The sequence below is a fragment of the Diadema antillarum genome, unplaced genomic scaffold (genome assembly GCF_040938485.1).
Source record: "Diadema antillarum isolate AM-2024a unplaced genomic scaffold, OU_Dant_1.0 scf00000192, whole genome shotgun sequence".
NCBI classification, from domain to species: domain Eukaryota; kingdom Metazoa; phylum Echinodermata; class Echinoidea; order Diadematoida; family Diadematidae; genus Diadema; species Diadema antillarum.
The window spans coordinates 75,991-357,894 of record NW_027271081.1 but is presented as its reverse complement, the minus strand read 5'-3'; the positions used below and the strand labels follow the sequence as shown (position 1 = coordinate 357,894).

The 281,904-nt window shown below is 38.0% G+C and overlaps 3 protein-coding genes, 5 non-coding genes and 1 pseudogene across 8 annotated transcripts; all 9 read right to left on the bottom strand.

Moving 5' to 3' along the window:
- Positions 1–7,464: 7,464 nt before the first annotated feature.
- Trnag-ucc (transfer RNA glycine (anticodon UCC)) lies at positions 7,465–7,536 on the bottom strand. Its single transcript has one exon. It is a non-coding gene; the product is annotated as a tRNA-Gly (tRNA).
- A 325-nt stretch (positions 7,537–7,861) lies between these two features.
- Trnag-ucc (transfer RNA glycine (anticodon UCC)) lies at positions 7,862–7,933 on the bottom strand. The gene has a single exon. It is a non-coding gene; the product is annotated as a tRNA-Gly (tRNA).
- Positions 7,934–8,258: 325 nt separating this feature from the next.
- On the bottom strand, positions 8,259–8,330 carry Trnag-ucc (transfer RNA glycine (anticodon UCC)). The gene has a single exon. It is a non-coding gene; the product is annotated as a tRNA-Gly (tRNA).
- Positions 8,331–8,655: 325 nt separating this feature from the next.
- Positions 8,656–8,727, bottom strand: Trnag-ucc (transfer RNA glycine (anticodon UCC)). Its single transcript has one exon. It is a non-coding gene; the product is annotated as a tRNA-Gly (tRNA).
- A 325-nt stretch (positions 8,728–9,052) lies between these two features.
- Trnag-ucc (transfer RNA glycine (anticodon UCC)) lies at positions 9,053–9,124 on the bottom strand. The gene has a single exon. It is a non-coding gene; the product is annotated as a tRNA-Gly (tRNA).
- Positions 9,125–15,419: 6,295 nt separating this feature from the next.
- Positions 15,420–59,932, bottom strand: LOC139723463 (scavenger receptor cysteine-rich domain-containing protein DMBT1-like; annotated as a pseudogene).
- Positions 59,933–84,447: 24,515 nt separating this feature from the next.
- On the bottom strand, positions 84,448–242,374 carry LOC139723552 (uncharacterized). Its single transcript, XM_071634792.1, is given in 38 exon segments — positions 84,448–84,905; positions 85,325–85,642; positions 87,604–87,918; positions 88,471–88,785; positions 89,338–89,652; positions 90,205–90,519; positions 92,517–92,831; positions 97,055–97,363; positions 99,153–99,467; positions 110,076–110,384; positions 111,386–111,694; positions 112,703–113,011; positions 114,024–114,332; positions 115,342–115,650; positions 116,661–116,969; positions 118,656–118,964; positions 119,956–120,264; positions 121,257–121,565; positions 175,910–176,233; positions 181,007–181,321; positions 182,111–182,425; positions 183,221–183,535; positions 184,324–184,638; positions 185,440–185,757; positions 186,532–186,846; positions 194,317–194,643; positions 195,417–195,743; positions 196,514–196,828; positions 226,488–226,793; positions 227,904–228,212; positions 228,899–229,204; positions 229,675–229,983; positions 232,010–232,315; positions 232,937–233,245; positions 235,296–235,604; positions 236,711–237,019; positions 237,616–237,924; positions 242,211–242,374. Coding segments are annotated over 37 exon segments (11,307 nt in total). The 5' UTR covers positions 242,269–242,374; the 3' UTR covers positions 84,448–84,905; positions 85,325–85,331.
- An 8,266-nt stretch (positions 242,375–250,640) lies between these two features.
- On the bottom strand, positions 250,641–257,144 carry LOC139723462 (neurotrypsin-like). Its single transcript, XM_071634708.1, has 5 exons — positions 257,129–257,144; positions 255,033–255,341; positions 253,367–253,675; positions 252,185–252,490; positions 250,641–250,700 (listed from the first exon to the last, which is right to left on the bottom strand). The coding sequence occupies exons 1-4, from the start codon at positions 257,142–257,144 to the stop codon at positions 252,186–252,188; spliced, it is 939 nt and encodes a 312-aa protein (XP_071490809.1). The 3' UTR covers positions 250,641–250,700; position 252,185.
- Positions 257,145–262,332: 5,188 nt separating this feature from the next.
- LOC139723461 (neurotrypsin-like) lies at positions 262,333–269,205 on the bottom strand. The gene is made up of 4 exons (XM_071634707.1): positions 269,076–269,205; positions 268,414–268,722; positions 266,538–266,846; positions 262,333–262,664 (listed from the first exon to the last, which is right to left on the bottom strand). Exons 1-4 carry the CDS (start codon positions 269,203–269,205, stop codon positions 262,333–262,335), a joined length of 1,080 nt encoding a protein of 359 aa, XP_071490808.1.
- Positions 269,206–281,904: the final 12,699 nt, after the last annotated feature.

Here is a 281,904-nt window from a genome sequence, read left to right as displayed (position 1 = left end):
TTGGAACCACTTTTGAAATTCCGAAAGGAATTCCAAGTTTATTTGATGAAAATCGGTTTGAAATTACTGAGATATTGAAATAAAGTGAAAGAAAGTGGTCCTTATAAATGTTGGGTCCCACGTTTTTGATAGGACCCCTTTGTCTTTTGTCCTTTTTTTTATATCTCGGCCATTTCAAAGCAAATTTTTATAAGATAAGCTTTGAATTCCTGATAGAATGGTATAGGCCTACTCATACTTTATAATTCATAAGAGGCGTCTCATTAAATGAAAGCAAGAGGGAGAGATATTGAAGAAACTCACACCTGAAGGTGTGTCGTTATCGCATAAAACTATTATCCTCCTTTTATTTGCAGCAGCAAAGTGTTCAGTGGTAAGCAGATGTTGTGGTGTATGTTCCATCACATAAGACTTGCCTTGGGCAAACCTTATCTTTGCATTCTCTGAAATATTCATCTTCGAATCGGCTGATCGGTTGGTTAAAAGTGAAAGTTTCTACCCTTTAACTCTCTTTAGAAGTGGAGTTTTACCTGCGTTTCCGACACAATTTTGATGTCAGATCTTAGAGTTGAACGAAATGCATTCGGAGTATGTACATGTTGATTGGTATTAGTAGATAAAATGAGGTTAAATGTGGTGATGGATGCTTCCAATTGAACTGACACTGTTTAGAAAGATAGTAATCTTAAGTAATCAACAGTAATCGTACCTTATCTTCTGTATCAGGTTATCGTACATTATTTCATAGATATTCTAATATTTACACAAACTCACGCTGAATGGTTCAGAGAACGACACGACAAGTTAAAATTATCCAATGTCATTAATTAGGAATGTTACTTTGTATGGTTCCTAAACCTTGATTTCCTATTATACACCGTGGGAATCCTCTGCAAGTTTTGTTAGCATTTGGTTGAGGATTTTCTTCTTTAAAGAGTGGTGGCTGGTCAATAAATGTATTTCTTCTGCAAAATTAGCATTGATGACTTCTATTTGTTCGCTTGATTGTTGTTTTCATCGAGGGTGTATACAGTGTATTCGATTTTAGACAAAAGGCAAGTTTCTTACGACAGAAAGCGTTCTTGTATAAATTATGTGCAATGCTGTGTATATGTATGTGTGTGCGTGTGTGTGTGTGTGAGTGATTGTTGTTGTTGTTGTAATATGTGTTTGTGTGTGTGTGTGTGTATGTGTGTGTGTGGGTATGTGTGTCTCAGCATGTTCGTAAGAGCCCGGTCTTGCACTTCTTCAAACGAAAATGATATCATGACTTCAAATTATATTCTCTATTAATTTTTACGGCTTTGGAAGTACACTGGAAAAACATCGGTGTTAGATTTAACACCATGGGTGTTAAATCTAACACCGATCAATCTTCAATAGAGGACCACACCCACAGGTGTAGAAAATGTATTGTGACGGTGTTAAAAAGTGTTCACCTGGCACTTCGTGGTGTTAATTTGACACTGTAGCTGGTGATATTTTTGACACTGCGCTATAGAGTTAATTCATTAATGACACCGCATGGTGTTGATTTGATATTGGTGGTGTTAATTTCAATGGTATAACACCCGTCCAGCTACAATAGGAGACCACACAAACTGGTGTTACTGTGGTGTAATATTGTTTACACATTTTTTTTTCAAAAATCAAGTACTTTATCGGAAAATTCTTCATCGTCTTGTTGAAGTTCAGAATTAACAAGAAATTCAGTAACTAAGAAACTATCAAAAAACAATTTTATATTTTGAAATGACACCCGGAGGTGTTAATCTAACACCATGAATGAGCACCGGACATTTAACACCAGCTCGGTGTTTCATATCTAACACCGGACTTTTTGCAGTGTAATCTACACCGTTGTCAACTGCTTGTCCTATTAAGAGGTTTGTCTTCTTAGAGTAAAAAGAGAAACAATGATTAGTTTAGTTCAGTTGATTTTATTTTTGTAAGGCTGTAGCTGGTCCGTGCCGATAAAAAACGCATTTATCAGTAAATGCAAGAATATTATACAGCAATATCTGAAATGATATATACACACAAAGCCAAGACATGATACACTGATAAGAAAAATTGAAAACATCTATCCCCGTCCATTTATAGCAAAGTAATGAATATTCGTACATCTGTATACTTTTGTTCATCAAATATATCTATAGGAAAGACAAATTGGGCACCGTCAATTTAGTCCAACAGCTAAACACATAATTATAATATAAAGTCCAGTGAATGATTTACATTGGAGTTCACATGAAGCTGATGCCGTTGCCTGATATCTTCGTCTTGCTCGTTGTAATACGTTTGTTTGACTTTGTACGTGACCCTGGTTATTCCAAATTCTTATAGACCTGTGTATTTGTCAAATCATTATATTTGTGTGTATATATATATATATATATATATATATATATATAGTAAACAAACTTGTCTTATTAACTCACGAAGCAATATCTTATGGACAAAATAGTATATAAAACATGTTTATTTTTCCGTACTGAGAGATTATCAATTGAGTATATGAATATAAGAATGACCCAAGTCCATGGAAGATCATTTCGAGTAAACTAAAAAAAACTTCATATCCTTTTTATTTGTCCAATGATATTCTATTTAACTGTGATGGGAAGGCAACATTGTATATACAAATTAGAACATATATTATTATGACAATTAATATTCACATTAATTGTGGAGAGGCCATTTTGTGTGGTGACTTGGGTCGTTCTTTGGTGACTTGGGTCGTTCTTTGATTCATATGGACTTGGGTCGTTCTTTGATTCATATACATGATATTCTGCTATAGAGATGGGAGAAGGATGAGAGAGGGCGCTATTATATGAATGTAAGAATGACCCAAGTCCTTCATTCTTACATTAATATAAGATTTAACTCATTCATTTCAGGCACTTCCGGGGGCAATTAGGATTTATCATTTGCACACAAGATGAGTCCATGCATAAGCTACAATTTCCCATGTCAAACTGAATTTAGCCAAAAATTGGACTTGGGTCGTTCTTATATTCATATACTCAATTTCAAACGCTTAAATATTCGGAAACCTCCATTCGACCACCCGGGAGTGCCCTATCTTGCAATTGTAACTGTTCTAACCACCCTCTCCCAGCATTCCCCTATATTATACTGCAGTAGTGAAACCTGCTTTGAATTACAGATCTACAAAATGTTTAAGCAACTTGTTGCAATACCGTATCCCTCCTGTGATCATCGTGGGGTTTGAATTACAAACTGCTTTTCAACTGAGCTCATTGTACTGAGACGCATCATGAATAATTACTGAGTAGATCATCAAAAAAGTTATATCATTAAAAACATGCACAACCACAAAGATAATGACGGATTAAAACTCATTGGCACATGGGCTTACCTAGCATTGTTCAAAGGGGGGTGTTTAAAGTTTTGGGTATAGTATGGAAGCACCGAAACAATAGCCCCTACCCCTGGAAAACAATGAAAAAATCGTGGACAAGGATTGTATGCATACACTCTGGCTGAATGTTCGCCTCTTTCGTGCTATCTATTTTGTGTTTACTGACTAAGTCGGGGGGGGGGGGAACACACAAGTTGGAAACACTCTCAAGAATGTATTGATGATACATTCATGATTGATGGTTCATGTAAAAAGGAAAGGGAGTCACGCTCACATCAGGACTGACTAGTATATATATTTTATATCATGAATACATTTCGAAGGGTGGTTTTAAACGATAGCAGTAAGATACTGACTTAATACCAGAAATACATGGTGTTTCAAAATTACATCTAAAAAGAAAGTCTTGCCCTCAAACATATCCCTTTATACATCGTCTTGTTTACATGATTTTTATCAGTAAAGAAAGTGAGATGTATATTCTGTTATTCTTATGGTGTCACCGCAAACCTTTCTCCCTCATTTATTTCACCATGGAAACCTTCAAACAACACTTCTTTTTTTTTTCTTATTGTCGGGAAACGAAAATACGTTGGAATTGAATTGAATTGAATTGAATTGAATTGAATTGAATTGAATTGAATTGAATTGAATTGAACGGAATTGAATTGAATTGAATTGAACTGAATTGAATTGAATTAAACATTGATCCGAGAACTAATTGTACATATCCCGAACTTGCATGACGTGGCAGCAAATGTGCTGATCCGTTTTCAGAATAGGGGGATAGGGTGGAGCAAAACTTTGAGTAAAGATATTAAAGTCATTATTACGATTTTTCATATGAAACAAACACCCAGCTTTAGTGCTTTGAAATAATTCTAAAATGTGAGGCAGGGATAGAAACGACCAATGTAAAAACGTTATTCAGTATAACCAATATCAGGTATTGTTGAATATACAAAATGCGAACAATACTCATGATAAAATTGTTTCTAACATGAACCGTCTACAGTTATGGTTTATTGAGATGAATAGTGATATCTTCTTATATTTCAGGCTTTATTATGAAATATTTATACGACAGGATGTTTTCTTAAACGACTGATCTACATAATAATGCATCAAATGTGATAACTCGAACATTTGCTGAATCACTGCTCCCAGTGGTAAAAATACCTTAAAGCTCCATCCCACAGAAGGGTCTTCTGAGAATACGTATATCAAATACGTGTTTTTAAGCACGCAAAATGCATGTTAGTCATGCAGTTTTAATGACAGAGAGGGGGCCCAGATTGGAGGACTTTACGAAGGGGCGAAGCGACAGAGGGTTAAAGAGATTTTGGGAGATGCCCTTCCGCAGTTAGGACTTTTTGAAAATGAGCATAGCAGATATGTACATTGTGTATAATATGTGACCGTGCATCACAAAACGAACAAAAAGTCGCACCCCTTGATTTTACATGAGGACTCAAAAAAGGTGAAATGGATCAACTGAGTCAATCTTGAGTTTTTCAATAGTCTGGCAGCCGAGGGGGCTAAGTACTTTTTCTCTGATATAATGTTTCTGCAATGATATTCAGGTGGGTGTGGAGCTCTCACCCTTGGGCAATTTTAATCATTCAAAATGGCGTCCAAAATGGCCGCCATGAAGCCTGAAAGCCAGAAAATGGATATCATGATTATCTTATATTATTTGTCACTGAAACAGTAGTAGTTCAATTGGAACACTTTTCTAAAAGACCAGTAATATCAGTATAATGTCTTAAGTTGCCGAGCGGAAACTCGATGCCATGGTAACCATCAAAACCTTGACAAGTTCTGCAAGTATTACAAATATCCTGTACATATGCAATGTATATAATTTCCTTGTTTATTTCATGGAAGTGAAAATGAAGTTGAATCTTGTATCTTGAATCTATCGTTGCATAGCAACCTACACTTAAATTAAATTGCAAATAAATGCCTAAGGATTGAACTGTAGTATAGCAATGGTGTGAAAATGTGACATATCATATTTCAGGTCTTTACTCCACATATGCCTACATGGGTAGCACTTACCGGTACCTACCCCTAAAGCGCCGGAAGGGGGGGGGGGGGCAAAAGGAGTTTTTGCCCCCCGCCATGCCCTCTATAATTATTTAAAGATCAAAATGAACAAGAAGGACACTTTTCTTGTCTAAGATTTTCAATCTTATTACCGAAAATTGAGTACATGAATATAAGAACGACCCAAGTCCATGGAAGATCATTTCGAGTAAACTTAAAAAAACTTCATATCTTTTTTATTTGTCCAATAATATTCTATTTAACTGTGATGGGAAGGCAATATTGTATATACAAATTAGAACATATATCATTATGACAATTAACATTTACATTAATTGTGGAGAGGCCAGTTTGTGTGATGGACTTGGGTCGTTCTTTGATTCATATGGACTTGGGTCGTTCTTTGATTCTGCTATAGAGATGAGAGGAGGACGAGAGAGGGCGCTATAATATGAGTGTAAGAATGACCCAAGTCCTTCATTCTTACATTCATATAAGATTTAACTCATTTATTTCAGGCACTTCCGGGGGTAATTAGGATTTATCATTTAAACACAAGATGAATCCATGCATGCATAAGCTACAATTTCCCATGTCAAACTGAATTTGGCCAAAAATTGGACTTGGGTCGTTCTTATATTCAGGTCTTCAATTATACTACACTCATATAATACATTATTATATCTATACACTAATATTCACTTATGTGTAACTTAAGTGCATAATCATTTACGAATGGTTCATACCTGTTAATCCCTTTCAGGACTGGGAGAGAGTCTTGCACTAATATGCAGCCTTTATGACCATTCGTGCTCTGTGGTAGCGGAGGATGGGAAATTAATATATTCTCCTCCACGTTGTCACGACTTATTGGCATTGTTGACTAAAAAAAGAAAGGGGGCCACCGCATACGTAATAACTCTGCTAAAGGTCCTCATTGTATAATGGGGGTGATTATGCAAACCCGGGAGGAGGTTAACACCCTTTAATATCTGTATATTACCCCATTCGTCCTCCTCCCCCCCCCCTCCCAAAAAAAAGCATTGCTATCTGAGTGCGATGACAGTGATACGTAGACTAAGTCACGTGCATCAAAGTGTAATTACAATACTATCAGGTAGAGACCACTGTCATTTGCTTACAATTCCCACATTTTCAATACTTTCTCAAAAGGTCGAAGAGAAATTGACATGAACTATATTAGGTGGAAAGTAAAGAAGGTATACAGATATGACATATTTTTATTACATTAATTGTAAAATAATTTGAAGAAAACTAAACATAATGGTGATGAAAGGACCAAGGCAATCAATTGTAACTGAAGGTGTTTGAAATCTCCGATATTACTAAAGATGGAGTCCATGTGGTATCATTTTTTTTTGTTAGAATTCAACTTGATGACACCTTGTTAATGAAGAACACAATTCGATGTATTGATAAATCAGGGGCAGAGTTGGTTGCTTTTTATGTTACGATATTAGGTGCCAAGACATATTTTCATGCCTTTGTATACATTCTTTATACAATCACATACATTTTTAATGGAATTGACGTTTGAGGAAGTGGTTACAGAAGACACAATTGTATATTTCTGGCACACAAAATGGCAATGAGCTAAAAAGATATTACATTTTCTACATTTCAAAAACACTTCTTGTCCACTTTGTTCACCAGTGTAGAAGTATCAAAATTGTTTATGACATTGATGAACGTGCAATATCTACATTATTTTTCATACAATTTTCACAAATGACACTTACTACATATTCTACTTCCTTTACAGGAAGGGAGATTCGGAATCGTTTGCCAGAAAAGAACTCGAGAGACGTGACAAAAACAAGGGTTTCATATCACAAAAATCTATGATTTGATTTGTTGTCAAAGGCGTAAATTTACAGTCATTATATATATATATCTATATATATATATAAGAAATGAGAAAGGAAGGAGAAATCGGTGCGTAGCTTTGACATCATTATTCCTCTTACTGTTCCTCCTTTTTGGAAAAGCGCAAGAGTTGAAAAATTGGTCTCCGCCGGGGATCGAACCCGGGTCTTTGGCATGGAACGCCAACGCCTTAACCGCTCGGCCACGGAGACGTCATAGCGATTCAGGCAGACCCAAGCTCGAATACCCGACGGACCAACCTTTCAACTCTTTATGCGCACGTTCCTTTTTGGGGCAGAGAGTTATGAATAACAACCAGCCGCGTGCCTCAGCTGGATCTGCAATGAGATTCACGTGGCGGTGAATTGGGATAATGTTTTTGCGAAAGAAGTCACCGCTACAACAGCTTTTTGGCTTCTCCTGAATAATTTGCATATGTAAGATATGAGAAAGGAAGGAGAAATCGGTGCGTAGCTTTGACATCATTATTCCTCTTACTGTTCCTCCTTTTTGGAAAAGCGCAAGAGTTGAAAAATTGGTCTCCGCCGGGGATCGAACCCGGGTCTTTGGCATGGAACGCCAACGCCTTAACCGCTCGGCCACGGAGACGTCATAGCGATTCAGGCAGACCCAAGCTCGAATACCCGACGGACCAACCTTTCAACTCTTTATGCGCACGTTCCTTTTTGGGGCAGAGAGTTATGAATAACAACCAGCCGCGTGCCTCAGCTGGATCTGCAATGAGATTCACGTGGCGGTGAATTGGGATAATGTTTTTGCGAAAGAAGTCACCGCTACAACAGCTTTTTGGCTTCTCCTGAATAATTTGCATATGTAAGATATGAGAAAGGAAGGAGAAATCGGTGCGTAGCTTTGACATCATTATTCCTCTTACTGTTCCTCCTTTTTGGAAAAGCGCAAGAGTTGAAAAATTGGTCTCCGCCGGGGATCGAACCCGGGTCTTTGGCATGGAACGCCAACGCCTTAACCGCTCGGCCACGGAGACGTCATAGCGATTCAGGCAGACCCAAGCTCGAATACCCGACGGACCAACCTTTCAACTCTTTATGCGCACGTTCCTTTTTGGGGCAGAGAGTTATGAATAACAACCAGCCGCGTGCCTCAGCTGGATCTGCAATGAGATTCACGTGGCGGTGAATTGGGATAATGTTTTTGCGAAAGAAGTCACCGCTACAACAGCTTTTTGGCTTCTCCTGAATAATTTGCATATGTAAGATATGAGAAAGGAAGGAGAAATCGGTGCGTAGCTTTGACATCATTATTCCTCTTACTGTTCCTCCTTTTTGGAAAAGCGCAAGAGTTGAAAAATTGGTCTCCGCCGGGGATCGAACCCGGGTCTTTGGCATGGAACGCCAACGCCTTAACCGCTCGGCCACGGAGACGTCATAGCGATTCAGGCAGACCCAAGCTCGAATACCCGACGGACCAACCTTTCAACTCTTTATGCGCACGTTCCTTTTTGGGGCAGAGAGTTATGAATAACAACCAGCCGCGTGCCTCAGCTGGATCTGCAATGAGATTCACGTGGCGGTGAATTGGGATAATGTTTTTGCGAAAGAAGTCACCGCTACAACAGCTTTTTGGCTTCTCCTGAATAATTTGCATATGTAAGATATGAGAAAGGAAGGAGAAATCGGTGCGTAGCTTTGACATCATTATTCCTCTTACTGTTCCTCCTTTTTGGAAAAGCGCAAGAGTTGAAAAATTGGTCTCCGCCGGGGATCGAACCCGGGTCTTTGGCATGGAACGCCAACGCCTTAACCGCTCGGCCACGGAGACGTCATAGCGATTCAGGCAGACCCAAGCTCGAATACCCGACGGACCAACCTTTCAACTCTTTATGCGCACGTTCCTTTTTGGGGCAGAGAGTTATGAATAACAACCAGCCGCGTGCCTCAGCTGGATCTGCAATGAGATTCACGTGGCGGTGAATTGGGATAATGTTTTTGCGAAAGAAGTCACCGCTACAACAGCTTTTTGGCTTCTCCTGAATAATTTGCATATGTAAGATATGAGAAATATGAGAAATATATATATATATATATATATATATATATATATATATCTATATATATATATATATATATATATATATATATATATATATATATATATATAATCCTTCCTCAATATATTCACACAATAAAACTAACCAATTCAGACCATTCGATGTTATATTTCACTTGGTGAATTTCGCTAAATAATGCTTATTTATTCTAGCTTTAAAAGAAAACAGTGATTTTTACTTTTTCAGGGAGTCGGGTAAGACTTTCTATGTATCTGGTCCGTAATGTCTCACTGACCTGTGAGCTGTTAAGGGATTTCTGATTACGTAAAGTGGAAATCTGTTGAGTGTCGTGTAGGGTACGAGTGAATGTTGGTATTACAACATAGGAAAAGTTCTGAAGGGAATACAGCATCAAGTTCGTGGTGTATTTGACATGTATACAGAATTTTGAAATGAATGTTGGTCATCAATTTTAAATGCACTTGCCTGCATGTGTATATAAAAGAGAGTTGTAGGTGTTACATGTGCAGTGTGTATTCTGATTGCCTTCCTGCGTCATAACATTTCTTCGTCGTATTACAACTGCCGCAAACGACATTACAATAGGTCACGATAGAAATCAATTAAATATATTTCAAAGCATGCAGAAAGGCTTAGATAACAATAGATATCGCAAATGATTTAATGCCGATCTGCCTGGATATTACAGCTATTAAATTCCTCATAATCATGCCAAGTCAATATCTATCATTCAAAATACCCCCCAAATATATATATATATATATATATATATATCTTGGAATTTTCCACGTGTTGGACTTCGAATGTTGTAATTATTAGAAGAAAGAGTCTCAAGTACGCCATGGATCCAACGATTACAAAAAAAAAATGTAATCGTTGGAACCATAGCGTACTTGAGACTCTTTCTTTTATATATATATATATATATATATATATATATATATATAAACACAGTAGAATCAGTTTCGAGCCCGCTCATCGTGTTTTTGCTTGACCCATGCCTCTCCATAACTTGCATTGATTTTTATATTCATCATTGCGTAATCATAATCATATATGCATTCGATATATAAAAAATGGTAATCCAGCTTTGGAGGGGTATACCATTTCATGATTGTCAGCTTTGGAGAGCACAATTTTAGTTGTGGGGAAAGAAGAAAGTGGAGTCCACAACTGCCGCCATATCGAAGACACTGGCGTTCGATGCACAACGAATTGATTTTCAGGTGTGGCTTTGCTTTGATGATTAAGAGTCCTGGAGCTAACGCTTAGAAATTGAAACTTTGGACATTTGAATGTGCATCGACCTCCTCACCCTCTCTTCTTGCGAAGCAGAGCCCTCTTTAACAAAATTTTGTTTTGTTTTTTAATCACGAAACAATAAAAGATTCTAGTTTGTTGATTTGATTGGTTTGTATGTTTATTTGTCTTTGCAGTTTTGATGAATGATTACCCGTGTGATTTAAAAATTCCAGAAATTTCCACGCAACAGGTATATAGTTTAGTTCCAATTCTCAGAATGCAAATGCTCCCTGGTGTGGCGAGGGGACATCCCCTTCATACCCTCCACCATTCCACCCCCCTCCTAGTTCGGTGTCAGTTGCTGCGCTGAGATAAAAGATTTATAAATAGTTTCATCAGTAAGAAAACAAAAATCAGAAACTCATAGCAGCTGGGGCATTTCTCGAAAATGAATATGAAATTATTAAATGTGACTATGCACCTCAAAACGAACATAAAGTCGCACACACTGATTTTGCGTGAGGACTGAAAATAAGTGAAATGGGTCAACCTAGCCGAACTTGACTTTTTCATATTTTCTGAAAGAGCGGGTCTTCTTTTACATCATGCTAAAATTTGGTATCATAAAACGGGCAGGAAAGTGTGTTTTTTAGCAGTTTATCTCGAACACTTTTGGTAGAATAGTGTGATTAGGTGTGTCTTTGGAATCCCTTTTTCATTTCTGAAATACCTTGTCCACACTCATCACTTTCAACTCTAATAACTTTTGAAAGGATAGTGCTACTGCTTGAAAGTTGGCATTAAATTATGGACAGAATGTGATAATGAGGCATGCTTAATTTCAGTTTAATCTGATAATCCCTTCATTGTTGTTACTCTGGTGGTTTACTTCCTGTTTTATGTTCCATTCATCGCACAGCCAGCACGGTTTGGTAAAGATTAAGCGCTTGAATAGACACTGTACTTCAGAGCCTCTTTTCTCAGTTTACACTTTTCCTGAGTTTGTGCTTTCTTTCCAATAGTTAGATAGGTTTGGAGAGTCCATTTGATTTGAGTTATACATCATTTTAAAGTTTAAAGTCTGCTCTTTCAGAATATGGTCTTAACTAAAAATTCATGTCTGGCGACTTTTTGTTTGTTTTGAGGTGCAGGGTCACAAATGTTATGATGCTTACAATACAATCACTAAGATGAAAGAAAATCAAGAAAGAACCAAAGCATAAACATGTCTGCTAATAATTGACTGAAGAACATGTTAAACTGGACGCCCTGAAATGAATCTGAATGAATTAGCGCAGCATAATATTATCTGATCACGTGACTATATCATTCCGAATTGAATGAACGAATAGTGAAATGGTGCTTGTCTTCTGAATTTCGGTTGAAAAAAAAAGTGTTAATCAGAATGAGGTTAGAGGTTAGTTGAATGTTCCAAAATGAATATGAATGAAGAGATCATAAAATTGAAATACCGAACAAGTCATCTCGACTAAATTTTGCTAAATCGAATATAGTAATGAGAAATCGGATTGAAAGAGGTGCGAAATTGGCAGAGAAAACATATAGTAACTGCTTTATGTACTAATAAATCTATAGGGGCAAATTGCCTTAAAAGGGAAAAAAGACAACAAACAACCTAAACATTAATACACACACGCATGAATATAGGCGAAATCTCTTGTGACAAAAGCTTAGAATAAACAGCATGAAGAGACTATCTAAAGATGACATGGAAAAAGGGGAGAAGAAAGAGAGCTTGAAAGATTCCCTTTTAATAACAATACTTATTTTCATCCAACCTATTTTTCGAATCTCTTACGGAGAATAATTCTCAACATCATGAAGACAATGGTACACAAATGAGGCCCAGGACAGAGTGGATCGGTAAAAAATTGGATGCGAGCTCGTGAATGGGTTCAGACTTTCTAAAGTTAAACAAGAGCATCTGATCCTCACTGATCCACGGAATAAGACTTTTGAAGAATTTTGAAGTTAACCGCATACCCTCTTATCAATGTTCAGGCAGGATGGAAACTTGCCAAGTCCCGACAACAGTGTAGTCAATTATCTGTTGCACTGTATTGACGAATACCGGTACTTTTGTGGGCTGTAGTGAATGTGCCAATTTAAGATTCAATTTCTTGGAGATATCCAGTGTTCCTCAACGGCCCATTTTATTCCAATATGACTTTTTTTTTTCACCCCTTCAATACCTTTTATTTTGAATGATCCTTCTATCGTTTTTGTATTGTATTCATATCTCCTCTCCTTCTCTGCAATACTCTTTCATGTACAGTAGTTGTTCCTCAATTGCACACACACGCACACACACACACACACACACACACACACACACACACACACACACACACACACACACACATCCCTACAAACGCCCTTTTTCAGTCAGCTTGCACATTGCCTGACATGACATGTTGTAACCTTTACGAAAAAAGACGTTAACAATGTATCTTTTTTTTCCGAAGAGATACATTTTATTGACCAACCACCAGTCCGTAACAAAAAGAAAACCCTCCAAACAATACAAGTAAACTTGCAGAGGATTCAAAGCGTAGGAAATTCAGGATAACGAAGCACATAGGTTATCTTCCTGATAAGTGCCTTTAGAATGAATAATACGATAGTATCTGTAAACATGTCCATCATGGCATTGTGACAGTTATACAAGAATTTGTTTTTACTTTATCTCTCTTTTCATTCTCTTTCTTTCTTTGTTTGAATGTGTGTTCGAGAGAGTTTCTGTTTTTTAAAGCTACTTATTGGTCCTCTGAAATGTAGCTCTCATATTCATTATGATTAAATCTCTCTGCTACTCATAGGAATGCAATGGTCACGACCTCACAAAGGTCAAGCGGTTAAAGTTATCATTTCTTTTTCCTTGCCGTATTGGTCTCTGACCCATCAGCATAAATTTTTTGGTAACCTGTGATATTGATGATACATCTTGGGTATAGCGTAATACAGAAAATAACGTTACAGATGGCTTGTCATAATCGTCCAAGCTCAGAGTTATGAAGAGATGGAATGCCAGTGGTACATGTATTCTGATCTAAAAGCTACATGATTATCAATATTGAGAAAGAATAAGCCATAGTCATTGTCTTGTCGAGTCATTACTATTGTAGCCGTCTCTCTTTGAAAGTGCTCCAGGCCCTGCGAAAAGGAACACAAATAGTAATATAAGTTACCAATTTGTAAAAGTAACCAAATGACATAATCTCTGCCCTTGTTGCTGTTGTGTGCGTGTGTGTTTTACTAAGCATTTCTTACATTTGGATATTGAAAAAGCAGCAAAATATAAATAGGGTCATGTTGCGTGCTGTTTTCGTACGGTGGAGACAGCCTGTATTTTTTACCACAGTTGACATTTTATAAAATACACCTCAAATATTTCAAGACAAAGATTAAAACACAAGTTAGAGAAATTCCAGACCAAATAAGTTATTATTAGAAGAAAGAGTTAAAACTGGATCGAAATTAGGTAAGTTAAGACACTGTGACATTTGCAAAATTTTGGCAATCGTTCCCGAGCAGTGTAAAAAAAACCCCGATAATACGTGAATATGCAAATGAGTGAGCTGATGAAGTGGTGCATCTCCTGTCTATTTCGTAAAAAAAAAAAATGAAATTGGCTTCTTCTTTTACCGTGTATCGCGTGATAAAAGTAAATGTCTCCTAAAAAATAAGGACAATGTAAAGTATACACAAGTCTTTAACCTCCGAAACAAAGCTGTACAGAGCTCTAAAAGAAAAAAAAAATCATCAGTCCCCTTTGAAACCAAGAACATGAGTGTATACTAGTATATGTCTGTGAGCATGGGGGGGGGGGGTCGCTGTAATGGGAGTTGTATTCGATTCAAGAAGTTTAAATCAGTTTAAATGAGCTACACGCCAAAATGGATTGTTACAACAAACGCTTTCACTCATTAGGGCGTATAGGAGAGCAAAATAGTCATGAAAATCACTGTATGACACATGAGAATAAAGGAAAAAAATAATAAAAAGGAACGGAAATAAATAAAGCATTAAGAAAAAGGAGTTCATGTTGACCGGAATACGAAAAAACAAAAACGATGGACATGACGGTATTGTTATTTGTTAAAAAAAACCCCGATATTAACTATGGATATTATTGTTGACTTGCTGAACGTACATGTGTTTTTATTTGTCTTGTTAAAGTAATAGTGTTGTTCACAAGGCTGTGAAAGTTTTCAGGATAATCACAATTCATAGAGGGAAAGGGAAGATGCTTACAATGAGAGGCCAATATCAGTGCTGACACCAGATTCTATCTCGAAATTTCTAGAAAATGTTTTTTATCAATGATGTCTTTGAATATTCATAAAATCATTTTTGATTATCGATTTGGTGTAAAAGATGGTAGATCTACAAAGAACATGAAAGAAAATAGTGACGAATAACAACACGATATTGAAGTCAAATACATAGTAGACATTCTTTAAGAGAGTAAACGACTGATATGAAATTTCCAATTAAAAAAAAAGGTTGGTTACTCCTCAAAAAAAGAAAGAAATGATGTCAAAAAGAAAGAAAGGAACAAAACAACTCAACAACTTTTACTGTATTTCACTGTTGCGTGATTTGAAACATGAAATAAATGCATGTTGTTCGAGCGGACGCCGCTCGCCATTGAAGGGATGGGGGGGGGGGATGGAACTCATTTCAAGTGGGCAATGGTATCTATTTCAATGCTCTAACTACGTGTATAGACCTACAGGTGTCTTAATCATAACGTGCCAAAATCAAAGCCAAACCTGATGTTTAGATCAACACTTTCGGTATGCATCGAACGCCAGCATCTTCGCGGTGGCGGCAGTTATGGTTTCTCAATCCGTTGCTGTCACAATGAAAAATACGCCTCTCTACTCCAATGCAAGCCACCTCATCAAGAAAAATGTCGCCGGTGCCTTCTCCAAAGGCGGCATTGGTCAGTGCTTCTTCTGCACCTGGGAAACCAAGACTTCTGCAGACAACGTCCGCATCGGTGATATCCCAAGAGTCATCGCACACCGTTCCCCAGGCGTCGTTTCCTTCGTCGTAAACCTCCACTCGACCTTCACGTGGGTCACTGCCATCGACGAGGCGAACTGAAAAAGACAACGTAAGAGGGATTGGATTTTGAAGCCATTTGGAGCCATTCGTTTCTAAGTTTAATGAGTATATCGAATAGAACTTGCTTTAGCCATCACCGATCTTACTCCTACTTGATTTGCGCACACTTTTACACTAATTAGGGCGAAATTTGGTCAGAAAGTCTAGCAATTCAAAAATGAGAACTTAAAGTTATACGCCTACGGATTGGAGTTGTTTGACCTTTACCTGCAGGACCACAGATGACTCCAGCATCTTCTGAATGTCCACAGTTGTTGACTCCGATTCCCGCGTTGGCACAATCAAGGATGCTGTCTTCTGTTCCATCGCATTCCACGTTATCAAGGAAGATGAAACCGGTGCCTTGTCCGAAGGTTGCCCGAGTCGGTGAGTCTAGAGCGCCGTCAAAACCGAGACTGTTGCAGACAACGGCTGCATCGGTGATATCCCAGTAGTCATCGCACACAGTCCCCCAGGCTCCGTTGTGCCAAATTTCTACTCGCCCTTCGTTTGCGACACTTCCACCAACGAGGCGAACTAGACAAAGGAAATTGAAATACAAGTCATAAAGAAAAAAATTATATTCGGATCTAGAAATTCAATAAAAACGATACCTTTACTCATGTTGTCAAATTTTTTAAATTACATCGAGTAAATAATAAAATAGTATAAAGAATTTCATTTCAAAACAACATGACGTCACTGACGTGCCCTTCCCTGGTGGTTGACGATTAGGATGGCGCATGGATTAATTACATTTTTATCTATGACGTGCTCATCTATTCTCGACATATTAGAGACGTGCTAATGACGTGACATCCAAGTCTTTTTGTCACGTATGTATAACATTATATCGGCGACGTTATAATGACAGTAAATGTGCTTATTGTTTTTTTTCGACACCATAGAAGAGCCGTAGAGGCAACAACATATTTACGTCTTTCTTGCGTCTTTCACATCACATCATCAAAAGCGACGTTTCAATATTCAGAAATGTACGTCTTCTATGCATAGTATTTATCACGTCATGTGGCGCTAGGGGGCCTTATAACAATAGTAATTATGTATCATTGATATCATTCATAATATATGATATGTTGAAAACTGAATAATGATTCATGAAAATAAATCCTAATTGCCAATCTCTGAAATGCAAGTTACAGAATCAGGGTCGGATCCAGGAATTTCGTAAAGGGGGGGGGGGGGCGCAAAGCAGTTTATATTCATGGGGCCACTTCGGGTTTCATCATCTGACTAGCAAAAAGAGCTGTCTCTCGCTTTTTTTTATATTTACATTGGTCATCATGCGATAGGATTTTATGCAAACTTTTACTTTAAAAAAGCAAACAAACAAAAGAACAAAATTGAAAGGGGCGCACAACGTCCCCTTTTAATATTTCTTGTTATTTCTTTCAGCAAAATACAAACAAACAAACAAACAAACAAACAAACAAACAAAAAATGAATGGATGGGATGCCCGGTGCCGACTGGCATGGTTCGAACTGAAAAAAGCCAAAAAACAAAACAACAGCAAAAAAAAAAAAAAAAAAAAGCAGACGGCTAGTTTAACGGTCCATTTTATGGTGCTTTATTCTGCCTTACCAACAGAACTACACGTGACTCCAGCATCTTCTGAATGAGCGCAGTTGTGGTCTCCAATGTCATTGCTGGGGCAATCAAAGATGGTCTGATCTGTGTCCCTGCATTGCACGTTATCAAGTAAAATGTCACCGGTGCCTTCTCCAAAGGCGGCATTGGTCAGTGCTTCTTGAGCGCCTGAAAAACCAAGGCTTCTACACACAACGCCCGCATCAGTGATATCCCACAGGTCATCGCACACAGTTCCCCAGGCTCCGTTCGCGTAAACTTCGACTCGCCCTTCATTTTGTAAAATGCCATCGACGAGGCGAACTAGTTGAGAGAAAGAGATAACTTTAAGTTAAAAGCAATTTACGACCACGAGATATTTTGAAAAAAAAATGTTTTACTTACCTCCAAACCAATTTCACATTGGTGTAGCATAAAGTGTGGTATTGATTATTAAGAATATACCTCCTATCGAAATCAAGGGGAAACAGTGATATTAATTAGCTTTCGCTTACAGCTGTACTTCAAAGAAATATGCGCAATTGGGCTTATTGCAATAACATCTTAGATACATACTGGATATCAATATTGATCATCTCTTCGCTTACATGTGAATGACACAAGAGATTACTCAAATATAAGGCATGCACGGTTTATCTGAAAAAAAAATGTCTCTTTCTGTCTCTACGATACCTAACCCAAGTGCATTCTAAGGTACTGGCTTCATTTTGTCATGAAATTTGAATTAAATTTCAATAAAGTTGATAATAGCCAAAGGAACAGAATGATAATCATGCCCCTATTGCTTGTTAGTGATTCGGATGACCGTCTGGTGTAAATATCTTAAAGGGAATACCTTTTGAATTACAATGTAGTAGTTTTGTTGTTATTTTTAAAGGATTTTCTATCATTATTAAGTTGGGTCAATCATGAACTCATGAACAAACAAACAAACAAACAAACAAACAAACAAACAAACAAACAAGGAAACTCTAGATGGCGCGCTTGCTTTTGCAACCCTCTGAAGCATGCGACAACTCATCGGCAATGAGGGTATGTTTCTGATGATCAAGGACTCTGCAGATGATACAAATGAGTATAGTGTTGGGGGAAATGTGGGGTTCTTGGCGAGGTGTGCTCCGAGTGTTTTTCTACTTTTAGGCGAGCTTGAATGAAGACTAGCCACAGTATAAAACCGCACAGATTTTTATAACAGTATAGGCCTTCACGTAATAAAATGACGAAGCTATATGTGCAAAATCTATCTTACAGAACGATCTGTCATAATGTGAAATACTGGAAAGGAATTCAATTTGCTACGCACTGGCGTAGCCGGGGGGGGGGGGGGGCGATGGGGGCGGTCTCCCCTCCCCCCCCCCCCCCCCTAAGATTTGGACCGGGGATTTGGGAGGCGGAAAAAAAAATGCGTGCATACTGTATGCATGCACATGAAGCGGGTCTCCTTTGCAACCTTTCATCAAATAAGATATTTTTTTTTGAATATTTCACTCAAAGTGTGCACCAGATCGTTGATTTTCAATTCAAAATATGCAAAATCTCCCCTCCCAAACCCTCCCTCTCTGTGCCTCTTTCCCTAGCTAAGTACACTTTTTAGATTTACAAAAAATTCTGAATAATTCGGAGTGCACAAGACTTATCACTTATATTCCGAAAACTGAAGGTTCCCTCATGTATAAGGGGAATTTCCCCTTTTAATCGACCCTTTCCTCCCTCAGCCCCCCCCCCCCATCAGTTTTTTTTTTTTTTTTTGGGGGGGGGGGGGTTTGGTGATTTCCCAAATGTTGATTCCATCAAATATGCGTATACGAGATATCTCAATTTCAACCTTAAAAAAATAAAAGCTCCATCGGAAGGGAAGGGTGGAGATAACACTCGCCCACGCCTTCTCCCTGCTCGTAGACTGTGGCTATACCCAGATCGCTTTATTTCAATTCTAAAAACGCAAAAGCTCCGCGAGCCGGAGGGGGAATCCCCCTTCCCCTAAGCTCTACCTCACTAGACTTTATACATACGCACAGATGGTGCACATTCGGAATAAGAGCTAAATTCCGTGATTTTAACACTTCGATGAAAAAGTATTGCACCAAAAATTTGCACCAGATCGCTGAATTTCAGGTCTGAAAACGCAAAATCACCTTCGTGTGGGAGGGGATATGCCCCTATCTACACCCTCGTGTGCATGTTTTTTCTGTTTGATTGCTGAACAGACAGCGTTCATGATATTCAGTGTAAGAATCAATACAAGAAGACTAGTGTATTTAAATCATACCATTTTATAGGCAATTGTTCAATAATAATCTACACTAAAATATACTGCAACCTTAAACAAGTGGGACTGTTTCAACTCGTTAAAACACGGAAAAACATGCATCAAATTGCACCATTTGCAACATCAAAATGCAAAAAGTTCTTACCGTGGGAGGGGGACACCAACCTCCCACACCCTCCCCTCCCCCTCGCTCGCACCGCTCGCTCGGGTTCAGTCGCGTTCATGATATTCAGTGAAAAGAATTAATACAAGAAGTGTATCTAAATTATACCATTTTATAGGCAAGTTGTTCAATAATAATCTATACTAAAATATACTGCTACCTTAAACAAGTGGGAATGTTTCACGTCGATAAAACGCGCAAAAACATGCATCAAATTGCACTATTTGCAACATCAAAATGCAAAAAGTTCTTATTGTGGGAGGGGGGACACCCCCCTCCCACACCCTCCCCTACCCCCTCGCTCGCTCCGCTCGCTCGGATTCAGTCGCGTTCATAATATTCAGTGAAAAAGAATTAATACAAGAAGTGTATCTAAATTATACCATTTTATAGGCAAATTGTTCGATAATAATCTACACTAAAATATACTGCTACCTTAAACAAGTGGGAATGTTTCACGTCGATAAAACGCACAAAAACATGCATCAAATTGCACTATTTGCAACATCAAAATGCAAAAAGTTCTTACTGTGGGAGGGGGACACCCCCCTCACACACCCTCCCCTACCCCCTCGCTCGCTCCGCTCGCTCGGATTCAGTCGCGTTCATAATATTCAGTGAAAAAGAATTAATACAAGAAGTGTATCTAAATTACACCATTTTATAGGCAAATTGTTCAATAATAATCTACATCAAAATAAACTGCTACCATAAACAAGTGGGACTGTTTCACGTCGATAAAACGCGCAAAAACATGCATCAAATTGCACCATTTACAACATCCAAATGCAAAAAGTTCTTACCGTGGGAGGGGGGACACCACCCTCCCTCACCCTCCCCCCCCCCCCCCCTCGCTCGCTTCGCTCCCTCGCAGACTAACCCCCCCCCCCCCCCCCCCCAAGATGAAATCCTGGCTACGCCGTTGACGTGTAATGAGTAAATCTTTTCATTTCGAATAGAAGTGATAGGGTCTGTGCGATAGATGCTAGTAATTGGTATAATGGGGTTATTAGATGGGAGCATCTGGCCTTACCTGCAGGATTACACTTAACCCCAGCATCTTCTGAATGAACACAGTTGTTGATTCCGATTCCTCTGTTACCACACTCAAAGATACTCGTTTCTGTTCCCGTGCAAGCCACGTCGTCAAGTAAGATATCACCGGTGCCTTCTCCAAAGGGGGCTCTACCCAGTGCTATTTCGGCGCCAGCAAAGCCAAGACTTGTGCAGACAACTTCCGCATCGGTGATATCCCAGTCGTCATCACACACCGTTCCCCAGGCGTCGTTTACACCGTCGTAAACTTCTACTCGACCTTCACGTGGATGATTGCCACCGACGAGGCGAACTAGTGATAATTTTTGAAAAAAAAAAGAAGAGCGCTAATTGAAATAGACTTCACCGTTATAGTACACGTAGAGATTTGTAAACCTATTACGTGAAAAAACAAACAAACAAACGAATATTATGATTGATCAGTGCACGGTGATTATTATCATTATTCCATGAAGTTGTAATTTCTTTCATGATAATTTCAAATTAAAAAAAAGAACAAAAATATTCCAGGATTTATGCGTTGTCTGCAACTTCCGATACTGAAAGCAAAATATCTGTGATCATACATACTTAGGATCGCCGGTATAAAGTGCAGTTTTCTCCGACCACACACACGTTCCACGTTAGAGGCCAGGTGCGGCCGAGCAGCATGCAGTACCACATCGCTGTAAGTAAAAAGCTGGCAGACGCTGAGCCTCATCTTGACTCCGTGCGAACATGTTATCAATGACTTTTTTTTTCTTTTGCAGTTGGTCACATGGCATGACTATTCGCAGAAACTACAATGTAGTTCTGAAAACTGATTGAAAACAGTAGCCCCCTTGTTTGTTTCAAGAATCGCTGTGCGCTTTCTTTTTAAAATTGGAAGGGGGAGAGTTTATATTTCCGGTGACACTTTCGGGTTCTGTAGAACTTCCGGGGTTTATCGGCTCACCCCCCCCCCCCCTCCCCCCCAAAAAAAGTTAAAATAAGAATTAAATAAAAAAAATTAAAAAGGCCTTCATCGCAGTGTTCTTAAAAGCTTAACCACATTTATCTTGTGCCACTTTCGGGGCAAAAATTGTTTGTGTGTATGTGTATGTGTGTGTGTGTGTGTGTGTGTGTGTACGAGGGGCAACCCCCCCCCCCCCCCACCTCGGTTGCGCCGGCCCTGTTGTTAATGTTCAAATTGAAATTCATTCTCTTTGTGAAGACATGGTAATTGGTACTTTGAGTCACAATGTGCAGATGGTAACTAGAAACCAAATGAAATAAAGATTGGAATTATATCCCTTTGTGATGAGCTGCCGATAAGATAGGAGTTGTAGGAGTTGTAGGAGGTACAGCGTATTTACATTATGTAATAAGGTGTGAGATGTAAATTTGATATTTCACGGAGGTCTTTCGTAACTGTGGAATGTGATTTTCTATCTAATTATGCAATTCTGTTATGCTTTATCACATTATGGTAATATGTATGACAAAACACCCATCACAAATCATAATTGTATTGACAATTTGTAAGAAATACGTTTAGTTCAAGGCGAGTCATATAGTGTATTACAAAATGTATGTACAATTTAAGCACAGTAAATTTCGAATAAAAAACAACAACAATGAACTTATGTGTGTGAAAGTAAAATCATCAGAAAACGAAATGCACTTTCAGCAGTCCATCTTTGTCGTTGATATACAGGTAACATAGCCACAAACATGCACGAACATGGACACATGGAAATAAAGAAAAGTAACGTTATATTATGACATATTATCATGATAAGCAATGTAATATCAATATCAATATCAATATCAATACCAATATCAATATCATTATAATTATCAATTTAACCAATGTGCAATTAGTCAGGTTTCTATAGCTGTCACGTGACCATTGTCACAAGGATAAAAAGCGTTGTATTTCTCAAACATGACGTAAATAACGTACAACCGTGGGAAGGCATAATTTGCACGATCAAAACAGACGGCTATAAACTGCTGCGCGCAGATGCTTTTAAGTTTGATAATGCGCGACAGGCAGGCAGCGCTGGCACACAAGCGCGAAATAATGATAAGTATTGCTAATAGATAATAGTAATGATAACGTTGATGATAATAATAATAATAATAATAATAATACTTATAGCAATAATAAGATCATTAATAGTAACTATATGCTTATATATATATACAAATATATATATAATTACGAAAACAAGTTTGTTTTCATCAAAATGGCAGCTTCGATGAGCCGCTTCGCTTCGGTTAGTGGAGATCCAACAAAGAATATGGAAATTTTCGAATACAATATGAAAAGCGAATTATGTTAATATGAGCTAGGAATCTTCAGAGAAGCATTATTTTGCTTGTATATGGCGTACATCCATGTTAGTGTTTTATCTCGAGTACCATGCATTAGGCCTGTACGTTGTATGCCACTGATTAACAAAATAATTGGCCAACATCGACGTCCCTGTATGGGCAACTCAGGTGTAATAGCTCGACAACTCGTCGGAAGAATTTCAAGAATTTGATTTGTTGTTTACTAGTTTTGTTCATTTTGAGAGGTTTTACAAAGACATCAAATGACATATTATAATGGAGGTCGTGATATTATGCAGTAAGGAGATAGACTCACCATTTAAGTTAGTTTGGGCAGTTGCCGATGCCAGAAGGCAAAATGTGACGATTGATCTGATCATCATCTCCCGAAGTTTGAGAAATGCGGCGAAAAACGATGCTGGTGGTGGTGGCGACAAGAGAAAGCTTTTCGCGTCAAGATCCTCACACCTTTGTCACCTGAGAAAACGTTTGCCATGTCATCACGGAGGCCCGCCTTTTATGTTTTTCTTCCATCTTCGTTGAGAGATGGGCTAAGAATGGATAGACGTGATTTGATATCACCCTCTAGGTCATTCTAGTGCCATTATTTGCGACCTTGTGTAACTGGACAGACATCAACATATCAAGGAAAATGAAGAAATGAGATATGATTTTGTTACTCACTGGCATGACAGGTAACACCACTTTATCACGCCACTTTATCTTAAATGGCATTATTGGCAAGGCCTCTTGGTTCAAGCAATAATGACATATCAAAAAATCTGACACTTTACAGGAATATTTTGATGACGTTGACCCTTTTCCTTCTAGTACCGTGCACTTTACCGTCATCCGGTTTTTTTAATGTCTATTGTCTGCGTTTCTGTACCCTCAAAGGAATCAAATTTTATTGGAGTTGTTTTTGTTTTTCTCTCTTTGTCTCTCGGTAGTTCTGAGGCCTGAAAAGAAGATGATAACCAATCTACCGAGGTTTCGAACTCAAGGATGACGTTGACCCTTTTCCTTCTAGTACCGTGCACTTTACCGTCATCCGGTTTTTTTTTTTAATGTCTATTGCCTGGGTTTCTGTACCCTCAAAGGAATCAAATTTTATTGGAGTTGTTTTTGTTTTTTTTTCTTTGTCTCTCGGTAGCTCTGAGGCCTGAAAAGAAGATGATAACCAATCTACCGCGGTTTCGAACTCAAGGATGATACCAGAACTTTGCTTCAGATTAAGTTTAGAAAAGAGTAGAATTACCTGAATGTTTAAATTAAGCTAATCAAACAAACAAACAAACAAACAAACAAACAAACAAACAAACAAACAAAGAAACAAACAAACAAACAAGCAAAGTAAATACACCATCACAACAAACTAAAATCTTCTTTTTTCTCTAAATGTGCACTTGTAGGCTGCAGCAAACCATTCACTTGTTAAAGAAACACACTCACAGATCAAAGAAGAGCAAAAGGTTATAGGGGATTCTGGTCTTCTTTCACAGGGGCTGGATTAAGCGATGATTGCAGAACTCAATGATTTTAATGATAGGAACAGTTTCCACATACAGCTCATTAACGTTTCCTCTACGGATATGTGTGATGCTCAATCTGTTTTCCAGACAAAACATGAAGATTTTCTAAATATTAGTCCCGTTGCTAACGATATAATACCTCCATCATTTCCATTGAGTTCAAATGTTAGACATCTGATTCCTTCAGAACTGATTTTAATGCTAATTCGCATAGAAAACGTATTGGAGTATGGGGGTCTGGTTTAGTGGCAGAAAATTAAAAAAAAACCCAATCAAAAAACAAAACAACAACAAGCGATATTGGGGAAAAGCTCTCAAGTTGTTCACGGTTTTTGTTTTTGTTTTTTTTGTTTTTTTTTTGGGGTCTATACACTTTTTTTCTGTATGCTGATAGTGGCAGTATAAACGCCAAGCATCATCAACAGATTGAAATAGATCAAAATGAATTGAAAATAGATCGAATCTATTCTTTAAAACCAGATCATCATCAAAACACATCTCGGGAACGAATTAGTCCTTGGGCCACAGTGTCATGAATCTTCTTTACCAAACTTTCGCTGGTATAAAAATTCTCCTCGTGGACCCCTTCACAGTTCTTGACGCACATTCAGCATTATCTTTCTGTCTGGATGGGCGCATCTCTTGGTATAAATGTTCTTGACCTGTCTGATTTTTTTTTTTCAAAGGAAAATGACCTCGATCAGCCAAAAAGAAGCACTGTTTTTTTTTCAGAGGGAAGACTAAAAAAGAAAAGAACAAATCAATCACTTCATATAACCAACAACACAGAAAAGTGAAATAAATAGATGGTTACATTTATGACAGAAACACCAGAAAAAACAACAACACAAATAAATAAGATCACAGATCAACCACCGCAACGTGAGAAGGTAAAACATACGGTGACGAGTACACGTAACCTATTGCCCTATCCTTGCACTATTCACAGGCAAAATTACTTCCAATCCACAGTGATTGACGGCACGATCTTGTATCTTCTCAAAAGCTTCACTGGAACACTGGAGTAAATGCACACCCTTTCTTCTTTATCGATATTGATTGAATTTTCTGAAGTGGTTTTGTAAAGGGCTTGACATCTAAAACAATTATCCACTGGGAACTCCTAATTTCTTTGAAACACATTATTTCACGTATAAAACTTTGGTAGGCGTTCCGTGTTCCGCGTTGCCGTGGACGTGATGGCTGGCGGGTGGTAATGAGATCATAATGTGAAATCCGTGACGTAACGTGCACTAAGTGGCTTCCGCACTCTCGAGTTCATGCTATAAATGAGAAAGATGACATGCAGTCATTTTTCCTGGTAAAAATTGGTCGAAATGCTCACATCCGGCGGAAAGTATGAAATTTTGCATATAGGGGTATTTTGGGGCGCTGATTTCAAATATTGCCGGATCCACGAGATCTGATCACGGGGTCGGCCGCCATTTTGAATTCCAATATGGCCGCCATCACAAAACAAATTCAAAGATCCCTATCTTCAGTTCTGAATGACCTGTGGCACCAAAATTTGGTACACATGCGTTTTGACACATTGAATTTGATGACAGATTGATTTGGAGTGTATGACAAACATCGAATGGCCGCCATTTTGAATTCCAATATGGCCGCCTCGAAGAAATATTTAAAATCCCTATCTCGATTTCTCAGTGGTGAGTGACCCTGAAATTAGGGGTAAACAAGTATTTTAACATACTGAGTTAAAATATTAACTGATGTGATGTGTCTGACAAACGCAATGCCTGCTATTTTGAATTCCAATGTGACTACGAAGACAAATATCATGACTAACATTCACTGACATGTCAAAAAGTGCAGCAAAAAGGAAGCATAATGCACCTTTCACTGACGTCACAATGTAAATACAGCAGCGCGCACTCTATCAGTTACAAACGCGCGCTCAATCAGGTAGCCTAATTTACAAACCCGAGATAGAAATTTTCAACACTCCAACATGGCAAATATGTATATAAATTCAAATTGGCTGCCGTGCAGCTTGTCAGACAAATCAAATAAGTCTGTTATTGAAGTCATCATATCACCATGCTTTAATATATCAAATTCCAATGGCTAATGTCATTCAAAACTGAAGATAGGGATCTTTGACGGCGGCCATATTGGAATTCAAAATGGCGGCCGACCTCGTTGTCAGACCTCTTGGATCCGGCAATATTTGAAATCAGCGCCTCAAAATACCCCTATATGCAAAATTTCATACTTTCCGCCGGATGTGAGCATCTTTTTCACATATCTGCCCCACTATTTGGTATAGATATAGTACATACAGGCTGACCAGATCAGTGGAGAATTTTCTAGGTGGTATACAATGTAGCTACAGTACATGCATGTAACAGGAAATACATTATAGCTCACTCAATCTAGAATGTTCTAGGAATTGCTTACATATTTGCCTGAGTGACGCACTATCCCTGTAGCCCAATGTGATTGGTACTTATTTTTAGTAGGCTGTTATGCACATAGGCAGTGAGTCAGCTAGGATTTCTGGAACAGTCTTGAACTTGCAAGTATGTGCAGGTAGGTAGAAGTATGTGGCCCCAGGTTGGAGCAAATTACAGAATGTTCAAGAAAGGGGTGAATGGATAGTATATAAACCGGAGAAATTCTGAGGTCGAGAGAGTACCCATTACCTCTGCTCTGAGAGTTACGTTACTTCTGGCTCTGAAGCAACTTGTTATAGTCAGTCCTGTGTCTAATACCTGCTGACCTGTTATGTTTGTGGAGATAAGGCCTGGGAGACATTTTGCCTGCAGAGAATTAATTTGCCTTCATTGGAGATAGACTCCATTTTTATGTCAGTGGACATTGCTACGGCAAAGCTGTGACAGGCTGGATTCCTAGCTGAACATTATTGAGTGAATCATCATTCAACGCATCGACTGGACGTGGTCGTCAAAACGTTGGATTCTGCACATTTCGCTCTGGACATTATACCGTGGACCTATAACGTGGACTATCATAACCAGCGCCTCTGGATTTACGTCGGAGGAATCATTCATCGGTGCATCAATGATCATTCATCTCTGCATCGAACATCGTATTGGGACATTTCCAGAGGAGAACATGGACCTTGTGATTTAAGATTTGGCTTGAATACGTGTAAGTGATTCCTTTACAGATTTATAATTGTTTCTATTGATCATTATTGTACTAATGTGAAACCGATTACGAGTCTGTATCCACAATATCACGGTTAGTAAACCGCCTGAACATTAGTTGATTGGTTCTTTTGAGCGATCATTCTCAGTGTGATTTTGGTCGTAACGATACGCATACATACACACACATTGACAGGTAACACACATCCATACAAATACGCTTACTTTCAGAGCAAACTTACACACTGCCTGAAACGACATGCACCCCATATGAAAACAAACGTAATCAATGTATTTCCTCCCTAGAGGAAATACATTTTATTACCAACAACCAGTCCTTAACAGAAGGAAAGTACTTCAAGCAATTAAAAGATACTTGCAGAGAATTTATGTGAAATTCAACATACTGAGTGCGAAACACAACGGTTACATCCTGATATGCGCCTTTAAAATGAATACTAACTGTAAACACGTCAATCATGGCATTTGCATAATTTTACACAAATTTGTATTCGTTATTTTCTTTCTTTTATGTTTTATTTTGTTTTGTTTAAGCCACTTCGATGCCCCTGAGGTACAGCTATGATAATGTTATATCCATTGTGATTAAATCTCTTCGGTTGCTCATGAGAAGAGTATGGTATGATTTCAACCCTCACTAGGGTCAAGGTTCTTCGGTTTAGTCATCAGCAGATCTTGGTCGTCTTGGTCTTTAACCCATCTGCATGACTTAGGGTAACCTTCGATACTGATGATATGTGTTTAGTAGGTAAAGCCTAACACCGAAAATAATACCGAAAGCTTGTCATCACCGTTGACGGTAATCAAAAAAAAAAGAAAAAAAAAAAAGAAGTAGACCTACATGTGCTGAGCTCATAGAATAAATTATAAAGAGATGGAATGCAAGTGGTACATGTATTTTGATCTAAGCTTTACATAATAATCAATCTATTATGGAAAATGCCATGTCCATCGCCTCGTCAAGTCACTTTGACTGTAGCCTCTGTCTTTGTAAGTGCACAATCAAAGACATGCCTTTCTACTCCAATGCATGCCAGTGTAGCAAGCCAAATATCATCAGTGTCCTCTCCAAAGGAGGCATAACTAAATGCTTCTTCAACGCCTTCTAAACCAAGACTTCTGCAAACAACGCGCGCATCGGTGATATCCCAAAAGTCATCGCACACAGTCCCCCAGGCTCCCTTCGCGTAAACTTCAACTCGTCCTTCATTTGCGGCACTTCCACCGACGAGGCGAAATAGATAAAGTGAGATTGCGTTTTGAAGTCGGTAAAACCATTATAGTCCAGTCAAAATACGACAAAAAGTGGGTTAACCCACAACTAATTGCAACAGAAACGATTCCACTTGCATTTGACCCGGATGAGCTATTAAAATAAAATATTAAAAGTTCCCTAAAATTCGAGTGGTGGATCAGTGTCTAATTTGCATAAATTCAAAATGGCCGCCATACAACTTATTTATGCCTATATCTCGGGATATATAACCCACAGAAAGTAAATTCCGGTGTTTAAACCTATGTCTTTTAGGTCAAGGAATACAAATATGTTATCTTTAGCAACTTCCAAGCATCCTTTTATATAGTTTTTGCATATATTTGCATATAATTACATACAAAACGGCCGCCATATTGCCTGTGCAAGCCCGTATCTTCGTATATCAGTAATGTAGTACACTCAAGAATAAGTCGCTATATATCCGGACATAAAACCCGCAGAAAATAGATTCTGGTGTCTAAACCTTTGTTTTGTTTTGTTTTTTAGGTCAATTAATACAATTATCATATAAGCAGTAACTTTCAAGCTTCCCATTATACATTTTCTGCATATATTTGCATTTAATTAAATGCAAAATGACCGCCACAATGCCTCTACAGGCTTATATCTCTATCTGTAAAAGGTACCCAGTGATGGTGTCTGTGGTCTTGATTTTACTGCTGAGAATCACTGATGTCGAATACGTTCCACTCAGGAATAATTACCTAAATTTCACTAAAGAATTGCATATATTTATATCTATTCAAATTAAGAGTAGCTTACATCCATAAGCTACTCTACAAAAGTTTCATGAGTTTGGACATTAGATGACGATCTTGTCAAATCAGGGTACCATGTCACTCACTCACTTTCTGAATAAAAGACCCAGGGGTCCAGCCCTCATCCGAGTATCTCAAGTTCCCCTTCTTTGCATGTTTACAGACTATTACTTGGGAGAAAGGAAATTGGAAGACTTTGGGAACCTATAGGGCCATATCTGGAAGCCTTTAGGGACCTCCAGGGCCCAGGAAGGCATGATGTCCATATATGCATGACACTATAGCGATAAATGCACCTACAGTTCTGTACTAAGTTTGTTGTAAATTTGACCATGTGTTTTCAAAAGGAGGATCAAAAATCAAAAGTGGCCTCCAATAATTTGGTCCCAGCCCAAAGGCGGCCGCACCTAGATCAGATTTGAGGTGCCTTTGGGCATCCTGTGGCCGGGGGATGGTTCCCATTTTACCAATATTCTACCAGCCAAGTTTGATAACAAATTGAACAGTTTTTTTTTTTAAAGATGAAAGAGTGAAAATTTGTCCCTATTTGGCACTAGCCCCAAGGGGGTCACCCCTGCATCTGCCATAAATAATCTTGAAAGTATGCTAATACACTCACTGATGTATTTACTCAATGCTCTTCTGGTTTGATAACAGCAGCAACTCTAGAAAGAGAGGGGGACATTAGTGCCCACACGTAAAAAAAACTATGTATTATCTATACAATTACGAAGTAGGCTGGTAATGCATTTCAGTCCAACAGTGCTATTTATTCAGAGCAAATTTTAGACGAATACATTTGTCTTCCTGAAGATCGACAATGGCAACTCTGAAGAAAGACAAATGTATTCGTCGAAAATTTGGTCTGACTAAATAGCACTGTTGGACTGAAATGCATTACCACCTTATATACTTCGTCATCTTTTCTGCACTGGTACCAACCCACGGACTACAAGTATGTGACCGTGCACCTCAAAACGAACATAAAGTCGCACACACTGGTTTTGCGTGAGGACTGAAAATAAGTGAAATGGGTCAACCTAGCCGAACTTGACTTTTTCATATTTTCTGAAAGAGCGGGTCTTCTTTTACATCATGCTAAAATTTGGTATCATAAAACGGGCAGGAAAGTGTGTTTTTTTAGCAGTTTATCTCGAACATTTTTGGTAGAATAGTGTGATTAGGTGTGTCTTTAGAATCCCTTTTTCATTTCTGAAGAACCTTGTCCACACTCTTCACTTTCAACTCTAATAACTTTTGAAAAGATAGTGCTGCTTCTTTGAAAGTTGACATTAATTATGGACAGAATGTGTTAATGAGGCATGCTTAATTTCAGTTTAATTTGATAATCCCTTCATTGTTGTTACTCTGGTGGTTTACTTCCTGTTTTTTGTCCCATTCATCGCACAGCCAGCACGATTTGGTAAAGATTAAGCGCTTGAATAGACACTGTACTTCAGAGCCTCTTTTCTCAGTTCACACTTTTCCTGAGTTTGTGCTTTCTTTCCAATATTTAGATAGGTTAGGAGAGTCCATTTGATTTGAGTTATACATCATTTTAAAGCTTAGAGTCTGCTCTTTCAGAATATGGTCTTAACTAAAAATTCATGTCTGGCGACTTTTTGTTTGTTTTGAGGTGCAGGGTCACTTGATATATAATGTATATAATGTGTAATATTTCGAAAATTGGAATTGGAAATGAAATTGAAAATTGAAATTGAAAAGAAGATAAAACTGCGAAACTTAAAACTATGCAGTCTCCAAGATACTCATCTTTGTACTTTTTACCTGATAGCTCTGTTTAACTGGTTCTACTTGTGTGTGTGTGTGTGTGTGTGTGTGTGTGATTTTTTTTTTAAATGATAGATTCCTTAATTTGGGGGTTCTGGGACCTTTTGGACATGGTGTCTATTTGAATAACTTGATAGTCTGTCATCCTTGGGATGCTACTTGCCTAGTTTGTTGAAAATCTGTCATTACATGGGGTCTTAAAAGAGAATCTGAAAATGGTTTTTGAAAATGCATGCATTACTGTCGACGGAAGCCAGAAGATAAATGATGACTATTTGCAATGTAGCTTGAACCTTTTTTTGCTGTCTTGAACGTTTGGCTAAGATGAATTTAAAATCTAATGAATCAAAGTCATTGGATTCCCAGAAAACTTTCTTCCGTTTCAAGTACATCATTTTCATTTTCTGGCTAGCGATAATACAGATACTTAAGGTATGTAATGTGATCTCTGAAAATATTAGATCAATGATAAAAGTGTAAAACATGTAAACTCGCTTACACTCAAGGTGTTCTATGCGTTTACCACAAACTCTTGACTATAGGATAGTGTGAAATTGCAGTTGATTAATTCAAAGTAAATAGGATCCCGGCTTCATTTCATACTGACGAAAGAAGAGTACAAACGGAGTAAGTCTCACGTTTGTTGTAAACTGTGTTGATGTCTTTCAAGAATGCTATTTATTCCTAGTCACAAATTAGAACAGCATCATCTGACTCCTCACATATTTTAGAAATACAACATTACAAGTGTCTGATCTATAATGGCCCGCATCTGCCACTGATATGGGTTGTGTGCAGTCAAATCTGTTTGCCCCGCAATTATACACTACTAGTTGCTAACAGCCTGTCTTGCAGTTGCATCAGACTTCCTTCATGAGTTCTTTTAATAAAGGTGCAGATACAACACGAAAAATGGTAAAAGTAACACTTATCAGAATTTATAAGCGTATTATGAGCTTGAAGCCAATGAGAAGGATGCTGTTTGTATTGATCGACTGATGAATCCAGAGTACTAGGAATAGAAAATTTAATGTTAAGGCATTTCCTTTTTCTACATTCTTTTTTTTTTGTATCCGGCTGTTTTCTGTAAGTCATTGGGTGAAACCGCGTAAAAATATGACAAAATCCACTTTCATACAAATTATCACGGTCATATTATGTTGCCCATTGATAAACATGCCTTTGCCAAAAGTTTTGCAACAAAAGACACAAGTATCGACTCAACATGGATGCAAATCATCGCAGGTAAGGAAAAAGATGTTTAAAAAAATCTGATGAATGATTTAAGACCAATTTTTTGTGTACCGTAAGCACACTTTGAAAGCTATATGAGATAATATGACGAGAACATCCTCTAAACAAATGTCCAAACTCATGAAACTTTTGTAGAGTAGCTTATGGATAATCATGATCTTGATGACTTTCTACCTCCCCCCCCCCTTTGGCCAAAAAAAAAAAAGAAAGAAAGAAAGAAAGAAAAGTATTGCAACATAGACACAAGTATAAGCAGTAAACATGAGGGCAAATTACACGATTATAATACATTGAATATCATGAAATCATAAAAATCTTTTTAACGATTCCTGCTACATAATTTGAGACTCTGTTGTTGTGTACCTATTGAGCACGCTTTGGAAGCTAAGATGAGATTACAGTTGAATAAAGATATGTTCTATTCGATGCTACTCACAATTGTTTTTTGTTCTGAGGCTTTATCTCAAGAAAATGTGAGTTTAATGTAATACAATACTTTTAATCAATGCAAGAATATAAAACTGGGTATAAAAAAGGTTGTGAATGGAATTCTAACAAGTTTGCCCTTGAAATCTTGGATGTAGAAATACAATTAACGTTCTGTAGCTCGTATTCGTATATCTGAAATTATATTCACGATAAGAATTTGAATAGATTTATGCATAAATATAGCGATGCAAATTTTTAGTGAAATATAGGTAATTATTCATGAGTGGAACGTATTCTACATCAGTGATTCTCAGCAGTAAAATCAAGACTACAGACACCATCACTGGGTACCTTTTACAGATAGAGATATAAGCCTGTAGAGGCATTATGGCGGCCAATTTGCATTTAATTAAATGCAAATATATGCAGAAAATGTATAAAGGGAAGTTTGAAAGTTACTGCTTATATCATAGTTGTATACCGTGACCTAAAAATACATAGGTTTAGACACTAGAATCTATTTTCTACGGGTTTTATGTCCAGATGTATAGCGACTTATTCCTGAGTGTACTACATTAATGATATACGAAGATACGGGCTTGCACAGGCAATATGGGGGCCATTTTGTATGTAATTATATGCAAATATATGCAAAAACTATACACAGGGATGCTTGAAAGTTGCTAAAGATAACATATTTGTATTACTCGACCGAAAAAACATAGGTTTAGACACCGGAATTTACTTTCTGTGGGTTATATATCCCGAGATATAGGCATAAATAGGTTGTATGGCGGCCATTTTGAATTTATGCAAATTAGACACTGATCCACCACTCGAATTTTAGGGAACTTTTAATATGTTATTTTGATAGCTCTTCCGGGTCAAATGCAAGTTGAATCGTTTCTGTTGCAATTAGTTGTGGGTCATTTCATATTTTGACTGGACTATTATAAGAGTAATGGATATTGATTTTATTATAAGAAAAATTTGTTTAACTCGTTCAATTCTTTTTTCTTTACACGTATAAGAAAATTTCCTTTAAGTTAAACAGCATAATAGTAATTAAAAAATCTAAAAAGTGTTAGCAGCTGATGTTGAAGCATTTACAGATTGCAGTCCGACTGCAACCTGCTAACTAGATAGCAGTTGCTGACCCCGATTCCATTGTGGTCACCACAATCGAAGATGTTCTTTCTGCTCCATTGCGTGATACGTCATCAAACAAAATGTAACCGATGCCTTGTCCAAAGTGGGCTTTACCAACTGCTTCTTCAGGGCCTGGGAAACCAAGACTTCTGCAGACAACGCTTCCCTTGGTTATATTCCAGTTGTCATCGCACACATGTTTTCCCCAGTCTCAGTCGTGGTTAACTTCTACTCGACCTTCGTTTTGGACACTTCCACCAACTAGGCGAACTAGACAAAGGAAATGAAAGTTAGCAATTATAATACATTCAGATCAAGATGTAGGATACAAAACAAGAACTTGTACCACTTTGTTAAATTTTCTAAATTACTTTCGTCCAATGTCCAGTTAGTTAAAAAAAGAACAGGGATGTACATTTTTCAGTGCGTATTAATGACGAGAAATTGCGTCTCTTTGTGACGTGTTAATCTCGTCAGACGTAAAATATAACGTTATATCTTTTTTCTTTTTGTCACGTATCACGTGACAAATATTCTACATATATATAATATATATGTATAGTATTATCATACATATAATGTATATATATATAATACTAAGATACATATATTGTATATAAAGTCATATCAAGTCTTAAAAATAAGCGACGTACTTGTGACTAGAAATTTCCGTCTTCTTTTTGCGATGTCCTATAAGCGACGAACAGCTAACAAGATATTTACCCGTACGTCTTCCTTTCGACGTATAAATCACGCTATAAACCGACGTTCCGATGGCCATAAATTACAACGTACTCATGACATTGTATAAAGCGACGCAAAGATGTCGTGAAATCTGCTTTCTTTTAGCGTCTTATTGTAGTGCTGTGTATAGCAAAAGCATGGCGCGGCACCGTGGATACCGCTTCTTTTTGCTACAAGAAAAGTGATATTTGATACCATTTTCTCACCCATATCTACCTTGTATCTACTCTACATGAAAATGGAGGTATGTCACTTCAAGGTAAATTCAAAGTGTATTATATAGGAGTATCTAGGCCTGCAAGCTTTCTTAGTGATATTTTGGTCCATAAATCATGGACAAATCATAGTCTGGTTTCAATGTGAGGTTCTACGTAACCAAGTTAACATTTCCTTGCTATTAGTACTGTACAATTATACCTCTCCATGTATGAAAAGATATAATGTAAAAAAAATACACAGTAACATCATTATAGACAATTTTCTGAAGTTATTGTTACGTTTGTTTAAACATCTCTGGTTCTATATCATTCAGGCTTTGTGCTCAAGTTTATTTATCTGAGTAAGTTTGATTTTAAACCGTGGTCAGGCATGGTTGATAAATATATGTTTATTATATTTAACATCACTGTTGTTGTATATTGTCATTGTAGATTTGTTGACGAAGGGAAGCTGAACAAATGGGTTTTGCAACACGTACAGATAGCAGGGTACTGCCGCCATTTGTTATTATGTGACTCTGCATCACAAAACCAACAAAAGGTCGCCAGACATGGAATTATAGCTAAGAGCATTCTGAAAAAGCAGACTTTAAGCTTTCAAATGATGTATAGAATAACTCAGATCAGAGGGGACTCTCCTAACCTATCTAAAAAAACGGAAAGAAAGCACACACTCAGGAAAAAATGTGAACTGAGGAAAGAGGCTCTGAAGCACAGGGTCTATTCAAAGCGCTTAATCTTTACCTAGAAGCGCTAGCTGTGCGATAAACAGGACTAAAAAAACAAAAAAACAAAAACAAAACAGGATGTAAACCACCGGAGTAGCAAACAATGAAGGGATTATCAGATTCAGTTGGAATTTAGCATGCTTTACTAACACATTCTGTCCATGATTAATGCCAACTTTCAAAGCAGTGGCCTCATTCTTTCTAAAGTTATTTGAGTTGAAAGGGAAGAGGGTGTACAGTGTTTTTTAAGAAATGAAAAAGGGAATCTAAAGACACACCTAATCACACTACAGTATTCTGAAAAGAAGCGTTCGAAATAAACTACTAAATAAACACACTTTCCTGTTCGTTTTGTGATCCCCAAATTGTAGCATAATGTAGAAGAAGGACTTGCTCTTTTCAGAAAATATCAAAAAGTCAAGATTGGCTTGGTTGACCAATCTCACATATTTTCAGTCCCTCACACATAATCAGTGTGTGCGATCTTTTTGTGCTTTTTGGGTGATGCACGGTCACATATATGTATGTGTGCGTTGTGTGTGTTCACTTCCATGGAATTGACTGATCTCATTCATTCAGTGATGTTGCTCAGTCATGCATGACATTGTCAATGTAACTAGGTACCAATGGGAAGAGATCGAGTTCTTGTTTCCTAACAACCAAAATTGAGGCTCTCCTTAGCTGACGATTTAAAAGAATGGTACCCCTCTAAAGTTGGATTACCATTTTTTTTTATACACAATGCATATATGATTACGCAATAATTAATGAATAATTTTAATGAGTGGTCGAATGGGGGGTTTTCCGAGCATTTGGGCGTTTGAAAATTGATATTCTCTCAGTACGGAGAAATAATCTTATATTGTCCAAATAATGATGCTTTATGAGTTAATAAAAATGTTTTCAATACACACACACACACACACACACACACACATATAATATATACATTATATATATATTAGATCATATATATATACATATACATTTATACTATATCATACATGTAGATATATATTATATATATGATAAAATGGTTTGAGAAATATACAGGGCTTTAAGAATTTGGAATATCCAATGGCTCGTACAAACTTTTTACAAACGGATTCTATTCAACCGAGTATGGACGAGGGAAATAGGCAAAAGCATCAGCTTCCTTTGGACTAGAATGAAAAATCATTCGCTGGACTTAATATGGTGTGTGTTTCGCTATTGGACTGAATTAAAGGTGCCCGCTTTTCTGTTTTATTAACATATTTGATGAACAAAAAAAATAAATACAGATATACGAATATTCATTACTTTGCTATGAATGGACAGGGACAGATGTTTTCAATTTTTCTTATCAGTGTATATTGGATTTGTGTGTATATCTCATTCTGATATTACTGTACGATATTAGTGCATTTTGGTGTATGCGTATTTCATCGGCACGGACCAGCTAAAGCCTTTGGCTGAAGCAGGTCCCATACGAACATAGAATTAACTGAAGTAAACTAATCATTATTTCTCTTTTTACTCTAAGAAGACAAACCTCTTAATAGGACAAGCAGTTGACAACAGTGTAGATTACTTCTGCAAGACCGGGCTCTTACGAACATGCTGAAACACACACACACACACACACACACACACACACACAACAACAACAACAACAACAACAACATCACACACACACACACACAACCACGCACACATACACATACACAGCATTGCACATAATTTCTACAAGAACGCTTTCTGTCATAGGAAACTTGCCTTTTGTCTAAAATCGAAAACACTGTATACACCCTCGATGAAAACAACAATCAAGCGAACAAACAGACGTCAACAATGCCAATTTTGCAGAAGAAATACATTTATTGACCAGCCACCACTCTTTAAAGAAGAAAGTCCTCAACGCAATGCTAGCAGAACTTTCAGAGGATTCATTCGGTGTATAGTAGCAAATCCAGGTTTAGGAACCATTAAAGTTACATTTCCGATTGATATTCTGATACTTTTTAACTTGTCGTGTGGTTCTCTGAAACCATTCAGTATGAGTCTGCGTATACTTTAGTGTATTTTATAAACTAAGGAAGGATAGCCTGATACAGAAGATAAGGTAAGATTACGGTTGATTACTTAAGATTACTATCTTTCTCGACAGTGTCAGTTCATTTGGAAGCATTGAGCTAAGTATGAAGAGTTGGAGTGCCTTTGGTATTCACCAATTTCACTCTAGAAGCTAGACAGTGTCGCAAATTCAATTCATTTGAATTGAATTGAAAAAAAAGGTAACCCATATCCATCGTCTCATGAAATTATTTCCATTGTATCCTCTGTCACTGCAACCTTGGAGAGCCTAGGAAAACAAAAACAATTATAAAAGTCAACAAAAGGGCATTTTTTTTTTTAAATTCTCGTGGTAATGATAATGTTACAAAATGCCGCATACAAATATAACATTATATTTGAGGTTTTCCTGCCTATCCTTTTTTTTTTTCAGAGAGCATTCGATTCGATTTGATCATAATTTAGATTTACAATGAATTTCATCGTGTCTCTAAATTGAATGAAATTGAATTTTAAGGAATGGTATGGAACGAAGCTGATCACTCAAAGAATGAATATGGACCAGGAGAGTTACGGTGTTAATGAAAATTGAATTTGAACGCCTATGCGTGAATTCGAATGCAAGTCTGACGGAAAGGGGGGAGGGGGGTACCTGCTGAGGGGTACTCATCCGTCACCACATTTAACCTCATTTATCTATTAATACCAATCAACATGCTGAACGTTAGCTAACTTGTTCCGAGCTACATACTCCGAATGCATTGCATTCCACTCAAAAGTCTGACATCAAAATTGTGTCGGAAACGCAGGTAAAACTCAACTTTTTATAAAAACCGATCAGCCGATTCGAAGATGAATGTTTCAGAGAATGCAAAGATTAGGTTTGCTCGAGTCAAGTCTTATGTGATGGAACATACACCACAACATCTGCTAACCATTGAACACTTTGCTGCTTTATTGATAAAAGGATGATACTAGTTTTATGCGATAATGACACGCCTTTAGGTGTGAGTTTCTTCAATTTCTCTCCCCCTTGCTTTCATTTAACGAGACACCTCTTATGAAATATAAAATATTAGTATACCATTCTATCAGGAATTCAGAGCTTATTGGATAAGAATTGGCTTGAAATTGTCGAGATATAAAAACAAACAAACAAAAAAGGGTCCTATCAAAAAGGTGGGACCCAACATCTACAAGGACCACTTTCTATCACTTTATATTGATATCTCAGTCATTTCAAACCGATTTTCATCAAATAAACTTTGGATCAATAACCCGTCAGAATTTCAAAAGTGGTTCCAAATTCAAATTTGAGTTCCATTTTTATAACCCACACTATACAATCATTTTGAGGTAAAGGGTTAAAGTCCTTTTTCATAGGATGATATTGGACATCAACATTGTCCTATTCCAACAAACAATCAATATATCCGGTTCTTGCGATTTCAACGTCTTGTTGGCACTTTACGAAGTGATCTTGGTTTGCATGCCCCAACTCAAAAGATCACCAAACTAGGTATCACCCTATCAACGATGTTGTTTATGTTACCATCGGTCAAACGGACAACTATTCAATTCAAATAGGGCAAGTCGTTTTTTTTTTCTTAACTATGCGACAACTAAATCAACTACTGCACGACTCTTCAAAAGTCAACTGCCAAAGTAATGACAAACCTTCTATTAGTTGCCTGTGCATCGCACGCCAGCATCTTCTGAATGTCCGCAGTTGTTGATTCCGATTCCATTGTTGCCACAATCAAAGATGCTGGTTTCTGTTCCACTGCATGACACTTCGTCAAGTAAAATGTCACCGGTACCCTGTCCAAAGGCCGCATTGCTTAGTGCTTCCTCAGCACCTGGGAAACCAAGACTGCTGCAGACAACGCCCGCATCGGTGATATCCCAGGAGTCATCGCACACAGTTCCCCAGGCTCCGTTGGCGTAAACCTCTACTCGACCTTCACTTGCGGTTTCACCATCAACAAGGCGAACTAGATAAGCGAGATAAAATCTTAAAGGCAATTAACACTTGCTTAAACTTAATGAGACTATCAAAAAAAGTCTTGTTTGCTTATCGAGATCAAATCTTGTTTCAGCTTTGTTTTCAATTCAATTCAATTCGCTTTATTGATAATCATTGAAATAGAAATATATACAGAGTAAAATGTGTCGGGGAGTTCACCAAGAAAGCCAAAGGCTTGAGACAAGTAATCCCCTTTGTAGAGTTGGATACATAAGAATATCATTATTTGTACATGCAAATGCACATTCAGAGTTGCATTCAGAGTACTTAATGACAGTTACAGATAACATAGACAAATAAGATGAAATAGAAGACATAATATGCTACTACATTACACAAATAAAACAAACAGACAGAACAAGACTAACAAAGATGGACTGATACAATTCAATAGGCATTTAAAGGATATTTTTTATATCTAGACTTAAAAGCACTTTGAGTGGATACGTTCTTAAAAATTGAATCCAAATCATTCCAGAACTTAGCACCTTTATATAAAATAGATTTTTTTTTTTTTACGCTCAAGCGACAAAATTGCAACGCAATAATTATTATCCTTATTTCGAGTTTCAATGTTGTGTAATGCACGATTCAGTGTAAAACAACCATCAAAAATATCAGGTAAAATTGCATTCAAATATTTATAGATGAAAAGACCAATTTTGACTGAGACACTATCAGACAGTGTGAGAATATTCAATTTTTTAAAAAGTGAAGAGGTGTGGTCAAGAGGGTTGGCGTTTGAACAAATTCGAATTGCTTTTTTCTGTAAAACAAATAAACGACGCAAATTAGTTAAGCTGGCTCCAGCCCATACAAGACTACAATAATCAAAATGAGGCAAGATAAAGGCATTATACACCATAAAAAGAGTATGTAACGGCAGTGCTGAACGGAGCTTATGCATTATACCGATAGAAATACTAATCTTCCCATGAATACTATTCACACGTGTATAGTCCAAGTAAGTTTATCATCAATAATAACTCCTAATTATTACTATCAACTTGATCAATAATTCGATTATCTATCTTAATTTCTAAATACGACATCAATGAAACATTTTGCCGAAAACTTCTGTTAGAGCGGATTATCATATATTTTGTCTGATCAACATTTATCTGTAGCTTATTGGCTTGGAGCCAGTCACAAACGTACATAATTTCAGTGTTAACAGTATACTATACAGGGTATTTACATCTCTATGTAAAAACAATATATTTGTGTCATCTGCATACAGAATGAATCGTAAAAATTTTGATGTATTTATCATATCATTAACCTATATCAAAAAAAGAAGAGGGCCCAAAATACTGCCTTGAGGGATCCCACACGTTAACGGTAAAATACTAGAGTTTGTACCATTAATACATGTGAACTGTCTACGATCTGTCAGATAATCCCTGAACCAACTGAGGGGTACACCTCTAACACCAAAGTCTCTACTAAATTCATTTCCACAAGTCGTTGAAAACAGGAATTAGAGAGAGAGAGAAAAAAAAAAGACCGGAACTGTATGGCATTAATTACCTGCAGCACTGCACTTGACTCCAGCATCTTCTGAATGTCCGCAGTTGTTGACTCCGATTCCACTGTTGCCACAATCAAAGATGCTCGTTTCTGTTCCACTGCATGACACGTCATCAAGTAAAATGTCGCCGGTACCCTGTCCAAAGGCCGCATTGCTCAGTGCTTCTACAGCACCTGGGAAACCAAGACTTCTGCAGACAACGCCGGCATCGGTGATATCCCAGGAGTCATCGCACACCGTTCCCCAGGCTCCGTTGTCATAAACCTCTACTCGACCTTCATTAGAGCTTTCACCATCGACGAGACGAACTATAGATAAGTGAGATAGAATTAAACAACATTAGTAGGGTAAAGATATTTCGAGAAAAAAAAATCTTGTTTGACTTGTTACAATCCGATATTTAGAGTTTGTTTTCCTTGAATTATAAGAATAATCTTCTTTGAAAAAATAAACAAAATCACCAACAAATGTGGACTGTATTGTAGCGCTTTGAGATTGAAGCTGTGGGGCCTATCTACCAGCACTGCACCTGACCCCAGCATCTTCTGAATGTCCACAGTTGTTGACTCCAATTCCAGGGTTGCCACAATCAAAGATGCTCATTTCTGTTCCACTGCATGACACGTCATCAAGCAAGATGTCACCCGTGCCTTCTCCAAAGGCCGCATTGCTTAGCGCTTCTACAGCGCCGTGAAAACCAAGACTGCTGCAGACAACGCCCGCATCGGTGATATCCCAAAGGTCATCACACACAGTTCCCCAGGCTCCGTTGGCGTAAACCTCTACTCGACCTTCATTTACGGTTTCACCATCGACGAGGCGAACTAGATAAACGAGATAAAGTCTTTAAGTAACAGTTACGTTTGTGCGCAATAAACTCTACTTATTACAAGTGCGCTTACAAGCGAGTGTTCTGTCACTCTCACAGTAAACAACTTCAACCGATCCGTTTCGCGTACGTAAAAATTGTGAAGATATGTTTTGGTTTTCTTTTAATCCTATTCCAAATGTTCATGACACCAATGATTTTTTTTTCTTCAAAAATTAACCTCATATCACTCCGCTCTGAAACCCTGTCAATCGAGTGTTAATTACAGCTGCTTCATTTTTTTTTGGGGGGGGGGGAGGGGAGGGGGGAGAGGGGCTGAGGTGGGTTATTCAAGGTACATCGCCACAGTTTACATCATACCAACCACTGCAACAACCAACAAATGCAAACTACAATCAACGCTGTCACGTCAAGATTTCTTTTTTCCTTTGGAGGAGAGACTATTAATGTCAAAATTCCCCTTTCCTTACTTTTCTTCCTCCAGTATCACTTTCTACAGTTACAGAAAGAAAGGGAAACAATTAAAACAAAAACATATCTGTGTGGAATTTTTCACTCTTTGTTTTTATCATTATCATTATTATTATTATTATTATTATCATTATAATTATCATCATCATCATTATTATTACTTATTCAGCCAAATACAAATGACACTACATAACATACATTTACATGGAAATGACACAGCTGACGTAGGAACAGGGAAGCAATACATGGGCTAGCACATCCATATGTGGGCTTTGCGAGGGAAATAAAAAAAATGACCAAAACGCAAATGGACCTTCCTTTCTGAATACTTTTCCACGCCATCACTGCATTTTGACAAATGTTGTGAAAAGAAAATGGGTTTTTGAGTGTACTGTATGAGATTTATGGCCTAACCCTAAAGGCATCCCTGCCTTGGTTCCTGACCAGCTTTTGAGGCCTTCCGATGGTTTCTGTTTCGGGGGTGCTGCTGGTATAAAAACGAGCACACGAACCTCCCATTTCTATTATTTTTGTGCATAAGTAACCCTTCTTTTACAATTTGGTCAAGTTTCGGGAAAATTACATGGGTTTTGAATGTAAGGCATGAGATTCATGAACCCCACCTGATCACGGCGCCTAGGATAGGTTATTAACCAGATTTGGGGGTCCTACGACGATTTCTGTCATACGGGAGTGCTGCCAGCGCAAAAACGATCACACAAACCTCTCATTTTTATTGTTTTTTATGCAATTAGTAAGCCTTTTTCTACAATGTTGACAAGTTTCGTGAAAAGGTCATGGGTTTTGAGTGTATACCATGAGATTCTTGCACCCACCCGATTAGGGAATCCCTGGATAGGTTAATGACCAAATTTTGAGGTCTTACTGTGATTTCCACCACATGGGGGCGCTGCCAGCACAGAAACGAGTACACCAAAAACCACCCATTTTACATATTTTCTACAATTTGGTGAAGTTTTTTTTTTTTTTAAAAAATCACATCGGTTTTGAACGAACAGCATAAGTTTCATCACCTTCTCCTATAGTCCACCCGCAACAGAAAACGTTCCTCACAAGGATTTGAGAGATTTCAGTGGTTTCTGCCGCGTGAGGGCGCTGCTTGCTTGAAAATGAGAGTGTATACCCTAATTTTAAAACCTTTCCCTCGTTTTGGGTATCTTTTTGGGTACCCATTCTTGCAAATTTGAAGAAAATAAAGTGGATTTTTCAAGAATCATGGGATCTAAATTTGTCATTGTAGATTTTGTTACCAATCGTGGAAATGATCCTGTAACGCTATCATTTTGGTACTGGACGACACATTGTCATATTCTTCACTGTCCCGTAGAAGAAAAAACAAGCTCATGAGCCTTTGGTTTTATTTATTATTAGGCTTCAGATGGGCCAAAGTTACGATTATAGGAAGTTTGAAGAAAATGACATGGACTTCGCTTTAACTGAGGAACGTCCTTAAAACTTGCTTAAACTTAATGACTGTATAAAAAAAAAAGTCTGGTTTTGCTTTAATCAAGATCGAATCTAGTTTCAGCTTTGTTTTCTTTGCTAATTTTATTTCCCCAATTAGAAAAAAAGGAGAAGACTGTAGACGATTATAGACTGGAATGTTATAGCATTACCTGCAGCACTACACTTGACTCCAGCATCTTCAGAATGTCCGCAGTTGTTGACTCCAATTCCACTGTTGCCGCAATCAAAGATGCTCGTTTCTGTTCCACTGCATGACACGTCATCGAGTAAAATGTCGCCGGTACCCTGTCCAAAGGCCGCATTGCTCAGTGCTTCTTCAGCACCTGGGAAACCAAGACTGCTGCAGACAACGCCAGCATCGGTGATATCCCAGGAGTCATCGCATACCGTTCCCCAGGCTCCGTTGTTATAAACCTCTACTCGACCTTCATTAGAGCTTTCACCATCGACGAGACGAACTATTGTAGGTATGTGAGATAGGATTAAACACCATTAGTAGGGTTAAGAGTACATTTTTTTTATTGTTGTTTTACTTGTTACAATCCGATATTATTTAGAGTTTGTTTTTCTTGCATTTTTAGATTAATTTTCTTTAAAAAATAAACAAAATCAGCAATTGAATAACTGAGGACTATAGTAATTGATATGTGACCGTGCACCTCAAAACGAACATAAAGTCACACACGCTGATTTTGCGTGAGGACTGAAAATAAGTGAAATGGGTCAATCTAGCCGAACTTGACTTTTTCATATTTTCTGAAAGAGCGAGTCTTCTTTTACACTATGCTAAAATTTGGTATCAGAAAACGGGCAGGAAAGCGTGTTTTTTTAGCAGTTTATCTCGAACATTTTTGGTAGAATAGTGTAATTGGGTGTGTCCTTAGAATCCCTTTTTCATTTCTGAAAAACATTGTCCACACTCTTCACTTTCAACTCTAAGAACTTTTGAAAGGATAGCGCTACTGCTTTAAAAGTTGACATTGATTATGGACAAAATGTGTTAATGAGCCATGCTTAATTTCAGTTTAATTTGATAATCCCTTCATTGTTGTTACTCTGGCGGTTTACTTCCTGTTTTTTGTCCCATTCATCGCACAGCCAGCACGGTTTGGTAAAGATTAAGCGCTTAAATAGACATTGTACTTCAGAGCCTCTTTTCTCAGTTCACACTTTTCCTGGCTTGTGCTTTCTTTCCAATATTTAGATAGGTTAGGAGAGTCCATTTGATTTGAGTTATACATCATTTTAAAGCTTAAAGTCTGCTCTTTCAGAATATGGTCTTAACTAAGAATTCATGTCTAACGACTTTTTGTTTGTGTTGAGGTGCAGGGTCACATATTGTAGCGCTTTGAGATTGAAGCTGTGGGGCCTTTCTACCTGCAGCACTGCACCTGACTCCAGCATCTTCTGAATGCCCGCAGTTGTTGACTCCGATTCCACTGTTGCCACAATGAAAGATGCTCGTTTCTGTTCCGATGCATGACACGTCATCAAGCAAAATGTCACCGGTGCCTTCCCCAAAGGCGGCATTGCTGAGCGCTTCTTCAGCACCTGAGAAACCAAGACTGCTGCAGACAACGCCCGCATCGGTGATATCCCACAAGTCATCACACACAGTTCCCCAGGCTCCGTTGGCGTAAACCTCTACTCGACCTTCATTTGAGGTTTCACCATCGGCAAGGCGAACTAGATAAGAGAGATATGATCTTAAGGCATTTAATACTTGTTCAAACGTAATGAACATGCACATAAAAAGAGGGGGAAAAACTTGGTTCGATCATGGAGCTTACATGAATCTTATTGTAATACATCAAATGGAGGAGTGTTGTTTCTACAAACCCAATTTGCTACCACTACAGACTTGAAGGAAAACTCCTTCGGTGCTATTCTCAGAAATTTTTGTCCTATCCGACTGGTCATCACATCCTGTGGTCAGCCTACAAACCCTACCTCCCTAGACGCCTAACCTCTCCCATAAACATTTCTTGATAACCTGTCTCCCCATTGTCTACAAGAGCTCAGCTTCTCCCCCATCATTCCCACCATGTAATATGTAGATCACTGGTGTCAGTGACCAAGGGAAAATTGTGGTCACTATTAACCTACACCTTTATTTTATTCTAATTTGAATCCCTGTATTTTGAATATTGTAGATTAAGCCCCACCTTCAAGTATGCACGAATTATAAAAGTGACCATGTGCTTTGGAGACGAGTTCTCTCTTTCACCCTCTTCCGGTAAAGACTGCATTGTGTTGGTCTCCCCTGCCATCCCTCTTTAGGGGCAATATATGGCCGTCGGATAGGGAGTACCTATTATACCAAATATCAAATCTTGTATCTTTCGTCGTCGCCTGGAATATTATCATCCTGGTTTTAACAATGATTCTGGAGCGAACATTCATTCTCATAAATAAAGAGCCTGGAATTTGATACGTTTAATACCAATGCAGCACCGACATTTAACACGCCATCGAATAACATCAACTAAAATGTTACATTATCATAACTATATATATTTTTTGATTTTTATGTATTTTTCTGCACTTTTTAAATCGAAAATTGATAAAAAATAAGACTGCACGCCCTTACAGATTGCAGCTGTTTGGCCTTACCTGCAGCACTGCACTTGACACCTGCATCTTCTGAATGTCCGCAGTTGTTGATTCCGATTCCATTGTTGCCACAATCATAGATGCTGGTTTCTGTTCCACTGCATGACACGTCATCAAGCAAAATGTCACCCGTGCCTTCTCCAAAGGCGGCATTGCTCACTGCTTCTACAGCTCCTCCAAAGCCAAGACTGCTACAGACAACGCCCGCATCGGTGATATCCCAGGAGTCATCGCACACAGTTCCCCAGGCTCCGTTGATGTAAACTTCTACTCGACCTTCACTTAAGGTTTCACCATCGACGAGGCGAACTAGATAAATGAGATGCAATTTTTTTTAGATTCCCTTCCATAATTTGCCAAAAGAAAAAAAAAAGGAATAATAACAGCAAGGTATTAAGATATTGAAGACTGTTAACACTCACATAAGTAGAGTTATCTGACCATACCTGGAACAGTACACCTAACTCCAGCATCTTCTGAATGTCCGCAGTTGTTGACTCCGATTCCATTGTTGCCACAATCAAAGATGCTCGTTTCTAGTCCACTGCATGACACGTCATCAAGCAAAATGTCACCGGTGCCTTCTCCAAAGGCGGCATTACTGAGAGCTTCTTCAGCTGATCCAAAGCCAAGGCTGTTACAGACAATCCCCGCATCGATGATGTCCCAAGAATCATCGCACACAGTTCCCCAGGCTCCGTTGGCGTAAACCTCTACTCGACCCTCTCGTGAGTTTTCACCATCGGCAAGGCGAACTAAATAAGAGAGATAATTTTAAGGCAGTTCAAACCTGGTCAAACGTAATGAACATTTGCAAAAAAGGGAAAAACTTGGTTCGATCATTGAGCTTGGATATTTATCACTCCTTTTTTTTTTAATGATTTTTATACTTATTTTTTGTTCTTACATATTGCAGCTATATGGCTTTACCTGCAGCACTACACTTGACACCTGCATCTTCTGAATGTCCGCAGTTGTTGACTCCGATTCCACTGTTGCCACAATCAAAGATGCTCGTTTCTGTTCCACTGCATGACACGTCATCAAGCAAAATGTCACCCGTGCCTTCTCCAAAGGCGGCATTACTAAGTGCTTCTTCGGCACCTGGAAAGTCAAGACTGCTGCAGACAACGCCAGCATCGGTGATATCCCAGGAGTCATCGCACACAGTTCCCCAGGCTCCGTTGTTGTAAATCTCTACTCGACCTTCATTTAAGGTTTCACCATCGACGAGGCGAACTAGATAATTGAGATATTAAAGAAAATGGATGTGATTAAAACTTGCTTAAGGTAATATGTATAAAACAAAATCAGATTTTACTTTTGTTTTGTTGTAAATGCTAAATGGTCCCATGGTGACACAGAACGCTACAAATGTTGGCTTGAGTAGACCAATGCCAATCAGCGCAATGTGTTCCTTCGACTGATCAGCTCATACGATTGGCCAGAAGTTTTCATGAGCAGTGATGTCAACGATCAGTGAATGGTTGTCTATGACAGCAGCTCGAGGAAATCAACATTCCCTCCCTGTTCGTAAAACTAAAGTGCATCCTCGTGACAAACCATGGATAACGTGTGAGATAAAATCATTGATTCCCCGTTGGCAAACTGCCTTCAATAACACGTTGATGACTGGAAACAAATTTCGCAACAAAATGAAGAAAATGATCACCACAGCAAAGTCTGGTTACTATTCCACTCGTGTGCAACGGCTGAAAAAGATCTAATCTATCTGCTTGCTATAAAGAGATTGGTAGCATGAAAGGAAGAAGACTGGATGAACCATTGACTCCAGTTCCTGGACTGGATTGTGAAGATACCAGATTACTCTCCAGGGCTTTTAATAATCTTTTCGCATCTATAACGGAGGAGTCTGATTCATTAATTGCAGAGCATCTTCGTGCCTTCCTTCAAGAGTTTGAACGGTGTCATATGCCATAAACTATCCATTTACCTGATAGGATACAAGTAATGATTAGGCATGTTTGACATCATCACTTAATGCATTCCAAAGTCTGGACCTTCATGTATTGACGCATTTCGTGCTAGCATAGCTCTTGACAAAAAAAAATGATATTGTCCGTATAGTCTGGTAAGGTATTCATGACTACGCAATTTCTTATGAAAAAAGACATTATATAAAGGAGGTAAGTCCCGTTTTTGAAAGTAAATATAAACCGACCTAAGTGAAAATAACATTATTCTTTATTTCTAGCAATTCATGATTTAAACAAAATAAAGATTATTGGTCTGTGCAAGGTCGTATACAGGATTTAAGATAAGCACGGCGTGCCCTTTTCAGAAGAAGCGATTCGTCTAGCAGATTTTCATGAGCGTTGCCCAAAGTCAACAAGCCGTAATGTACACAAGATAAAATCAGGGAGGAAAAACCATAACAGAGTAGTAATTGAGAGGTAAAACGTAATCTCTTATTAACATCAATATTTCGAGACACGATTTTGCTAACCACATGACATTTTCAGGATAGTTTATTATCACTGAATATCCCTAGAAATTTGATACAAGGAAAATCTGCCACAGAAATCTCATGGAAATAGAATCTCTTGGTTGATAAAGAGACTGACTGAAAGGTTGGTGAAGAATCCCTACATAAGAAGCATTACACTGTAGACTCCCCAAGAGTGACTCAACTCGGCACTTCGCAAAACACCCTCGTTGAGTAGTACATTATGCACGGTACAAGATCCATATTGTTTGCGCTAATCTTCAACATAAATAAAAAAAAATGTTCATAGCCGTTCAAAACGTTGAATAAACACTGCAGTGAATGAGCAGACCAAGACAAATAAAATCATAAGTCAAACTTTCATAAATATATCCGCAGTATTTAAAATAAGAGAGAAATCGACAAATCCACTGATCCTATCAAATTCCATATAATGAATCCTTCAAGCTGACATAGAACTCACACTGGTGAACAAACGACAAAAGTTCAATTTGCAGCAAATCAACAGAGACAAAAGATGGATTTTTATTTCACATGCTTCTGGATGTTTTTTTTTTTTTTGTGCGCTGGGTTGACGGTATGCCTCATAGAAGGACGCAGTAACGGGGTATGAAAATCTGCCTCTGAAAATCTACGTGTCTAAACTAATTCTTTAAAAAAAAACGATTTGTTGGGATTTTGTGGATGTAGCACGGTGATGTTGTATGGTGATCGAAAAGTGTATTGTGATGGACGGTAATGTATGGTGACCAAAAGACTAAATAGAATTTGAATTGAATAGAATTGAACTGAACTGAAATAAATGTACAACACGTAAATGTTATTATGATGACTATGCTTTCTGTGAATTTTGCTTTCTTGGATAATAAGTTATCTGCATTTTTTTTCTTACTGCACAGAAATAAAATATCCACAGGTAATGGAAAACTGCACAGCTATGGAAGCTAGACATCATAGCCTTATTGATTTTAAAGAGCAGTGAAATCATGCACATGCTTTTCTGACTAAATCCGTCTGACTTTGGCACCTCTGGGGAAAAACAGATATGAATTTAATATTTTTGGAACGAAATTCGTTTTTTTATTGTCCTATTGCTCCATTTTCTTACAAGAAATTTGATACTTTCATATTAAAGGTCATGTTTACCTTTGGGAGTAGTGATTAAAAAAATGTTCAAGATATCCCTTTTGGTGCATATGTGTAGGTCAGTTGTATCCCAAATTTTACAATATCCTACCATCCTTTTTTTTTTTTTGCTAGCAAGCCTAAAATATAAGGAGATATCACTGATTTTCTCATTAAACCATAACTGTAGACGGTTTAGTCTGGATTATCCTCACTATTGTTCACATCTTTTATATTTAACAATACTTAACATCGGTTTTACCAACTCAAATTTTTACAGTGGTTGTTTCTTTCCCAAACTCACATTTTAGAACTGTTAAGGCACTAGTGCTGGGTTTTTGTTTCATCTGCAAATAGTAAATTACGTCTTTAATGTATGGGAGTTCTGCAAAAGAAGCTTTGATGAAAAATTGATCAACCCTCTTTTGGAGAGGAACTCCTTGACTTCATAAGATACAGATATAACTATATCTTTGTATTATACATGTATATTATAAATAATATTATATATTATATATTATATATTATATACTATATATTATATATTATATATTATAAATCATTTATTATTCATTATTTGTTATATATTATATATATTTATTAGACTGCCTAGCTTTACCTGCAGGAGTGCACACGACCCCAGCATCTTCGTGATGTCCACAGTTGTTGACTCCGATTCCAGGGTTGCCACAATCAAAGATACCCGTTTCTGTTCCACTGCATGACACGTCATCAAGCAAAATGTCACCGGTGCCTTCTCCAAAGGCGGCATTGCTCACTGCTTCTACAGCGCCTGTAAAACCGAGACTTCTGCAGACAACACCCGCATCGGTGATATCCCACAAGTCATCGCACACGGTTCCCCAGGCTCCGTCATTGTAAACTTCTACTCGACCTTCATTTGGAACAATCCCATCGACGAGGCGAACTATATACATGAAGAGAGAAAAATAAAGAGGACGTAGTGTAAAAACTTTGAGTAGACCCAGAGTTGTTTTATGCAGAAACTGTTTTATTCATTTACAGTCTTCTTTTATCTTCTTCTTTTTTTACATTCATTATACTCGTACACAGGGAGACAATATCCAAATCCAAATGAAAATACGAAAAGTAAATATGTTCGTTATCGCAATATTTTTACATCTTCTTTGAGAGTTGCTATGAAGAATTATTTCACAAGGCATTTTGATCTTTACAAAAAGGATACCAGAAGAGAACGTGGAAAGTTTGTTTGTTTGTTTTTTTTTTTTTTTATTTCAACACGGTAAAAAAAAAAAAACCGTCAGCCTCAGGGCTGCTTTTCAGTATTGAGTTCTATATATCAATTCACATGGTATTAAAAATATATATATATATAATGCAAAACAAAAGATATCATTCACAACAAGACAAGGAACATAATGACAAAACAAAAATACAATAACAAAGCCTGATTAAGTTAAACAAATCATATAGGCCTACATAAAAAACAAACAAATACGATATCACCAATTTAAAAAAAAAAGAAATCTAGACAAGATTAAAAAAAATGGATTATACAAATCTAAAATTACTTGATTAAAACCGAGTTTGGAAAATGATATGATCAATGTTTAACAGAAATCTATTTAACTGGGTTTCACATCTGAGATTGATTGGGAGGCTGTTATAGACTTTAGACCCTACATACAATGTGCTGTTTCTCTTGAAATTAGTGTTTGGATATTGTAGGGAAACTTTGGATTCGTTATTTCTCGGTTGATAACGTGATAATTTTGTTGTTAGTTTAGCAGAAATCTCCCTATCGATAGAAACAAGTTTGCGTAGGTCTTTTTCTAACTTCACATTAAGACAGTCTATATGTAATGTTTCATACAGTAGCTTTCGACTATACATACTTGTAGCATTATTCCCAGTGCCCTCTTCTGAACAACCTTATGGAGTTTGTTTCTATGTGGCGGTGGAATTTGAATTCATCCAGATTGTATTACAGTAATCGAAATGGGGCTATATCATGCTTTTGTACAATACAATCGCGATATCTAGGTCAATGAATGGCCGTGTGCGTCTCAACACGAGTAAACTACTTAATGCTTTTGACTTTACATGGGTTCTTTGTGGAGCCCAGGACAAATGACTAACGAGAATGACGGCATGGTATTTACATACCGAGACAAACTCCAGCTATTTTCAATAAAGAAGAATACGTTACGAAAACGGGATAAGCTCCTTTGTGACCTCATGAGCATAACTTCACTTTTTTGTACATTAAAAACTAACTCGTTATGGCTCAGCCAATTCACTTCTGAGGCTAAGTCATCGTTCACCATTCTTTCAAGCTCAAAGGGGTCTTTACTTGCTACCTATCATCGTCTGCGTACAGTCATGGCAGTGATATAGTGCAATGATGGACAACACGAGGTAGATCGTTCATGTATAGAGTGAATAAGAATGGCCCTAGTATACTGCCTTGGGGTACCCCACATGTGACAAATAATGTGGTCGACGTATGTCCATTTATAACAGCAACTTGCCTACGGAGAGAAAAATAACATTTGAACCATTCTAAGTCAAAGGTTACCAAACCCACATGAGAATATACCCATTGTCTATGGCGGTGGGTGTAATATTTTCAGTGGGTTCGAAGAGTGCAAGGCTTGTCGAATGGTCTGGCCTAAAACCAAATTGATTCGAACGCAAGATAGTGTTCTTCATGAGATATATGTAAGTCTGCTAAAAAAAAAAAAAAAAAAAAAAAAAAATCTCCATTTTTAAACACGGGAGTTATCCGAGCTAATTTCCATTCATCAGGAACTACACTACAAGGAATACAATCAAGTCCTGTTGCTTTATATCTGAGTATTTCCTTTACTATCTTCAACAAATCCTTCTCAGTAAAGGGAGTGGAATAAAACAAGATATCAGGTGACATTGGTTTGAGAAATTGCTCAGGATTTGCCTGGAAATGAATCGATGCCTTTCTACATTAGCATTATGATTATGTTACACATTCGATATAATTTTCGAATCTGTTATCTCTTCACCATTAAATTTTGCCTTTTGAAAATTGGATGTCTTCATGCCTGGTATACAAAATCGTACTAATTTCCATATAACACTGAAATGTCCCTTATTCTTAAATAATGATATATAGTCTACAACATATACGTACGTTTTGCTGCACGAATCAGAGAAGTTACACAGTTTTTAATTTATTCTTATATCGCTGCCAATCAGCAGGTACTCTACATTCTTTGGCTTTATTATTCATATTATCTCTTTCTCGCATAGCGTCCAGTTTTTGTTTATTCATCCAGGGAGACTTCGGTTTTCGCACTCTTTTCCTTTTAATAGGAGCCCCGTGTCTAGGGCGGCTTTAAATCTTTCAACCTATTTCTCATAGGCCTTTTCAGCATCATTCATTTCAAGGACATCATTTACGGAATGTTCTTGCAGATATTTTATCAATGTGTTAACATCCATTTTGTTATGTGAACGTAAATAATTGTGATCTCTGTGCATATGAGGTCTACATTTCCCCCACGTCACTGCATGATCACCCAAACTTACTGGAATAGCATCACAATGTAAGATTTTATCACATGACGTGAGTGCGAGATCTTTTTTATTTATTTATTTATTCATTTATTTTTTTTTGCAGTGTTTTCGGTCACACGAGTGGCCTCAGGAATATAAACGTTAACTACTGGGTGATAGTTTTCCTGATAATAGACCACAATATTATTGAGATGTCAAATCAAAGATATTCTATTGGTTGCACTTCGACAGTCTGCAAAACTGTTTCAAACGAAACGAATGTATGAGCATATGAGTCGGGGGGGGGGGGGGGGTTCCCGGTTATACCATGACATGATTAAAAATGGTTTCCGTTTCTCCAAACTAATTTCAATGCACAATAACTCTTATCCTCAGATGTGCAAATCTTCTGTAATGATGAAGTTTAAGGTCTCACAAAAGCTGATTTATGCAGTTCTCCGAGTTAAAGTTAGATCGGAACAAGTGAAGAAAATACTTTAATATGGTATTTTGATTCAAAGTCCTGTATGTGTAGGTAATGCGTTTAATGATTTTTGTTGTTGTTGTTGATCTAGGTTCCAGTTTTGCTTGATATATCCCAGCAACAGATAAAGAATTTCGTTATCTTTTAACTAATTCAAATCCTCAATCTGTGTATTTTACTCCTATTCAAAAAATACGAGGTGAAGGACGTAGTTCACAATTAAAAGCAAAGAAATAAGAGTGCTGGACACGATGGCATCACGATTTTTATCAATTTTTAACTGAAAAATATTTTATCCGAAATTTTGTCGCCTCTAACATATATATTGAATTTATCCGTTGTTACTGGTACAGTGCATAGTCAAATAAAAATGTCTAAAGTGGTTCCAGTTACAAAAAAAAAAATGATAAAGAGGATGTAAGTAATTATGTAAGCAATTTTGACCACAAAATTTCCAAAATTCTTGAACATTAGATATATTCTCGTGTAATTAATTTTATAAATGAATGCAATTTTTTTTTGGCGAATCTTATTGAGAATTCAGGAGAAAAAACCGACTCTACTTCTCACCCTCTCGTTGGTTTTATCGATAAAGTAGCCAACGCAATTGACGATTCATCACATAGGTTTGGTATATTCCTTGATCTGTCCAAATCCTTTGACAATATCGATCACGATATTTTGTTATACAAACTCTCGCACTATAGGATACGTGGAAAGGCCTTGGACTGGTTCAGGAGCTATCTAACCAACAGGAAACAGTTTGTCAGTATTAATGGCTTTAGTTATAATTTGTAAACACTTTCTTGCTGGGTCCCTCTATAAAGGATCTCTCTTGAGCCCGCTTACATAAAATACAATAAGTGATTTCGAAAATTCATCTGTTTTGTCCTTCTTTTTTGCCGATGATTCCAATATCTTTTTATATTTCACATCGAACAGGTTTTACAAAAGTGAATAATGACTGTTTGATTCAAGTTGAATCGTCTAAATTGTCAGGTCTTCATATTGACCATGATTCATCATGTAAATATCACGTTGGTTATCTACTATTAGTATAAATACTGGAATTTTGAATAAACTCAAACATGTTTGTCCCTAGTATAATTTGCAAAATTGTATTCCACGCTTATTCTATATACCATCGGTCTGAATTAACGGTATAATTGCCTGAGGGAATTGTGCAAAATTACACATTGAGAAAATTGTCAACCTAACTGGTTTTTAGTCTAACAACAATTATTTCTTCTATTAAAAAACAGACTCCTTAAAGTAGCTGATTTGTTTTGTTTTTTCTTACAACTTAGACACATTTATGTATCAATTTTCAGCCAAATTATACTAGCCTTGCAGAAAAAGTATGCGGTTCGTGTATACCTCACAAGACAAAAGAATTCATTTCACCTCCCACGTACTCGCATACTCTTTACTCAAACATTATCAACAACAACAATAACAACAACAAAACGAACAACAACGATTGCTTTCACCGCACCCAAATTCTGGAAGGGTCGTCAAATGTGATTGTATTTGTTTCGGCATACTAAATAACGTTCGCGCGCCAGTGAGCCCAGTATGATCACGCTGATGAGATCCTCTCCGCCCTTTTCCCTGAGTTCTAGTCTTCATTTGCCTATCTATTTTGATAGAAACAAACAAAAAAATGAAATATTTCACCAATAGTGTGCACCAAAGCTCAGAATTTCGGATGTGGGGTGGGGCAACCCACAGTCCCCCTGCACACTTTCCTTAATACAATCTTTCTTATTATGTAATTTACATTCCAATATCTTACAACATTTCATCAGCAGTGTGCACCACATCAGTGAACTTCAGGTCTGAAACAAATATCGAATATTTCACCAAAGGGATGCACGGTCTCTGAATTAAAAATACGAAAATGCAAAAATCCCTCCCATGTCGAAGGTTCCCCCCCCCCCCGAAAAAAATTCCATGAAAACATAACTATTTTTTTTTTTTTAGATAGAAGAAAAATCAAATATTTTACTAAACGGGTGCAGCGAATCTCTGATTTTCCAGCCCGAAAATGCAAATATTTTCCTCATTTGGGAGGGGATATGCCACTCCCTCATTCGCACATCTTCCAGAGTATTCAACTGCTTTTTTTATTTTAAAAAAATCGAACGTTTCACAAAAGTGTGTACTCAAACTCTAAGTTTTAGGTCAGAAAATGCAAAATCTCTCCTGTGTTTGAGGGGCGTATCCCCCTGCCACACACTCCCCAACACATTTCCCGGAAAGACAGTTTACGTTTTTCTTCGAAAAAACCCAATATCTCAACAGAAAAGTTTCAACGATGTGTGTACTCAATCTCTTCATTTCAGGTCTGAAAATACATAATATCCCGTCGTATGGGAAGATGGAATAAATTGAAACATATCAGACAGTAGGCTTGCGTGTATGCACAGTTTCTCCAGCCAGTTATGCCACTAGTAATATCACAGGGTTATGTTACCACGCGTGTGGCCATTTATAGCCAGGCAGCAGGGCCGTAGGCTATCTTCCTTATTGTTATTATTATTATTATTAGTAGTAGTAGTAGTATCATTTTTTTTTTTGTTATCATAGTATTTCATAGAACCGATTTTTGAAAGAAAACTATGGCTTAATATTGTTGCGTTTTCGAAAAAAAAAAAATCTAAGCCAAAAAATGTTTTGCTTTACTTCGCTTTCAATTCCTGTTTCGGCCTGAAAAATTCTTTTTTGTTGTTGTTGTTGTTGTTGTAGTTGTAATATACAGGAGAAATTATACTGTTGTTTATTGATATAAAAAGATATTGCAAATGTAAAAATAATGAAGGTACTTCTTTAAGCATTGATTTTGACAAAAAGAAAAAATAACTTCGATATGTTAGATTGGGATGTCCTGTACTACGCTCTGTTTACCTTTGGTTTCGATCAGTCCTTTATTCAGAGGGTGAACATGTTATACAGGGTGGCCCAGAAAGAACGGAACACCTAAGATCTTTAATTTTAGCGATATCATTGCAAAAAATGTCATTATTTTTTTCATACTATTGGAAATGCCATTCTTTTTCCAATAGAATGACACCAAGTTCTGTAATTTTGGTTGATGCGTTATGATTTTAGGACCATTTTTGTCAACCCTTGCACTGTTCAAAATGTGATCATTTTGCACTCGCAGAGATACCAAAACCAGCGAGAATTTGGCTTGTCATAGAACTAGTAGCATTCACAGTGTGTGGAATGAGGGGCGGACGGTGCGATTGTCATATGAAGCATCCTGTGAATCCAGGAAATACAGTTGGAAAAAAATTTGTTCATTTGTTTGTTACGTTTAGCGCCATTGACATTGACATTCTATGAACTGCGAAGAAAAGTCCATAAGTAAACCCCAACTCACCCCCCCCCCCCCGTAAATTTAGGTTGTTCTTCAGCTTTTACAAGTGCAAGACAATCGTTCATGCGGAAATCTAGGATTTATTATTTAAACAGAAGTGAGAGGGTCTGAAAGGACGACAATCAAAAATACATAGAGCGTTTGACCTTACCTTCAGGACTACACCTGACCCCAGCATCTTCCGAATGTCCACAGTTGTTGATTCCGATTCCGTTGTTGCCACAGTCGAGGATACTCGTTTCTGTTCCAGTGCAAGCCACGTCATCAAGCAAAATGTCACCGGTGCCTTCTCCAAAGGCGGCATTACTCAGTGCTTCTACAGCGCCTGCAAAACCAAGGCTGTTGCAGACAACGCCCGCATCGGTGATATCCCAGGAGTCATCGCACACAGTTCCCCAGGCTCCGTTGGCGTAAACCTCCACTCGTCCTTCGCGTTGGTTACTGCCACCGACGAGGGTAACTATTTATCAAAGAAAGAAGAACATCGGAATAGACCCACACTTCAAACAGTCCGGTGTTAGATATGAAACACAATGCTGATGTTGAATTTTCGGTGCTCTTTTGTCGATCGTGTTTTTGAACTTCAACAAGACGATCAAGAATGTTCCGTTAAAGTACTTGATTTTTCTAAAAAGAGGTGTGAACACATTTACACCACAGTGACATCAGTTGGTCTGGTCTCCTATTGAAGCTGGGTCGGTGTTATACCATTGACATTAACACCAGCAATATCAAATCAACACCATGTGGTGTTATTGTTGAATTAACAGCATCGCAGTGAAGTGCCAGGTAAACACGTTTCAACACCATTACATCCTACATTTTACACCTATGGGTGTGACCCTCTATTGACACTTGGTTGGAGTTAGATTTAACACCCGCGGTGTTAAATCTAACACCGACGTTTTTGCAGCGCAAACCATACAATATAGATATAGATATCTTTCTCATTTTAACAGGGAAGATACAGTAGTTTAATCAGTGCACGATAACAATGATCATCATTCATAAATTTACCGTACAGTGTAAAAGAGGATTGTTATTATCATTCAGTAAAGATAAGCATGAAACAATGATCTGGTATTATAAACGCCTGGGATGCTCTAATCAAAATAGTAATCATTCTTTTTTCCTCAGTTGTTTACAAGGAGGGTAATGATAGCAGGTGAGATAAAGTCCTCTGGATGCGTATCTCTTGGAAATCATGATAGTATTTTCACAACTTACAGTTGAGTGGGTGATAATACAATTGTAATTATTTAGATTATTCATTGTATAATAATGTTGGTATGAGGTAGAATTTTTTGTGAAAAAACCCCGAAAATTCATGAGCATTAATAAAGTAAATTTCTCATTTAGTAATTCTATCAATAAGAAAGGGATCTCAAAAAAAAAAAATGAAGGATAGCAAATATCGACCAACTTCACAGAAGACATTAAATCCTAAGTATGTTCCTGTAAGGACATCACAAGTATAGATAATGTAGAGCATACAATGTTTAAGGAAAAGGTTACCATAATCTGTGGCAGTTGCTGATGCCAGGAGGCAGAATACGACGATGGTACCGATCATCATCTTTGCAGGTGTGCTTTGAGAAACGCTCCAAAACGATGCTGATGGTGGCGATAGGAGAAGCTTTTCGAGACGAGATCCTCACACCTTCTTTTACCTAGAAAGCGTATGCCGTTTCATAACCGAGGCCCGCCTTTTATCTTGTTCTTTTCACCAGGTCCTGTGTGGACAGAGGAGCTACAACCGGCTGGACGCAATATGATACCACCGTCTAATTCATCCTAGGATCCTTATTTGCGACCTTGTGCAAATCATAATTACTACTGTGGACTTGAGACAAACATCATCATGTCCAAAAAAAAAATAAAGAAGAAACGAAATAGTTTTCATTACTTGCTGGTATGACATGTAATACCACTTGATCACGCCACTTTACCTTGTGTGTTATTATTAGCCAGACCTTTACAAGTGCAAGTGATAACGGACATATCAATTGTCTGATATTTAATACGATGATAGTGTTGACCTTTCTCCTTCTACATCACTAGGACCACTTCACCGTCGTCCATTTTTTATGTCTGGTATACTAGTCTCAAGGTTTTCTGATCTCTTTGTTGTTGATTTTGATGTCTTCTTTCGGTTAGGCACTCAAGAGGCCTGAAAGAAAGATAGCCATCCCTACTGAAGATTCCCACTCAATAATGATGAGCAAAGAAGAAAGAAACGAACAAATAGCTTGGAAAGAAAAGAAGCCATATTTTCCGTTCTGTGAACGTTCGAATCAAATCTAACTTTAAACTAAACAGTATTTTGGATTAAAGGCAAGTGTCAGTGACTATTTGCATTGCTTTGGCGTACTCCTTTATCTGTAGCAATGAGAAGCAATGGCTTATGGGTATGTGGAACAATATCTATCGCCAAAAATAATATGCAACATGATTTGCCCTAGCTTTTTGATCCACTGGATTTAAATATTTTTATTCAGTCGTCAGAGATTACCGCCACTCGAGACTGGCAAAATATTTCATAGCATAGGCCCTTCTTTAATTTGAAAATGGATATCAATTATTTTCTATATTTGCTGGCAGACTAAAAGCAGACTACCCCATGTGCTTAAGCCACTCGGCTCCAAAGTGCTGGTGATTCGCATATATTACTGTCCAAACTACACAGGATTTCGGAAGTCACCTTCGCGGACAATGAGAAGATGAGAAATTGCACGTAGGCGACAAAGAAATGTATGGAAGTAGAGGGATCTGCTTGATTGGCATTGAAATGCCTAAAAAAAGAAGAAAGAAGAACGAAGAAAAGAATCCAAACTATCCATGGTGGCATTGCCTTTACAGCACTTATTTTTGCTGATAGTGAATGTATCAACGCCAAGCTTGTACACGGCATCTTCAAAGCATATCTTGAGATTTAGACTCGGGTTCCTGTTATTAATGTCGTATTATCTTAAGTAAACTTGTGCTGCTTTAGTATCTTAATCCTCCTCTATAAGTCCCAGTCAGTGACAACCCTTTCATAGTTAGTGACAGATACTCTGCATCTTCTTCCTCTCTGAGACTCTGCATGGCCTCATCAGGAAACCGGTAGAGTCCATGATCGCAAAGAGCAGGGTGCATAATCCGGTGAAGTGGTCCCGCCCACACCCAGCTGGACCCATGGAAAACCCGCTAGTGCAGCTGAATATGGCATAGCCAGTCATCTTTCTCAGTTGGATAATGAAACCAAACAACAAACCAACTAACAAACTAACAAACAAACAAACAAACAAACAAGGAAGGCTCTTGACCTGTCTGAAATTTGCTTGTTTTGTTTTGGATGAAAATGACCTCGACCAGATCAAAGAAGCACCGTTTTTTCATAGACCAACAACAAAAAGCAAAGTGATCAAATCACATTAGCAACCCCAAAATAGCATAAATAGATATACTATCAACAGAAAACCAATACAGTACAACATCTACGGGTTTACAGAACGCAAACTGTAACAAGAGTAGGTAAAAAAAACAACAACCAATCGTGATGCTTGACTATTCAACAAGCAGCTGCTCTATCTTTGCACTATAGGTACATGTACTTTAAGTCCATAAGAACAGAGAGCGAAATGTAGTATTCTTTCAAGTGCTTTGAAATACAGTGTATCGCAAATCAACGCTAACATTTTCAGATACATTTCTAAATGTCTGAGCACTAGACTGACCATACCTAAGTAAAACAAACTTTTCTTTTGAGGCTGTCCAAGGAGGGATATTTCGATTTTCACCATTCGCAAAGTGATTGTTCCACGTTCAAGTAGAAATGGGCGTAAATCCGGGGGGGGGGGGATGGGGTGATGCATCCCCCCGCTCTTGGAAGAGTTGGCGGGGATGGCTTGCATTAAAAACATGGAAGAAGAGGAAATTTGATTGTATTGATTTCGGCATTCTGCATTACGTTTGATCGTACGCCCAAATAAAGAGAGCTAAACAGAGCTAATAGTATTCTATATTTTAGGATTTGTAAACATAATTTTTTCAAGCACTCGCTTGCTCGCAAATAGTAATACCGACTTAAAGCATAGTTCAGAAAAATACCATACCAGTATACCTGCTATGACGCACGCCACGCGGGACCATCTACAAATTACATACGAAAAACAACATAAAACAAAATAAAACCACCAGAATTAACCAACCCCCCCCCCCCCTTTTCTGAATCACTGAGCAAACGATGATGACTCAGTCAGGATAATGGCACCCAGGAATGATCAGGGGTGACGATCCTACGGGGGCAAAGGGGTAGTTGCTCTCCTCCCCATGAAAATTTTGAGGGTAACCATATGTGACCCTGCACCTCAAACCAAACAAAAAGTCGCCAGACATGAATTTTTAGTTAAGACAATATTCTGAAAGAGCAGACTTTCAGCTTTAAAATGATGTATAACTTAAATCAAATAGACTCTCCTAACCTATCTAAATATTGGAAAAAAGCACAAACTCAGGAAAAGTGTGAACTGAGAAAAGAGGCTCTGAAGTACAGTGTCTATTCAAGCGCTTAATCTTTACCAAACAGTGCTGGATGTGCGATGAATGGGACAAAAAACAGGAAGTAAACCACCAGAGTAACAACAATGAAGGGATTATCAGATTAAAGTGAAATTAAGCTTGCCTAATTAACACATTCTGTCCATAATCAATGCTAACTTTCAAAGCAGTAACACTATCCTTTCAAAAGTTATCAGAGTTGAAAGTGAAGAGTGTGGACAAGGTTTTTCAGAAATGAAAAAGAGATTCTAAAGACACACCTAATCACACTATTCTACCAAAAATGTTCGAGATAAACTGCTAAAAACACACTTTCCTGCCTGCCCGTTTTATGATACCAAATTTTAGCATAATGTTAAAGAATACCTGCTCTTTCAGAAAATATGAAAAAGTCAAGTTCGGCTAGGTTGACCCATTTCACTTATTTTCAGTCCTCACGCAAACTCAGTGTGTGCGACTTTATGTTCGTTTTGAGGTGCACGGTCACATATTATCATTCCCCGCATAAAACCCGAAATGAGAAAAATTCTCAAACTTTTTTGATGGAAAATTGCAATCATAAACATGCAAAAGCACCCTCAATAGCTATGCCCCTTTTCATAGTCATTGTACACTTTTGTGTGCACCAGATCTATCACTTTCAAAATGTAAACATTCCCTCATATAGGGTTGGTGATATCCCCTTCAAAATAACCCTTCCGCCGCTCGGTTGCCCTACATAGATTTAGTACACTTGTGATTGAAAATTTCTCAAATACTCCATCATAAATGTGTATTTATTTTCATTTTAATTATAAAAAATGCAATATCCCTCTCGTTTTGGTGGGGCGGCGGGATACAGAGACTATATGAATATCTTTGCGGATTGACAATACTAAATTCTTAATATAACCCCAAAAGTGTGCACCAGATTGTTGAATGACAATCATGAAAATGCAAAAAAAAAAAAATAACAATAATAATAATAATCCATCGTGTGAGAGGGGGTATATGTCGCCACTTCCACATCCTTCACCGCACATCGCTTTGAATACTAGGTCTTAATTTACTCATTTTTTTTTTTTAAATGGAAACAAAATTCTGATATTTCACCAACAGTGTGAACCATAAATCTTAGAATTTCAAGTCTAAAAATACAAAATATCCCTTGCATGGGAGGGGGTATATCCCCTTCCAGAAGTTTCCACCCCCCCCCCCCCCCCGCCGATTTTCCCTGTATAAAATCTCTCTTGTTTTTTGGATAGAAATACTAATTGAATATGCTATTGAATATAAACGCGAAAATCTCCTCGTGTGGGAGGGAGTTCCCCTCCCACACTCTCACACCTCCAACATTTCCCAGAGTATTTTTCTTACTTCTTGAAAGAAACAAAAAAGAATATTGCATAGAAAAGGTTGACCAGATGTCTGAATTTCAAGTTTTAAAATGCAAAAATCGCCATCGTGTGGTAGGGAATATCCCCCTACCCATTTTCCTGAATACATATTTTCATACCTTTTTTTTAAAAATAGAAACAACTATCGAATATTTCACAAAAAGCGTGCTCCAGATCTCTTAATTTCAAGTCTGAAAATTGTAAAAAGATATCTCTCGTTTGGGAGAGGAGCCCCCCCCCCCCCCCATCCCCAACTTCGCCCGTTTCCTTGAATACTTTATAATTGTTCTTACTCCTTGGATAGAAACAATCATCGAATATGCCACAAAAAGTGACCACCCACACCCTGATATCCTGGTACATTCTTCTAAATGCAATAATGTGTCTTACTTTGTTGTTGTTGACAGAAGCCAAAAGCGCGGACTAGATCTCTGAATTTCAGGTCTTTAAGTGCAAAAGCGCCCCCATGTGCAAGTGGGTACCTCCTTCCACACCCAATCCCCCTTCCGCCTCGATCGTTCCGCTCTCTCACACATATCGTCCAAGTTTTGCCCCCCCCCCCAACCATCATGAAAACAGTTCGACGCCGCTGAGGATGTTTGATTTAATTGTCTGAATTCATGAAAATTCCTAAATCCGATAGAAATAAGGAACTATCTACTACCTACACAAATCGAAATGAATATCCATGAAATGGAATGAATATTTCCGTTTTCAATTTAATTTCATGTTTGTATACGTACACATCGCGCGCGTGTCCATATTATGGGCTTGTTCTCGTTGATATAGTATTTGATGACTATAGCCGATCATATCCCTCCTCCAGTCCTCGGTACGGATTTACGCCACTGTTTTGTGAGGGTGAGTCCCTCCCCCTCCCCCCAAAAAGGAGTCCTTCTCCACCAGGGAGCTTTTGCATTTATTCTCACTGTAGGAAGCACCGCATTTAAGTCGGAAAATTTAAATAATTTGTACATTTCAAGGTGCTAGTTAAAGTTCTTTTAAGAAATGAAAAAATGAACACTCTTCAATTCTTCTGTGATTTTCTCGCCAGCTACTCAAATCAATAAAGATATTACCTGTAAAATGAAGTTCGGCGACATGGGAGCCTTTTGTGGAGTCGAAGTATGACCATAATCTGTTGATTCTTCCAGGTGCTTTTAAAAGATCTTTTAAGAAAAGAGAATAAGCATTTTTCAATTCGTGCGTGAATTTCTCGTCAACTCGTCAAATTATTAAAAATATTACGTCTAAGTTCAGCTACACCGAAGCCTTTACTAACATTGATAAAATTGAGAATTTTTGGAATTTTTAGTAAATGTTTGAAAATTTTCCAACATAGTATAACAATACCTTTATGTGTTTTCTGAAATACAAAGCACAAAAATATCTTCTTCTTTTTTTTTTGTGATATCCTCATTAACTACTCAAATTATGACAATTAAAAAAATGATATAAAAATCAAGCAAAGAGGGAGCCTTAGCATTTATAAAATTGACATTTAACAGTCTGTTTTATTTTCGGTGGAATATTTAAAAATTTTGCAATAAAACGTATGAAAATATATTTGTTATATCTTCAAAATCGAAGAAAAATTACGAATTTTTTCTTGATGTTCTTTTGCAACTTTTGCAACTATCTATAAATATAGCATTTCGCTCAACCTTTAGTAGAATGTATTTTTTTCAAAGTATTTCATTAACGAAAAGATAAGCGCCATGTTGTTTATAAGAATTTGAAGAAAGAAGATCAGAATATACAATTTTTTTTTGGACTGTTGCGTTCATACTAACAGGGACGTCATGAATACAAAGTAATTGTCTAAATCCATCTAAACAATTGAAATAAACCATTGACTCTGAAAAAGTGCTCACGGGGAAAAGATGCTGTGAAGGTACGAGTCATTTCAAACGCCAAATCTCACAAAAGCTGCGCTCTGTGCAATAAACGGGGGAAAACTCCACAGCAACCACAGTGAAATGACTATCTGAAATTTTGCACATCCTATAAAAACAGCGACACTCTCCTATCAAAAATTATTATAGTTCAAAGGGTAAAGTATGTATGGAAATTGTAAGAAATATATTGGGGCCTGTAAGACACAACTAAAATATTCTGCACACAGACAAACAAAAAGTGTTTTAGAGAAACTGCACAAAACACAATTCCCATTCTTTTACGACGCTTCATTATTGAATTATTTAGACTAGTGGGTGTATGACGTCATACACTGTTAAAACATCGGTGTAAGATTTAACACCATGGGTGTTAAATCTAACACCGATCAAACTTCAATAGAGGACCACACCCACAGGTGTAGAAAATGCACTGTACCTGGTGTTATTTTGACACTGTATATATGTATACTGTATATTTGTTGGTGTTAATATCAATGGCTTAACACCCGTCCAGCTTCAATAAGAGACCACACCAGCTGGTGTTACTGTGGTGTAAATTTATTTTCACATTTTTTTCAATAATCTAGTATTTTAATGTAAAATTCTTGATCGTCTTGTTTGAATTAAAAATCAACAAGAAGTGCAGTTACTAAGAAACTCTTCAAAAAACAGTTTTATATTTGGAAATGACACCCGGAGGTAACACCATAAATGAGCACCAAAAATTTAACACCAGCTCGGTGTTCACTATTTAACACCGGACTTTTTGCAGTGTACTTGCTATCATCAGTTTAAAATTTTACTCCTATTTTTTTTATTTACAAGCGCCTTTGCAAACATTAAAAAAGACCAAAAGTTAGAACGATAATACATGTATTTTGTAAGTGCCTCTGTGAAGCAATTTGACACTGTATGATTAAACGGCTTTTTCTCATGTGTTACATTACCATCTGTGTTTGGCACCTGCATGATCCTCAATAAAGCGATTCTCATTGGACTGGCCAAGGCGCACTGGTTCGGCAATGCTAAATTTTGATGCATGTAATTATTCTTCGTATCACTTTCATCGCTGAAGAGGAAAAGATTTCTTTTTATTTGGGTTTTGATGTTGTCATTGATGTTCTTGATTGTGATGTTCACTGCTGCTGAGTTTTGGTTCTGTTTGTCTTAATGGATGTGCATGTTGATACGCTTACTTTGACGCCTTCTAAAATGATTCTTCAAAGTGTCTTTTGCCGTTACTTAAATCAAAGGGGATTAGTAAATTAAACCCCATGATGATCACAGTGGATTGATTGGTCATTATTTATCATTTTAAATCTAAACAGGTAAACCTCTCCGTAGAAGAACCAGTTAACAGCAGTGGAAAATACATGTACCTCTTATCCATCAACACTGTCCATGTCTTTTCCGTTACATTTCACTCCTCTAGGCAGCATGGAAAATTGCATAGACTATAATGTGATTTGCAATCATGAACTCATTTCCGTGGAAATGAGTAACTGTGTGTGTGTCTTTTTTTCTTAATGAAAACGCTGAACACACACACACACACACACACCAGGGGCGCATCCAGGAATTCCGTAAAGGGGGGGGGGGGTCGATAACAATATTTCTGGTGCTACTTCCGGGTTTCGTCTCATTTCTTTCTTTTTATTTCTTTTGTTTTAACAACAAATAAAGAGGGGAGGCAAGCCCGGTGCACCCCCCCTGGATCTGCCACTGCACCCACACACACACACACACACACGCACACACACGCACACACACACACACACACACACACACACAAAAGATCCCCAAGCATCACACATCCATAGAAACACTGTCTGTGAAGGGAAACTCTATTCTAGCCTCAAATCAAAATACACCCTCTATGAAAGCAGACGTCACCGATGTGAATTTTGCCGAAGAAATATATTTTATTGACTAGCCATCATGTCATTTATAGAATGAAAAAACAAATCTTCTAACAAAAATTTTCAAAGCATTTAAAGCGTAGGAAATTCAGGACTAGGAAAACCCAATAACGTTACCATCATGATCGATGCTATTAGATACATATTAAGTGTAAACACAGGCGATATGACGTTTAGGTACACCTTTCAAGATTTTTTTTTTAAAATTTCCTTACGGCTAATGCAGTACAGCTGTGATTATCCATTCTAACCCATTCAGGACGAGCTGTTTGTTATAACACGTATTTTTAATAGACAATTTCCCTCAAATACTCGGGAATAGTCTTCAGCGGGTTTCTATGACGGTGATAACATTGAACCTCCAAATCTCTCTGTTGCCAAGAAAGAGTGTGATTTTTGCGACCAAAGGTCAAAATGCGCTATCCCTAAGCATGGTGCAGTTTCACTTGAGATAGGGCTTCAGGTTTCCGTGTTTTTTTATGGTAACTTTTTGAGATAGTGAGAATATGGAAATAGTGAGAAAATGTAAAATATGGTAGAGCATATAACTATACAAGGAATTCATAACTTATCATTATCAAGAAAAATGAAAAAGCGAGCCTCGATTTCTTCACTTGCAGATATGGCATGTAACACCACTTGACCGCAGATAGCACTAGAAGCAAGGAACAGTAACAGTAGAGTAAACCCTAACTTTAAACACAACAGTTTAGATTTACAGCAAATGTTCGTGACCACAGGCATCACCTTCGCCTTTGAGTGCTTCTTCATATGCGACAATAAAAGCAATGACTTGTGAGTACTAAGTGCAACAACCTCAAGGAAATGATATTTTGCTTTATGTTTTTATCTGCAAGGGATGTAAACGTTTTAATTCATTCGTCATGGATTACGATCATTCGAGACAGGCATTGTAATTACATAACTTACAAACATGTGCATAGAGTCGTATTTAATTTCGAAATGCAAGAATGAAATAATTTCTACCGTATGTCTAAAAAAAAAAAGTACAACGGTACCCACCGCGACGATAACTTTAAAAATAGTGAATCAATCCAAACACAATTTCAGGGTATGAAACTATAACTCATTGCCCACATCTTCCAGAAAATCCCATTCAATTTGCTTATAAAAAGTGGTCAAAGAGAAATTAGGATTTTTGTGGAGCATGTCAGGAATCCTTTCCCTCCAAGTTCTGTCTATTGTGTTTACATATCAATAATGTTATGCAAGTCCAAGAGCATCCATGCAAGTGCTAAACTTGGAAGAATCAGACTCATGACATGCTTTACAACAATCCACATTTCTCTGTGACCGCTTAACTAAATAGAATGGGGTTTTCTGCAAGATAGAGCTAAGATGTTATGTTTTAAGACTCTGAAGTAGCAACTAGACGATTTAATCATATTGGATGTTATCAATGCAAAAATACGATTGTATTTGTTTGTTTGTTTGTTTTGTTTTGTTTTGTTTTGTTTTGTTTTGTTTTGTTGTTTTGTTTGTTTGTTTGTTTGTTTTTTGTGTTTTTTTTTCGTTTTTTTTTTTTTTTTTTTTTGGGGGGGGGGAGAGACATACTGTACATTGGTTGGCGAACAACGAAAACTCTACCAGATGCTCATAAGCCATCCGACTCCCAAGTAGCGGTGATCCGCATAAAATTATTCCCGTATTACACAGGATATCAGAATGCATTTTCTCCGGCTTGAAAAAAAAAATGCACGTAGATGAAGGGAAATGCAGTAAAAATGTATGGGTTTGTCAAAGTGGCAATACAAAGCAAACACACAAAAACAAAGAAACAGTAACAAAGGAAAGACCCTACATTGGCATTGAGTGTACTGTCTATACAGCATGTCTTTGCGCTGATAGTAAAACTGTTTAAGCCAATTCTGAATGGCATCTTTAAAGCACATCTTGAGAAAACGAATTCGTCCCAGAGTCCGTCTATATGGGCGCGGGTATTATAATGCTTCTCTCGGTCCCCGTCCGTGACGACCAATTCATAGTTTGTTACACGCACTTTGCGTCCTCTTTTTCTCCGCACGGCGTCATTACTTCTTAGGAAGACTCTTGACCTGTCTCAAGTTTGTTTGTCGTGTTGGATGAGAATCACCTCGACCAGCTGAATGAGGGATTGCTTGTCAAAAAACAAGCAAACAAACTATTCACATTATATTAACAACACAAAAAGTAGCGTAAAGAGAAACATGACAACTTTTCACAGAAAAAAAAAACACAACAGGAATGAGTTCATAGAACAAAAAACCGCTAAAAAAGAAAAAAAAAGGAAAAATGATAATAGATATAAATATAAATTCAGTTCAAATTCAGTTCAAATTTATTTCATATTTCCATTTTCTCAATGATGACATTACGAAATTATTGACAACAAAACAAGAGTACAAAATATATAAAATCATGTCTTTTGATTGTAGAAGAAAAAGAAAAAGAAAATATACTTGACACAAATGTACATGGTCACATCGTATGAAAATGTCACTAGTAAGTATAAGAAATATGATGGGGCCTACATAAAAGCTTTAAAGCTTGTAAAACTGTAGGTTCCCGAGTTCATAGGCATATAATTTTACACGGAGAACGGATATGTTTGTCTTGACCAACTAAAATTACACCAGTACAAAAAAATAGATGAGTAATAAACTAATGAACCACATAGATATCGCACAAACCATTAAATATTAATATTAATATAAATATACATATACATATATAACGTACATATAAATTATTGGTATATTCTTGCACTATAATATGCGAATTACTATAAATCAGTGAGAACAGACAGCCAAAAGTATTATTATTTCAAAAATTGTGCTACCGTTTTCTGGGACATCACTGAATGTCTGAGCATCAAAGTTACTACACGTAAATTCCATGATAGTATATAGCCTCATTTTTTTAAATTCTTTTATAGATGATGAGTGGACTTCTTTTTGAGCAAATGGAATGTGTATTCAGTGATGTAATAACTTTGATAAGAAATAGATACTGCAGCTAATTCTTTTTTATTGGTTACCTATCGGTCAATCTCAGTGATTTGTACAGTTTAACATCCAAACGATAATCTACCTACGAAATAGTCGAGAGAGCTCTTTAAATTTCACCTGTCAAATTATTACCGGCGTGCCACCTAAGAATTGAAAATTGGTCTAAACTGAGCTGACTGGGAGCTTTTTATACCAAACAATGCAGGACAGTGTCTTGAGAAATAACTTACTATTTTCAATCAGCGCTGAAATGAAGATGATCTTATAATTACTTCTATTGTATGAATTCTGATGCCCGTAATAATATAGCCTATAATAATGTAGAGAATGTAGCGTACTACGCTAGCTCATTATGTTGGCTCATAAACAGCTTATATAGGTAGGTTAGCATTTTAGTAAATTGCTGCATTGGTCTTTTGAAAATCATATTTACGATTTCATTGAAACTAAAATTGTAAATAGAATATGCAACAGATATGCACATGACGCACAAATCTACTAAAACAAACCTAATTATATATCATATGCCCAAACGTTAAATCAAAAAATTGTACTTCATGCCATGCACAGCACAGCACAGCACAGCACTAGCACACACCTCAATACAGTATTATAGTAAAGAATGCCTTTTGAAAACAAATAATACGATAACTATTTTGAGTTTTCTTCTCTATTCTTTTTTACCTCACAACTAAAGACAATATTTTCGAGTTGATTATCGATTCTATTTTGTAGACACCGCCACACATATGTAAGTCGAATTTTAAGTTTTGAATTTTACCCCGAGGCCTCGATCCATGTCAAGCTGCTGCTTATGATCGCGGTCTCCTGCTTTAATGTTGTTACAATGGTTGATTTCAAGTTCGTTGCTTGTGCTAGTGCTAGTGCTAGCTCCCAAATGAATAACTGCCTTAAATGGAGCTCCAACACCGACGGTCAGATTAGCACAACAATACCGATCAAAATTATCAATCACCAGCACAAGGTGTTGAAATCACAGCACCGCGAGGTCGGCCGGAATTGCGCGACGACAAAAAGTGATGGCGCGTGATTACCGTAAAACGCTACAAATTTCATCCATTCTTTAAAACACAATGATCTTACTTTTGCTTCCAGGCTGAAATTTATGTAGCCATATCTAGAGTGTTCATGGACGTTATACGTGAGGGACCATTGCATTTAATAGCATAGACTTTGCACGTAAAACGTGCATCTATGATGGACGTGGAAGTGGAAGTGGATACGGGCGGGTCTCTCACGGCAACGCTAACACCAGCACCGAACTTGAAATGACGAAAATGATAATCCCTAGGGGCTAGTGTTAGTCAATGGGGAAAAAGCACGTAAATCGCTAACACGAGCGGAGGAGCTCGTTTCAGCAGACGACATTTTACACCAAGCCCAACACCAGTAACCGGAAATACGTCATAATCTTGAGGTTAACCTCCCAACACCGACTGATTTCAAGTTCGGTTTTATGGCCGGTACTAGCACTGATATAGCATTAGCACTAGCACTAGACACCGAACTTCAAATCACCCAATGTCTAAAATTGCACAATTTTAAAATCAAATCATTCAATTTCCCTTTTTTTTTTTTTTTTCTAAATGTCGTTTCTTGTAACTACACGACCTATTCTGAATGAATAATCAATCATCATTTAGATAATTTACAACAGTTATTTTCACGATTTCCTTCTGAGCTTTTTTGTATAATGTTATGCTATACGTATCATACATCGAATACAGTCACACATTGTTCATAGTGTATGCATGTACTTTGAATTTATTTGTAAGACAGAATGCTAAGTTTATAAATGTTATGTAATGTTATTTTGTAAATGTGTGTATTCCTTTGTGTGATTTTGAAAAAGGCAGAAATAAACCAAACCAAACCAAACCAAACCCAAACTACGATTAATATTTCTTTGAAAGATATCAATCACTGTGTTAATAGTTCAGATGTGGTAATTGTCCATGATTTACATTCATACCTTTGATATTAAAGTGCTTGCAGTAACTACAAGACTAACACAGGCCCATAAGCAGGATTTTTACAGGAGGGGCAAGAATTATACTATATTATTATACTATATCATACTATTTTAATTTTACTGTATATTATCTTTCAGTGAGGACACACAGGGGTCGTGGTAGGGAGAGTAACAATCTAGCAGGGAGGGGTTTGTTAGAGGTTAGTCTATCTTCCATGAGGGGTTTTTCTTTTTGTATTATTTTTTTTTCTTGGGGATGCAAATTCAACGAATCATCTACAAGACATAAAGATGGAGAGGTTGATTAAAACAACTGCAAGTATGACGATATATGGCTTACCATTTGAAGTTGCAAAGAAAAACAAAAGCTCTCCAGTAATCTCTGTGCCACCTTGTCAATGTTCTCAAACTATTTAGAAATGTTATATCTACGTTTAAGTACAAGGGGGCCTTACATTATTTGAAGTGAATATTCAACGTGTAATGGAATGTCTTAAAAATTTTGCAATGAAAAAGTAGAACGATATCTATCGTAAATTATCTTTTAAATTCAAGGAAAAACGTAAACGTTAGTTAATTACATTTTTAAATTAAATTTTCATTTACTACAAACTTACAGATGTTATATGTAAGTCCAGCTACGCTAGCTGGAGCCTTAGCATAAAGAGTATTAAAATGTAGGAATCTGGATGATTGTTTCCCACATGTATGATAACGTAATTAAGACAAGGTAAAATCAAAGCTGAATATCACATGAAAAGGGTTGGAGTGGGAAAATAGTATTTAACTCGATTTATAACACCTATGTTTCAAGATATTGTGTGACAAACACTATCAATAATATGTGACTTCCAAGAAAGAGTTATTTAATTATCAAAAACCAAATATATATATATATTAACAAATATTTATTTTGAAGTATCTAATCATTTGATTTCAGTGATATTTTACATATTTCTCTTCTGGCCAATTTTTCTTTAACTGTTTCCTTGCATATTGATGAAACACCTATGGAATGGTCATATCTCTCTCTTTTTTTTTTTTTTTGTTGACCCCAGCCCTTAATGGTTGATTTTTGTTTTACCTTACTTGTATAATATACGTTGCTCGATCCAGGCGTGGAATTTTTTTTTCTTTTAAAACGTAGGCCCATATCGACAATTATGTACGTTGTGCTCTTGGTTGTCGTCAAATCTTTTACCTACTACAGTTCTGTCTATATGAGAGAGTTTAATGTAAAGTCAAAGGTCCCATTTAAAGGTACATTTAGTTTGAATTATTTGTTCAAACGGATGAGTAGCTACAAAGAACATAAGCAGTGACGAAAAGGACTGCCCAGATGTGGTAAATGTTTGCCTTTTCGCGATTTTCAATTCCTTAACGTTCCTCCTGTCCGTGCTGATGCGAATTGGAAGCGTTTCCCCTGCAATCATAATCCGAACGCGCTTTTTACGCGTTTATGCGAGAAAATCCTAACAAAGAATGCTGATGAAATCAAATTGAATTACCTGATTAGTCTTTTGAATGTTGATCTCGATGATCATTCAAATTCTATCGAACTTGAATGATCGCATCGTTATATCGAATGCAAATCTGATGAAAGTGGACAGGAAAAACTGTAGTCATTTCCATATAAAATGACATTCCATTTGTAAGTTGCATATTGACGTATAGATAATCAAACGTCAGATTTGATTTTATATTTGATTGTCGCATTTATCAAATAAACCAAAGCCAGTGATGGTTAAAGTCGGTGCAGTGTCACTCAGATTTATTTGCAAAGCACAGCCATAAGTACTGTATGCTGCAATGTTAAATTTTGCCAACCTGTTACGGTATGCAGGAGTTCCGTTTGGAGTAAAATGTTTGCCGAGCAGGCCATTAAGCTGAGATTTCTAGTAGTAGTAGTACAGTGTAGTAGTAGTAGTAGTAGTAGTAGTAGTAGTAGTAGTAGTAGTAGTAGTTGTAGTAGTATAGTAGTAGTAGTAGTAGTAGTAGAAGTAGCCCTACAGCTTAGGAAACACAAGGGTTCAAGCAAAATACCTTAAATTTCCATTTCAATGGTGACTTATTTTGGGGAGGAGGCTGTCTCCCTTTGTTGAATCTGTCCCTGCAATATTCTCTGGTTGCCTAAATGTGAGGTAGCGAAGAAGTTCGTCATAATACCAGTACAAGTAAGGGAGAAGGAGAAGGCGAGATCAGTGATGTTCAGCGAGACGTGTTGCTGTTTGATTGGCTCACTGGTTACGGAGGTTAAAGGTTGGTTGTCTTCCGTGTGTTTAACCTACAGAGCCACTCCTAGTGGGCAGTAGACAGTTTCAATGCCAGGACAAGGAAAGATGCACTATAGGCTTCTTCAAAATAATGTGTCGCAGTTGAATGGAAATAATAGTCAGTATCATCATCAAAATTGCATTCACGTCCAAGTTTGGAGCACTGAATGAAACGCCGGTCCGCACTATTCGGACTTACAGCAATGCAGCGATATTAGTAGAACAAATAGTGAAAATTTGAAGAAATTATTTTATGTTCAAAGCTATGATTGTTTTATGTTTCTGTACAGTCACTGCTGGCTAACAAAACTATTACAGTCTAGGATGTTTCATGCGTAGAACGAAATAAGGAAATTACAAAAAGGATTTTACAAAAATTTCATTTTTTTTTTGAGTATGCGTTTCCTCGACTTGTTGCTGACGTATGGTAAGGGTGATAATAGACTATTATTCCCCTGTTTTATTAAAGAGGCAAGCCAAGTGCACTTTTTTTATGCGCGTAAAGAGGATTATGTGGAATGTTCTTTATAATCATATTTCATTTATTGTTCTACGCTTATGAAATCACAACATGTAGCAGTCTTCTCGTCCAGCGAAGGTGGCACTTGAACGTTAAAAAAAATGATAGTCATTTTTAAATATTTATCATCCGATTTTCCTCAAACTGTCAAAATTCAGCATCCTTTCACTTTTCTCGCAAAATGAAGAACACTTGACTTGCCACTTTCAGAAGGCAGGGGGAATAACATTACTCTTTACGTTCGCCAGTGAAGAGTTTAGGAAATGATGTGCACTTTCTTCAAAAAATGAAATTTTGTGAAATTCTCTTTATATTTTCCTTATATCGTTACATGTATGTAATATCATACACTGTAGTAGTCTTCTCATCCAGGAGTGACTGCGCAGATACTTTAAAAAAAAATGCTCTTTTTTTTGGACTTATCCTTTAAGCCCAAATTTCGCTTCAAAGTTTCTTCACAACGACCAAAAGTGTGCCTTAATGGTGAGTTGAGGAATTCGAAACACGAGATGCGAAGAATAGGTTAGCCAAATCCAAGTCTTGTTATAAATAATGTGATGAATGCCCACAATATATATATATATATATATATATATATATATATATATGAATATGTATATCAGATATATGTTAGAAATGTATTTGAATTATACCAAGTAGGTGACTCACTTCCCTGATTATACTGATTTTGTACATTGTACAAATTGACAAAAGGAAAGAACTAGCCAATTCCCGCTCCCCTCCCCCTCCCACCAGCGCCCCCTCAAAAGAGAGAGAGAGAGAGAGAGAGAGAGGAGAGAGAGAGAGAGAGAGAGAGAGAAAGAGGGAGAGATACAATTTCTTTGTCTAAAATTTCTTTTTAAAGAAAATAAAGGTATCAGCGCCAAGCTTGATGCTCATCATCAGATCATGAAAGCTTATATTGAAAGAACGACAGTCCCAGGGTCTCATTTATGTCTATCGAAATTGCGCTGGTATCATAATCCTCCGCACCGACCCCTTTATAATTTTTGACAGACACTTCGCGTCATATTTCTATTGGCGTGGCCTCATCACTTGTTAAGAATCTTGACTCTTGACCTGTGTAAACTTTGTTTGCTTCATTTTGAATAGCATATCCCTCTAAAAATCTTGAAGTGAGTTTGTGGTCTTGCATAGCAATGATGACGAAGTCGATGATTCATGATTTAATTTCGTGATACCTTAATCTTACCTTTTAAAAGCGACTTTGAGACATAGCCCAGCAGACCTTTAACAGAACTGTGACGTGCAATAGTCACAATTCATTAATCTACATGTTTCTGGTGACTGTTTTATTTTGTGGGTAGACAACTCGTTTTACTTAGTTCATTTGTTCTTTTAAACGGATGTAATTGACATCAGTATCATGTGTTTCAATTGGACATTAAGGTTATGCTGGTCCATAATTGATTGTTAGATAACCCTATGTGATTGTAACCTGACCAAAGAAATCATAGGCATTACTGATGCCTAGGCCTATAAAATTCTGAGGGAAATTAAAGTAAGAAAGACCACCAAATGATCCATTAATTATGACTCATGCAGTAGTCAGTCCCAAGTGGTGATATTACACTTCGTCCCATGTATGCGTTTTCTTTTTATCACTATCGTTTCTATCATTTGTTTGTCGTTGTTGGAACGTTGATGCTCGTTACGTGCAGATAATGATGTAGACTACTCCTAATACTTCTACCTGTTTGTCTTTGTTTCCGTGCTTGCCGATAATTGATTTCTTCAGATTTTTTTTTAATACACTCTATATTAAAATGAATAGAATTTGTGAATTTATGCAGATTACACACACTGAGTGATCTTTGTTTGTTTTTTTTCTCGTTAATCTGTACTGAGAAATCTCGTAATTAAACAAGTCGAGAGCAATGTTACACGCTTTTCATCATGTAATGTCGATTCCGACACAATACACTTTCCTATTGCAATACACGTACTTCCAATGTTTGCAACCATAGATTTATTTTGTCTCTTTCTTAAATTCTGCCGTATGAAAAAATTCTCTTAAAGATCAAACTTTGTCTTCAATACATTTTATCATGTATATACTCTTTGAGCATCAAACCTACTGTAAAATTTTTAGTATTAAATTGGTAAAAAGAAATATGAAGTCTTTCGCATTTCTTAATATGACAATAAATGTAGATGCTGTCATAGGTAATTTGTTTTAATATTTTTACCTTGACAGGGCCTTAGTTTAAAATACCTACGAAGTGATATCTCATTGTAAATATTAAGCAAGATGTTGACGTAAAATTTCAAGTACGTACACTTTGTTTAATCAGAAATTTGGAAATGTTTATATTCTTTTCTCGTCAATCAATTGTAATGTATTCCTGCGTGTTAATTTTTGATGCAATTTGTCACATTTGTGAGTATATGTAACTTTATCTGGGTTCTTTTTTTTCAGAATTTGTAACATCAGCATATTATTAAAAAAAAAATAATAATAATCCTCCATCACAAAATCTCCAAACGCCACCTTCCATTGATTTTTCATTCAGGGGAGATTCTATAAGAGCAGACAACGATGTATTCAATACAAACGGACTTCCCTAGACCCTAACGTATCTAGACAATAAAATTAATATACACACTTTGGACACGTTTAGCGACTAAACGCGTTTAGAAACATAATTCTAGTTTCGCATGAACGCAGCTTTAGTCAAATGCGTACGCGGGCGCACGGCGCAAGTTTCCTATAAAGACCTATGCTGTCGACTCCTCTTTGGCGTTTATGCTGTGGCCCACTTCCCCGAGTCCGAAGAAGTCCGATCCACTGTAGTCAGTGGTCCAATCACAGTTCGGCTCATGATTCGGCTGAGGGGATGACAGCTTTAGCAAACTTCTTTTGTGATGTCATAATAAGAAGCACATATGCACGCACCCTGGCATTACTACAGACAGCGTGATGCGCAGAGAAGACAACGAAGGCAACGTTACTTAGCAACACCTGCGCGCTTTACTCTTGACGACAGCTCAACTTCGGCAATCTTCGTATCAATGCTAACGGTGATCGGCAAGAAAGGTCTCAAAGGTGTATGGACTCCCTTTGCTTTTCAATTACTTTATAATCATTCCATAACATAAGATATTCTATACTCTCAATCAAATCATCAACACAATCGAAAGCTTCCCAACATTATACAAATAATGCACAGGTGTGAGTGCGTTAGTGGAGATGCAGCGCACTCGATGGTAGTCTATCAGATGATAAGACTTCATATTTCAATGCAATTGGGCCACTCTTCAATCGATCACACCGTGTGCAGTGGTGCCGCGCGCGCACGTACAGTAGTACGTACGTATCAAAGAGATATCTGCCACAGGATAACACGCCGTGCTGTTATGACTTTTCGTTGCACACTTTTTGCACGTCCATGAATGTTAGTAAGAAAATCAAGAGCGCACACGTGACTGAATTTCAGCACTTCTGATTGACTACATTCTTGAACCCATTTGATAATAAGAAATAATATGGCTGCAAGGGCGTTTGAACAAAAAACAAAAACAAAAAAAATTAGGTTGGGTTTTATATTTTGTTGTTGTTGTTTTCATTAATTTAACTCCTTTTCGTGATATAACTCTAAATGAGTTAAAATGCTACAATCATAAATGTGAAGGATCCAGCTAAAGAATTCGCAGGATTTTTTTGTTGTCTGCACTACTTTATAAAGATATGAATACCTCCTATGATTTCTCGATTTGTGATTCATTAAGATACAAATTTATTGGTAGCATGTTTCGAAGATATTTCCAGGTCTGTATTGGCAATATCACAATTCATGCTTTTGTCCTTCCGCGAGCAGGTTATTCAACTATAGATACTCATGCTTGCTCAAGGAAAGGTGCATATTTCGCAGTGTGTTCTTCGTGTTGTTTTTGTTGGCTTTAAAAGCGTATGTACAGATTTATAAGGTAAGGTACGGACTCTCAGCTGTCAGATGCTGTCTCTGCAGATATGTTTGGAAATGCCGACCGTGTTTTTGTTTTTAGCTTTTAGTTATTATTATTATTTTTTACATTCCGCATCATCATCTTCCATTAGTTTGACAGTATACATCGATACTAAGCTACCATCTTGAAATAGATGACTTTGATCGTATCAAATATCAGGTGGTACAAATGTCTTTGTTTTCACATTGAGGACAATTACTTAAGCCAGCAATCCCAACTAATATCATAAATTGACGAAGCGACATGTCATGGCATGTATGTTGCTGCCTCCGTTTTCTAATCGTTTAATGACATGCTCTTCTTCTCAAAGTAGTTACAGTATTTCTTTAGACTTGATTCAAAACAGTGAGGAAAATATATAGAATTCCCAAATGTGGGTCTTTGAAGGTATATATTATGTAATTCGAGTCTTTATTGAAGATGTGTCAATAGGATACAATTTTCACCATTTTGTGGATGCCCAGTATGTTGTACTGATGAGTGTTACTGTCGCCTCTAACTGCAGTCTGTAATTGTGTTGACCATTATCACTTGTCTTTTAGGTGAAAAAGTGTGAAGCTGTAAACTATCAAAACTTTCTCGTCCTGTGCCAAAGTTTAACACTTAAATAATTACTTTGGTATAAGCATTGTCTAGAGTCTCATTTTATGGAAGAGATAGTAATTGAGGATATCATTAGATAACTACGTCTTTGCCAATCTAAGACGGGTAAGATTCGAAGACTGTACTAATCAAAGGATTGGTTGAGAGCGAACACGTGACCAGGCATTCATGTTGCCTTACACGTAATTAAGCTTATGACCAGTCATAAGTTAAATACAGTGACCGGTCGTAGCACTCAAGTCACGTTGCGACCGGGAGAGAGATGATATCTCGCGTATTACAAAGATCTGACGTTAGGTCTAAGTTAGCTGTAAATCTACCCTAAAACAACAACAACAACAACAACAACAATACACACACACACAGACACACACAAAAGCTCCCCTATCTATGAAATTTCTGAATCAGGAACCGTTGAGGAAATCTGAATATATGGGCAGGTAGCTGTATTTCCCAGCTACTTCTCATGTGAATTTAAGTGGATATGGTTGATTCACGCTTCAGTGGCCCGCCCTACAAACAGCAAAATGGTAACTTTTTGAATTTCACAAGCCCTACTTCGTATTTTTTTTTCAATGATATCAGAACAAATTTCAATTTTCCCTGCATAAGAAGGCATGCAACGTACGAATTGTGTGCCTCGTATCATATCGTTACGACTTGTGGGCAAAATTTCACGGTTGAGTGACCACGGGATAATAACTACGAAAATGGCAGTTTGGACACGTTTCCCATGGTAAATTTATTCACACATGGAACTCACGTTTTGGAAAGCTAACAGCAACATTTCCACACAATATAGGCTCATTCACTGTAGTTCCACGAGCACATCATAAGACAAAAAAGTAATATTGAAATAATGCAGTTATTTTAGCGTGCCTTACCTTCGTGCACTTGAAGAAACTGAATTACATTTTTTCTTTCTCATTGTGTTTCAGACTGATGTTCATTCAAGGTGTCACGCTTCAATGAGCATGTGGGGCTGGAAAATCCTCTTTCACTATAAATGAACTAAATTCAGTTCCTGTGTCGTGTAGATTTCAAAATTAGTCTCATTCATTTTGATAAACATTCCGCTGTGTTATGCTTCAGTAAACACAAAAGATGCGTCTATCAAAAGAATTTTTAGGAGTTTGAAACTGCTTCTAGGTACGGCTTTGGTGGTAAATTATTGCTTCTTGGTGACTTCAATTGATCCATCCACTAACTCACTGTGCTTTGAACACAAGTTGGCTATACAATAGTAAGTGTTAAATTTTGGCATCAATTTCCACCATTATTCAAAAGGACAAGTTCACCTTCATAGACATGTGGGTTTTGTGAATGCAGCAACATTGATAGAACACATCAGTGAAAGTTTGGAGAAAATCGGATAATCTGTTCAAAATTATGAATTTTTGAAGTTTCTGCTCAGTCACGACTGGATGAGAAGACTACTATAGCCTGCGATGTCACCTGTGTACAACGATATAAAGAAAGAATAAAGAAAATTCAACATATTTTCACTTTTCTTACATAAGAAAAGAACACTTGACTTCTCTCTTCCAGAAAGCAGGGGGAATAATATTACCCTTAACATATGTCAGTAACAAGTACAAAAATGTGCACTTTACTATGAAAGTAAAGTTTTGTTGAATTCTCTTTTTATTTTCCTTATATTGTTGTACGCATGTGACATCATACACTGTGGTAACCTTCTCATCCAGCAGTGACTGCGCAGAAACTTTAAAAAATTCATAACTTTTGAACGGATTGTCCGATTTTGTCCGACATTGACGTGTCCTACTAATATTGCTGCATTCACTCAACCCATTTGTATATGAAGGTGGACTTGTCCTTTAAGAATATAATGATATTCTTAGAGTACAAGTTTAAGGAAGCAGATGTGTGTTAGAACGTTGGCCCTTGATGACTGCATGACCTAAAAAAACATGAAGCAGAAACAGTTCATGCATATATTGCCATTTTGTAATCAGTTTTCCTAGCTTCAGTCAGTGCTTTCTTTTTATTCTATTCCTTGTCAACCGTCCCCTTCATTCACAAGTCATAAAAATAAAATTCAACAAAGAGGAAGAGTCTTGTTCTTGCACTATTGCAGGCATGTATCAATTTCGTGTGAGAAAGATTATTCTTGATGAAATTTTAAAGTAATTGAATTCTTAAGGTTTACAAAATTTATATTGTTTATGAAGTAGTTTTAATGAGTAATGTGTCAATGCAAATAATACTCAATCTGTATTATAATTTCAGAATTATCACATAGAAAGTATTCAAAAATTCAGACATATATTGTTTATGCAGAAGAAACGTGTAAATTCATGTCGTGTGCGTTGAATGTGTTAAGTAATCATGATTGTCCTCGATTATGGAGTGTATTCTTTGGTCATTCATGTGCAAAAGTGTGGACATTATATCAAATATCTGCTTTGTTACTGGTGGACCATATTTTCAATAACGGAGGATATTAACATTCAATCGAAGTAAAATTTGGCATCTTTTTACTGTTTTATATATTTACCATGAGTTATTGTATGGCTTCAGGACGTCACCAAGAATCAAGAATTTACCGCCAAATCAATATCAAATAACAAGGTCCCAAGAAATTTAATTTTCATAATTGCTCATCTCTGTGCTCACAGAAGCGTAACACAATGAGAATTTTATCCAAATAAAAAAACAATAAGATAATACTTAATACTTAACCATAAGTAGCTGTTGAATTTTAATCCATTACATCATAGCACGTGTTTTCGTCACCAACGTGCTAATTGAGGCGTAACATTTCGAAAGAAATGACATACGAATGCTGATACAATTACATCTGCTATGAACATAGTGATTTAAAAAAAAAATGTAATTCAGCTGATTTTCAGTACACGAGATTAAAGCAATACATACTGCACAAATTCAACAGGGTAATTTTATTGTTTCACAATAAGCTCATTTAACTGTGAATTGACACGTATTTTGTGCAAAAGTCGCAATTAGCTTTCCAAAACATGAATTCGATCTATCAAGATTATATAGGAAACACGTCAAGACTGCAGTACATTGTATTGACAATTTTCCCCTGGTTGATTGTTACTCAACCGTGAAATTTAGCCCACAAAGTCAAATAGTTCCATAGGAAGCACATACTTTGTATTTCACCTGCCTTGTTATGCTGGAAATTTGGCAATTGTTCCAATATCATTAAATCGAAGTTACGAAATTGAGCTTGGGGAACTTTATGTAAAAGCGTTATGTATTTCTTTGTATCATTTTATATGGAAATAAAATCATTTGAATTGAATTGAATTTAACCGAATTGAATTGGATTGAATTGAATTGAATTGAAAGTGATTAATTTGAATTTACAGTATGCCCACTTAAGCGCGACCGACTGGTATCTTCTAAATATCACATGAAAAGTAGCTAAGAGATACAGCTGCAAGCTCCTGTTTTCAGATTTCCTCAAAGGTTCTGAGTTAATTTATGAAATGACCAGAATCCGCTTCATTATTTTAAAAAATAAATACTACACATAATTTTGCATGATCACCCACACTTGGTACTTCCGGAAAAGTCCAGACACCCTCGGCTATCGTCTCGGGCGGGTTAGTTTATTCCAAATGAACCGTGTTTGGATGATTCTTACAAATACCTAAAGAATGTGTATTATATTCGTAACAACACTTTGTAATTATCTTCAAATGACATTTGCTTGTAACTGTTAGGACTATTCACAAAATGAAAACATCCATATAAACGCACGCCCTTCCACTCTACTTTGTATTCCAAGTTAACGGGAATGAAAACACAGCTCAAATGATTACAAACTCGACACGTAGTATTTTTGCCGAGAAAAGAGATTTATTAACTTATATATTGGGTAATGATAAATTCAAACCAGTTATAGAGCGATGGAAAGTCCCTGACTACTACTATCAAAGCTGTAGCTGGGGACCTAACTCTTCAAACATTACACCTACTTCAGGTTTCGACATTAGCTATGGCCCGGTGGCCTTGGGCCACTAAATATGATGTCAGACCACAAAATTTCAAATATATATATACATGTATATAGGTATGTATATACATATATTCATAGATAAATAAATAGATAAATAAATAAATAAATAAATATATATATATATATATATATATATACATATATATGTATATAATTTGGCCAAATTTCAAATGGTATGATAATAGTGGCCGGATTGGCCAACCAGAGTAAAACAAAGGCAGTGTCGAGCCTGAATTGCTTAATTGTAAAATCATTCAGACAGGCAAATTTATTTGTTTTTTCTTTACATGCAAACGGTAATTGCTGTGGAGGTGTTTGATTCCACACATCAATATCTTCGAATTATAGAATTAGTGCAAAACATCAAACTAGTACTTAAGTTTGCCACGTCACTGTTTTATTTCTTTACCAGCGAATCCTTATCCTGAGTCCTAATATCCCGAGTCCTTATAATGATTAGTAATGGAGCTAGAGGAGATAAAATGCCATTAATATCACTGCTACTACAAGTTCTATTCTACAATGAGCTCAAAGGGAAAAGTGACCCATAACCGCATCGACGCAAAGTCAGTTAGAGCTGTAGTCTCAGTCATCGTAATGTAGCGAGGCCTGTAAAGGGAGAAAGGAAAGGAAAATAGAATTAGAAAAAAAAATGATACCTTCAAATACAATTGTAGATAAGATCAAATTATAATAAATATTTGGTTCTAGTGAGAAATCGATGCATTTTTTGTTCTTTTTCACAAAGTGTCATGGCAAATACCTCTAAATACCATCAATGATATTTTGGTTGATCTCATAAATTATATTGTTTGTGTGTTTTAAGAGACAATAACAGCATAATCAAGCTTGTTGACATATTTTTCAAACTTTGAATTTGCTTTCTTCCATGTTCGTTTGTTTGGGGGTTAATCTCGCATTATAAATATATCTTATGGCATCTGTACTCAGTCGACCATTGCCGTCCTTTCTTTCCATGGAAGAACAAATTTACTTCTGAAGCACATTGTTATAAACAAATGCTGAACCTGACGGCTAGTTGGTGATGCATCGCACGCCTGCATCTTCGTGATGGCCGCAGTTGTTGACTCCTAACCCCGCGTTAGGGCAATTCAGAATGCTCGTCTCATCTCCCACGCATTGGACATCGTCAAGAAGGATTTGTCCGGAGCCTTCTCCAAATTCTGCGTTGCTCAAGGCTTCTGATGCCCCTTGGAAGCCAAGACTGTTGCAGACCACGTTAGCGTCGTCGATATCCCATAAGTCATCGCACACTGTACCCCACTCACCGTCGCTTCGTACTTCCACTCGACCTTCACAGGACGAGGAGCCGCCAACCAAGCGCACTGGATGATGAACATGAGAAGAACACACACAGTCACAATTATGTACTATTGATTCTGAGCTGCATTCTACATATTTTCACTTTCTAGCATAATGAAAGAGCACTTGACGTACCTCTTTCACAAAACGGGGGGGGGGAGGGGGAGGATGATATTACCCTTGAAATATATTAGTGACAAGTAAAGGGAATGTATCCTTTTCATTAAGAAAAAAAAAACATTTGTGGAATTGTTTTTCTTTAATATCGATGGACAAACATGACCCTATGAATTGTATCAGTCTTGTCGTCCACCGATGGTGGTACCGAAACTGTTGACATAATTGTATAACTTTTGAATGGATTGCCCAGTTTTCCGTAAACTTTGCTGATATGCACTTATTCGATCCACATATACTGCGGGGTTTCACTCCAATTTTAATACAAGTCGCTCACGGACCAAAATAAGCGCAACGTGCATAAGGCGTGTCAGCGTGCATTCTTCATTGGATATCTGCTGGCTTAATGAGGGTGTCACTCATATACGCAAGCGAAATTTGTATGATCAATGGACTTTATATTGAAAGAGCTTTAAAATTCTAGTCATGATACATGTACTTTAAATTTTCCCCACGAGAAAATTTGGATTAAGTTGACCGAAGGATTACTGGGAGACATGAAATATGCACCTTGATATAATATAAACTCATCCTCCATGAAGACACAGGTTAAAATATGAAATACAACTACATTCACACAATAGGAGATTGAGGCTTCCACCAACTTTTAGTAATTTGCTGGCTAGCTTTCATCCACTCCTGTGGACTTCATCTACGCCAAACGATTGCACCGTTTCTCTAGCACTATTTGCTTGTTTCTTGATCATTAGACCGAAGATTGGTGATAAACTGTATCCGGCATCCCAATTGTTTGTGGGTTTCATCCTTTTTATCCAGATGGATTCTTTCACTTTTCTTGGCCAGGAATTCCTTTCAAAGGCTATTGTTGCATCATTCCATCCCAAATTGTGTCTTGTGTTGAGGGCAAGTTCAGATAAGGCTGAATGAGAGGGATTGTTTAACCTAAGGACTCTGTAAGGACTTAGTGATCGATCATGTAGAGTTCTGTCAGTTTCACCGACATAACAACTAAAAAAATGTAAGCAGGTCGTCTTATAGATAATACTTGTCCTCTGTTCCCTCGGTTCTTTGTCTTAAGAGTTTGGGAACTCTTGAAGGCAACAGTACTCTCCTTCTCATGGAATGCTCGTTTGAAACTGGCAGGACTCTACATGATTGAGTGAAGGAACACAAAAGAGCCCTTCGTTCAAACAACGCCTCTCATTCGGCCCTAGCTGAACACGCCCTCTGCACAGGTCACAATATTGGATTGAATGATGCAACAATACTAGGCTTTGAAATGCATTTTTGGCTAAAAAGGGGGAAAGAATTCATCTGGATAACAAGAATCAAATCTACACACAATAGGGATTCAGGATACAGCCCCTCACCAATCTTCGGTCCAGTGATCGAGAAACATGCAGGCAGCGCTAGAGAAACGGTGTAATCACTACAGAAGTGGATAAAAGGTAGGAACTCACAATTTGATGGTCAATTAGCGGTTTTTGACCAGCGGTTTTCGACCAGTATGGAGCATTTCGATTTAAATCAAAACTCTGGGACCATACTGAAACGTGATGTACATGTGTGAATTTTGTGGTCTTAAAAATTTCGACAACAGCTGACTGAGATGCAAATCCTAAATTCAGTTCTCTTTGCTGTTCAAAATCTTCAAGCTGAAGTAATGCATTCTTATTATATAAAGAAAGCAAAAATACTCCATGAATACAACAAAAGAATACAGTAATCTATGGTGCTCTATCACCGTTGGAAAACACGGCGACAGCAACAACAACAACAACAACAACAACAACAACAACAACAACAACAACAGACGGTGTCTAGCAAGTTTGATATAATGGCACACCTCCAGCACTACACCTGACTCCAGCATCTTCTGAATGCCCGCAGTTCTCGACTCCGATTCCATTGTTCCCACAATCAAAGATGCTCGTTTCTGTTCCATCGCATGACACGTCATCAAGCCAAATTTCGCCGGTGCCTTGTCCGAAGGCGGCATTGCTCAGTGCATCTGTAGCGTCACCAAAACCAAGACTTCTGCAGACAACGCGCGCATCGTTGATACCCCAGGAGTCATCGCACACCGTTCCCCAGGCTCCGTTCGCGTAAACTTCCACTCGTCCTTCTCTTGGTGTTTCGCCATCGACAAGGCGAACCGTCTCTTTACACATCAAATAAAAATGCAAATAAGAAATATCATACAGAATCGCAGGGACAATGTTGCGCAATAAATGTAAATCCTTTAAAAAACAGCCAATTTCTACCCTCCGGCCTCAATAAAAAAAAAAAATATCTTAGACATAAACAACAGAAGTGAACCAGTAAAACTAAACTTTTTAAAAGGTAAGCTAAGATGGTTTGATGAAAGATGAAATTGTCAGAATTCTGAAATCTTGCCATAATCGTTCGGATATCATACCTCCACATTATGATTTAAATGTCATTGCAATCCATGAAGATCATTACTGCCTTTCAATAGAATACAGACGTTTTCTCCAATTTACAGCGCAATCGATGTTCCCGTAAAGGTTTGAGGGACGTTTCTTCTCTTTTTTCCAAAGTCTGTAAATATTAAAGAGCCGTACGAGCTCTTATTTAGCAAATTACTTCAGAAAATTTGGATATATATAGGGATTGCGTTTAAAAAAACCCCTGAAATTGTCTTCTGTAATCAGTATTAATGCTAGCATTACCCTAAATTGATGAACCTTACTTCCAGCACTACACCTGACTCCAGCATCTTCTGAATGCCCGCAGTTCTCGACTCCGATTCCATTGTTCCCACAATCAAAGATGCTCGTTTCTGTTCCATCGCATGACACGTCATCAAGCCAAATTTCGCCGGTGCCTTGTCCGAAGGCGGCATTGCTCAGTGCATCTGTAGCGTCACCAAAACCAAGACTTCTGCAGACAACGCGCGCATCGTTGATACCCCAGGAGTCATCGCACACCGTTCCCCAGGCTCCGTTCGCGTAAACTTCCACTCGTCCTTCTCTTGGTGTTTCGCCATCGACAAGGCGAACCGTCTCTTTACACATCAAATAAAAATGCAAATAAGAAATATCATACAGAATCGCAGGGACAATGTTGCGCAATAAATGTAAATCCTTTAAAAAACAGCCAATTTCTACCCTCCGGCCTCAATAAAAAAAAAAAATATCTTAGACATAAAAAACAGAAGTGAACCAGTAAAACTAAACTTTTTAAAAGGTAAGCTAAGATGGTTTGATGAAAGATGAAATTGTCAGAATTCTGAAATCTTGCCATAATCGTTCGGATATCATACCTCCACATTATGATTTAAATGTCATTGCAATCCATGAAGATCATTACTGCCTTTCAATAGAATACAGACGTTTTCTCCAATTTACAGCGCAATCGATGTTCCCGTAAAGGTTTGAGGGACGTTTCTTCTCTTTTTTCCAAAGTCTGTAAATATTAAAGAGCCGTACGAGCTCTTATTTAGCAAATTACTTCAGAAAATTTGGATATATATAGGGATTGCGTTTAAAAAAACCCCTGAAATTGTCTTCTGTAATCAGTATTAATGCTAGCATTACCCTAAATTGATGAACCTTACTTCCAGCACTACACCTGACTCCAGCATCTTCTGAATGCCCGCAGTTCTCGACTCCGATTCCATTGTTCCCACAATCAAAGATGCTCGTTTCTGTTCCATCGCATGACACGTCATCAAGCCAAATTTCGCCGGTGCCTTGTCCGAAGGCGGCATTGCTCAGTGCATCTGTAGCGTCACCAAAACCAAGACTTCTGCAGACAACGCGCGCATCGTTGATACCCCAGGAGTCATCGCACACCGTTCCCCAGGCTCCGTTCGCGTAAACTTCCACTCGTCCTTCTCTTGGTGTTTCGCCATCGACAAGGCGAACCGTCTCTTTACACATCAAATAAAAATGCAAATAAGAAATATCATACAGAATTGCAGGGACAATGTTGCGCAATAAATGTAAATCCTTTAAAAAACAGCCAATTTCTACCCTCCGGCCTCAATAAAAAAAAAAATACCTTAGACATAAACAACAGAAGTGAACCAGTAAAACTAAACTTTTTAAAAGGTAAGCTAAGATGGTTTGATGAAAGATGAAATTGTCAGAATTCTGAAATCTTGCCATAATCGTTCGGATATCATACCTCCACATTATGATTTAAATGTCATTGCAATCCATGAAGATCATTACTGCCTTTCAATAGAATACAGACGTTTTCTCCAATTTACAGCGCAATCGATGTTCCCGTAAAGGTTTGAGGGACGTTTCTTCTCTTTTTTCCAAAGTCTGTAAATATTAAAGAGCCGTACGAGCTCTTATTTAGCAAATTACTTCAGAAAATTTGGATATATATAGGGATTGCGTTTAAAAAAAACCCCTGAAATTGTCTTCTGTAATCAGTATTAATGCTAGCATTACCCTAGATTGATGAACCTTACCTGCAGCACTACACCTGACTCCAGCATCTTCTGAATGTCCGCAGTTTTCGACTCCGATTCCAGGGTTACCACAATCAAAGATGCTGGTTTCTGTTCCATCGCATGCCACGTCATCAAGCCAAATTTCGCCGGTGCCTTGTCCGAAGGCGGCATTGGTCAGTGCTTCTTCAGCGTCACCAAAACCAAGACTTCTGCAGACAACGCGTGCGTCGTTGATATCCCAGAAGTCATCGCAGACAGTTCCCCAGGCTCCGTTCGCGTAAACTTCCACTCGTCCTTCACTTGGTGTTTCGCCATCGACAAGGCGAACCGTCTCTTCACACGTCAAATAAAAATGCAAATACAAAATGCCATACAGGTATGGATATTGCGATCTCAGTATGTTTATCTTCGAATGAAAGTACAAATTACGTTCAATAATTCCCCGAACTAAGTGAGATAAAGGTACATTTTAAAGAGTACCTTTGTCAATTGTTCAGTTCAGTTCAGTTCAGTTTTTATTTCTGCATTTCAAAATCAATACAAATCACTAAATCAACAAAATACTTACATAGTCATTTACACAGCTAATATTCGTAACGTTTGGATCTTACATACATTTTCTTTTTTTTCAAGAACGAATATCATATATGAAAGGAAGCAATAGGAAATGATAAAAATGAAATGCAGGGGACCATCATCATAAGCTAAGCTTGACGAGGAAGATGGCCCCAGGTAAAGAGATACATAAAGAAAATCTTGCCACTCACTGAGTGGCGGATAATTGTGCAAAGGGCACAATAAAGAGATACATAAAGAAAATCTTGCCACTCACTGAGTGGGAAGTAATAAATATCGTGCGAAGGACGTGCGGTGCAGTGCGGTGTGCATTGTGTTGGGATGAATCTTGGTTTGTACGTTGAGTGTTATTTTGTGTATCAGTGTGATGAGGTGAATGTTACTTCAGTTATGGCCGTGAACTCATTGATTAGGGTGTTTGTTGACCAGGTGGTATGAATATTTATGTGTCAGAAGTGTACTGGATTATGAGGGTGTTTTTTAGTTCTCGTTTGAAAATGTTCAACGACGTACATTGTTTTAAATTAGGGGGTAAAGAATTCCAAATATCTGGTCCATTATGTTTTAATGATTTTTTAGCTAAAATGATTCTGGGGTTTTCGAGATGGTAATCGGACGACTGACGTGTTGGATATGAATGAACGGTGGAATTTGGAGTGAAGAAGCCATCAAAAATTTTTGGAAGACAATTAAATGTATATTTATACATAAAAAGAGCAGTTTGAAAGGTGTGAAGATCCTCAATTTTCAATGTTTTTAGTTGACGAAATAGGGGATTGGATGGGGATAAGTAACGGGAATTGGTAATCAAACGTACAGCACGTTTTGTGGCTTGTCATATCCCTTTTGTGGCTTGTCTTTTGTGGCTTGTCATATCCCTTTCCATGACTTTCGTTCCTGTAACAATTTCTCCCTTGAAATATCTGCACGCAAAGTCAAATATAAATTCTACCCACAAACATATCTCCAACCCTAGTCTTAATCCTCACATCAAACTAAACCTAAAACCCCACCACAACCATAATCCTAAGTGCTTGGAGAAAATATGACCGGAGCAAATGTCGAGTCACCCATTTATCCTTCTAATATGCAGTATTAACACATTTATTCATTTGTTGCCAGGGTGGGAGCTTATGATTTTTCCTCACCTTGCATTACCGAACGATCTGAGTTATCGAATACGGGCGGCACTTTTTTAACCAACGGTTAATTTCAGAATTGCAGGGACAATGGTACGCAATAAATGTAAATCCTTTTAAAAAACAGCCAACTTTCACCCTCCGGCCTTAATAAAAAAATATCATAGACATAAACAACAGAAGTGAACCAGCAGAACTGACAAAACAAGGAAGTCAGGGGAAACCATTGTCTAAACTTTTTCACAAGGTAAGCTAAGATGGTTTGATGAAAGATGAAATTGTCAGAATTCTGAAATCTTGCCATAATCGTACGGATATCATACCTCCACATTATGATTTAAATGTCATTGCAATCCATGAAGATCATTACAGCTTTTCCATAGAATACAGACGTTCTCTCCAATCTACAGCGCAATCGATGTTCCCGTAAAGGTTTGAGGGACGTTTCTTGTCTTTTTTCCAAAGTCTATAAATATTAAAGAGCCGTACGAGCTCTTATTTAGCAATTTACTTCAGAGAATTTGGATATATAGCCTAGGGATTGCGTTAAAAAAATGAAATTGTCTTCTGTAATCAGTATTAAGGCTAGCATTACCCTAGACTGGTGAACCTTACCTGCAGCACTACACCTGACTCCAGCATCTTCTGAATGTCCGCAGTTCTCGACTCCGATTCCAGGGTTACCACAATCAAAGATGCTGGTTTCTGTTCCATCGCATGCCACGTCATCAAGCCAAATTTCACCGGTGCCTTGTCCGAAGGCGGCATTGGTCAGTGCTTCTTCAGCGTCACCAAAACCAAGACTTCTACAGACAACGCCGGCATCGGTGATATCCCAGAAGTCATCGCAGACAGTTCCCCAGGCTCCGTTCGCGTAAACTTCTACTCGTCCTTCACTTGGCGTTTCGCCATCGACAAGGCGAACCGTCTCTTCACACATCAAATAAAAAGGTAAATACAAAATGTCATACAGGTATGGATATTGCGATCTCAGTATGTTTATCTTCCTATGAAAAAACAAATTACGTTCAATAATTCAACGAACTAAGGGAGATATAGGTACATTTTTAAAGAGTGCCTTTGTCAATTGTGGCTTGACATTTATCCCGTTCCATGACATTTGTTCCTGTGACAATTGCTCCCTTGAAATATCTTCACGCAAAGCCAAATATAAATTCTACCAACAAACATATACCCCAACCCTAGTCTTAATCCTCACATCAAACTAAACCTAAAACCCCATCACAACCATAACCCTAAGTGCTTGGAGAAAATGTGACCGGAGCAAATGTCGTGTCACCTATTTATCCTTCTAATATACAGTATCAACACATTTATTCATTTGTTGCCAGGGTGAATCTTATGATTATACCTCACCTTGCGTTACCGAACGATCTGAGTTATCCAAAACGGGCGGCACGTTTTTAACCAACGGTTAATTTCAGAATTGCAGGGACAATGGTACGTAATAAATGTAAATCCTTTAAAAAAATCAGCCAATTTTTACCCTCCGGCCTTAGTATAAAATATATTAGACAAAAACAACAGAGTTGAACCAGTGAAACCTATAAAACAAGGAAGTCAGGGGAAACAAACGTCTAAACGTGGATAGACTGAATCAAGGATGTTTGATGCACTGGCGTAGCCAGGGGGGGGGGGGGGGCGATGGGGGCGGTCGCCCCCCCCCCCCCCCTAAGATTTGGACCGGGGATTTGGGAGGCGGAAAAAAAAATGCGTGTATACTGTATGCATGCACATGAAGCGGGTCTCCTTTGCAACCTTTCATCAAATAAGATATTTTTTTGAATATTTCACTCAAATTGTGCACCAGATCGTTGAATTTCAATTCAAAATATGCAAAATCTCTCTTGGGAGGGGGAAACCCCCTCCCAAACCCTCCCCCTCTGTGCCTCTTTCCCTAGCTTAGTACACTTTTTAGATTTGCACAAAAATTATGAATAATTCTGAGTGCACAAGACTTATCACTTATATTCCGAAAACTCAAGGTTCCCTCATGTATAAGGGGAGTTTCCCCTTTTAATCGACCCTTTCCTCCCTCAGTCCCCCCCCCCTCCCCATCAGTTGGTTGTTTTTTTTTTGTGATTTCCCAAATGTTGATTCCATCAAATATGCGTATACGAGATATCTCAATTTCAACCTCAAAAAGGCAAAAGCTCCATCGGAAGGGAAGGGTGGAGATAACACTCGCCCACGCCTTCTCCCTGCTCGCCCGCCCCTCCCCCCCCCTTCCGCCATGCATAGAAGTAGACTGTGGCTATACCCAGATCCCTTTATTTCAATTCTAAAAACGCAAAAGCTCCGCGAGCGGGAAGGGAAATCCCCCTTCCCCTAAACTCTACCTCACTAGACTTTATACATACACACAGATGGTGCACATTCGGAATAAGAGCTAAATTCCGTGATTTTAACACTTCGATGAAAAAGTATTGCACCAAAATTTGCACCAGATCGCTGAATTTCAGGTCTGAAAACGCAAAATCACGTTCGTGTGGGAGGGGATATGCCCCTATCATCTACACCCTCGTGTGCATGCTTTTTCTGTTTGATTGCTGAACAGACAGCGTTCATGATATTCAGTGTAAGAATTAATACAAGAAGATTATTTAAATGATACCATTTTATAGGCATATTGTTCAATAATAATCTACACTAAAATATACTGCAACCTTAAACAAGTGGGACTGTTTCAACTCGTTAAAACACGCAAAAACATGCATCAAATTGCACCATTTGCAACATCAAAATGCAAAAAGTTCTCCCACACCTTCCCCTCCCCCCTCGCTCGCTCCGCTCGTTCGGGTTCAGTCGCGTTCATGATATTCAGAGAAAAAAATTAATACAAGAAGTGTATTTAAATCATTCCATATTACAGGCTAATTGTTCAATGATAATCTACATCAAGATATACTGCAACCTTAAACAAGTGGGACTGTTTCAACTCGTTAAAACACGCAAAAACATGCATCAAATTGCACCATTTGCAACATCAAAATGCAAAAAGTTCTTACCGTGGGAGGGGGGACACACCCCTCCCACACCCTCCCCTCCCCCGCGCTCGCTCCGTTCGCTCGGGTTCAGTCGCGTTCATGATATTCAGTGAAAAAATTAATACAAGAAGTGTATTTAAATCATGCCATATTACAGGCAAATTGTTCAATGATAATCTACATCAAGATATACGGCAACCTTAAACAAGTGAGACTGTTTCAACTCGTTAAAACATGCAAAAACATGCATCAAATTGAACCATTTACAACATCAAAATGCAAAAAGTTCTTACCGTGGGAGGGGGGACACCCCCTCCCACACCCTCCCCTCCCCCTTCGTTCGCTCCGTTCGCTCGCGTTCAGTCGCGTTCATGATATTCAGTGAAAAGAATTGATACTAGAAGTGTATTTAAATGATACCATTTTATAGGCAAATTGTTCAATAATAATCTACACTAAAATATACTGCTACCTTAAACAAGTGGGACTGTTTCACGTCGATAAAACGCGCAAAAACAAGCATCAAATTGCACTATTTGCAACATCAAAATGCAAAAAGTTCTCACCGTGGGAGGGGGGACACCCCCCTCCCACACCCTCCCCTCCCCCTCGCTCGCTCCGCTCGCTCGGGTTCAGTCGCGTTCATGATTCAGTGAAAAGAATTGATACAAGAAGTGTATTCAAATTATACAATTTTACAGGCAAATTGTTCAATAATAATCGACATCAAAATAAACTGCTACCTTAAACAAGTGGGACTGTTTCACGTCGATAAAACGCGCAAAAACATGCATCAAATTGCACCATTTACAACATCAAAATGCAAAAAGTTCTTACCGTGGGAGGGGGGACACCCCCCTCCCACACCCTGCCCTCCCCCTCGCTCGCTCCGCTCGCTCGGGTTCAGTCGCGTTCATGATATTCATGAAAAAATTAATACAAGAAGTGTATTTAAATCATGCCATATTACAGGCAAATTGTTCAATGATAATCTACATCAAGATATACTGCAACCTTAAACAAGTGGGACTGTTTCAACTCGTTAAAACATGCAAAAACATGCATCAAATTGAACCATTTACAACATCAAAATGCAAAAAGTTCTTACCGTGGGAGGGGGACACCCCCTCCCACACCCTCCCCTCCCCCTTCGCTCGCTCCGTTCGCTCGCGTTCAGTCGCGTTCATGATATTCAGTGAAAAGAATTGATACTAGAAGTGTATTTAAATGATACCATTTTATAGGCAAATTGTTCAATAATAATCTACACTAAAATATACTGCTACCTTAAACAAGTGGGACTGTTTCACGTCGATAAAACGCACAAAAACAAGCATCAAATTTCACTATTTGCAACATCAAAATGCAAAAAGTTCTCACCGTGGGAGGGGGGACACCCCCCTCCCACACCCTCCCCTCCCCCTCGCTCGCTCCGCTCGCTTGGGTTCAGTCGCGTTCATGATTCAGTGAAAAGAATTGATACAAGAAGTGTATTCAAATTATACAATTTTACAGGCAAATTGTTCAATAATAATCAACATCAAAATAAACTGCTACCTTAAACAAGTGGGACTGTTTCACGTCGATAAAACGCGCAAAAACATGCATCAAATTGCACCATTTACAACATCAAAATGCAAAAAGTTCTTACCGTGGGAGGGGGGACACCCCCCTCCCACACCCTCCCCCCCTCGCTCGCTCCGCTCGCTCGGGCTCGGTCGCTTCGCTCCCTCGCAGACTAACCGCCCCCCTAAGATTAAATCCTGGCTACGCCGTTGGTTTGATGAAAGCTGAAATTGTCCGAATTAATTCCGAAATTTTGCCATAGATATCATACAGCCACATTATGATTTAAATGTCATTGCAAACCATGAAAATCATTACTTCCTTTCTTTTGAATAATAATTTTATAGAAGTTCTCTTCAATTTACAGCGCAATCGATGTTCCTAAAGGTTTCATGGACGTTTCTTGTTTTTTGTCCGAAGTCTGTAAATATTGAAGAGTCGTTCGAGCTCACATTTAGTAAATTAGCAAATTACTTAAAGAGAATTTGGATAGGCCTATTGGGAATGCATTTAAAAAACTAAAATTGTCTTCCGTAATCAGTATTAAGGCTAGCATTACCCTACATTGGTGAACCTTACCTGCAGCACTACACCTGACTCCAGCATCTTCTGAATGTCCGCAGTTCTCGACTCCGATTCCAGGGTTACCACAATCAAAGATGCTGGTTTCTGTTCCATCGCATGCCACGTCATCAAGCCAAATTTCACCGGTGCCTTGTCCGAAGGCGGCATTGGTCAGTGCTTCTTCAGCGTCACCAAAACCAAGACTTCTGCAGACAACGCCGGCATCGGTGATATCCCAGAAGTCATCGCAGACAGTTCCCCAGGCTCCGTTCGCGTAAACTTCCACTCGTCCTTCATTGTCACTACTACCATCGACGAGGCGAACTTTTTTTTTTTAAGGAAAAAGGACATGAACGAACACTTGTGATTTCATATCCCATGAACAAGCGAGAATACCATTTTCTGTCGTCATGTTTTTTATGGCGTTTTTATGGTGTTTTGTTTTTCTTCAGAATGCTCATTTGAAGGTGAATTGTACAGACGAAATACTTTGCAGCTGTAGTTCCAAAGAAGGTTTCTATAAGTATTTATTAGCTTGTACTGGTGTAACATTACCGTGTCACACTTATGGACAAATATCAATACATTCGAAAGAGAATTTGGTTCCAAATAAATAGCTGTGCCCTAGAAAAAAATAAATGCTTGGAAAGTGAATGATCTTGTAGAATGTAAAACAAAGAGCAAAATTCATTCTGTGCCATAGAAAACAAAATATGTTGTAGCCAAAGGCATAGCCAGGATTTGATCTTATGGGGGGAGGAGGCGGTCGGCATGCGAGGGAGCGAAGCGACCGAGCCCGAGCGAGCGGAGCGATGAAAGGGGGGAGGGGTGGGAGGGGGTGTCACACAACAATCGCTACCGAGGAGTGGGGGGGGGGATACAGGCGACAGTCACCATCACATTCAACCACAATTACAAGCCCATAACCGGACTAGCTCAACCGAGGGGTGGGGTGTGGGGGGCTCGGGGAGCTTCGTTGGGGGTTGCCCCCTTTTTTGCAGAAGACACAGGGATTGAATATTTGCATCCCAGAATATTCTCTTTTTTTACGTTTGCATGAATTATAAAGGGAGAGAAATGGCAGCAAAAAAAAAATGTGAAGACACTTCGTCCTTGATTTTTTTTCTTTGTGTGTGTATGTGTGTGTGTGTGTGCTTGTCAGCCGACTTTCGGCCGAAAATTGCACCTCAAAGATGTGAAAACCTTTTTGTTGCTGTTTCTCTTTTCTTTGCTTTCGTTTTTAAAGACGATTTTGACACCCCACTTTTAAAATCATAGCCTCGACCTGCAAAATGCAAAATGAAATCAATAAAATGGTAAAAAATATGGATATCCATTTCTTTGTATGTAATAATGTAGTAGATATCTCATTATACCTATTGCGTTTCTAGATTTTCTTGATTTCAGTCAATCCACCAGGGCATCTTTCCGTGTAATCGATGGGGGTGGAGCAAAACATGGACAATCTGTGCGATAGAGCGGAGCGACCGAGAGGGCGAAGGGAATGGGAGGGGCAGGGGCGTCGATCCGTTTTCACGATTGGGGGAGGGGAACTTGGAGTTGGTATATCTGTGCGAGGGATCGCGAGCGGAGCGACCGAACGGGGGAGGGTGTGGGAGGGGGTACTAATTCCCCTTCCACGCGAGGAAGATTTTGCATTGTTTGACCTAAAATTCAGCGATCTGGTGCACACTTTTGGTGGAATGTTGGATTTTTTCTATAAAAAGTAAGAAAAAGAAATATTCACAGATGAATTACTAAATTGTGGTATCTCCGCTCTCGTTCCGAGTATGCGACACCACTGTGTATGCCTATTTAAATGATACATGAAAGTTATCAGGGGAAGGGGGAGGGTGTGGGAAGGGATAGCCCGTTGTATCCTAAAATAGTTTCTCATTATTAAAAAATCAAACGATTTAAAGTCATAGAAAGGTATGAAAATTTCAATGAAAGAAATGTAGATTACAACAATCAGAAAAACATGGTAACAAAGAACGCAAGAAAATTAACGGTGTCTATACGAAAAATGTACATGCTTGGATCGTGTTTAAGACACTGTAATTGTCTTCTGGAATAGGTATTAATGCTGCCTTTATTTAGTAGTGAAATTTACCTGCAGCACTACACCTTACTCCAGCATCTTCTGAATGTCCGCAGTTGTTGACTCCAATTCCCCTGTTGCCACAATCAAAGATGCTGGTTTCTGTTCCACTGCATGACACGTCGTCGAGTAAAATGTCACCGGTGCCTTGTCCGAAGGCGGCATTGCTCAGTGCTTCTTCAGCGTCACCAAAACCAAGACTTCTACAGACAACGCCGGCATCGGTGATATCCCAGAAGTCATCGCAGACAGTTCCCCAGGCTCCGTTCGCGTAAACTTCTACTCGTCCTTCACTTGGTGTTTCGCCATCGACAAGGCGAACCGTCTCTTCACACATCAAATAAAAAGGCAAATACAAAATGTCATACAGGTATGGATATTGCGATCTCAATATGTTTATCTTCCAATGAAAGTACAAATTACGTTCAATAATTCAACGAACTAAGGGAGATATAGGTACATTTTAACTCTTCATGTGCCATGGTGAAAACCCCCTTTGTGCCACATTTTTCTGAGACACTAACGGTTTCATGCTTTGAGAAAACATTCTGTTTTTCAAGTCTATGTAACTTCTATAAAAATATCTCTGTTGATCTGGACAAATAGTGAGCAAAGTTGTAGAGAAAATGCCAAGCTTTGCTTTGATCTATTATTGTATGACAAATCTATGATTGTTTTTCTTTTACATGACCAGTATCTACATTACTGCAAAGGTATGACTCTTGCATACAAAACAGTGACAGAAACTTACAAATTCCTCTCAAATCCAGTAGAGAACACCTCTTGATAATCAATCACAACAAGAAATGCCAGCTATGATGTGACAGGAACGGAAGCGCGAGAAACGCTTTAATTTACCGCGGCATTTGACGATTTATCGATCGGATTGGGCGGATTGGTGCGTTTGAGCAGAAATATATATGCGAAGTTGGCACGCCATCGACTGAGTCGGACGTGCGAACGTGGCACATAAAGAGTCAAAGAGTGCTTCTGTTAATTGTGGCTTGGCATTTATCCCGTTCCATGACATTTGTTCCTGTGACAATTGCTCCCTTGAAAAACTGCATGCAAAGCCAAACATAAATTCTTCCCACAAACATAGCCCAATAACCCTAGTCTTAATCCTCACATGAAACTATAAATCCTAAAACCCCATCACGAACATAACCGTACTATCGGATTTTTTTTTTCTGTTTGCGTTAGTTACACACTCAAAAAGCTGCATCACTTCGGTGATCCCTCGCATTTAAGGGGGTATCTCACTGAGCGGCGAACGTTTGCGAACGTAGCGAATTTGGGAATTCGCCAGGGTTCGTAAACGGTTGCAAAAGGTTCGTTAACATTCGCAAGAAAGTTCGCAAACGGTTTTTATTGTCGCAAACAGTTTTTCTTGTCGCAAAGAAATTTTGAACATGTTCAAAATTTCTTTGCGAACCTTTGCGAATTCGTATTTTCGCTAACGGTTGCAAACATTCGCAAAACATTCGCAAGAATTCGCAAAACATTCGCAAGAATTCGCAAACGGTCGTAATAAGGTGTCGCTAACATTCTTTTTGATTCGCCACTGCTAGCGAACACGTAAACACATGGTTCCTATGTAAAATTGGTCCATTGAGAGAAATTTGTCATACTAGTTCGTCATGCCGAAGAAGAAAGTTGTAAAAAGGAAAGTTAAGGCCCTTCGGGGGACGGGGGAAGACCATGCCCTGGACCCTGTTGAAGAACTCCCTCCAGTCCAGGAGGTTGCTGCTGACCCCCCTGGTGCTGCTGATGAACCCACTGAGGTTGAAGAGGATGAGGAGTCTTCTGTCTCATCACCCTCTGATGATGGGGAAGGAAAACAGACGAAGAAGAAGAAGAAGAAGTCGGGTGTTTCCTATACTTGGACATCAGAGGACAAAGAACTTTTAGCTGCTTTTTTTGAAGAATACCCCATGTTCTTCAACTCCTATTTGGAAGAGTTCAAGGACACAACTACCAAGAGAGAGGTAGTGAAGCAGTTTGTCAAGGAGAAATTCGAAGACAAGGGCCGACCCGCACCGACCTGTAAGTTGATTAATATATTTCATTTGGAGTATTGTGAATTAATGCGATTATGCTATAATGCAATTTTGATGCCGTCATGATGTTTTTTTATGCATAATCCCAGTTACTGTAAAAGTGGATATTTTCGTGCGACTAATTTTTCGCTACCGGAGTTTCGCGTGTTTTTAATTCCGCTAGTTGTATTATTTATGTAACCCTGACAAGGTCAGCAGTTGAATAATTTTATCCATACTGCTCTACATGGTCCTGGGTATAATTATCAAGTTTGTAACAAATAACATGTTGAATGAAATAACAATGAAACATATAATTATGATACATAAGCAATTTATTTAGGGTACGCGAAACATTTTAAACAAGAACTTACATACAGCACTGTATATTCATTTTCTGTTTTGTTTTACAGATAAGCAGGTCATGGGTTTCCTGAAAAATTACAGGACCAGGTTCGTCAAGCTTAGCTGCAAGAAGTCTGGACAGGCAGATGAGCAGCTCACAGCTACGGACCAGTGGATAATGACCAACTTTGCTTACCTCCGCCCACATATCAAGAAGAGGCGTGGCAAGGTGACACACCAGGTGAGAATCCCACCCAATTCCTTCAAAATACAAACAAAAATAAACATAAAAGTAGTTTACTGTCCTTTTATCTATTATCAAAGCATTGACATGTTGATATTTTTATGCTGCAGTTCCCCTCTTCCAAGGCTTCTTCCAAACCAACATCACAACCGCCGTCAGTTGCCTCCTTATGCAGTGATGATGAAGATTCCATCCCTTCTGCTCCATCCACCAGCACTCTTCCTGGGCACAAGGGACTTGATAAGGATGTCAATAGGCAGAGTGCTTCTGCCAGCAGACAGTTCTGCCGAGATTCCTTCACCATCCATGAGAACACTGATGAAATGCTTTCACAGGTAACCAACCTTTCTTTTTTTTTATTTTCTTTTCATGCAGTGTACTGTTTGTAGAGATGCACTTGTCTATCAGTCACCCAGTCCATAATATGAAGTGCTCTGTATATGGATTTTTATTCATGTAGGGCCTAATTTCAAGTGTCTTCAAGGTATCTTGTATCATTGTAGAGTTTTAGTGTACATAATAGTGCATACCTGTGAAAAGTAGTCATGATCTGTCTTGGGAGCTTATACGTGTCAATTGTTAACAAAATTATTGATGACATGCTTTTGTTTCTCTCTCTCTCTCTCTCTGTTCCAGATTTTGGCTAGAGCAGATCAGGCAATGCAGCAGAGATTAGGACAGAACGTATCCCTCTCGAGCCACGAGGCAGAAGTTAAAAGCTTCGCTCAGTACCTGGCAACTCTGATGACTAGGATTCCGGAAGGCCAGGAATGGATTGACTACAGCCAGCAGGTGCTGGCCCTGACTCTGGAGTTTGGCAGTAGGCGCTGCCTTCAGCAGCAGCAGCAGCATCAACAACATCACACTCAACAGCATCAGTACAGTCAGCAGCAGCAACACAGTCAGCAGCAGCAGCACAGTCAGCAGCAGCAACACAGTCAGCAGCAGCAACACAGTCAGCAGCAGCAACACAGTCAGCAGCAACAGAAGCAGTACTTTTATCAGCCACAGCAGTACGTTCACCATCAACAACAATACCCTCCGCAGCCGCAACAGCTATACCCTCCACATCAGCTAGAGTATACCCGCCAGCCAGCTACCCTGCAGGTAGAGCCAAGCGCCACCAGCACCACCACCTTGACACCTACTACCACAGGCAGTGATGGCATAAACTCCAGTCTCGGTTCGCTAGTGAACTTCTCCGGACGTGATTTCGTAGCCAGCCCAGTCACTTGCCAGACCAGTACACCCACCACCACTACTTAATCCGGTTAAAAACTCTAAAAACAATGTTATATTATCGTTTGTGTAATTTTCTTATTACATGTTGTGTTATCGATTTTAAGATTCAGAATTCATGAATAACCTTCCTTTTATATGGGTACTTACATTTTTATACTCATTTTACCAAGAGAAGAAACAAGTGTGATATAATTTCAGTTCATAGGTATGGAGTTATCTTGCAAGTTAGTAAAGTTTGAAAACTTGTTTTTACATTTCACATTGAAACCCTACAGAAAACGTAGACAAGATAAGTTTTTTGTGTGTAATTTTTAACGACATCTTTTACATTCTCTGTTGTTGATTTCAAGAGGTAGAATTCATGAATGGTCATTTCCTTTTTTTTTTAATTTGCGTACGTATGCTTATACTTATGCTACCAAGAATAGAAATAAGCGTGATATAATTTCAGTGCATAGGTATGGAGTCACCTTTGCAAGTTAGTCAATGTTGAAAACGTGTTTTTTGTCTTATTTCGAACTGAAACCCCACAGAAAAACCTAGACAAGAGAGGGTTTTGCATATTGTAGTCTATAACTTTTTTATTTCATTTGATTGTAATTTCGTGTGTTGTTGATTTTGAGGTTTTTTAGTTCTTTTTTTATTTCGGTATTTATGTCTTTACTCCCTTACCAGGAAAGACCCTCTGATATGATTTGGTTAATTAGTATAGAGTAAACTATATACACTTGTATGTTAAACAAACACTGTCATGTACGTTTCATATTACAAACACACATAAAGAAGGAACGTAGATAGAATAGGAGAGGTGTTTTTTTTTCATTGTAGTTTATTCATATTTCTTATTGGCATTTCCGCTGTTGTTGATCATTTCAGCTCACAAGTATGAAGTTGAATTGCCAGCAAATGAAAATGTTTGGAAGCTGTAGTAATCATTTATTATTACACCTTATACAGATAACTCGAGATAGACTCGAGACTGAGTTCGTTACATTGTAATAAATATAATTTTCTTATATCTTTTTTGTCTTGTTGATATTTGATATAAAATTGTCTTCCTTTTTTTCATTTCAGGATTTATGGCTTTTCTCATATATATTACCAATAAACTGTAAGTAATTTCATTTATGGAGTGCACTCTACATGTGAATTTGGAGGGGGGAAAGGTTTCTCAACTCAACTACAAAATTTTGTACCATAGATCTTTAACAGATTTATTAAGGAATGACTCTTTATCTTTATTCATTGACACCTACTTTGCATCACCACTGTCGAGCATCACTTTTTTTTTTACCATTCAGAATGTGACAGGTACCAACCCACTTTTTCCAAGTTTCAAATGTTCCAAGAAAATCTAAAATTGAAGTGATCAATGTCACGCTGTTTCCGTTTGATTCATGAGCTCGTTAAATTCTGATAACTGAACGATTTCCGTCGTCGCTTGTTCAATTACCAACTACTTGATTAACCGACCGTTTCTCACGACACAGATACAAAAGTTGCATAAAGAAATTAATTAACTTAATAAAGAAAAAAAACAGTAAAAAAAGAGTACAAGACCAGTCAAATCCACGTTAAACCACAACATTTTAATAAACAGATTGGTCCTGACATGACTCATTTTCCCGTCCATGAAAGGAATCTGGAATGACAGTTGTCTCTGCACTGAACTCTTATTACCTTTTTTTTTTGTTTTGTTTTTTTGTTTTTTTTTTGTTTTGTTTTTTTTTTTTTTTTAGGAACGCACTGTGTATAGTTTAATTTGCTTCAGTAGTTAACATGAATATGATGTTGTCATTTTCTATACCGTTGATTTTGAGATGTAATAAAACACTATTTTATCCTGGTATATATGTATGTCTACCTTCATTCTATGCCAACTGATTATGAGTTCAACATAATTTCAATAGAGAAAGAAATTGTATGCACATTGGGGAAAACTCTATTTTACATGTCACATTGAACCCCTGCAAAGATAACTCGGATGTTTCTTTGAATGCATTATCATTTGTAGCAGACCAAATAAACCGGATTTTGTAATCTGGTCTATCCGTGAATCTGAAACCACAATGGACCGAAAATACATAGCGAGAGACATTGTAGATAATTAGAATTGTTAAAACCACAACTTTCGGTGATCGGTACCCTATCTAGAAACAAAATGAACTCACGGTATTTCATCAGTAACAATTTCACAGGGATCAATAAACAAGGTCTTACGATAGTTCTTATTCATTCCCAAAGACCTGTAATTACATTCTTCACAATCATAATGTGCATACCAACAAAACCACGGTGAACAAACTGAACTTGGTCATACTAATCAAACTTTGCCTATTATTGACAGAACACTTCTTTTCTGCGCTGAATTTGTTCTTTTTCTTCGATAAGCATAATACACATTACGTGACACAATGGCGATAGGGACGATTTTGTAGTGTCAAAGAATTGAATTTTACGTCATGATGTCAGAAAAAAATGGAAATCCGATACACAATACTTTCAGAGTACACTTTTCTGCTAAGTCATAGAAATGAGATAGTCATGACCGAGTTGAGCAAGATAGAGCTTCCGAGAACTGGAGAGGGGGGGGGGGGGACCCCAGAATGACCCTTCAAAAAAAATGATATTTACACATAATGATAACGTCATAACTTTCCATCATCAGTCTTTGGCATTGCCGAACACAGTTCAAAATCAGGTAGATCTCTTCCTGTACTTGTTCACATCAATAGCCTTGTCCTGCCAAGAAACCTTGCCAATTGTGGCATAGTAGTCTCTGAGATAGTCTCTCTGGGCTCTAGCACTTCTGGTTCCAACATTTCCTCCAACAACTTGCAAAGAGGCAAGTGTGTCTTCGGACCTCCAGCTTCCATCTGTCCACTGGTAATGGTCTGCATCAGTCTCTTCTCTGTCAGCTCTTCTGGCGATCTTCTGTGGTGTTCTAGCGGCTAACAAGTTGTGGAGACAGCAGCAAGCCAGCACAATCGTTTCCACATTTTCAGGCTTCTGGAGCATTGTGGTTAACAGGCATCTGAATCTGTGTGCTAATATGCCAAATGTATTTTCAACTATTCGCCTTGCTCTTGAGAGACGATAGTTGAACAATCTCTCAGGCTTCGTCATGTTCCTGGTGGCATAGGGCTTCATCATCCAGTCTTTGAGGCCAAAAGCGTCATCCCCCACAAAGAAAAAGGGGATTGGATGATCATCGTCAGGCAGGGGTTCTGGTGGAGGTAGGGCTGCTGCTCCCTCTTCCAAAGCTGAGTACAGCTCACTATCTTTGAAGATTCCAGCGTCTGAGCAGCTGCCATTGGAACCAACATCCAAATACATGAATTTGTACTGGGAATCCACAACTGCCAACATTACAATAGAGAAATAGCCCTTATAGTTATGGTAGGCGGATCCTGAGTGAGACGGAGCCTGGATAGCCACATGTTTGCCGTCAATGGCTCCCAGCGTGTGGTGGAAGTTCCATCTGTCGGAGAAGCCCTGGGCAACTTCCTTCCACTCTTCCTCAGTTGTAGGAAGCTTGATGCATTCTTCATGAAGTTCCTCATAGATGGCCTGGCAGACCTGTGGCACAATGGTCGAAATGGTGTTGGGTGCAACACGAAACCCGTAGGACAGGGACTTATAACTATCACCACTGGCTATGTATCTCAATGCAATGGCCAGCTTCAGACCAGGCTCAAGAGCTCGTCTTAGGTTTGTGTCCTTCTTCTGGATGCGGGGGGTTAACCTCTCAACAAGCTCCTGAAACAGGCCAGGATCCACTCTGAGAAAGTTCTTAAAGCTCTTTACATCTCCATCATGCAACTGCTGCAAGAGCTTTTCGTATTGGCCAAAGTCTGTCCTCTGCAGCAACCACTCTCTGACCCAAACGGTCTTTCTTTTTTTCTTTCTTTCTTTTTTTTCTTCATCTTCTCTTTTTCTCTTTTGCTGCACGATAGCTGTAGCTGCAGCAGCTAGGCAAAGAAGCTCTTCAAGGATAGCCGCACGTTGAGCTTCTTCTTGGCAGAAATTCATTTCCATGCTTTTGAAATCCATCTTGAGCGGTGGTCACAAGAGATCTGGATGCAGTGGAAGGCTGTACGCTCGTTTTATGGGTCTGACTATGCATAATCGCCTGGTAATTTTCCAGGTCCCAAGGCATTCGCAATTGTCGCAAGGGATTTGCAAACAGTTGCTAACATTTGCAAAACTGTCGCTAACATTCGCAAAACTGTCGCTAACATTCGCTAACATTCGCTAATATTCGCCACCTGTGTTTCGCAAACACTTTCGCAAACGTTCGCTAAAGTGTTGCTAATTGTCGCTAAACATCGCTAAAAGTCGCTAACTGTCGCTAATGGCAGAAGCGAACCTTGATTTTTCGCAAACGTTCGCCAGAAAAGTTGGCGAATCTCAAATTCGCTACGTTCGCAAACGTTCGCCGCTCAGTGAGATACCAGCTTTATCCCCAAGGTGAATTATCCTTCGGGTTTACGCCAGGTTCAAGTGCGTACGTATGTGGCAACCACAAACACACTGCTATAGTTTGTGACCATTCAAGCATTGAGAATTTAGGGTTTCTGGGACAAACACTGAACTAGGGCTTTGTATAGCTCAGTCGGTAGAGCACCGGGCTAGCAATCCGGAGGTCTTAGGTTCGAATCCCGAAGGAAACCCATATTCTTTACTCAATCTTCCACCAATATATAATATTCATTATGGACAGGGTTTTTTTTTTTCTGTTTGCGTTTGTTACATACTCAAAAAGCTGCATCTCCTCGGTAATCCATCGCATTTATCCCCAAGTTGAATTATCCTTCGGCATGTTCGGGTTTATGCCAGGTTCAAGTGTGTACGTGTGTGTTTCACACAAACACACTGCTATAGCTTCTGACCATTTGAGCACTGAGAATTCAGGGTTTCTGGGACGAAGACTGAACTAGAACTTTCTATAGCTCAGTCGGCAATGCACCGGGCTAGCAATCCGGAGGTCCTGGGTTCAAATCCCGATGAAATCTCATCTTCTTTGCTCAGTTTTTCACTATAAAGATGAAATTTTCAGAATTAATTCCGAAACCTTGCCATGGATATCATACCTCAACATTATGATTTCAATGTCATTGCAATCCATGAAGATTATTACTGCCTTTCTTTTGAATACAGAAGTTCTCTCCAATTCACAGCGCACTCGACTTTCCTAAAGATTTCATGGACTTTTCTTGTCTTTTTTGGAGGTCACATTTAGCAAATTACTTACCCTAACCAGGCCGGGCTTTTGCGGGGTGTCCTGTGGCCGAGGGAGGTGTGCGTGTGTGTGTGTGTGGGGGGGGGGGGGTTGATTCCTTCCCCGAAATCTCGGCCGTCGATCGCGCAATCGCAATAAAAATTGGCACACGCATTACCTGTGGTGTGATCGACCACACTTTACATAAAGAAATGGAAATGTTCATTATCTTAATTAATTATGCTAATACATGCATAAAATCATACATTTTGCTATAAATCAGAAAGCAAAGCTGCTAGAATCCTAATTTTTGATGATAACATTCTTTGTAGCATTCCTAACAATGTACTTAAAAAGATCTGGTATCAAACTTAACGTCTTATTTATTTCATTGTTTTATAAATTTCTTAAGTGTTTCTTTGTTTTTGGAACATTTGTTTTATAGTTTTTTCCGCAAAATTTATGACAGAACTTTTTTCAAGAACAATTACGCTAAAATTAATTGATTTCAGCCCATGAAAGTAAAAATGATCATATCTTTGTGAATAAGGTGAGAAAACTCCATTCCCATAGACTTTATGCACAAAATCACGTTTTTTGAACTATTTTCGGTCTGACAAGCATTCATAAAAGGTCGTGCAGCCACGTAACGGTAAGCGCGATTTTCGCGAAAATGGTGTCAAAAGAGGTGCGAGACCTGAAAGTAAAAAGTCTGCGAACGGCGTGGTAAAAAAAAAAAAAAAAAAAAAAAAAAAAAAAATCGCGGGGCGGAATAGTCGCGAAAAATGTCGACGGGGAGGGGTTGATTCAAGGAAGATAAAACACATATGACGTGAACGAATACGTGGGATTTTACATCTCATGAACAAGCGAGAATACCATTTTCTGTCGTCATATTTTATTATGGCTCTGTTTTTTTTTTCAGAATGCTCATTAAAGGTAAACTGTACTGATGAAGTACTTAGCAGCGAAAGTTCCAAAAAAAGTATCTATAAGTATTTATTACCTTGTACAGGTGTAACATAACCGTTATGGACAAATTATGGACAAATATCAATACATTCGAAAAGATATTGGTTCCAATAACATAGCTGTGCCCTTGAAAAAATAAATGCTTGGAAACTGATTGTTCTTCTAGAATGTAAAACAAAGAGCTTTGCTCGCGTAAACTTCAACTCGACCTTCACTTGATCTTTCTCCATCGACAAGTCGAACCGTCTCGGGCGGCACTTTTTTTTTAAATCAACGGTTAATATCAGAATTGCAGGGACAATGTTATACAATGAATGTAAATCCTTTAAAAGATCAGCCAGCTTTTACCCTCCGACCTTAATATTTTGGACAAAAAACAATAGCAGTGAACCAGTGAAACCTACAAAACAAGGAAGTCAAGAGAAACCAGCGTCTTAACTTATTTACAAGATAAGCTCAGATTGTTTGATGAAAGATATAATTGTCAGAATTAATTTTGAAATCTTGCCGTAATCGTAAGGATATCACACTTCAACATTATGATTTTAATGTCATTACAATCCTCGAAGAGTATTACTGCCTTTCCTTTAAATACACCTTACAGCGCAATCCAATTTACAGCGCAATCGAAGTTCCTAAAGGTTTCAGGGACGTTTCTTGTCTTATTTTCCAAAGTCTGTAAACATTTAAAGCGATGTTCGAGCTCACAATTAGCAAAAAAAAAAAACAACAACAACAACAACAACAACAACAACAAACGTTAGAGAATTAGATAATTAGAAAATTGGGATTAGGCATTGGGTTTAAAAAACTGAAATTGTCTTCCGGAATCAGTACTAAGGTTAGTGTCACCCAAGATTGATGAACCTTACCTGGAGCACTACACCTGACTCCAGCATCTTCGTGATGTCCGCAGTTGTTGACTCCGATTCCACTGTTGCCACAATCAAAGATGCTCGTTTCTGTTCCACTGCATGACACGTCATCAAGTAAAATGTCACCGGTGCCTTGTCCGAAGGCGGCATTGCTCAGTGCTTCCTCAGCGCCACCAAAACCAAGACTTCTACAGACCACACCGGCATCGTTGATGTCCCAGGAGTCATCGCACACAGTTCCCCAGGCTCCGTTCGCGTAAACTTCTACCCGTCCTTCATTGTTACTACTACCACCGACGAGGCGAACTTTTTTTTTCGAAGATAAAAGACAGATGACATGAAAGAATACGTTGCGATTTTACCTCCCACGAACAAGCGAGAATACCCTTTCCTGTCATCATGTTTTATTATAGCCCTGTATGTTTTTTTTTCCGGAATGCTTATTTGAAGGTAAATTGTTCTAATGAAGTACTTAGCAGCGATAGTTCCAAAGAAAGTATCTATCAGTATTTATTACTTAGTCAGGTGTAACATAACCCTGTCACATCTATTGACTAATATCAATACATTCGAAAGAGAATTTGGGTCCAAATACATAGTGTGTCCTTGAAAACGTAAATGCTTGCAAAGTGAATGCTCTTCTAGAATGTAAAACAAGGAGCTCCGTTCGCGTGAACTTCATCTCAAACTTCACTTGGTGTTTCTCTGTCAACAAGTCCAACCGAGACGGTTGACACTTTTTTTTAATGCCAACGATTAATTTCATAATTGCAGGGACAACGTTACTCAATTAATGTAAATCTTTTTTTTTTCTAAAAACGATTTTTTTTTACCCTCCGGCATTAATATTTTAGACAAAAACAACAGAAGCAGACCAGTGAAACCTACAAACAAGGAAGTCAAGAGAAACCAGCATCTAAACTTATTAACAAGATAAGCTCAGATTGTTTGATGAAAGATAAAATTGTCAGAATAAATTCTGAAATCTTGCCATAATCGTATGGATATCATACCTCTACATTATGATTTAAATGTCATTGCAATCCATGGAAATTATTACTGCCTTTTTCTTTAAATACAGAAGTTCTCTCCAATTTACAGCGCAATCGATGTTCCTAAAGGTTTCAGGAACGTTTCTTGCCTTATTTTCCAAAGTCTGAAAATATCAAATAGACGTTCGAGCTCACATTTAGCATATACTAAGTAACTTCGGAGAATTTGGGTACAGGGATTGCGTATACAAAAGCTGAAATTGTCTTCCGGACTTAGTATCAAGGCTAGCATCACCAAAGATTGGTGAACCTTACCTGCAGCACTACACCTTACTCCAGCATCTTCTTGATGTCCACAGTTGTTGACTCCGATTCCACTGTTGCCACAATCAAAGATGCTCGTTTCTGTTCCACTGCATGACACGTCATCAAGTAAAATGTCACCGGTGCCTTGTCCGAAGGCGGCATTGCTCAGTGCTTCCTCAGCGCCACCAAAACCAAGACTTCTACAGACCACACCGGCATCGTTGATGTCCCAGGAGTCATCGCAGACAGTTCCCCAGGCTCCGTTCGCGTAAACTTCTACCCGTCCTTCATTGTTACTACTACCACCGACGAGGCGAACTTTTTTTTTTTCGAAGATAAAAGACAGATGACATGAAAGAATACGTTGCGATTTTACCTCCCACGAACAAGCGAGAATACCCTTTCCTGTCATCATGTTTTATTATAGCCCTGTATGTTTTTTTTTTTCCGGAATGCTTATTTGAAGGTAAATTGTTCTAATGAAGTACTTAGCAGCGATAGTTCCAAAGAAAGTATCTATCAGTATTTATTACTTTGTCAGGTGTAACATAACCCTGTCACATCTATTGACTAATATCAATACATTCGAAAGAGAATTTGGGTCCAAATACATAGTGTGTCCTTGAAAACGTAAATGCTTGCAAAGTGAATGCTCTTCTAGAATGTAAAACAAGGAGCTCCGTTCACGTGAACTTCATCTCAAACTTCACTTGGTGTTTCTCTGTCAACAAGTCCAACCGAGACGGTTGACACTTTTTTTTAATGCCAACGATTAGTTTCATAATTGCAGGGACAACGTTACTCAATTAATGTAAATCTTTTTTTTTTCTAAAAACGATTTTTTTTTTTTACCCTCCGGCATTAATATTTTAGACAAAAACAACAGAGGCAGACCAGTGAAACCTACAAACAAGGAAGTCAAGAGAAACCAGCATCTAAACTTATTAACAAGATAAGCTCAGATTGTTTGATGAAAGATAAAATTGTCAGAATAAATTCTGAAATCTTGCCATAATCGTATGGATATCATACCTCTACATTATGATTTAAATGTCATTGCAATCCATGGAAATTATTACTGCCTTTTTCTTTAAATACAGAAGTTCTCTCCAATTTACAGCGCAATCGATGTTCCTAAAGGTTTCAGGAACGTTTCTTGCCTTATCTTCCAAAGTCTGAAAATATCAAATAGACGTTCGAGCTCACATTTAGCATATACTAAGTAACTTCGGAGAATTTGGGTACAGGGATTGCGTATACAAAAGCTGAAATTGTCTTCCGGACTTAGTATTAAGGCTAGCATCACCAAAGATTGGTGAACCTTACCTGCAGCACTACACCTTACTCCAGCATCTTCTTGATGTCCACAGTTGTTGACTCCGATTCCACTGTTGCCACAATCAAAGATGCTCGTTTCTGTTCCACTGCATGACACGTCATCAAGTAAAATGTCACCGGTGCCTTGTCCGAAGGCGGCATTGCTCAGTGCTTCCTCAGCGCCACCAAAACCAAGACTTCTACAGACCACACCGGCATCGTTGATGTCCCAGGAGTCATCGCACACAGTTCCCCAGGCTCCGTTCGCGTAAACTTCTACCCGTCCTTCATTGTTACTACTACCACCGACGAGGCGAACTTTTTTTTTTTCGAAGATAAAAGACAGATGACATGAAAGAATACGTTGCGATTTTACCTCCCACGAACAAGCGAGAATACCCTTTCCTGTCATCATATTTTATTATAGCCCTGTATGGTTTTTTTTTTTTTTTTCCGGAATGCTTATTTGAAGGTAAATTGTTCTAATGAAGTACTTAGCAGCGATAGTTCCAAAGAAAGTATCTATCAGTATTTATTACTTTGTCAGGTGTAACATAACCCTGTCACATCTATTGACTAATATCAATACATTCGAAAGAGAATTTGGGTCCAAATACATAGTGTGTCCTTGAAAACGTAAATGCTTGCAAAGTGAATGCTCTTCTAGAATGTAAAACAAGGAGCTCCGTTCGCGTGAACTTCATCTCAAACTTCACTTGGTGTTTCTCTGTCAACAAGTCCAACCGAGACGGTTGACACTTTTTTTTAATGCCAACGATTAATTTCATAATTGCAGGGACAACGTTACTCAATTAATGTAAATCTTTTTTTTTTCTAAAAACGATTTTTTTTTTACCCTCCGGCATTAATATTTTAGACAAAAACAACAGAGGCAGACCAGTGAAACCTACAAACAAGGAAGTCAAGAGAAACCAGCATCTAAACTTATTAACAAGATAAGCTCAGATTGTTTGATGAAAGATAAAATTGTCAGAATAAATTCTGAAATCTTGCCATAATCGTATGGATATCATACCTCTACATTATGATTTAAATGTCATTGCAATCCATGGAAATTATTACTGCCTTTTTCTTTAAATACAGAAGTTCTCTCCAATTTACAGCGCAATCGATGTTCCTAAAGGTTTCAGGACCGTTTCTTGCCTTATTTTCCAAAGTCTGAAAATATCAAATAGACGTTCGAGCTCACATTTAGCATATACTAAGTAACTTCGGAGAATTTGGGTACAGGGATTGCGTATACAAAAGCTGAAATTGTCTTCCGGACTTAGTACTAAGGCTAGCATCACCAAAGATTGGTGAACCTTACCTGCAGCACTACACCTTACTCCAGCATCTTCTTGATGTCCACAGTTGTTGACTCCGATTCCACTGTTGCCACAATCAAAGATGCTCGTTTCTGTTCCACTGCATGACACGTCATCAAGTAAAATGTCACCGGTGCCTTGTCCGAAGGCGGCATTGCTCAGTGCTTCCTCAGCGCCACCAAAACCAAGACTTCTACAGACCACACCGGCATCGTTGATGTCCCAGGAGTCATCGCACACAGTTCCCCAGGCTCCGTTCGCGTAAACTTCTACCCGTCCTTCATTGTTACTACTACCACCGACGAGGCGAACTTTTTTTTTCGAAGATAAAAGACAGATGACATGAAAGAATACGTTGCGATTTTACCTCCCACGAACAAGCGAGAATACCCTTTCCTGTCATCATATTTTATTATAGCCCTGTATGTTTTTTTTTTTTTTTTCCGGAATGCTTATTTGAAGGTAAATTGTTCTAATGAAGTACTTAGCAGCGATAGTTCCAAAGAAAGTATCTATCAGTATTTATTACTTTGTCAGGTGTAACATAACCCTGTCACATCTATTGACTAATATCAATACATTCGAAAGAGAATTTGGGTCCAAATACATAGTGTGCCCTTGAAAACGTAAATGCTTGCAAAGTGAATGCTCTTCTAGAATGTAAAACAAGGAGCTCCGTTCGCGTGAACTTCATCTCAAACTTCACTTGGTGTTTCTCTGTCAACAAGTCCAACCGAGACGGTTGACACTTTTTTTTAATGCCAACGATTAATTTCATAATTGCAGGGACAACGTTACTCAATTAATGTAAATCTTTTTTTTTCTAAAAACGATTTTTTTTTTTTACCCTCCGGCATTAATATTTTAGACAAAAACAACAGAAGCAGACCAGTGAAACCTACAAACAAGGAAGTCAAGAGAAACCAGCATCTAAACTTATTAACAAGATAAGCTCAGATTGTTTGATGAAAGATAAAATTGTCAGAATAAATTCTGAAATCTTGCCATAATCGTATGGATATCATACCTCTACATTATGATTTAAATGTCATTGCAATCCATGGAAATTATTACTGCCTTTCCTTTAAATACAGAAGTTCTCTCCAATTTACAGCGCAATCGATGTTCCTAAAGGTTTCAGGAACGTTTCTTGCCTTATTTTCCAAAGTCTGAAAATATCAAATAGACGTTCGAGCTCACATTTAGCATATACTAAGTAACTTCGGAGAATTTGGGTACAGGGATTGCGTATACAAAAGCTGAAATTGTCTTCCGGACTTAGTATTAAGGCTAGCATCACCAAAGATTGGTGAACCTTACCTGCAGCACTACACCTTACTCCAGCATCTTCTTGATGTCCGCAGTTGTTGACTCCGATTCCACTGTTGCCACAATCAAAGATGCTCGTTTCTGTTCCACTGCATGACACGTCATCAAGTAAAATGTCACCGGTGCCTTGTCCGAAGGCGGCATTGCTCAGTGCTTCCTCAGCGCCACCAAAACCAAGACTTCTACAGACCACACCGGCATCGTTGATGTCCCAGGAGTCATCGCACACAGTTCCCCAGGCTCCGTTCGCGTAAACTTCTACCCGTCCTTCATTGTTACTACTACCACCGACGAGGCGAACTTTTTTTTTTTCGAAGATAAAAGACAGATGACATGAAAGAATACGTTGCGATTTTACCTCCCACGAACAAGCGAGAATACCCTTTCCTGTCATCATGTTTTATTATAGCCCTGTATGTTTTTTTTTTTTTTTTTCGGAATGCTTATTTGAAGGTAAATTGTTCTAATGAAGTACTTAGCAGCGATAGTTCCAAAGAAAGTATCTATCAGTATTTATTACTTTGTCAGGTGTAACATAACCCTGTCACATCTATTGACTAATATCAATACATTCGAAAGAGAATTTGGGTCCAAATACATAGTGTGCCCTTGAAAACGTAAATGCTTGCAAAGTGAATGCTCTTCTAGAATGTAAAACAAGGAGCTCCGTTCGCGTGAACTTCATCTCAAACTTCACTTGGTGTTTCTCTGTCAACAAGTCCAACCGAGACGGTTGACACTTTTTTTTAATGCCAACGATTAATTTCATAATTGCAGGGACAACGTTACTCAATTAATGTAAATCTTTTTTTTTTCTAAAAACGATTTTTTTTTTACCCTCCGGCATTAATATTTTAGACAAAAACAACAGAAGCAGACCAGTGAAACCTACAAACAAGGAAGTCAAGAGAAACCAGCATCTAAACTTATTAACAAGATAAGCTCAGATTGTTTGATGAAAGATAAAATTGTCAGAATAAATTCTGAAATCTTGCCATAATCGTATGGATATCATACCTCTACATTATGATTTAAATGTCATTGCAATCCATGGAAATTATTACTGCCTTTTCTTTAAATACAGAAGTTCTCTCCAATTTACAGCGCAATCGATGTTCCTAAAGGTTTCAGGAACGTTTCTTGCCTTATTTTCCAAAGTCTGAAAATATCAAATAGACGTTCGAGCTCACATTTAGCATATACTAAGTAACTTCGGAGAATTTGGGTACAGGGATTGCGTATACAAAAGCTGAAATTGTCTTCCGGACTTAGTATTAAGGCTAGCATCACCAAAGATTGGTGAACCTTACCTGCAGCACTACACCTTACTCCAGCATCTTCTTGATGTCCACAGTTGTTGACTCCGATTCCACTGTTGCCACAATCAAAGATGCTCGTTTCTGTTCCACTGCATGACACGTCATCAAGTAAAATGTCACCGGTGCCTTGTCCGAAGGCGGCATTGCTCAGTGCTTCCTCAGCGCCACCAAAACCAAGACTTCTACAGACCACACCGGCATCGTTGATGTCCCAGGAGTCATCGCACACAGTTCCCCAGGCTCCGTTCGCGTAAACTTCTACCCGTCCTTCATTGTTACTACTACCACCGACGAGGCGAACTTTTTTTTTCAAGATAAAAGACAGATGACATGAAAGAATACGTTGCGATTTTACCTCCCACGAACAAGCGAGAATACCCTTTCCTGTCATCATATTTTATTATAGCCCTGTATGGTTTTTTTTTTTTTTTCCGGAATGCTTATTTGAAGGTAAATTGTGACAGTGCACCTCAAAACGAACATAAAGTCGCACACACTGATTTTGCGTGAGGACTAAAAATAAGTGAAATGGGTCAACCCAACCGAAATTGACTTTTTCATATTTTCTGAAAGAGCGGGTCTTCTTTTACATTATGGTAAAATTTGGGATCATAAAACGGGCAGGAAAGTGTGTTTTTTAGCAGTTTATATCAAACATCTTTGATAGAATAGTGTGATTAGGTGTGTCTTTAGAATCCCTTTTTCATATTTGAAAAACCTTGTCCACACTCTTCACTTTTAACTCTAATAACTTTTGACAGGATTGTGCTACTGCTTTGAAAGTTGGCATTAATTATGGACAGAATGTGTTAATGAGGCTTGCTTAATTTCAGTTTAATCTGATAATCCCTTCATTGTTGTTACTCTGGTGGTTTACTTCCTGTTTTTTGTCCCATTCATCGCACAGCCAGCACGGTTTGGTAAAGATTAAGCGCTTGAATAGACACTGTACTTCAGAGCCTCTTTTCTCAGTTCACACTTTTCCTGAGTTTGTGCTTTCTTTCCAATATTTAAATAGGTTAGGAGAGTCCATTTGATTTGAGTTATACATCATTTTAAAGCTTAAAGTCTGCTCTTTTAGAATATGGTCTTAACTAAAAATTCATGTCTGGCGACTTTTTGTTTGTTTTGAGGTGCAGGGTCACAATTGTTCTAATGAAGTACTTAGCAGCGATAGTTCCAAAGAAAGTATCTATCAGTATTTATTACTTTGTCAGGTGTAACATAACCCTGTCACATCTATTGACTAATATCAATACATTCGAAAGAGAATTTGGGTCCAAATACATAGTGTGCCCTTGAAAACGTAAATGCTTGCAAAGTGAATGCTCTTCTAGAATGTAAAACAAGGAGCTCCGTTCGCGTGAACTTCATCTCAAACTTCACTTGGTGTTTCTCTGTCAACAAGTCCAACCGAGACGGTTGACACTTTTTTTTAATGCCAACGATTAATTTCATAATTGCAGGGACAACGTTACTCAATAAATGTAAATCTTTTTTTTTTCTAAAAACGATTTTTTTTTTTACCCTCCGGCATTAATATTTTAGACAAAAACAACAGAAGCAGACCAGTGAAACCTACAAACAAGGAAGTCAAGAGAAACCAGCATCTAAACTTATTAACAAGATAAGCTCAGATTGTTTGATGAAAGATAAAATTGTCAGAATAAATTCTGAAATCTTGCCATAATCGTATGGATATCATACCTCTACATTATGATTTAAATGTCATTGCAATCCATGGAAATTATTACTGCCTTTCCTTTAAATACAGAAGTTCTCTCCAATTTACAGCGCAATCGATGTTCCTAAAGGTTTCAGGAACGTTTCTTGTCTTATTTTCCAAAGTCTGGAAATATTAAAGAGACGTTCGAACTCACATTTAGCATACAACTTCGGAGAATTTGGTTATAGGGATTGCGCATACAAAAGCTGAAATTGTCTTCCGGAATCAGGCTAGCATCACCCAAGATTGGTGAATCTTACCTGCAGCACTACACCTAACTCCAGCATCTTCGTGATGTCCGCAGTTGTTGACTCCGATTCCACTGTTGCCACAATCAAAGATGCTCGTTTCTGTTCCACTGCATGACACGTCATCGAGTAAAATGTCACCGGTGCCTTGCCCGAAGGCGGCATTACTCAGTGCTTCTACAGCGCCACCGAAACCAAGACTGCTACAGACAACGCCGGCATCGTTGATATCCCAGGAGTCATCGCACACAGTTCCCCAGGCTCCGTTCGCGTAAACTTCTACCCGTCCTTCATTGTTACTACTACCACCGACGAGGCGAACTTTTTTTTTTTTTAAAGGAAGATTAAACACAGATGACATGAAAGAATACATGCGGTTTTGCATCCCACGAACAAGCGAGAATACCCTTTTCTGTCATCATATTTTATTATAGCCCTGTTGATTTTTTTTTCAGAATGCTTATTTGAAGGTAAATTGTTCTGATGAAGTACTTAGCAGCGACAGTTCCAAAGAAAGTATCTATAAGTATTTATTACCTTGTACAGGTGTAACATAACCCTGTCACATTTATGGACAAATATCAATACATTCGAAAGAGAATTGGTTCCAAATACATAGTTGTGCCCTTGAAAAAGTAAATGCTTGCAAAGTGAATGCCCTTCTAGAATGTAAAACAAAGAGCTCCGTTCGCGTAAACTTCATCTCAAACTTCACTTGGTGTTTCTCCGTCAACAAGTCGAACCGTCTCGGGCGACACTTTTATTAAACCAACTGTTAATTTCAGAATTGCAGGGACAACGTTACTCAATGAATGTAAATCCTTTAAAAAAAAAAAGGTAACGATTTTTTACCCTCCGGCACTAATATTGTAGACAAAAACAATAGAAGTGAATCAGTGAAACCTACAAAACAAGAAAGTTAAGAGAAACCAACGTCTAAACTTATTAACAAGATAAGCTCAGATTGTTTGATGAAAGATGAAATTGTCAGAATAAATTCTGAAATATTGCCATAATCGTACGGATATCATACCTCTTCATTATGATTTAAATGTCATTGCAATCCATGAAAATTATTACTGCCTTTCCTTTAAATACAGAAGTTCTCTGCAATCTACAGCGCGATCGATGATCCTAAAGGTTTCAGGGACGTTTCTTGTCTTATTTTCCAAAGTCTGGAAATATTAAAGAGACGTTCGAACTCACATTTAGCATACAACTTCGGAGAATTTGGTTATAGGGATTGCGCATACAAAAGCTGAAATTGTCTTCCGGAATCAGGCTAGCATCACCCAAGATTGGTGAATCTTACCTGCAGCACTACACCTAACTCCAGCATCTTCGTGATGTCCGCAGTTGTTGACTCCGATTCCACTGTTGCCACAATCAAAGATGCTCGTTTCTGTTCCACTGCATGACACGTCATCGAGTAAAATGTCACCGGTGCCTTGTCCGAAGGCGGCATTACTCAGTGCTTCTACAGCGCCACCGAAACCAAGACTGCTACAGACAACGCCGGCATCGGTGATATCCCAGGAGTCATCGCACACAGTTCCCCAGGCTCCGTTCGCGTAGACTTCTACTCGTCCTTCATTGTTACTACTACCACCGACGAGGCGAACTTTTTTTTTTTTTTTAAAGGAAGATTAAACACAGATGACATGAAAGAATACATGCGGTTTTGCATCCCACGAACAAGCGAGAATACCCTTTTCTGTCATCATATTTTATTATAGCCCTGTTGATTTTTTTTTTCAGAATGCTTATTTGAAGGTAAATTGTTCTGATGAAGTACTTAGCAGCGACAGTTCCAAAGAAAGTATCTATAAGTATTTATTACCTTGTACAGGTGTAACATAACCCTGTCACATTTATGGACAAATATCAATACATTCGAAAGAGAATTGGTTCCAAATACATAGTTGTGCCCTTGAAAAAGTAAATGCTTGCAAAGTGAATGCCCTTCTAGAATGTAAAACAAAGAGCTCCGTTCGCGTAAACTTCATCTCAAACTTCACTTGGTGTTTCTCCGTCAACAAGTCGAACCGTCTCGGGCGACACTTTTATTAAACCAACTGTTAATTTCAGAATTGCAGGGACAACGTTACTCAATGAATGTAAATCCTTTAAAAAAAAAGGTAACGATTTTTTACCCTCCGGCACTAATATTGTAGACAAAAACAATAGAAGTGAATCAGTGAAACCTACAAAACAAGAAAGTTAAGAGAAACCAACGTCTAAACTTATTAACAAGATAAGCTCAGATTGTTTGATGAAAGATGAAATTGTCAGAATAAATTCTGAAATATTGCCATAATCGTACGGATATCATACCTCTACATTATAATTTAAATGTCATTGCAATCCATGAAAATTATTACTGCCTTTCCTTTAAATACAGAAGTTCTCTGCAATCTACAGCGCGATCGATGATCCTAAAGGTTTCAGGGACGTTTCTTGTCTTATTTTCCAAAGTCTGGAAATATTAAAGAGACGTTCGAACTCACATTTAGCATACAACTTCGGAGAATTTGGTTATAGGGATTGCGCATACAAAAGCTGAAATTGTCTTCCGGAATCAGGCTAGCATCACCCAAGATTGGTGAATCTTACCTGCAGCACTACACCTAACTCCAGCATCTTCGTGATGTCCGCAGTTGTTGACTCCGATTCCACTGTTGCCACAATCAAAGATGCTCGTTTCTGTTCCACTGCATGACACGTCATCGAGTAAAATGTCACCGGTGCCTTGTCCGAAGGCGGCATTACTCAGTGCTTCTACAGCGCCACCGAAACCAAGACTGCTACAGACAACGCCGGCATCGGTGATATCCCAGGAGTCATCGCAGACAGTTCCCCAGGCTCCGTTCGCGTAGACTTCTACCCGTCCTTCATTGTTACTACTACCACCGACGAGGCGAACTTTTTTTTTTTTAAAAGGAAGATTAAACACAGATGACATGAAAGAATACATGCGGTTTTGCATCCCACGAACAAGCGAGAATACCCTTTTCTGTCGTCATACTTTATCATAGCTGGGTTTTTTTTTTCAGAATGCTTATTTGAAGGTAATTGTTCTGATGAAGTACTTAGCAGCAATAGTTCCAAAGAAAGTATCTATAAGTATTTAACCTTGAAGATAGACACTCCTTTTACCAACTGAGAAATCAAGGAAAACGTCATCCAGCGTAACGCTTTGGGACAGATATTAGGATATCGAAAAACAATGTGAAGATAAAAACATATAGCTGTCCATTGCGGCAAAAATGAATACTCCATAAAACATAAAACGTAGGAAATTTATTTCAAAGAAAACATGAACCAATTAATTAATAATTGCTGTGTATTATTCAGTTTCACTTCGACATCTCACGAGCAAGGGCGCCGGAAAGGGGGGGGGGGACACACTTGGCCCCCCCCCCCCCCCAAAAAAAAAAAAAAAGATTTATGAAATGAAAATGCTCCCTGTAACAAATAATTATTCAAGTATTTAAAGACCAAAATGAACAATGAAAACATATAGCTGTCCATTGCGGCAAAAATGAATACTCCATAAAACATAAAACGTAAGAAATTCATTTCAAAGAAAACATGAGCCAATAAATTAATAATTGCTGTGTATTATTCAGTTTCACTTCGACATCTCACGAGCAAGGGCGCCGGAAGGGGGAGGGGGGGGGGGGGGGGGGGGACACTTGCCCCCCCCCCCCCCCTCAAAAAAAAAAAAAAGATTTATGAAATAAAAATGCTCCCTGTAACAAATAATCATTCAAGTATTTAAAGACCAAAATGAACAATGTCACTTTTCTTGTCTAAAAGTTGTCAATTTTATAACTACAAATGCGAAAATTTCGCCCCATACGAACGAAAATCATAACGCTATTAATATACATTATCTATACACTTACTTATGAGTAAATTTAGTGCATAGTGTATAGATGGTAGCCTCGCGTCCTCGAGTGTGCCCCCTGAAACATACCTTTAGTAAACTTTACATTTTCCTTTCCTTCTATACTTTTTAGCAATATAAGAATAGTTTTAATTGCTCGAAGAATGCAATGCGTTTAAGCTTTTAATGAATACATTTCAGACAAATGGCAAAGTAAAAATGGCTCGATCATGATCATAGTTCTTCGCAGTGATTTTTTTTACTATGTTTAGTGCCCTATAGAAATTTGAATTAAAATGTTCTGTAAACGCGACTTTTATACTCTGCTTTTTTTTGGAAAGTCCTTACCGTGATACCCCACTCCCACACCCTCATCCGCTCGGTCGCTTTGCTCCCTCGCCAAGGATCTCACACCGTCACATAATGTACTCGTAGTCCTTCGAACTAATTGTTTTATCAGTTTTGAGTTTCTTCAGTTTGTCTCCCTCTACAAATGAAAATTTATTGAGATCGCAACTGCTGATCTGTAAATTAACAAACATGTCGGAAAAAAAGGAACCAGTGGGACTCGAACCTGTCATCTACTGCTTTCCGGGCAGCGACACTACCACCAGGCTGTCCCTGGTTGCCGGCAGTGACACGATGAACATGGAACAAATACCCAAGCTCCGGGATTCCGACATTGTTATGTTCTTAATGTGCCAGGCCCAAAACCCCTAACGTGCCAGAGGTTTTTACTTAAGGCCAGAATGTATCGAAACTGGACTGACAATGTAATTTAAAACTGCCATATCTTTCAAACTATCGACTGTTTTGAATTGAGTTCTACACAACAAATATCAAGAAATGATTGTTCTTTCGTGCCATGTAGTCAGTTTTCCGTAATATCTATCTGAACTTGAAATATTGCAGAAATGTATAATATCATCAAAAAATTATTGGAATTTTTTGTGTAGTATGAAAAGAAAGAGTCAGTCGTGGTTTTTCTTCAATAGAACGCTCCCTTGACTCTGTGAGAAAGTTTTAGAGCTACATCTCCCGTTTCAAATGATAGCAAAATTGTCTTCTAGAATTGTATGATTCCAAAGATACAAGCGGTTTATTTTGTCTTAGCAATTTCTCTTTCTGCCTCAGTAATTCATTCCCAAATCTGAGTCCTTTAGTCCCAGATCCTGTATTTGAAACTAAAGTAATTGTCCCGGGCCCTGGAAAGTGTCTTTTGTCCACTTGAGAAGGAAGCACCCTCTAATCCTTCTTTTGTCTATGCGGACTACGGGCGGGCGCACTCTATTGAAATCGGCAGGCCTTTGTCAGCGAGGATTTGTGCGCGCGCAATTCCTTGGTAACGGCGGAGATCATCCGAGTACTGATTGAGTACGATACACACTAGCGGTTGCTAGGGGCAGCTTGAAGGATGAACATGACTCCTGATCGAAAGCGAAGATGCTGCCGTGATCTGACCGATAAAAGTGCACACGCCTTCCGGTTTTTATTTGTCTAACGCTGTATCAATCAAGAATGTTGATCCGATCAACCTATTGCCAGCCACTGTCCATCCGATCACAACATTACCAAAATATTATAACAAAGTTAATTCACGGTAGTATACCACTTTTGTGTTTATTGCCAATCCAGAGAAATCAAAGTAAAGTGGGTTTGGCTAGAAAACCAGTTCAATCTCAGCACCACGAGGTCAGTCGCTCGGAGCAGCACACCACGTGCTTGAGAGCCCAGCGCTGGTGTTTGAAGCCATGTGCGTGCAACTGAAAAGCTCACCATTCATTTCATGATTCGGTAAAATAGCGCTACGTTGGGAGGAGCCCTCTCATTCTCGAAACGATCATCTCACTTTGAAATAGTAAAGTTCAATAGCGCTGTACTTGTGAACTATGCGGCCAGAGTTGTGAAGTAATTGAATCTTGCAAACGAATGAATTCAGTCAGATTTGAAATTTCCAAAAGCCCGATCAGAACAGCGAAAATAACAACGAATTGAGACAAGACACTAAAACATGACACAGATAAACAGTGAAAGGAAAGGCAGCTTTGCACATATCATGATGAAGGAGCGAACAATGCAATTACATTCAACAAAATCATTACGGTACAAATAACACTTAAAAGAATCAAAAGCCCCCTGACAGTAGGCCTGATCTGCATAGCAAAATTGGTGACAAGAAGACAAAACTGTAGGTGCCGACAAGTATAAAATCACGTTTTACATTGCTGGTATGCTTTTTCAATGTTTGCTGTCTTTGATTGTCTTTAGTCTCATTCGCCGTGAAACATTTGATTATCTGAATATGACATTATTCAACGGCACATTCCATACTTTCACATGGCGTCAGAAATCTCTATAGCGCCTGCCAATATAGGTTTCATACCGAGCGATTTGTAACCATCAGAATTATTTTGAACGTTCATGGAAATCATAACATCGATCACTCTACTGTTGAAGTTCCTTCATTGGTTTATAATAGCCGATGGATGTTAGTTCCGTACTTGAATTCGTACCTTCATTGCGTTGTGACACAGTTTTCATGAAGCAGCATCATCCGACATTTCTTTTTTTCTTTTTTTGTGTGATCTCCAACACTGTTTTACTCCAAGGACTGAACAGCGGGATCTGAGTTTGAAGTTTTCAAAATCTGCATGCTAACAAATAGTTTGATGTTACTTTGCATCCTCTCTCTCTCTCTCTCTCTCTCCCTCTCTCTCTTATCTAAAGTCCTACGTAATAATAACTTTGATGGATTTGCTTGAGTTTGAACATTTTCCTCTTCACCTGCGACTCGGGGAAAATAACACGTTTCTATAAGAGGTAGGATAAACGATAAGCAAAGCTCAACAAATAACATAAATGCGTAAATATACTTTAATTCTGTGTCTCACTGAGCGATGAATGTTTGGAAACCTATCAAATTATAGGTTTCGAGCTTCCTAAACAGTTGAAATCAAAATCAAACAAGAAAACCCGTTTGCGAATTTGATATCGACTGTCTACGAATTACTGATCGAATTCTGTTCTACTTTATCGAGACTGTGCTGTAGGGATTGGGTCTGCATCATTGCTTGGCGATAAACGATACAGCTTCGATTTTTGTTATCATGAAATGATAAATAATTATTGATCATTTTGCGTGGTTGAGTAAACAATTTCTATAATACACCAATCGACTGTCGATGGTTCTTTTTTGTTTGTTTTGATTTTGTTTTTGTTTTTGGCCAAAAGAAATAAGATAAATATTCTTGACGTTCGCGACGATTCTGGTCGCTAATTCGAGAGTACGTAGTTAGAGACATTTACTGTTCCCATAGCCAAGGTTATTTACACGCTATTTATAGCCGGAAAGCTACAAGAACCAAAACATCCTCCAAAATACGGCAGGACAATTACAAATTTTACGGATACGGAGATACGCTCAATGCGTGAAAACTAGTTTTCTTCAAAATGTATAGAGAAAAGAAGAAGCAACATAATACGAGAGAAGGCATGCCGAAAGAGGTACAGTATGAAGACCAATTGAAGAGAAACCCTCAAAGAAAAAAAATGCAACCGTGGACGCAAGCACAAAAACAAAAACCAGTACATGGAAAACAACATAGTTTGACTGATTTTCACGTGCACATCGTCACATACATATAGAAAATCAGGCTCTATAATGTACTTTCATATCGGTGGAGTAAAACCAATACAGCCAGTTTGCGCTAAAATTACAGTTCCAGTCACTTTCGTAAGTTTGAGAAAAAAAAATCGGTTTTGGGTCAAAACCAGTGTTGATTAGTATTTGTACTATTTGCATGTCGTCGCTCAAAACAACAGCTCTATTCGCTCTTTGCGAACGCTGCCTACAATTTTTAAACTGAACTAAGCAAAATAATGTTCATCTTTTGCGATCTATATTTTGTCTGAAATTCCGAAACACTAGATTTCTACTTTGAATTTCATTTCGCTTCGAACTAGGAGAAGGTAATCACGCCAAAACAAACTACGAACTACGTGTGGTACCAAGCGGCATAGTTTACAGGTCTACTTTCCGTTCACTGCACACGTGCATAAGACAAGAACAAAAGCGTCTTCTTCTTTTGTATGCTAGCGTGGGGACGATTAGTGAAGTTCACCAAAATAAAAGGATGAAAGACTTGACCGACGAACGCAAGCTTACCGTCTTTGAGGGACAAAATCAAAGCAGCTTCCCGCCGGACAGCATCCAAGCGGAACAATACAACTGGAACCGCATAGGCAATACACGCAGATTAAATAGCATACACACGCGTGGTTTACCAATGAGACTTTTGATCTATACACATCTCGCAGAGGGTGCGCTCGCTGCGGATTTTCCCGACGCGAAAAAAATACATCTAGCCGAAAAATCACGTATTTACTCAAAATTTTCCAATGTAAGCATACTCATATTTTTGGTGAAAACGATGGCTATGCTAGTCAGCTACCAGTACATATCATTGTCAGTTTCTTGGTGTAACACATTATGGTACCATAAGAACTTAAATAATCAATGTTTTTCGCGCTCTTCTTTGTCGCCGATCGGCGACCATGGCACGTCAGCACTAAGGTCGCCGTTCGGCGACCATGGCACGTTAAGAGTTAAAAGTAGTCCAAGGCGGACAAGGCATAGGAAAAATGAAAGAAAGATAATTATTCAGAGGGGTGAAGGCTCAGGTTTGAGTTTCTTCAGTTTGTCTCCCTCTACAAATGAAAATTTGTTAAGATTGCAACTGCTGATCTGTAAATTAACAAACATGTCGGGGGAAAAAAAGATGACAGGTTCGAGTAAACATGTCGGGGGAAAAAAAAAGAAGACAGGTTCGAGTCCCATTGGTTCCTTTTTTCCGACATGTTTGTTAATTTACAGATCAGTAGTTGCGATCTTAACAAATTTTCATTTGCAGAGGGAGACAAACTGAAGAAACTCAAACCTGAGCCTTCACCCCTCTGAATAATATCTTTCTTTCATAATTGTTTTTTGTCATGATTAATTCTCTAGAATTTTGCTTTTAAATGCTCTATAAACGCGACTTTTGTACTCTGTTTTTACAAAAAGTCCCTACCGTGGGAGGGGGGGGGGTATCCCCCCTCCCTCCAACACCCTCCCCCCACTCGGTCGCTTCTCTCCTTTGCGGAGGATCTCACCCGTCACATAATATACCCCCCGTATGTTATAATCGTAAAGGCAAAGTATAATCGTAGTCCTTCGCACTATTTTTTTCACTATGTTTAATTAGTAGAAATTTGCTTCTAAATGCTCTATAAACGCGACTTTTGTACTTTTTTTCACAAAAAGTCCCTACCGTAGGGGGGGGGGGAGGTATCATGGACCTTCCTTTCTGAATATTTTTCCACCCTATCACTGAAATTGTGACACGTTTGTTTGTTTGTTTGTTTCTTTGTTTCTTTCTTTCTTTCTTTCTTTCTTTCTTTCTTTCTTTCTTTCTTTCTGTCCTTCTTTCTTTCTTTCTTTCTTTCTTTCTTTCCTTCTTTCTTTCTTTCTTTTTTAAGGGGGTTTTGAGTGAACCACATGAGATTCATGCATCCTATCAGGGTATCCCTTTATTGGTTCCTGACCAGATTTGGGGGTTTTACGATGATTTCTGTCGCAAGGAGGCGCTGCTAGCACAAAAGCAAGCGCACGAACCCCCCAGTTTTACAATTGTTCTGCATTTAGTAACCTTTCTTCTACAATTTGATCAAGTTTCATGAAATGACACGGCTACAACATGACATTCATGAACCCCACATAATCACGGCACCCACGACGGGTTTGTAACCACATATTTGGATCTATACAAGACGATTTCTATCACATGGGGGTGCTGCCAGCATAAAAACTAGCACAAGAACCCCCACTTTTTATTGTTTTTCTGGAATTAATACGCCTTCTTCTACAACTTGGTGAAGTTCCGTGAAAATGACATGGGTTTGAATGTACATCATGAGATTCATGAACCCACTCTGTCAGGGCATCCCTGCCCAGGTTCGTGACCAGATTTTGGGGTGTTACGATGATTTATGTCACATGGGGTGCTGCCAGCACAAAAACTAGCAGACGAACCCCCACTTTTGATTGTTTTTGTGGAATTAGTAATAACCGGGGGGCCAAAAGCTAAAAACAGAGGTCGAGTTGCACTCTCTCTACAAACTAAGTAGACCATGCTTATTTTCAAGTTTTTATTGTAACAAACAACATTCCACTGGTCTACCTCAAAAAATTTGTTGCGAAAGCCTCCAAATCCAAGATGGCGTCCAAGATGGCCGCCATATTTACTGAATTTGTTATTTATATGATAGAATTTGATAGAAACATCAAATTTCAACAAATGTAATGTCATATGAAAGAGAATAAAATTGTCTACAAGTTGATACCATTTTTGTGGGTTATTGTGATAACTGGATTGAGATTTTAAGGAAAAAACACTCATTTTTTGATATTTTTCTGAAAAAAGGAAAATCATGAAAATGCTTGATTCAGCATAAATCAGAGAAAGACTGAAGGATTATCTTGAAACGTTTCAAGAATTTTGTTTGACATATAATTAATATTTTGAGAAAATTAGGGGTCAGTACCAATTTTGGTTCAGAAGATATATTGTCTCAAACTTGAAAACTCACTACGTAAGAATGGCCACTTTAGTTGTGACCAAGACCTTGTTGGTCATAAAAAGGTCTGCGCGCCAAGACTACTACACGCACCACCGGCACTGGCGCTGGTAGCAGCACCAGTAGTGCGTGTAGTAGTCTTGGCAAATGCAGACTTTTTCTTTGACAAACAAGGGTTTGTGCCTGCAAACTAACTTTTCATATCAAGTGGTAGCTCAGGTGATACTGATCGCTATTATTTCAAAGTAGATTGTTCTGAAGCAGATGAGATGAAGCAAACAAAATTTCAAATAGAGGTAGTAGCTTGAAACTTGGCACCAATCTTGTTATAGATAGTTTAAGACACAATTTAGATCAACCGCTCAAAAAAAAAAAATCAAGATGACAGCCATCAAAGTTGACATAGTGTATTGCGCCAAATTAAATGTATTATTTCGATTTTGATACAATTTTGTCTGTTGTGATATCTTAAACCGTCTTAGGTTTTTATGGACACATTTTTAAAACCAGTGATATTCTACTCTCCGAAAAAGAAAAAACAAATCGAGTGGAAGTTTTTACTTTTGATGTGAGGAGTGAATAACAGAAAACGGTGAATTTAGAGTGAAATTGGAGTGACTTTTGAGTGAAAATGTTCATTTTCACTCATTTTAGTGGGACCTTAGGCCGGGCTCCACACTAACTTTTATTTTTGGTGGCCCAAAGGCAAATATCCGACCTTTTTTGGTGGCCCGATCAGGCCACCAAATTCTTCATTTCTGACATTTTGGTGGCCCGACATGCGTTTTTGGTGGCCCCTGGCCACCGGACCAACGTTTGTGTCGAGCCCTGCCTTTGAATAGGGATCACTCGTCACTCTTCGAGTGATCCCCGAGGTCACTCTAAAATAAATGAAAACGAACATTTTCACTCTCGAGTGATCCTGATATCTAATATGGGAAAGCATCTAACAATGGCATAAGTTCAGATCAATTGTGACATTATAACCCACATGAAATCAGCCCCAAAACAATGTAAGAAAAATCTGATAACAGTAAATACAGTTTCAGCATGCTTATTTGTAAATGTGAATATACAGCACGAATAATCAATTTGGAAAATTTTATTCGAACAATATAGTGAAAAGTAATTTCGCACAACACATTTAAGAGCAAAGTTGATAAATTGCCGCCATGTCAGATTTTTTTTTTTTTTTTTTTTTGAGGGGTCGGATCAGAAGGGCTTTCAAGGACATCTACGGATCAGACATTATTACACATACCATCATCATTCACGTTTCTACAACAGCAGAGTAACATACAAGTAAAAAAGCATATAGTATCTTTGATACAGAAGCATTTCTTTTTTTATCAAAGATTGGGCTTTACCCAAACACTGGAATGAGCTCTACCCCCCCCCCCCCCAAAAAAAAAAAGACCCTCAATATGGTTTACATTAGTACAATATCGTTCGGATGTATAGAAACATGTAATAGACAGAAAGATAAGAAGATTAAAAATATATATCAAATTATAAGTTATAAGTTGAGATTTAACTTTGACGCAACACACTTAAGGTATTGTTTGCCATTGGGAGAGATATCATATTCGATTTATATGTGCAGGTTAGCTGTATTACAAAACATTCTACCATGTAAAAAAATCATAATAAAGCCTAAAACATACGAAGATATCACCATTTCTTTTCAAGAAACCATAACCATGATAACTGTTAACAATTTAGTATTTGAATTCGAATTTGAATTTGAATTATATATAAGAAATATTCTTATCAGATCTATTTAGTACATCTAACAATATTTAGCATTAAATATACTGATTTAAGCTTGTACATTACTTGTTCTATCCCTAACTCACAGTTTAGAACTAGCTTGAGGAATTAAGTAAAGCTGGGTTTTTGTTTTACGTGCACTAATGGTAAATAATGCCTTGAACGACAACCTCGATTAATTACCGCCATCTTGAATTTTGTGTGGATACTGTTTTTATCGCTAATTATTACATATTGGAAAAATTTGTGCCAAATTCCAAGCTCCTATCTCTTTTTGAAAAATACTTTCTGTTCAATCTTATCTGCCTCAGAACAATCTAGTATGATGAAATGCTACAGTAATAGCGACCAGCGTCACCTACCACTTGGCATGAAAAGTTAGTTTGCAGGTACTTGCAAGTCACTAGACCATTACAGTATTACATGTGATCATGTAAACACATTGTATGCAAAATTTATAATGCATGAATATAATTTTTTCAAGTTTTAGATGTTAACTTGTCAACAGTGTATGATATTGCCCGTAATTCCAGAAATATGAGTTATGTCTCAATCTCAATCGCAGGTTTCAAATAATTCTTCAGTTCTTATTTGATAAATACTAAATCATGCATTTTTACATTTCTTCATTTTTTTCAAAAGAATATAAAAATATTGATTCCCCCCGAAAAAAAAAGAGAGAAGCAAACAACCACCCCCCCCCCCCACTATTTATCACAACACACAGCTAAAGTGGTATCAACTTTTAGAAAGTTTTGCTCTCCTTCATATGACATCAAATTTGTTGCAATCTAATGTCTCTATCAAATTTTATGTTTGAAATGTTAAATTCAATAAAAATGGTGGCCCTATTGGACCGCATCTGTACTTTGGAGGTTTTTGCAACAAATCTACTGAGGTGTACTTACGGAACATTGCTTAGTATGCTTAATATTATGTATGGTTTTGTTTATAGAGAGAGTGGAACTCGAAAAGTAAGCACGATCTTGGATTTGACCCTCTGTGACGTCTTTGGAAACAGATGCGTGCAAATACATATTATGTAAAATGGGATTTCAAGTTTGAGACATTATAACTCCTGAACCAAATACAATACTGACCTCCAAATATTGATTATATGGGAAAGATTTTAATTTCTGCATGGTTTTCATAAACATTTTTGATTAAATTTTTTGTAACTTTTTAGAGAAATATTCATGGTGCATTCTGAAAAATGTCTCCATAAAAACCTAAGATGGTTTGAAATAGCATTAAAATGTTCAGAGTATATAAAAACCATGTAAATAGAAACCAAAACAGACAAAATTGTATGAAAATCGAAATGATACATTTACTTTGGCGCAATACACTATGTCAGCTTTGATGGCCTGCAATCTTGAATTTTTTGAGTGATTGATCCAAATTTTGTTTTAAACTTTCTATAGCAAGGTTATTTCAAGCTTCTACCTCTATTTGAAAGATATTTTTTCCTTCATCTCATCTGCTTCAGAACAATCTACTTTGAAATAATAGCAATCAGCGTCACCTGAGCTACCACTTGGTATGAAAAGTTAGTTTGCAGGCACAAACCCTTGTTTGTCAAAGAAAAAGTCTGCGTTTGCCAAGACTACTACACGCACCACTGGCACTGCTACAAGCGCCAGTGCCAGTGGTGCGTGTAGTAGTCTTGGCGCGCGCAGGCTTTTTTTACGACCAACAATGTCTTGTCACAACTAAAGTGGCCATTTTTACATAGTGAGTTTTCAAGTTTGAGACATTATAACTCCTGAACCGAAAACGGTACTGACCCCTAATTTTCTCCGAATATGAATTATATGTCAAACAAAATTCTTGAGATGTTTCAAGATAATCCTTCAGTCTTTCTCTGATTTATGATGAATCAAGCATTTTCATGATTTTCCTTTTTTCAGAAAAATATCAAAGAATGAGTGTTTTTTCCTTAAAATCTCAATCCAGTTATCACAATAACCCACAAAAATGGTATCAACTTGTAGACAATCTTATTCTCTTTCATATGACATCAAATTTGTTGAAATCTGATGTTTCAATCAAATTCTATCTTTCAAATAACAAATTCAGTAAATATGGCGGCCATCTTGGACGCCATCTTGGATTTGGAGGCTTTCGCAACAAATTTTTTGAGGTAGACCAGTGGAATGTTGTTTGTTACAATAAAAACTTGAAAATAAGCATGGTCTACTTAGTTTGTAGAGAGAGTGCAACTCACTCGTTAAGTAAGCGACTTTTTGGGGTTTGGCCCTCCGGTTATAAGCCTCTTTCTATAAGTTGGTCAAGTTTTGTGAAAATTGACATGGGTATTGAATGTACAGCGTGAGATTTATGAACCCACCCTGTCAGGGCATATCTGCATAGATTCCTGACCAGATTTTGGGGTCTTATGATGATATATGTCACATGGGGGCGCTGCTAGCACAAAAACGATCACATGAACCCCCCCCCCCTTTTTTTTTACTATTTTTCTGGAATTAGTAAGCCTTCTATAGTAGAGCAGATAAGCCCTCAAAATCACGTGAATTGTGCAAAATTTGACTAAAGCATGAAACGTTCACCAGTGTTAGTACATACCATAAGATTTATTTTAAGATCGGGAGGTAAGTCTGATTTGACCTCTGATGACCTCCAGAGGTCAATGTACTTTAGATATCAGAAAATCGATGTTTTTAGACATTTGCGAGTGATATATGTGGTTATGTTGCACTAAACATGCGTTTATACCACAGAGAAATCATTTCCAGATTCAACAGAGCACTGACAGGTTTTTACCTTTGACCTCTGATGACCTCCAAAGGTCAATGAACTTTAAATATCAAAATATCGATGTTTTTAGACATTTGTGAATGATATATGTGGTTATGATTCACTAAACATGCATCTATACTTCAGGGAAACCATTTTCTGATTCCACAGAGCATTGACAGGTTTTAACCTTTGACCTCTGATGACCTTTGGAGGTCAATGACCTCAAAATATTATATTGATCTGTGATGTCATTGGTTAATGGTAACCATTGTTAAGATGTACAAAAGAAGCATATCTGTCTTACAATGAAATTGTCTTCATATTCTAAAGAGCAGACAGGTTTCTACCTTTGACCTCTGATGACCTTGAGAGGTCAATGACCTCAGAATATCAGAATATTGAAGTATGACATCATTGGTGAAAGGTCAAACATGGTAAAGATGTACAAAACAAGCATATCTGTGTACAATGACATCGTCTTCATATTCCAAGGCACACAGACGAGTTTCTGTCTTTGACCTCTGATGATCTCGAGAGATCAATGACCTCAAAGTATCAGAATAGTTTGGCATCATCAATGGTAAACATGATGATGTTCTAGAGGTAATTATCTAAGTCGGGTATGTGGACAGAGCAAGGGGTGTCGATCTGTTTTCACGTGGGGGGGAACTTGGAAAATATGTAAAAGCATAAGTTCATGGTGCAAAGGAATGAAGCGGAGGGGGAGGGGGAGGATGTGGGTAGGGGATTGGATTTTTGCAGGTTTAGACCTGAAATCAGTGATTCAGTGTAGCTCTTGTTTAACTCTTAACGTGCCATGGTCGCCGAACGGCGACCTTAGTGCTGACGTGCCATGGTCGCCGATCGGCGACAAAGAAGAGCGCGAAAAACATTGATTATTTAAGTTCTTATGGTACCATAATGTGTTACACCAAGAAACTGACAATGATATGTACTGGTAGCTGACTAGCATAGCCATCGTTTTCACCAAAAATATGAGTATGCTTACATTGGAAAATTTTGAGTAAATACGTGATTTTTCGGCTAGATGTATTTTTTTCGCGTCGGGAAAATCCGCAGCGAGCGCACCCTCTGCGAGATGTGTATAGATCAAAAGTCTCATTGGTAAACCACGCGTGTGTATGCTATTTAATCTGCGTGTATTGCCTATGCGGTTCCAGTTGTATTGTTCCGCTTGGATGCTGTCCGGCGGGAAGCTGCTTTGATTTTGTCCCTCAAAGACGGTAAGCTTGCGTTCGTCGGTCAAGTCTTTCATCCTTTTATTTTGGTGAACTTCACTAATCGTCCCCACGCTAGCATACAAAAGAAGAAGACGCTTTTGTTCTTGTCTTATGCACGTGTGCAGTGAACGGAAAGTAGACCTGTAAACTATGCCGCTTGGTACCACACGTAGTTCGTAGTTTGTTTTGGCGTGATTACCTTCTCCTAGTTCGAAGCGAAATGAAATTCAAAGTAGAAATCTAGTGTTTCGGAATTTCAGACAAAATATAGATCGCAAAAGATGAACATTATTTTGCTTAGTTCAGTTTAAAAATTGTAGGCAGCGTTCGCAAAGAGCGAATAGAGCTGTTGTTTTGAGCGACGACATGCAAATAGTACAAATACTAATCAACACTGGTTTTGACCCAAAACCGATTTTTTTTTCTCAAACTTACGAAAGTGACTGGAACTGTAATTTTAGCGCAAACTGGCTGTATTGGTTTTACTCCACCGATATGAAAGTACATTATAGAGCCTGATTTTCTATATGTATGTGACGATGTGCACGTGAAAATCAGTCAAACTATGTTGTTATCCATGTACTGGTTTTTGTTTTTGTGCTTGCGTCCACGGTTGCATTTTTTTTTTCTTTGAGGGTTTCTCTTCAATTGGTCTTCATACTGTACCTCTTTCGGCATGCCTTCTCTCTTATTATGTTGCTTCTTCTTTTCTCTATACATTTTGAAGAAAACTAGTTTTCACGCATTGAGCGTATCTCCGTATCCGTAAAATTTGTCATTGTCCTGCCGTATTTTGGAGGATGTTTTGGTTCTTGTAGCTTTCCGGCTATAAATAGCTTGTAAATAACCTTGGCTATTGGAACAGTAAATGTCTCTAACTACGTACTCTCGAATTAGCGACCAGAATCGTTGCGAACGTCAAGAATATTTATCTTATTTCTTTTGGCCAAAAACAAAAACAAAATCAAAACAAACAAAAAAGAACCATCGACAGTCGATTGGTGTATTATAGAAATTGTTTACTCAACCACGCAAAATGATCAATAATTATTTATCATTTCATGATAACAAAAATCGAAGCTGTATCGTTTATCGCCAAGCAATGATGCAGACACAATCCCTACAGCACAGTCTCGATAAAGTAGAACAGAATTCGATTAGTAATTCGTAGACAGCCAATATCAAATTCGCAAACGGGTTTTCTTGTTTGATTTTGATTTCAACTGTTTAGGAAGCTCGAAACCTATAATTTGATAGGTTTCCAAACATTCATCGCTCAGTGAGACACAGAATTAAAGTATATTTACGCATTTATGTTATTTGTTGAGCTTTGCTTATCGTTTATCCTACCTCTTATAGAAACGTGTTATTTTCCCCGAGTCGCAGGTGAAGAGGAAAATGTTCAAACTCAAGCAAATCCATCAAAGTTATTATTACGTAGGACTTTAGATAAGAGAGAGAGGGAGAGAGAGAGAGAGAGGATGCAAAGTAACATCAAACTATTTGTTAGCATGCAGATTTTGAAAACTTCAAACTGAGATCCCGCTGTTCAGTCCTTTGAGTAAAACAGTGTTGGAGATCACACAAAAAAAGAAAGAAAGAAATGTCGGATGATGCTGCTTCATGAAAACTGTGTCACAACGCAATGAAGGTACGAATTCAAGTACGGAACTAACATCCATCGGCTATTATAAACCAATGAAGGAACTTCAACAGTAGAGTGATCGATGTTATGATTTCCATGAACGTTCAAAATAATTCTGATGGTTACAAATCGCTCGGTATGAAACCTATATTGGCAGGCGCTATAGAGATTTCTGACGCCATGTGAAAGTATGGAATGTGCCGTTGAATAATGTCATATTCAGATAATCAAATGTTTCACGGCGAATGAGACTAAAGACAATCAAAGACAGCAAACATTGAAAAAGCATACCAGCAATGTAAAACGTGATTTTATACTTGTCGGCACCTACAGTTTTGTCTTCTTGTCACCAATTTTGCTATGCAGATCAGGCCTACTGTCAGGGGGCTTTTGATTCTTTTAAGTGTTATTTGTACCGTAATGATTTTGTTGAATGTAATTGCATTGTTCGCTCCTTCATCATGATATGTGCAAAGCTGCCTTTCCTTTCACTGTTTATCTGTGTCATGTTTTAGTGTCTTGTCTCAATTCGTTGTTATTTTCGCTGTTCTGATCGGGCTTTTGGAAATTTCAAATCTGACTGAATTCATTCGTTTGCAAGATTCAATTACTTCACAACTCTGGCCGCATAGTTCACAAGTACAGCGCTATTGAACTTTACTATTTCAAAGTGAGATGATCGTTTCGAGAATGAGAGGGCTCCTCCCAACGTAGCGCTATTTTACCGAATCATGAAATGAATGGTGAGCTTTTCAGTTGCACGCACATGGCTTCAAACACCAGCGCTGGGCTTACAAGCACGTGGTGTGCTGCTCCGAGCGACTGACCTCGTGGTGCTGAGATTGAACTGGTTTTCTAGCCAAACCCACTTTACTTTGATTTCTCTGGATTGGCAATAAACACAAAAGTGGTATACTACCGTGAATTAACTTTGTTATAATATTTTGGTAATGTTGTGATCGGATGGACAGTGGCTGGCAATAGGTTGATCGGATCAACATTCTTGATTGATACAGCGTTAGACAAATAAAAACCGGAAGGCGTGTGCACTTTTATCGGTCAGATCACGGCAGCATCTTCGCTTTCGATCAGGAGTCATGTTCATCCTTCAAGCTGCCCCTAGCAACCGCTAGTGTGTATTGTACTCAATCAGTACTCGGATGATCTCCGCCGTTACCAAGGAATTGCGCGCGCACAAATCCTCGCTGACAAAGGCCTGCCGATTTCAATAGAGTGCGCCCGCCCGTAGTCCGCATAGACAAAAGAAGGATTAGAGGGTGCTTCCTTCTCAAGTGGACAAAAGACACTTTCCAGGGCCCGGGACAATTATAGACAGGGCAGAGCCAGGCAAAAACTGCCTTTTTTTCCAGTCAAGGTTTTCTCACTCGATTCTGGTACTTTAGACCATACTTAACAAAATAAGCTTCTGCGCCATCTTGAAATCTGTCCCAAATCCAAGATGGCCGCCAAGAATCCAAAATGGCCGCCAGAACACCTAAAAAGTGCCTTCTGTGGTTAACATTTGTCTGGTGATGGTTTTTTTTTACTCTATTTGATGATAAATGGTAAGAGGAATAAGATTCAGTGAATTAAAACTAAAATCAGTTTCTTTTTTATTGCGAAAATCCAACATGGCCGCCAGAGGCAGCTCCCGAAATTAATAAATGTCATAATAACCGGAGGGCCAAACCCTGAAAACTTGCTTACTTAACAAGTGAGTTCCACTCTCTCTACAAACTAAGCAGACCATGCTTATTTTCAAATTTTTATTGTAACAAACAACATTCCACTGGTATACCTCAAAAAATTTGTTGCGAAAGCCTCTAAATCCAAAATGGCGTCCAAGATGGCCGCCATATTTACTGAATTTGCTATTTGAAAGATAGAATTTGATATAAACATCAGATTTCAACAAATGTGATGTTATATGAAAGAAAATAAAATTTTCTACAAGTTGATACCATTTTTGTGGGCGATTGTGATAACTGAATTGAGATATAAAGGAAAAACCCTCATTTTTTGATATTTTTCTGAAAAAATGAAAATCATGAAAATGCTTGATTCAGCATAAATCAGAAAAAGACTGAAGGATTATCTTGAAACGTTTTTAAGAAATTTGTTTAACATATAATTGATATTTGGAGAAAATTAGGGGTCAGTACCATTTGCGGTTCAGGAGTTATAATGTCTCAAACTTGAAAACTCACTATGTAAAAATTTCCACTTTAGCTGTGACAAGACCTTGTTGATCGTAAAGAGAGTCTGCACGCGCCAAGACTACTACACGCACCACTGGCACTGACGCTTGCAGCAGAGCCAGTGGTGGGTGTAGTAGTCTTGGTGCGCGCAGACTTTTTTTACAAACAAGAGTTTGTGCCTGCAAACTAACTTTTCATACCAAGTGGTAGCTCAGGTGACGCTGATCGTTATTATTTTTAAAGTAGATTGTTCTGATATGTTTTTATGCCTCCGCCAACGAAGTGGCCGGAGGCATTATGTTTTCGGGTCGTCCGTCCGTCCGTCCGTACGTACGTACGTCCGGACGTCCGTCCCGTTTTGTTTTTGTCGATATCTCAAGAACCGTGTGGTGGTTTTACATCAAACTTGGTATGAGGGTATATCCTGGAGGATGATACTTTGTTTGGATTTTAGGGTCATGGGGTCAAAGGTCAAAGGTCACAGGTTATTTTGTGAAAAAAAAGGTTGAAATTTCATGTTTTTCTCCATATCTCGCAAATGGTTAAAGGTATCTTCATGGAACTTAGTATATATATATGCTTGTACCGATGGGCAGCGATTATCTAGGAAAGTTGGGGGTCATGGGTCAAAGATCAGGGGGGTCAGAGTTCAAGGTCAACTCCTCAAAATATCACTACCTATATTTATGCAATGCCTGAATGTTTGTTTTTTTTTTAACTTGATGTATGCATGTATTACCAAATATATATTCTGTGGGAAGTTTTTGCCAAAAGTCAAAAGTCAAAAGGTCAAAGGTCAAATGAAAGTGCTTAATTGCACTTTTCCTCCATATTTCGAAAGTAACTCAAGGTATCATCATGAAACTTACATATTTATGCATGTTCTACCTGACAGTGATTCTCTTTGGAACTGTGAGGTCAAAGGTCAGGTTTAGATAATGCTATTTTACCATTTGATACTGAAATTATACTTTTTCTCAATACCTTGAAAATTACTCAATGCATGAACTTATAAAAGGGTCAAAAGTCAAGTAAAAATCATCAGTTCCCCCAATACCTGCACTCTGACGTTTTAATCATTCATCCAATTGAACCTAGTTCTAGGAAAGTGAACATTCAGCACATTTGTGGCAAACCTGTCATTTTAATATTTTGCCAATTGTGTGAAACTGTCATCACACATTGTCAAGACATTGATTTGTGGCAAACCTGTCATTTTAATATTTTGCCAATTGTGTGAAACTGTCATCACACATTGTCAAGACATTGTACTATAGACCTATTAGGAGAACCATGCATTATGGCGGAGGCATACCAGTCGCCGTAGCGACATTTCTAGTTTTTTATACTAAGTTGTCAACAGTTATCAATGTTATGGTTTCTTGAAAAGAAATGGTGATATCTCCATGTTTTAGGCTTCATTATATATATATATATATATATATATATATATATATATATATTTAATTTTTTTTTTTACATGGTAGAATGTTTTGTGATACAACTAACCTGCACATATAAATCGAATGTGATATCTCTTCCAATGGTAAACGATACCTTTAGTGTGTTGCGTCAGAGTCAAATCTTGATTAATAATTTGATATATTTGTCCTTGTTTAAACCATATTGAGGGTTTATTTATCTTTTTTTTTTTTGGGGGGGGGGGGGGGTTGGAGCTCATTTTAGTGTTTGGGTAAGGCCCGATCTTTGATTTAAAAAAGAAATGCTTCTGTATCAAAGATATGCTTTTGTACTTGTATGTTACTCTGGTGTTGTAGAAACGTGAATGATGATGGCATATGTGTAATAATATCTGATCCGTACATGTCCTTGAAAGCCCTTCTGATCCGAGCAGCCCCCCCTCCCGAAAAATCCGACATGGCGGCAATTTGTCAAAGTTGCTGTTAAATGTGTTGTGCGAAATTACTTTTCAGTATATTGTTCAAATAACACTGTCCAAAATGATCATTCATGCTGTATATTCACATTTCTGAGGGGCCCACATTCTACAAGACTTGTCTTTTCAGTGGGTCCCTCCATTTTTCGAATTATCCACAATGTTTACTTACTTCAAATCACTCGAGTTTTATGATAATCTGTAATGATTGTAAGGTGATCATCCTACATAGTTTTGAGCACCTGATTTTCTGTTACCAAAAAAGAAGAAGTGATGTTTATATGTTCTTGTCGAAAAATGAAATAAAACATTGAATTGAATTGAAGTGAATTTACAAATAAGCATGCTGAAAATGTATTCACTGTGAATAGATTTTTTTAACATCGTTTTAGGCTGATTTCATATGGGTTATAGTGTCAAAATCGAATTGAACTAATGCCATTGGTAGATGCTTTCACATTTTAGATATCAGGATCACTCGAGAGTGGAAATGTTCATTTTCATTCCTTTTAGAGTGATCTCAGGGATCACTCAAAGAGTGACGAGTGATCCCTAAGGTCACTCTAAAAGGAGTGAAAATGAAAATTTTCACTCAAAATTCACTCCAATTTTACTTTAAATTTACTGATTTCCGTTATTAACTCCTTCAAAAATGAAACTTCCACTCGATTTTTTTTTCTTTTTCAGAGGAGAATATCACTGGTTTTAAAAATATCTCCATAAAACCCATGACGGTTTGAAAGAGCACTACAATGTTCAAAATATATAAAAACTGTAAATAGATAGCACAACAGACAAAATTGTACCAAAATTAAAATAATACATTTAATTTGGCGCAATAAACTATGTCAGCTTTGATGGCCTGCAATCTTGAAGTTTTTGAGAGATTGATCCAAATTTTGTTTTAAACTTTCTATAGCATGGTTGTTTCAAGCTTCTACCTCTATTTGAAAGACATTTTTTGCTTCATCTCATCTGCTCCAGAACAATCTACTTTGAAATGATAGCGATCGGCGTCACCTGAGCTACCACTTGATATGAAAAGTTAGTTTGCAGGCACAAACTCTTGTTTGTAAAAAAAGTCTGCGCGCACCAAGACTACTACACGCACCACTGGCACTGCTACAAGCGTCAGTGCCAGTGGTGCGTGTAGTAGTCTTGGCGCGTGCAGACTCTCTTTACGACCAACAAGGTCTTGTCACAGCTAAAGTGGAAATTTTTACATAGTGAGTTTTCAAGTTTGAGACATTATAACTCCTGAACCGCATATGGTACTGACCCCTTATTTTCTCCAAATATTAATTATATGTTAAACAAAATTCTTAAAAACGTTTCAAGATAATCCTTCAGTCTTTTTCTGATTTATGCTGAATCAATCATTTTCATGATTTTCCTTTTTTCAGAAAAATATCAAAAAATGAGTATTTTTCCTTAAAATCTCAATCCAGTAATCACAATCGCCCACAAAAATGGTATCAACTTGTAGGAAATTTTATTTTCTTTCATATGACATCACATCTGTTGAAATCTGATGTTTCTATCAAATTTTATCTTTCAAATAGCAAATTCAATAAATATGGCGGCCATCTTGGACGCCATTTTGGATTTGGAGGCTTTCGCAACAAATTTTTTTGAGGTAGACCAGTGATATGTTGTTTGTTACAATAAAAATTTGAAAATAAGCATGGTCTACTTAGTTTGTAGAGAGAGTGGAACTCACTTGTTAAGTAAGCGAGTTTTTAGGGTTTGGCCCTCCGGTTATTATGACATTTATTAATTTCGGGAGCTGCGTCTGGCGGCCATGTTGGATTTTCGCAATAAAAAAGAAACTGATTCTCATTTTAATCCACTGAATCTTATTTCTCTTACCATTTATCATCAAATAGAGTAAAAAAAAACCCTTCCCCAGACAAATCTTAACCATCAGAAGGCACTTTTTAGGTCCTCTGGCGGCCATTTTGGATTTTTGGCGGCCATCTTGGATTCGGGACAGATTTCAAGATGGCGCAGAAGCTTATTTTGTTAAGTATGGTCTAAAGTACCAGAATCAAGTGAGAAAACCTTGACTGGAAAAAAAGGCAGTTTTTGCCTGGCTCTGCCCTGTCTATTACTTTAGTTTCAAATACAGGATCTGGGACTAAAGGACTCCGATTTGGGAATGAATTACTGAGGCAGAAAGAGAAATTGCTAAGACAAAATAAACCGCTTGTATCTTTGGAATCATACAATTCTAGAAGACAATTTTGCTATCATTTGAAACGGGAGATGTAGCTCTAAAACTTTCTCACAGAGTCAAGGGAGCGTTCTATTGAAGAAAAACCACGACTGACTCTTTCTTTTCATACTACACAAAAAATTCCAATAATTTTTTGATGATATTATTCATTTCTGCAATATTTCAAGTTCAGATAGATATTACGGAAAACTGACTACATGGCACGAAAGAACAATCATTTCTTGATATTTGTTGTGTAGAACTCAATTCAAAACAGTCGATAGTTTGAAAGATATGGCAGTTTTAAATTACATTGTCAGTCCAGTTTCGATACATTCTGGCCTTAAGTAAAAACCTCTGGCACGTTAGGGGTTTTGGGCCTGGCACATTAAGAGTTAATGCGTGCGTCATCACTTATACGGAAGTTGATGGGGTGTGGGCGCATCTCACCTACCCTCCTCCCAAAGATGAAGTGTTTTTTTGTTTTTTGTTTTTTTTAAGAATCTGATGCATACGTTTTGGGGAATATTTGGAAAATTACGGATCACCAAGGTGTACCAAGTCTATATGGATGGGAACCCAGCAAGCGCAGCGTTGGCGAGGGTAGGGTATTCCACTCCCATTCGAGAGAGCTCTTGTATTTTGAGAAATGAGATTCAACGACCTGGCATACAGGCACTTTTGAAGGAATACCTCGAAATTTGTATCAAAAAGGTGTAGTAAGTCAGCCATCTATGGAGGGAGACCAATCGACAGAAGGATGTGGGTGGAGGTATCCCCCTCCCACATTATGGAGCTTTTGCATTCTTTTGTTTGCAATTCAATGATTTCGTGCCACTCTTGGTTGAACTACCATTTTGAAAAAAAAAGTCCAAACCCAAATGTCTAGTCATAATCAATGCATGGAGGAGAGGTTGATACAGCGAGAGGAGGGTATGAAAGGGGCTGTCCCCCAATCCTTCCCATGCGAGGGAGCCTTTGCAGTAAGAATAGAAATGTAAAAAAAAAAAAAAAAATCTAGTATACACATTTATGATGGAATATTTGGGAAATTATCAGTAAAAGGAGTGTACCAAATCTAAGGGTAGAAACCGAGGAGGGATTGTTAATTGAAAGATACACTACCCCCTCCAACAAGAGGGATTTTCTTTAATATGTCGGAACTGAAATTAAAGATCTAGTACATACTTTGTGATGATATAGAACAAAAATGGGACAAAAGCACTGAGCGTATATGGAAGGGGACATAACGAAAGATAGTGTGGGGGAGGGGGTATGTAAAAGAGATTCTGCCTTTTAATCTGGTGCATACTATAGCTGAAATGTTCAGTGACAATTCATTTTCTGTCAAAAAAAGTGAAGAAAAAAATCTCCATCTCAGGAAATACTTGGAGGCAAAGTTTTATGTCCCCACCATTCCCCCTCCCATATTTTCTCGGGAGGCGGGGCAAATGCCTCTTGCCCTCCAAAATGAACATTCGTGCATATATAGGAAAGCCTTTTCATCTTTGGAATTCAAATAAAAAAATCTCTTAAAAACATTTTTCATAGAATAAGGGAAATTATCATTCCCCAAAGTATGTTATATCTGTGGAAGGAACCAAGCAGGGGGAAGGAGTCTATCGAAAGGAGATATCCCCTCTCACAGAAGGGAGATTTTGCATTTCAGAATTAAATTTTAACAATCCGATGCACACTTGAAGTGAAAAACTTGGGCAGTTTTCTGTCTAAAAGGCAAAAAACAAAAAACAACAGCAAAAACTAACAACAACAAAACATAGTCCACATCTCAGAATTTAATGGGGTGGGGGTCAACTATCCCTGCCACCACCCCACCCCTCCTCCAAACTGATGCCCCGGTATGTGCATGTGTTTTAGTCCACTTGTTGAAAAGAAGAGAGAGAGTTTTAAGAAACAATATTGTTCAGTGGTCGCTATCCCAGTCAAGTAAATTGTTTATCAATAAGGTGATTTCCTTCACCTGTATACCTTAAGATGATGTAGGCCTGGTATTTGCCTTGCACGTTATTACATCTATTTCTTTTTTAGTATTCTCGTTTATATTTTGATGTGAAAGTTGTTTACTTTGCCACAATTTTATTTGTACATAGAAAAAATAATCCAAGACTGAAAATGAAACTGATACAACATTTAATGATTGACATGATGCACATAAAGTATTGTGTATTTCTATAGCAATAAAAGTGAGCAATTCAAAAGGCGTGTACTCATTTCACATGAACATTAGCGATGATCCTCTGACCTCTGGAGGATATTGAAAGATATGCATCAAAATGTAAGAATATTGATGTCTGGTCTCATTGGTTTGTAATGGCCAGCTGCTTATGAAATAAAAATCAAATTAAAAAAATGCATTTTGTGTGTGTGTGTGTGTGTGTGTGTGTGTGTGTGTCCAAAATTGTATGCAGAGTATTCCACACACAGTTCAATTTTGACTTCAAACTAGGACAATGAGCGGTCACTTTTTTTCTCAGCTACACTGTAATATCAAAATCTATTGAAAAAACACGGTGGCGGCTGGGTCTAACACATTATCATTCCTTTTCGTTGGAGATCCACGCGGGATGGTCAAAACAAACATAAAAAACAGATATCTCAGACCTAATTGTTATAACAAAGCATCATATCCTCATATACCCAACCCAACCCTCTATGCCCAGACAATGTAAACCACCCCATGGACTTACTTGGAGCTTTAGAACATCCTTTGTCAACAGAGAGAGACATCCAAACCTTTGCAGTGCCGACTAAGATCTGCCATGGAACTAATTGGTATTGGCTCTGCATCATTGACAACAGATCTCGTTTCCTATTCTCCTTCTTCTTCTTCTTCTTCTTCTTCTTCTTCATTATACTGTGTAATCTTGTAATATTCTGCCATGGAGCCTTTTCTTAATTGGTTAAAGAAGGTATCCAAAGAGCTATATGAAGCAAAAAAAAACCAACAACAAACAAACAACAACAACCAAATGCAAAAACAAAAAGAGAGACATATGTATCTTTAATAACAGAGCTGAATATTGAGTATCTCTCTCCTGAAGTGTTTCAAAGAGATACAAGAGACAGTGGCCGAGAGTAGCCGCCACCTTTTTTGGGAGTAGGCCTACTTTGTGTTCTTGCAAATGATGCCTGACATTTTGGGTCATTTGCCCTTTTTGAAGAATGCAGCAATAGAGCCACAACTTCCTGCGGAGTGGATATTGTGGGGTTCTTGATGCAGAACATCATCGCTGAATTTGCCTGTGCTGTACTTTCTTACAGGGATTGCCATTGTAGTTTTGTTTTGTTTTGCTTTGTTTTGTTTTTCAAGTGTGGCTGTAACACTGCTTGTTTTGCATATGATGGTCATTGCAGCTAAAGAGTGCATATCTTCTCTGGATCATTCCAAACTTCATGATGTTTCACCTGGGTGAATGGATCCCAGATGATGCATGATATTCCAGGACAGTCCTGAGCGGCATGGAGTAGCAAAACACCTGAACTTTATGATACTCGTATCTTCGTCTGGAGAGAGTCTTTGGTTGAAGTATAACCTTTTTAAGCTGCTGTGGCGATTTGATTCCAGCTGAGCCTCCTATTGGAACTCCAAAATATTTTGCACAATCCGCTTTCTCCATGGTTTGCCATGAATGCTTATCTATTCCCTGGGTAGGTCTCGGATGGCAATAGCTAGTTGCAATACACAGGATTGCTTCATGTGGAATGCATGTTGGGCCTCACAGTATGTCGAAGTTTTCAAGATGGTCCATGATGTCGCAGGTCTGGACTGTATACTCCAGGACCATGAGTCATTCATCGCAGACATACTGTAACAACCCACCAGCTTGACACTGGCCAATACAGGCCCACCAGCTGGAAACTATGCAAATATTGCCCATGAGCTTGACGCTTAGGCAAACCAGACCCATATTGAGTCCGACAAATGGGGGAAAAGATCTATGAGACTTACACTGAATAGATTAAACACTCTGTATATCAGTCTCGTGCGCCTTGTTTTCCTCGTGTGTCGAGATAATGGCCATATTTGCCTACATTTGCTAGTCTACATAACTAACCCAAACATAACAGTTATATTTGAGGTCACTGCCATCACTGAAGAAACTTAAGCTTTATTTCTGAAGTAATTGACCTCTCACATTTCAGAGACCTGTTACTATAAACCAATGCACTGTGGAATATGCATACATACTTTGATCAAAACGTCAATTCGTGATTTGTACATGATTATTAAAGCATTTATGATTACACCAATGAAGCCAAACATCAATACAGGTAAGCCTACACATGTGACCTCGGTGACCTCTCATTGTCCTGAGAGGTCAAAGTTGGATATAATGCACAGGCTAATGACCAATGTTCCATGGAATGACAAGATTCTTCTATTATAGCATAAATGATTGTACATCGGGTATTACAAAGTTGACCATTGACTATACATAGAATATCAATATTCTGATATTTTGAGGTCATTGACCTGTCACCTTCCTCAGAGGTCAAGGGTAGAGACACGTGAGTAATTTCTCTTGCTCTGTGGAATAGGAAAACAATTCAATTGTAATACAAATGAATATAACATCTAAATCATGTTTGTCATCAACCAATTGCACCAAATATCAATGTTCTGACATTTTGAGGTCATTGGCCTCATCATAGGTCATCTGAGGTCATCAGAGGTTAAAGGTAGAAATCTGACTCGAAAGGCTCAGTGGAACATTGAGGCAATTCCTCTTACAAAAAAATAGTTTTTAGTACATAATTATCGTGTTTCAGTTATGAGTGACGCATTAAAATATCAATTTTCTGACATTTTGAGGTCATTGACCTCTGGAGGTCATAAGAGGTCAAAGATAGAAACCTGTCAGGGCTCTGTGGAATATAAAGACAATTTCACTGTGACAAAAATTAAGTTTTAGTACATCATTACTGTGTTTTATCATTAACCAATGATGCAAAATATCAATTTTTTGACATTTTGAGGTCATTGACCTCTAGAGGTCATCAGAGGTCAAAGGTAGAAACCTGTCAGGTCTCTGTGGAACATAAAGACGATTTCACTGTGACAAAAATTAAGTTTTAGTACATCATTACTGTGTTTATCATTGACCAATGACGCAAAATATCAATTTTCTTAGATTTTGAGGTCATTGACCTCTAGAGGTCATCAGAGGTCAATTCAGACTTACCTCCCGATCTTAAAATTAATCTTATAGCATGTACTAACAATGGTAAAAGTTTCATGCTTTAGTCAAATTTTGCACAATTCTTCGGCTTATCTGCTCTACTACTACTACAATTTGTCAAGTTTCGTGAAAATGACATTGGTTTTGAATGTACAGCATGAGTTTTATCTTGTTATGAACCTTGTCCTTTAACTCACCCCTATCACAAAATGTTCCTGACAAGGATTTGAGAGATTTCGGTGTTTTCTGCCCCGTGAGGGCGCTGCTTGCTCAAGAGTGGATGTGTAAACCCTAACTTTAAAACATATTCGTCGTTTTGGGTACCTCTTTCTGCAATTCTTGCAAATTTATAGAAAATAACGTGGATTTTGAAAGAATTAGGGGGATTAAGTTTGTCATCACAGATTTTGTTGCAAATCATGGTCTTGATCCTGTAACGCTATCATTTTGGTACTGGACGGCAGATTGTCATTTTCTTCAAAGTCCCGTAGAAGAAAAACAAACACATGAACCTGTGGTTTCGTTTACATATTTGGGCTAAGGATGGGTCAAAGTTACGGTATGGAAAGTTTGAAGAAAATGACATGGACTTCACTTTATCTGAGGAACATCCTTAAGGAGTTATATAAAACAAAATTATAATAAATATTTTTCATTCATACAATGGACAGAATATTTCATTCGGTGAAAGATGAAATTTTGGATCCATTCAACTCGGCTGCGCCTTGTTAAATGGATCATTTTATCTTTCACCTCATGAAATATTCTGTCTATTGCACTCATACACATTCATTATTTGAATACTATTTGCCGCGCACACTAGACAAGCGCATATTTTTGTCACTCATTTTTGTGAACAGCTAAACTTCAACAAATCAGTTTCGCCTACGTACCTGTGTACATATACTTGACGGCTGACTGTACTCACATGACCAAAGTGCGTTTTGTTCGGCCGCTAGACCGTGTACGTACGCTCCTCTGAAATGGAAAATTAATTTTACACCTTGTCCACCGGGTTGACCAACAATTTGAACAACGGATGAGAAAAATCTCGCCCGTTTCTTTTACGGTGGAAATATCCGGCAAAGTGTGACAGAGACTTAAAGTATGTCTTTAAAACGTTAATGATAAAATATTGTGCGTTTCTTGTGTACGGTCACAGTTCGTTTTTCCGAAGGCTTGTTAATCTGAAAATGAAAAGCGGTAACCCCACTCCCGAACTTTCTTTAAGGTTTACACAATAGATAGTTAACAATGACCAATGTTTTGGGGTTTTTCTTATAGAAAACAAAATCCCAAAGTAAGGAAAAAAGTTATTAAGTCTCTTCCTATTATTTTCATTCTAAAACCCTTACAACAATTTTACTTAGACACAGCCGTTATTATTATGCATCAAAGTCAACGTGAACGTTTACTTCTTCGTTTCTTCATCATGCATCAGTATTTTCATTTAAATTTTATTGCATTTTTTGTCAGTCAGCCTTAAAGGTCCTGTTTATCTCTGGGAGCAGCGATTTCAAAAATGTTCACATTTGATGCATATGTGTAGGTATGCTGTATCACAAAACATCCTTCTATATATGATTATATGATTATATGATTGTATATATTTTGCAATAAAGCCTAGAATATAAGGAATTATAGGTTTTCCCGGCCAATTTCTCACTTTTGTCAGCCCCTTTGATAAAAGGTTCATTCAATTAAGCGAATATCCTCTTCACTGCACATTCTGTCATTCAAAATTGCAAGTTGTTCTTTCAATTTAGCATTTCGATCAATGAAATTTGAACATGTGCCTTTCGAATTCGTAAAACGGGCATTTAAATTGGCACGTGCTCTTCAGTCATTCAAATTCGCCAGCACTGACCGAAAAGGGTATTTCAGTTATTCAATTTCGCGTTTGGGCAGTCAAATTCCAAATATTTTTTATTCAAATTATAATTTTTTATTTTTTCATTTATTTATCATTCATGTTATTTCTTTTTTGAAAAGGTGAGAACATTCAAACGCGTATTTCTAAGTGACTTTTTGTTTCATCCATGCATTGTTAAGCAGTAAAAGTATCATATTTTTGACCCCATATAACTCTTGTTTGTTGTTCTGTAACGCCCCTTTTCTTCCATGCATGTCATTTTAGGCCTATACATGTACCAATACTACAGATTAACTTCATCCTCTCACCGTCATGACAGCACAAGTTAGATACAGATGTATTTCTCAAGAAGACAGAAAAAGAATTATAGGAACATTTCATGATCATAACCTTGACTTCCTAGAACTGGCCGACACACTCGAAATAAGGCACTCAACGGCCAGTTGTGGCCACATGCCACATCTTCGGACTTGGAGACTCAATAAGCACATTGAAGGGAAAAAAAAAACTGTTGTCAAAATCTCTAAAATAAATACTGAAATATGAAATGTAATGACGCTCGCAAAACAAAAATGTTGAAAACAAAATGTTGAAAAAAAAAACAAACCAAAGCATAAACAGTCTGCTAAATTGACTGCAAAAGATTTAAATTGGATGCCCAAAAATGAATTCGAATGAACGAGTGCAGCATGTCTGTGATCACGTGACTATGTCATTCTAAATCGAATGAATGTATAACGAAATGGTGATTGTTTTACGAATTTCATTTGCAAAAATTAGGATGGGACTTAAGGTATTTTGAATGCTCGAAAATGAATTTGAATGAAAAGATCATGAAATTGAAATACCGAACATGTCATCTACGATAAATTCTGTTAAATTGAATCCAGCAATTAGGAGTTGGACTGACACAAGTGCGAAATTTGCCGGGAAAACCTATATTACCTTTTAGCAAAATTATGAGGTAGTTTTGCGGGGCAATTGTAGTTGGTATTTTGGTCGGTTGTCGAGGTCAGCGGGCGATATTAGTGCGTATCACCCTTCATCCGGGTCTTGCCATTCACTTTGCATGTAAACATTCCGGTCAATTACAAAGAGGAGACATTCACACATTCGGGACACACGCACCGCAGAAGAACGCCAATAAATCAACTCATACAAGGTCGACCTCTTCCAGCAGCACTAGGCGTCGAGTCCATTTGTGCTCTATAACTGCACAGTGACAATCAGTTATTACAACTCTCCAAATTGAAACAGAAGCAAAAACAAAGTGTAAATAGTTCAGAGGTTTAAAGTTCGCCTGTTATAACTACATAATATGTATCTTGGAAGTTGGAGTAATGATGTAGGGCGTACATTGATGAACGATTTTGCAAATATTCGACATGTTGGTGATGATCTACAGGTAAGTCAAATATGGCTTGATCTATATCATAGTGTATAGCCGTATTCACATATTTTCCTAATTTGCCTATAGGGGATAGGTAATAATTTTGATATTGACTTGCCTTGAGGGAGATACCAGAAAATATTACCCGCACTGAAAGAATATTCTCTGGTATTTCCCTCAAGGCCAGTCAATATCATATGAATATCAGTATTTTTCTCGATAAACCATAGCTGTAGATGGTTTAGTCAGGAAACATTTTTATTAAACCTATTGTTCACATTCTGTGTATTGTGCAAATGGTAAATTATGCCTTTGATAGCCAGAGTCGTAACACGAAGTCAACGTCCTCAAAACAAAACAAAAAAAAAATGCGCTGCAAGGCTGGCTCTCCTTTTCTTCATAATTTTGGCTTTCAGTGGAAACCACATCCAATAAAAACTACCCAGCTTTTAAGATTATCACTGCACTGCGAGAAAAAAACAAGATGTAGCAAGGAAAAAGACATCACTTAGACTTCCAAATACTGTCGACAAGATATTCGGACAATATTGCGAGAAATGAACTTATGATTAGACTTTGATCACTAATTTTTGCTTTTAATAGTCGCTACACCAACACCTCCCTGGATCCCTTACTTTTCGATCTATCTTTGAGGTTTCTGGGAAAAAGACACTTAGAAAGTGGTCGAATTAAATGACTCAAGAATTATAATGCTGACAAGGCATAGATATTCAAATACATTTTCGTGTTTGTTACGTGTCTTTGCCTCACAAAAGCAAAAAAAAAATGATAATAATAACTTCGCTAACAAGTCAACGAAGAGATTCTCACCTTTAACACAGTAAAAGAAATCACTGCTCTTGTATTTCCCCAACCCACAGAAAAAGGAAATGGAAAAAGAAATTAATGATATTCTAAAAATCATACAAGCTACACATAATTATGTCAAGTCCACGGACACACCCTCAGCAAAGCCTTTTTTCAAAGAGAAATTCAAGAGAAGCAAGTAGAGACGGATCAAGCCAGCAGCGATAGGCCAGCTGCCAGTGAAAGGTTCACGTGAAACCAGTCCGGATTACCAAACTTAAGAATCTGAATTCCCGAAATAAGCCAGTTCACGTTAGCTCATGTGTACATTGGAACAAATGACCTTTTTTTCTCTCTCTCTCTCTCAATTGGTTAGGCACTTCACTCATTTTCAAAGCAGGATAATGCATAAGCATGCTCACATTTTATGGAATTCAAGTTCAAACAAAGAATTAACTTGCGCAGAGCAGTTTGAAAAGAGGAGTCTGTGAATGAACACTTCGGCAGGCATTCATTTCATTGTTTCTTGTTGAATGCACAAACACAGTCTTTCTAGCAACATTGCTAAGGGTGGGATTTCACGGAGCACGCGAACGATTTGCGAAGGACGCGAATGGCAAAATCCAGCATTCGTATTTTAGTCTGCAAAAGATCGCCAAACGAACGTGAGGGTTCGGAAGCGTCGTCAATTGTTCGCGAATGTCGTTTTTACTTCGGCGAGAATTTCAAAAAAGTTTGAAATTATTTGCGAACCTTTTCCGCACACTTGGTCGTGATTTGCTCGTGAATTGTTCTCGAAAGTTTCTTTAAAGCCTCGTCATATGCGCAAGACCTTCGCAAGACACGCGCGATGTTCGCAAAATGTTCGTGAAACCCCAAACAGACTCCGAAACTTTGGAGAATGTCTCGCGTATGTTACGCGAAATCTGCGAAGTTTTTCCGATCATTTTACGACGTAATCGCAAACTCTTCGAGTACCTTTTGAGATATTCTCGCGAACGTTTAGCGCACGTTTGGGGGATGTATGACCTATTCGTTTTCTACAAATAAAAATCGTAGCATACACCTAAACATCAAAGAATTATTAACAACTGTAGTAACAAAAGAAATTAAAGACTAGCAAAGAGAAAGAAATGTTTGATATACAAAAAAAGATCACAGAATACACTTAAAATTAATCTAAAGTATGTAAAATTTCATTTAAACTGTAGAGATTATGTGTTGGAGGAACTGCAAAAAAAAGGCTTTACTAGTGGAGATAGGCATTAGGAAAAAAATGTAGGCAAGCACACGATAGAGAAATGAGAACAAAAGAAAAGAGAAATAGAAGGAAAGAACAAAATTTCAACTCGAGACAGCTTCCACCTCTCCTTGGGACATTTTCTCCCATGATTATTGGAAATTTTTCGTAGTTCGCATTGCCGTCGCGTGTTCTTCGTGTACGTAACATGCTGTACTTTAGCAATGATACACACGACATGCGCACATACGTCGTGAAAACTTCGCACAAATTGCGCAAGAATAGTTTTCGGCTTCATTGTCGGAACACATTCGGAGAAAAACTTTTCCGAATGTTGGATTTTGTCATTCGCGTCCTTCGCAAATCGTTCGCGTGCTCCGTGAAATCCCAACCTAAATAGCAGGCTTGCTGTCAGGTGGATGTGCTATTAAACACCATTTACAAGGGTTACATGGATAATCATTACATGAAGGATGCTTTTCTCAGTGAATTCAAAGACAAATATGCCTGATTGTACAAATAATGAGCTTTTTCTGCCCATGCCCAAAGTGGAACCGCAAACGGGCTTATTAGCTGCCAGCGTTTGGTGGCAACAATAATAATAATGATGATAAAAAAGAAATCTGCAGATCTCTGTTCGAAAACTCATATGCATATAAATTTTCATTTTTTTTTCCATTTTCACACATGCATTTTCACATGCATGTTTTTTATTTTCATTTCCAATCAAACACAGGTAATACACTTTGACATGATTACATATATTGGAACATAATAATACATATTGGTTCTTAAAAAAACTTCATGGAAGTGAAAATTGAGGGGCTGCTAAAAAACGAACTTGTAGATTGCAGTCCCCTCACTTACGTTACATTACTACAATACATTAATTATGATTATGACTTTATAACACAATACAACGATACATGTACCGTACAAGCTAATCATGGAAAGTATACAGTTTTCATTCAACTGAATCGGATGGTTACATGAAGTATACGCTTTCACATGTATACACATACACATACGCATACACACACATACACATACACATAGACATATACATACACACAAGCACACACACATACACACACACATACGCACACACACGCACGTACACACACATGTATGCATCCACATACATTGTGCACGCACAGAAGAGAGTAGGGAAAGAGGGAGAGGGAGGGGGAGAGGGGGGAGTAGAGAGAGCGAAGGACAGGTCAGCATTCTCGATGCAGGGTGAAGAAAAAAAAAATTCCAAACAGTCAAACTAATCATGGGGTACATATGAGCTAATAAAATATTTCTTTAAATTACTAGAGAATGATTTCAAACTAATGGAATCTTTTATATTTTTCTCAAGGGAATTCCAAAATTTTGGGCCACTGTAGATAAACGTGGATTTTGTAAATAGAGTTCGGGTAAGGGGCAAATGATACTCATCTGTTTGACGAGTGGGGTATTTATGAATATTTTTATTCTTATTAAACATATTTTCAAAAACTAAAGGAAGTGAATTATTATACAAACTGTACATAAATTGACCAAGGTAATCATTTTACAAATCCCTTACTTTCAAAACCTTATTCTCCACAAATAATCCGTCAGTATGGGAATATTTGGAGGTATAATACTCGAAGTGCTTTTTTTGTAACAAAAATAATCTATCCAAATAAGTTGAATGTGTGTTTCCTCATACTATAATTCCATACTTTAAATAAGGTAAAATTAACGTTGAATATAACATTAGCAACTTTTTAACAGAAAAACAAAACTTTCCTTTATTAATTTATTACACCTATGTTACTGGAAATAGTGCGGCATATACAATCTATAATATGCTGTTTCCAAGAAAGGTTACTGTCTACAGTTACACCAAGAAATCTAACAGAGTAGACCTGTTTTATCACTTCATTTTCAAAAATTATATCATGTGGCAATTTATCAAGGGTATTACTAAACAACATCACATTTGTTTTCTGCAAATTAAGCGATAATCTATTTGCTCTTAGCCATTGCATCATCTTGTTCAATTCTATATTCATGACATCAACTAATGTATGAAGGATTTGAATGAGAGAAAAAAAAAGATTAGAATCATCTGCAAATAATATAAAAGAAAGAACATTTGAAGATTTTGGAAAATCATTGATGTAGATAATAAAAAAGTAACGGCCCTAGTATACTTCCTTGTGGAACTCCACAATCAACTGAGCGCAAAGCAGATTTTTCATTGTTTATACAAACAAATTGTTTTCTGTCTTTAATACCGGCCGGCCGATTAGCGACTTTTGGTACCATTGATTGGTCTCAGTGACTAACCTGATTATTCAGGAGTGGTGCAAGTATATTGAATAGTAATCTCACTCGCAGATTTCAAAAGGTGCTATAGCGCTGACGCGCTCGACAGTGGTTCATTTCATTCGCTAAACCAGCGTGAGTGCCGTTATAAATTCTTAATGTTTTGCGTGCAAAAAAAGAGAGGACTCCAATAATGTTTGTGGCAACAATGTGAAGGAATTAACAACCGAAAGACTTTTTACACTCTCAATAACACTGAACGAGGGCTTTCTATAGCTCAGTCGGTAGAGCACCGGGCTAGCATTCGGAGGTCTCGGGTTTGAATCCCTATCGAATCTCATTTTCTTTGCTCAATTTTCCACTAAAATATAATATTAATTTTTTGGTCAGTTTTTTTCGGGTTGCGTTTGTTATATAGTCAAAAAGCTGCATCACTTCGGTGATTTCTCGCCTTTATCCCCAAGTTGAATTATCCTTCGGGTTTTTGTCAGGTTCAAGTGTGTACGTGTGTGTCACACACAAACACACTGATATAGCTTCTGACCATTCGAGCATTGAGAATTTTGGGTTTCTGGGACGAACACTGAATTAGGGCTTTCTATAGCTCAGTCGGTAAAGCACCGGGCTAGCATCCGTAGGTCTCGTGCTCGAATCCCGATGGAATCCCATTTTCTTTCCTCAATTTCCCACTAATAAATGCTATACATTTCTGGTCAGTTTTTCTGTTTCAGTTTGTTACTTCTGGATTACATTACATGACCACCTATCATTATAACATCAACAAAATCAAAGCTATACCCTTTAATCACTTTTAAAGCTTCTGTTACCGTTTTTATGCCCATTTTCGCATACTTCATTGGTACGAAACAGACAAATTAAATTGAGACAGGAAGAATGGGTCTACTAAAATGATAAAGAACAAATTCTACACTTACTGTTTCATGCTTTTCATGCTTGCATACTGTGTATGATTTTTTTTTTAAGTTACAAAAAACGCCTGAAATTTGACATCGGAACTGGCAAGCATAATATCAGATCTTCCGAAATCAATCTATGTCACAGTAAAGTTTGTGATGTAGTGATGTTTTGTGACTCATGGCTATTAATATGATATTTTAAAATGTATAATAATATCAACCGCACGTCTATCGACCCATTGTATCATAGTACCTCTTTTTTTTTTCTTGACCAACTTTACCAATATTATCGTACATTCCATATTCCGACATTGTATTGGCAACTTCAAAAAGTGACATTGATAGAATATTTTTTCCACAAAAGAAATCTACACGTGTTAATGCAACAACTCGGTTTATCGAGATCATTCAGATCATTCCGACAAAAAGAAAAGGTAGATTACATTATTTTTTTTTCTTTTGTGTGCAAAACTTACCCTCTGTGCTTCGCTTACATAATGGTCAGTTGTCATCTTCTTTTTCTCTCATTATTTCAATTAAACAAGGACATACATTCTTATCCCACAAGACGATCTGAAAAATTTCACTTCCATAATCCTACATGGCTTTGCTGGCTCTGAAATCTGTCAGACACACAGGACCTGATGTTTGAAACTCTCTTCCTTCTGAAATTTGAAGATTAAAGTTAATGTACCCTTTTAGGAAAGCTGTAAAAACAATGTTACTCTCTGTATACCAGTACAGTAATTTCATTGTCATTTAAGTGTATTATACACGAAATTCTTTTTTTTAAAGAAATATCGCCCCATTTAATCTACTGTGAAATCATATAACCGACCATGAACTGTACAAACTGTTTTCCTGTTCCTCGATTAGAAACTGTTTTGTCACGCCTTGCTGATCAGTGGTCCAGGTGAACTTACTTTACAAGTGTAAACCTTAAGTGAAAGTAGATAGTCATTTCTTTTCCCTTTCTCCTTTCTGCTATCCTATCTCTATGCAAGTCATCCTTCCCTCCTTAGCCACGCTTACATGCTGTAGCCCCACTCTCTTATTCACTACTGTATTGCTGATGCGTTTTGCTGTACATTGTGTGAAGGCAATGAGGGAAAAAATTGTTAACAATTTATGTTTATGTATATGTATGTCACGACAATGTATGTACATGTACAATGATAATTCAGGAACCAATCAATCAAATCAAATCAAGTCAAATCAAATCAAATCAACTTCCCTATTAAATTTTGGGGCCATTTATAGCACACTGAATGGCTCAAATCTTAACTGAGAATTGATATCATGAAATCTGCCAAACATCTGTCCGTCGTTACACTTACGTTACACAGAAAGCTTAAAGAGTAGGATATTAATTTCGAACTAGTGTGTAATCTATTATACCGACAAGAACCAAGACATAAGCTCACCATTTGTCGTCGCAGTCGCCGATGCCACGAGACAAAATAAGGCTATTGCTCTAATCATCTCGCCCATGGTGATGTTCTTGACATGCCCAGGTGTCCGACAAAAAAAAAATGGTGAAAAAGTGTTGTTTGGAGAAAGATTCTATTGTGATGAGACCCTCACAACTTCGCAGCTATGGCTGTGTCTGCCGTGTCGGCACACTGCGACCACCTTCTTATTTTGTTGGCACAAGCACGACAACCGGTATCTCCGCTGTCCTTGAGCTGGAGACACACCGTCCCACGCAGCTCTTAATTTGTGCTTGTACCCGATTTGTTTACTCTCTCAAATCTACTTCAGGACTCTTGACAATCAACATGGCATTGGAAATCTCCGTAAACTGGACCCGTAATAAAAGGAGAAGTATAACTGACGGACACGATACACGATTTCGTTTCTTGCCGGTAGGTCGATACCAAAAAGTACAAATACTTAAAGGAGAAATCCGTACCAGTTAAAAGTTAATAATAAATATGAAAAGGCAAATTGCTATTTTCATAAGCACAACACTGAAAATTTGATAATAATCCGATTATAATATGAAGGAAAGTTATGAAACTGTTCAGTTCTGCTAATTTTCGCAAAACAATTCTTGAACAGTTGATATGATTATGCAAATAAGGGACATGACGTCATCGCCTAATAACTCCCAATGGTTTGTAGGCATTCACCAATCGTTGACATTTCCCTTTTCAATGCAAATACCCTAGTAAATGTCCTAACATATCTAACTGAACACTATATCTAATCTATTCAGCCAGGAGTAACATTATGTAGGCCTATTGCATCACCCCCCCACGTAATCAGGGTCATATCTTTTCATATTCTTTTTTGTACACGATCGTTCTAAATTTGAATCATCATCTCATTTGTCTGCGAATTTATATCAACTGTTTGAGAATTGTGTTGTATAGATAAGCAAATCGCCACGTTATTTTCTAACTTCCTCAAAATTTATTGGATTTGATCAGATGTGCACTATTGTGCTCATTAGATTGCAGTCTTTCTTTTCAGATTATTTAAAGTTTCAGCTGGTTCTCATTTTCTTCATTCTTTAAGGCACAAATCATGTGTCATGTTTAGATTCACCATTAAAACAAGTTAAAGCAGATGAATAACAGAAAAACCAGCTGCGATGTTATTAAAGGAGCTCCCCCCCCCAAAAAAAAAAAAAGCAAGAGAGCAATGAGATTTATATTTATGAAACATATCACGCAAAGTGGCAGAGACAATGATCGCTCTCACGGATCGCTCTCACAGTAAACAAAATACAGAGGTGGACTATAAAGTTATTTTTATGCTGGTTGGTAATTTAGACGCTGCCTCCGCATCTCCCTAAAACTCATCTTTGCTTTAATTTACAAGACTAATATAATAGTAGTGCATAAAGCAAACCAATGGGAGCAACGCCGACGTCGACCCAGAGGGTCGAGTGTGAGTGGCAACCAGCACCCAGCGGCCAACGCCCTCCCGTCCGACATACAAGTAGTCGCAAAGCTTCAAGCCGACCTGTGATAGTTTCGCGCGCTGATTCGTCGACCCCGTTCATCCACGCATTCCCCACGTGATCAGCGTCTAGCGTCGCCTCCCCGCCACGTCACATTAGACGATCTAGTTAGGTACAGACTTTGGTTCTCTAAACCCTGGCCAGGCCATCTGTATTCAAATTACCTTTTGCTGAAATGATCCTGTCTAATCTTGAAGTGCTATGGTTAATTTCACTGTAATGCCCTAAGTAAGAATGATTACTCCGGTTGGAAACTGATTACAAAGCGAACCCTTTTAAATCTTTGGAAATGTATCTCTTTCAATCCACTTTAGATCGCCTTGCATGAACTTGCGTAAGATTTTCAATGATTGTCGTTTTCTCTGTACAAATTGGCATGCATTTTTTCTGTCACTGAAGAAAGTGAGATGTACGTTTTAAATCATTTCAATGGGGGAAAAACGAAAATGAATTGGAACTTGAAGAATAACCAAAAATACCATGTTTGTCGACGCTAATAGATTCCAACAATGTAATGTCGATCGAAAAGTGTAAGACTTTACTCTTAATGATGTTGACCATTGTACCTCCTCTAATCACCAACCATTTTTCATGTCTGACATGCTTTAGCTAAGCTCTTGTTATTAATGTATCTGTTTACTCATCAATTATTCATACATTTACCCTTTTGAGTCGGTTCAAAGGCTTGGGACGACTGTGGTCTTGTCTTCAAAGGATACCAAATTGCCAAGGATGCCAGAAATTTGCTAGAAATACTCCGAGATGAGAACAGTTAATTGAATGTCAAAAACTATAAAGAAAATTTTTATGAAGACCTGTATCAGTGATTCAGTTGATCCAACTCTGTGTAAACCTTTAGTGAAAGCAGACATATCTTTCCTTTCCTTCTTTTTTACCCTTTGTTCTATACTATCTCTACGAAGTCATCCCTCCCTTCTATTTTTCCGATGTGTTTTACGTACGAGGGCTACGCTTTAGCTGTAGCCCTCCTGTATTATTCATTGCTGATACGTTTGCTGTACATTGTAAAGATAATGAAGAAAAATACTTTGTTAACCACTTATGTTTATGTTTATGTTATGTGTGACACCAACAATGTATGTAAACATGAACATGAATGTGTCTGTACAATGAAAATACAGGAACCAATAAATCAAATCAAATTAAATCAAACCTGCAAAATGTATTTCACTCATTTTTTTTTTTTACTTTTTATGGCCATGAGGCAAGGTAGAGAACCTTAAAGTTGCAGCTATTTTTTTTCTACCTTGAGCAAGGAAACACACATCAATTAGGGTTCTATGTAAGTATTTCGTAAAGATTGAACTGAGTAGTGATCGCAGAACACAATGATTATATTGATAAAAAGAGTCCTGTCGTACTGGGTTCATAACCATTCCCTCGAAAGTGTATACGGGTCATCCCAAGAGACCAACACCCACGAGTCATACGGTCCACGAGACCGATATCAATAATAGGTTCAAGAGTCATACAGCTCACAAGTTATACGGCTCAGGAGTCATACAGCCCATGAGTTCGACACTACGCACAAAAGGCTCATGAGACCGACACTAAGCAAATACAGCCCACGAGACCGACACTACACTTAAAAAGCCCGCGAGACCGACACTAAGCACAGAAAGCCCACGAATCCGACAGTATTGAAGCAAAGAAGGCCCACGAGACAGACACTAAGGAAAAAGGCTCACGAGACCGACATTAAGCAAAGAAAACCCACGAGACCGACAACAGGCAAAGAAGGCAAACGAGACCAACAGGATAAACAGTGCCATCTACATGTCAATTACCTATACAGGGTGTTCCATGAACGGAAAAATAACATACTGGCGGGTGCAATTTCGTCACGCTATCAAGTGAAAGATGGTAACCATCTACATACCCTGAACGACATCAAATATGTACTTCTACATACTTCTAGGGGGCAGGTCTGTCAGGGAGCGACATTGTTGTCAATTACAAAAATAGAATTGTATTCTTCATGCCCCCCCCCCAAAAAAAAAGACCAAAAAAAAAAAAACCACAAATGAATTAATAAAAGAGAACAAGAACGATGTATGGATTAATTTTAGAGCTTTGATAATGCCATCGTGCTATTTTTAATATACTTTCCCAGTCTTTAGCTAGAAGATGGACATGATGTACTTTTTACTTCTTCTCTTTCTCGATTCACTAGTTACTTAGGCTATATTAGATATCCTATACCCTCCTGCTTGGACGTTTTGGAATAAGATCTATTTGTAATTTTCTCTGTAACTATAATGTAATTCAACTGATTAAAACGTTTTGTATCGCAAGTATTCACCTCAATTTGTGACTTGTGTTATTCTCCTCCAAACAGTACATTTTTTTTTCGTGAAATACGATAGCTTTTTTCGTGGATGCATCTTGTTTTTTTCCGAATCCCTAACGCTACCTTAATAGACGATTACGCTATTTTTTTTTTCAAATTAATACTAAATCAACACCCTAGCAGGTTTATTGTGGAAAGATCTGTTGCACACTTTTACTGAATTTTGTTCACGTTTTTTTTCACAAACACACACCCAGGCAAACACAATTAAAGATCCTGATCATTTCAGGGGGTGGGGGGGGGGGGGGCAACTGATGGGGTTACACCCTAGCAACTCTTCTTTTCCATCTCTCATATCTTCTTATGCCATTATCAGGACACCCTATGCAATCTATTGGTCTATAAGTAGCGCTGTTCATCCTGTCGGTCTCGTGGGCTTTATTTGCTCAGTGTCGGTCTCGAGAACCTCTTTTGCGTAATGTCGGTCTCGTGAGCCTTGTATGCGTAGCGTCGGTCTCGTGGGCCTTTTAAGTGTAGTGTCGGTCTCGTGGGCTTTGTTTGCTTACTGTCGGTCTCGTGAGCCTTTTGTGCGTAGTGTCGGTCTCCTCAGCCGTATAACTCCTGGGCTTGTTTTACTTGATGTCGAACTCATAGGCTTTACTTACTCTGTGTCGAACTCGTGGGCTGTATAACTGGTGGGCTGTGTGACTTGTGAGCTGTATGACTCGTGGGTTGTGTGACTTGTGAGCTGTATAACTTGTGGGCTGTATGACTCGTGGGTGTCGGTCTCGTGACGTGCACCCGTGTATACCGCCATGTCTTTTCTTTCAGAGAAGAAGATGATTTTTTTTTAATTCATTGATTTCAAATGTTTTGCACCCAAAGTGATAACTGTGGCTGACGTGGTACAACGCATTTTCCCCCAATGATACCTGTAAGAGAAGCTTACACCAGAAGAATGCTCTCACATATTGGTTAAACGAATGACAAATACAATGACAAATACAATTATAGCAGTTAATAGTCAGAAACTGGCACAGTTTAGCTGGGATCGAATGGATGCCACACATTGTGTTTTGAAAACACGACAGAAATGTTGGTGAACTTATCAAATGCACCTCAAAATTCAAATTAAGGAACATTTTATATTGAATGCAAACTTAGTCAGTTACTGCCTTTCTGCTGGTTACTTGAGAGTCTGTCGCGGCAAAGATACTGACAATCTATGGGACTTCTGCCATATCAAATTCCTTCAGAGTGATTCCTTCCTTTCCTTCAGTTATATGCAAGTCAATACGTAGCGTATGAATGTACTGTGTACAATAGGTTGCATCCATTGTGTAAAAAGCATGAAAATGAAAGTGCATCTGTGATATGACAGGTGATGAGAGTAGAAGAAAAAATGATATTCGTACTGTATGTAGGTCAGTTAAAGGGGTGCAAGAATGTTGATACTCAGTAATGTTTGTAACATAATATCGCGTAACATAGGTGTTATAAATAGATTGAAAAGTCATATTCCACAAAAAACATTACTTATGTTATATTCGTCGTTAATATTGCCTAATTTGAACTATGGAGTTTTAGTTTGGGGCAACACGCATCAGAATTTACTTGAAAGAGTGTCCCTCTTCGTGCAAAAGAAAGCCCTCCGCGTTATTTGCCATTCCCCTGTACGTTCTCATACAAATACGTTGTTTGCCTCTAACAAGCTCTTAAAAATTAAAGATCTGTTTCTGCATAATTTAGGGCAATTTATGTTCAAATATAGCAACAATTTGCTTCCGTCCTTTTTTGATTCTATGTTCCTCAAAAATCAATCATTTCATGAATATCCCACTAGGCGTTCCAATGAATTTCATTTACCCCTTTTACGAACGATCCTTGCTAAAAACACACTTGTTTATATAGGCCCAAATTATTGGAATTCTTTGAATCATGATATAAAAAACGTCCCATCCATATATTCTTTCAGAAGGAGACTGAAGTCCTTTCTATTGCAATCGTATATGACTCTGTAGCACTGAAGTAGCCATTTGGTCTTCTTTCTCACATACTGACTTACTCACTTTTTCTCCTCTTTGAAGAATAGATTGTAATCTTTTGGATGTCTGTTGTCATCTATGCTATTGCTCAAAGTGTCAAAGAGTTGAAATTTCATCTGTTACTCCTGTTGATATATCCCTCTATTTCATTGTTTTTCTCTTTTCGGGCATTACAATATCACGGTTTTTTTTTTCCTCCACAACTATCATCTCTTTTTCTTGCCATGCTTCTGCCGAAGATCGCTGTCTCCGTTGTGCGTTTTTGTTTGCTATTTTGTCTTCTGTCTGTTAGTCCTGTCCATTCCGTTTTGTCCCGTACAGCCTTTTCTTCAGCAGTTGCTTTGTTGTCTAGTCTTGTTTCATGTTTGTTCGCGTCTATGAAAGTAAGTGTATTTATCTGTGATTCTAATTCTCAGTGGGCTTCCAGATTTCTTCCTCTTCTTCCTTCTTTCCTTTTGTATTTATGATGCTCCAATTAATCTTCCCATCGATGTTTTTTTTTTTCCAGAGGGGCCCACATTCTACAAGCTCTGTCTTTTTAGTGGGTCTCTCCATTTTTCGCACTTTAAGCAAGGTTATTCATGTACCTCATTTCGACCACTTCTGTTTTTTTTCTACAATGTATAATTACTAAAGGTCCTCAATTATTGTACAGTCTTTTCATTGCATAATGTTCTGTTTACCTTATTCTATGTTGTCAAAAGAAGTGTAACATATGTGCTTTGTCGAAAAATGAAATAAACTTTGAATTGAAATTGAATTGAATGTACACTCAGCAAAAAAAAAAAGAAAAGAAAGGACACTTTTTCGAGTTCTTATTTTTTATAGAAGATGTTGATGAATGTCAATGTATTATATACCATATCAAAGGTATTTTAATTGGCTATAAACCTAGAAGGTCAATATAAGGGGCATTTTATGCATGAGTGAACAAATTCGTTTTTGTCCTCAAAGGCACAAAAGTAAAAATTGCAAAAGCTGACATGTCTTATTTACAAATGCCCTCAAGATAACAATTATTACAAAAGACCAATTTAACACAATGAGAGACATGAATGAAATAGCCAAACTAAGTTTTCATTCTCTTTAATAACCTCCAACAAAATCAAAGTGGGGAAACTAACGGGGGAAAATAACAATTTTCTATCAACTCAAACATCAAATGACATAGGGAGTGAGGGCACAAAGATGATCAAATGAGGAGAATATCTTTGTTTTATTCTTTTGATTTAGTAATTTAAGAATTCATGAGATGAATTCAAGAACCAAGTATTATTTAAAATTTTGCTAATCTAGGAAATAAATTCAAATTCCTACCATTGTTGTTAATATTTCTTCTTCTTCCATTTCATTTGGATTTGGATTTGACAGGATATTCTTCATTTTCCCCATTATTTTTACCTTTTTGTTGGTCCTTTGGGGCTTCAAAGATATCAAAGAGATCATAGGTGTATTTTTGCAACTTAATTCATGTTTTTATTGTGTGAAATTTTTCTTTTGTTCTTATTATCGTTCCATGAGAGAGCACTTACACATGAATGACAGCTTGTTCATTTTTGCAATGTTTTACTTCTGTGGCTTGGAAGAATAAAACAACGCTGTTCACTCATGCGTAAAGTTTCCCTTTTTATTGACCTACCAGGTTGATAGCCAATTAGGTTACCTCTCACATGGTATACAAAACATCAACTTTTACCTAAATATTATATGGGAAATATAAATTTGAAAAAGTGTTTACTTTCTTTTTTTTTTCTTTTTGCTGAGTGTATAAGCAGAATTGATTAAGTAAAACACGGCCCTGTTTTATCAAAAGATATAATCGATTATAAATTCCCTTACCACAGAGGCTGCCATAGACTTATGATATAAATCAACTAAACACTAAACAAAAAGTAAGTTCCCCCTAAAACAAACCGCTGTAATTTATGAATCGGGAACCTCTTAGGAAATCTGAATACAGGATCATGTAGCTGTATTTCTCGACTACCTTTCATGTGAAATTCAGAGGATATCACTTAGTCACGCTTGAGTGAGCATGACTTAAAGTCAATGATCACTTTTTGAAGTTCACAAGCCCAATTTTGCAACTTTGATTTGGTGATATCGGAACAAATTTCAATTTTCCGGAATAAAAAGGCACGCAACGTATAATTTATGTGCTTTCTATCGTACCATGTGACTTGTGCACAAAATTTCACGGTTGAGTGAACACGGGGTGAAAATTACCAAAATGGCCGATTTGACATGTTTCTCGTGGTAATTTCTTTCAATTGAGATTGAATTCGTGTGTTGAACAGTTTTTACACACAATTCACGTAATTTCACGGTTGAATGAGCACATTAAAAACAAAGAAAAATAACAATTCAAATTGTGCAGTCAGAATTGCGATAATTTTGCGCACTGAAATCAATTGTTTTAATGCTTTTTGTATTGTGTTTAATACCACTGTGCATAAAGTGATCACCTGACATTTTAGTCATGCTTCAAAGAGCATGTGGGGCTGGAAAACTCTTTTTTTACCCTATATAATAAAAAAATTCATTGTTTTTTAATGTTTTAGTTGAAATGTTTGGAAATTACTCTGATTTCAAGTTAAAAAATAACATTTCGATAAAAAAATGACATTGTGACAAGCTTCAGTGAGCACATAAGATGAGCAAAGTGTGCAGGTCAAAACCATTTTCGTGGCTGAAATTCTCATAAGATTTACATTTGGTTGGTTTTGAAGATGTGTTCAGCGGTGTTAGTGGATAGAGCCCAAAAAGTGAGTGCAGATGCTCCCCAATCTGTGTTATATTGCCATACCGATCGCATAATAGTCAACCAACATTTTAAGCAACTATCATCACCATCACAATCATCAACACCACATGAACAACAAAGGCCACTACATGTTTCTCACCACAATCAATATCTGTCTCCAGACTCTCCGTGCATAATGTGCAGCGAAGGAGGATATTCATGTTAAACAAAAGTGAAATTTGGTACCATGTCAATGATTTATTGCATTTATTTTCCCTTTGAGTTAATGTATGACTTCATAACGTTACAAAGATTAACAACTTAATGCCAAAATTACTATTCAGTAACGAGAACAAAGGCCCGAAGATTTAATTTGCATAATTTCTCATCTCTGCTCCAACAAGGGGATTTCATCAAACTAATAGTCCATGGGCCAGGCCAGATATTGGTACCATCTGAGGTGGCAAAACCATTTTGGTGTCATTTTGTTTGTCGGACATAGATATGCTTATCAAGCTATGATAGCATTTCCAAATGAGTAGCTTAGTCATAGTAAATGAATTTTTAACCAATTTGGTCTCGTTGTTATATCCCTATACTTCTGAATCGAAACTAACCGCTATACAAAGAAGAGCACTGTCTTCTGTATGTTCCATAGAGCTGTAAAATGCAGCTCTATGGTATGTTCACAGGTGTTCTATTGTAAACGCGGTGCGCTTAGTCTTTATTCAAGGCAGCGAAGGGAATATCCAAAGGTTATGATGTCCACAGCGCTTAGTCTTTATTCTAGACGGTGAAGGGAACATCCAAAGCGTATGATACAGTGTATATCCTTTTATCTAAAAACAACAACAACAACAAAAGCAATTCCTCGTGAATTTTACCGTATCTTTTAATTATTTATCATTTTCCGGCGAAAACGCTACGGTGAAAACGCTGATATTGTGATAACACGCCAATGTCGCTTTATTTCCCTCCAACAATATAAGATAATGCAAAAACAATGTACCGGTACACTACGATACATTATAATGAATGATATTGTAAATGAACAGAGTGATTTTTGTTTAAAACTGATGTATTTGTTGATAGGGTAGTATCAAAACAGTATAGATAATCCCTTTTATGAGGAACTTTAGAAATGATAACGGTACATTGGTCTAGATAAAGACTAAGCGCACCGCGTGACAGCTGTGGACATCATAACCCTTTGGATATTCCCTTCGCTGCCTCGAATAAAGACTAAGCGCACCGCGTTTACAACAGAACACCTATGGACATACAGAAGGCAGTGCTCTTCTTTGTATAGCGGTTTAGTTTCGATTCAGAAGTATAGGGATATAAAAACGATACCAAATTGGTTAAAAATTCATTTATTATGACTAAGCTACTCATTTGGAAATGCTATCATAGCTTGATAAGCATATCTATGCCCGACAAACAAACTGACACCAAAAAGGTTGTGCCACCTCAGATGGTACCAACAACCCATTTTTCGGGTCTTGGCCCATGGACTATAAAGGCAGACCAATTTCCCCATGAATACTTCAATATTTAATCAAAGGCAGCCATGGATTATAAGGAGGGTTTACGGCACCATGTACCCTTTGATGTGTAAAATTTTGAAGGAATGCCAAGGATCACTGAGACATTCATATCGGTCCTAAATGCAATAATGCAATTTTTCAGTTGATTTTAAATGCAGAAGATCAATGCAACACCTGCTGGATGATTTTAATAAGATAAATCATTGTTTCATAATGTGGTCATTCAACCGTAAAATAAACCACATTGCATGCAAAAGCCATTGTTAGCTTTCACAAGCAAAAATTCCTCCTGTTCACGTGAACTTACCATGGGGATTACGGCCAAACTGCCAATTTTTCATTATGTAGGTTAAAAAAAGGGTTTTCAGCCTCACGTGCTTAGTGAAGCGTGACTGAAATATCAGGTGGTCACTGATATGCGTTTGGGTATAAGCACAATGTAAAAAAGCATCATACAGTTGATGTCAGTGCGCAAAATCATCGCAATTCTGACTGCACAATTTAAATTGTTATTTTTCTTTGTTTTTAATGTGCTCATTCAACCGTGAAATTACGTGAATTGTGTGTAAAAACTGTTCAACACACGAATTCAATCTCAATTGATAGAAATTACCACGAGAAACATGTCAAATCGGCCATTTTGGTAATTTTCACCCCGTGTTCACTCAACCGTGAAATGTTGTGCACAAGTCACATGGTACGATAGGAAGCACAGAAATTATACGTTGCATGCCTTTTTATCCTGGAAAATTAAAATTTGTTCCAATATCACCAAATCAAAGTTGCAAAATTGGGCTTGTGAACTTCAAAAAGTGACCATTTTTTACTTTAAGTCATGCTCACTCAAGCGTGACCGAGTGATATCCACTGAATTTCACATGAAAGGTAGCCGAGAAATACAGCTACATGATCCTGTATTCAGATTTCCTCAAAGGTTCCTGATTCATAAAATACAGATGTTTGTTTTAGGGGGAACTTACTTTTTGTTTAGTGTTTATAATGATAAATTACAACTCTTCAAAAACAGGGCCCAAGTTTGGTATATGGAATTGTTAGAATGCTAGGGCTCTATCATGTGTGAATAAGTGTTGTAAGGCATGATGTAGGGGATCATGTATTGGTTCGTTGTAATGCTGCTGATATAATATAGGATAAGTAAGATTGTTTAGATCCAGGGAGTCGAGTCGGGTCTGAAACAGAGAAACAGCTCGGTTATAAATTCAGGTGTATTTGACAATTACAGAGAGATAAAGAGAAAAGGGTTAGGCGTGCAGATGAAACCAATGTGTCGGGCTAATTGAGCAGTGTCATAGTATTTGTTAATCCACATTTCATGGAAATCCATGATGTGTAACTGAGCACAATTGTTCATTGTTATCCATTTAATTTGATCTTGCAGATTGAACGTGCAAGGTGCAAGATGTGAGGTGCAAGGTGTACGGTGTAAGGTGTAAGCTGTACAGAACAAACACAGAGAATATGACACCACATCACAGTGTCAAGCTATGGACTGAAGACTTAGTTATTTGGGTGCCGGTTTGCAGAGTTTGTGAAGTAGCCATATACGTCGCATTAGAAGTGTTGGTCTTGTGCGTGTGGGTGTGTTTGTGTGTGTGTGTGTGTGTGTCTGTGTGTGTCTGTGTCTGTGTCTGTGCAGTAAACACGATGAAACAGGACAAAACATTTTTCTGTTGAAGAGTTATACGTGCCACATGTGTAATCCATCCAATGACATGAATGATTATGTGAACTAGTCATAGATTTAGGCATTAATGTGGGGTTTAATGTAACAGCTCAACTGGAGGTTTCTTTGGAATGGGTTTAGGAAAAGATGGCGCCATGTAGGCACAAAAGCCTTCATAAAGATATGTGATTGAAGACAACGCCTGTATGTGTTGTGACGTAGACCCCGTTTACAGTGCGAGGCTCGGCCGCGGCTCGGCCGCGGCCGAGCCCGCCTTCATTTCAGTGTAAACGCGCAAAAGGCCAAATGCGGGGCCAATGATATTGGCCGCGCATTTGGCCACGCTCTGGAGGTGGTCTCGGCCGCGGCCGAGCCCGGCCTTTTCTCAGTGTAAACGCAAACTGGGCCAAATGCCCGGCCAATTTTAGTCTGACTTCCAAACCCTCTGCCCGTACTATTTGTTATTCAGGATATTAACCCCCTCAACATCGAAAACTAGTATAGTTTAAGCTGGTTTTGTCCTGCAAAGGATTTTTCCTTCGGCAAAGGCCTTTGCCCGAACGGCGACTTCGTCGCCACGGAATCCAGTTGGCAAAGGGTCTGAAAACCAGACTATACCACATTGCGTTTGTTTTGGTTTGTTTACAAGCAGAGCGCCACTACGACAAAATATTGAAAGGTTTGAATTAAAAGCGCGGCCGAGCCCGGCAGTGTAAAAGGACAAAATTGTGGGGCTCGGCCCCGCAATTGAGGCTGGGCTCGGCCGCGGCTCGGCCCATCCCCGCACTGTAAACGGGGTCTAATACCTGCACGACCTCCCTACCGAACCCACGTGCCCTAACCATCCCTTTCACACTCACACACACACGCACACGCACACACACACACACACACACACACCGTTCTCACAATAATATATCTCACGAACACACTCCACTCGCCTCCCTAAATTTAGTCAGAATTTTCGAAATGTCTAAATTATAGCGTACTTATTGTTGATGCAATTTGCCACATTTGTGAATGTATTCAACTTTTCAGACTATTCTGATTTTTTTAGGGAGGTTGTTTGTATGTTTGTTTTTTGCAGAGATTGTAATACCAGTATATAAAAAAAGTGAACTTGCATCACAAAATTGCCAAAAGCCGCTATAGATTCATTTTTCATTAAGGACAGCCAAAAGACCAGACTCTAAGCTAGTATTTAATGATGTATTACTCAAGGGTTTAAGCAAGTTCGCAGTTCCGCTTATGCGCATGGGCAGAAAAAAAAGGTTATTCGTATCAACAGGCATGTGGTTTTTTAAATTCACTGGGATAAGCATCTGTCATGTAATGATTATTCTCGCAATCCTCATAATTGTTGCTTGCCAGCACATTCACCTGACATCAAAAGTGGTATTTTGACAATATCGATATAGAGAGTGTTAATACATTCAATGCCAAATAATTAAAAGGATGCTTTCACAGGTGTTAATTGACTGATCATTCGGGTCATCTGGTCGCTACGCAAGTTCATTCTTTGTTTGAACAGGATTAATGAATCAATTAGTTGATACGTAGAGCTTATGCATTATGCATTATGTTGCTCGGAGAATGAAGTGCCCCTACCGACTGAGAAAAGGAGAGGTCATTCGTAATAATGTGCCATGAGCTATAACTCCGAACTGGCTTATACAAACAGACTTCCCTAACGTATCTACACAATAAAAAGAATGCACACACTCTGGAAAAGTGTTTCACAATGAGAAGAATAGGTTTGGGCGTTACTCAAGCGTTTAAAAGCTGTACTCTGTGGAATGGCTGGGACAAAAAAAAAACAAGATGTAAAATTCCATAGAAACCACAATGAAGGAATAAAGCTACAAAATTTCACACTCTATGATAAGAACTTATTCTTACTGCAATATCGTATTATTTCAAAAGTTGTTTGAGCCAAAAGTATGAAAGGAGAATTACTCTTCAGAAAAATATAAGAATTAAAGATTAAGTAGGTTGACCCATTTCACCTATCTTACGTCTTCAAGTAAAATCAGGTTGGGCGACTTTTTGTTGATATTTTGATGCATTGTCACAAGATAAATCAACCAATGTGAATAGAAAAGAAGCTGAATAATAAGGTTCGCGTTTTAGGAATAATTCCATAATAGTCAAAGCATATTCAAAGGCAAATTTTTATCTTTGCTCAAAGCAGAAATCGAGGTTCGGTTAACGTAGAGATACTTGCTTAGTTTAGCTTAGTTTTGTTTTTGGTTAGTATTTCGCATTCATTCAAGGGACCAGAACAGAACTAACAAGAAATGCCTCATAGGTGGACTCTCTTTGCTTTTCGATTACTTTACCATCGTTTCCTATAACTTAGGACATCCATTCTTAATCAAACATCAACACAATCGAAGGTTGTTTGCGAAAGAACAGAATTACGTTTAAGTTTTATATTGTGTTGTTTTCATTAAACTCCTTTTCGTGACGTTGATTTTTAGCGAAAAGCTACAAATGTAAATGGGAAGTATCCAGCCAGCGGAGTCTAGGATTTTTTTTTTAATTATTATTGTCTGTGCAGCACAATTCCATAATTTCCAGAATGTCTTATCTTGATGTCTTGATTTGCTTTTCAATACATTGAACACCTGTTCTCAATGTGTCTGGCAGTCTGTATTTCTTCGCATAACTGATAGCATAATTATTTCAAAGATATTTTCAGGTCTGTATTGGCAGCACACCCCAATACATGTTATCGCCCCATGCGCGAGCTGGTTATTCAGCTATAAATCATGGTCTTTGCGCAAGGAAAGGTGCTCTTCGTTTATTATGTAGTGTTTTTTTTTTTCTTTTTGTTGGTGTTAATGCGTATGTAGTACAGAGGTTCAGATAGGCCTAAGCCTCAGAATCTCGGCTGTCTGATGCTGGACAGTCGGTTTTTGTTATGATGTGTATGTAGTCTTCTCTAGTTTTCCCATTTTGTACTTCTTTAACTATACTCTTCGCAGTAATTTTCATCTATTTTACAATGCCAAATTGTCGTGTCTCTGCTGATATGTTTGGAAAAGCCGATTTTTAAAAAGTTTTTAGGTTTTGTGTGTGTTTTGTTTTGTTTTGTTTTGTTTGTCTTCTTTTAATATTTCGGGTAATCATCTCCCATTAGTTTTGTCAGTATACTAGCTCCATTTACAACTCGTGCGTGTTCCATCTCAACCTAACTGATAGAGCACTTTGATCATATCGAATATCAGACGTTACAATAATTATCTGTATTATCACATCGAGGACGATATAAGCCAGCAATCCTATCTAAGAAACTAACCTATTTTTTTTTCTCTAGCGATATCTCACGAACTGTACAGTACAGTACTGGTGAGATGGGGATTCATGTTTTGAACATTCCTAATTTAGATAATGAGAAACCTCATGAAATTTGAAAGAGCATGTAATTTTATGAATGATTCAACATTTATTTGATGAAAATTGGTTTTCAAATGGCTGAGATATCCAGAAAAAATGATAATAATAAAAGGCGACAGGCCACGCCTTTAATTAGGATCTCTTAGTTTCACCTTACCTTTGGATAACTCGGCCATTTCAAAGTAAACTTTCAATATCCCTTAGAATTGCATGCTCTTTGACATCTCATAGAGTCTGAATATCTCGCAAAACGTTAAAAGCTAAATCTTCACCTCAACCAGAACTGTACACACCCTGTTGTTGTCTCTGTTTTCTGATTGTTTAAGGACATGCCCTTCTCTAAACGTTGATTACAGTATTTCTTTGGATTTAACTCAAAATAGTGAGGAAGAGATATACAGTGGACTTGTTCTAACGAAATATTCCTGAACGGCAGTTTTCTTTCGTTATATCGAAATTTCGTTATAAACGAACAAATAAACAATAAAAACATAGAGCGGATAAGGTTGCAGCCTGAATTTATACTTTGTTTTAACCAGAATTTCGTTATAACCCTGTTCGTTATAAAGGGAGTGCACTGTACTGATACATGTTACAGAAGCCTCTAAATGCTGTCTACGTGGTGCTGAATATTCTCACTTTTGGGTGGTGAAGCACTAAACTATCATAATTTTGCTGTCTCAGCACTATAGCACCGGCATTAAAATCACACTTGAAATCCGTCGATGTTGGGAGATTGACCTAAAAATTATGACGTATTTCCGGTTGCTGGTGCTTGGCTCGATGTTGAATGTCGTCTGCTGAACCGAGCTATGCCGTTTGTGATGAAGGTGATTTGTGAAACGACAAGTACCTGTTTCATCGGTCATTTTGTAAAACAAAAATACACATAATTTTGCCGAGTAATAGCATGGTCACCCATTCTCGGTAAATTCGAAACAGTCCAGAGATCCTATCGTCTCGGGGGTGTTAGTTGTTCCAAAAAGTACCCCGTGTGAATGATTCTTACTATTGCCTAAAGGATGTGTATTACTTTTTAAATGATACTTTGCAGTTATCTTTAAATGATTTTGCTTGTAACAGTGAAAACTATTCACAAATGCACACACCCAAAACGTACGCTCTTCCACTCTACTTTGTATGGAAAGTTACCAAGAATGAAAACACAGCTCAAAATAATAACAAACGTCTAAGTTAGCATCTTTGCCGAGAAAAGAGATTTATTGACTATAGACTTAATTGTGTAATGAATAAATTCAAAGCAGTTGTACAGCGATAGAAAGTGCTTGACTACAACATGAAAGGAAAGTTATCGAATGGCTATCAAGACAATAGCTCGAGATTTAACTCACCACAGTTTTTTTATAAACCTATTTCAGGGCTCGACATTAGCTGTAGCCCGGTGACCTGGGGCCACTAAAAATTGATGTCGGTCCACCAAATTTCCGAAAGGTTATCATTGTTGGACCTATAAGGCAATTTTGATACAGAATGGATTGGTACATTTCCGTTATTTCCAATTTTCCATTTAAAAAAGTCCTTTGAAAATTTAAATATTTTAGTGGCCTCGAAGGAGGAAAACAATATCATGTCGAGCCTTGCCTAATTGTGATATCACTTAGAGAGGCAAACCCAGGGCCGGCGTAGGTAGTACTAGAAAGAAATAGAAAGAAACCTTGAATTGTGAGCGCGGTGAGGCATTGTTGTTTTATTATTATTACTTCTTTTTTGCTTGTTAGCTGAAGAAACCCGTAAATGGCACGCAACAAAAGTTGCGCTGAAGACGTTTTCTTATTGTTAGCTGGTGAAGCCCGAAAGTGGCATCAGAAGTTTGAATTGACCCCTCCCAACCCCCCCCCCTCCCCCCCCCCCCCACACACACACACACCTAAACGTGGCGCCGGCCATGAAACCTATAGCTATTTTTTATTTGCATGCAATGGGTGATTGCTGTGGTTAATTCCACATACCAATAACCTCGAATTATAGAATTAGTGCAAAACAGCAAACTTATACGTAATTTTACCATTTAACTACTTTCTTACTTTACCTGTGCATAATCGCAGAACAGTCCCTATAATATAGAAGAGGTAAAACTGCCACAATACCACGATTACTATCACTTCTATTCTACAGTGAGCTTAAAGGCATGGTAAGAGGCAAGTGCCCCAAATCCTTATAGTCGCAAAGTCAGTCATCAAAGCTGTAATCTCCGTCATCGAATTTGTGGGGAGGCCTACAGAGGAAAAAATGAAAGGAAATGAACATTTGAAGGAACAATACCCAAAGAATAGATTAGACCAAATTATTGATAGTTCAAGTGAAAAACTGGTTGAGATGCATTTTTCATTCTTATTCATTCTCATTATTTTGCCTGTGTCTTGGCAAATGTTTCACTTTTATAGTGGTTTAACATCATGTTCGTTTTTCGTTTTTTGTTTGTTTAACCTCGCATCCAAAAAATATGTTTCATGGTGTCTTTTAATCAGTCGACTGAGGCTATCCTTCCTTAACATGAATGAACACACTAACAATTTTATTTATGGGTACAAAATTTGTAGGTTTCCAGTAAGTGGAATATTAGCAGCGGACAACAAACAAAAACCGAACCTGACAATTAGTTAGTTGTGCATCGCACGCCTGCATCTTCGTGGTGTCCGCAGTTGTCGACTCCGATTCCCCTGTTGCCACAATCAAAGATACTCGTTTCTGTTCCACTGCATGCCACGTCATCGAGCCAAATATTACCGGTGCCTTGTCCAAAGGCGGCATTAGTCAGTGCTTGTAGAGCGCCACCAAAACCAAGACTTCTGCAGACAACGCGTGCATCGTTGATATCCCAGGAGTCATCGCACACAGTTCCCCAGGCTCCGTTTGCGTAAACTTCTACTCGTCCTTCCCTTGATGTTCTGCCACCGACTAGGCGAACATTCCCTTCGTAATTATATAGAGTAAATTTACCAACAAAGCCAATATTAATACAAAGTGTCATAAAGTTCTGTGTATTGCCATATCATTGTGTTTATTTTCGTTCAATTAATCAAATGATTAGGAAGATGGGGGTAAAGTGTTTTATTCATATGCTGCTTGGCATTTATTTCTGTGATCTGAAGTATCATTCATTCATCTGTTGTGGATCGTTAAAATTATGATGATATCTTACAGCGTTACCCAATGAAAACTAAAACGAAAGGCACTTCTTAGATAACGGTTAGTTACAGAAAAGCAGGTACAATTATGTTCCTCGCACAAAAGTAGCTTCTTTTAAAAATAATTTCAGCCTTTTACTGTCTGTCATAAATATAAGTGACCCTGCACCACAAAACCAACAAAAAAGTTTTTAGTTAAGGGCAGATTCTGAAAGAACAGACTCTAAGCTTTAAAATGATGTATAACTCATTTCAAACAGACTCCCCTAACCTGCCTGAATCCTGGAAAGAAAGCATACACTCTTGAAAAGTGTTAACTGAGAAAAGCGGCTCTGAAGTACATGGTCTATTCAAGCGCTAAATCTTTACCAAGCCGTGCTAGCTGTACCATGAAATAGACAAAACACAGGATGTAAACTATCGAAGCAACAACAATGAAATAATTATCAGATTAAGCTGAAATTAAACATGTTCTATTAACACTTTTTGTCCATGATTAGTGCCAACTTTCAAAGCAGTAGCACTATTTTTTTCTAAAGTTATTAGACTTGAGAGTGAAGAGTGGGCAAAGGATTTCAAGAAATTAAAATCAGCATCCAAGACATACATAATCATTCGACTCTTCCCCCCCCCCCAAAAAAAAAGGGGGGGGGGTTGTAGAAAAACTGCTAAATAAAACATTCTCCCATTCACGTTAAGATCTAAAGCTGAAGAATAGTGTAGAAGAATAGCTCTTTCGGAAAACATGAAAAACTCAAGATTGACTTGGTTGAACCGTTTAACCTTTTTATGAGTCCTCACGGAAAATCAAGGAGTGCGACTTTTTGTTTGTTTTGTGATGCACGGTCACATAAGAACTTTAATCAGACGCAAAAAACAGAAGTGAACCAGTAAGACCTACAAACGAGGAAGCCCCCCCCCAAAAAAAAACAAAAAAAAAAAACACCAAGCTTAAGATTGTATTTATTACATGAAAGATGAAATTAACTAAATAAAATTCGAAACTTGATCATGCCCCAGTCACACAGTGCTTAACGATGGGTTACGTCCGCCGCGGATAGATACAGATGAGTGAACGCAGGGGGACGCAGCGTGGACGCAGGCATCCGCAGGGACGTAAGTAGACGTAAATGTCCGTAACTCATCCGTAAAGAAACGCAAAATGACGGCGCCAGAGGGATTCTACGGATGCAGAATAACGCAAGTAACCGTAACCAAACGTGATTATCCGTAACTGAACGTAACTATCCTTAGCCTCGACGCAGACCATCCGCAAAATATTTTGCCTCCCGTCCGTTTGCGTTCGTTTACGTCCACCGTAAGTATCCGAAAGTAACCGCAAGTTAACGTATCTCAACACTTTCGTCCGCTTACGGATATTTGCGGACAGTTACGAATGCTGCGGACGATTACGTCCTTCGACGTTTTCCATTTTCCACTCGCATGGGAACACAGAGACTCGTGGGAAGCCACACAATTCGTGTTGCCAAGCTGCAGTGCATTTACCTGAAGGAATGCTACAACACAGTCGGAGCAGTGGAGAGGCAGAACCGCATGGTCAAATTATGGAATTTCTCCCACAAAATGGTCATTTTGGGTGACATCAATATACTCATGACATCGGTTGACCCTTGGTGCTGAACTTTTTTTCTTGCACTCTTTGAATGTATATTTTTCGAAAAGGCAATATTTTGGGATGGGGATGGGGTGATAGCATTTCATTCACTTTTCTGGCCGGGAAAGGTGTTGGAAAGCGATAACTATATAAAATGAGAACGAATTTAGTATTTCTCACTTACCCACTTTACGCTCCATGGAATGTGTATTTATACATTTTTTGTATATATATATATATATATATATATACATATATATATATACATATATATACATATATATATATATACATATATATATATATATATACATATATCTATATATATATATATATATATATATACATTGTACTTGAGTGTGGGAGTCTTGTTTCATTTCATTTCATTTCATTTCATTTATTTCATTCTTTCTTTCTTTTCGGCAAACATAACACGAAATGAATCAGAAGATATAACATAGGCATGTATTCGACTTTACATGGTAGATAATAGTTAACAAATACAAGATTATACAATGCATACAGGCAAGATACAAAGTTATGTCTGGAGAGAAAAAAAGAAAGAGTAGAGAGGTCCACTGAAAAGCATGCTTGTAAATTGTGGACCACTCAAAGGATTCTTCATGTGACCATATTTGTTTATAAAGACAGGATAGAAGAAAACAGGACAGAACAAGACAGGAGAAACACACGACATTACATGACTTGACAGAAGGGTATACCATTGAAAGTAATAAAGCACAAAAGAATAATGGAAAGAAAGGAAAGAAAGAAAAAGAAACATTAAAGGAAAAGCCAACACGCTGAACATCGGGATCGAAAGAGAGAATTGAGTTGCTTCAGAGCTCGAGCAGCTGAGCAAAGTTTGTACCAATAAGATAATGTAAAAAAAATACACAATGATGAATGAAATGATTGACGAATTAAATGATTAACGATAAACCCTTAGGTTGTAGAGACCAGCTAAGTAATGAATAGTATATTGTGTTAGTATGAATTCAACAAAAAAAAAAGTTTCGACTTACGCTAAAACGAATTCAAAAATAAAGAGTTTTTTTTTTATATCACAGCTTAAAGAATTCCAGAATCTGGGGCCAGTGTAAATAAAGGTATTTTGGGCCAATAAGGTTCTCAGAAGGGCTAAACGAAACTCATTAGATCTCCTCGTGGGATAATTATTTTAAAAAAATTGATTTCTTGGAAACATTGAATCAAAAGTATTGGGAAGTGCATTTGTGTTATAACTAAGCATAAACTGACCCAGCTGAAAGAAAAAAAAAATCTTTAATTTTTAACATCTTATAATATTTCACGAATAATGGATCTGCATGGGAACGTGATGAAACGCCACAAATAATACGAAGTGCCATTTTTTTGTAGTAACAACAGTTTATCTAATAAAGTTTGATGGACACTACCCCATGCTAAAATTCAATAGTTAAGATAAGGTAATATTAATGAAAAATACAACGTCAACAAAGAAGACAACGGGATATGAGATTTAAGTCTATTAATGATACCAATATTACGCGAAATTATTTTACTAATATCAATAATATGAGGCATCCACGAAAGTTTATCTTCCACTGTAATACCGAGATACTTTATGTGAGATACACGTTCTAAATGAACGTCATCAAAAGTGATATCTGTGCGTAAAGCTTCTATAGACTTACTAAATAACATATACTTGGTTTTCTGAAGATTGAATGATAATTTATTGGCTCTTATCCATTGAGTCACTTTTTAAATTCAGAATTGACAGTATGGACAAGGGTAAATGGATTTTGGCGGGAGAAAAAAAATATTTGAATCATCGGGGAAAAAATATAAAAGAAAGTATGTCGAATGATCTGCAAAAATTATTAATGTAAATGATGAAAAGTAAAGGTCCTAATATAAGTTTTTGAAGTGTTTGAAAGTCTTGATGTCTTTTTTTTTCTGGAAATTTAATAAGCATTGCTTTATTATAAAAATTTCCTTAACATAACCCAATAAGTCATGAATATCGCTGCACAACGACAACGTAACCACAGTTTGTCTCTTCTATGACTGTAAGTAATAATTTTCTTACTCTAATGTTTAACTTATCGATCTATATTGTATTATATTTGTGGTATAATTATGTTATGTATTCTTTACATTTATGAAGTTTATTCATATTTGAGTTGAACAAATAAAATCTAAACCTCAAGTTCAAAAGTTCATATATCTTTTATTACTGTAAAGCAAATTAAAGGATTACGAACTTGTACGTAATTCAATTTCAGTTTTCCCCAGTGTACAATGTAAGACAGTCCAATATGTGATAACCTTGTTGTCATAATACACTGACATAGCAGGGATCGTCACAGAAAACCATACTGTCCATAATTATTTATAACAATCTGTAACTATCCGTAACTATCCGAAAATATCCGCAACTCTCCGCAAGTGTTAAAAACTATTATGTGCCAATTCGCAAGAATATCCGCAAGTGGACGCAAGTACTCGCATCTGGTCGTATTTGTCCGTAACGCCTCATTTTTTCCCCATATTTTTTGAACAAATTTTCTGGTGACGACAAAGGATCCGCGGGAGTCCGCAGAAAAAATGACTTTTCTTCACGTAACGTGGGACGCAGAGCATTATGTGACTGGGGCCTTACCATAATCGTATTGGTACCATCTGCAGATTATGATGTAAACGCGATTGCAGACATGAGGATTTTCATTTTTTTTTCTTCCTCTTAAGTACAATCGTTCTTTCCAATCGGTGCAAGCGACATTCCTAGATTTCAGAGACGTTTCTTGTCTTATTTCAAAAGTATGTTAATCTCTAAGACCCGTTGAAACTCACATTTAGTATTATTACTTCAGCGGATTCAGATACGCATTGATTCTGTTTAAAATGCTGTAATTGTCATTAGGAATGAACATTTAATCTTAGATTGGTGAACCTTACCTGAAGCACTACACCTAACTCCAGCATCTTCCTGATGTCCGCAGTTCTCGACTCCGATTCCCCTGTTGCCACAGTCAAAGATGGTCGTTTCTGTTCCACTGCATGCCACGTCATCGAGCCAAATATTACCGGTGCCTTGTCCAAAGGCGGCTCTACTCAGTGCTTCTTGAGCGCCAGCAAAACCAAGACTTCTGCAGACAACGCGCGCATCGTTGATATCCCACAGGTCATCGCACACAGTTCCCCAGGCTCCGTTCGCGTAAACTTCTACTCGTCCTTCTCTTGATGTTCTGCCACCGACTAGGCGAATATTCCCTTCGAAATTACAACGAGTAAAATTACCCACAAAGCCAACTATTAAAATTGCCATAAAGGTATGGGTATTGTTATGTTATTATGTTTATTTACGTTGGTAAGTAGGATGTGGGGTAAAGTGCTTTATTCGAATCCGTCTTGTCATTTATTCTTGTGATCTTAATTATTATTTCATCTGTTGCAGATCGTAAAAATTATGATATCTTACAGCGTTACCTAATGATTTGAGAAACCTAAAACGGAAGGCACTGTTTAAATAGCGAATAGTTCAAAAAAAAAGCAGGTATAATATGTTCACGCACAAAAATAGATCTTTTTAAACAGTCAAAAGCAATTTCAGGCAATTCTTTACTGTCCGTCGTTAACATAATAACTTAACTAGACGCAAAAATCAAACATGTTTAAAATTTTTCACAGGATAAGCTAAGTTTCATACAGCAACAATGACATTAACTAAATAACATCCGAAACCTTTCCATGATACTCATATTGGTACCACCTGCAGACTATGATGTACAATGTTGTTGTAAATGCTATCGCAGACATTAAGGATTTTTATTTTTTCTTCCTCTTAAGTACAATGGTTCTTTCCAATCGGTGCAAACGACATTCTTAGATTTCAGAGACATTTCTTGTCTTATTTCCAAAGTATGTTATTCTCTAAGGCCCGTTGAAACTCACATTATTTAGTATTATTACTTCAGCGGATTCAGACACACTTTGATTGTGTTTGAAATGCTGTAATTGTCATAAGGAATGGGCATTTTACCTTAGATTATTGAACCTTACCGGAAGCACTACACCTAACTCCAGCATCTTCATGATGTCCGCAGTTCTCGACTCCGATTCCCCTGTTGCCACAGTCAAAGATGGTCGTTTCTGTTCCACTGCATGCCACGTCATCGAGCCAAATATTACCGGTGCCTTGTCCAAAGGCGGCTCTACTCAGTGCTTCTTGAGCGCCAGCAAAACCAAGACTTCTGCAGACAACGCGCGCATCGTTGATATCCCACAGGTCATCGCACACAGTTCCCCAGGCTCCGTTCGCGTAAACTTCTACTCGTCCTTCCCTTGATGTTCTGCCACCGACTAGGCGAATATTCCCTTCGAAATTACAAAGAGTAAAATTACCCACAAAGCCAACTATTAAAATTGCCATAAAGGTATGGGTATTGTTATGTTATTATGTTTATTTACGTTGGTAAGTAGGATGTGGGGTAAAGTGCTTTATTCGAATCCGTCTTGTCATTTATTCTTGTGATCTTAATTATTATTTCATCTGTTGCAGATCGTAAAAATTATGATATCTTACAGCGTTACCTAATGATTTGAGAAACCTAAAACGGAAGGCACTGTTTAAATAGCGAATAGTTCAAAAAAAAAAAGTAGGCATAATATGGTCACGCACAAAAATAGATCTTTTTAAACAGTCAAAAGCATTTTCAGGCAATTCTTTACTGTCCGTCGTTAACATAATAATTTAACTAGACGCAAAAATCAAACAAGTTTACAATTTTTCACAGGATAAGCTAAGTTTAATACAGCAACAATGACATTAACTAAATAACATCCGAAACCTTTCCATGATACCCATATTGGTACCACCTGCAGACTATGATGTACAATGTTGTTGTAAATGCTATCGCAGACATTAAGGATTTTTATTTTTTCTTCCTCTTAAGTACAATGGTTCTTTCCAATCGGTGCAAGCGACATTCTTAGATTTCAGAGACATTTCTTGTCTTATTTCCAAAGTATGTTATTCTCTAAGGCCCGTTGAAACTCACATTTTTATTTTAGTATTATTACTTCAGCGGATTCAGACACACATTGATTGTGTTTGAAATGCTGCAATTGTCATAAGGAATGGGCATTTTACCTTAGATTATTGAACCTTACCGGAAGCACTACACCTAACTCCAGCATCTTCATGATGTCCGCAGTTCTCGACTCCGATTCCATTGTTGCCGCAGTCAAAGATGGTCGTTTCTGTTCCACTGCATGACACGTCATCGAGCCAAATATTACCGGTGCCTTGTCCAAAAGCGGCATTAGTCAGTGCTTGTAGAGCGCCACCAAAACCAAGACTTCTGCAGACAACGCGTGCATCGTTGATACCCCAGGAGTCATCGCACACAGTTCCCCAGGCTCCGTTTGCGTAAACTTCTACTCGTCCTTCCCTTGATGTTCTGCCACCGACGAGGCGAATATTCCCTCGAATATTCCCTTTGCAATTACATAGAGTATATTTACCCACAACAAAGTGCCATAAAGGTATGGGTGCCATGAAGGTGGGGTATTGTAATATCATTATGTTTCTTTACGTTCAATGATTCAAACGATTAGTAAGATATGGGGTAAAGTGTTTTATTCGAATGCGTCTTGTCATTTATTCTTGCGATCTTAATTATTATTCTTTCATCTGTTGCAGATCGTAAAAATTATGATATCTTACAGCGTTAACGGAATGCACTGTTTAAATAGCGGTTAGTCCCAGAAAAGCAGGCATAATTATGTTCACGCAAAAAAAAAAAAATAGATCTTTTTAAACAGTCAAAAGCATTTTCAGGCAATTTTTACTGTCCGTCGTTAACATAACTTAACCAGACGCAAAAATCAAACATGTTTAAAATTTTCCAGAGGATAAGCTAAGTTTAATACAGGAACGATGACATTAACTAAAGATAACATCCGAAACCTTTCCATACTCATATTGGTACCACTTGCAAACTGTGATGTAAATGCCATCGCAGACATTAAGGATTTTTATTTTTTCTTCCTCTCAAGTACAATGGTTCTTTCCAATCGATGCAAGCGACATTCTTAGATTTCAGAGACGTTTCTTGTCTTATTTCAAAAGTATATTAATCTCTAAGACCCGTTGAAACTCACATTTAGTATTATTACTTCAGCGGATTCAGATACGCATTGATTCTGTTTAAAATGCTGTAATTGTCATTAGGAATGAACATTAAGTGTAATCTTAGATTGGTGAACCTTACCTGCAGCACTACACCTAACTCCAGCATCCTCCTGATGTCCGCAGTTCTCGACTCCGATTCCCCTGTTGCCACAGTCAAAGATGGTCGTTTCTGTTCCACTGCATGCCACGTCATCGAGCCAAATATTACCGGTGCCTTGTCCAAAGGCGGCTCTACTCAGTGCTTCTTGAGCGCCAGCAAAACCAAGACTTCTGCAGACAACGCGCGCATCGTTGATATCCCACAGGTCATCGCACACAGTTCCCCAGGCTCCGTTCGCGTAAACTTCTACTCGTCCTTCCCTTGATGTTCTGCCACCGACTAGGCGAATATTCCCTTCGAAATTACAAAGAGTAAAATTACCCACAAAGCCAACTATTAAAATTGCCATAAAGGTATGGGTATTGTTATGTTATTATGTTTATTTACGTTGGTAAGTAGGATGTGGGGTAAAGTGCTTTATTCGAATCCGTCTTGTCATTTATTCTTGTGATCTTAATTATTATTTCATCTGTTGCAGATCGTAAAAATTATGATATCTTACAGCGTTACCTAATGATTTGAGAAACCTAAAACGGAAGGCACTGTTTAAATAGCGAATAGTTCAAAAAAAAGCAGGTATAATATGTTCACGCACAAAAATAGATCTTTTTAAACAGTCAAAAGCAATTTCAGGCAATTCTTTACTGTCCGTCGTTAACATAATAACTTAACTAGACGCAAAAATCAAACATGTTTAAAATTTTTCACAGGATAAGCTAAGTTTCATACAGCAACAATGACATTAACTAAATAACATCCGAAACCTTTCCATGATGCTCATATTGGTACCACCTGCAGACTATGATGTACAATGTTGTTGTAAATGCTATCGCAGACATTAAGGATTTCTATTTTTTCTTCCTCTTAAGTACAATGGTTCTTTCCAATCGGTGCAAGCGACATTCTTAGATTTCAGAGACATTTCTTGTCTTATTTCCAAAGTATGTTATTCTCTAAGGCCCGTTGAAACTCACATTTTTATTTTAGTATTATTACTTCAGCGGATTCAGACACACATTGATTGTGTTTGAAATGCTGCAATTGTCATAAGGAATGGGCATTTTACCTTAGATTATTGAACCTTACCGGAAGCACTACACCTAACTCCAGCATCTTCATGATGTCCGCAGTTCTCGACTCCGATTCCATTGTTGCCGCAGTCAAAGATGGTCGTTTCTGTTCCACTGCATGACACGTCATCGAGCCAAATATTACCGGTGCCTTGTCCAAAAGCGGCATTAGTCAGTGCTTGTAGAGCGCCACCAAAACCAAGACTTCTGCAGACAACGCGTGCATCGTTGATACCCCAGGAGTCATCGCACACAGTTCCCCAGGCTCCGTTTGCGTAAACTTCTACTCGTCCTTCCCTTGATGTTCCGCCACCGACGAGGCGAATATTCCCTCGAATATTCCCTTTGCAATTACATAGAGTATATTTACCCACAACAAAGTGCCATAAAGGTATGGGTGCCATGAAGGTGGGGTATTGTAATATCATTATGTTTCCTTACGTTCAATGATTCAAACGATTAGTAAGATATGGGGTAAAGTGTTTTATTCGAATGCGTCTTGTCATTTATTCTTGCGATCTTAATCATTATTCTTTCATCTGTTGCAGATCGTAAAAATTATGATATCTTACAGCGTTAACGGAATGCACTGTTTAAATAGCGGTTAGTCCCAGAAAAGCAGGCATAATTATGTTCACGCAAAAAAAAAAAAATAGATCTTTTTAAACAGTCAAAAGCATTTTCAGGCAATTTTTACTGTCCGTCGTTAACATAATAACTTAACTAGACGCAAAAATCAAACATGTTTAAAATTTTCCAGAGGATAAGCTAAGTTTAATACAGGAACGATGACATTAACTAAAAATAACATCCGAAACCTTTCCATACTCATATTGGTACCACTTGCAAACTGTGATGTAAATGCCATCGCAGACATTAAGGATTTTTATTTTTTCTTCCTCTTAAGTACAATGGTTCTTTCCAATCGATGCAAGCGACATTCTTAGATTTCAGAGACGTTTCTTGTCTTATTTCAAAAGTATATTAATCTCTAAGACCCGTTGAAACTCACATTTAGTATTATTACTTCAGCGGATTCAGATACGCATTGATTCTGTTTAAAATGCTGTAATTGTCGTTAGGAATGAACATTTAATCTTAGATTGGTGAACCTTACCTGACGCACTACACCTAACTCCAGCATCTTCCTGATGTCCGCAGTTCTCGACTCCGATTCCCCTGTTGCCACAGTCAAAGATGGTCGTTTCTGTTCCACTGCATGCCACGTCATCGAGCCAAATATTACCGGTGCCTTGTCCAAAGGCGGCTCTACTCAGTGCTTCTTGAGCGCCAGCAAAACCAAGACTTCTGCAGACAACGCGCGCATCGTTGATATCCCACAGGTCATCGCACACAGTTCCCCAGGCTCCGTTCGCGTAAACTTCTACTCGTCCTTCCCTTGATGTTCTGCCACCGACTAGGCGAATATTCCCTTCGAAATTACAAAGAGTAAAATTACCCACAAAGCCAACTATTAAAATTGCCATAAAGGTATGGGTATTGTTATGTTATTATGTATATTTACGTTGGTAAGTAGGATGTGGGGTAAAGTGTTTTATTCGAATACGTCTTGTCATTTATTCTTGTGATCTTAATTATTATTTCATCTGTTGCAGATCGTAAAAATTATGATATCTTACAGCGTTACCTAATGATTTGAGAAACCTAAAACGGAAGGCACTGTTGAAATAGCGAATAGTTAAAAAAAAAAAGCAGGCATAATATGTTCACGCACAAAAATAGATCTTTTTAAACTGTCAAAGCTAAGTTTAATACAGCAACAATGACATTAACTAAATAACATCCGAAACCTTTCCATGATACTTATTTCATTTCATTTCATTTCAATTTATTTTCATATTTCTCACATATATCACAATATAAAATAAATTGATACGAAATCTATACAGAACATAATTCAAAATAGAACTTCACCGGAATGTTCAAAAGTTTGTCTTGGTATACACAAGGTCTGTATACATGCGAGTTCAACTGAGATCATAATGCGAAAAATATGATGGGGCCTGCGTAAAAGCAAGCTTGTATAGAGCCGCAGGTCCCGTGGTAAAATCAGATTAGGGGAAGCATAAGTACAGATATTTTTAGACCATACTATAATTGGGGGATCCGATTAAAACGAACAAGATCAAATCAAATGTTGCTATATAATATACAGAATAAAACACTCAAAGGTCACATGTTGCAACTATAACCTACTACAAGTAAGGACATTGAGAGAACAACGACTGAGATTGTAAGGATTTAAGTGGGTGTGGAGGTATAGATGATGACGTAACAATTGGCATAAATACATAAATGGAAGGTGGGCTAAAAGAATTTTGTCGTGAATATAAAATATACACACAAGGACAATGGAGCTCAGGTGTCAAATTCCAGCGGGGTCCTAAACCATGCAGGCCGTGTGACCATGGTAACAGACAGCTGCCACGCGCAAGAATTCCAACAATCGAGTGTAACAATAAAAACTTAGAGAGCGCATCAGGCAGACTGATCGAAGAATAATAATGTACATGGTTAGGATCCCGTCGGACTACTACTAGAAGATAAATAAGATAGACAAGGGAGGAAATACTGAGCAACAAGTACTATACAATATGCATGCCGTAGCTGCTCAAAAGATATTGTTTTAATTTTCGTTTGAATGAGGTTAAAGTGGTGCAGCTTGTAAGTTCCGTAGGGAGTTCATTCCAGTACTTAGGTCCAGTGAACATGATAGTTTTTTTCGCAAAAATTGTTCGGGTACGTGGAAGGTGATACGCATAACGTTGGCGGGTTGGATAATCATGAACTGTATAGTTTCTTGTGAACATTTTGGAAAATGCATCTGGTAATTGGCCAGTTGAGAATTGAAACATAAACAGGCAAACGTTGTAAGAAAATAACTCAGGAATTTTCAAAATTTTATTGCTCATAAAAAGTTCATTCGTATGCGATAAATATCCAGCGTGGTTTACAATTCTAATAGCGCGTTTTTGCACAATAAATAACAAATCGATAAGATTTTTAGAAGCATTTCCCCACGCCAGAATCCCATAATTAAGATAGGGAGATATCAAAGTTGAATATATACTCTGTAGAATATTACATGGAAAATAATAACTAAGTTTGTTTAGAACCCCTGTATTTCTAGCAATAATTCTACTTACATAACCAACATGGGTTCTCCAAGATAAATCACTATCAATGTAAAGACCCAAAAATTTTGTACTGTTGACCTGTGACAAATCAATGTTGTTGATCTTGACAGAAATAGGTAGTACAGGTGGGGAATTACTAAACAAAATATAATGAGTTTTTTCAAGGTTTAAGGAAAGTTTGTTTGCAAAAATCCAAGATTGAACAGAAACAAGTTCTTCATTTATTATGTTTATAAGTTCATCAGGATTTGGATGAGAAAAGAACAAATTTGTATCGTCTGCAAAACAAACGAAGGAAAGGATCTTAGATGAGTTCTGAATATCGTTGATATACAAAATAAAAAGAAGTGGACCTAACAGGGAACCCTGAGGAACCCCGCAAGAAATTAACTTAGGTTGGGAATCGTGACCGTGGATACTTACAAATTGTTTTCTATTTGTCAGATAATCAGAAAACCATTCTAGCGCCTTACCCCGAATTCCGTAATGATTTAATTTATAAAGTAAAATATCATGATCTATTGTATCAAACGCCTTTGAAAAATCAAGAAAAACACCAACAGTATGAGATACATCATCTATAGCATGAGCTATCTTATCAATAAACTTGAGTAATGCGTGAGTTGTACTATGTTTTTTGCGAAATCCAAATTGAGAATCAGTAAATATTTTTGACTGAAGAAGAAAATTAAGGGTACGTTTATATACAAGTCTTTCGAGTATCTTTGAAAAGGAAGTTAAAAGGGAAATAGGACGATAATTATTAACAAAATCTTTTCGCCCTTTTTTAAAAATGGGAACAACTCTGGCTACTTTCATTTTACAAGGAACTTTACCACTAGATAAGGATTGATTCAAAATAAAAGTAAGGGGTGAAATTATTTCATGAATCACGTTTTTTTACCAAAAAATTTGTGATTCCATCGTATCCCGAACTTGTTTTGTTATTTAATCTATCAACAATCTTTATTATTTCATCTTCAACAATCGGTACAAAAAATAAAGATGCCACACTCCTATTATCCAAAAAAGAGTGAAATTCCTGGTGCGCTGAAGGGATTTTGTCAGCCAGATTTGGGCCAATGTGTACAAAGTAATCATTAAAAACTTCAGCTATGTCTATGGGGTCGTCAATACGAACATCATCCTCTTGAATATAACTAGGAGCATTATTGTCAGTATTACATTTCAACGCCTGATTTATCACCCTCCACGTACCCTTCACATCATATTTGCATTTATCGAATTGATTCATGAAATACATCCGTTTGGCTAACCGTAATGAAGAAGTAAGGATATTACGATACCGAGTATATCGGGACTTATTCATAACAGTGGGTACTTTACGATATTTACGAAACAGTTTATTTTTCTTATTAATGGATTTTAAAAGTGATTTAGTAACCCATGGCTGCCGAGGTACTTTTTTATGATTTGATTTAAAACATTTACGACAAGGGATAACAGTATTGAGCTGAGTAATGAAAATATCTATGAAAAAATCAAATGATAAGTTTATGTCATTTTGATTATAAACAATCGACCAATCAACGAGTTTTAACTTTTCTCTAAGCCTGTTAATATTTGACTCTGACATCACACGAAAACCGGAAGTGTTGTGCGCACTTTCTGTCAGAGTGTCAACGTTACCAATAAGTGCATACACAGGAAAATGATCAGAGATATCAGTAACCACAATACCAGGTGAAATAGGAGAAGATAACTTGTTAACAAATATATTATCGATTAAAGTAGAAGAAATATCAGTGATTCTTGTAGGTTTTCTTATAAGAGGAATGAAAGACTTAGACAGCATTTGATTGAGAAATTCTTGACAATTATGGTTATCGTAGTTTAAAAGATTTAAATTAAAATCACCCATAAGAAAACATGTTTTATTTCTGAAATACTGGTTCAACAAAATGCCATCGAGTAATTCAACGAACTCAGTTAAATTCGAATTTGGTGGCCTGTAAATTTCCCCGACAATTACATTTCCTTTATTTGGTACTTTTATCTCGATGAAAATACTTTCAAAAAATTCTGTCATAAAACTGAACTCCTCTAATAACCGATGGTTTAAATTTTCTGTGACATAAAAACCAACTCCACCTCCTTTCTTACATAATCTATTGTTTGTTATAAGTTTAAAGTGATCAATGTGAAACAAGGAGGAAGGTGACTTCTCCTGTAACCATGTTTCACTGAGGCCGATGACACCATGAGTAAATCGTAGTTCATCAATGAATAGAAGAAATTGATCAAAATGTTGGTTTAAACTCCTTATATTAAAATGAGAAATGAAAAGTTGATTTGGGTCAGAATGGGATGATGAAATGAGATCTTTTTCTGAGCAGTAACTTGCAGAAAACATATATGCTGGAATGTCATTTAGATCAAAATCTAATTTTAATTCATCAGATTCTGTAGTTAAGAACATTTTAGAAGCAAAATTATCATCGTTCTCATTATTTGTAGTGGTTACGGAACTTCCACCTTCCGATAACTGAACATCTGCAAGAGTATCATTCATATTCATTGGGATAAAACTCTATGCAAATCATCCTATTTTCCACAGTATTTTTGTTGAGAAATGTGACAAAATGAGCAGGAATACTAAACATGACATATTGCCATTGACCAAGATACATGGTGGTAAAAGACACGGTATAATATTTATCCTGGGGACATGTATGCACCTGAGTAGCTATTGCCGACATTGGGAAAACATGTTTACGTAAGAACGGGGAAAAATACACCAGCATCAACGCATGGAATTCGGAGGTGCAAATAGCGAGTGAGCGAATAAAAAGTACTGGGGTTCTGCAAACACGAATGGAATGTGTCACTCGATTGGATAACGCGTGAAACAATGTATACAACGGATACAGTGGATACATAGATTCAACTGGTGCGAATAACATTTCTGTAGGTTCAATTAAGAATTGCGAACATGTGACCTTCCCTAAGAGCAGACATGCACACTTGGCATTGCTAATAAATACGAAAATGTAACATTTAGACAAAAACGCAAAAACAAACAAAAGAAAAATAAGCATGTACAACACTGGCTCTATCTTAGAGCACATCACTGTCATCACAAGTGATAATAAGGTGACAAAAAATGTCAAACTATACATTTCTTAGAGTCATGAGATATCGACTGCCAACCCACCCTTCCCTCCCTGATACAATTTACAATAATTGCAGACTTAAGTTTGGTCCATGAACTGAGTTTAAAATTGAGTTGGTGTAGTTAAAGATAAGGTTCATTAGGTAAAGTACACTGCATCATAGAAAATGAATATACCAAAACCCCTCAAAAAGGGTCCTTTTGCATCATACCGTAAGTTTGTAGTAAAGCATGGAGTGAGTACTTCAGAATTCATGAAAAAAAAAATATACAGTATGTATATTTTCAAGAAAGATGCACTCCATTCTGGCGTTCCCCCCAATCAACCATTATAAATCAGAACACATCTGAGAAAGTCGTGGAGAGAGAGAGAGAGAAAAAAAAACAGGCAGCAGTATAACTGTCTATCAAAAATACATAATGTAGTTTTATGATCCTCCTGTTGATAATAAAAATAATGCATTTATCTGAATCATATGCCAGAATAACCTTTAAAGAAAGACATACTCTTATAAACAGATAACATTTAGTGAATTTAGTACAAAATATATCTTGCTGGTGTTTATAGTGACAGTAAAAAAGGAAAACATAGCATTGGTTTTACGTACCAGCTTACGATATAATGTTGCCTGCCCCTACCCCCCCCCTAAAAAAAGGAACAAAATATCTTGAAGATGTTATAACAGTCTTTCCTCTCTGAGAGAAGCAAAAGAGGAAATGAACACACGCAAGGATAGGGGTAAAATAATTAAGCTTTTGTGAATCGTTGCGTATATTACCCGGGGGAGAGCCTCCTGACCCACACACAATACACCGAGTCGCAGCTCAGCCGCCACACCAGCTATAAAACCCTGCTTCTAATCAACATGACAGGCAGTTGGTCTACTTCTCCGACAGGAATTGATACATGTGTCGGTAGAACATCAAAATGAGTAATAGGATGCCTATATCAGTAAGAAAATATAATTCGGCTCTTTTCCCTTTTCGCTCCTGTAAGTATGACATATGTATCATCACCTTTGATTACATTTTATTCGATTAACCAATAATATAAAACAATTGCCATTACACTGTCACGTATTAGATTAGGAAACTGGTTTCAGTAGTAGCAGAGTTTATTTAGGTCTACTAAATACATGGATGAAGAAGAAAAACAAAAGTGAAAGGATATTACTCATGGTATAGATTCCAGTCTGTAGCAGCTTTTTCTTTCCATTTTAGTACAACCTTGGTTCCCGCGAGTAGTATTTTTGTGGAGACTCCTTTCTGCTTTCGGAGGTCGTAGGCAATCTTCGCAAGCTCACCTCTCCGAGCTTTCAGACTGGGCGGTAGATCTGTACGCACGGTAATTCTGCGGTTGGGGGTTCCTAGGTCATCGCTAGCCCGCGGTTGACGCTGCTGTGTATCGAACGCGTTGAGAACAAGGTTCCTGTCGCGCATAAACACAAATCTGGCGATGATAGCTCTCGGGGGAGGGTCGCGGGATGGACCACCAGTGGCCTGGTTGGAACCGAAGTCGCGGCGAGGAAGTCGATGAGCGTTAGCTAGCTGGATGCCATCAGCATCGGTCGCGCTGATCCCGAGATAAATGAAGACATCGTGAAGAACCCGATCAATTTGCTCATTTGGTGATTCCGTTACTCCGTAGAATAGGAGGTTACTCCGTCGGCCATGAATTTCCATAGCGGTCAACTTATCGTTGAGTTTGGAGATCTCGTCCGCCATCTTGTTAACAATATCTGGAAGCTTCCTCTGTTCAATTTCGATGATATTGTCAGTGTTCATAGAAACCGAGGCTTCCAATTCCGAGAGCTTGCCATTTATTGCATTAACTTCGAGCTTCAGGGCGTCCAGTTTCTCGCAGACTGAAGCGGATGAGCGGGAAATAGACCGTTGAATGTCAGCTAGAGTTAGGTTGGAATCACCATTTGGCGATTCAGTGGTATCAGTGTGGGAACTGCTATCACTCGTGGGCTGGACGGGCTGGGCGGCATGCGGTGCCCTAGGCCTCTCCTTCGGGCGTGTAGAACGGGTGGGCATGCGGTCAGGGCGGTCCGCCATGTTGAAGTGAACGTAACAAATAGAAGTTCAAATAAATGAATGAAAGTTCGCAGAGAGTGATGAGTTCTTCCCTATGTGGACTATCAAAACTAGGAAGTAACAGAAATGCAGTTCTGTTAATCCATAAGTTACGTTGTCAGTAGAGTAATGCCTGCATTCCAAACGTAAAAGGAAGGGCGGTGGCCGTCGGTCGGAGAGCACTACTAACACACGTCCTTCCCCATGGAAGTCGAGGAATGGAAGTCTCATATTGGTACCACCTGCAGACTATGATGTACAATGTTGTTGTAAATGCTATCGCAGACAGCAAGGATTTTTATTTTTTCTTCCTCTTAAGTACAATGGTTCTTTCCAATCGGTGCAAGCGACATTCTTAGATTTCAGAGACATTTCTTGTCTTATTTCCAAAGTATGTTATTCTCTAAGGCCCGTTGAAACTCACATTATTTAGTATTATTACTTCAGCGGATTCAGACACACATTGATTGTGTTTGAAATGCTGTAATTGTCATAAGGAATGGGCATTTTACCTTAGATTATTGAACCTTACCGGAAGCACTACACCTAACTCCAGCATCTTCATGATGTCCGCAGTTCTCGACTCCGATTCCATTGTTGCCGCAGTCAAAAATGGTCGTTTCTGTTCCACTGCATGACACGTCATCGAGCCAAATATTACCGGTGCCTTGTCCAAAAGCGGCATTAGTCAGTGCTTGTAGAGCGCCACCAAAACCAAGACTTCTGCAGACAACGCGTGCATCGTTGATATCCCAGGAGTCATCGCACACAGTTCCCCAGGCTCCGTTTGCGTAAACTTCTACTCGTCCTTCCCTTGATGTTCCGCCACCGACGAGGCGAATATTCCCTCGAATATTCCCTTTGCAATTACATAGAGTATATTTACCCACAACAAAGTGCCATAAAGGTATGGGTGCCATGAAGGTGGGGTATTGTAATATCATTATGTTTCTTTACGTTCAATGATTCAAACGATTAGTAAGATATGGGGTAAAGTGTTTTATTCGAATGCGTCTTGTCATTTATTTTTGCGATCTTACTTATTATTCTTTCATCTGTTGCAGATCGTAAAAATTATGATATCTTACAGCGTTAACGGAATGCACTGTTTAGATAGCGGTTAGTCCCAGAAAAGCAGGCATAATTATGTTCACGCAAAAAAAAAAAGATCTTTTTAAACAGTCAAAAGCATTTTCAGGCAACTTTTACTGTCCGTCGTTAACATAATAACTTAACCAGACGCAAAAATCAAACATGTTTAAAATTTTCCAGAGGATAAGCTAAGTTTAATACAGGAACGATGACATTAACTAAAAATAACATCCGAAACCTTTCCATACTCATATTGGTACCACTTGCAAACTGTGATGTAAATGCCATCGCAGACATTAAGGATTTTTATTTTTTCTTCCTCTCAAGTACAATGGTTCTTTCCAATCGATGCAAGCGACATTCTTAGATTTCAGAGACGTTTCTTGTCTTAGGCCTATTTCCAAAGTATGTTAATCTCTAAGACCCGTTGAAACTCACATGTAGTATTATTACTTCAGCGGATTCAGATACGCATTGATTCTGTTTAAAATGCTGTAATTGTTAGGAATGAACATTTAATCTTAGATTGGTGAACCTTACCTGACGCACTACACCTAACTCCAGCATCTTCATGATGTCCGCAGTTCTCGACTCCGATTCCCCTGTTGCCACAGTCAAAGATGGTCGTTTCTGTTCCACTGCATGCCACGTCATCGAGCCAAATATTACCGGTGCCTTGTCCAAAGGCGGCTCTACTCAGTGCTTCTTGAGCGCCAGCAAAACCAAGACTTCTGCATACAACGCGTGCATCGTTGATATCCCAGGAGTCATCGCACACAGTTCCCCAGGCTCCGTTTGCGTAAACTTCTACTCGTCCTTCCCTTGATGTTCCGCCACCGACGAGGCGAATATTCCCTCGAATATTCCCTTTGCAATTACATAGAGTATATTTACCCACAACAAAGTGCCATAAAGGTATGGGTGCCATGAAGGTGGGGTATTGTAATATCATTATGTTTCTTTACGTTCAATGATTCAAACGATTAGTAAGATATGGGGTAAAGTGTTTTATTCGAATGCGTCTTGTCATTTAGTCTTGCGATCTTAATTATTATTCTTTCATCTGTTGCAGATCGTAAAAATTATGATATCTTACAGCGTTAACGGAATGCACTGTTAAGATAGCGGTTAGTCCCAGAAAAGCAGGCATAATTATGTTCACGTAAAAAAAAAATAGATCTTTTTAAACAGTCAAAAGCATTTTCAGGCAACTTTTACTGTCCGTCGTTAACATAATAACTTAACCAGACGCAAAAATCAAACAAGTTTAAAATTTTCCAGAGGATAAGCCAAGTTTAATACAGGAACGATGACATTAACTAAAAATAACATCCGAAATCTTTCCATACTCATATTGGTACCACTTGCAAACTGTGATGTAAATGCCATCGCAGACATTAAGGATTTTTATTTTTTCTTCCTCTTAAGTACAATGGTTCTTTCCAATCAGTGCAAGCGACATTCTTAGATTTTAGAGACGTTTCTTGTCTTATTTCCAAAGTATGTTAATCTCTAAGACCCGTTGAAACTCACATTTAGTATTATTACTTCAGCGGATTCAGACACGCATTGATTCTGTTTAAAATGCTGTAATTGTCATTAGGAATGAATATTAATCTTAGACTGGTGAACCTTACTTGAAGCACTACACCTAACTCCAGCATCCTCCTGATGTCCGCAGTTCTCGACTCCGATTCCCCTGTTGCCACAGTCAAAGATGGTCGTTTCTGTTCCACTGCATGCCACGTCATCGAGCCAAATATTACCGGTGCCTTGTCCAAAGGCGGCTCTACTCAGTGCTTCTTGAGCGCCAGCAAAACCAAGACTTCTGCAGACAACGCGCGCATCGTTGATATCCCACAGGTCATCGCACACAGTTCCCCAGGCTCCGTTCGCGTAAACTTCTACTCGTCCTTCCCTTGATGTTCTGCCACCGACTAGGCGAATATTCCCTTCGAAATTAAATAGAGTAAACGTACCAACAAAGATAAATGATTATACAAAATGCCACAAACGTATGGGTATTGCGATATCATTTTGTTCATTTTCGTTGATAAAGGAAATGTTGAGTAGTATGTGGGTAAGAGTTTTATTCAAATGCGGCTTAACCTGTATTCTTCTGGTCTAAAGTATCATTCTTACATCTATTGCGGATCGAGAGAATTATGATAATATCTCACAGCCTACCCAGTGATTAAAGGAATCTAATAATGGAGGGACTTTTCTTAAAGGGGAAATATTCAGTCCGAACATCAGTTTTCTTCTAAGAAGGAGGAAAATACTACGAGTTTAAATTACAGTTATGATCGAAATTGGATGAAAAATAAGGACGTTATGACATTTTGAAGTTGAGGTATTTCCTTTTTTAGTATTCAGGAAACAGTTCTTGAAGTGAGCATGCATCCTCTCACACTAGCGCGCCGGAAGACTTCTCTTTTTTTTTGGGGGGGGGGGGGGGTGCAAAAACTCAAAAGAAGCAATATGTGACGATGTGAAATTCTTGGCGACTTAACGAAGCAACCGAACGGGGGGCGGGGGAGGGTGTGGAAGGGGATATCCCCCCCCCCCCCCTACGGTAGGGACCTTTTGTGAAACAGAGTACAGTGTACAGAAGTCGCGTTTATAGAGCAATTAAAAGCAAATTTTCTAAGAAATTAAACATACTAAAAAAAATCGATGCGAAGGACTACGATAACATTATTATGTACGGTGGTACATTAATGTGACGGTGTGAGGGTGTTGCAGGGCGATTTTCCCTCCCACGGTATAGGGACTTTTTGTTAAAACAGAGTACAAAAGTAGCGATTATAGAGCATTTAAAAGCAAATTCTTAGGGAATCATTCTGAAGGACTATATTCGATAATAACACACGGGGGGTACATTATGTCGAAAATAGAATTCGGAATAACGAAACTTCGGATTAACGAATCTTCGGACTGAAGAGCCTTCGGAATAACGAACCTTCGGAATAACGAGCTGTAACCGCTTACAACACACACCTTACCAACCACTGCAACAACCAACACATGCAACCTACAATCAACGTCAATGTATTAAGATTTTTTTTTCCCTTTGGAGGACCGTCAGACTATTATGCCAAAACTCCCATTTCCTTATAATTGTGACCCGCTACTATACAAAAGGATCCTAAAGTCGCTGACGGCTGAGCCGAGAAAATCGAGTTTGAAGTCACATCATCAAGATTGGTCAAACCAATCGGATTTCTGTTTTTGGCATAATTTTGTAGTCTAATGTTTTGTCTATCATCTGCCGAAATTTCGAAACTGAATGATTAAAGGAAAGGCAAGAAATCAGCGTTTTTCTAGGCCATGATTTTCCGACTTTCATCGTAGCAGAAATGTGTCAGAAGGTTTGGATGTAGCGCCACAGCTAGACTCCGCCCCTAGCAACGAGGAAGTGATCTTATTGGTCAGTGCGTGGCATCCTGGTTGCTGATTGGTCGTGCGTAGAACGCTGGCGCTAAGCTTGAATGAACATCGCGGATGTCGCTAGGAGCATGCCTTCTATTGTCAAGCGGTGAAAACTGTCTCGCCTCCCCTTGATCATGATAGCGTCGGAAGGAAAACTTTGAAGGCGTTTCTCTCAAAACTCTGATTTCATCAAACACTTGACATGTGCCAATAAAATCATCGATATCTCCGCAACCGAGTCCTTTTATGATTCATGCTATATTATGAAATTAAAGTAGAAGAGTAAGGGAATAACGTCATGCCATTTTCAGAAAATTGTCCTCCCCGACTTTCGGATCCTTTTGTTGTAGCGGGTCACAATTATTATTCTTCCTCCATTATCATTTTCTGCACATGGTTACAGTAAGTGGGTAAAACAAACAAACAAACAAACAAACAAACAAGCATGTCAATATGGAGTTTTCCACGCTTGCGTCCACATAATATCATTATGGCTGTGTAAAGGAATTAATAACAAAAACACACATGGACCTTCCTTCCTGAATATTTTTCACCATTTCACTGCAATTGTGACACTTTTTTGTTTGTTTGGTTTATTTTTTGGAAAAAAAAAAAGAAAATGGGATTTCAAGTGAACCGCATGAGATTCATGCATCCTAGCAGAGCATATCCCTGCATTGGTTGCTGACCAGATTTGGGGGGTCTTACGATGATTTCTATGGCAAGGAGGCTCTGCTAGCACTAAAACGAGCACATGAACCCACCATTTTTACAATTGTTCTGCTTGTAGTATCCCTTCTTCTACAATATGACAACGTTTCGTAAAAATGACATGGGTTTTGAATGTGCAGCATGACATTCATGAACCCCACCTAATTAGGGCACCCACGATAGGTTTGTAACGAGATTTGGGGGTCCTAGGGTGATTTCTATCATGTATGGATGCTGCCAGCACAAAGGGTAGGACATGAACCCCACTTTTTATTGTTTTTCTGGAATTAGTAAGCCTTGTTCTATAATTTGGCAAAGTTTCGTGAAAGTGACATGGGTTTTGGATGAACGGCATAAGTTCGATGAACCGACTGGTCAGGGTATCCTTGTATAGGTTCCTGACCAGATTTTGGAACTTACGATGAAATATATGTCGCATGGGGGCGCTGCTAGCACAAAAACGAGCACATGAACCCCCGCTTTTAATTAATTTTCTGGAATAAGTAGCCTTCTTCTACGTTTTGGTCAAGTTTGGTGAAAATGACATGGGTTTTGAATGAACAGTATAAGTCTTATGAACCCACCTTGTCAGGGCGTCCCTGCATAGGTTCCTGACCAGATTTTTGGGACTTACGATGATATATGTCGCATGGGGCGCTGCTAGCACAAAAACGAGCATATGAACCCCCACTTTTAATTATTTATCTGGAATTAGTAAGCCGTCGTCCACAATTTGGTCAAGTTTGGTGAAAATGAAATGGATTTTGAATGTACAGCATAAGCTTTATAAACTTACCTTGTTAGGGCATAACTGCATAGGTTCCTTATCAGATCTTGGGAACTTACGATGATATCTGTCGCATGGGGCGCTGCTAGCACAAAAACGCGCACATGAACCCCCACTTTTAATTGTTTATCTGGAATTAGTAATCCTTCGTCTACAATTTGGTCAAGTTTGGTGAAAATGACATGGGTTTTGAATGTACAGCATAAGTTTTATGAACCTTGTCCTCTTGCTCACCCCTAACAGAAAACGTCGATAAGAAGGATTTGAGATATTTCGGTGTTTTCTGCCGCGTGAGGGCGCTGCTCGCTCAAGAATGAGAGTGTAAATTCAAACTTTAAAACATTTTCCTCGTTTTTGATACCCTTTTCTGCAATTCTTGTAAATTTGGAGAAAATAACTTCAATTTTGAAAGAATTATGGGGATTTAAGTTTGTCAATGCAGATTTTGTTGCCAATCATGGTCTTGATCCTGTAACGCTACTATTTTGGTACAGGACAGCAGATTAGTCATATTCTTCAAAGTCCCGTAGAAGAAAAACAAGCACATGAACCTATGGTCTTATTTACATATTTGGGCTTCGGATGAATCAAAGTTACGGTATGGAAAGTTTGAAGAAAATGACATGGACTTCACTTTCACTGATGAACGTCCTAAATGTCCGAAATAGACAAAATGGCAATTAGACAAAGTTGATATTAGACGAATTGGAATTAGACGAACCGAATATCAGACGAACAGGTGATTACACAATGTTGTATAATAATTGTAGACCAGATGGCAATAGACCAAATGGATATTAGACGAAATGGGCATAGCCTATCTGGTAATTAGTAGACGAACTAGTCATAAGGCTAAGTGGCGATTGGACTAAATGGTTTCTAAACGATTGGTTGTAGATGAAACAGGATTAGACCAAGGTGGGTTGACGAAGTGGGAGTAAACCAAGTGATAGATCATCGTCGTAATAGACGCTCTAAGATAAAATTTGCATCACACGACGTCCTCTGGAGTACACTGGAGGCTGTTGTCTGTTACAACGTGGTACAAGTCTTGAATTCTTTGCCCTCCTCCAATCTCGATTTCTGAGTAAATGCTTTTAATATAATTCTACCTCAGTCCATCTCTTCTGGCAAGAGATCAAAATTTAATTCATCTAATAGTCAAATTAGAATTTTAAGACCAGAATTAGTACTAAAGCAAGGGCAGTGTTAAAACAGAAGAGGCCATCTCCCCCTTTTTTTTCTGAGGGGGGGGGGGGGGAAGGGAGATCAAACCAGTATCATAATATCAGATTAAGTCTTGAAACTTTTAGACTTGAACTAAGAGTTGAGTGGCTTTGCTACAACACATAAGAGGCCACCCCTTTATTTTTGGATAGAATCATTATCATGATAATTCACATTATGGTTTTAAAGCTTTTTAAACTTGAACTAAAGATATGAGTGGTTTTGCTACTAACATACACTGCAAATAAATGTGGGCTATTTTCTGCTTCCAATGCTGATTTCTGTCAAAGTGTAGTTTTAGACGTGAACAGCACAACATTTTACATCTATTTAGGTGAAACTCACCCACACAACAATTATGGAGCCTTTAAGATATCAACATAATGACAAAACGGTTCCTCACTTGTGTCTGAAATACGTTTGGAATATGTTAGGAATATTGTTATGCCATCATACATGATAGCTTGAAAAAAAAAGGAAAGAAAGAAAGAAGAAACATAGGCCTTAATGCTGGTCATAAGGCGGTTCAGACTTTGCCGAAAATAAAGGTTTTAAACATAAAATTTTGTAAAGCCGAAAACCCAACTTCTTGTGCGTAAACACGCACACCAACACGCACACCCTCACGCACACACACATACAATAAAATCTCTAAGTCGGACTTTCTTGATCTGTTTTTAAAACCTACAGACCTCCTAGTAATAATTTGCCTTGCATTGTAGGCAACGGCGTAACCAGGATTTCATCTTAAGGGGGGGTGTTAGTCTGCGAGGGAGCGAAGCGACCGAGCCCGAGCGAGCGGAGCGAGCGAGGGGGGGGGGGGGGGGGGGGAGGGTGTGGGAGGGGGTGTGGGAGGGGGTGTCCCCCCTCCCACGGTAGTAAGAACTTTTTGCATTTTGATGTTGTAAATGGTGCAATTTGATGCATGTTTTTGCGCGTTTTATCGACTTGAAACAGTCCCACTTGTTTATGGTAGCAGTTTATTTTGATGTAGATTATTATTGAACAATTTGCCTATAAAATGGTATAATTTAGATACACTCTCGTATTAATTCTTTTCACTGAATATCATGAACGCGACTGAACCCGAGCGAGCGGAGCGAGCGAGGGGGTAGAGGAGGGTGTGGGAGGGGGTGTCCCCCCTCCCACAGTAAGAACTTTTTGCATTTAGATGTTGCAAATGGTGCAATTTGATGCATGTTTTTGCGCGTGTTATCGACGTGAAACAGTCAGGCTTGTTTAAGGTAGCAGCATATTTTAGTGTAGATTATTATTGAACAATTTGCCTATAAAATTATATAATCTAAATACACTTCTTGTATTAATTCTTTTCACTAAATATCATGAACGCCACTGAACCATACCAAGTGGAGCGAGCGAGGGGGGAGGGGAGGGTGTGGGAGGGGGGTGTCGCCCCTCCCACGGTAAGAACTTTTTGCATTTTGGTGTTGTAATGGTACAATTTGATGCATGTTTTTGCGCGTTTTATCGACTTGAAACAGTCCCACTTGTTTATGGTAGCAGTTTATTTTGATGTAGATTATTATTGAACAATTTGCCTATAAAATGATATAATTTAGATACACTCCTTGTATTAATTCTTTTCACTGAATATCATGAACGCGACTGAACCCGAGCGAGCGGAGTGAGCGAGGGGGTAGGGGAGGGTGTGGGAGGGGGGTGTTCCCCCTCCAACGGTAAGAACTTTTTACATTTTGATGTTGCAAATGGTGCAATTTGATGCACGTTTTTTGCGTGTTTTAACGAGTTGAAACAGTCCCACTTGTTTAAGGTTGCAGTATATCTCAATGTAGATTATTATTGAACAATTTGCCTATAAAATGGTATAATTTAAATACACTAGTCTTCTTGTATTAATCATTACACTGAATATCATGAACGCTGTCTGTTCAGCAATCAAACAGAAAAAGCATGCACACGAGGGTGCAGATAGGGGCATATCCCCTCCCACACGAAGGTGATTTTGCGTTTTCAGACCTAAAATTCAGCGATCTGGTGCAAATTTTTGGTGCAATACTTTTTCATTGAAGTGTTAAAATCACGGAATTTAGCTCTTATTCCGAATGTGCACCATCTGTGGGAATGTATAAAGTCTAGTGAGGTAGAGCTTAGGGGAAGGGGGATTCCCCCTCCCGCTCGCGGGAGCTTGGAACTTTTGCATGGCGGGGGGGGGGGGGGGGCGAGCAGGGTTAGTGTTATCTCCACCCTTCCCTTCCGATGGAGCTTTTGCCTTTTTAAGGCTGAAATTGAGATATCTCGTATACGCATATTTGATGGAATCAACATTTGGAAAATCACCCCTCCCTCCAAAAAAACAAACCAACAAAACAAAACAAAAAAAAACTGATGGGGGGGGGGGGGCTGAGAGAGGAAAGGGTCGATTAAAAGGGGAAATTTCCCTTATACATGAGGGAACTTTGAGTTTTCGGAATATATTAGGTGATAAGTCTTGTGCACTCAGAATTATTCAGAATTTCTTTTAAATCTAAAAAGTGTACTTAGCTACTGTAATATTGTATGGGGCAACTGTAGCAAAACCTTCTTCAGAAAAAGGCTCCTCGTATATGCACACATTCACATTTTTTGGCTCACACTGATCCCATATTTTATCGCCTAAAAACTCTAAAGGCCCATGATATACATTTATACCTAACTGCTATATTTATGTATTTGATAAACACATTCAAAATTCATTACCATTTTTCCATAATGCCCTAGTAACTAATGATCACATTCACTCATACCCTACCCGTCGTTCCCATGATTTTCATTTAAGTAATCCAAACTTTTACTTGCTCAAAAGTCGATTACACATCACGGTCCGGATACATGGAACACTCTTCATGAGGAGTTGAAGCAGTGTGCCTCCTTGTTTTCATTCAAAGCAAACTTAAAGAAGCATATTTTTATCACAGTATAATTCAAATACGAATTAAGCACGAATAATTTATATGACTTATGTTGGTCTCCCGATAGTAGCAATATCGTAAGTCATTCCCTCTTCCAGCAAACCAATTTTATCATTCTAAATCCCAGCCTATCTGCCCCTGTGCACTCTCAAGCACTCGCACGCACATCACCACCATCACACATCAAAGTTTATTTTCCCCTGCTATCTTCGCAGCAGAATTTGTATTGTTTACCAATTTACCTACCTATAACCTTTTCCTCGGGCCGGCCATCTTTTCAAGCAATGCTTACAATGGCGGCCCTCTGCATTATCACTTCTTAAATATGACAATGTTATTGTAATCCCAGCTGCATAGACATGCATACTGTAATATCATTAATTTCCTTTTATATCGTTGTTTATGCAAGTCAAACGACTCTGTTTCAAATATACTTTGTATGTTTCCCATGTTCACGACTATTCAATCTATGTATATATTGATTTGCAGAAAATAAAGTATCTACCAAACAAACAAAGAGGCACAGAGGGGGATGGTTTGGGAGGGGGATACCCCCTCCCAAGCACCAGAAATTTTGCATATTTTGAATTGAAATTCAACGATCTGGTGCAAACTTTGAGTGAAATATTAAAAAAAAAAATATCTGTTGATGAAACGTCGCAAAGGAGACCCGCTTCATGTGCATGCATACAGGTTACACGCATTTTTTCCCGCCTCCCAAATCCCCGGTCCAAATCTTAGGGGGGGGGGGGGCGCCAGTGATTGTAGGCGCGTTTATACGCACCAAAAATCAACGGCTTTGAAAATTATTTCTTTTATTTCCGGAAACTGATAGTGCTTTTGATAGGACACGCACACACCCAAAATCATTATTAATCTTTTTGTCCATCATTCTATCTATCGTGATCCGCATCAAGATGAAAATATTAGTCCATCTTGATCTTGTCTCGCACATGACGAAAGACCTAAGTTTTTAATCCCGTGTTGCAATTCGCCGCACTAGGTCCAAGGTGTGAGTGCCCCTGGTCATACTTCTGCCATCATTTAAACATGCGTATATGAAAGTTACAAACTTCTTTAACCGCTTCGCTTGTGGGCAAGTGAGAATTATATTTTTTCATGTGTGAACAGCTGCAAGTAAAACTGATTTTTCACATCGCGATCAAAAACATATAAGTATTGTGTGTGAAAAGGTGTGCCAGGCATTCAAGCGTACCGAGATTGCAAATAGGAAAAAGAGAATGTGATCAAGCAAACTCACATAAAGTTTGAAATTAAGCAAATTTGCCGTATGAATGGATACTGGAATCCCGGAGGGTGATATGAAAGTTAATTGCAATTAAATGCATAATAATAATTTCCATTTGCAGATGAAAAAAAAAAAAACAGCATTAGTCTTTTCAAATAGTTCTGAAATGTGAGTTAAGGATATAAACAACCACTCTGAAAATTTGAATCAGTACAATCGATGTTAAGTATTGTTAAATACACAAAATGTGAACATGATAAAACTATTTCCAGATTAAACCGTTTACAGTTACGGTTTATCGAGAACTATACTAATATCTCCTTATATTTTAGGTTCTATTGCAAAAATTACGAACCTACACATAATAAATGAAATGTGATATCTGGAACACTTTTTAAATCACTGCTCCCAAACTTAAACAGCACCATTACGTTTGAAATCATGGTTCGGAGATGTTTTTCAATCACGTTTCGCCAGAATTAAGCAACGAACATTATTGACCTTCAATCAGGTGTTGTTTTTTTTTTTCTTTTTAGGGGGGGGGGGGGGGGGGTTGAGTCCCTATATTCCTCCAATTGTTCCAAAGAAGATGTCGAAGCCGCTTCTCTATTCCTATCTGGCTAAGATGTTCCAACAATTTTGAGAGACTCAAAAAAAAATCTTAAATGGCCCAATTACAAAATTTGAATTGTGGTCTACCTTTAAGGCAATGCCTTCAAACAAGACTCCAGGGTTGGACGGTCTCCCAAGTGAATTTTATGTAATATTTTTCAATGATATTGTTGATATGCTGATAAATTCATATAATTTTTCTTTCACTAATGGTTTATCAAGCCAGACACAAAGAAATAGAGTAATAACATTCATGAATTTGAATAACTTTGTTTTTGAAAGAAGGGAAAGACCCTCTAGAAATAAAAAGTTATAGGCCAATTTCTTTGTTAAATGTGGATTACAAAATTAATTGCTAAAGTAATGAGTCAACGCTTAAAAAGGGTTATCAAATCTCTAATTTAAGCAGATCAACAGGGATTCTTGAGTGGTCGTAATATTAGTGCAAAATATTCGGACCATTAATGACCTCATTGAATACTCTGATTTTGGGGATAAGCCTGGTTCAATAGTCTTATTAGATTTTGAAAAGGCCTTTGGTTGGATTGAACACTACTACTTATGTAAGTCATCGACCTTTGAAAAAATGTTACTTATTATATCAAAACTTTTTATAATAGTAGATCTAGCTTCATCATTAATAATGGATTATTGTCAAAGTAATTTTCAATGAACCGGGGTATATTTCAGGGTTGCCCATATCACCTTATTTGTTTATCTTGGCCATTGAAATGTTGGCTATTGCTTTTAGGGACAGTCCAGTCATCAGAGGTATTAAGGTGGGGATGTGGAGAAAAAAAAATCCCCTTGTTTGCTAATACTATTTGCGTTTTAAATGATGAAATAGATTCTTTTCTCAATCTGTTTGAATTGTTGAATTATTTTTCTAGTTTTTCAGGTTGCCGCATAAATATGTCTAAATCTGAAGCAATTCGCGTTGGTAACTTAAAGAATAGCAAAGAAAAACCCGTTAAAGATAATGGCCTCACTTGGAAAATTAAGACTGTTAAAGCTTTGGGTGTTATATTTTCTTTGGACAAGCGATCTTTATATGAATCAAATTTTCCTGTAAAGTTAAAAAAAAGATAGAACAAGTTATGAATTGCTGGAGGCAGAGGAACTTATCATTCATTAGGAAAATAACAGTTGTTCAAACTTTCTTACTGCCTCAGTTATAGTACTTGTTTTCAGTTTTATGTATCAACATTCCTAAATCATTCTTTAAAAGACTGGATAGTGTATTACATAAATTTATTTGGAATAATGGCAATGACTGGATTAAAAGAGTTTTTACTATGTGATTCATATGAAGAAGGCGAGCTGAAAATGATAGATCCTTGTACCTATGCAAAATCACAGAAAATGGCCTGGGTGAAACACTTTTTTAATAATGATTATATGAGTGCATGGAAGTATATAGAAATCGAATTGCTCAAATTGTTTCACAATTATTATTTAATGCTATGGAAACAAGAAACTCCCCAATGTGTGTTTGATAAATTGAAAAACTGTCAAATTATTGAAACTCTGAAGATTTGGTATGAATGTAGACATTGTTTTGCCTTTAATCTGTAATTGCTTTTGAAAGGATAATGCTACAGCTCGTATTAGTCAAAGCATGCCCAATTTCAGCCCTAAGCCCTTTCAAGCACTTCATCGTTATTGCTTTTTGTCTTATTCATTGCACAGATCATGGCTTGGTGAGATTAAGCGCTTGAATAGCCATGTACTTCAAATCCTCTTTTAAGTTTTGCCAGTTTACACTTGTCAAGAGTGTGTGCTTTCTTTCCGGCAGTATTCAGATAGGCTTAAAGAGTATATTATTTGAATTGAGTTGTATATATCATTTTAAAGCTTATAGTCTGCTCTTTATGAATCTGCCTTCAACTAAAATTCCATGTCCGGCGACATTCTTCTTTTTTTTTTTTTGGGGGGGGGGGGGGGGGTGGGGTGGGGGGATGGGTTATGGTGCAGGGTCACAGACACACACACACAAACACACATACACAGACACATACAGATTAAAGGCAAAACATAGTTCTGGTACGCCTGCAAAATTGTCAAATTTCGCTCCAAAATGTACACACATGCCTAAGAAATTTGTGGAATAACGCTGCAATAACAAGATATTCGTTGGGTAACGACGAAAATGACAAATATTAACCAAAAAGGTTCGCATCTCAGAACTTACCCGATCTTAAGTCAGGCCAAAATGTACACGCATGCCTAAGAAATGTGTGGAATAACGCTGTAATAACAAGATATTCGTTGGGTAACGACGAAAATGCAAAATATTAAACAAAAAGGTTCGCATCTCAGAACTTACCCGATCTTAAGTCAGGCTAACCAAGACATTCTTCCCACTTAAAGTCTTTATTTCGAAACAAAGCGTATGCATGTTTACGTACCCTGGGTTTTCTAACCAACTCAAAAACAATTTTATCAAAGATATTTTAGGGTGGTGAGTTGGCTCAGTCAGTAGCGCGTCTGCCTCACGATCACGCGGACCGGGTTCGAACCCGTGTCTGAACTGAGCAATGCTGTGTGTAAACATACCGCCCCTCTATAGCAAGAGGCAAAACATTCTGTCCCTCTGACAGGACATAAAATGGAAGTCCCGTGTATAAGAGAGTAACATCTCATTCACATAAAAGATCCCACTTCATTCATTCATCGCAATTGTTTTTCTTGAACAACTTCCCTTTAAAGTTTTGGCGCAATTCAACACACTGGATAGTTTTTTAATTAGATATTGAAAGTATGAGATCTGCCAACATCTGTCCGCAGTTTTACTTTTTATTTTAAAAAAAAAAAGTTTAATGAGTAGGATATCAGACTGTAAGAAAGAACAACATAGACTCACCATATGTCGTGGCAATCGCCGATGCCAGGAGGCAAAATACGGCTATTGCTCTAATCATCATCTCGCCAATGGTGATGCTGCCGACACGCCCAAGTGTCTGAGAAAAAGATGCTGATAGTGTTTGCCAGAGAAAGCTTCTTGTCATGAGACCCTCACAACTTCGATGTTTCGGAAGTGTGTGCTGTGTCGGCACAAGAGGCCAGCTTCTTATTTTGTTGGCACAAACACGACAACCAGGATCTGCGCTGTCCTTGAGCTGGAGACACAGCGTCCTACACAGCTCTCGTCCGCATGTGCTCGAAACCAATTTGTTTACTCTCTCACATCTACTTCAGGACTCATGACAATCAACATGGCATTGGAAGTCTGCATAAAATTGATCAGTAACAAAAGAGAAGTGTAACTCATGGAAACGAGATACAGTTTCGTTACTTGCAGGTATAGTTCTTTATCTAAAAGTGGCAATACTTGAAGGAGAAATCCGTACCAGTTAAAAGTTATGAAATGGAAAACTTTTGTTTTATGAGAACAACCCTGAAAAATTGATAAAAATCCAATAACAATTAGGGAAGTTATGAAATTATGAAGTTTTGCTAACTTTCACTAAGCAATCCTTGAACAGTCGGAATGATTATGCAAATGAGTGAATAAATGCCGTCATGCCTTACAACTTCCTTCGGTTTGTACACAGGTACTCGAAATTTCCCGCTTTTCTTTTTTCTATTTTTTTCTTCAAATGTCATTTTGACCTAGTCTCATATAGTAATTTACCACACTGATCACTATATTGAATGAATTCAGCCAGAATTATCATTATGTAGGTCTAATACACCATTTCACCCCCGCCCGTGTAATTTTTTCTGTATCATTTTTGTACATGATCGATTTGAAATTGAATCATCGGCTTATTTTTTTTATTGATGTTCTTTACCACAAGGCTCCAGATTCTACATGCTTCGTCCCTCCATATTTCATTTCCATGACTTCAGTTTTCATGACAATGTAAAGACTAAGGTTCAAAAAAAAAAGTTTTCAAAAAGTTGTGAACCGATTTGAATGCGGTTGCTCCTGATATTACCTGTGTCGAGGAAAAGTTCAAATATGATTTTCAAATTACCTTTCGTTTTCTTGGCCACATTTTGATGACACTTTTCTTATTCTGCTTCGTCTATTTACAATGGCAACTAAACATGTAGAATTGAGGATTCCCGTAGTAAGTAAGTTTGATTACATTAAAACACGCCGTTCATGATGAACATCTTCTCTGCCAAGGCTTTCCGCTGTTTGATGTTAACACATTGCACATGGGGATTTCTATTGTATGTTGAATATGTCCAAAAAAGTATACATACCAAAAATTGGACTCTCAATTTATTTGATCAGTGATCAACAGGCTAAAATAAGATCATGGGCTTAATTTGCATTACTAATGGATTAAAATTAGACATTGACAAAAAATATGTATAGATTACGACGGGGGTGTGGCGAGTGCCGAATTTCGTTGCGATCGCGCCTTGATGGCCGATATGGGGGGGGGGGGCGGAATCCGCCTCCCCAGATTTATCATGGCCAACAAAGCCTGGCCTAATTAGGATTAATATAGTAGATATTTTAGAATACTTCAATGAAAGTTAACTTTGCACTAAAATGGCTTCAAACAAGCAATCTAATACAATTTTTGCCAATATGAAAATATAAACACTGTTATTGTCTTTTCTACTCATTTTCAGGTAATTCAGATTCAACAAATTCAGTCAATTCAACTAATATCTGTCACATGATCTTTACATGTTATATTTGTATACATAAATGTCAGTATTCACAGATGTCATAAATGCCTGATTAGGTAAATACAGTAGAAATTTTAGAATACTTCAATGAGAAGTAACTTTGCACCAAAATTGCTTCAAATAATCAGAATTTTTGCCAGTATGAAAATATGGGGTAAACACTGTTACTGTGTTGCGTAATCATTATTATTCAAGTTCCAACAAATTCAGTTAATTCAATGAATATTTATTACATGACCTTTACATGTTATGGTAGTATACATAAATGTCAGTTCCGCGCTACATTATGTTACACGGCCATAATTCTAGATTTCATGTTACAGTAGGAAAACCGTGTTTTACCTATGAAGAAAACAGAGTTTAACAGAATGTAATCATAATATGCAAATCGCAACTATTTAAAGTTTTATCAAGGAAATGTTGATGGAAATAAAGGGAAGTACTGAAAAAAAAAACTGGCTTGCAGAATTCGGTCCCCTCAGTCTTTCGGTGTTTATTTTCTCAGTCTCTATGATAAGTATCTGACAAGTGTATGCTGATATCAATTCAATATCAATCACTACTCAATAGACTAATCACTAAGATGATTATGAAAGTCATGATATATGGTAACAAGGTTTATTGATGATTTCATCGTCATTCTTTTAAGTTTATTCAGAGGGCACTTTTTTCATCGTGATTCGAAATGAAACACGTAGAGGCGAAACACATGAAAGATTATTAGGTCTTTAGACAAAATAAGGGGAAAAATAAGTTGATTTTTTTTGTTTCTGTTTGTGGAGGGAGCACAATATTACTTTTTCGGCCAACAAAGTTTCAAAATTATACATTTTTTTTAGTGAGTTTTTTAGTGGGCCCAAAAGGGCCACCGGAGGGGGAAGACACTAGTATGGAGCCCTGAGATGAACTTCTTTTCACAGCACCGTTTGGGAGGTTGTTGTTTTTTTCCTTGCTGTTTCGTTTTTTTTTTATATTTTCATTTCTAATTTATCCATGTCTTTGCAAACGTGTGCATGATCTCCAAACACTTTACAGACTGAAGTGTCTATACGATTTCCCAGACAGATATTTTTTCACATTGACGTCGATGTTCTGCACTCCAGTTAGCCAAGTAGTCGCCTACAAGGATCGTAGATAACATTATGTTTTTAAAGAGGTTTATACAGTTGCTTTCAGACTTCCGTAAAGTGAGAGGGGTGTTCTACACTCTAGTTAGCCAAATAGTCGCCTACAAGGATCCAATACACTGTAGATAACATTAATTTTTAATTTTTAATACCAGTAAAACACTGAGTTACTTCAACCTTTCACGCGTAGTTCTTTCTGCACAAACAAGATGATCTGATTTGATTTGATTTAATTTGATTTCTGAATATTCACAAAGTAAATATAACGTAAAAACATTTTTCCAAAATTAATTGTAGACTGGATGAAATATGAACATAATAACGATCATGTCCCATTCATACCAAACATACGTGAATTGTAATCATACGCGAACAAAGTCAGAATTAATGGAAAATCGTTAATCATTCAATTAAATTATTGGAACAAAAGGCAGGAGACCGCCATCTTATGCAGTAGATTGATTTTGATCACCGCCTTAAAAATGTTACATGTTTACTTATCGTTACAAATCATTTTATTACGAGGTGGGCGCATGGTGGAGTGAATAGAAAATTCATCAGTGGGAGGGTGGGTTATAGGGTGCGTGTATAATGGATTTGCAGTGTAATCAATCTATTGTAGTGTTTTTTTTTTATTCTGTGTGGATTTCATTATGAATCTTATGCTTGTGAACATGTATGAGTGGATGTGCACATAATATGTGAATGTGTGTGTGCGTGTGTGTGTGTGCGCATATCAATGTATGTGCACAAGTCGTGTAACATTTTGGCGAAGAGAAAAAGCTGTCTATATCTTTGCTGTCTATATCTCTGTGCTTTTCATCAGGCACTAAACTCTTGCTGGAAAAAATTACGTTTTTGGTACATAATTGATTTTTAAATAAATTTCAGATCAACCTGATATAAAACAACATTGATCAAAAACTGGTATCTTATACAGTTTTCCGGCAGTGACACTACCACCAGGCTACCCCTGGTCGCCGGCAGTGACACGATGAACTTGGAACAAATACCAAAGCTCAGAAATTCCTACATTGTTACGTTAAGTTATCCAAGGCGGACAAGGGATTAATGAAAGCAATAGAATATTATTCAACAGGGTGAAATTCGAGGTGTGAATTGTCTTGTTTTCATCGACTCGGGGATGGGAGAGTGGAGTCCATTTGTTTATCTTATATCACATAAGCCTACTTGCCAAGGACACTATTAGAAAATTTGACTATGCAGTATTTCCACAAAAAAGGGAGATTTTTTTTTACACGGCTTTACACAAGTGTATACCGTGAAATAAATTATTTATTATAGGGACGACGCTCGGTGCTTTCTAGCCTTTTGGCAAGGCCTTGTGGCTGTGACTGCGAGAGAACGGGTGAACGCGAGACCGAGCGGCGCACCCCTGAGGCCTTTTGAAACTTGACATGAATTTCTTATCTTGAGCGTTGTTTCTTGCCGATTCTGCTACCCTGTAGGGTAGCGGCCAATCAGCGACCGCATTGCTCACCACGCCGTCGCATCTAATGAATACGAAGTATGCATGTCGGCGGCTCGCTCATCCGTAGCTGCCTGCATTGCCAGCGCAGCGTTGACACGTCCTCATTAGCATACCAACTGTGCTCAGACTCATGAATATATGAATAATTCATATTCGCCTTCGTCGGGAGGCGGTAGGGATCAAAAGGCCTCGTGGCTGCGCCACTCGGTCTCGCCTTCACCCGTTTTTCGCAGTTCTCGGTGTGGCGAGTTTAAGTCTCAATCTTCAGCCACGAGGCCTTGTCAAAAGGCTAGGTGCTTTCCGGCTCGTCGAAATACGATAAAAATCAACTGGTACAAAAAAAAAAACATAACAAATCAATGTATTACGTATACAAGGTAGTAACAATATCGCAGCAAGAAAATATTATCATACTAATTAAATGTTGTGGCAGACATAAACGTAGACCTGGGGTTTACTGGTTATGTAGCACCTGGGGAAAGGATGAGCAGTTAGAGCTACTGAGTCCCTCAGTCCACTCTAGTGATGCTCGCAGTCACAACATTTAGGTGTCCCAGGGTCATACGCGCGGATGAGCGACGGACGCGTCACTCTGTAGGACGAGGACGGCGAGTAGGTGGCGAGACTCCGAAACCGGACGAATGACGAACAACGCCGACCGACAACCGATGCCGATTAATGACGAACTATATCGAGTGGCGGATTGTGCGTGACAAGTGGCGTATGATGTATGCTGAGTGATGTGAGCGTCGCGTGCTGAATAGCATCTCGGGAGCGATGCCTGCTGGATGTCACGTTATAAGCGGTGCGGGAGGGATATTACATCATGAGTACAGCTCATCCCTGAAGTACATAAAATTTCGGGTTATCGAAATGGGGGAGTAATTCTATCATTCCTACCTCTAAACTCCATTCTGCCACATTCGTCTTGTCAACAAAAGGTATGTATATGTATAATATTGTCAAATACATAACTATTGTAACAAATCGCCCCCTTAGTTATATAATATTGTATCTTCTGTACAATGCAACTTCACAAACCAATAAATACTGTGTTGGATTAATAATTTCCTGCCATCAAACCGCCTCTTACTTTTATTATTCTTACTCAGAAGTAATACGTGTATACACCTCGATAGCACTGAAATATACAAATGTCATACTTCTCAAACATCGGGGTGAGTGCTTATAAACATAACCAATAGCTCACTTTAATATGCATTTCTTGCTCCTCACTTTAACTCAAAAGAACCTCATGGATGATTTTGATGCAATACACACAGCCTAGCCTCGTTCTCAGACCATAATAAATTTCTCCTTACGACCATCATATCAATACGGAAACTTCAAATTCTGTATGAACATTTATTGTGAGATAATTGTGTTTCTACTTTCAAAGGATTACAGCTATTTACGCTTTCCAAAAGGGGTACTTTTCCTCAGATAATGTCAGTAATTAAGATTTTCATCCACTTTGACATTGGATATACAAAAACTACATAACAAAATACAAATAACATGACAACTTACAGTTCATGAAGGGGTGCGTCAAGCTGGGGGAAATGGGGCTTCTCCTGGCCTGTGCCGCCAGAAGTCACGCTGCCTGCAGTGCTCTGGTTCTGCCAGCCATGCAAAACCAACTTGCAAGTTTGGGCGTATGCCTCAGCCTCAGTGCCTCAAAATTCCCTCAGTCTCACATCCTTCTGTAAGAAGCTCTGGGTGTCATCTGTTCACTCTCACACTTTCTCTCCCATATCTGGGTACTCTCATACTCACTTGCATACACAAACACAAAAGATTTTGCATCCTACACAATTAAACACATTTATATAACGCCTGAAGAGATCCTTGTCATTTGATTGGTTGTTTGACATTGATCATTCGGCCCATTTCACTATGACGTCATCATCTATGCAATTGTGACTCCATTTACCATGCAGTTTGGAGCCATACGATTTGCTCCATTGCACGCTCGCTGAGAGCCGGGCACACTCCTTGCGTTTGCAGCAAAGACGCTTAATTTCTATTATATTTTGGATCAAAAATTTGTCTTCCATTGATTGGTTAAAAGAGCTTCACGTGATTATAGGTATTTTGAACTATTTTAGAGTGTTGGTGTGTTTGACACTCCATGAAGTACTATTTGCAAAATGACGTCACTTTTATGACGACATTTTGCAAATAGTATATACTATTTGCAAAATGACGTCACAATCATCCTTCTTTACAATCAAGTGTACGTGGTCCGTCCACGTCCGGTCCCGAATTCTAGTGTTCAGGTTTGCAGCGGCCATACGAGCGCTTGGATACATGCGACGGCCAACTCTGACGGTGCCACGGCTGCTACGTTTTTCAATTTCCGGTCTCTCGCACTGCTGCGTATTGCAGGCGCTGCGCTGCCGCCGCAGTGCGGCTAAGCCTAACTGCGACCAGCCCCAACAAGCAGTGTTGCAGTGTAACTGTGTACACGGAGCGTCCCGGGGTTAGGCTAAGCCTATAATGATTTTCACTTTTTATTCAAATTTTTGATCCAAAATATAAAACAAATATACTTTGCCTAGTTTCGAGTTTTTTGTTAAAACTATGGGCCTCGGTGACTCCAAACTAGTACTATTCAACTGCCCATAGTTTTAACAAGAAACTCTCAAGGCCAAGTATATTTGTATACTATCTTTGGTTTGCAGTGTGTGCATGCGACGGCGCGCTAGCGTAAAGCGCTCAGTGAGCACTCTCGCGATCTCAGATTCTCTCTTGTTTCTAAATTAATAAAACATCAAATGACAAGGATCTATTTTAGGCGTTATATAAATCATATATCATTCGTGCGATGGACACAATGTTTCATTCGGTGAAAGATGAAATATTTGATCCATTTCGTCTTTCACCTAATGAAATATTATGTCCATTGCGCTCATAAACATTCATTAAAATAAAAAAAATTCCTTAATGTGGCGCCTTGTCTCCCCCTTCCGGGGATTGTTCCCCTGCACCTGCCCCTCCTACCCTCCCCCCCCCCAAAAAAAAAAAGAATAATAACAAATAAAATGACCTGGGGAATTGTGTCCATTGGTATAAATATATTTGCTTCACTCTAGCGATGACGTCCGTCCCAGGGCAGCTGTCAAGTTTGTTAAAAACCTACCCTTATGGAACAGTCATAGTTTTGCTTCAGAGTAAAACACACTGTGATTCACAATGTGAAACACAGTGAGTTTTGTGACACTGTGGTTACCTGTGCAATTTAGACATGTGGTAATGCTGTGTTATTATCACACTGTAGAAAATCACAAGGTGGATACTGTGGTATCGGATGCCATTACCACATACCTGAAAATGTCACAGTGTGTCACATTCACATAATCCCCAACAGTCTACCCAAACAAATATCACACTGAAGACTGTGGCAGTTAACACAGTATGTCACACTGAAGCATCCCATACTGTGTTATCTACCACAATCTCTCACGCTATTTATGTTATCTACCACAGCCTCTCACAGTCTCACACTGTGTTATCTATCACAGCCTTTCACTCTGTGTTATCAACCACAGTCTGAAAAAAAACACATCTTGGACAATCAGTATCCATATATCCCAGAAATTACCTGATAGACGAGTGATGGATTTCAGGACAAACATGATCCTACGTAATAATCTGTGCTACTCCTTATAGCCTCAAACAACAGTCTCATGTCCTATATACCTACAATACCATTCTATTCTTATACAAATCTATACAGACATCCTATTCCTAGATAGTCATCGGTTGTATCAATACAAAATTATAACGGCTGCTAACTAGATAACACTGTATCATTAAGATGTGAAATTACCTTTTCATGATAGAAATTATGACATTGGGTATAGCTTACAGTATTCGATAATTTCTAATAAAGTTCAAAGTAAATCCCATCATTAAGACATTGAATTTTAAGTCTATTATGTATTTTCTAAAATTTAGATGGGTTTTTATGAATGTCATGACCTATGTGAAAATTTGTGCCTGAGGAGTATCACAGGAGTGCCACAGATATACCACATGAAGTATCACATGCTGTACCTCAGCACTCCCACCTACTCAGGGAGGTGAGAGGAAACACCTCCCTGCACGTAATAGGTGATACTGACTGAGTAAAGGAAGTACTGCTTAAAATAAATCAATTGCTATAATTAACAACATATCTATCAATTAAATTCTGGAATATGTGTTTTGCTTTGTTTTGTTTTGTCCTTTTTTTATTCCAGTTGGTGACTTTGATGTGGGGTACTAGTACTCCTATGTGGTGCTGCTGTGTGGTGTTACCCTGAGATAGTCCTGTGTTACAGTATGTCAAGAAAAAAATTACAAAAATATAGTGTGGTATATTTATGTGATACAAAATGTGTACTTGCTATTGTATTTTGTGAGGTTTCGCCTTGTGGTATTACTGTATGATATCATTGTGTGATATTATTATGTGGTTCTGCAGTGGGATATACTATGCGGTTTTGCTGTGTGGTACTCCTGTGCGGTACTGCTGTTTGGTGTTGACCTGTGGTAGTCCCAAAATACCACAGGAATATTCTGTCGTATTTTCGTGTAGTACTCTCTATTGCATTTTCTCTGGTTTTGCTGTGTGGTACTCCTGTGTGGTATATCTGTCTGCTACTGTTGTGCGATACTAATGTGAATTTAAATGTGTGGTACCCCTGTGTGGTACTGCTGTGTGGTACTGTCCTGTTGTCATGTGGTATACATATGGATCCACAAACACACACACACACACACACACACGCACACAGGAATAATTATATTCTGTGTATTTTTCATGTGGTACTTTCACTTTTTGATGAACATTTTTAACATAGGAAATGTACATTACCACACCGATATCACAGCTTGCAGACTATTCTCAATACCACATGAGCCTGTGGTACTAAAATATTTATTACCTCCGCCAAGGGAGGTTATGTTTACGTTACCGTTGGTTTGTTAGTTAGTTAGTTTGTCCGTGTGCAAAATAACTCAAAAAGTAGTTAACGGATTGGAATGAAATTTGCAGGAGAGGTTGAGAATGACACAAGTACCAAACGATTAACTTTTGGTAGTGATCCGAGAATTTTGGGAAAATTTATGAGGGATTTTTTATTCTTTTTTTTTTTTTTTTTGGTTACCTGTAGAAAAAAGGATTATTTTCAAGATTCTGTTATTAGTACATCATTCAGTTCATTCTTTTTCCCCAATATACATAAGTAATTCTGTTCAAAAATACAATCCGACACGAAGGCTACGTTCATCACCAGATACATTCTTACTCCAAACACCCAGAGTAAAACATGGGTATGGTGATCGTGCTTTTTCCGTTATGGGACCAAAATTGTGGAATCAGTTACCTCTTCAGTTAAGGGAACTGTCATCTACAGAGTCATTCAACCAAACTTATTATCTGTTCCTTTCATACTGAGGACTGTAATTGCTGTATGCCACTAATATTGGATCAATATTGTATTCTTAATTGGTATTTGTTGTATTCTTTATTTGGTATACATTTGTTTTTGTTTACCATTTTCTTATTTGTTGAAATGTTTGAATATGTATATGCATATAAATATATGATATCTTTTCATTTTTGAAGCGCCATGAGCACTGAAAAGTGGACCTGTGCGCTATACAAGTAGCCACTATTATTATTATTATTATTATTATTATTATTATTATTATTATTGCAGGTATACAGGGTCAATGAACTTGGGAGTTCAGGCTGCGCGTATTTGAGGTTTGCATGCGCGCACTTACTGCGTGCTAGGGCGAGGCGCGCCGTGCAGCTGAGGGTTTATGACGTAACAAAGGCTTCTATATTGGGAAATCGGGGGACTTTCAGCCAAAGAGATTTCCCCCAGTGAGGAGAAAAACAATTCTGTTTGCTTCCAGCACACAATGCTGTAATAAACTTTATATGGGTGGAAATCACTGATACAGTATCTCTATGGAAGAACAAGATCAGTGGTGGAAATGAGCTGCATGCATGGCGGAGGTCTGCGCTCTCAGAGTGCTTCTCTAGTTTTTTGAATAGTCCTGTGGTATCGAATACTCTCATGGTATTTTCAGTGGTAATTTAACGTCTGGTATCACATGATATATTATTGCATTTACCACATAGATACGACAACCAGCTACTAGTATTATGAGCCTTTGGAGCTAGTAGCACTTTGCCACACAGACAGTGCCTGTGGTAACATATATCTTGTGGTATTTTGTGTGGTACCAACATGCACCAAACGGAATGCTACAGGGTATCATCATCGGGTTATAGATTATAATGCATTACTACGTGGGTTCTACAGCCAGCTATTCCCATTACCACGTGAGCCTGTGGTACATTACCCATTAAGCATGTGGGTTTTACATGGGACACTGAATGGACCCCAGAATTTAGGCCCATGTTCAACCCATATATTCAACCAATAAATGATATGAAATGAAATAAAATAAAATGAAATATATGGGCCCCATATACTTTGCTTCTGTGTTACGTCATGCGCATCATACCACGTCGTATCACTAGGCGTTATTTGTGAACCAGAACGATGAGTTCAAGTATAAGTTAACAGCATATCATAGGCCTATCGTTCATTTAATTTATAATGTTGCAAAACAAAGGGGAGAATGAATATCACTATCTATATTCAGAATGCATGCTGAGTCAAAACATGACTCTCAGGACTGTCTGAAATGATAAAACAAGGATTGTGAACGAATGTTTTTCCCCGGCAATATGATAATATATATATATATATATATATATATATATATATATATATATATATAATACTATTATTCAAAATTAAGGTTACGAGGCCGCATCTCTCTTAGCCTTTTGACAAGGCCTCGAGGCTGAAGATTGAGACTAACTCGCCACACCGAGAACTGCGAGAAACGGGTGAACGCGAGACGAGTGGTGCAGCACGAGTGGCGCAGCACGAGTGGCACAGCCACGAGGTCTTTTGAAACCTGTTTTTTTTTTTTCCCTACCGCCTCCCAACGAAGGCGAATATGAATTATTCATATATTCATGAGTAAGAGCGCAGTTGGTACACTAATGAGGACGTGTCAACGCTGCACTGGCAATGCAGGCAGCTACGGATGAGCGAACCGCCGACATGCATACTTATGCGTATTCATTAGATGCGACGGGCGTGGTGAGCATTACTATTTGACTTTCCGTGAAGAACCACATAGACTAGAATTCCACACTGTGACAACTGTGGACACACAAATTGCAGTAGCCTATGTAGTACACTGTGGTCTTTATGGTAAGTTGTTGTAACTGTGATTTCTAAGAGATTAGTATGTGTTATATTAATATGTCACATAGTTTTAAATACACACTGTGCTCTTACGTGAACACATCTTCCTCACAGACAGAAAAATTAAAAAAATATGAAATATAGCACACTGTGACTATTGTAATTATGTGCAACAGCTGTGGTAGCTGTAAACTACTGTGTAACTAGTAGGAGATAAACCACATAATTATTCAGTCGTTTCACACTGTGTGACATCTCTGTGGAGGCACTACTAGTATTCCCATAGATTGAAGTACTCGACACACTGTGTCTCTAATGTGGTAACTGCTTCTCACCATAATGGTAAGTATGAGGTGAACCACACAGTCTGAAAATTCATATGACAACTCTATGAACAGACCATGGCCACATACTGCAGCATATGGCACACTGTGACTTTTACGTGGTAAGCTGTGTATGACTAATGTCATGAGTTGTATGTGGTGAACCACATCGTGTGCAATTCCACGCTGCGACAACACTGTGAACACACTATTTTCACATATTTTAGACATACATGTAGTTAACTATGTGAACACAGTGTGGTAACAGTGTGTTTGTTGCATAAGGGTAAGCATGCGTTCAAGAAGATCGACATGTGAAAATCGGGCCCCACCACCAATGCAGCACCCCCTTTACATCCCTACAACTATACCATGGAAAACTTGAAACTGTACAGTCATCAATGTACTTACTTATTTCACTCATAGTATCCCTTCTGGTTCTAGAGAAGAAAATTCATAATAACATTTTTTTTTTTAATCTTACTTTGGGGATTTTGCCGAATTCCACCTTCCCCATTCCAGTGGCATCAAGTGGGGGAATGGTACCCATCAGCATGAATTCTTTCACTCTAGTGATAATGGGGGGGGGGGGGGACAATGTCAATAATAATATTTGATTCGTTTAAGATTTGCTATGGAGTAATTTGATGTGAGTTTTGTTTGGGACAACCTTCTTTTTTTAATAAAGGGTTCCGTTTCTTCTTCTTTTTAACACAACAACAACCTAGCGATAATCCTGCCAAGTTTGGTGAAACTTCAAGCGTTTCCAAAAAGAAGACGAAGATCAATACATCTGTCCTTACATGGTCCCAACCCCCTCTCGTGGATACCCCGATCTGCCACGAACAAACTTAAAACACAGTCACTAATCTAACTCAATATTCATAGTGCTATATTACCTAACTTTCTATTCAAGACTTGAGAGAGAAGATTTGTAAAAATTCTGAATTTGGGTGGTTGGTCTGCCGCTCCCCCCCCCCCCCCCTCCAATCCCTGGGCGTTGTGCTATAGAAGGTGGGCAATGGGGCACATTTGTACACTTTCACCCTAGCGATAATACCCGCCAGTTTTGGTAATAATTTTATCACGCATTTTGAAGAAGGAAATGAAAACGAACAATTTAGGCCCCAAGTTGGACCCACATAAGAAAGTACCAAGGGGCTCAACCCTAAATCTGCCATGGACAAACTTGAAAGTGCAGTCATCACTGTCCTTAGTCCAGATTATTCATTAGATCAGTTCTCTGACGTACTTATGGTTTTAGAGAGGGCGATTTTAAAAGATTCCTTGATTTGAACAAATTAAGTATCCCCCTGTGGATTTTTCGTGTCAACTTTGGTGAAAATCCATCATCGAGTTTTCAAGAAGACGAAAATGTAACGCACTACGGATGACGCGAGATGGACGCCGGACTATGTACAATTACAATAGCTCACTTGAGCTTTTGGCTCAGGAGAGCTGTCAAGTTGAATGGCGTATTGATAGCTTTGTTCATATTTAATCGTTTTCTGTATCTTAAACAAAGTTTTGATAACGTTAATGGTAATGATGACATCTGTTTTGCAGATTTCATAAATATAACCGACTATTTAGCAAATGAAGACTCCTAATCTTTTTGAATATTGAATAAGAAATAAAGAATCAAATTCCTGTGTTCTGATGACACCGCAAGTCCACCTTGCCTTAATAGCGGGATATGCGCCAATAACATTCATTTATTCTTTCAGTCATTCACTCATGCCTTCATATTTTCATGTCCAAGCTAAATAAATTGAAGTTTCAAATGTCAAAATGCATTGTATTCTATCTTTGGTATGATAGAAACGCATTTTATTTCATTGAGACTGGAAACGCAAATCGAGGGGCTTCCAAAACAAAAAGCGAACTTGTATGCTTCACTCCCCTCACTTACAATGACTTACGGTATTATACTTCGACACATTCCTACAAACCCTAAATGATAAGTAAACACACAATATATCAATCCGTGCAAAAATACACTTATCTTTAGATCAGTTCTGTAAACATGACGCACATGCACGCACACACACGCACACAAAATTATACACACATAGGCACACACGCTCACACTGGCGCAGCACAAAAACAAACAACAAAGGAAAGTCACAAAATAAGTGAATTCACCCAATAAAGAACTTCGAAGAATGAGGGAAATTAAGCAAATAGACAGGGAGAGGGAGAACGAGAAGGCATGTCAGTGGATTCTCAATGCAGGGCGAAAAATGATCAATTTCAAGGGAAACATATATAAGTGTAGATATATATATATATATATATATATATATATATATATATATATATATATAGCGTGTATAAAAAAAAACCCAAACCGATTTTCATTACAATTCTTTGCGATCATAATCATATATTTCCTTTATAAGATGTTAATGAATGGAAAGATATTCCTCTCTTCTTTCATTTGATGCACAATTCATTGTTCATAATTCATGCATGACTGAGTTAGAACAATAGACAATAATGCTATTAAATTTTCATTTGCTCGAGCAAATGGCGACTTTGAATGAGTTTTTCAGGCTAAAACCATAGCCGTTATATCCATTCTTTTTCCTTTCATATGACATCTCATGCGTAAAAGATGATCTACGCCTGCTCGAGAAAACTTATTTTGAAAATATGCTTCCCTTTTACCCTGAAAGATGGATAGTAAATAAGGATAGTAAGGATAGTAAATAAAAATTTCCCGACACCTGCCCGATTTGGCAGATAACAATGGCCTTCTTGCTTCAATGAATTTACACAAACATGAAGGGAGGGGGGGGGGGGGGTAAAGGGAATGTGACTGACGGTTCGGAATAGGGTCGTAAATTAGCACATGATCGTGAGCTTGCCTGGCCGTGCAGCAAACCATAGAGCAAGGGGTGTTCATCAGCGGAATGTTGAAGGGGCATGGGAGTAAGCGACCAAAAAAGACTTCCGAGCCCCTTCCCCCCCCCCCCCCCCGAAAAAAAACCAACAACAACAACAACAAACAAAGAAGAAAGAAACAGAAGACGACTTTCTGCCCTGCACTTGTACCTTTCAGTGATAAATAAAGTGATGAACCCTCTCTTTCTGCTTCACCTCCCCCTTCAAAAACTTCAAAAGGATGAAGGATGTACCACGCGTGAGGGAAATGTAGAGAGGAATGAAAACAGTGAGATATCAAAAAGTTTGAGGTATACAAAACCATCAAAATGTGTACACAGTACCACTGTTGTAATGTTCATTTCCCTTAGCCATTGGACTGCATGCAGCCTGAGAATGCACACGATATTAGTCTTCATATTATTGGTTAAGTCTCATAGCTTATACTAAACAGCAAAATGGCTTTCCGTCTCATACAGCATTCTCTGTAAATACCCAACAACCCCCCCCCCCCCCCCCCCCGAACAACATTCACTGTAGCACTGCCATTGTTTTGTGTGAATTCGATGGTGCAGGTAAGCCCATTGTCTAATGCTAAGTCGGGAGAGTTGATACTTCTTTTTCGACTATCCGTAGAATCGGAAATGAAGCATGTTTTCATGCACATTTTTTCTCAAGCATGCGTTATCTATATTTGACGCATAAGGTCTCAAACAAAAGAAGAAAATATGGATATTTAGGTTATGAGTGTTGTTTTTCGAAATCGTAATGTTAAAAGTCTGGATAATTCACTTAAACTCGCCATATCCGCGTGCAAATGAAAATTTGATCTTTCCATTGATGTTTATCTCAAAAAAGAAAATTAATGATTTCGATAGTACAAAGTTGCAAGGAAAGTCGGTTTCGATCTTTTCTGGGACACGCTGTACACACACACACACACACACACACACACACACACACATATATATATATATATATATATATATATATATATATAATATGTTTCAAAACGGTACAGGGAAACGTTTATTCAAATTTAATTAAGATAACTCGTAAATAAACGTGATTGGGTGCAAACGAAATAAGCAGTAAGAGGTACCCATCTGCTTGACAATGGGTATTCAAAATACTTTTATTTTTGTTCAACCAATTTCCCAAGAAACTAGAGGGAGAATGTTATTATGTAAGCAAGGAAGTAGTTCCATAGTTCCTCAAGTCAAATAGAAATGCCGTTCTCTTTTTCATTCCCAGGAGAGCTTATCATTCCCTGCTGAACCTAGAAATATAATAGAATAAGCCTGTTAAATCATTTGATATTGAAAAATTAGATGATGCGCATTTTTCTTATATATAAGCGTAAAAGTGAACAACATCCGGTTTGCTCCTTGCATGGATTAAACAATAATCTATTTACTCTTAACCATTGTATGATTCTAATACAGTTCTATATTCATGATATCAAGTAATGTATTGAGATTTTGATGAGAAGAGACGAGATTAGACTGATCTTACATTGGGAAAATTTGGAAAATCGATGATGTAAATGACAAAATTTAATGTTCCAAGCATATTACCCTGTGGAACCAAATAACCACTGGCGCACAAAGAATATTCACTGTTAAGTAAAAGAATTGTATGTTTTTTTTTGGTTTTTTTTGTTTTTGTTTTTGTTTTGTTTTGTTGGGTTTTTTTTTGTTTGGGGGGGGGGGGTTCAAATAACTTCTAAACCACTCGAAGACATTCCCACGTTTATCGGAGTGGTTGAGTTTATATAGAAGATGAAAATGGTTTATCGTGTCAAAGGTCTTTAAGAAGACGCTGACAGCGAGTATGTTGAAATCATCGATGGCCGAAAACCTTTTCAGTAAAAGATTATTACATATATTGCTTGCAATGTACTATTTTGTTTACAAGAAATCCACTTTTGTATATAACAAGATATTTATTTTTCTTCGCACTCAATAGTCGAGTGAGGGGTTTTCTAAAATTCTTTATACCAGGTACTTAGTAATTGTTGTAGTTACTTATCCCTATAAAGCTAACATCCATTATTTCTTGCGATGAAGTCAAGGCTAAAACAACTTTTAACCCCTCGGGAGTATTTGATTTCGCTTTATTTATGTGACTTTTCTCTGGCTAATGGAATATGATATAATATTTCTGATCAATCAATTTCCATCAAGCACTCTTAAAATCGGGCTGTGTACTGAAGTGTGAACTTTCGCTTTCTTTCATAATTTTGTCTTTTTCTGGTCTGTAAATTGAAATATGAACATAATAGGTTGAACAATGGTCAGATATATATGTGAGCAAAGTTCCAGAATCAGAAAGGGGGTGAGTTTATATATATATATATATATATATATATATATATATATATATTGTATATATATTTCTATTATATATACATTATATATACATATTCTCAATTAAGCTGAAAGATCTCTATCCCCCTGTCCTTTGTATAGTATCCATATATTTCATTTATCATATTTTGTAATGTTGACATTATGTACTTATATCTTATGTGTAACATCTTTATCTGTTGGAGATGGAAAAATGAATGAATGAATGAAGATTGTTGTGCAACTTCAGTCGGTTAGGAAAACAATGGTAAGAAATATGGAGAGAGCATAGTATTTGTTGCAATTACTTAAAGGCAATAAAGACGGTAGAGGGCCGCTTGATAAGCACAGTGTAGTAAAAAGCTGAAAATTGAAATGGCCAAGCTCTAATAGATAATAGCCTGTTACATCTACTTAAGATTTTCGACTTGATGTTAAATAGTTGCAAACTTTGAACGCTTCGGACATTTCAACAAAACGCCTGACATCTGTTATTACCCAAATGTGTTAAATTAGGTATGGGTCCTCAAAGGGGAACCGCCACGTACGAGTCGTACATCTGACTCCAGCGTCTTCGTGATGTCCGCAGTTGTGTGCGTTTATCCCTGCGTGGGGGCAACTCAGAATGTTAGTCTCAGTTCCCCTGCACTCTACGTTGTCAAGAAAGATCGGTCCGGAGCCTTGACCAAAGGCTGCTTGAGTAAACGCCGACTCAGCTCCTGGGTAGCCCAGACTTCTGCATACTATGCTGGCGTCGCTGATACCCCATTCGTCATCACATACAGTTCCCCAGACGCCGTCAACCTTGATTTCCACCCTGCCTTCCCCAGACGATCGCCCACCAACAAGTCGAACTGAGCGATGGTACAAAAAACAATTGTATTATGCATTATTATCTTGGCTGTTTTGGGAATGAGTATTATATACACTCAGCACAAAAAAAAGAAGAAAATAAACGCTTTTTAAGTTCATAATCTTTATAGAAAATTTTGACGGAAATCAATATAGTACACACAATATCAAAAGTAATTTAATTGGCTATCAACCTAGTAGGTCAATAGAAGGGGAAACTTTACGCATGAGTAAGGCACAAAAGTAAAAAATTGCACAAATTGACATACATTGTCTTTCATTTGCAAATAATGATAACAAAAGACCAGTTTAACACAATGAGAGACATGAAAGACATGACAGATATTGCAAAGATCATATTATGGATATTTTTGCCACAGAATTCATGTTCCTTATTGTGTTGAATTTGTATTTTGTTCTTATCGCAACAAGAAACCATTTAGGTATGATGACAACTTGTTCATTTTTGCAATTTTTACTTTTGTGCCTGAGAAGAGAAAAACAAAAGTGTTTACTCATGCGTAAGGTTTCCCTTTTTATTGATTGCCAAGTTGATAGCCAATTAAATCACCTTTCATTTGTTATGCAATGCATTATACTTAGCTAAAAAGTCTATGATAAATATAAACTTTGAAAAAAGTGCTCACTTTCTTTCTTTCTTTCTTTTTTTGCTGAGTGTATAAGAATTGAAATCATTCTTCGGAATTAACGAACCAACTCGGTTCATCTTCCGTGTTACATTTGTGTGTCTGTTTGTGATTGTGTGTGTGTGTGTGTGTGTGTGATATTATAAGAATAAAATACACAGAAACAGTCTTCCCTGTTGTCTTCATTTGTTGGAATATTCAGTACACAGCGTTAACATAATTATTCTCTAATGTTCCCACCTCACAATCATTTGCATTTTCTCAATATTGAATACAAACCCGAAACTAACCAAGAGCCTATACATGTTTTTATTGATCCTGATAGAGAGAGGTATGTAATTATGTTTGATCGTGTGATCTGCTTGTACATTTGTACGTAAAGAGATATATTCTGCAGTACGCAACAATATATTGAACGTGCATCGCTAGAACGATGCTGTGAACTAATGGAACGCCTGACATTACCCTGTACGTTACATCGTACTCCCGCATCCTCATGATGTCCGCAATTGTGGGATCCTATCCCTCCGTGGGGACAGCTCAAGATGGACGACTCAGTACCCCTACACGAGACATCGTCCAGAAGGATTGGCCCGGAGCCCTCCCCAAAGGATGCAGAAGAAAAGACCTCCGAAGCTCCTGAGAAGCCAAGACTATTACAGACCACATTGGCATCCTCGATGCTCCAGAAATCATCGCACACGCTTCCCCAGACGCCGTTAACCATTATCTCCACTCTGCCTTCGTGGGAGGACGTGCCCCCGACAAGACGTACTAGATGAGATAGAAATTTTGTCAACATTTACTCATCAAAACAGCAGAACAATAATCTGGTTTCTTTCTTTTCTTTTTCATTCCTGAGAAAAAGGAGCTTTATTCACAAGCCGTAGCTTAAATGACATCACTGCTAACAGGCATATAAGATCCATTTACTAGTATCGGACTGATAAATTCCACTAAAACTCATTTTTCATGAAAATTACACATTCCTTCAACCTGATAGTGACATATTCGTTAAGGGAGGAAATTATTCCCCCAGCTGGTAGAAAGCGGTTAATCAAGTGCCCTGTCATTATTCTCGAAAAAGTGATTTTTTTTGTGTGTGTGGAATTTCCTTTGTATTTTCTTATTTTCTTGTTCATACATGACGTCATAAACCTCCAGTAGTCTCCTCATCCAGTGGTTCCAACACCAAAACTGTTAATATTATAACTTTTGCATTGCTCGTCCGATTTTCCTAAAACTTTCACTGATGTGTTCTACTAATATTGCTGCTTTCACTCAATCCACATATTTCTTTGGCTTTTGGTTTCCTGTAAAGGTGATTTCTAGAGAGGTGCAATGGACACATCGCCAAACTGGCAGATATTGCATCACAAACGTTTGTATCACACCTGGCATAACTTTACGGCTCAACGGCAAAAGGTTTGTCAAGCAAATTTAAAGGAAATTTGGCCTACCCTGGTTGCAAATAACCCCAGCATCTTCCTGGTGTCCGCAGTTGTGGGATCCTATCGCATTACTTGGGCAGCTCAAGATATTGGACTCTGTTCCATGGCACACAACATCGTCCAAAAGAATAGGTCCGGAGCCTTGGCCAAAGGCTGCGTTGGACATAGCCGCAGCAGCTCCCGCAAACCCCAGACTGTTGCAGACGACATTGGCGTCGATAATGCTCCAGTAGTCGTCGCACACTGTTCCCCAGACACCACCAGCCATTACCTCCACTCTGCCTTTGTGAGATGACGAACTACCAACAAGACGAACTGTGAGATTTCGTGTTTGTTGTTATTGTAGTTTTTGGTTGAAAGACAGAGATAATTTCAGAATTGTTTGTTAATCAATCCAAGAAAGCATAACTAGACAGTATCAAGGCAGTTAAATTTTGCTTGCATTCTCCTGGATTTTCCTGTAGAAAGTGCTTAAAAACTTAGGCCGCGAGAAACGCATTGACAGTGAAAGCAAGCGGGAGCGTTATTTCAGATAAGCAGTATCATTGAAGTACTCTCCTATTATGTACTATAATATGTATGTCGTACAATATTGATGCTCGGTTCTTATGTTAGTCCCTTTACTCGTGAAGTCCTGAATGTCTATACTCGAATATTACCGGGATGCCTTGACTTTCACAACGTGTTAATGAACTATGATGTCACCTTTTTACATAAAGAAATGCAGATTTCACTGAAATATATATCACGAATCTCCATAATGACATCTGAATGGCGAAATTTACCGCGGGGGTTACATCGGACACCTGCGTCTTCGGAATGATGGCAATTGTGTGAGCCTGTCCCAGCATGGTGGCAGTTCAGGATGCTCGACTCAGTTCCCCAACACCCAACGTTATCGAGGAGGATTGGTCCGGAGCCTTGACCAAAGGCCGCTCTCGAGAGAGCTTCAGAGGCCCCCGGGAAGCCAAGACGGTTGCAGACGACATTAGCGTCGTTGATATCCCACAAATCGTCGCACACGGTTCCCCAGACACCGCTTACCATCACCTCCACTCTGCCTTCGTGAGATGACTGGCCACCGACAAGGCGTACTGATTGGTGCAATAACAAGAATAAAAAAGAAAGAGTTTGTCGACTTGTTCGTTTTTTACAGGTTCATCTTTGAACTGCAGATATATTCGCTGATGCACTGACGCTTCCCATAGCTCCTTAAAATAAAAAGGAAAGAAACTTGACATTGTATCAAATCATTAACTGAAAGCACAGCATAAGTTATCACTATCTAGACACAAGTTGATTTTGATAAGAAAAAAAATCTACTTCTTATGGTCTCGAAAGGCGGTCGGTAATTACTTTTCTTTACTTAGATATTTTTTTCTGCAAGATGAGTTCATCGTAGAAATTCTTAAATATTAACCACAACTGAATTATCTTGCGTACAATTTTGTGTCTGCTGACATGGTCGTTTTCTTTTCTCTTTTCCGCAGTACCGTAAAGTTCATGACAGTAATTTCAATCTATTCGGTAGGATGCAATATATACACTGTTTGAATCATTGAAATCAGTCACAAACCCAATGACAAACGTTCCTGTTCAGAAGGGTTACCTCTGCTTTATGAACACCAAAGTTATCTGTGTGTATCATAATTAAAAGGTTTGTACAATTCTCTGTTGTCAGTGAAAGAGGAGCTCTTAGGTTCAGATTCCACGGTTCTGAAATGTCTGATTTATTCTGATCCTGGTTTTGATTTATTCTGTGTTATGTTTTGTTGAAAAAAAAGAGACTGAAAATGGATGAATTAAATTGAATTGAATTGAAGTTCAAAGGTCGTAGAACAGAGTGATGGTTACAGGTATTTCAGAAAATCTTGATGTCGATGCTTGACCTCTTCTATAGTAGGGTGGCATTTTCATGTTTAAAAGATAAGGAAAACAGCATTGTTAGCAGAATTCGGGCCACCGACAATAGGCTATATCAAGGCGATATCAAGTGATATCGTTCGATACCTCCGATATCAAACCTCTCAGGCTGAGAGAGTAACTTCCGGTTTCACGCGTGCGATCAAGGTAGCTCGATGCACTACCGGCGAACATTTTTTTTTTCCGTACATGGAAACGCTAAGGACATTATTAATCGTGCATCGTGATTGTCAGCCAAGGCAGCTGGCGCCACGGCGTGGCGAGCACACGCGATCCACACAATAATAATAAATACGTATAGTAATAAATACGTTTCATGTGTACACAGAGAGTAGGCCCATATATAGCGGTTCCATGTACGGAAAAAAATATTCGCGGCCTGTGCATATGGTGCACCTCTACTGCTCGGAACAGGGATATTTGTCCAGTTTTTTTCCTTTTAGCATCATGAGGGGGGGGGGGGCATTTCATGAAGGAACTTGTCGGATAAAATGTCCGACAAGTCAATTATATCCGACAGTCAGACTAAAGAATTTCTCAAAACTTGTCGGATATAACTGACTTGTCATATATTTTATCCGACAAGTTCCTTCATGAAACGCCCCCCAGAAGTTCACTCTGCTGCCTCACAGAAAAACCCAATGGTGTAATGGATAGTTATATTCGGGAAATAAACAAACTAAAGTCAAAACAAACGTATTTCTTTGGATCCAAAACAAAGCTCGCAAGTTCGCCTATAGAAAAGCACACACGCAAATCAATAACCGGAAGTTACTGTCCCAGCCTGAGAGCCTGATATCGGAGGTATCGAACGATATCACTTCATATCGCTTTGATATCGCCTATTGTCGATGGCCCGAATTAAAATGGCACCTTAATTTACTTGCTTCTTCAGAGTTGATAGTCGAGATTACACAGGCAAAACATTGCCAAGTTTAGCAATCTTTAAGATCTCGAAGTTTTGCCAGTGTGACCGCGGCAATTATTTTGGCATATTGGACTTCTCCTCTTCTACTACAATTCATGTTAACAAATTAGCATATTCCTTTCTTTTTGTTTTCCTCGTCTTTGTTTTGAGAAGATGCAGTGGTCGTCATTACACTTTATGTTAATAACAAAGTAAACGTGAAATGTCTCTACATGTCGAGAAGAAATCTTGTCACAACAAAAACATTTTCATTAATTGCTTGACCTTACCTAAGGCACATTTTACGCCTGCATCTTCGTGATGTCCGCAGTTGTGTGTTCCTACCCTTGCTTTGGGGCAGCTGAAGATGTCACTCTCAGTTCCTCGGCATTCCACATTGTCGAGAGTGATTGGCCCAAATCCCTCACCAAATTCTGCGTACGAAACGGCTTCAGCGGCTCCTGAGAAACCAAGACTTCTGCAGACTACGTTGGCATCCTGGATATCCCAATGATCATCGCACACAGTTCCCCAGACACCGTTGTGCAACACTTCTACTCTGCCTTCATTGCGCGACGTACCCCCAACTAGCCTCACTGGATTATGTAGTGAAAAAGCACAATACCATTATGGCCTTCGATCCTTAAACTTTTTCTCTAATTTTTATTTCAATGGCTTATGGGCAACTTCGTCTAGGGAGGTTTCCAGTGCATTTTGCATAGCCAGAAAAATATAACCAATAAACTATTAAAGTTAAATTATCCGTTCTGCTCATCCGATTAGTTTAAAAGATCTTATAAAAATTTTAATTTAATTTAATGTATATCCTTTAAACTTCATTTAATGATAACTGGAACAAGCAGATTTTTAATTTCAATTCATTTATGGTTCCTTTCAGTCCAGTGTCGAGCGTTTCTACCATACATCTTTCGTTTAACTTGAGATGTTCAAAACTTTGCCTTCCATATTCTACCCCCTCAACAGTCATCAGCTTATTCGTTTTCAGTAATAAGAGGAAAACACGTAACAGATAGTTCAGAACAAACAAGAACCTTGATTGTATTAAGATGCCTTCCGCAATGTGGCAGCATTTTGCAGCACATCCAGCGTTCATTCTAAAGATTATCCTTGAAACATTTCAAACTGTTACTTCTTTATCATTAAAAAAACCCCTCATTCATCAACATCTTGGAAACGTGGAATAATGTGTATGGCACCTTGAGCGTTGCACCTCACTCCCGCATCTTCACTGTGTCCACAGTTGTGGGTTCCGATACCAATAGCTGGACAGCTTAAGAGATTGGATTCCCTTCCAGAGCAATCAACGTTATCGAGGAGGATTGGTCCTGAGCCTCGACCAAAGGCCGCTCTCGAGAGAGCTTCAGAGGCCCCCGGGAAGCCAAGACTGTTGCAGACAACATTAGCGTTGTTGATATCCCACAAATCGTCGCACACGGTTCCCCAGACATCGTTGGCCATCACTTCCACTCTGCCTTCGTAAGATGATTGGCCACCAACAAGCCGTACTGGTAGTGGGAAAATTTACATAGCTCTCTTATACATAAGTCTGCAAATGTCCGTGAAGTACGGGTTACTAAGTATTTTCTAGAATACAATCTACTAAGTATTTCTGTCGATTGGCCTCTAGAAGGGAACACAAAGTATGCAATGATAATATAATGATACGCCAAAGATAAACACAAATATCTTTTAAATCGACAATGCAAAAGAGGAATGCATTTTATCTTTCAAATTTCAGGGGTGTTTTTTTTTTCCTTTCTTTTCCGTTTTCATGATCAGGTGATGATTAAAGATTACACCGCACTAATATTGTGTGGTGCTTATCATCATTAATGAGCTCTAGATTTCCGACGCGAACGTTTAGACGATCATTGCGTTGGCCATTTTCCTGTCTCCCTGGGTGTTGCAAAGTATCTTCAGATTTCGCAAAGACGCAAAGTAAGATGGTCTAGTGCTTCCATATGATGTTTGCATGAAGTAGCGCTCTGCGAAGTGAATTTGAGCACAAGCAAAAATGACCCAGAACCGACGTGAAAATTCAGACAGCTCGAGATCAGGTTTTGATAAGCGTGTTTGCGCATGCGCAGAACAGTTTTTTTTCCTCTACGCGAAAATTTGAAGCTCCCTATTGCTATCGTAGGTTTGCGCACAATCAAAGCCATACGATATTTCAAAACAATGAGACAATTCTTAAACAGTACACCCTGTCATAGCGAAGGGTCACTGAAAGAATCAAAATCCATAAGAGTTGAATTTAAATTTATTTATGTGTTCTTGTTCGTTTGTTTGTGTTTATTCTTTCAGCCCATGAGGTAAAATCTTTAAGTTATTCAATTACTGTGCAAATCTTGACCATAACCACTTTATTTTTCCCACTCGCTAACAATTGTTATTCAACCATCGTATTTGATTCTCTAATTGCGTTTTTATTGTTTTCAGATGTATATCATACTTGTTATTCAAGTTTCATTCAATTGTTTTCATGAAGTTATCCTTTGATTTCGATGCGTTCTTGCTGTTCCTATATATTTTTATATTTGTTATTCAATCTCACTCAATTGTCTTTCTTGAAGTTATATAATATAATGTGATGCAATCTATTTTGGTGTAGCATTTTTCTAAACTTGTTTCTTTTTATTTCAATGCTGCAATTGCATGCCCAGTATTAATTTCGAATTGTTTTATTTATTCTTTGGACTTGCCCATGAATTTTTGTCATTTGTTTATGATTTTAACCCCATGTAAATGAGTATTTATGCAATCCGTATCAGTTAATAATATTTTATTATTTTTTTCTCACAACTCATGACATCTGAAATTCTGAATCAGCTCTCCAATCCATTCCATATTTCAAAATATTTTTAAAAAACTGTTTACAAATTGTACCTGTTTTTATCCATTGAATTATTGTTCTTTAATGTCGATACCATTATTTAATACCTCCCTTTTAATTTTCCTTGAAATATTACTTGCCACGAATTTTAGTTTTCTTATGTTGTCATAGATCAATTCATGCATTTTGCACAAGTCTCCAGTTTCTTTTCAGTCGTTTACTACGTATTTCTATCTGAATTTATCAAAGTAACTATTCATAACAATCCTTTTTTTTTCTTTCACTGCATAGATATGATTGAGGACCTATATTTTCAAACACTCCACTTTATATTTAAACATATTTGATTTGTTCATTGTTATATCTAACTGCCTTTAAGATTTTCCCATTATCCGTTGTTTTTTTTTTCTTTCTCTCAATTTACTGTATGTGTTTCCACCTGCATGTTTGTATAAACCTTGGTTTCATTCTGTTCGTGTCCATTAAACTGTATATTGTATTCATTGTTTGTGGACCCCATGGAAGAACAGCGTTGCCATGTTGGCAACGCTGAATATGGGCAATCCACCCGTTTTTATTGTTTTTATACGGAAATAAATACCATACCATACCAAACTTGATCTGGAAAGCTTCACCACGTCATGAAATCTCCCTTCAATCCATCTGTAAAAGAGTATCAACAACAGAGAGTACTGTAAGGGCTTCGTACAAATTTAAGTTACCCTGAGCGTTGCACCTGACCCCAGCATCCTCTTGGTGTCCACAGTTGTGGGCTCTCTGTCCGGTGTAGGTACAGCCTAAGATATTCGACTCTGTTCCTAAGCAGTCAACATCATCGAGAAAGATTGGTCCGGAGCCTTGGCCGAAGGCAGCCTGAGAGAGAGCCTCTGATGCCCCTGGATATCCCAGACTGTTGCACACGACAGTGGCGTCAGTTATGCTCCATGAATCATCGCACACGGTTCCCCAGACACCGTCCATCATCACCTCCACTCTGCCTTCGTAGTATGATCGACCGCCAGCTAGTCGAACTGAATGACGTGTAGAACGAACAAGAAATGTCCGATCTGATAAAAACATCCTCATTGTGACTGCAGCAATCGAAATTATCTTTGCCTATTAAGTAACTGCATGTAATTCTGCTTGTTCATCTGCTTCTCGCTTAAAAAAACAACAACAACACACACGTATATATACCTAGAAATTCCCTTGTTACCGACTTACGATCCAAACCTTATACACGGGTATCAAAGAAATGACGACAAACCACGCCGTCAAGACAAAAATCTCAGCTAGTTATATCTTTCACAAACTTACTCAGGCTTTTTGAAGTAAGCTTTTGGATATTCATTATATTTCAGGATGAATGGTGAGATCGTTGAAAGAAATTCCCTCAAATTCATCTTGATTTACTTATTTTTGCGTAATTTCCGTGTTTTGGAAAAGGAGGCAAAAGATGACGCCTTTTTGTTGGTCCAAAGATTTGATGGAAGGCAAGTGGTTGATATATTCATGTCTTCTTTTCAAAAGTAGTAATGAATGGGATCACATCAACTACCCCTCAACTACGTTCTTTCAATAGCTTGACAACACATAATTGATTAGTTTCTTAATCTCTAACTTTTTCTTTCTTTCTCTCTCTCTCTCTCTCTCTCTCTCTTCCTTCTCTTCTGTATGACTACTGATTTGTCAGGTTGTTTGTTCAGGGTTTATAAGGTTTTTCAAGTCTTAGTTCATGTAATTGAATTTTGTAATTCCGCTTTGCATGTATAACACATTATTAACCATTTAATTTGTATTACATGCACCCTTCAAGCACTGCGTTTTTGGCATTCTTTCCTATTTCCATCTTCCTCACATAACTCAAACTGATTTACTTCATTAATTGTGCATTATAATGTTAATTTATGTACTCAGTTTCTGTAAAGATTAATGTATTTCTGTCGCAAATTCAAAACTACAAGCGAGATTAGTTAAGGTTATAAAGGCGTAGAAAGGGACCTCAAATTGCCAGTGTTTTGTGTTCCTATAAAAATGTTTAATGATGATTTTCCAAACTTTGCTCGAAATTTGCTGGAGTTTCAGTGTCTTTGTATTGATCTACGGAAATTCTTCGGCAAAACAAGTGTGATATTACCGTTGATATTACACCTGACCCCTGCATCTTCTCGATGTACACAGTTATGCACCCAAGTTCCTGCATGTGGGCAGTTAAAAAGGCTGGATTCATATCCTCTGCACTCAACATCGTCAAGGAAGATTGGCCCAGGGCCTTGACCAAAGGTGGCGATGTGGAGGGCCTCCGAAGCCCCTGGGAACCCGAGGCTGTTGCAGACAACGTTGGCGTCGGTGATGTCCCAGGAGTCGTCGCACACGGTTCCCCAGACACCTCCAACTTGCACCTCAACTCTACCTTCATAGAACGAACCGCCACCAACAAGACGAACTGCATATGTATTAAGATACAAAACAAAAACAAAACGCATATACACTGTAATGAGCATTTGTAGTGGCATATTTACTTACTTCTAATGCAGCTTTCTACTTTTTTTTCCTTAATAGGCATTTCGTAAGGAAGTTGAAATAAATGACTCGCCCATTTTGAATTCAAACTCGTTACTATCTGTAGTACGATGCTTTAATACATTATACATTTTGCAAATCAAGCCTACATTTACCCAATAACATTCACTGCATGGTGTATTTGCATTGAATGAAATAACGTCTGTAAACACGCACATTTTTGGCAACAGGTGCTAAAAGAGCATGACTCGGCATCGCTCATTATGAACAGATTTTTTTCGCCGACATATAGGCCTACATTGGAACAGACAGACCTAGAATGTATCAATATGCTTTCGCTACAATAAACTGATTAACAAACTTATGTATGATTAAGTGACTGATGAGTCCACGATCAAACAACATCATATTGCCTTTTTAAGTTACATTTGTGCATTTGTTTTATTATGTTCGATTATGTAGGGAGAAAAAAAAAAACCTCGTAAAACTCTTTACGTGAATTGTGCCTGTTTGAAATACCATTTTGCAGACAAATAACACCGGCGTCCTCTGTGTGCGAGCAGTCGTGATTTCCCCTGCCATTGTGTGTACAGTCAAAGATACTATTTTCTGTTCCTCTGCAGTGGACATTATCAAGGAGAATGGAACCGTAGCCTTGTCCGAAGGTGGCTGCCTTTAGTGCCGCCCTAGCACCTCCAAATCCAAGGCTTCGGCAGACGACATCAGCATCGCGCATGTCCCAGTAATCATCGCACACAGTTCCCCACACGCCGTTCATCAGAACCTCCACTCGCCCTTCACGTGAAGAGCTGCCACCAACAATGCGAACTAAATATAGATTTGATAAAAAAGCAAATTGGTGACAAGCAAGTAATACAAAGATATGATAGGGGCGTTATCACTTTCGGCCCAATCTAGGCAGGCTGCATATGTACCCTGTATTGATTTCTCCCTGTCTTACTATTATCATCATATTATGCAATGTCTCTTTCTTATAATGTTACAATATCAAGGACAGTGTTGGACGCTGATGTTACGAAATTTTCAATTACGGAATTATCACGTTTCTAACTAGTATCTTCATTTTTGCATACTTTAAATCTAATTGTTACTAAGCCTGAAGGTAAGAATTACAAAACTATACTAAAGCGATGAGAAAAAAAAAAACATAATTGGGTTTAATTTTTATGGCGTATTCAAAAATCTATGATCCCAAGAAATTTGTTTCCGCACCTAGTGACATTCCTCAAACGTCTATACAGCAGTATTGTGTTTGCATCTAAAATACAGTTCTTGTACTTGCAACGACTTTACCGAATGGTTTGGTCTATTCATTCGTGTGAATATATTTAGGCCTATTTGTAACACTTTAAAAAGACGAGAAAAAAACAATCAAGAATGTCCGAGTTGAAAATTGTCTAACTGGGATTTCATTGCAGTTACAAAATAATACTAAAAGAATGTCAGGAGGTGGATGCATCATGCTGCTCTGCGTGCCAAGTGATCATAAGGCTTATTGAATTTCGTGTCTTCCTGCTTCAAATTTAAAAACAAGATGTTTCCTGAAATGCCTGATTTAGGAAACACTTCTAGTAGTATACCCAACTCACACTGGAATTAAAAGATGTTAGCGCCATCTCCCGTTTGCTTGCTGGATTGTTTAAAACACGTCTAAGGAATACCGTATAAATTACTGATCCAGGGTTTTTCTGTTAATGTCAAAGCAAATCACACGCACATGTATTATGGCACGAAAATCCAATTGACTCTAGGGCCCGAATTCACGAAGGTGATACAAATGAAACCATAAACCATGGACAAAAACCATGGAGCGCCAAGTGTCGCATGGAATATTTCGTTACGAAATCAGTCATTTCGTCGATGAACTATTTTGTAACGAAATTACAACATTTTTTAACTAAATGAACATTCCGTCCACGAAATGATAATTTTGTCAACGAAACGGTAATTTTGTCGACGAAATTACCAATTTCGTAAAAGAATATTCCGTGTGACACTTGGCGCTCCATGGTTTTTGTCCATGTTTTAAACCATGGTTTCATTTGTACCACCTTCGTAAATTCGGGCCTAGAGGTTTATTCGAAATGTATTACCTTTTAATGAAGTAATGCCTTTGCAGGCGTTCGCTTGTTTGTCCGTCTGTCTGTTTGCTAATAACTCAAAGTTATGAACAGATTTAGATGACATTTTCAGCGAAAGTGGATGATACAAGGAACAGATGATTAAATTGTTAGAAGCATCCAGATCACTTGGATCGAGGGTTTCGTTGTCGTTGGTGTTTGTTGTTTGTTTGCTTGTTTTTGTAGATATTTAATTGATTCTGTAGCATTGGTAGGGTCCATCTTGAACGGTAGATGGCGCGTTTGCTTTTGCGACCCTTAGTGTCATTGTGCTCAATGCGCTGGTGGCCAGAAAGTATGGCGGAGGTAGGGACGGTCGACAGTGTGGGAATATTAATGTGGTGGTCAAGGAATTTGATAATGCAGATGATATGATAGGGTGGAAACTATGATAGGGTGGAAACAACAATATTGGTGGAAATGAGCTGCTAATGGTGGTGGTGTGTGTGCTCTCGGACTGTTTTTTTTTTTCTTTTTAGTTTTATGGTGGATCGGCGGTTTGGTGCGAATCCACCATTTTGCAAAGGGTCTCAAAAGCTGCTTGAATGGTAGTTGATTTCTGACAACAGAAACTATAACGAATGCTTCCAACATTACAAACTGCCGAGAAGACTCTGTGCAACATAGGACATCCACAACAAGCAACTAGTGACTGCCTGGTGTCTATGATCGGTGTAAGTGATTTCAACTTTTTCTTCACACAAGTGGTCCTCCACGCTGTCAGATATTTCGAGCTTGTTGTCTAAATCAGATGCAGATTACCGTAGCTGGATCATTGTTCGATCTGAGGTGTCTTGCTGCGAAAAACAGGTGCTGAAGAGGTTCATTCTAGAAGTTATGTTTGTGCATTATTGTGCTCTGATGACGCACGTAGAGAACCGCCTAAAGGCTATCGTGAACATTCCAAAGCATGTACACAAGATGTTTGGCCTGACAATCAGTCTCCTGAAGACAGAAGTCCTTGTTCAGCCCGCACCAAGCAGTGATCTCTGCCAGCCAAACACCACTGAGCCTGTCAGTGGCATACAGCTGAAGAATGTAAACGGCTTCTTATACTTGGGTAGTGCAATTTCCAATGATGGTACTATGGACATCGAAATCGTATCAAGGATACACGGGGCCAGCCTGGTACTTGACCACCTGTGAAAGTCTTACAGCACAAGAACATTCGCCAGTCAGCCATACTGAAGGTGTACAACTCAGTAGTCCTCTCATCGCTGCTATTCGGCTGCAAAACATGGACAATGTGCAGCAGACATACAGATTATTATCAAAAAACCTAGAACAGCGTGTAGGCATTCTCTCATTCTCTCCTTTTCTTTCTTTCCTTCCATACTTTTCATCTATTCTGGCAAGTTGTGTCATGTTGTTGTGTTTCTTCTGTTTTGTTCCGTCCTGTCGTATATCATATTTGTCACAAATGTTTGTAAATAACTAATTCATAAGTTTTATGAGTGGTTCACAATCTACAAGCTTTGCTTTTTAGTGGACCTCTCTATTCTTTCTTCCTTTTTTTTCAACTGAAGCATGACTTTGTATTATTTTTTTTTTGCCAGTATGCGCTCTTATGTATATCGATATCATTTATTTATTGCAAAGGCAAGTGTTTATTGTTTATGATGTAATACCTGATTTATCTTGTGTTATGCTTTTGTTGAAAGAAAAAAGGAAGAATGAAAATAAATGAATTGAATTGAATTGAAATTGAACAGTATAGCCATCATGCATTATGCCGGCAAGATCGCACCACAAATTAAGATGTTCTGGACAGAGCCAGGAGAACAAGCATCGAAGCCCAAATCCTCAGAGATCAGCTTCAGTCGTCTGGCCACGTCATGTGCATGGAAGACTCGATCCCTCGATAGCTCTGTTACAACGAGCTTATACACATGGTAGTCGCAAGCAAGGCTTTCCAAGGAAGCGGTTTCCGGACAAGCTCAAACTCAAGGGTTTCCTCAGATGGGCGGATCTTCAGACTGCTGTGCTGCTGGTAGAAATCACTGACGGTCCCAGTCAACGCAGGCAGAGATTTCCTTTGAAAATAACCGCCGCCAACGTCTTTTAGGTGCTCCAGACATGTAGAGACATCAATTTAAGCTACAATTACCTGTGTTCTACCAAGTGAAATTCATGTCCTGCTTGCAATCGCATGTACGCCTCCATTTTTGGCAGTCACAGGCGGACACACCAACGAGAGTGAAACCTATTGGCCTTCCGCGGGCCTTGAGAGACAACTAAGATGAGCCGTGATAACTCTAAACTGTAATTCGTAAGTTTTCTTCCAGACGACACAAAAGGTTAATGTAAAAAAAAAAAGAAAAACAAGCTCATCAGAGTCCACATTCCTCATACAATCTACACAATGTAGATTATAAAAATGCCAAGACATTAATACAGATATTTCATTAGAAATTAGCCTATAAGGGCGACATGTTGAAAGAGAAAAATTCATGTGAACAAAACAACAACAAAATGTCTGTGAAAAAGAGAACATTATTATCAAAAAGCTCCCCCCATCCGCAATCAATCAATATATATAAATATATATATATATATATATATATATATATATATATATTGTCGGTTATTTGGTTAATAGACCTCCATCCAAATATTGAAATCCAGCTTGATATCACAATAATGAACCCGACAACATAGCTTAGATGGAAGACTGTAGAAGATAATATAAGTAGTGTCGCTAGAAAACAAATTCGCTTTTAACCACTTAACCAGAAAAAAATATCACTTGCTATCATTTTCCCCAGCTTTACAACCGCTAACACCATTTATCGACCTATAAGTTTGTAATAGCCTTTGCTAGATTTCCATCAATACATAATCATTGCCTATTATCAGTCATAGCCATCCACTCTAGTGTATCTTATTCTATGATATATAGAATTTTTTAATCTATTATTTTTTTGGCCTATTTTGGTGTTTGGGAATACGGAGGCACATGTAGATCAAACTTACCATTGGTTGCGGATGTTACGGAACACAGTGAAATCACTAGGAGTGTTAGCACTTCCATGCCGTCTGTAAGCGCAGACTTGCCCTACACGAATGAAGTTGACAAGATTATTTTTGGTTTATGCCAGGCTTCGATCTCAATATAAAGGGACACGGATTTCCACATCATGTCATTTGAGCGTACAAAATTCCATGTCGAGACGTCCTCCTGGTTGCTGCGCGCATGCGTCCCTGTTTTGTTTTGTGTTGTTTTGTCGTCATCAGCGTCCCTATTTGACGTGCATTCCGCATGCGCAAAACTTTACGGAGAGTTATCATCATCCGGTAACTCTGCATGCATCTAATCTTTGTAATCTTCGAACGCATGCTTATGTGACTATAGGAGATTCAAAACATCGAAGCAACTATTATTTATATGGTTTCCTTTTTATGCAATTGTATTTCGAAGTTTACTCCAAAGAATGCACTACAGGGTTCGTAGCGAAGCCAGTTAGTGACAGTAATTCTGCAGTTTTTTGACTTCATCACAGAATTCGTGTCACCATTCATTTTGTGTTTGCTTTATGTACGATGTTTACAGTTCTTGTCTGGGGAATTAATGCTGATCATGATGATTATGATACGAGAGATGAGAATCAGGTTTAAGTATTGTATGAAATGGATTATACTGAAAGTATTTGAATTAACTTATATTATAATTATTTCAGTTGAAATTCCTATAGCTAATATATCTTCACGATTGCCTAAAGAAATACAAATATTTTGCAGGGAAAAGATCTATTAAATCGAGAATATATTTGGATACTTGATAATACTTTGCTGTTGCTTGTCTGATATTCTACAATGTCATGAAATTATAAAGAAATCGTGACAAAACCAAACTGAACAGATTTTTTTTTTGAAAAAATGACATTGGTGAAATAATGACTTGTAAAGTGATGCCATGAAGAGATTAAATCAAATCAAATCAAATTGAAAGAAGACTGTGAGAATTTGTATGAATTCCATCTTACACTGATCTCTTATTTCATCAGTTAAAAGTTCTCAGATTACATGATATCAATGCTTTTCAAACAGCAACATTGTTGTCATACTAAAAAAGTATATGAATGAATGATATTTTACGTGTGTGTGTGTGTGTGTGTTTGTATAATTATTTACTGCTTAAGTTTGTCTTCATTAACTTGATATTTAAGAAAGAGGTTCAGACTTTAATCACACAACAAAAAAAATGATAAAATCTAGAGAATCTAAAACAAATTACAAAATCAGAGCCCTGCGATATGATTTTTTTCAGTGAAATCAACCAAAACGTTTTTTTTTTTAATATAATCACTATAACATTTTAAAGACCGGTAATGCAGAAAAATATTTGCAAAGATAATTCTTAACTTGGGAAGTGGTATTCAAAACTTTGGATTCATTTCAAAATTCATTGACAGAAAACAGATATTCAGTCCAACGTGGAAGGAAAATGAGAAACTAGGATAGGAGTTGACTAATGAGAAGTAAGAAGGCATTAGGGAAAAATATAACTATAACACCTGCCGAATAGCACGGGCTATCATTCCCTATTTCAGATCGGAAGTAGAGATACCTTTCGCGTGTTCAGATACCAATAGAAATCATGGGAAATCCCCCAGCTCTTTGGAATGTTATCGTTGATAGCGAAGCGGAAAAAAGAAAAATCTGATGCTGTGTTTACACCATGTTCCCAGCTGCCACGGCAGCCCCGTTTGCCCGAAACGTAATGCGCTGTGGCTATAGATGGGATATTCTCCTGTTTTTCCCCTTCGTATTTTAATACAACTGTATCGTTTGTTCCAGCCCTCCCTTCGGTGAACATGTAGCTATCAGACACCGTTCTTACTGCGCAGCATCTGTTCAGGCTGGACTGCACAATGATTTCCGTCGCGTCCCATTACGGACTGCCTCCAAGTTTTGTCACGGCATATCATGTGCTGTCACACTTTGCTGCGTTCACCCCGTTTTATCAGGGCCTACAAGCTTTCTCATTAGCACCGGGACTGCAGTTTAGAAATGCAATTTATTTGACACGGCAATCACTGCCTGTCATGTTTGTCCACCTCGTTCCACTGCGTAGTCTCACTTCCATCCCGTTTTGTCCATGTTGGCCTGAAACGTGATTGCCATGGCCGCCGGGAACAAGAAGTGTAATGAAAAGGCAGCATATATAAATGCATGAATTAAAGAATAACCATGTACTGTGGATCTAGAGGAATGAGTTTTTTTTTTTGTTTTTTTTGTTTTGTTTTTGTTTTGTTGTTGTTGTTGTTTTTTTTTTTGGGGGGGGGGAGTCGGAGACGTTCTGCAGGGTTTCTTTTTTTTTGTGTGTGTGTGTATGTGAAAGGGGAAGGGAGAGGTTCTGTTGAAATCCCCCCCCCCCCCCGCTTTGGTGGTCAGCGCCCCAAGTCTATAACGTTCCACCATCCATGAAGGGGCACAGACTATACGGCAGATCACATTACGCATCTTGGAGAAAAAATTATAATCACAAGTAAAAAATTCACAACCCTTTCCATTCTTTTTGACGATTCTTTTACATTGTTAACTTGTAATGTATTTCAAAAATATTTATATCAGGCACACAAAAGTGTGTGTTTGTGTGTGTGTGTGTGTGTGTGTGTGAGTATGTTTATGTGGGTATGTATTTAGGCATGTATTATGAACTCATGAGACTACAATAAATGTTTTAAAGCACCAAATCACAAAGTGAGAACTCGGATTCTTTCTGCTACCACTTGTAAAATGAGCCATGCAGTCAGTTAGTATTATCTATGGATTTGATGCTTATCATAATGAACGTAAGGCAAGAAGATGCTACCTGAGTCTTGGTGCAGCAATTAATTGATAAGTTGAAATCTGAACTTATATGCTGTCTAGAACATGCTTTTCAAAATTGAAAACAGTAGTATCAACGAAAAGCGATGCAGTGTGGTGTAGGGACAGTGCACTCTTTTCTTTTCTTTTAATCAGATAACGGCACATCAAAATCATAAATCGGTAAGGATCACAGTCTGAATTTTGGTTGTTTGTATTGTTGCACTCGAGGAAATGGCTTCGCAGAGCTAAATGGAAGGTTACAATGATGTGATTCGATCCGATTAAATGTCATTAAAGATGCCTTTTCCGTCGCATGACCTATCAGGAAGCAACCCTCATTGCCAAGCCGTATTAAGGGCAGGTATAACACAAGGCGATATACCCAAACCGATTTCAATTTCTTCACCAAATCCACAGGTTCCACAATATGAATGGCATATTTACTTCGATTGATGTTCATTTTTTCGAAGGTTCGCTATTCAATAATCCAAAAATGAAACAAGGTTCCTTATTCCATGTACCTTAGGACGTTCGTTCTTCCTAAGATTAAAAGAATTCTTCATTTTGCAAGTTCGTTAATCCTAGAATAAAGAAAAAGTTCCCTTAATCCGAAGTTTTGTTAATCCTTAGTTGGAAAGAAGGTACATTATCATGATTAAACCTTCAGATTTAAGAATCTTATTCTTCCGGATCAACGAAATTGAACTAATTGAAAAATTGTCCTACATCGACGGAAATATGCACCAAATTAGTGTCTTTCGTGGTTTTTTATCATCAGTTATCATGGCTACTACTAAACATGGATTAATTTGGTGTTTACTTCCGTCAATGTTGGGCAGCTTTTCAATCAGTTGCAATAAAAAGAACTCGACGCAAGAATTTAACTAATTTGAGTGATGATAGTATGTAGTACGCGTTGCATGCTATAAGGATTAGAACCAGCGCTGCATTGGTATCGGGAGGAGGCTCGGTGGTCTAGTGAATAAGACACTTTGTAGGGTAATCGGGCAATGTCGGGAGTATCACGTGCCTATAATTTTTCGTCGTGGCTACTTCTAAGCAGTGAATAATTTGATGCTTATTACCGTCCATGTACAATGTAGAGCAATTTGGAAATCACTGAGTTGCCATTTGCAACCATTTACTTCATCTATCTATCACGTAAAATCTGCATTCAATATCAAAGGATTCCCGTAATAACTTTACACCAATAAAACTACACTGTAAAAACATCGGTGTTAGATTTAACACCACGGGTGTTAAATCTAACACCGATCAAACCTCAATAAAGGACCACACCCACAGGTGTTAAAAATGCACTGTGATGCTGTTGAAAAGTGTTCACCTGACACTTCGTGGTGTTAGTTTGGCACTGTACCTGGTGTTATTTTGACACTGTACTGGTGTTAATTAAAAAATGACACCACATGGTGTTGATTTGATATTTGTTGGTGTTGATATCAATGGTTTAACACCCGTCCAGCTTCAATAAGGGACCAAACCAGCTGGTGTTACTTTGGTGTAAATTTATTTTCACATTTTTTCAAAAATCTAGTATTTTAATGTAAAATTCTTGATCGTCTTGTTTAAATTAAAAATCAACAAGGGCCCTGTTGCATAAAACCCTTACCGCTGGACTTACCGTTCCTTTCTAGCGGTAAGTCTTCAAATTAGCGGTAAATTTTATAATCCTTGATGCTGATTGGCTGTGACGCCTAATTTTGACGGTAGTTACCATTGAAATTCAACGGTAAGTTTTATGCAACAGGCCCCAGAAGTGCAGTTACTAAGAAACTCTTCAAAAAACAGTTTAAAATTTGGAAATGACACCCGGAGGTGTTAAGTTAACACCACAAATGAGCACCGAAAATTTAACACCAGCTCGATGTTCACTATTTAACACCGGACTTTTTGCAGTGTAATGTATTATAATTCAGCAACGATCGACAGCGTGGAATGGGAATAAGTCTTTTGTCTCTTCGGTTTGATGTCGCATCAGCACCTTATCCAGAGGGGGCGCCAAACTTAGACATTATAGTGTACATCATGAAAGCCAACTTAACTATTTCCTGACGAGATTGCTAACTTTCACTTGCAAAAAATATGGTAAAATATCGAAAATACATGCAGGAAAACTTACAAACTTAATAATCAAGGACTGAAATATTTTTTGTCACGTGTGTGATTTTAAATACTTTTGTTCTTCTTCAAACTGATCAGCATAATTAGCCTCCGAAATGGCAGGGTTCAAGAGACACCCATATCCTGTTGTTGTTGGGTTTTTTTTTTTCAAGGGAAAATATTATTACCACACCTTTAAGTAAGCACACAATATACCATAATACAGTGCAATGTTAGCAAATGTATGAACAGTTCAATTCGTGTATTCAAATATTTGATAAAAACTCCAACAAAAGCGTGCATTCAGCATAACTGATCATCCTATAATCTTTAAAAAAAATCACGTGCTTTTTTCTATTTCAGACTGATAATTTGTCCTAATTCAAACTAGTATCTTAACATTTACTGTCCAAATACAATTAATATTTACTTAGTTTGCAACTGAATGTATAGGCGTACCTTCGTGTTTCCATTACTGGGCTCCAGGTAAGAATAGCTGTATGTTACCTCATGCTGTATGTCAACTGATGCTCTACACTACCAAGATTTTGTTTTTTCACTCTCTCGTTGGCTTCATAGGCTTGTACTATAATGTTTCTATAATTCATCTGTGACAAAAAGGGAAAGCATTTCTACTAATATGAAGCTTTATTATCCATGTTTTTCTCTCTTTGGGAGCATGAGGAGGTTTGAATGAGCGTGACATCAACATGAACAGGAGTGCATTCATTATAACGTCGAAATCTGCACAAGACCTTCACAGTCCACAGTCGCCAAGGAATGTTGCCTCAAAAATGTTGCCTTATGACGACGACTTCCTTTTGCCAGCTGTAATTTCACCTTTTCGGATGATTAATGGCTGCATGGGATAATGATACTGCGAGTCTTTTTTAGGATCGTAAATATTGACAGCAAGTTAGGAAGTCACCTTCAGGTTTTACTTAAGACTGCATATTGAACGAAATACCGCTCAGTATGTCTCGATTTCATGTCACGGTTGGAGTCGTTTGGTATTTTCTTCCTGGTACAGGTTTCACGAGATCAGACTGTCTATTTCTTTCAACACTTGTTGGTTCCTGCCTTGCAGTGCCAAACCAAAGTGTTTCCTGGTGGGATGGCGTAATTCTAACTTTGAATGAGAATTTCCTTTTGAACCGGTCCTGGCAACATTAAGCCCTATATCAGTTACTAATCATGGAAGGTTGGGGTTTTTATTTTTAAATTTCATGCATAATTATAATGCTGCTTTGTTATTTTTGCAAATACCCCATAGAATAGATTTTGGAATGAGAGAAAAAAAAGATCTTCTTGAAGAGATGTATATACCGTATATTGTATATTTTCTTTCACTTTGTCGCTATGTTTTTGGTACACAAATCTGTGATCATGTTATCCTTTTCCCTTAGAAATACCCCAGAAGAAAACAACAACAATCTTTTCAAATTATTGCACCACACATTCAATTTTCGGAATCTGACAAGACACATGAAAACTTAATATTGCAATCACCAATGTGCTTCGATGCGATAGATGCGGGAATAAAAGTAGGTTTGGAGAGTCAAAATCAATACCCAGAAATTTGAACGAGATAATTAAATGTTCGATAAAAGTGCACTGTTAATGTAAAGCATACGTTCCAATCCACGCTGACACAATCATGACGCAACGGACATAAACCAATAGTGGTGATTTTCTCTAATCTTTTCATACCTCTAAAGTCTAGGTACATGAACAAGCAAAAACTCATGCACACACAGACACGCAGTGAACAAGCTATGAGAGAAAGTGGAGAAGGTGTCAGACTGTATAGACACATCTTCAACATTTCGAAAAATGAATACCCTAGGGCAATTAATACAATGATAGCTCATGCAAAATGATTTCTGAGAAGGATTTCCATATTAAATTCATTGTAATTTTTTTTTGTCATCATCCTTTTTTTATCCTTTGATAATATTCTTTTGGTATTTTGTATACGGAAACACATAATTTTAGGAAAATGCATAAAATTTTGACGCCGAAGCGTACGTATACAATGGAGTAAACTGAACTGAAATTCGGAACATACGATTCAGAACAAAGTGTTTTTTTTTTCATTTTACTAAAGTTATGAATGCCTTGCAAATTGTACAGTTTGGAATATTTGGGCTATATTTATTATGGTTATGAATACAATCATGTTCTCTAATGATGTACCCTTCAAAAATGCAGTATCATTCTCGTGATGCATGATCTTTATCAGTGTTTATGCAGGCGCGTCACGCTATTCCAAAGTCACTGCGGTCGCAGAGGGCAGCAAAGTCAGAAATGTCAGAAAAGTTATTACACTGTGACATGACCTTGTGTCAAATGAAAAATGGCCTCCAAACCGGCTGATACAAGAGAGATGACAGAGGGATCACACTGAACAAACAAACACACAAATGCGTTTTGCGATGCAGATGAATTTTATTATGATACGTTGTAACCGTCACCCCGATGAAAGCAAGGAAGTTATGGAATAATTTGATTTTTAAAAAAGATTATCATACACAAACAGATGAATGCTACTTGAGCATTATCCATAAGTTCTTTGTCACTCTGGTGCTGTCGCAATTCAATGAATGTACTATAATATCCTCATTTATTTATAAGCGTATAGGTTATATCATCCTTATTTATAATGAGAGAGCCTATTCATGTATGTTTGTGTATGCGATTGTGCGCATGTGTTCTTTTTCTTTTTTCTTTTTTGTTCTTTTTTTGTTGTCTGTCTTCCTTTTTATCCGAACTATTTGCCAAAGTTTCGTTAGTTCGGTACATACTGTAATTAGATGCTGTTAATGAGGGGGCTGCAAATTACAAGCTAAGCTTTTCAGCAGTCCCCTCCATTTCCAACAACTTCTCTTTCATATACAATCAAGTCACATTATACTAAGGTATTTCCTTACACTTTATTTTCCCAATAAAGAAATGAGCCCCATTGATTTCGTATAATGATGTATTTGCAAATGTTATGTTCTAAATGCTGTTGTTGGAAATGAAATGAAATTGAATTGTATTAAATCATAATATTAAATTGAATATATAACTTATAGTTCTTTTGTGGCATTTTATAAACGTTTTTGTCCCTAGACAGATGTCAATCAAAATAGTGACATTTGTATATTAAGGAGTAAAGAGATAGCCAAAAATCGTAATTCACCTCTTGTATGATGTTCTTAAAATGGCATTTAACACTCAAGGGTGGCTTAAAACTTAATTGGTAGGCGATAATCATAGATACATTATAAGCATATTGTGAATCAATGAGCGTCAAACGAATCAATCCATGTCATTATGTTGCTGTTTTTTTATTCATAAAGCACAAAGAGTTCAAGTAAACTATAATCAAGAAGCTAAATGGTATATTATATTGGAGAAGAACTAAATCATTGCAGATGAACTGGCAGCAGTTTTCACTCTATGAATATATCCTCTTAAGAGAGGTCACCTCTTGTATGATGTCACCTTCATCAGACCTGCTGTCCATGGAAGCCTTCGTCAGAACTACAATGGAGTATAAAAACAACGAACAAGTATTAGGTAACGTCAGTATAATCACAGAAATTGATGATCACAGAATACAAGAAAAGCACTTTACTCAACGTGACTCCTATTTGTTTAAAGGGGCATTCCTGACGATTTTCATAGTTTCACATCATGGGGCATATAAATCAACAATTCAACGAAATGAATGTATAGATCCATGGAATTTATTGTGGTCCTTGAGCAGAGAAATCAGTACTCTAAAAAACCTGAAGAATTATGATGACATAGGAGCCTCACATTTTTCAGAAATGTAGCAATGTAATTCCATGACAATACCACGCGCTTAACAAGCTCGCCTGTGTCAAATTTATGCATGTTTTCTTTTTTGTTCTGCTTCCTTAAGCCCCGGCCGCCTGCGACTCCTGCATTCTTATAGTGAGGCTGCCATTTCATCAGCCTTGTTCATTGTGATTTCTTATAAATTGTGAAACCCAGTTATAACCAAATTGTTGTTCTATATGTAAAAGTCTGAAAATCATCGTCATTAAGGTCTCCCTTAATCAGCGTTGTCAGTAAACAGCAGCTCGTGCGTATAAGCATTTACAACGGATGATCGAAGACTTGATGATTAAAGGGGATGGCTAGTAACTGATCAGTAGGAATCAGTGGGAATGCTGGAGGATGATTGTTCCAATCCTTGTGGGATTCATTTAATAGCACATTATATATCTACTGTTGTGTGAAAATTATTTGCTTCAGAATGGTCTCATATTCAAGTAATGTGCAGTTTAATGTTTCCAGGTTAGCGTGCCTGGTCAGTGACGGGGCATTAATCTGCACATTACTTGAATATGAGACCGTTCTGAAGCAAATAATTTTCACACAACAGTAGATATATAATGTACTCTTAAACATGTTAAATGAATTGATCCCACAAGGATTGGAACAATCATCCTCCAGCATTCCCACTGATTCCCATTGATTCCCACTGATCGGTTACTAGCCATCCCCTTTAATGAATGGTGTGCCTTCTGGAGTGTTGATATGATTATCACAGTGAGTGTTCATTAACTGTTTAGATTGGAATGGGGGGGGGGGGCTCTAACGACTTTCTTGCTAAAGGTGACCGTAAAAATAACAAATAATACATTTTAATCTTTACTTCAGATCAGACCATTTACGAGACAAAAGGAAAGTGAAGCAACAAAGATGCAGGGACGGATTGAGGAATTCCGAAAAGGGGGGGGGGGTGCAAAAAAAAAATAGTTCTGGTGCCACTTCCGGGTTTAATCACGTGATTTTTTTTTCGATTTTCGTGCCACTTTCGGGTTTCGTCGACTGACAGGCAAAATAATGAATCAATTTTAATAAATCTTAACACATTTGATATATTTTATAAAAAAAATAACATGGGAATATCGCGCCAGGTGCCTCCCCCCCCCACCCCCCATCCGCCACTGAAGATGTAAGAAACAAAACGAACTTTCCAGGCCCTCACTTACTTTAGATACATCTCACTCCTGCATCTTCAAAATGGAAGCAGTTGTGGACTCCTATCCCAAAGTTGGGGCAGCTGAAAATGCACGTTTCGTCTCCGCTGCACTCGACATTATCGAGGATGATCAGTCCAGAGCCTTCGCCAAACGCAGCGTTGGATAAGGCTTCATCAGCTCCTGAGAAACCGAGACTTCTGCAGACCACGTCGGCATCCTCGATATCCCAGTGATCATCGCACACAGTTCCCCAGACACCATTGTGCAACACCTCCACCCTTCCTTCACTTTCCGACTCGCCCCCAAACAGTCGCACTGACAGAAATAAGGTCGAATGAGAAGGAAATGCAGCCTGAATCAGGTAATTTGGGACTAAAAGTCGTTTTGATGTTTTTGAATTAAATAGCTGGCCAATGACAGGGCGCGGTGAACATTCCCAGACATGTCCTTACCGATATCAAGGATTTACATGCAAGTAGCTGGCGACGATAACAGCACAGGATAACAGGATAACAACACAACAAACGAAAATGTAATGCGATCTTGTATACAAAAGAAAAAGAAAACAATGAAATTTGCTAATGATGCAAATTGTTATTAGCCTTGAGTCTGTTCTTGTGATATGGCAGTAATATAACTTTGGGCAGTTGAAGGGTACATTGACTAGATTAATCTTTACTACTGGCGGCCATGTGAACAAGAGAAAATGAAAACAAGGAAACGTACTAATTTTGCAATTGTGGTATTGTCTTTTAGGCTGTTCTTGTGATGTGGCATTAATTTAACGAAAAAAAAGAGGTTCCGGCAATTGAAGGGTACATTGACAAAGTCAATAGTCTTTATTATTGGTGGATGTACCTACAAAATGCATCTATGGAGGTTGTAATCGCAATATAGAGATAGCGTTCTGGGGAATAGAATTAAGGAATTCGATTTATGAACCTTATGTAAACTATAAGTAAAGAGATGTTTCATCAGTACTGCAATAAATCCAAAATAAAGTAAAATCGACGGCATCATTCATGTCATTTTGTCATTATTGCAAGAAATTGACAAACTTTGGCAATACTTCCCTCCCCATTCTCCCTGTTTTCTGACTTGTTATCATGAAATGTTTTAGTTCAATACCAGGAATATCCACTGCTCTTTTCTCTCTCTCTCTCTCTCTCTCTCTCTCTCTCTCTTTGGTACCTTCAGGTGAGCACCTAACTCCTGCGTCTTCAGTATGCGCACAGTTGTGGATTCCAGTACCGGAGTGTGGGCAGTGAGTAATGCCTAATTCACTTCCGGAGCACTCGACGTTATCCAGCACGATGCTTCCACTTCCTTCTCCGAATTCAGCTTCCAACTCGGCTCCTTCTGCTCTTTCAAATCCGAGACTTCGACAGACCACATTGGCGTCGTTCATATCCCAGTAGTCATCGCACACGGTTCCCCATTCTCCGTCGTGCAGGATCTCTACCCTTCCCTCGGATGAACAATCACCACCGACGAGGCGAACTTGGTACGATTTGGAAGAGACGAAGACCGTACACGCAAACACAATATACATATCAAATGCACACCCCATTGCTTATTTACGTATTTACACTTCATAATTGTCTGGAGAAAAACCTCAATATATACATGTATGTGTGTTTTGCTTTTCCCAAATATTCCTATTAATAGGTAAATTTGAGAAACATGATTATTTTAACGTATAGAAAGTACGGCTCTCATGCACAATGTGCTACACCCCGGGACAATCACAATGTAAAGACTGATTTGTCCAAGACTGGCAAAACGTGACATGTTTACACAATACATAGGTCAGCAATGGTGGGTCAGTAGTTACCGACATGTAATCGAAAAAGGAAGGACGTCATGAATGTGACGTAAATAGATCCAATGTTGACAGCATTGATTTTGGAAGGAAATAATAATATCATGTGCCAACAAATATAAAGTAATTAAAACATCTTGGGCCAAAGTTTTTGAGGAAAATGAAAAAGGATCTACATTCTGGTCAGCAAAATTCAACATATCTATTGCAAAAACCTCCAAAAGGTCACGGGATATCTCATCATAAATATATCATCGGAGAAAACGTAACACACTGAGGTATAAACGAGTTGGTTTACTTGGATGACACATTCTTGCAATCATTCTTGAAATCATTCATATTGTAGTAACTTTGTTATTGTGACATAAATCTTAAAGAATATACTTTAGAAAATCATCAGGTGGGTACAAGCCTAAAATATATTTTACATGTCCAATAGCGGCAAGTCTACAGATCTACAGACATATATTATTCGTTTTATCATCGCATCAGCAGTAAGAATTGCGATTGCATTTTTACAAATGATATGTAAAAAGACAGCTCATACGAATCGAATACACGGAGTATCAGTGACCAATGTGATTATACCATTATCCATCATTTCATGCAATTTCGCTTATTTCATTTCCAAAAAGAAAGTTTTTGATACGCATGACACCAAGTTAGTACCACAATGGAATCAAGAAAGTACTGCTAACTGAAATCATATAAATGCTGTAACTTTTATGACAAATATCAAAGTTGCTCAAAATGGCGAGGACTGCTAATAAAATCATGCCTTGTAGTTTGCAGTTTCTTCGTTAAAAAAAGCTAATGGCTAAACTAACAAAACTAGGCAAATGCCTGAGAGAAAAAGAAAAGAAAGACAAAATACATGCACACACACACACACACACACACACACACAGCTTTCTGGTAAAAGGGAAGAAAAAGAAGAACCGAAAAGAAAATAAGCTTGGAAGAAATGGGGATGAAAGGTCAAAATCAAAGCGAGTGAGGCACAAGATGCACGGGCTCACAGCATCATAAACCTACCCCCAGCGGAACATTTCACTCCAGCATCTTCATTGTGGAGGCAGTTGTTGCTCCCGAGTCCGGCGTTTGGACAATCGAAGAGACTTGTCTCGTTGCCGATGCATCCAACATCGTCAAGTGGGATCTCGCCAGATCCTTCTCCGAATGCAGCATTTGTCGTTGCCTCGAGCGCAGGACCATGGCCAAGGTTAGCGCAAACTACATGTGCGTCTTCCAAATCCCAATGGTCGTCGCAGACAGTCCCCCACTCCCCGTCGTAAAAGACTTCCACCCGTCCCTCCAGCGGGGAATTACCTCCGACGATGCGAACTGAGAACAGAGTGGGTCAACGATTAAGAGTGATAATGAACAGTTTGCTCTCTGAGCAGGTTAAGCGCCATTTTAACATAATAATATATATATAAATAAATAAATATATATATATATATATATATATATATGTGACCCGCGACAACGGTTTCAGGCAAAAGTCGCAAGAGGAAATTCCCTCCTAGGCGGGGTACAAAGATTTTGACCATTATTTTTGTCGATTTAGATTTTTTGCAGAAATCGAATCTTTGATATGTTTTCTACATCTACAGTAAATTTCATAGCATAAGACTAAGTTTTTCCTATCGAAAATGGAATTTTAAACACCCTATGTTGGATCGCACTCGTCAGTTTCGAGCTTCTTTCGAACTCCGCGCCAATATCCCCAGCGTTGCTACGGCGCGGGGTCTCGCATGCGATTGGCTGGTGCGTCGCATACATTTACATAATTCGGCTTTCGAGACACCAGTTGCAACGTTTGGGGAATGCTTTGTCCTCGCGTGCACGATTACATGCTCCATTGTTCTTGCTATAGTGGTTTATATACGCTCGCTCTGTAGTGCGTGCTCTTCGTTTGGCTTTCTATCCAAACTATTCTACCGCAATGTTCTACAACGGAAGTGAAACAAAAATCATGTAGCATGACATAACCGTGTGAAAAGAAAACTAGATATTCTCAAACTTGTCTACTTGTACAAGTAGAAGAAATTATGACAGCATGAAGGTACTGGAGTAGATGAGAGGAAAGGAGCGGTCACATGTGACTAATTATATTCAAATACTACACATCAAGATCGCACCAAACTAACGAGTCGAGTTTGTTTGTTTGTTTGTTTTGATTTAATTAGCACCACCGAACAAAGCAACATATGCGTGTCTTGTAAAACAACACAAACAGGAAGCGTGACCCTTGCCAGCACATGCAATTTTCTGCCTTCAAAAGGGTTGCCAATGATAATCATATAGACAAATCAACCACAATGAAAACGCGATTTGTAAATGTGTGGATTCGCCACCGCTCCTGTTACATGCACACGGTCATGGCGTGTGGATGCCATTGCGTAATGCGTGCACCACACACATGTACGCCATACGTGCAATTATCGTATTCGCCATCTTGAAAGACGCACTGTAAACAAACCCGAGCGAAACGCATTGTTTTTCGGCTCCATGCGCTGAGCTCCGAGGAAGGTGCCCGGGAAATTTGACTCTCTCAGTGAGCCAATCAGAAGGCGATGTGGTTGCTAGAGGCGGAGCTTAACATCGATTGGCACCATCGTACGGATGGGTGATTCTCCCCTCGCATCGACGCTCGGACATAGTCTTTGAGAAAGAGGTGAATCTTCAAAGCCTGTTTTCTCGCAATTTTGTCAGGCTAACAACTTAAAAAGTGCATTTTATTTCTCTTGCTATGCCCACTTATGGTGCCGAAGAATACAAGTGTTTTATATCAATGCAAAGCTTAGGAAATGGGCAATGTGATTCAGTGAAAAAATGAATTTTCAAAATTCCCGACTTTTGCCTGAAACCGTTGTCGCCGGTCACATATATATTATATATATACATACATATAAAACATTATACGCCAGTGTGTTATACTGCCCTCTTACGGGCAATGTTTGAGATGTATGTTATATTGTTGTTGTACAACCTTCGCCCTTTTCGGCCGGCAGTTTGTGTTGCGTGAGCATAATAAAGTTGCTTAAACCGTAACTATTGTGACTGGTTATCCATCCCCGAACAATGTTCTTTTAATGGCGTGGTGGCAGCTACATGGGATAAAGTACCCTGCTCTTCCCTCATTACCGATGGATTTTATGCATGATATGGCAGCCAGTTGGTCGGCAAAAACGTGTCGTGATAGGTAGTTATGGTTTGCTCGCATCTGCTGTAGTCCCATACGTAGCCCTTGAATGGCTGTTCCCTGTCCCCTATTGAGGCAACGACCTCGCACCCAGGCCCGAGAGAGAGGCCGCCCCTACCAGTATCCTAACCAGAAGTACAATGTACCAGGTACCTTACAGTGTTTACGATTCTGAGTCAATTCAAATCAAAAGAAATGAAAGCAATGAATGGATGACTGAGGATGATTATGTCGGTCTTGATTATGATGATTTCTGTGACGGTTATGGTGATGAAAGTGAATATGACAGTTGTGATGAGCCCTTCGGGAACCCTAACCAACCTCGTCCCCATGAGGATAGAGTATTGCATGCTACTGGGTATGATGCTGTCAATCCAGGTTCATGTAGCATTACTCCTCGTTCTGTCCCTATGTGTATGAGTAGTCTTAGTGTTAGTGAGTCCAGTCGTTCTAATGTTAGACACAAGGTTCACAGTTGCCCAATATGTCTCGTGGCCAATCGCCCGAACCAGCATCACATCAGTGATTGCTCATTCCTACCAGAGCATGAAAGAGATATCATTACATGTGCTCGCCAAGCGGCATCCATCCTTGGCTACTCTGATTCCCTGTGTCCATATGACAATTATCTGGATGATTATGATGAGCTAGATTCAGAATGTGATTTCTCAGAAGTTGATGAATGTTTTGATGATTTTCATGATGGTGCTTTGTCTACAGATATTGTCTGCTTGTCTGCTAGGGTCTGTGTTGCTGATTCAAACAGTACTAGTCTTGGAGATGCAAAGGATATGTCAGATTTAGACAGGTCAATAGGGTTTCAAGACAATTCTTACTGCTATGATCGTGGCTCATCGGAGTCGGATGAGTTCCACTTCCGGGTTGACCAGTTGCCACAGTCCCCAGTAGCTAGTCCCTCAGTGTTGCCTGAAAAGGCTTGTATGTCTCCCTACATTGACCTTGACCATGGTCAGCAGACTATCCGGGTTACTCTTGCCAGTGGTTCGCCACAGAACTTCATTGGCTATTCAGTGTTCAAGAGTCTCGGAGGTGTTTTTTCGGACTCTTCTGAGGCTTATCCAGTTGATCATTCTTCACCGTATGCAGTTGTTGGAGGGATGTGCCTCACACTTACCAGAGATGGAAAGGCATTTCTCTTTGAAGGGTTAGTTGTTGACTCTCCGGATGTTATAATTGAGGCAGGCATTCCGTTCATAGTGTTGCACGACATTACCATCCGTCCCGCAAAGCGCAGTATCACAATTGGTGATGGACCTTCGTACACCTATGGTCCTGATCCTACACCAGAGGTAGATATTCGTCTTTCCCACACGCCTCCGATGTCTCTCAGCCTTCCCCGGTACAACTCGCCTTCATCTATCTCTAATGATGTGACCGCACCTTCACCAGTCAGCAGCGGTCCCCACCAAGGCATAGACCTATGCCCCCGTTCCCAGGATGCTGAGACTGCACGTCAGTGTCTAGTTCAGTCGGAGCTAGCCATCATTCCCACCCCTGGGATGAATCACACCATCCCTGATGTCACCGATGATGATTTCTCCGGTGCCCTAACCACACCTCGTCATCGCTCTGGCTTGCCAGCATGCCAGCCATCTTCAGATGTCAACCAGTGCCTCTCACCCACTGATGAGCTTCATGTGGATGTTCTCAATATCAGTGTTAGTAGCATCCGCACTCCTTATCGACGCAGTGGCCCCCCAGACCATCCTCGCACTATTGAGATCGACGACCCTCCTGGGCGCCCCCCAGATGCATCCAGAGGACCCTGTGCCTTCACCAGTGCCTCCACTCCTGGAGATACATCTCACGTTCCACGGCGTGAGAAGAGTACTGCTCCTCGTGTTCAGCTCTGCACATTTGTGATGTCTCCAACTTCAGACACTGCTCCTACTCCTCGACCAGGTCACTCCACGGGCTTGCATTTAGGACCCCCTCCTGGCCGTCCTCCAGACATTGACTGTATTGAAGCTCCCTGATAACTGATAACCCCCATTTTTGACCTCAGCTACCGGATGTTTCTGGACTCTGACTTGTGAATTGAATTGTGTGCCACATGCCTGCTTCATTTTTATAAGTTTGTTAAGCTAATATATTTGTGTATACATGTAATAGGATAAATGGATTGTTGTTGATTAAATAATGCAGGATTTTTAAGGTTATCGGTTATTTTTTATCATTATGTAAAATGTACTTGTGAAATTAGTGCTTAGAAGTGAGACAACAATAAGTGTGATGTATAAGTTTATGATTTGTTATGTTTTATTTGTAAGGTAATATTGTAAACTTTAATTGATAATTATGTTAGTTATATTGGAATTTCTTCCTATAATGGGTGAAGTTTGTGTGAATTGTGTATACATGTGTAGTTCTGCAACTTTTGATAATTTGGTACTTTGAGATTTAAAACTCAGGTTCATTTTTTGTTCGTTTGTTTTTGTGATTGTATGCAATCTATGCACAGCATGCATTTTTTTTTTTGAGCATACTATATTACAAAGTTGCTAATAATTTTGTTCTGGTTTAAAGTGTTTTGTATTGATTCTGGTTCATATAATGCACCGAGACAGTGCATGTATATTGTTATTGGATGCAAATACATGTTGTACAGCATGTAGTATACATCATGTCAGCAGCCAGTTGACTTGCACATAGCAAGTTGTGCAAATCTGAATAACATGATTACCGTTTTATGTATGTAGCATAAGCATGATGATTTTGACAGCAACTCCAGTAAGTCAGCGTTTTTATGTTTGTGTTTTTGCCTTTCAGTTTGCCCAGTGTGTATGATTCTTTGAGTCATTTCCTATGTCTTATGTCAAATACATATTGCACACATGTAGGAGAGGTGAGATATTTACATACGTATGTATGATGCTCGTTTGATTTTTGTTGTTGTTGCATATGCAAGGGTAGAATATCAGTAACAGGTTTATTGATAAAGAGAAGATAAATGTACGTATGATGATAATTTGTAATTATATGAAGTTTACATGATATGTATGGTAACACATTGTACATTGCCTATACTGTACAATGTAGTTTGGATGGACCTTATGTAGCTCATTCTTCCCCTTTTTGATATGTAAGAATCATGTGTCAGGTCATATTGTATGGAGTGACGTCAATGTCGGAGTCCGTTTTTGATACACTTGAAGGACAAAATATGTTTTGGAAGTTTGAGTATGTTTTCAAAAGTATAATACACCGTACAGGTATATTTGATCTCTGTATTTTTTTGATACAAATGTATGTATTGTAATTTGTTTTCATATACAGTACATCTTTTACTGGATGTATCGTTGTCAGTTGTTTTGTTTGGTATATGCCAAAGGGTCGTAGTAATAACTCACATGATAAGTTAATGATGACATTAAGGTTTTGATATTGCTACATCAGATGGGTGGCTATTCTCAGCGGCTTTCATTCACATGCGTGTCTTACTCATACCGATTTGAATACATGTACATGTATCAGGCATTATTATGAACACACCACATTGTTGTTTTCAATGCCATGTTGGTTTCATATGATTTATCTAGGGATTTTTGTCTCTGCGCCTTTAGGGCCTGTGTTGATGTCTATTTGGTTCTAATGTAACAACATTGTGTGTAACAACATTGTGTGTGGTGTGTATGTGCTTTAAGACTGTAGAGGAAAGACAACTATAGTGTAGTGTTTATGTACACTCGTTCCAAATCCCAGTATATGTATATGTAGAAGAAAAGTGATTACAGCTGTATGTGCTGTGTTTAACAGTGTTGTAACAAAAGAGTGAATGAGAGTGGGGAGACCATGGTACTTACGTAGGCCTACAGTAGTAGTGTTTCATATTTTGATAAAAGGTAGAAAGTGAGGTAGCTACATGTGTTTGTATTATATTTGATAGTTGACATTGTGACATATTTTCTGTTTCATTTACACCGTAAAGTAGTTTGTTTTATTAAGTGTTGTTTTATGATTGGTAGAAGACGTACAGGGTATGTATGAGGTTATACATGTACAATGTATAGCATAGGTTATTGGCATTTTTGTATGAGCATGATTCTGATTGTTGATCCAGTGAGTAAGTACTGTATATGTATAGCAGCGCTTATCATAGTGTAATGTTGGTGTTTCATATTAGTTGGTTGTCAGTCAGTCCTTACAAGTCTCTAGAGACTGTGTCTATATGGGGATAATGTTTGTACATGTATTAATGTTATCAAATCATTGAGTGTTCGTAATGTGGTCTAGCTATCCACATCAGTAGAAGTTTGATTGGTTTAATTCCACACACAATCTTGGCATATTGAATGTGCATGATTATTCCATAGCCAAGGGTTTTCCATTGTGTTATGTAGAAGAAGACAGAAAGAAGAAAGTGATCGCGCCAGTGTGTTATACTGCCCTCTTACGGGCAGTGTTTGAGATGTATGTTATATTGTTGTTGTACAACCTTCGCCCTTTTCGGCCGGCAGTTTGTGTTGCGTGAGCATAATAAAGTTTGCTTAAACCGTAACTATTGTGACTGGTTATCCATCCCCGAACAATGTTCTTTTAATGGCGATAGGCAATAATCAACTACCAGGAGCAAACTAAACCTTGCATGCGCTACCTCACTGAATACTCAACAAGGGATATTCTTGAAGTTATGATTAAAAATCTCGTATTTCTAATTACTCTTTGCTGTTTAAGCTGTTTTACTTACCACTATAAATAAATATATTCAAGAAAGAAGCTTACTCGTTCTGCAATCAATCTTAAAGCGACATAACTGAATTTAGCAACTCTCTACAATATTTGATTTTTACTTTGTACCACTAATAATGTAGAAAATCATGGATGACCCCAATGATATTGGTATGCCCCTTTGTTTTTTACTATCTTTCTTTTTTTTTACCGGAGTGTTCATAAAAATAGTGAAATAATAGGTCAGGCTTCAAAGAAGGTAATTTGTTCCTCGTTACCGCCTGACTTGAAAAGCATGTGATATAATGTAACTCTTGCATATTAAGGAAATCGGTGAATTCAGCATGGTGTCCTCCCTACTCCCCACCCCCCTTTTGTTTTGTGTTGTTGTTTTACGAAACATTTTGTTAGTTCAAACAAGGACTTACACTGCATTGATTACTTTCCTTTTCGCTTACCTTCCAGGGAACATCTAACTCCAGCGTCTTCGTAATGGAGACAGTTGTGGTCTCCGATGCCGGGATGTTCACAGTCGATGATGGTTGATTCACTTCCGGAGCATTCGACGTCATCGAGTAAGATGCTGCCTTCACCCTCTCCGAAATGAGCTTCCGACTTCGCTTCTATGGCACCCTCAAATCCGAGACTTTGACAGACCACATTGGCGTTGTCAATATCCCAGTCGTCATCGCATACGGTACCCCATTCTCCATCGTATAGGATCTCTACCCTTCCCTCGCGGATAGATTCACCACCAACGAGGCGGACTTCTGCATAGGTGGAGAAAACATACGCACACACACACACACACACACACACACGCACGCACACATACGAAAAATTTAAAGTATGCCCACTCAACTTTTCAAGATTTCAAGATTCGAGATTTTAAGTCAGGCATCGGTACACCTGAGATTGAAGACAGATTTGACGTCAATGGCATATCATTATCAAAGTGTACAACAATGCCTTTCCATAGGGGACACTTAAATATAGAGTTGCTCTTTCTCAGTGGGGGCATCTGCTAATTATATACCTCATATTCTTATCACTTATTAGTCAAAAGTAGGAAATGTGACATGATGGAGTTCCGCCTTTCATTGTTTCATCAGGGTTTTACATTTCTATCACTTGACCATAGGCCAAATGATAGAAAGCCAAAACTCTCTGATAGAAAGTCAAAACCCTCTGATACGTAACCCCTCCGCGACTTTTGTACACAATATACACATAGACTTATGCAGTGTCCGCAGCCTACACAAATTGCCTTTTGGTTTTCCAAGGACGTTACTACTGTATACAGTATGTTAACGGTTACTTTACGCGCATCGTTTCTACTTGAACTAGATTTAGTTGAATTCTAGAGGTTCAGCTAGTTAAACCTAATCTCATACGATAAGGTTAAAAGAAACAAATATACACTGATATGTATTCGGATGATGGTGGAAATAATATCTCCCTGGGTGCTTTTAACACAGGGTCTTCTGTCATACCTCGGCCAAGGCCTCGGGGTGATAGAAGGGTAGGTATGAGAGTGGAGTGATGATTTCCATCTCATGAGCAGTCAATATTTTGTTATATTTTACTGTCAATTATGTTCTTATCCAAAAGCCGCGCCCCTAGACTCGATGGATTAAGCTTATTTCGGGGTTCGTTTATCAGAAATGAAATAAGTGGCGTTTATTATTCGGAAATAAACATGTTTTTTAAACTACGTGTTGCTAAATCCGAAAAGAGAAATAGAGTACTTTAATCCCAACATTTCTGGTGTTATTCCAAGGTTCGTTGTTCCCAGGATGTGCTAATCAGAAAAAGAAATACAGTTCTTTACACCAAACTAAGTTTCATATGAAATGAAGTTTGATTATTCGAAAATGAGAAGATGGTGTGTCTACCGAACCTTCGGAATTATTCGGAACCTTACCTCGTTTTCTGATTATCGAACCTCCGGAAATCGAAACAATTTCTTTTTCTTTTTCTTTCGCAGAATGAACTGTAACCATCCTGACTTGCTGTACCTGTGCCATTTGAAATATTCCGTAGCCCCTCTATTCCATAATATAATAATTACTTCATTGACGTGCGACTATACAAATGATGCACAGGATAGAGTGCGTCTATAGTGGAGGCGTAGCGCACTCGAGGGTATTTACAATTGTTAACATGCACGAGGCGAAGCCGAGTGCATGTTGCACTATACATTGTAAATACCCGAGAGTGAGCTGCATCTCCACTAACGCCACGAAATAATCCTGTGCATCATTTGTTTTATAAAATGGGTCGAAAATTCGAAAACTAACAACATTTTTCAGCGTTTTTCACGTACCTTTGTGGGTCAAGACGTCCGAAGATGTTCGTCCCAAACATTTACGCACGTCGCACTCGGAAATCCCGCACATATAAGTATGATGGGGGGTTGGGTTTCCGGACACTTAAGTTCCCGCATGAAAACGTACTTATTTTACATAGAATCTGCACCCTTTACCTTGAAGACTTGATAGGCCTATAAACTCCTCATATAGGCCTACTAGACAACATACTCTGAAAACGGCGTGAGAATTAACCTGCTAAATCGTTGGATTTGCCCTTCAAAGTGACTCCATGTACGCGTCCGGTCCCACAACGCTTGGTCTACTGTACTGTACGTATACGTACGCCACTGGTTATGCACAAGGGAAGAAAGGCCGGCCGGCCGGCAGCGCTACAACCCGAACTAGAAGTTGTTTACAGGATTGACAGCGCGTATGCATGCAATTCAAAGGAGCCGCCGCGCGTACAGACGATCGGCAATAGGATTTAACACGCAGTGCAATGGGACTAAAATAACCAAAGCACACGTGACTCATTTCAGCGCTTCCTATTGGCTACATTCTTGAACCTATTTTATAATTGATGATATCACTAAACAGGACCTGTATGGCGAGGATCAGCTTTGCTCTCGGTTTAAACTTGTTTTATCTACTAGGTGTTTCAAAAAACATTTCCCACTTTTGATTCTTAATAATTCATAAACTATATAACAGATAACACAGTCATTGATATGAGTGATAGCTGAATACTGTACAATTTGGTTGAAAGTGGTTTAGATATGAAAGCATAAATCAGTTTCATGAAATCCATGATTAATTTCACAATTAGATTCCAGATTTTGCTCTATTTTCAACCCTCTGTACAAAATTTCACTTTGCACAGGGGTCAATGGGTGTGTATGGGAGTGTGTGGTTAACACCCTGACAATGGTCCTGAACAATGGCCAGGGTTTGAATACTTCATTATTCATTCATGAGAAATTCCACTGTCACAACTAGTCTTTATTCAGGCTCTGGCAGTATCTGTGTAAAGTCAAACACCTGCCGATACTGTCTTTGAGTCGCGACAGTGCTCTCCCTCCTTCTGAAAAACGAAATTATAATGAATACCTTCTGTTCTATCGTGAACATGGTGACAGGAAGCAAAGAAAATCAATTAGAGTATAAACTCTTGTGTATATGGAGCCTTAAACAAATTTACTGTGAAACAAATCGCCCCAATGATAAATGCTGCTGAACTCTTTACCAAAAATGATCTCTTTTTATCGAAAAAGCGAAAATTTGTCAGACTATTTAATTAGTATACATAGACAGTTGTATAAAAATGAGGAACTTTAGATCATTTATGCTTAATCATATCCCAAATTTAGTGATATGTGAAGCAAAGTTTGAAAATGATTGCCAGCTGGAATGAAATGTGGTGTTTGCAAGCACATGGAAACATGTGCTTACTCTTTCCATGTGCATGCATTTTACCCTTTACCGAGCATGAATTCAGACTAGCAGTGCCCAGGGCAATCAACATGAATTATTGATTAAGCATTCATATGCCAGGGAGCGCGAGACTGACGTCCAGTCAACAGGTGGTTCAGGCATGTCCATTGTTCAGGGCCATTGTCAGCACACACTCACATACTCACACATCATTGGTTTCTGTGTAAAGTTCATTTTTGTACAGAGGGTTAAAGTTTGACCAAAATCTGAAACCTTACTTCAAAATCAATCTTAGATTTAATGAAACTGATTTATGCTTTCACATTCAAATTACCTTCAACAAAATTGTACACTATTCAGCTATTACTCATATCAATGACAGTTTTATCGAATGAACAGTTTCAGAATTATTAATGATCAAAAGTGGAACACGTTTTTAGAAACACCTAGTATTATATCACTTTTTATATCACTTCACTAAAAAAAAAAAAAAAAACCACACACTTGGTCTTTCCTAGCGAATATTTGAAAAATCACCGCAGCCATATTCTCGCAAATTTTAAAACCAATGCTTAACACAATGATCGACGTGCACAGCTCAAAGAACACTTTCGAGGTCACAAGTTTGATGGAAAATAATTTCACTGAAGAAGTCATGACTAGTTGTCTCTACTTTGCAATTCCAGTTTTCACTAGGGCCCTGTTGCATAACAATATGAGATCACACTTATATAATTATATGCTCACTGATTGGCTGGTATCAGACTTATGATTGATATTCTGACATATGTTTAATCTCATCTTTAATGAAACAAGGTCCAGATTTTTGTGTGTGTGTGTTTTAAGTCAGTGAGATATTATTATAAGTATTGACTGAAATCGAAACATATTTCTTATTACCGTTTGGAGTGCATCTAACTCCTGCGTCCTCGAAATGCAAACAGTTGTGGTCCTCGATGCCGGGATGTTCGCAGTCAATAATGGATGATTCATTTCCGGAGCAATCGACGTTATCGAGGAAGATGCTGCCTTCACCCTCTCCGAAGTAAGCATCTGACAGAGCTTCTAGGGCACCCTCAAATCCAAGATTTCGGCAGACCACATTGGCGTCGTTCATATCCCAGTCGTCATCGCATACGGTTCCCCATTCTCCTTCGTACTGGATCTCTACCCTTCCCTCACGGACAGATTCACCACCAACGAGGCGGACTTGTTCATTGGCATAGATTAAAAACATAGATTATTTTTTAAATGTTCACTCAACTCTTCAATTCATTTCATCTTATCTTTGCAAATGGAATCAATGTATTAAATATGACCTACACTTCCAAAGATTCCTTTCATCCCTACTTAAAATGAGAAAATTCTTTTTATTTTTAGCTCTTTGCCTCTAACCCATATTTGTTACGCTGTCAAGGGTCGAGTAATTTGGAAAGAACAACTTTGAAATATGAAACATTTTCTATAAATATATATTTATTTTCATAAACAAAAAATTCTGCCCCTACACCCAACAGGTTTATCAGTGACTTTTGGAACACTCTGTAACCTTATTTCCAAGATAGATGGTTTACCATTCTTTCTATGCCAATGAGCCAAATGTGCAACAATTTCAGACGCATAAATTGGTCAGGAAATCAGTATGACACACAGAAGGTTAAATTCTTATGGACGGTGAGATAAAACAAAATCAAATATTACGCCCTAACCTTTCCGGCCCTATAAAGATTTGCCCAGAAATTATGTAAATGTAGGTTTGCTCGCACCATAAGCAAACAAACAACACAAGTGTGGTATCTTTGCTTGTGCGAATGTGAGGGAATATCAAAAGAAAAAAAAACTCGTTTGTTGCCATCTTTTCCAATGATATCTTGGGTGAAGTAGAATTCGAACTCTTCCATTTTCTTTCGTTTAAATGGAAGAATAACGTCATAATCAAAGGCTGAATTCAACATGGAATCATTTTTTTCTTTATTCCTCTGTGTTCAATTGACTCAAGCTATCATTTCAAACAAAGGATATGCAGACGGTAGTAGCCTACATCTGGGTAAATCCTCAATGTTTTTCAATTACTGTTGCCTTTCTCTCATAAACACTTGATCTTTCTTATGGAATAAAAGAGTATCTCACAGTAACAATATCAACCTAATTTTTTTAACAACAAAAACAAACAATGAATATTAACTTCTAAAGTATTTGAACAGTTTTGTTCTACATTTAAGGCTTACAGAAAGTAATTCTAGCTGGAAAGTCGTGACTTCTTTTATGTTCATTTCATTTCCTTTGTGTCTGAATGACACGCATTAACAAACCTCTCTAGAAAAGAGACACGTTGATTCATCATTAATCATAGCTAAATAGAGTTTACGCATGACAGATAAAGTAAAACATCGTGACAGAACACAGAAATATACAAAGAAAAATCAAACTACTATACAGCAGGGTCTACAGTATAAAACTAAGAATAATGTTTAGGGCCTCATTATTACCCAAAGAAACAAATCCACATTTATAATCAACTATCGATTTACTTAAGTATAAAAAACACAACAGCAAACAATTTCACAAGACAAAACACCAACAGAAAGGGATAACAAAAGTGAAAGATAATGAGAAAGAGCAATAGAAAAGCAATATAGACTTGATAATACGAGGTTCATATTTTTATCGACTTGTTTTTTCATACTCCCATTTCACAAGAGGTCATGTAATTTTAGTAAAATATAGTCTATGGACTGACTGAAATTGAATTAAAAAAAAATCTGTCCTCCATTACCCTTTGGAAAGCATCGAACTCCTGCGTCCTCGAAATGAAAACAGTTGTGGATCCCGATGCCGTTATGTTCGCACTCAATGATCGTTGATTCACTTCCGGAGCACTCGACGTTATCGAGTACGATGCTGCCCTCACCCTCTCCGAAGTGAGCTTCTGACAGAGCTTCTAGGGCGCCCCCAAATCCAAGGCTTTGACACACCACAGTGGCATCTTCAATACCCCAGAAGTCATCGCACACGGTTCCCCATTCTCCGTCGTCCAGGACCTCTACTCTTCCCTCGAGCTCAGATTCACCATTCACGAGGCGGACTTGTTCATTGGCAGAGAAGAAACACGCAGGGAAAAGTGTAAGCACTCAAACTCAACCCTCTATTTTCTTGTTGTTTTTATTTCATCTTTGCAAATGTAATCAATTTATCGAATATGGCATCTTACGGACTTTCAGAGAAAATCCGTAGAATCTTCAGCAAGCATCATATTCCTGTTTCTTTCAAGCCTACCAACACATTGAGACAGTCCATCCTAAGGATAAGACTCCAAAGGACCAACAAAACGACGTAGTCTATGCTATCCAATGCAAGGATGACGAGTGTGAAGAGCTGTACATAGGAGAGACAAAGCAGACCTTAGCCAAACGCATGTACCAGCACAGACCAGCTAACTCGTCTGGATGTGGAGACTCTGCTGTATACTCCCATCTGAACAGCAGTAACCACACCAGCTAAGTAAGTCCAGTTGACCAGATTTACTGACATAGTTCATGAGATACTCTACCTGGATGACTGAGAACATTCACTGACATAATATGGCATTTAGTTGTCTTCATTCTCTTCACATGGTTTCTTCTAAGCGAGAAAATTCTTCTACCCTATCGTCTGAAATTCACGCTAGTTACGCTGTCAGGGCCAATAAATTTTTAAAACATACATTAGATGATCTGAAACTTTTCCTTAAACTCCAAATATCTATCCCTAGACCCGACTGTTGTACTATGCAGGATCCATTGGGAGAGGGTCAGGTTTGGGACTTGGGGGCCCTGCCTTGTGCCCCATTCTGAATGTCCATATAAGTAATCCACTATAGCACAGGTTTCCAATATGGATGCGAGATATATATATATATATGTATATGTATATTATATATATATATATATATATATATATTTTTTTTTTTATTTTTTTATTTTTTTTATTTTTTTTTTAAAGAGGAGACGCTATCATCGAATAATATTATTTCAAAGAACCACTGCACCTCGGGGCCTTATGAATCATTTGAACTACATACATCTGGGTATGGACCAGGAACTCTAAAACTTTCGAATATGCCTGCGCTCACTTTGATAGGTCCTGCATGCTTCTTAAAAAGCTGGCATCTTATAATAGTGGCAAGCCATAATGATATTGTCTAGAATTCATGATTTCCAGAAAGAAAAAATTCTCATTGTGGACATGACTGAGAGAGGGAAGCCACCGACTCGAGTATACTGGGAAGGGGACATGGCTATACTCAGATTATTGTTTTCCTTTGGGAAGGAGGGAGTGAAGCAAGAATCCACATCCAAAGGGATATCGAGGGGATGGGAGATTTAGGATGAGAAACCCCCTGTGTTAATGGGAGCATTGATACTTTTCTTGAATTGATATTGAACGATCTGGTGCACACCTTGAATGATATATTTGAATTGTTTTTCGAAAAAAAAAGAAAGTATGACGGTAAGTTGGATATATTCAAATGGTCTACTATATGAGTCGGAAAAAATCGAGCACGAACATATACATTGCAGTTCAGTATTCTTATTTCATTTACTGATCAAGTTATCTAAAATCTAATAGGGCCAATAGGCCTAGTGGATGACCAGCCATTGGGCATGGGGAGGGTGTTAGAGCTTGTGAATTTTTGGAGTTGAAATGAAAGGATCAGGGTCCCATTTCATAAGAGATGTTAGGATGACAACTCTTGCTGGAACGTCGACTTCCCACAGCAAACAGCCAATCAGGAAGCTGGATTTTTGTCGTTACCATGACAATTGTCATTCCAGCAAAGAGTTGTCATCAAATCAACTCTTTATGAAATGGGGCCCAGGTGCACAGTTTTGAAGAAGTATTTAGTATTAATTTCAATCAAAAAGAAAAATTCGTTCATTATATATTCGTTAATGTCCACTTGATTGTCTCAATTCCTCAAAAAAAGGCCTAAGAGTGACACACAAGCATCCCCCTCCAAAATGAAGGATAGTGTACATTTTTTGACATACTTTTTTTATAAGATATTGCGGAAATGTCCAATCAAAAAGTAAGAAAAAAAAATCAGTAATTGTGATGGTATCTGTCACATAATCTCTCGTTTCTCGTTTGCGTTACTTTTCACTGTGTCTAGTCTACGGAAATATCAACCTCCCACACGAAGGAGCGTTTGCATTTTTAGAAAGGATATTCAACGATCTGGTAAGCACTTTTGATCGAGTATTGGCATTTTTTGAATGATAAAGTAAGAGAAATGCACATTCAAAGAAAATATTGTTCGCTAACTCGTAGTATATGTCAACTTCTTGCTTGGACGGGGTATACCCCTCACACAAGCAGGAGCTTTTGCTTGTTTACACTGCAAAAATTCCGGTGTTAAATAGTGAACACCGAGCTGGTGTTAAATTTTCGGTGCTCATTTATGGTGTTAAATTAACACCTCCGGGTGTCATTTCCAAATTTTAAACTGCTTTTTGAAGAGTTTCTTAGTAACTGCACTTCTTGTTGATTTTTAATTTAAACAAGACGATCAAGAATTTTACATTAAAATACTAGATTTTTGAAAAAATGTGAAAATAAATTTACACCAAAGTAACACCAGCTGGTGTGGTCTCTTATTGAAGCTGGGCGGGTGTTAAACCATTGATATTAACACCAACAAATATCAAATCAACACCATGTGGTGTCATTTTTTAATTAACACCAGTACAGTGTCAAAATAACACCAGGTACAGTGTCAAATTAACACCACGAAGTGTCAGGCGAACACTTTTCAACACCATCACAGTGCATTTTTAACACCTGTGGGTGTGGTCCTTTATTGAAGTTTGATCGGTGTTAGATTTAACATCCGTGGTGTTAAATCTAACACCGATGTTTTTACAGTGTAGAATGGGAATTCTAGACTTTGATGCATTTTTTTTTTAGTGGAATATTTGTAGAAATTTAAATAAAAGAGTATTGGAACAATAAATATTGACCAACAATCTGAATAGGTAAATCGTGTTATCTTTCACCTCAAAACCCTGTTTTAAAAGAGCTTTCCACCACTTAACGTCGCGAAAGCGTCCTGAGAACAAGTTCTTCGCCTTGGGCAATAAAAGCACGGGAGAAAGCGAGGGGCACCGAAAACTTTCTCTGGGCATAGGTTCCCACTAAAGGGGTATGTTCACTGACGCGACTAGCCCACCTAGTTCTAGATGTCGCATGTCCAAAACGTGTCTATATTCATTGATCTCAACCGTACTTTAGATCAGTGGTTAAAATCCATGTACGTGATCAATCCATGCGCGTGTCAATCATTCTCTTTGTGCAATATTGTTACCCATGCGTGTTTAGTGTATGAAAGATTGATGTTATCGCTTAGCAGTTCCGTTCTAATTAAAGGGTTGTCGGGTGAGTTATTTCGCGGTAATGTCAAGGTAATGTCTGGGTAATAATGTCTGGTCAATTACCCTAGCAGGCTATTATACGATGGAATTTGGCAAAATTTCCGCGACAACATAAGAGCATAATTGCATAATTTTGCGGGGACCGTTTTTAACAGGCATGGTTAAAAGAGAAAAATGTTATCCGGACGTTGTAGCGGTATCTCTAGTTTAAAAGTAAAGGCTCTGTTAAAAGGGGGCTTAAGTTCTTAAATGTGAGTGAGTCTATGCATAGTCTATGAAGGTGGCTAGCGGTCAACTGGAGAAGATAGAAATAATAAACGGTGGAGTGGCGATCGACATGAAATGCAAAGTGATTGTCATGTGTACATCATACGATAATAACGAGAAATGTAATCAGCAAGTGTAAACCACATCAGTTAAATTCTGTTCTATTCAATTCAATTTGACAGAACATAACATACGAATTTGCAACTAATGCGGATCTTGTATAGTACACAGTGGTTGAGTTAATGAGGAAAATTAGAGATTTTGACGAATGAAAGTCGTGCATGCACAGTTTCAAACCAAAGTCGTTACATTCCCCGTATTTCAAACTTTCTAATACGAAAGTAAATTTCAAAGTAATCAAAACAGGGCACACATTACAAGACAAACAAGACAGAAAAAGGAAAAAACACAAACACAAAAGCACAGCGACACAATAAAAGAAAAAGATGCATATCCAAGCTGCTATTGAGAAAACAAAACAAAGATGATAAGAAAGAGTGGTGATTGCAAAGATGTGCTTGATGAAATGTGGTATGCTTTTCACTATGTGGGGATCCTGGTATTTGAATTTGTTACGGATTGAAAAAAAAAAGGGGGTTCAAGGGGCAGTCCAGAAGTTTCACAATTTAGGATCTGTCTATAAATAATATACACATGAATGTATTTTAACTAATAAAACGGTCCTTATGAAGTAAATGAAAGTCATTACACTAATTACCAGGATACTTCTTGACTCTTTATGTGCCACGGCGTGAACCTCCTGTGTGCCACATTATGCTGAGACCGCAAAGAGACATGCTTTGGGAAACATTCTGTCTTTCAAATCTAGGTAACTTTTCTAAAGACTTTTGCTACGCAGGACATATAAAGGGCAAAGTTGTATGCCAACTTTTGCTTTGATGTAAACTTTATGACAAATCTATGATCATATTTCTTCCAAATGCTCATTATTAGCTGCACAATTGTACAGGAATAAGGTTGCAATCAAAACAATGACAAAAACTTTGAACCTACCTGCAAATCTAATAGCTAATACGTTTTGGTATTCAATCATCACACAATGCAATCTACATGTGACAGGACAGTCGGGTACAAAATGTTCAGACCCTGAAAAATTTTTAAGTGCAAGTTTTTTGTTGTTATTGATTCGTGTTCTAATAGGGTATTGAATTAAATTCAGCTTGGTTGCTACCTTGGCAACCTTGGGCAATCTCTTTCTTTCTTTCTTTTTTGCCTAATCAGCATTATCATATAAGTAGCATATTTGCAATATGTAATAAATTACAAATCTTAAGCAGGAAGCCAAAACATGGAAAATATAACTTTCAATTTTTTTCCCATGATGAAGAATACATCCAGTAAGTGTCTTAATGCAAATTAACATAATGAACTAATTTGGATATGTACACTGTCTAGTAGATACCATATACTATGTATATGACATGTAAATTTTTTTTTATGTAGTTGGAGAATTTTTGTTGGATCATGGTGTAGATGGTATTGAGGTGTATTAAGCTTGGTTGCCATCTTGGAAGCCTTGTGCAATTATGTTGCTAATTCTAATCTAGGAACCCTGAAAATATGGATAAAACAACTTTTCAAGGTTTTTTTTACGACGAGGAATCTACTTTATAACAAAAGTTTTCTTTTTGAAATGATTTGAGTGTCTTAAACATGCAAATTAGCATAATAAGCATATTTATCTACACGGATGGTACCCATAGTGTGTATATTGCAAGTTATCTTAATTCGATTCGATTCAATTTATTCATTTCATAAAAATCCCATTCAAAATACTTGCAGAGATGTGTGAGTCAAAGGAAGAAATCACGCAAAAGCCTGGGGCTTGAAAATGGAGACTTCTTTTACAATTTAGTTTACAATCACAGTTTTGATGGAAAACATATGTCAAATTTTGCCTAAAATAGAACTAAATTCAGAGGACTACAGGATTAACAAAACATTAGTTATAGACAACACGAGACAAAACAACGACTGAATTGAAACAATACAATAAATACAAAACAAAAGCATACATGCAGGATAATTGTCAGAGTTCTGTATGATAATCTTTTTTTTCATTTATCTTTGATATGTAATAAGCGAATTAATACAAATTAAGAATGAGCTGCTTATAATGAGTCAGAAAAAAATCAGTGTGCAAATTGTTTTCAGTCGCATGCTTAACAAATTTCACAATTTAGCCCCTTTTGTACTTTATTGCGTTAGACTGACTGATTTTCAGGCGATAAAATTGTAAAATGTAAGAGTGCATTAAAGGAATGTTTCATGACATGAGAAGAAAAATCGTTAGATATATTAGGCAAGGCTAAGCTCGGGGACTACGCAAGCATATTTATACATAAAAATACCAAAGTTTACATGAAATTTTGTCACGAAAATTTCATTTGAAAAGTTGTTTAGTAAATATATTTTTTTATTGATTTGTGTGCTAGGTGGGTATTGAAGTAAATCTAGCGTGGTTACCAACTTAGCAACATTAGAAAATAATCTTTAGTATTTTTATAAGCATATTCAACTAATCATCATACTATGTAATATGTTGCGTAATTTTAATCGATGAAGCCTGAAAACATGGATAACACAACTTTTTAAGGGTGTCTTTCGAAGCCAAATCAATTTATAACAACAGTTTTCATTTTGAAATAATGCAATGGTCTTATACATGCAAATTAGTATAATGAGCTAATTGGAATAATCGCACAATAGTTCAGTAGATGGTACCATATACAATGTACATAAAGTTTAAAAGTTGTTTAGTAGGAGGCTTTCTTTTAATCTGTGTTGGAGATGGGTATTGAAGTAATTTGGTTGTCACGTGGGCAGCCTTGGTCAATTGCTATCTTTATTTAGTCTATCAAGCATATTCAGCTATAGTTACACTGTTAGAACGCTGTGTAAAATTTCGTTGTTTAAAATATTGTTGTTTAAAATTCTAAACAATGTTGTTTAAATATAGAAAATTGGAGCTTGATTGCCTTAAACAGCGGTTGTTTAAAAACAATTCGGAATGATTGTCCAAACAATTAAACAACGGTTGTTTAGAAATTGATGGGCAAAAGTCATGTGATAGTCATGAACCAATCAGCGGGCCTGCATGTTCGTCGCAATCGATCGCCGCCGGGCGCCACGGCCACCGCGCCTGCGCCTCACACACACACGTACATCACACGTTTATGTACGTATAGCTATACAAAACAGTAGCGGAGTGCGGCTATTCATCATGATGGACGGCGGTGACGATGACTGCAATGCAGCTATGGAGTCACGAACATTCTCAGCAAATGGGGTCTAGCTATAGAAGAACTTTGCCAGTCATTCCAAGGTATTTATTTATTTAACTGATAACATCGCTTCATGCCCATCTATAATTTGCATGATGTATGAAGTTGAAGTCACGGCTCACGCTTTGGGTTCTTGGCCGGGCTGCGCTACGTCTCGCCTTCATGCATGTAACGTAATAGATCTAACAAACTGTATGTTAACGTTTAACGTTAAGTTAGGTCGTCTGTACCGGTACGTACATTATGTTTTTCAACCAACTCGTGCTTGTATAAACACTAGCATGATTCAATCCTTACATACATTTTCAAAACTTCACATAAAATACGAATTTCTTTTACAAAAACTAATCATCTAAATCAGCGTACGGAATATTCCCATTGTTGACACAGTACAGTAGCCTATTCGTTGTACAGTATTCTAAGTTGTAACAGGCACTGTGCCGTATCACATCATGCACAAGTAGGTATAGGCGCAGTGTCCGAGTTCGATGATGTAGAAATCCAACAAGTTAGTTAGGCATAGGGTCTAACGTGACGGTTAGGGCCTAGCGGGTTAGCTAGGTAATGCTAGGGCCTAGTCAAGGGCTAGGGCCTATATTTTACAGACTGCTAGTGCTAGTGCTAACTAAGTTCAATTACACAATGACCTGTCTCGATCATTTCCTACCTCATAATTTAGAACTTTTATGCCATGGTCGGCTGTATGATAGCCCTACTACATCGACCACCCTCTTGTAATAAACCGACCGTGTATTAATTAGCGCACTGAACGCATACTAGAGTAGTACTAATACGCACTTCACTGCACGCAAAGCACATAAAAATGGATTGGCTTTGACTGTTGATGAGGATGGTGTGGGAAAACGCGAAAATTCACCGTTCATTTAACAAAGTTTATGGTTTTAATCAAGGACAAAATTTCGAATGAATATTTTCACTGAATCGTAATGTAATGTCTATGGAAGTTTCTAAAAAGCTTCGTACAACACGCTGTTCAATACAACTCGGTTTGCGTGCATTGCCAATGCAAAAACAGCGGTCGATATCAAGGAGCATTACTGCGGGGAGCTGAAACGAGGCCACGCAAGTTCGATGGCGATATTTTTGCACTGAAACTTCGAATCGAAAAGGGAACAAAGGCATTTGATAGCCTAGCTCTGGATTTTCTCAATCACGTAGGTCAAGTTTTTTGCATGAATTTCAGTGTTCAATATTCTTATCAAGCAAATAAACATTAGGCGGTCGATGAGTAGTAGGTCCAACCGTACAGCCAAAATCTACTGTAAACATAACAAACCCCCTAAAATCCAATAGTAAAGTGCAAGTTAAGTTCTGCTACTTTTGCTGGAGCAATTCATTCTTTACTGAGCATCATTGCCATCAATGATGCTCGATGAATTAAGGTCTACGTAAGCTTCCAGTAGAAAAAAAGGCCTAGAACCCCTATAGAAAGTGAAGATAAAGACAGAAAACAGATTGTGGTGTTTTTAACGCACAATATAGTCTATGCACCACATGTAAACGTAATGCCTGTAGTAATAATATACATGTACCACCTTAGTAGAGTTCTATTTGTTTCGTGTAGGTAGGTGGTTTGGAACCAATTTTTGGCACTTTTGTCACTTTCGAATAAGTTTCTATGCAAAGATTAGGAGCTTTCTTCTCAGTCTGTCAAGATTTCCATGCCAAACGAAGCACATTGTGCAAATTCACACAAACTTGTGAGAAAAATGTTTATAGGGGCATTTCCACGGTAACTCACGTTACATTTTGAACTCAAAATTAGGTCGTTGAGATCAATATCCTTAAAACCTAATTAGTGATATGAGTTACTATATGTGAGTGAGTATCATGCACCTCCATCCTACCTCACAGCAACATTACATCCACAGACTCCTATGAGAACTATGAGAAAAAACACTGCAAATGTCGGTAACTCACGTTACATAATTTGGACATGCAAAAATTTGGCATGTCTTATATTCAAAAGTTTCCTCAAACAAGAAACAGAGAGACTTTAAGGTCTATTGTGTCAAAGTCATGGACTAACAACATACATCACCGAGTATGGTAAAAATTCAAATTGTCTTACATTCTCCAGGTATCGTCATGTGAAGCGGTAACTCACGTTACGGTAACTCACGTTACAGTTTGTCCACATGATCACAAGACGATTTTTTGTCTTAATAATCCAAAGAAAACTTACCAAGACAACTTTTTTTCACAAACAAACTCCACGAATAAAGAATCTAAATTGATTTGAACATTGATCTGACAGTAATTAATCCCATTTTATCCATGTGATTACCAAAAGGCAGGAAACTTTACATTTAGAATACCAACTTGAAGATAAATTTCATTTTTAATTGAGTCGTTTTCCAAGCTTTCATTTGTACTGAGACAAAAATTGTATTCAACAAAATGATATGAAACAGAGTTTATTTCATTAAATTACACTCTTTTCCAGTTAACAAATGCATCAGAAATTGAGGATTTAATCGAGAATTTGATTTGATTGTTTTTTTTTTTATTTAACTAGATTTAAATGGATTTCAGGCTATCTAGATAAAACAAGTCATCCATAAACTATTCCATTTACACTGAGTCATGAGACTAGAGACCTGTACATGTAGTCTGTGGAGAGTTTAAAGGTTCAGAAATGAATATTTCAATAAATCTTTTAACTTTTAAACAATGCCATTTACATTCCAATTATTTGATAATTGTTTGAATTACTCAATAATCAATTGTTTGTATGTTTGATTTGTTTACAAATTCTTATACTAAACTGGTTCAGAAATTAGACTTGAATTACAGAAACTGCAGATAAATTTTAGTTATCTGCTACCAGTATTGATCAGTTTAATAAAACATGTTCATAAATGTTTAAGCCTTAAAAAACAATGGCTTTGGTCTATGAAATGTCAGGTAGCCATTATTTCATACATGTAAAGAGTATACCAGTATTTTCTAGAGTAATCAAGCAGACTGAAGCAGTAAATCCCAATGACAAACATGAATAGTAAATATTTTGTGATCAGGAGGCTAACTATTAATATCACAAAATGTTGATAGTTTGTTTTAAGGTACATGACTGTCCAGCTCTTAAAGAAAATGTCTGATAATGAGGTTCACATTCAACAAGTTTTTGGTATCAGATCAGCATGTAAAGTAAATTATAGTAAACATGGAAAAGTTTCATTGTAGGGTTTTGCAACAATATAGCTAAAACCTCAGAGTAGAATAGTATAAAACACATAAGCGTGTCAAATTCACGATGTTCAGTTCTCAAAAATCTCAGAAAAAACAGCAGGAAGCGAGCTCCAATCTTAAAATTCTGTTCATACATGTAAATGTTTCAGCCTCATAAACAGCTTTGGTCTATACAGGTAGGTATAAACTATGAAATGTCAAATAGTAATCACTTGAATTACAAAAACAAGAACTTTTCAAGAGTAATCTTGCAGTGATTATCCCAATCAGGAGGCTATTAATAGTTATCACAAAATTTTGATAATTTGCTGGAACAAGGTCCATGCAGCTTTAGAAGAAATGTCTTTTAACAACTTTTGTAACAGATCAGTATACATGCACTGTAATATTAAATAGTAAATATGGAACCTGTTGAAGCACATGTGATGAACATGTGTAACTAATACATTGTACATGTAGACCAGTTGGTTTGGTGATAGAGAGAGACCAAGAGAATAACAATCTACTGGAAATAGAATCTTAATACAAGAGTTCAGTAATCATGTACTCATTGGTTACTTACAATCACAACCTTCATATCATTTCTTGGTATTAAAGAAAAATCATGTCGGTAACTCACGTTACATTGTGGTAACTCACGTTACATGGTAACTCACGTTACAATTTTAAGACCTCTGTTATGAGAATTTGAAGCAAAGACTATAAGTCCCATCATATTTCTTGGATGTGTGCTGCATAGTTATTTGATAATCCAAAATACCATGTCTCAGTTGGGCATAGTAAAATTGCTAGGTTAAAAAGTTCATGTTTCGGTAACTCACGTTACAGCAGCTTCTCGAGCTATGTAAGAGCACGCTGGTGTCCGAAGTACATATCTTATATCGAGGTCTCCACTTTATTTGCTGCTAGATTAATATATTTTTGATTTGTAAAACCAAACAAAGTTTGATTTGAGCCTCAAATATAAAAAATAATCACAAAGAGCAACAAAATGCATTTTTAGGGATTTTTAGGTCAAAAAATGCTTTCTGGTTTCAAAAGGTATAAAAATGCACATAAGGGAACTTTTCTTAAAGGTAAAGTTGGTTTCACACACTTCAAACTATGGCTAACAAAGTAAGATTATCAGTTGTCCTGAAATATGCGGGTAAAATTTTGGTGGTCATGTCGCACAACTCACGGAAATGCCCATAGAATGAACATTTTTGCAGAAGCTAATGATCATGCATACATGTAATTCACTCCATCATTTATGTTTTTGTTATTACTTGAGTATTATAGTTTTTTCCATTTGGTTTATAGCATTCTTTCTGGGCCACCCTTGATATGATTACAAATGCAATCTTGTTCCCTAATTTGTACAGATCAAGCAAGACTTCAGCCAGGAGATCATGGCTGAAGACAGGATGTTTGCAGCATGGCCATGTATGCTGACAAAGTACTCTAGTATGGGGAATCAAGATGTCCATCGTAGCAAACGCTGCTTATTCGTCACACGGGTGACACCGATGGCCTTTCCCAAGGTACATTTTAAATAGTATTGCTCTGTGTAGAGATTCTAATCTACAGCCCCAGTACCACCCTTTCCTTTTTTGCATTTGAGTTGAGGTGAATTTATTAACAACATTAACAAAATACTTACAGTATGTACATGACTATAAAAAAAAAAATTGTTAGACCGAGAAATTCATTCAATGCTTGTTAATAAATTTCTAAGACTTTTGCAAAAACCTGCAAAAACTGAAGTGGATCTGTAATTTCAAAGCCAATATCAAAGAGATCATCCGGGCTCTTGATGACTCTGCTTTGTCCATCATTCAACTTGCATGTCATGTTCCCGTATTTGGTTTTGTTGCCGATTCGACATCATGAGCTTCCTTGGCATTTATCATGCACTGATCGAGTGACACATTGCATGCCTTTAGATCTTCATTGATGTACACACTTTTCATGTTCTCTTTTCCTTTCAGACTAGAATGCCCAGAATACAGTTTGTTCCTTTTGTTTGCAATAAAGTGGACTTTGATCTGCCTGCTCTTTCCTTCTTGCCTTTTCCCCAAGATGATGACAAGATCATGAAGATGAGATGTCCTCTTTCCAAATGTCTAAGCCAACTTCCTTGGCAACATTTGACTCGCCCTCAGTAAACTCTTCCTCTGTCTCCTCAGCCCCCTCTGGCAGGCCAGTCAGGCAGAGATTGTCCCTCCTTAGCTCATGTTGGACCTCGTCCTGCTGGAACTGAATCCTCAAGAGATGACATGTGGATTCAGAACATCTTTAATTGTGCTCATACAAGCTTCTTTCGCTCCTTGTATCACATGCGGTAGTGCAGCTTTAATGACTGTAACTACAGCTTGGACAATTATTTGGGAGAGGCTGTCTCCTGCCACTCTCTCACATTATAGCACCCCACGGCCACACAGTTCATGTACACTGAAACTTCTGGACGGTTTGTCCTTGCCTCCTTCTTCTACCATTCCCCTTTTCTTCTCCACTGCCTGATCAACTCACATTATAATCAAGCTTTTGTCATTATAGGATAACATTAACAGAGAAGTCTTTTATGAACTATTAAAGTTTTTGCATTCTTTTTCCTACTACTTGGAATAAAAATCACTGGACCTTGAACATCCCTTGCTCTTGCTAATCTAATTAAGATATATGCATATTAACTGATCTTGCTTTATGCTATGCCAGAATATGACATGAACCTCCTGCAAAAGCCCAAATGTCATTCATATTGCAATAGTCTTTGTTAAGCACTTAACAGTAGTGCAAGATTATTCTTATTAAGGCACTGGCTGTCAACACCATTCAACTTTCTTTCATCCAAGTTCATGGTAACTCTGATTGCTGCTTTGTAGAATAGCATGATGATTATTACAGCATTATAATTCTAATGCTTGGCCTTACAAGTTTGGCTCTACTCATCCACAATTACTTGCCCGTCTTGGTAGTAAATGCCTTTGCCAGAATCAGTCCCTCATTCAAAATGTGTAGTATTTTCTACAATACCCTCCAAACAACTTTAAAACAGCCCCCCCCCCCCACACACACACACACAGTTAGTAA

What these genes read in the sequence shown, in the direction of transcription:
- LOC139723462 (XM_071634708.1), bottom strand. An exon ending in AGTGAAATGTTCCGCTGGGG is followed by an intron (nt 253,676 to 255,032) that starts GTAGGTTTATGA and finishes AATCGTACCAAG; the next exon opens with TTCGCCTCGTCGGTGGTGAT. An exon ending in AGTTAGGTGCTCACCTGAAG is followed by an intron (nt 252,491 to 253,366) that starts GTACCAAAGAGA and finishes TATTTCTGTCAG; the next exon opens with TGCGACTGTTTGGGGGCGAG.
- LOC139723461 (XM_071634707.1), bottom strand. Translation starts at nt 269,205, where the DNA reads ATGTTCTCAGTCATCCAGGTAGAGTATCTCATGAACTATGTCAGTAAA. An exon ending in AGTTCGATGCTTTCCAAAGG is followed by an intron (nt 266,847 to 268,413) that starts GTAATGGAGGAC and finishes CCAATGAACAAG; the next exon opens with TCCGCCTCGTTGGTGGTGAA. An exon ending in AGTTAGATGCACTCCAAACG is followed by an intron (nt 262,665 to 266,537) that starts GTAATAAGAAAT and finishes CCACCTATGCAG; the next exon opens with AAGTCCGCCTCGTTGGTGGT.